Below are 265,891 nucleotides of genomic sequence, written 5' to 3'. Positions count from 1 at the left end.
CACCTTTGCGTTGTCTTGCTCACTTACTCTGGTTGTGTATTTGGCTCACACTGGAAGCAGAGGAATTCATTTATATTTCTTGTTAACTCTTCGTTTGTTCTCTTATGGTATTGGGAGCTTTCTGGCCAATGTTTATTAAATCCCTAACACTTAAATCACCTTTTATGGAGGGAACACTCAGCTTCTGCTTCTTCAAATAGATAAAAATGGAATAGGAAAGGAGGGAAGGACTAGGCCAGTAAGAACTGAATGAAAACAAAAGGAATTGAATTTATATGTTTATAAGAACTTTGTGATGATTAATAGTTAAACACTACTGCAGGTCATTGAGAAAGGCTCAGAACCTTTTCCCTGGAGTTTTTTTTAGAATAGGATAGCTGCCTATCTTACTTACCTAGTGCTGCTGTAACAGAAATACCACAAATGGATTTCTTAACAAAGAGGAATTCTCTCACAGTCTAGGAGGTTAGAAGTCCAAATCAAGGGTGCTGGGCCAGGGGAAGCCTTTCTCTCTGTTGGCTCTGGGGGAAAGTCCTTGTCATCAGTCTTCCCCTGGTCCAGGAGCTTCTTTGCATAGCGACCCTGGGTCCAATGGATGCACTGTGCTCCTGGTGCTTCTTTCTTGGTGGTATGAGGTCCCCCGTCTCTCTGCTTGTTTCTCTCTTTAATATCTCAAAAGAAATCGGTTTAAAACACTACCTAATCTTGGAGATTGAGTCCTGCCTCATTAACATAACTTCCAATAATCCCATCTCATTAACATCATAGAGGTAGGATTTACAACACATAGGAAAATCACATCAGATGACAAAATGATGGACAGTCACACAATATTGGGAATCATGGCCTCGCCATACTGATACACATATTTTGGGGGGACACAGTTCAGTCTATGACACTGCCTATTCATGAATTTGGATAGGAATAGGGCAGTATTCAACGCAATATAATTATTGTCTACCACATTAGAGATGTTTTCTTATTTCCTAGAAGTGTCAATAAAACAGTAAAGTTTTTACTTATTTGGGGTAGATTTATTGTATTGTACCTCAGTTTTTCATCCCTGTGTGTATTCATGACCTTCGCAGTGTGACTTTACAACTCTTCCAGCTAAGAGGCTGAGTTTGTTTATCTACCCCTTAAATCTGGACTGGCCTTGTGCCTTGTTTTGGCCAATAGAATGCATAGAAAATAATAGTATGCCAGTTCTGAGTAGACTTCTAGAGGTTTGGGGCACTTCCTCTCGTTCCGTAGGACCATGTCCATCTACCATGATAACAAGCCCAGCCTAGCTTGCTGGATGGTGACAGACATGAGGCTCTGCACTAGCTAAGAAGCCAGTAAACAGCCAGACATCTGTGAGGCATAGCTAGACTAGCTGTCCCCTAGCCAACTGCCATCTGACTGCAGGCAGGTGAGTGAGCCAAAGTGAGATCAGCCACGTCTGGCCCAGATCAGTAGAACTGCCCAGTTGACCCACAGACTTGTGAGCAATAATAAATGCTTATTATTGTAAGCCAATAGTTTTGGCAAGGTTTGTTATTGTGAGAATAGGTAACTGATATATCTGGGTGTTAAAGTTATTTATTGCTTCATAACACATCACCCCAAAATTTAAGGGCTTAAAACAACCATTTTTTATTTCCCAATGGTCTGTGGTTTGACTAGGCTCAGGTGGGTGTTTTTCATGCTTGCAGTCGGTTGTCGGCTAGGGCTACAATCATCTGAAAAAGGGTCAACGGGTCTGGATGTCTAAGATGGACGTCACTCATAGGGCTCGCGGTTGATACTGGCTCTTGGCTGTTAACTCAGCCAAGGTTGCCAACTAGAGGGCCTACACATGGCTTCTCCCTGTGACTGGGCCTCTCACAGCATGGTTCTAGTTTCTGAGAGGGAGCATTCCAAGGGCAGGTATATCAGGAGGTGTTATGGATTGAATTATGTCCCCCCAAAAATGTGTCTATCAATTTGGTTAGGCCATGATTCCCAATATTCTGTGGTTGTCCTCCACTTTGTGATAGTAGTTTTATGTTTAAAAGGATTAGGATGGGATTATAACACTGCCTTACCCAGGTCACATCCCTGATCCAATGTAAAGGGAGTTCCCCTGGGGCATGGCCTGTACCACATTTTATCTCTCAAGAGATAAGAAAGGGAAGCAAGCAGAGAGTTGGGGACCTCATACCACCAAGAAAGCAGTGCCGGGAGCAGAACGTGTCGTGTCCTCTGGACCCGGGGTCCCTGCACCTGAGAAGCACCTAGTCTGGGGGAAGATTGATGAGAAGGCCAACAGAGAGAGAAAGACTTCCCCTGGAGCTGACACGCTGAATTTGGACTTTGAGCCTACTTTACTGTGAGAAAATAAACTTCTCTTTATTAAAGCCATCCACTGTGGTATTTCTGTTATGGTAGCACTAGATGACCAAGACAGGAGGTAAGAAACAGAAGCAGGCAATCTGGCTACACCGAGAACTCGAACAACTTCACTTCTGCCGTATTCTGTTAGAGCAGTCACAGAGCCTACCCAGAGTCAAGAGTCCAGTTCCTAATGGTCACATTGCAGAAGAGCGCGTGGAGTGGGAAGTATTGTTATGGCCATCTTTGGAAACTGTAATTTACCACACTTACCTGGAAAGCGTATGCACAACTATTTAAAGCCGTAGTAGTCATCTGCATTATCCTGGCATTACACTGAAAGGTTCCATTTTGGAAATTGATTTTCTAGAGCGCATATCTTAAACTCCACGTTTATTATTCTCATTCAGATAATGAGAATAAGGCTAAGGGTTAGACTTAACAGAAGAGCTGGGGGCTGAGCTAGGTTTTGTAAAGATGAATACAGGAGTTCATTAGACTTGGGTAAAGGCACCGACACCTAAAGCAGCCATGATGTCAGGGCTGCAGTGAGACTAGTAACTTGAAATGGGCTGGGGGATAGGAATTAGATCAAAAGAGTAAGTAATGAGGTAATAATTACAGGTAAAATTGAATATTAAGTAATTTCTGGACACTGCTAATAAGAACTCTGCATGCAGTATATAATTTGAACTTTGCAGTATTTCTATGAGGTAAGCATTATCCTATTTTGGGTAAAGAAAACTGAAGAGTTAGCCTCACTGTCACACAGCTTGTGACTTAAATGCTATGCTAAGAAGCTCACATTTTTATGGGTGCATAAAATTTTTCTGTGCAGTTTATTTAAAATTACAATTTTCTGGACCACCCTGATAGCTCAGTGGTTAAGAGCTTGGCTACTAACCAAAAGGTTGGCGGTTTGAATCTATAAGCTGTTCCTTGGAAACCCGGTGGGGCAGTTCTACCTGTCCTGTATGGTCGCTATGAGTCAGAATCCACTCAGTGGCAATGGGTTTGGGTTTTTTTTGGTATTAAATGTCTTTATGCCTTGGAACCTGCATTTTTAGCAGGTTCCCTGAAGTGAATCTTAGTAGGTGGTCTTGAGCTCCTGAGGAACAATGATCTAAGCCAGAGATAACCAAACTTCACATGAAACACTGATAGGAAGCCTCTTAGATAGCCCCCAGTGGCCCCACCCACACCCTTGTGTAATTCCTTCCCCATAAATGTGGGCTGAACCTAGTGGCAAGCTACAAATGAAAATATGACGAAAGTGATAGGATATCAATTTTGAGGTTCTGCTAGAAAGAGACCGTAGCTTCCGTCTTGGGTGCCGTCTGACTTCTTGCTCACTCTGATGAAGCCAGCTACCATGCTGTGCACTGTCTTACGGAGAGGACCGTGTGGCAAGGAACAGAAGAAGGCTCTTGTTCAACAGCTAATGAGGAACTGAGTCCCTCAGTCCTGCAGACCACAGGGAACTGGATCCTGCAAACAACCATATCTGAGCTTAGAAGTGGATTCTTCCTGGGTCAAAACTTCATCTGGAAGCAGATCCTCCCCCTCCCCTGGTCTACACCTCGACTCCAGCCTTCAGAGACTTTGAGGCGGAGGCACCCAGCTAAGTTGTGCATGTATTTCTGACCCACAGAAACCGAGATAATAAATGTTTGTTGTTTTAAGCCACTACTTTTTGGGGTAATTTGTTACACAGAAATAAGTAATACAAACACTTCAAAGGAAAATACTGGCATTATGACTAACTGGCCAAAAGGAGCTGCTCTGTTGCGGGGAGGGCTATCTGGTTCACCCACCCACAGCCCCAGTACTTCAAGCACTTCTACAGAACACAACTTGGAAATGACTGCTTTATGGAGTGGGAACTACTAAGAGATTTTAAGTAACAAATGGATAGACTCTCATTTGTACCTTAGAAAGATGGAACTGGATGTAGTAGAGGACAGATTGGATATGACTGACAGAAATAAGCTATTTTTTTTTTTTTTTGATGGCCTGTGGTTTTTTAAAAAATATGTCTACAATTTTTTTTTTTAATATTCCTCCCTTCAATGGGTGCAACTTAATTCTCCCCATAAGTATGGGCTGGACTTTAAGGACTCGTTTCTAATGAATAGAATGTGTGGCAGTGATGGTGTGTGACTTTGGAGACCAGGTCATAAAAAGGCATTACAGCTGTGTCTTGGTCTCTGTTCTTTCTCTCTGTTGGATTACTCACTCTGGCAGAAGCCAGCAGCCTTGTCATGACAGCCCTATGAGAGACCGCTATGGCAGGGAATTGCCAACAGCCCTGTAACCTGTGAGTGAGCTTGGAAGCAAATCCTATAGCTCAGTTAACCCTTTAGGTGACAGCAGCCGTGTCAACATTTTTATCAGGATCTCATGAGATCCTCTGAGGCATAACCACCAAGTTGAGCCACAGAAACTGTGAGATAATAATTGTTTGCTGTTTTAAGCCAGTAAGTTTTGGGGTAATTTGTTACGAAGAAATAGCTAGCTAATACATGGCCTAAGATAGTGCTTAAGACAGGCACTAGGGAAGGAAAGAAAAGCACAAAGATAACATGTTCAGGAGATGAAATCAGTGGGATTTGATAGATTGACCTGAGGAGGAGTGAGGCTAGGAAAGGCCTTCTGGCTATAAGGTGGATTGCTGCTCTCTTATGGATTGAATTGTGTGCTCAAAAAGCTATGTCGAAGTCCTAATCCCTGTACCTATAAGTATGTCTCTGTTTGGAAATAGGGTTTTTCTTTTGTTATCTTAATGAGGTCATACCAGAGTAGGATGGGTCCTAAACCTAATCCCCCGTTGAGTGGTGTCTTATAAAAAGAGCAGAACACACACACAGAGGAGAACTGATGTGACAATGCAGGCTTATGCATCTGTAAGTAGCCAGTAATTGCCAGCAGCCACCAGAAACAGAGAGAGGCCCACAGAAGGAACCCACATGGCTGAGTCCCTGATCTGGACTTTAGCTTCCAGAACTGTGAGAAAAGTTCCTGTTCTTTAAAGCCACCCACTTGTGGTATCTTTTGTTATGGCAGCACTTGGTAACTAAGACAACTGTTAACAAATGAAAATGCAAGTGAGAGAGGTTACAGTAAGGAGTTGTGTTATGTATCCTGGGTGTGAAATGTCCATCACAACTTTAGCTGGGGACATTTAGTAGACAGTTGGATATATGTGTCTGAAGCTCAGAAGAAAGGTTGGAACTGGAGATCAAGATTTGGCTATCGGAGGCGGGGCCAAGATGGCAGACTAGGCAGACGCTACCTCGGATCCCTCTTGCAACAAAGACACGGAAAAACAAGTGAATCGATCACATACATAACAATCTATGAACCCTGAACAACAAACACAGATTTAGAGACGGAGAACGAACTAATACGGGAAGCAGTGATTGTTTTCAGAGCCTGGAGCCAGCGTACCAGTCAGGTACGGCACAAGCACAGAGAGCTGCTCCACCCCCCTGAACTAACACCGGGAGGGGGCCCAGTCGGTTCGCGCGAACGGCGTGGGACGCAGCTGGTAGGAGAAGTCCCCGGGAGGCAGCGACTGGTATTGGAGTGGGGAGAGCAGCGTCCCAGCTGGGACACTCGGTCACGGCACAAGCACGGGGAGCTGCTCCACACACCTGAACTAACCCCGGGAGGGGGCCCAGCCGGTTCGCGGAGGCGACACAACGACGCGGCTGGTGGGACGAGAAGTCCCCAGGAGGCAGCGACTGGTTTTGGAGTCGAGAGTGCGCCGTCCCAGCAGGGGAGCCTTGACCCTGGGCGTGGGGCTGGAAGCGGACGATCTGACCGTGACTCCAGCGGGCCAGACCCCCCGGGGGCAAGCTCCACACAGCCAGCATACATAGGCGACGCACCCCGCGGGAATCTCAGATATAATACTCATTCCAAGCAAGACAAGCAACTCTGGCTATATTCAGAGGTGCTACTCTCCTACCTCTCTGTTCCCTCCCCCACCCTCCCCAGGCGGCTTCATGAACATCCGAATAGCCTAAGCCAGAGGGAGAACTCTGATAGGGATCTGACTGCATTTTTTTTTTAGCAGATTTTCTGGAAAAACTAGTTTCCCAGTGATGGCTCGGAGACAGCAATCCATATCAAACCACTTAAAGAAACAGACCATGACAGCTTCTCCAACCCCCCAAACAAAAGAATCAAAATCTTTCCCAAATGAAGATACAATCCTGGAATTATCAGATACAGAATATAAAAAACTAATTTACAGAATGCTTAAAGACATCACAAATGAAATAAGGCAAACTGCAGAAAAAGCCAAGGAACACACTGATAAAACTGTTGAAGAACTCAAAAAGATTATTCAAGAACATAGTGGAAAAATTAATAAGTTGCAAGAATCCATAGAGAGACAGCATGTAGAAATCCAAAAGATTAACAATAAAATTACAGAATTAGACAACACACTAGGAAGTCAGAGGAGCAGACTCGAGCAATTAGAATGCAGACTGGGACATCTGGAGGACTAGGGAATCAACACCAACATAGCTGAAAAAAAATCAGAGAAAAGAATGAGAAAAAAAAGAAGAAACCCTAAGAATCATGTGGGACTCTATCAAGAAGGATAACCTGCGGGTGATTGGAGTCCCAGAACAGGGAGGGGGGACAGAAAACACAGAGAAAATAGTTGAAGAACTCCTGACACAAAACTTCCCTGACATCATGAAAGACGAAAGGATATCTATCCAAGATACTCATCGAACCCCATTTAAGATTGATCCAAAAAGAAAAACACCAAGACATATTATCATCAAACTTGCCAAAACCAAAGATAAACAGAAAATTTTAAAAGCAGCCAGGGAGAAAAGAAAGGTTTCCTTCAAGGGAGAATCAATAAGAATAAGTTCAGACTACTCAGCAGAAACCATGCAGGCAAGAAGGGAATGGGATGACATATACAGAACACTGAAGGAGAAAAACTGCCAGCCAAGGATCATATATCCAGCAAAACTCTCTCTGAAATATGAAGGCGAAATTAAGATATTTACAGACAAACACAAGTTTAGAGAATTTGCAAAAACCAAACCAAAGCTACAAGAAATACTAAAGGATATTGTTTGGTCAGAAAACCAAAAATATCAGATATCAGCACAACACAAGGACACAAAACAGAACGTCCTGATATCAACTCAAATAGGGAAATCACAAAAACAAACAAATTAAGATTAATTAAAAAAAAAATACACATAACAGGGAATCATGGAAGTCAATAGGTAAAAGATCACAATAATCAAAAAGAGGGACTAAACACAGGAGGCATTGAACTGCCATATGGAGAGTGATACAAGGCGATATAGAACAATACAAGTTAGGTTTTTACTTAGAAAAATAGGGGTAAATAATAAGGTAACCACAAAAAGGTATAACAACTCTATAACTCAAGATAAAAGCCAAGAAAAACGTAACGACTCAACTAACATAAAGACAAACACTATGAAAATGAGGATCTCACAATCTACTAAGAAAAACGTCTCAGCACAAAAAAGTATGTGGAAAAATGAAATTGTCAACAACACACATAAAAAGGCATCAAAATGACAGCACTAAAACTTATTTATCTATAATTACGCTGAATGTAAATGGACTAAATGCACCAATAAAGAGACAGAGAGTCACGGACTGGATAAAGAAACACGATCCATCTATATGCTGCCTACAAGAGACACACCTTAGACTTAGAGACACAAACTAAAACTCAAAGGATGGAAAAAAATATATGAAGCAAACAATAAGCAAAAAAGAAGAGGAGTAGCAATATTAATTTCTGACAAAATAGACTTTAGATTTAAATCCACCACAAAGGATAAAGAAGGACACTATATAATGATAAAAAGGACAATTGATCAGGAAGACATAACCATATTAAATATTTATGCACCCAATGACAGGGCTGCAAGATACATAAATCAAATTTTAACAGAATTGAAAAGTGAGATAGATACCTTCACAATTATAGTAGGAGACTTCAACACACCACTTTCGGAGAAGGACAGGACATCCAGTAAGAAGCTCAATAGAGACACGGAAGATCTAATTACAACAATCAACCAACTTGACCTCATTGACTTACACAGAACTCTCGACCCAACTGCTGCAAAGTATACTTTTTTCTCTAGTGCACATGGAACATTCTCTAGAATAGACCACATATTAGGTCATAAGACAAACCTTTGAAGAGTCCAAAACATCGAAATATTACAAAGCATCTTCTCAGACCACAAGGCAATAAAACTAGAACTCAATAACAGAAAAACTAGGGAAAAGAAATCAAATACTTGGAAAATGAACAATACCCTCCTGAAAAAAGACTGGGTTATAGAAGGCATCAAGGAGGGAATTAGGAAATTCATAGAAAGCAACGAGAATGAAAATACTTTCTATCAAAACCTCTGGGACACAGCAAAAGCAGTGCTCAGAGGCCAATTTATATCGATAAATGCACACATACAAAAAGAAGAAAGACCCAAAATCAGAGAACTGTCCCGACAACTTGAACAAATAGAAAGTGAGCAACAAAAGAATCCATCAGGCACCAGAAGAAAACAAATAATAAAAATTAGAGCTGAACTAAATGAATTAGAGAACAGAAAAACATTTGAAAGAATTAACAAAGCCAAAAGCTGCTTCTTTGAAAAAATTAACAAAATTGATAAACCATTGGCTAGACTGACTAAAGAAATACAGGAAAGGAAACAAATAACCCGAATAAGAAACGAGAAGGACCACATCACAACAGAACCAAATGAAGTTAAAAGAATCATTTCAGATTACTACGAAAAATTGTACTCTAACAAATTTGAAAACCTAGAAGAAATGGATGAATTCTTGGAAAAACACTACCTACCTAAACTAACACATTCAGAAGTAGAACAACTAAATAGACCCATAACAAAAAAAGAGATTGAAACGGTAATCAAAAAACTCCCAACAAAAAAAAGCCCTGGCCCGGACGGCTTCACTGCAGAGTTCTACCAAACTTTCAGAGAAGAGTTAACACCACTACTTCTGCAGGTATTCCAAAGCATAGAAAATGACGGAATACTACCCAACTCATTCTATGAAGCCACCATCTCCCTCATACCAAAACCAGGTAAAGACGTTACAAAAAAAGAAAATTATAGACCTATATCCCTCATGAACATAGATGCAAAAATCCTCAACAAAATTCTAGCCAATAGAATCCAACAACACATCAAAAAAATAATTCACCCTGATCAAGTGGGATTTATACCAGGTATGCAAGGCTGGTTTAATATCAGAAAAACCATTAATGTAATCCATCACATAAATAAAACAAAAGACAAAAACCACATGATCTTATCAATTGATGCAGAGAAGGCACTTGACAAAGTCCAACACACATTTATGATAAAAACTCTAACCAAAATAGGAATTGAAGGAAAATTCCTCAACATAATAAAGGGCATCTATGCAAAGCCAACAGCCAATATCACTCTAAATGGAGAGAACCTGAAAGCATTTCCCTTGAGAACGGGAACCAGACAAGGATGCCCTTTATCACCGCTCTTATTCAACATCGTGCTGGAAGTCCTAGCCAGGGCAATTAGGCTAGACAAAGAAATAAAAGGTATCCGGATTGGCAAGGAGGAAGTAGAGGTATCACTATTTGCAGATGACATGATTATATACACAGAAAACCCTAAGTAATCCTCTAGAAAACTACTGAAACTAATAGAAGAGTTTGGCAGAGTCTCAGGTTATAAAATAAACATACAAAAATCACTTGGATTCCTCTACATCAACAAAAAGAACACCGAAGAGGAAATAACCAAATCAATACCATTCACAGTAGCCCCCAAGAAGATAAGATACTTAGGAATAAATCTTACCAAGGATGTAAAAGACCTATACAAAGAAAACTACAAAGCTCTACTACAAGAAATTCAAAAGGACATACTTAAGTGGAAAAACATACCTTGCTCATGGATAGGAAGACTTAGCATAGTAAAAATGTCTATTCTACCAAAAGCCATCTATACATACAATGCACTTCCGATCCAAATTCCAATGTCATTTTTTAATATGTTGGAGAAACAAATCACCAACTTCATATGGAAGGGAAAGAAGCCTTGGATAAGTAAAGCATTACTGAAAAAGAAGAAGAAAGTGGGAGGTCTCACTCTACCTGATTTCAGAACCTATTATACAGCCACAGTAGTCAAAACAGCCTGGTACTGGTACAACAACAGGCACATAGACCAATGGAACAGAATTGAGAACCCAGATATAAATCCATCCACGTATGAGCAGCTGATATTTGACAAAGGACCAGTATCAGTTAATTGGGGAAAAGATAGTCTTTTTAACAAATGGTGCTGGCATAACTGGATATCCATTTGCAAAAAAATGAAACAGGACCCATACCTCACGCCATGCACAAAAACTAACTCCAAGGGGATCAAAGACCTAAACATAAAGACTAAAACGATAAAGATCATGGAAGAAAAAATAGGGACAACCCTAGGAGCCCTAATGCAAGGCATAAACAGAATACAAAACATTACCAAATATGATGAAGAGAAACCCGATAACTGGGAGCTCCTAAAAATCAAACACCTATGCTCATCTAAAGACTTCACCAAAAGAGTAAAAAGACCACCTACAGACTGGGAAAGAATTTTCAGCTATGACATCTCCGACCAGCGCCTGATCTCTAAAATCTACATGGTTCTGTCAAAACTCAACCACAAAAAGACAAACAACCCAATCAAAAAGTGGGCAAAGGATATGAACACACATTTCACTAAAGAAGATATTCAGGCAGCCGACAGATACATGAGAAAATGCTCTCGATCATTAGCCATTAGAGAAATGCAAATTAAAACTACGATGAGATTCCATCTCACACCAACAAGGCTGGCATTAATCCAAAAAACACAAAATAATAAATGTTGGAAAGTCTGTGGAGAGATTGGAACTCTTATACACTGCTGGTGGGAATGTAAAATGGTACAACCACTTTGGAAATCTATCTGGCTTTATCGTAAACATTTAGAAATAGAACTACCATACAACCCAGAAATCCCACTCCTCGGAATATACCCTAGAGATACAAGAGCCTTCACACAAACAGATATATGCACACCCATGTTTATTGCAGCTCTGTTTACAATAGCAAAAAGTTGGAAGCAACCAAGTTGGAAGCAACCAAGGTGTCCAACAATGGATGAATGGGTAAATAAATTGTGGTATATTCACACAATGGAATACTATGCATCGATAAAGAACAGTGACGAATCTGTGAAACATTTCATAACATGGAGGAACCTGGAAGGCATTATGCTGAGTGAAATTAGTCAGAGGCAAAAGGACAAATATTGTATAAGACCACTATTATAAGATCTTGAGAAATAGCAAACCTGAGAAGAACACATACTTTTGTGGTTACGAGGGGGCGGGACGGAGGGAGGTGGGAGAGGGTTTTTTATTGAATAATCAATAGATAAGAACTGCTTTAGAGGAAGGGAAAGACAACACTCAATACATGGAAGGTCAGCTCAATTGGACTGGACCAAAAGCAAAGAAGTTTCCGGGATAAAATGAATGCTGCAAACGTCAGCGGAGCAGGGGCGGGGGTCTGGGGAACATGGTTTGCGGGGACTTCTAAGTCAATTGGCAAAATAATTCTAGGGGCGGAGCCAAGATGGCGGACTAGGCAGACGTTACCTCGGATCCCTCTTACAACAAAGACACGGAAAAACAAGTGAATCGATCACATACATAACAATCTACGAACCCTGAACAACAAACACAGATTTAGAGACGGAGAACGAACTAATACGGGGAAGCAGCGATAGTTTCCAGAGCCTGGAGCCAGAGTACCAGTCAGGTACGGCACAAGCACAGAGACCTGCTCCACCCCCCTGAACTAACCCCGGGAGGGGGACCAGCCGGTTCCACGGGCGGCGTGGGACGCAGCCGGTAGGAGAAGTCCCCGGGAGGCAGTGACTGATCTTGGAGCAGAAAGAGCAGCATCCGAGCCGGAGAACCGTCCCGCAGGGATTTGGACTGCACGCAGGTACGCCAGAAACACGGAGAGTTGCTCCACCCCCTGAACTAACCCCGGGAAGGGGACCAGCCGGGTCGCGCGGGCGGCGTGGGACGCAGCCGGTAGGAGAAGTCCCCGGGAGGCAGCGACTGGTATTGGAGTGGGGAGAACAGCGTTCCAGCCGGGACACTCGGTCGCGGCACAAGCACGGGGAGCTACTCCACCCATCTGAACTAACCCCGGGAGGGGGCCCACCTGGTTCACGGGGGCGGCACGGCCACACGGCTGGAGAGACGAGAAGTCCCCGGGAGGCAGCGACTGATTTTGGAGTTGAGAGTGCACCGTCCCAGTAGGGGAGCCTTGACGCTGGGCGTGGGGCTGGAAGCGGAGGATCTGACCGTGACTCCAACGGGCCAGACCCCCTGGGGGCAATCTCCACACAGCCAGCACACATAGGCGACGCGCCCGCGGGAATCTCAGATATAACAGTCATTCCAAGCAAGACAAGCAACTCTGGCTATATTCTGAGGTGCTACTCTCCTATCTCTCTGTTCCCTCCCCCACCCTCCCCAGGTGGCTTCATTAACATCTGAATAGCCTGAGCCAGAGGGAGAACTCTGATAGGGATCTGACTGCATTTTTTTTTTAGCGGATTTTCCGGAAAAACTAGTTTCCCAGTGATGGCTCGGAGACAACAATCCATATCAAACCACTTAAAGAAGCAGACCGTGACAGCTTCTCCAACCCCCCAAACAAAAGAATCAAAATCTTTCCCAAATGAAGATACAATTTTGGAATTATCAGATACAGAATATAAAAAACTAATTTACAGAATGCTTAATGATATCACAAATGAAATTAGGATATCTGTAGAAAAAGCCAAGGAACACACTGATAAAACTGTTGAAGAACTCAAAAAGATTATTCAAGAACATACTGGAAAAATTAATAAGTTGCAAGAATCCATAGAGAGACAACATGTAGAAATCCAAAAGATTAACAATAAAATAACAGAATTAGACAACACACTAGGAAGTCAGAGGAGCAGACTCGAGCAATTAGAATGCAGACTGGGACATCTGGAGGACCAGGGAATCAACACCAACATAGCTGAAAAAAAATCAGATAAAAGAATTAAAAAAAATGAAGAAACCCTAAGAATTATGTGGGACTCTATCAAGAAGGATAACCTGCGGGTGATTGGAGTCCCAGAACAGGGAGGGGGGACAGAAAACACAGAGAAAATAGTTGAAGAACTTCTGACAGAAAACTTCCCTGACATCATGAAAGACGAAAGGATATCTATCCAAGATGCTCATCGAACCCCATTTAAGATTGATATAAAAAGAAAAACACCAAGGCATATTATCATCAAACTCACCAAAACCAAAGATAAACAGAAAATTTTAAAAGCAGCCAGGGAGAAAAGAAAGGTTTCCTTCAAGGGAGAATCAATAAGAATATGTTCTGACTACTCAGCAGAAACCATGCAGGCAAGAAGGGAATGGGACGACATATACAGAACACTGAAGGAGAAAAACTGCCAACCAAGGATCATATATCCAGCAAAACTCTCTCTGAAATATGAAGGCGAAATTAAGATATTTACAGACAAACACAAGTTTAGAGAATTTGCAAAAACCAAACCAAAGCTACAAGAAATACTAAAGGATATTGTTTGGTCACAGAACCAATAATATCAGATATCAGCACAACACAAGGTCACAAAACAGAACGTCCTGATATCAACTCAAATAGGGAAATCACAAAAACAAACAAATTAAGATTAATTAAAAAAAAAAAATACACACAACAGGGAATCATGGAAGTCAATAGGTAAAAGATCACAATAATCAAAAAGAGGGACTAAATACAGGAGGCATTGAACTGCCATATGGAGAGTGATACAAGGCGATATAGGACAATACAAGTTAGGTTTTTACTTAGTAAAATAGGGGTATATAATGAGGTAACCACAAAAAGGTATAACAACTCTATAACTCAAGATAAAAGCCAAGAAAAACGTAACGACTCAACTAACATAAAGTCAAACACTATGAAAATGAGGATCTCACAATTTACTAAGAAAAACGCCTCAGCACAAAAAAGTATGTGGAAAAATGAAATTGTCAACAACACACATAAAAAGGCATCAAAATGACAGCACTAAAAACTTATTTATCTATAATTACGCTGAATGTAAATGGACTAAATGCACCAATAAAGAGACAGAGAGTCACAGACTGGATAAAGAAACACGATCCATCTATATGCTGCCTACAAGAGACACACCTTAGACTTAGAGACACAAACAAACTAAAACTCAAAGGATGGAAAAAAGTATATCAAGCAAACAATAAGCAAAAAAGAAGAGGAGTAGCAATATTAATTTCTGACAAAATAGACTTTAGACTTAAATCCACCACAAAGGATAAAGAAGGACACTATATAATGATAAAAGGGACAATTGATCAGGAAGACATAACCATATTAAATATTTACGCACCCAATGACAGGGCTGCAAGATACATAAATCAAATTTTAACAGAACTGAAAAGCGAGATAGATACCTCCACAATTATAGTAGGAGACTTCAACACACCACTTTCGGAGAAGGACAGGACATCCAGTAAGAAGCTCAACAGAGACACGGAAGATCTAATTACAACAATCAACCAACTTGACCTCATTGACTTATACAGAACTCTCCACCCAACTGCTGCAAAATATACTTTTTTTTCCAGCGCACATGGAACATTCTCTAGAATAGACCACATATTAGGTCATAAAACAAACCTTTGCAGAGTCCAAAACATCGAAATATTACAAAGCATCTTCTCAGACCACAAGGCAATAAAACTAGAGATCAATAACAGAAAAACGAGGGAAAAGAAATCAAATACTTGGAAAATGAACAATACCCTCCTGAAAAAAGACTGGGTTATAGAAGACATCAAGGAGGGAATAAGGAAATTCATAGAAAGCAACGAGAATGAAAATACTTCCTATCAAAACCTCTGGGACACAGCAAAAGCAGTGCTCAGAGGCCAATTTATATCAATAAATGCACACATACAAAAAGAAGAAAGAGCCAAAATCAGAGAACTGTCCCTACAACTTGAACAAATAGAAAGTGAGCAACAAAAGAATCCATCAGGCACCAGAAGAAAACAAATAATAAAAATTAGAGCTGAACTAAATGAATTAGAGAACAGAAAAACAATCGAAAGAATTAACAAAGCCAAAAGCTGGTTCTTTGAAAAAATTAACAAAATTGATAAACCATTGGCTAGACTGACTAAAGAAATACAGGAAAGGAAACAAATAACCCGAATAAGAAATGAGAAGGACCACATCACAACAGAACCAAATGAAATTAAAAGAATCATTTCAGATTATTATGAAAAATTGTACTCTAACAAATTTGAAAACCTAGAAGAAATGGATGAATTCCTGGAGAAACACTACCTACCTAAACTAACACATTCAGAAGTAGAACAACTAAATAGACCCATAACAAAAAAAGAGATTGAAACGGTAATCAAAAAACTCCCAACAAAAAAAAGTCCTGGCCCGGACGGCTTCACTGCAGAGTTCTACCAAATTTTCAGAGAAGAGTTAACACCACTACTACTAAAGGTATTCCAAAGCATAGAAAATGACGGAATACTACCCAACTCATTCTATGAAGCCACCATCGCCCTGATACCAAAACCAGGTAAAGACATTACAAAAAAAGAAAATTATAGACCTATATCCCTCATGAACATTGATGCAAAAATCCTCAACAAAATTCTAGCCAATAGAATCCAACGACACATCAAAAAAATAATTCACCCTGATCAAGTGGGATTTATACCAGGTATGCAAGGCTGGTTTAATATCAGAAAAACCATTAATGTAATCCATCACATAAATAAATCAAAAGACAAAAACCACATGATCTTATCAATTGATGCAGAAAAGGCATTTGACAAAGTCCAACACCCATTCATGATAAAAACTCTCACCAAAATAGGAATTGAAGGAAAATTCCTCAACATAATAAAGGGCATCTATGCAAAGCCAACAGCCAATATCACTCTAAATGGAGAGAACCTGAAAGCATTTCCCTTGAGAACGGGAACCAGACAAGGATGCCCTTTATCACCGCTCTTATTCAACATCGTGTTGGAAGTCTTAGCCAGGGCAATCAGGCTAGACAAAGAAATAAAAGGTATCCGGATTGGCAAGGAAGAAGTAAAGTTATCACTATTTGCAGATGACATGATTATATACACAGAAAACCCTAAGGAATCCTCCAGAAAACTACTGAAACTAATAGAAGAGTTTGGCAGAGTCTCAGGTTATAAAATAAACATACAAAAATCACTTGGATTCCTCTACATCAACAAAAAGAACACCGAAGAGGAAATTACCAAATCAATACCATTCACAATAGCCCCCAAGAAGATAAGATACTTAGGAATAAATCTTACCAAGGATGTAAAAGACCTATACAAAGAAAACTACAAAGCTCTACTACAAGGAATTCAAAAGGACATACTTAAGTGGAAAAACATACCTTGCTCATGGATAGGAAGACTTAACATAGTAAAAATGTCTATTCTACCAAAAGCCATCTATACATTTAACGCACTTCCGATCCAAATTCCAATGTCATATTTTAAGGGGATAGAGAAACAAATCACCAATTTCATATGGAACGGAAAGAAGCCCCGGATAAGCAAAGCACTACTGAAAAAGAAGAAGAAAGTGGGAGGCCTCACCTTACCTGACTTCAGAACCTATTATACAGCCACAGTAGTCAAAACAGCCTGGTATTGGTACAACAACAGACACATAGACCAATGGAACAGAATTGAGAACCCAGACATAGATCCATCCACGTATGAGCAGCTGATATTTGACAAAGGACCAGTGTCAATTAACTGGGGAAAAGATAGCCTTTTTAACAAATGGTGCTGGCATAACTGGATATACATTTGCAAAAAAATGAAACAGGACCCATACCTCACACCATGCACAAAAACTAACTCCAAGTGGATCAAAGACCTAAACATAAAGACTAAAACGATAAAGATCATGGAAGAAAAAATTGGGACAACCCTAGGAGCCCTAATACAAGGTATAAACAGAATACAAAACATTACCAAAAATGATGAAGAGAAACCCGATAACTGGGAGCTCCTAAAAATCAAACACCTATGCTCATCTAAAGACTTCACCAAAAGAGTAAAAAGACCACCTACAGATTGGGAAAGAATTTTCAGCTATGACATCTCCGACCAGCGCCTGATCTCTAAAATCTACATGATTCTGGCAAAACTCAACCACAAAAAGACAAACAACCCAATCAAGAAGTGGGCAAAGGATATGAACACACATTTCTCTAAAGAAGATATTCAGGCAGCCAACAGATACATGAGAAAATGCTCTCGATCATTAGCCATTAGAGAAATGCAAATTAAAACTACGATGAGATTCCATCTCACACCAGCAAGGCTGGCATTAATCCAAAAAACACAAAATAATAAATGTTGGAGAGGCTGCGGAGAGATTGGAACTCTCATACACTGCTGGTGGGAATGTAAAATGGTACAACCACTTTGGAAATCTATCTGGCGTTATCTTAAACAGTTAGAAATAGAACTACCATACAACCCAGAAATCCCACTCCTAGGAATATACCCTAGAGATACAAGAGCCTTCATACAAACAGATATATGCACACCCATGTTTATTGCAGCTCTGTTTACAATAGCAAAAAGTTGGAAGCAACCAAGGTGTCCATCAACGGATGAATGGGTAAATAAATTGTGGTATATTCACACAATGGAATACTACGCATCGATAAAGAACAGTGACGAATCTCTGAAACATTTCATAACATGGAGGAACCTGGAAGGCATTATGCTGAGCGAAATTAGTCAGAGGCAAAAGGACAAATATTGTATAAGACCACTATTATAAGATCTTGAGAAATAGTAAACCTGAGAAGAACACATACTTTTGTGGTTACGAGGGGGGGAGGGAGGGAGGGTGGGAGAGGGTTTTTTATTGATTACTCAGTAGATAAGAACTGCTTTAGGTGAAGGGAAAGACAACACTCAATACATGGAAGGTCAGCTCAATTGGACTGGACCAAAAGCAAAGAAGTTTCCGGGATAAAATGAATGCTTCAAAGGTCAGCGGAGCAAGCGCGGGGGTCTGGGGAACATGGTTTGCGGGGACTTCTAAGTCAATTGGCAAAATAATTCTATTATGAAATCATTCTGCATCCCACTTTGAAATGTGGCGTCTGGGGTCTTAAATGCTAACAAGCAGCCATCTAAGATGCAGCAATTGGTCTCAACCCACCTGGAGCAAAGGAAAATGAAGAACACCAAGCCCACATGACAACTAAGAGCCCAAGAGACAGAAAGGGCCACATGAACCAGAGACCTACATCATCCTGAGACCAGAAGAACTAGTTGGTGCCCGGCCACAATCGATGTCTGCCCTGACAGGGAGCTCAGCAGAGGACCCCTGAGGGAGCAGGAGATCAGTGGGATGCAGACCCCAAATTCTCATAAGAAGACCAAACTTAATGGTCTGACTGAGACTGGAGGAATCCCGGCGGCCATGCTCCCCAGACCTTCTGTTGACACAGGACAGGAACCATCCCTGAAGACAACTCATCAGAAATGAAAGGGACTGGTCAGCGGGTGGGAGAGAGATGCTGATGAAGAGTGAGCTAATTATATCAGGTGGACACTTGAGATTGTGTTGGCAACTCTTGCCTGGAGGGGGGATGGGAGGATAGAGAGAGAGGGAAGATGGCAAAATTGTCAAGAAAGGAGAGACTGAAAGGGCTGACTCAAGACGGGGAGAGTAAGTGGGAGTAGGGAGTGAGATGTATGTAAACTTATATGTGACAGACTGATTGGATTTGTAAACGTTCACTTGAAGCTTAATAAAAGTTATTATAAAAAAATAAAAATAATAAAAAAAATAATTCTATTATGAAATCATTCTGCATCCCACCTTGAAATGTGGCGCCTGGGGTCTTAAATGCTAACAAGCGGCCATCTAAGATGCATCAATTAGTCTCAACCCGCCTGGAGCAAAGGAAAATGAAGAACACCAAGGCCACACGACAACTAAGAGCCCAAGAGACAGAAAGGGCCACATGAACCAGAGACCTACATCACCCTGAGACCAGAAGAACTAGTTGGTGCCCGGCCACAATCGATGACTGCCCTGACAGGGAGCACAGCAGAGGACCCCTGAGGGAGCAGGAGATCAGTGGGATGCAGACCCCAAATTCTCATAAAAAGACCAAACTTAATGGTCTGACTGAGACTAGAGGAATCCCGGCGGCCATGCTCCCCAGACCTTCTGTTGGCACAGGACAGGAACCATCCCCGAAGACAACGCATCAGACATGAAAGGGACTGGTCAGCGGGTGGGAGAGAGACGCTGATGAAGAGTGAGCTAATTATATCAGGTGGACACTTGAGATTGTGTTGGCAACTCTTGTCTGGAGGGGGGATGGGAGGATAGGGAGAGAGGGAAGCTGGCAAAATTCTCACGAAAGGAGAGACTGAAAGGGCTGACTCAAGAGGGGGAGAGCAAGTGGGAGTATGGAGTAAGATGTATGTAAACTTATATGTGACAGACTGATTGGATTTGTAAACGTTCACTTGAAGCTTAATGAAAGTTAATAAAAAAAAAATAATAAAATAAAATACATTGGAAAAAAAAAAGATTTGGCTATCACAGTGTACATGATGACACCATCTGGGAAGAGTATAAGATGGGAAGAGATAATAGATGAGAACTGTACCCTAGAGAAAGGCAGCACTTAAGGACAGGTTGAGGAAGATAACCCATTCAGGAGACTGAGGGGAAAAACGCATATAGCCTAGAAGCCAGGGGATGAGAGATTTCCAAGGAGGCAAGAATGGGTACTACCAAAGTTATAAATATTTTTGTTTTGTTAAGGGCTAAAGAGTGTCTTCATTTGGCAACTAGGAGATAACTAGTAATTTTAGTGGAGTAATGGCGGTAGAAACAGATCTCAGTGGGTTGAAGTATAATTGAGGGGTGTCAAAGGCAAAACAATAAATGTAGATTGCCTTTCCTAGAAAAAGGGAAGCAAACAGAAGGGAGTAGGGAAAACGAGGAGTCACTGGGTCGTGCTAACAGTTTCCAAGTTCGGCTGCCACCCGAAAGGTTGTAGGTTTTAGAGCACCTATAAGTACCTCAGAAGAAAGGCCTGGCGAACTACTTCCGAAAAATGAGCCATTGAAAACCCTATGGAACACAGTTCTACTCTGACACACATGGGGTTATCATGAGTCAGAATCAACTTTTCCGACGGTTTCAACTGGTTAGGGAAAATGAAGATTCAGTAGAACAATTGAGAATGGGAGCTCCTTAAGCATGTTCATGATTAATCAGCAGGTAAGATTATGAATAGGATCATGGAAAGATGCAATCCAAAAAATAGGAAGTAGATCTCATCATTTGAGGCTACAGAAAAGGACATAGAGTAAGTATACCAAACCTTTTGTCCTCGAGTCGATTCCAATTCATGGTGACCCTAAAGGACATAGTAGAACAGCCCCATACGGTTTCCAAGGCTGTAACCTTTACAGAAGCAGATTGTCACATCTTTCTCCTGCAGAGTGGCTGGTAGGTTTGAACTGCCGACCTTTTCAGTTAGCAACCAAGTGCTTTAACCACTGTGCCACCAGGGTTCCTTACAATAAGTATAAAACCAAACCTGTTGCCACCCCCCCCCCCCGTAGAGTTTCCAAGGAGTGGCTGGTGAGTTCAAACTGCCAACCTTTTGCTTAGTAGCCATAGCACTTAGCCACTGCACCACCAGGGCTCTTTATAATAAGTATAATATTTGTAGTAATAAGAACAAAGGAATTGACAGCTTCCATTTTCTTGGCCAAATTTGAAGAGATTTCATCAGCTAATATATGGGGTGAGGGAGGTAGTAAGGGGCTTTAGGAAAAGGGAAAATTAGGAAGATACGCTAAAGTTAGTGTGAGATGGTTGCCTAATGACAAAGCCTGCTAGCATCCCTGATATCTTTTTTTTTTCCTTTCTTTTTCATGGTAATAGAATTTTTGGTTGGGAACATGGCCATACAACAATATGGATGAATCTCACATAAATTCGTGCCAAAGAATCCAGACACAAATGGTGTATATGATTCCATTTGTATAAGCAGAAAAACAGATGAAACTATACTGTTAGAAGGCAGAATAGTAGTTACTCTTGGTAGGGGGTGGAACCTAAAAGGAGGCATTAGAGGTACTTCTGGGAGTCTGGTAATACTCTTTCTTGCTCTGGGTGCTGGTTATGCAGGTGTGTTCTGCTGGTAAAAGTTCAGCAAGCTTTGCTTTTATGATTTTTGTACTTTTAAGGATATACCTGAACAGTAAAAAAATAAAAAAAATTAAGACTGTCTCTCAGCTACCTTGCAGCCAGGTGTGGCCATGTTAGTAAGTTCTGGCCACAGAAGCAATGTGTGCAACTTCCAGATGGTGCTCTTAAGAAGGGAGGTTCGGCAGTCCATTTCCCTCCTCCTCCATGCTGCTGCTCACAACAGGCACAAAGCCCAGATCACCTGTGGAGTGGAAACAAGAAAAGGAACATATGCCCTTGGAGCAGAGCCATCATACTAACCTCGGATCCTATCTCTTTGGACTATTGCATGAAAGAGAATTTTATAGCACTTTACAGTTTTCAAAACAATTCTGCATACTTACTTGCTCTTCACCGCAATCCCATGATGTATGCACAACAAGTATTATAGACACAGGAACAGGTTTGAAGAGGTTAAGTGGCTTGCTTACAATTGCAGAGCTTTTGAACTTCAATCCAGGTCTTCTGATTTCAAGTTACTTATAGCACACTGCTGTAAGCATTAACCACGGTGATCTCTTGTAATTTGAGCATGCACCTTGCATTCTGGCAATGGATACACTATCATTGGGCTGTAAGGATAAAGCCTTTGTACGTTAAGTCTTGATCTTTGAAATGTGCTAAAATACAAATTTTATTTAAACTCACCCTTATTATACTGGTTTAGAAAGCGCTTTCATATTGCTGATTTATTTGAACTTCAAATATGGAAAGCCAAGTATTACTGTCCCTGTTTTTGGATGAGGAAAGAAACACAGAGAAGTTAAGCAACTTATAAAACAGGACTTACTATTTGTTAGTGGCAGAGCCAAGGTTTGAACCTAAATCTTCTGTCTCCAAAAATGATGCTCTTTCCACAGTAGTATGTTACTGAAGTAAGAGCTGACACTTGACAGTACCTGGTTTAACATTCCAAACACACTAGGCACTTCAGTAAATGCTAACCAGCTAAGTTTCTTTTTTTTTTAAATAGAACATCCTGTATGCACACACATATAAAATTTTATATAAATGCATAAATGTGATCATATTGTATATACCGAGTTTCTTTTTGTTTAGATCCCCCCCGTTTTGTTCCTTTATTTGGCCCCCCACCCTGTCTTCCACTTATCACCCAACTTCCAGGTAATCTCTGTCAAAAAGCCAGTATGCATTCTTCCTTGTTTTTTTTATTGCTCATATAATTATATATAAACACGCACACATACATATATGTACACATTTAGCAGTTGTCAGTTTTATAAAAATGTGGGCATGTTACACACCCGTGTCAGCCTATCGATTTTCTTACGCACCAGGACTGCGTAGAAGTCCCTCTGCGTCATTGGTTTTTAGTTGCTGTGGAGTCAGCTCCAACTCATGGCGACCCCATGTACGACAGAACAAATGTCGCCCAATCCTGCACCAATCAGTGCTATATGTTCATGGCCACTGTTGCCATCAACGTAGGGGGCTCAACTCCCAGCACTAGACCAGACAATGTTCTCTTATGATTCGTAGGGTTTTCACTGGCTAATTTTCAGAAGTAGGCTGCCAGGCCTTTCTTCCTAATCTTTCTTAGAAAGCTCTGCTGAAACCTCTTTACCGTGAGCGACCCTGCTGGTATTTGAAATACTGGCAGCACAGGTTCCAGCATCATAGCAACATGCAAGCCACCACAGTATGACAAAGTGATGGCGGGGTGTCTGAGTCAGGTGTACAGCTCTAATTCATTCTTTAGGTGGCTGCAGAGCACCTCATGGTGTGAATGGACTATTATACATTCAGTCAATCCCCTGCTCATAGGCATTCACTTGGTGGCTAGTTTTCTACCACTAGGAACAATACTGCAGTAAATATGTCTGTAATGCATCCTTACACACCAGTACATGGAACTGGTGGGTCTATGGCTTTCGGATAGATTCTCAGAAATGAGATTGCTGGGTGCAGGAGTATGGACGCTTTTACTTTTAATAGATGCTTTCCCAAAAAAGGCTATAACACTTAACATGTCTACTAGCAATGAGGGAGAATTTATTTTCCTCACATCTTTTCCAGCAACAGAAGCTTTGCTCTTTTTAATCTTTGCCTTTGTGATGAATGTATATTGATACCACGTGGTCACTTTCATTAGCATTCCCTTAATGATTGTTGGATATTTAGATTTGCCTTTCTGTGAATTACCTAGTCATAGATTTTTTCCATTTTTCCACTGTTGTTGTGTTGTTAGGTGCCGTCGAGTCGGTTCTGACTTGATGTGACCCTACACTCAACAGAACGAAACATTACCCGGTCCTGCGCCATCCTTACAGTCGTTGTTATGCTTGAGCGCACCGTTGCAGTCACTGTGTCAATCCACCTCGTTGAGGGTCTTGCTCTTTTCCGCTGACCCTGAACTTTGCTAAGCATGATGTCCTTCTCCAGGGACTGATCCCTCCTGACAACATGTCCAAAGTATGTAAGACGCAGTCTCTCCATCCTTGCTTCTAAGGAGCATTCTGGTTGTACTTCTTTTAAGACAGATTTGTTCGTTCTTTTGGCAGTCCATGGTATATTCAATATTCTTCGCCAACACCACAATTCAAAGGCTTCTTCTTCGGTCTTCCTTATTCATTGTCCAGCTGTCACGTGCATATGATGCAATTGAAAATACCATGGCTTGGGTCAGGCGCACCTTAGTCTTCAAGGTGACATCCTTGCTCTTCAACACTTTGAAGAGGTCCTTTGCAGCAGATTTACCCAATGCAATGCGTCCTTTGATTTCTTGATTGCTGCTTCCATGGCTGTTGATTGTGGATCCAAGTAAAATGAAATCCTTGACAACTTCAGTCTTGTCTCCATTTATCATGATGTTGCTTATTGGTCCAGTTGTGAGGATTTTTGTTTTCTTTATGTTGAGGTGCAATCCATACTGAAGACTGTGGTCTCTGATCTTCATTAGTAAGTGCTTCAAGTCCTTTTCACTTTCAGCAAGGAAGGTTGTGTCTTCCTCCAATCCTGATGCCCCATTCTTCTCCATCTAGTCCAGCTTCTCGGATTATTTGCTCAGCATGCAGATTGAATAGGTATGGTGAAAGGATACAACCCTGACGCACACCTTTCCTGACTTTAAACCAATCAGTATCCCCTTGTTCTGTCTGAACAACCACCTCTTGATCTATATAAAGGTTCCTCATGAGCACAATTAAGTGTTCTGGAATTTCCATTCCTCGCAATGTTATCCATAGTTTGTTAGGATCCACACAGTTGAATGTCTTTCCATAGTCAATAAAACACAGGTAAACATCCTTCTGGTATTCTCTGCTTTCAGCCAGGATCCATCTGACATCAGCAATGATATCCCTGGTTCCACGTCCTCTTTTGAAACTGGCCTGAATTTCTGGCAGTTCACTGTCGATATAGTGCTGCAGCCGTTTTTGAATGATCTTCAGCAAAATTTTGCTTGTGTGTGATATTAATGATATTCTTCTATAATTTCCACATTCAGTTGGATCACCTTTCTTGGGAATAGGCATAAATATGGATCTCTTCCAGTCAGTTGGCCAGGAAGCTGTCTTCCATATTTCTTGGCATAGACGAGTGAGCACCTCCAGCGCTGCACTTGTTTGTTGAAACATCTCAAATGATATTCCATCAATTCCTGGAGCCTTGTTTTTCGCCAGTGCCTTCAGAGCAGCTTGAACTTCTTCCTTCAATACCATTGGTTCCTGATCATATGCCACCTTTTGAAATGTTTGAACCTCAACTAATTCTTTTTGGTATAATGGCTCTGTGTATTCCTTCCATCTTCTTTTGATGCTTCCTGTGTCGTTTAATGTTTTCCCCATGGAATCCTTCACTATTGCAACTCGAGGCTTGAATTTTTTCTTCAGTTCTTTCAGCTTGAGAAACGCCGAGCGTGTTCTTCCCTTTTGGTTTTCCACCTCCAGCTCTTTGCATGTGTCATTATAATACTTTACTTTGTCTTCTCGAGCTGCCCTTTGAAATCTTCTGTTCAGTTCCACTTCATCAATTCTTCCTTTTGCTTTAGCTGCTCGACGCTCAAGAGCAAGTTTCAGAGTCTCCTCTGACATCCATCTTGGTCTTTTCTTTCTTTCCTGTCTTTTCAATGACCTCTCGCTTTCTTCATGTATGATGTCCTTGATGTCATTCCACAACTTGTCTGGTCTTCGGTCACTAGTGTTCAATGTGTCAAATCTATTCTTCAGATGGTCTCTAAATTCAGGCGGGATATACTCAAGGTCATATTTTGGGTCTCGTGGACTTGCTCTGATTTTCTTCAGTTTCAGCTTGAACTTGCATATGAGCAATTGATGGTCTGTTCCACAGTCGGCCCCTGGCCTTGTTCTGACTGATGATATGAGCTTTTCCATTGTCTCTTTCCAAAGATGTAGTCAATTTGATTTCTGTGCATTCCATCTGGTGAGGTCCATGTGTATAGTCGCCATTTATGTTGGTGAAAGAAGGTATTTGCAATGAATAAGTTGTTGGTCTTGCAAAATTCTATCATTCGATCTCCAGCATTGTTTCTATCACCAAGGCCATATTTTCCAACTACTGATCCTTCTTCTTTGTTTCCAACTTTCACATTCCAATCACCAGTAATTATGAATGCATCTTGATCGCATGTTCAATCTATTTCACACTGCAGCAGCTGATAAAAATCTTCTATTTCTTCATCTTTGGCCCTAGTGGTTCATGTGTAAATTTGAATCATAGTTGTATTAACTGGTCTTCCTTGTAGGTGTATGGATATTATCCTATCACTGACAGCGTTGTACTTCAGGATAGATCTAGAAACGTTCTTTTTGATGATGAATGCAAGACCACACCTCTTCGAGTTGTCATTCCCAGCATAGACTGTATGATTGCCCGATTCAAAATGGCCAATTCCAGTCCATTTCAGCTCACTAATGCATAGGATATTGATGTTTATGGGTTCCATTTCATTTTTGACAATTTCCAATTTTCCTAGATTTATACTTCGAATATTTTTTTTTATATTCTTCGTATATTTTTTTTTATATTCCAGGTTCTGATTATTAATGGTTGTTTGCAGCTGTTTCTTTTCATTTTGAGTCGTGCCACATCAGCAAATGAAGGTCCCCAAAGCTTTACTCCATCCATGGCATTAAGGTCGAATCTACTTTGAGGAGGCAGCTCTTCTCCAGTCATCTTTTGAGTACCTTCCAACCTAGGGGGCTCTTCTTCCAGCACTATATCAGACAATGTTCCACTGCTATTCATAAGGTTTTCACTGGCTAATGCTTTTCAGAAGTAGACTGCCAGGTCCTTCTTCCCAGTCTTAGTCTGGAAGCTCAGGTGAAACCTGTCCTCCATGGGTGACCCTGCTGGTATCTGAATACTCGTGGCATAGCTTCCAGCTTCACAGCAACACGCAAGCCCCCACAGTATGACAAACTGACAGACACATAGCTTCCTCTTATCCCACCTCATTAACATCATAAAGGCAGGATTTACAACATATAGGAAAATCACTTTAGATGACAAAAAAGTGGTTAATCACACAATATTGGGAATCATGGCCTAGCCAAGTTGACACACAATTTTTGGGGGACACAATTCAACAGTGACCACAGCCCCTGCCCAGGCCAGATATTGGCCCTGGCTGAGGGGTAGAACCCATTCTCAAGAGCAAAAAGTACTTAAAACAAAGACACACACAGCAACTTTCAGGTGCCTGGTTTGGCAAGGTGAAGGCAGGGTGCTTTCTGACCAGCAGGGCACCAGCTTCCGAAAGCTATGCTAGCTGCTGCTGAAGGTCAGATGATGGAGTTGCTGTGATGACTGTGCAGATACTGCAGTTGCAGGAACAGGCATGTCCTTGGAGACTAGAATTATCTCACTTCCCTACCCAGTATCCTTGGTGTGAAATGTAATAACTCACCATTTGCTTTAATAATGGACAGCTCAAATTATTTTATTTCTGGTAAGAACAGTGGCAAGCCTTCCCACATGGTCTGGGAGAAGGAAGTACTTTGAACAGATATTTCTTAAATACCTGACATGCTGACATAGAAAATCAAACCAAGATAGAGATCAGAAGCAGAGTAGCAACCACATCCATACTAAAGTATGCTTTAGGCATTTTGTCATAAGCTCCTCTTCAATGGTTCTTAGCAGGGAGCAAGGTGGTGGCCTGAATAATGGCTCCCAAAAATATCCATGTACTAATTCTCAGAACTTGTAAATGGTACCTTACATGGCAAAAGAGACTTTGTAGATGTGATTTAATTGAGGGTCTTGTGATGGGGAGATTATCCTCGTGGACTCCAAATATAATGACAAATGTCCTTATAAGAAGGTGGTGGAGGGAGAGTAGACTATAGAAGAGAGGAAGTAGAGGTTATGATGGAAACAAAAGGTTGGAGTGATTTGAGGAAGCTAGAAAAGACAAAGAAGTGGCTTCTCCCCTAGAGCCTCCAGAAGGAACCCACCCTGCCAACACCGTAACTTTAGCCCAGTGAAACTGATTTTGAAGTTTTGGCCTCCAGAAGTTCCTTTGTTACAACAGCAGAAAACTAATACAAGTCTTCAAGAAGTAGGGGTGGAACTCATCAGGTTCTAAGCGAGCACTGCTTAGAATCTTGCTTTTCTTATCTAAAAGAAATTTAGCTAACATAAACAACAGTGACTAACTAGATTTATGCTATAGTATTAAAGGTAAGAAAAGTGATAATAAACTTTCAATCAAAAGACATTTTATACTAGTTTGAATATGTAATATTTATTGTACATTGAGTGCCTTGGTCCTTACCCATAGTTTTCTAAACTTCAACCAGACTCTTATCTGCATAAGCAGATAAGACTCCCAAATTCAGATAGTTGTTTCCCAACGAGATTTTCTAAAGCAATCTGTACTCTGCCTGAAGCTAGCATGGGAGGTCCTGATTCAAGGGGGACCCTATCATGGTTGGTAACACTGTTTTTTAACTTCCAGCTAGTAGCAATGTTCTGGTTTCTTATTGTAAATGTAAGAACCTGTCGTCCAAATGTTTTAATTTAGTATTCAAAATCTTTCTCCAGTTTCAACTTTCTCCTCTTTATTCAAGCCCTCATGAATAATTTTTATGATACAGTAAAACCTGTGAATGCCAGAACCTGATTAAAACAGAACTCTGTCAGAGAAGGAAAATGCAAGTATTTTCCACTACAACAAGAGATGGAAAAGTGGTAAGGCTGCACCCTGTCAAAGGTGGAAAACTTGCGAGACCTGGAAAAACAAGCAGGTCCTATCCAGTTCCAGCTGTAGATGGAGGTTTCACTGTACACAGCTAATAGAGCATTGTGTCACTCAAGTTCTTTCAACCCAATTAGTCCCCCCCCCAACTCCTTTATCCTGGTGGGAACACTAGACTAATGCTCCGACAGAAAAACAAAAATTTTATTGAAGGAATAATTTCATTCCAAGGGATAGAGAACATGAGACATTCAAACTGGCTTGAGTGTGTGTTCTGCTTTGCAGGCAGAACCAGGTGTTTAACAGGCAGAGTAAACAAATGCAAATGATTTCAAATCAAAGCAATTTCAGGGGAAGGAAGGATACAAGGGGTAATTAAACTACAAACTTTCTTAACATCAATTTCTAGCCTAACAAATGTCTTATTCATAACAATTTGACTAAGGCAGTATTTCTAAAGTGAAAAGTGCATTCTTTTTGTGTGTGTGTGCTTTAGTGAAGGTTTACAAAGCAAATTAGTCTTTCATTAAGCAATTAATGCACATACTGCTTTATGACATTAGTTGCCAACCCCATGACGTGTCAACACCCTTTACTTCTCAACCTTGGGTTCCCCATGAACGGCTTTCTGTCCCCTCCTGCCTTCTCATCCTTGCGCCTGGGATGCTGTGCCCATTTAGTCTTGTTTTGTTTTATGGGCCTGTCTAATCTTTGGTTGAAGGGTGAACCTGAGGAGTGACTTCAGGTACTGAGTTAAAAGATTGTCTGGGGGCCATACTCTCGAATTTTCTGCAGTCTGTGTTAGACCAGTAAGTCTGGCCTTTTTTGTGTGGGTTAGAATTTTGTTCTACATTTTTCTCCAGCTCTGTCCACAATCTGTATTGTGATCCCTATCAGCGAGTCAGTGGTGGTAGCTGGGCACCATCTAGTACTAGATTCAGTCAAGTGGAGGCTGTGGCAATTGTGGTCCATTAGGCTTTTGAACCAATCCTTCCCTTGTGTCTTTGGTTTTCTTCATTCTCCCTTGCTCTAGATGGCTTGGGACCAGTGGAATATATTAGACGGCTGCTCACAAGCTTTTAAGATCCCAGACACTACTCACTGAAGTAGAACATAGAACATTTTCTTTATAAGCTACGTTATGCCAATTGAGCTAAATGTCCCCCAAGGCCATGTTTCCCAGCCCTCAGCCCAGTAATTTGGTCCCTCAGGGAGTCTGAAAGTCTATGAAGCTTCCATGACCTTGCCTTGGTCAAGTTCTGCTGACTTCCCTAGTATGGGTACTGCCTTACCCTTCAAGAAAGTTACCATTTATTTTCCAGGTGGTATTTTTCATCATCAGATTTTTCTTTCTGTGTGTAAACCTTTTCATGAGTTTTTATAGTAGTGGTCTCATACAGTATTTGTCCTTTTGTGATTGACTCATTTCACTCAGCATAATGCCCTCCAGATTCATCCACATTGTGAGATTTACACAGATTCACTGTTGTTCTTTATCATTGCACAGTATTCCATTGTGTTTATGTGCCATAGTTTATCCATTTAACTGTTGATGGGCACTTAGGTGGTTTCCATCTTCTGCTATTGTGAATAATGCTGCAAAGAGCATGAGTGTGTATATGTCTATTCACATGATGGCTCTTATTTCTCTTATATTCCTAGGAGTGGAATTGCTGCATCACATGGTATTTCTATTTCTAGCTTTCTAAAGAAGCACCCTATCATTTTCCAAAATGGTTGTACCATTTTATATGCCCACCAGCAGTGCATAAGAGTTCCAGTCTCCTGCAGCCTCCCCAACATTTGTTATTTTCTGTTTTTTTGATTAGTGCCAGTAATGTTGGGGTGAGATGGTATCTCATATGCAGTTTTCATTTGCATTTGTCTAGTAGCTACTGATCGTGAGCATTTCCTCATGTGTCTGTTAGTTGCCTAAATGTCTTCATTGATGAAGTGTCTGTTCATATCCTTTGCACATTTTTAGATGGATTATTTGTCTATTTGCTGTAGAGGTGTGGGGTTTTTCTACAGATTATGATTAGATATTTGTCAGATTTGTCATAGCTAAATTTTTTTCCCCAGTCTGTAGATTCTCTTTTTCCCTGATGTGTCTAGTCAGTTTGTCATACGGTGGTGGTTTGTGTATTGCTGTGATGCTGGAAGTTATTCCACCAGTATTCAAATACCAGCAGGGTTACCATGGTGGATAGGTTTCAGCTGAGCTTCCAGACTAAGGCAGACAAGGAAGAAGGACCCAGCAGTCTAATTCTGAAAAGAATTAGCCAGTGAAAACCTCATGAATAGCAGTGGAACACTGTCTGATATAGTGCTGGAAGATGAGACCCCCGGTTGGAAGGCACTCAAAACACGACTAGAGAAGAGCTGCCTCCTCAAAGTAGAGTCAACCTTGATGTGCATGGAGTCAAACTTCCAAGATCTTCATTTGCTGATAGGCCATGGTTCAAAATGAGAAGAAAAAGCTGCAAACATACATTAATAATCAGAACACAGAATGTACAAAGTATGAATCTAGGAAAATTGGAAATCATAAAAAATGAATGGAAAGCATAAACACTGATATCCTAGGTGTTAGTGAGCTAAAATGGACTGGCAGCGGCCATTTTGCATCCGACAATCATATGATCCATTATGCCAGGAATGACAACTTGAAGAGGAATGGTATTACATTCATCATCAAAAAGAACATTTCAAGATCTATCCTGAAGTACAACGCTGTCAGTGATAGAATAATATTCATACACCTTCAAGGAAGACCAGTTAATATGACTTTTATTCAAATTTACACACCAACTACTAAGGGCAAAGATGAAAAAACTGAAGTTTTTTACCAACTTCTGCAGTCTGAAATTGATCGAACGTGCAATCAGGATGCAATGATGATTACCAGTAATTGGAATGTGAAAGTCAGAAACGAAGAAGGATGGGTAGTTAGAAAATATGGCCTTCGTGATAGAAATGATGCCGGAAATCACATGATAGAATTTTGCAAGACTACTTCATTGCAAATAACTTTTTTCAACAACATAAACAGAAACTTTGCCAGATGGCATACTCAGGAATCAAATCAACTACATCTGTGGAAAGAAGTGATGGAAAAGCTCAATGTCATCAGTCAGTACAAGGCCAGGGGCCAAATTCAGAACAGATCATCAATTGATGCTCATATGCAAGTTCAAGCTGAAGCTGAAGAAAATTAGAACAAGTCCATGAGAGTCAAATTACAACCTTGAGTATATCCTACCGAATTTAGAGACCATCTCAAAAACAGATTTGACACATTGAACACTAATGACCAAAGACCAGACGAGTTGTAGAATGACATCAAGGACATCATACATAAAGAAAGCAAAAGGTCATTAAAAGACAGGAAATAATGAAAAGACCAAAATGGATGTCAGAAGAGACAAACAAATCTACAATCAATAAATGAAGAAAATAACTACTGAATGTCCCAAGGACAGCAGACAACATCAAAGCATATTTAAAAAAGGACAGAATGGTTCCAGTAGGTTCCAGTAGGCACCAAAAAATACAATACCAGATGACCTTCTAGGAGAAGAAAAGGCACAGGAACTACCTGATATGGAATTCAAATCTCTAGTATTCAGAGTTTTCGAAGAGTTGAAGGAAAAAGCAGACAAATAAGGGAGAAATCGACAAAATCATGGAAAAGACAGACAACACAATGAAGAATTCAGGAAAATAATACAGGAACAAAATGTCAAAATAAATAACAAGCAATCATATAAAAATAGCAATTAGAAATCCAAGTGATAACAAGATTTCAGAAATGGACAATGTCATAGAAGGTTTAAGGAGGTTTGAAAGAATGGAAGACAGGATCAGTGAAACTGAACACAAATGCTTGGATCCCACTTTGAGGAAAAATCAGAGAAATGAACAAAAGAAAAATGAAGAAACCCTGGAAATGATATGGGATACAATCAAAAGCAAAAATGGGGAGAAAATGGAAAACAGAGAGAGGATTACTGAAGAATTGCTGACAGAAAACTTCCCTGATAAAAAGCTGACCATCCAAGAAGCTCAACAAACCCCATATAGGATAGACCCCAAAAGAAAATCACCAAGCCATATCATCATCACACTCATTAAAATCAAAGACAAAGAATCCTGAGAGCAGCTCAAGAAAAATGAAAAATCTCATACAGAGGGGAAATAATAAGACTTAGCTCTTATTACTCGGCGGAAACCATGCAGGCAAGAAGGCAGTGGGATGACATATATAAAACCTTGAAAGAAAAAAACTGCCAACCAAGAACAATATATCCTGCAAAACTCTTGCTCTAATATTATGGTGAAATTAGGACATTTCCAGATAAACAGAAAATAAGGGAATATGTAAAAACCAAACCAAACTTACAAGAATTACTAAAGGGAGTCTTCGGTTAGAGAACAAACAACATCAGATCACAGCCTGAATGGGGATGCAAGACCGCCAGATACCAACCTAGCTAATGAACTCTCAAGGATTAATCAAAAGTAAAAGATTTACAACAAGGAACCAGAGAGGTTACTGGTACAATGACAGATACATTGACCAATGAAACAGAACTGAGAACACAGATGTAAATCCATCCACCTATGGTCACCTGGTCTTCAGCAAGGGCCCAAAGTCCGTCAAATGGGGAAAAGACAGTCTTTTTAAGAAATGGTGTGGCCAAAACTGGATGTCCATCTGTAAAAAAACCAAAACAGGACCCATACCTCACACCATACACAAAAAGTAATTCAAAATGGATCAAAGACCTAAATATAAGACCAAAAACTATAAAAATCATAGAAGAAAAATAGGGTAAGCTCTAGAAGCCCTAATATATGGCATTAACAGGATACAAGCCATAACTAACAACACACAAACTCCAGAAGATAAGCTAGATAACTAGGATCATCTAAAAGTTTCAGACTTCATCAAGAATAAAAAGAGAACCTACAGACTGGGAAAAAATTTTGGGCATTGACAAATCTGACAAAGGTCTAATCTCTAAAATCTACAGGAAAATCCAACACCTCTACAAGAAAAAGAAAAATAATCCAATTAAAAAAATAAGCAAAGGAAATGAACAGACACTTCACCAAAGAAGACATTCAAGCAGCTAACAGACACATGAGGAAATGCTCGTGATCACTAGCCATTACAGAAATGCAAATAAAAACCACAATGAGATACCATCTCATCCCGGCATTATTGGCATGAATCAAAAAAAACAGAATATAACAAGTGTTGGAGAGGCTGTGCGGAGACTGGAACTCTTATGTACTGCTGGTGGGAATGCAAAATGGTACAACCATTTTGGAAAATGATACGGTGCTTCCTTATAAAGCTAGAAATAGAAATACCATATGATCCAGCAATCCCACTCCTAGGAATATATCCTAGAGAAATAAGAGCCATTACATGAATAGACATATACACACCCATGTTCACTGCAGCATTGTTCACAATAGCAAAAAGATGGAAACAACCTGGATGCTCATCCACAGATGAATGGATAAACAAATTATGTTCCCTACACACAATGGACTACTACGCAAGGATAAAGAACAATGATGAATCTGCAAAGCATCTCACGACATGGATGAATCTGGAAGGCATTAAAAAAAAGATTCCATCAAAGAATTCTGATTAAAAGGGGAAAAATGCAGAACAGAATTCAAATTCTCATGGACTCTACACTTTCTGGAGTCATGGAGGGTGGATGAACCCCTTAAACTATTGCCCTGAGATAATCTTTAAGCCCTAAATAAAAAATATCTCCCGAAGTCATCTTAAAACCAAGCAATAAAATAATAATAATAATAATAATAATAATAATATATATATATATATATTTTGCAATAGTTGAGCTTAACTAGTAAAAAAGGTCTGCCTTGAGCATTATGCTCTTTTAAGAACTATCAATATGTGATCAAGCTGACAAAAGCAACTTGAAAGATTAGATGGAAACCTTGAGGAGCAGTGAATTTATGTTAATGAGAGAGGAACAACTCAGAAAAAGAGGGTTAAAATGGTTGTACACCTCCAAGAATGTAATCACTGCCACTAAACCATACATGCAGAAATTGTTGAATTGGTGTATGTTTTGCTGTGAATATTCTCAACAACAACAAACTAAATAAAATTTAGAAGAAAAAAAAGAGCTAGCTGAAAATGCTGAAGGTGAATAGATACAATCTCTGCCCTTAAAGAGCTGTGAGCAATGTGATGCAGGAACTGATTAGTGACAATTTATGAACACTAATTATTCCGGGAACACAGAACAGGAGCTTAACCTAGCTTAGGAACGCCTAGAATAAGACGACTTGCTATGGGAACTGCTGGGAAGGAAAGAAAGTCAGTTTGGTCTAGCAGCCTTCCCTAGTGCCCACACAGAGCCTGATGGGGATGCCACTCCCTGGTGCCCCCAGCAGCCTACCCTAGCTGACAGCACACTGACCTTTATTGATTCAATTTTGTCATCTGCCTTGACAAACTGGTAAGCTCCTTAAAGACAGAAACTGTTACTCGACATTGTATCCACAATACCTTCCCACTAGTAGCTGGGCATAAGAACGATCGGATGAATGAGTACGTGGAAGTTTCTAGGATGTTGAAAATATTCCTTCTCCAATATGGACTAATGGCCAAAGGCAATATTTTATCTCTATACCATGATACATTAAAAAAATTGTGCCAGTCAACTCACCATTTGAATTATATAGGTTAAAGATTAAAATTAAATAGGATTAAATAGGAAACTTAAGGGCAGTGAGTTTATGTTAATACGGGGGAACTCAGAAAAGGAGGGTGAGAATGGTTGCAGAATTTGAAGAATATAATCAACGTCACCAAATTGTACACGTAGAAATTATTAATTGGTGTTCTGCTGTGTATACTCTTAACAACAACAAAAAATAAATTATTAAAAAAAATCTGTGGAAGTTAATGTTTGAAATGCCAGTACCAAGGACAAAGTCAGGAAACAAAACCAAAAAACCAAACCCAGTGCCATCAAGTCGATTCCGGCTCATAGCGACCCTATAGTCAGGAAACAAGGGAGCTGCAAAGACAAACAAGAAACCCTACCGATCTCCAGAAGCTCAGTTGAAACAGAGCATTTCATACTGCCTACCTATTGTCTGAAGAATGGGAATTCCAGAACACTTAATTGTGCTCATGAGGAACCTTTACATAGATCAAGAGGCGGTTGTACGGACAGAACAAGGGGATACTGATTGGTTCAAAGTCAGGAAAGGTGTGCATCAGGGTTGTATTCTTTCACCATACCGATTTAATCTGTACGCTGAGCAAATAATATGAGAAGCTGGACTATATGAAGAAGAACGGGGAACCAGGATTGGAGGAAGACTCATTAACAACCTGCGTTATGCAGATGACACAACCTTGCTTGCTGAAAGTGAAGAGGACTTGAAGCACTTATTAATGAAGATCAAAGACCACAGCCTTTGGTATGGGCTGCAACTCAACATAAAGAAAACAAAAATCCTCACAAATGGACCAATGAGCAACATCATGATAAGCGGAGAAAAGACTGAAGTTGTCAAGGATTTCCTTTTACTCGGATCCACAATCAACAGCCACGGAAGCAGCAGTCAAGAAATCAAAAGACGCGTTGCATTGGGTAAATCTGCTGCAAAGGACCTCTTCAAAGTGTTGAAGAGCAAAGATGTCACCCTGAAGACTAAGGTGCGCCTGACCCAAGCCATAGTATTTTCAATTCCATCATATGCACGCGAAAGCTTAGACAATGAATAAGGAAGACCGAAGAAGAGTTGACGCCTTTGAATTGTGAAGAATATTGAATATACCACGGACTGCCAAAAGAACGAGCAAATCTGTCTTGAAAAAAGCGCAGCCAGAATGCTCCTTAGAGGCAAGAATGGTGAGACTGCGTCTTACATACTTTGGACATGTTGTCAATACTATCTCTCTATGGGAGAAGTCATCATGCTTGGCAGAGTACAGGGTCAGCAGAAAAGAGCAAGACCCTCAACGAGGTGGATTGACACAGTGGCTGCAACAATGAGCTCAAGCATAACAACGATTGTAAGGATGGCGCAGGACCGGGCTGTGTTTCGCTCTATTGTGCATAGGGTCGCTATGAGTTGGAACCGACTCGACGGCACCTAACAACAGCAACATGTCTGAACCAGAACAGCTTCTCTTTCATTTGTTTGTATTTTGGAGTTCCACGAAATACTTCTATTAGATAAGGGCTCTATTGTTTAAAAAGAAAAGAAAATCCTAGTTAATAAGGCTAAGTTTTCTAGAAATATTTAATAATTTTTCCCCCTCCATTTTAAGCCTAGGAGAAAATATAAATGGAAGAAGTTGAAAATTTACATTTTAAGATATTTTTTCATATTCCTCATGGATTTCATCTTAGTTTTTCATCTCTAGCCTTCTTAGCAATCTCCTAACAGGTAAACGTCCCTGGACAGCACAGTTTACTCTTCAGCTACTCATCTAAAGGTTGGCAGTTTGAACCCGCCCAGCAGTGCCATGAAAGAAAGGTCTGGTGACCTGCCTCCATAAAAATTATAGCCAAAAAAACCCTATCGAGAAGTTCTACTCTGTAACAGGCAACAGGTTTGTTTTGTTTTTTAATATGTAGCAATGCACAGATGTTTCTAATAATAAAATTGTCCATTTGTTCCTATATACTGTAATATCACTTAAGATTTGCTAATATCCGCAAAAAAGATTCCATTCATTTCTACTCTGAAGTTACTGCAGGAGGAGGTGAGCCATGATGGTGGAGTAGTCAAATGCTTCATGTCATCCTTCTTACAACAAGGACCTGAAAAAGTAAGTGCATCGGGTATATATAGGTTCATGAACCCTAAGCATCAAGACAAGGCTGAAGAATTGGATTAAGTGAGAGGTGGAAGGAGAAACAATTCAAAAACAGAGGAAAAAGAGAATTACAGATTGCTGGTGTCCTGACAGCTGAACCTGCACAAAACCTAAAACAAACCCAACCCGTTGCCTTCGAGTAGGTTCTGACTCATAAGTGATCCTACAGGACAGAGCAGACTTGCCCCACAGGGTTTCCATGGAGCGCCTGGTGGATTCAAACTGCCGACCTTTTGGTCAGCAGCCGAGCTCTTAACCACTGTGCCATGAGGACTAGGACATGTTGAGACAAGCAAGCAGCATTCCCAGCCAAATCCCACCCGTGCTGGTGCAGCTAAGCAGGAGTGACTCTGTACATACTTCCAGAGTCGGCCAGGAGTGCTTCCGGCCCTGCAAAAGTTAGGTGCACAAACCCAACCCACTGTGCACACCTCAGCAGCCCCCTCCACCAGAGAACCACGGGCCTGAGGAGCACTCCCACACTCTCACCCATCCCCTCTTCCGGCTTGCAACACCAGTTCCGCAGCATTCAACACTGCCATGCCCACTAACACAGGAGCTCAGGCCCTCTTCTGGAGGCGCCTGCCCCTTTACTCTTCAAAAGGCACCAGCACTGAGGGTGCATGGTTTGCAATGCCCTCCACCCGCTCCTATCACCTGAGCCAGTGCCTTGCTGGCTGAGCTGGGACAGTGTGGCCGCATTGGGACAAGATGGGCAGCATCCTCAGCGGAAGCTCACTTTCACCTGCAGCAGCTAAGCAGGAGCTGCAGGCCTGTGGCATCCAACACTACCCTGCCCCCTAAGCCCTCCCCTTCCCCTCACCACTGACACGGGGTCCACAGACTTGCAGGGCGTTATACCTCCTCTGGTTACCTGTACCAGCGCCCTGCTGGCTGAGTGCAGTGCAATGAATTACTCAATACAGCCCTTCCAGCCATGGTCTTTGTGACTTACACACGATTTAGTGGAACTATGCAAACTAAGGTACGTGCAACCTGTTATGGTTGGAGTTAGGTGTCAACTTGGCTGGGCCATGGTTCCCAGTATTTTACGGTTATCCTGCATTTTATGTGCTGTGGATCCTGACCTCTACATGTTGATGAGGCAGGACTGGTGTAAGGTGTCTTGGGTCATAGCCTTGCAGGAGGGCATGACTGAAGTCCCACCCTTACTAAAGTTACGTCCTTCCCTGGGGTGTGGCCTCCATCTAAGGTATATGTGTGTGTCTTGGCAAGGCTCTCTCTCTCTGCATCTGGATCCTGAGTCCAGTTCATTACCAACTGACCTCCCCAGAGGCCTGCTGTCTGACCTGCTGATTCTGGGATTTCCCTGCAGCCACAGTCCCTTGGGCTGGCAGCCTATTGTGTGGCCTGATTCACCAGCAGCCTGTGGTCTCAACTGGCGGTTTGGGTTCGTCAGCTCCTGCAGCCATGTGGGTCAGAAGAAAGCCTATGCCTGACCCACAAATTTGGGACCTGCAAGCCTCCACAACTGGGTGAGCCATTTCCTTTATACGGTTTGTGAGCTCTGTGAGACGTTGTGGTCAATTAGGGAACCCAAAGATGGGACGGAGAGTGCTGTGGGGAGAGAGAATAGTTGCTGTTAGAGATGATGGAATGACACAGCAGCTTGAAAAAGTTGGACTTTTGGGACATCTTTAACCTCCCGCTTCACAGGAACCAGCTTTGTGTTGATCCTTATAAAAGAAGTAATTCATCAATGAAGCCTGCACAGTGCAGAAATATTGAGACAAAGCAAGCAGCCTTCCCACCTGGTGCAAACAAGCAGGAGAGACTCTGCACTCACGACCAGAGTCAGGCAGGGGTGTTTCCTGCCCTGTGAAAGTTAACTGCACCCACCCTACTCACCACACACAACTCAGACCCCCATGCTGGAGGTCTGTAGGCCTGAGGAGCACTCCCACCATACCTGCCCAACCCCTCTCCCTGCTGCCCACAGGGGCAGACCTGTGGCATTCACCGCTGGCCTGTCCCCTAAGATGAGAGCTCAACTACCGGTGCTCTCTCTCTCTATATATATATAGAGAGAGAGAGAGTGAGAAGAAATGTCTCATGCAGTTGTAGAGGTTGGAAAATTCCAAGTCCTAGGGTCAGGCTGGAGGCTTCTCCTGACTCATGTAGCTGCAGGGGCTGGTGAACCCAAGATTGGCAGGTCAGACAGCAGGCCTCTGGCTTACAGGCTGTGGAGGCCAATGAATCCCAAGATCGGCAGTTACAGCAGGCTGCTCAGAGGCTGCAGAGGCCAATGAATCCCAAGATCGGCAGTTACAGCAGGTGCTCAGAGGCTGCAGAGGCCAATGAATCCCAAGATCAGCAGGTAAGATGGTACGCCACAGGCTTACAGGCTGTGGAGGCTGACGAATCCCAAGCTCATCAGGTAAGCTGCAAGCTCAAGTGCCAACACTGGAGGTCAGATGAGTATCCAGAGTGATAAAAAGCCAATGAGCTTTGCCAGAAAGTCCACATATATTGGATGCAAGCCACACCCCCAAGGAAACTATCTTTCAACGGATTGCTCATAGCAGAACTCATGGTGGAGGTGATTACATTATATCACATCTCATTATGGAGGTGATTACATCATTATATGATGCCAAACTACATAATAAATGCCAAACCACTGAGAAACATGGCCCAGCCAAGGTAACACACAACCTTAACGATCACACTCAGTAAACACAAATTTGACAATAACAAAATAAAAGAAAATCCATAAACAAAAAGAACACAGAAAATTAAATGAAACAAAGAAACCGTCAACACCACACACACACACTATATATATATATACACACACAGCAAAATTACACCAGTAAACTCATACCTGTCAATAATTGCACTAAATGAAAATGGCATAAATGCACCTGTAAAGAGACACACAGTGGCAGAATGGATAAAAAGAAAACATGATCCATCTATATGCTGTCTGCAAAAGACAAACCTTAGACAAAAGACATAAGTAAACTAAAATGCACAGGATGAAAAAAAATATATCAAGCAAACAATTACCCAAAAAGAGCAGGGATGGCAATATTAATCTTTGATAAAATAGACTTTAAAGCAAAATAACTGTAAGAATGAGGAAAGACACTATATAATGATTAAAGGGTCAATACACCAGGAGGACATAACCATAAAAAATGTATATGCACCCAATGACAGGGCTCCAAAATACATAACACCAAATCTTAACAGCACTGGAAAGAGAAACTGACAGTTCCACAGTAACAGTAGGAGACTTTAACACACCACTTTCAGTGAAGGACAGAACATCTAAAAAGAAACTCAACAAAGATACAGAAGACCTAAATGCCACAATCAACCAAGTGACCTCACAGATTATACACAGAACACCCAAGAGGAGCAAAGCATACATTCTTTTCCAAAGCAAATAGAACATCCTCCAGAAGGGACCACATTTTAGGCCACAGAGCAAGCCTCAACAAAATCCAAAACACTGAAATAATACAAAGCATTTTCTCTGATCACAACACCGTAAAAGTAGAAATCAATAAGGGGAATAGCAAGGAAAAAATGATATACACAGAAACTGAACAACACACTTTGCTTAAAAACTACTGGGTAATAGAAAAAAAATCAAGGATGGAATAAAAAATTCATAGAATCAAATGAGACGAAGACACATTATACCAAAACCTTTAGGACACAGCAAAAGCAGTGCTTAGAGGACACTTTACAGCAATAAAGACACATCAAAAAAGAAGAAAGGGTCAAAATCAAAACATTAACCCTACAACTTGAACAAATAGAGAACACCAAAAGATGCCAAATTCAACAGAAGAAAGGAAATAATAAGGATTGGAGCAAAAATAAATGAAATAGAGAAAAGAAACACAATAGAAAGAATCAACAAGACCAGAAGTTGGTTCTTTAAAAGGATCAATAAAATTGACAAACCACTGGCCAAACTGACAAAAGAAAATCAGAAGAGGAAGCAAATAACCCAAATAAGAAATGAGATGCATGATATCGCACAGAATCAACTGAAATAAAAAGGCTCATAACAGAATATGACAATCATACTCCAATAATTTTGAAAACCTAGAAGAAATGGGCAAATTTCTAGAAACACACTAGCTACCTAAACTAACAAAAGCTGAGGTAGAAAAACTAAACAGACCCCTAACAAGAGAAGAGATTGAAGAGGTAATTAAAAAAAAAAAAAACCCTGTCCTGGATGGCTTCACTGGAGAATATACCAGACTTTCAGAGAGGAGTTCAACCAATACTACTCAAACTATTTCAGAGCATAGGAAAGGTGGTAATACTCCTAAATTCATTTTATGAAGCCAGCATAACCCTGATATCTAAGCCCGGCAAAGACCACTAAACAAGAAAACTACAGACCAATATCCCTCATGAATACAGATGCAAAAATTCTCAACAAAATTCTAGCCAGTAAAATTCAACAGCATATCAAAAAAATAATACATCATGTCCAAGTGGGATTCATACCAGGTATGCAAGAATTGTTCAACATAAGAAAATCAATCAAAGTAAGTCATTACATAAATAAAACATAAGAATCACATGATCACCTCTATTGATACAGAAATGGCATATGACAAAACCCAAAAACCATTCTTCATAAAAACTCTCAGCAATAAGGAATAGAAGGGATATACCTCAACATAATGAAGGGCATTTATATAAAACCAACAGCAAAAATCATTCTCAATGGAAAGAATGAAAGCATTCCGCTTGAGTAGAGGAATCAGACAAGGATGCCCTTTATCACCGCTCTCATTCAATATCGTGCAAAAAAAAGAAATAAAGGGCAGGAGGTGGGGCCAAAATGGCAGAGTAGTCAGATGCTTCTAGTGGTCCCTCTTACAACAAAGACCCGAAAAAACAGGTGAATCGATTATATATGACAAGCTAGGAGCCCTGAACATCAAAGGCAAACTTGAGGAATCGGACAGAGTGGCAGGGGGAAGGAGAAACGGTTCAAAAGCAGCGAGAAGTTGCCAGACTTGACCCAGAGGGAACCAGCACCCTACAGGCCAATTCCACTGTGAGCACAGTGAGGCAAGCAATGCCGTTTGGGATGTGTTTTCCACATCGGAAGAGAACTCGCGGAAGAGATCCTGCTCAACCCTCCAAAGCAAGCGAGAAGTGGCCTTCGATCAGCGAAAGTACCTGCATTTAATCTATCTTGCAGATCTAAAAATACCCCTTTGGGAAAAACCTCTCTCCCACTTACCTGCTCCCTTCCCGCTCTGCTCTGGGTCCCAGCTGGCTGCATGTCCTGAGCTCAGGCGATGCAGCCAGCCAGAAGAAGGATCCTGCACTTGCCTGAACCATTCTCCCAGCCTTGGAGAGGGGACAAATTAGCAAACGGAAAAAATCTGCCAGCTCCCCTAAGCTGGGATCTCAGGGCAGAAACATGTCCTTTGCCTAGGCTTAGTGATAAAGGGTCCAGGGACTTTGAATGCATTTCACCCCTGCACAGACCTGTGTGGACCCATTTGAACAGTGTAGGCCCTCGTTAGCATAGTACGACAGGGTACACACCTGAAGTCTAACTTCAACTGTTTCACCTACATGGTGGAGAGGTAGGTTCATGACATTTGGCACCGATCTGCCTATTAAGCAGGGTCATCACCTACCCACATCAGGGGCCTGAAGACTGGTGGCTCCGCCCGGGAAACCTAGCCACCCGTGACAGGGTTCCAAGAATAAGTGATGCCTCCCAGTCCTTACAGCCAACAGCATTGGGTACCCATAGTCTGGCTGCAAAACTTGCCCACCTACACACTCTAGGCAACAGGGACACATTGTCCTCAGAGACACTCAGGGACAGTTGTCAGCCCCCCGCCTTGCTAAGAGCATGACCGCCTACTACAGCCAAATACCTGTGCCTACACCAATCGCACTTTCTCATCTAGGACTGTCGGTAAGAGCCTGCACCACACACTTGGTGACTGACTACCTGGACACCTAAGCTGAATCCATACAAGAAAAGTGAACAGACTCCTGGGCTCACATACCTAGTAACAGCTCTAACCACCTGGTGACAGGACGTTAGAGCTTCAAAGGTGCCAATAATCAAACTAGCTCACTTGAGCAGTCTATTTGGGAATATTAAAACAGAACAAAAAGCTGGACACAGTAAGCAAACAAAATAAATAAGTATAATAACTTATTGATGGCTCAGAGACAAGAGTCAATATCAAATCACATAAAGAGGCAGACCATGATGGCTTCAGCACGCTCCCCCCAAAATCAAGAAATCTTCCAGATGAAAAGAACGTCCTGGAATTACTGGAGGTAGAATACAAAAGATTAATACACAGAACTCTTCAAGAAATCAGGCAAAACGCAGAACAAGCCAAGCAGCACACAAACAAAACATCAGAGGAACTTAAGAAACAGAGGGCATCCAAGTTGGTAAGGAAGAGCTAAAACTATCTCTATTTGCAGATGATATTATCCTATACATAGACAACCCCAAAGAATCCACAAGAAAGCTACTGGAACTAAAACAAGGTTTTAGCAAAGAAGCAGGACACAAAATCAGCATATAAAAATCAGTTGAATTCATCTACACCAACAAAGAGAACTCTGAAAAAGGAATTCAGGAAATCAATACCATTCACAATAAACGTTGCTGTCGAGTTGATTCTGACTCATAGTGACCCTACAGGACAGAGTAGAACATTCCATAGGGTTTCCAAGGAGCACCTGGTAGATTCAAACTGCTGATCTTTTGCAATCGTCCCCCAAATTACAAAGGACTTAGGAATAAATCTAACCAGGGATGTTAAAGACCTATACCCAGAAAACTACAAAACACTGTAAGAAACCAATAGAGACCTACATAAATGAAAAACCATACCATGCTGATGGACAGGCTCAACACTGTGAAAATGTCAATACTACCCAAAGCAATCTAGGATACAATGCAATCCCAGTCCAAATTCCAACAGTATTCTTTAACAAGATGGAGAAACTAATTACCAATTTTATATGGAAAGGGGAGAGGCGCCAGGTAAGTAAAGCATTATTGAAAGAAGAAGAACAAAGTGGGAGGCCTCACACTGCCTGATCTCAGAACCCACTATACAGCCATGGTAGTCAGAACAATCTACTACTGGTACAAAAACAGACACATACACCAATGGAACAGAATTGAGAACCCAGAGGTAAATCCATCCATCTATAGTCAGCTGATATTTGACAAAGGGCCAGCGTCCATTAAATTGGGAAAAAAGTCTTTTTAACAACTGGTGTTGGCAAAACTCGATGTCCATCTGTAATAAAATGAAACGGCGTACATACCTCATATCATACACAAAAACTAACTCGAAATGGATCAGACTTAAATATAAACCTAAAACTGTAACAATCATGGGAGAAAAACTAGAGACAATGCTAGGGACCCTAATAAATGACATAAATCCAAACCAATACACAAACACAAGAAGATGAACTTGGTAAGTGGGAGCTCCTAAAAATTAAACCTCCATGGGTCTGTCAGTTTGTTGTACTGTGGGGGCTTGTGTGTTGCTGTGATGCTGGAAGCGATGCCACTGGTATTCAAATACCAGCAGGGTCGCCCATCGTGGACAGGTTTCAGCTGAGCTTCCAGACTAAAACACACTAGGAAGAAGGATCGGCAGTCTACTTCTGAAAAGCATTAGCCAGTGAAAACCTTATGAATAGCAGCAGAACACTGATAGAGTGCGGGAAGATGAGCCCCTCAGGTTCTAAGGCACTCAAAATGTGACTAGGGAAAGAGCTACCTCCTTAAAATAGAGTCAACCTTAATGACGTGGATGGAGTCAAGCTTTCAGGACCTTCATTTGCTGATGTGGCACCACTAAAAATGAGAAGAAACACCTGCGCACATCCATTAATAATGAGAACATGAAATGTAGGAAGTATGAATCTAGGAAAATTGGAAATCCTCAAAAATGAAATGGAACACAAAAACATCAATACCCTAGGCATTAGTGAGCTGAAACGGACTGGCATTGGTCATTCTGAATTGGACAATCATATGGTCTACTATGAAAGAAATTTGGAAGACAGCTACCTGGCCAATCGACTGGAAAAGATCCATATTTATGCCTATTCCCAAGAAAGGTGATCCAACTGAATGCAGAAATTATCGAACAATATCATTAATATCACATGCAAGCAAAATTTTGCTAAAGATCATTCAAAAGCAGCTGCAGCAATGTATCAACAGGGAATTGCCAGAAATTCAAATTGCTGATGTCAGATGGATCCTTGGCTGAAAGCAGAGGATACCAGAAAGATGCTTACCTGTGTTTTACTGACTATGCTAAGGCATTCGACTGTGTGAATCATAACAAACTATGGATAACATTGTAGAGGATGGGAATTCTGGAACACTTAATTGTGCTCATGAGGAATCTGTTCATGGACCAAGAGGCAATCTTTGAACAGAACAAGGGGATACTGTGTGGTATAAAGTCAGGAAAGGTGTGCATCAGGGTTATAGCCTTTCACCATACCTATTCAATCTGTATGCTGAGCAAATAATCAAGAACCTGGACTATATGAAGAAGAATGGGGCATCAGGATTGGAGGAAGACTCATTATCAACCTGTATTATGCAGATGACACAACCTTACTTGCTGAAACTGAAGAGGACTTGAAATACTTACTGATGAAGATCAAAGACCACAGCCTTCAGTATAGATTACACCTCAACATAAGGAAAAAAAATCCTCACAACTGGACCAATAAGTAACATCATGATAAATGGAGAAGACATTGAAGTTGTCAAGGATTTCATTTTACTTGTATATACAACACCAATGGAAGCAGCAGTTAAGAAATCAAAAGACACATTGCACTGGGCAAATCGGCTGCAAATGATCTCTTTAAATTGCTGAAAAGCAAGGATGTCACCTTAAGGACTAAGGTGCACCTGACCCAAGCCATGGTGTTTTCAATCACCACATATGCCTTCGAAAGCTAGATAATGAGTAAGGAAGACCGAAGAAGAATTGATGCTTTTGAATTGTGTTGGTGAAGAATATTGAATATACCATGGACTGCCAAAAGGATGAACAAATCTGTCTTGGAAGAAGTACAACCAGAATGCTTCTTAGAAACAAGGATGGTGGGACTATGTCTCACATACTTTGGACACATTGTCGGGAAGGGTCAGTCCCTGAAGAAGGACATCACGCTTGGTAAAGCAGAGGGTCAGTGAAAAAGAGGAAGACCCTCAATGAGGTGGATTGGCACAGTGGTTGCAACAATGGGTTTGAGCATAGCAACAATTGTGAGGATGGCACAGGACCAGATGTTTCGTTCTGTTTTGCACAGCATTGCTATGAGTTGGAACTGACTCAACAGCACCTAACAACAACAACAAAAATCAAACACTTATTCTCATCAAAAGACTTCACCAAAAGAGTGAAAAGAGAACGTAGAGACTAGGAAAAAAAATTTGGCTATGACATATCTGATACGGTTCAAATCTAAATCTACGAAATATTTCAACAACAAAAAGACAAATAATCCAATTAAAAAATGGGCAAAGGCTATGAACAGGCAGTTCACCAAAGAAGACAGTCAGGCAGCTAACAGACACATCAGCCATTAGAGAAATGCAAATCAGGACTGGAAAGAGATACCATCGCACCCTGACAATTCTGGCACTAATAATAAGAAAAAGAAGAAATCCAGAAAATAAAAAATATTGGAGAGGTTGCAGGGAGACTGGAAGGAACTCTTATGCACAATTGTTGGGAATGTTAAAATGTTACATCTACTGTGGAAAACAATATGGCACTTCCTTTAAAAAGTTAGAAACAGAAATACCATATGATCCAGCAATCACACTCCTAGGAATACATCCTAGAGAAATAAAAGCCATCATGCAAATAGACAAATGCACACCCGTGTTCATTACAGCATTCTTCACAATAGTAAAAAGATGGAAATAATCCAAGTGTCCATCAACATATGAATGGATAAACAAATTACGGTACATACGTACAATGAAATACTACACAAGGATAAAGAACAATTATGAATTCGTGAAACATCTCACAACATGGATGAATCTGGAGGGCATTATGCTGATTGAAGTAAGTCAATCACAAAAGGACAAACATTGTATGAGGCCACTATTATAAAAACTCAAGAAAAGGTTTTCACAGAGAAAGAAGCAATGTTTGAGGGTTACAAATTGCTAACTTTGGCAAAGGGAAATCAGAGCACAATATGTGGGGAGTCAAAACAACTTTATGAAGGCAAAGTCACAGAAGCTTCACAGACAAACGTGAACACCTTGAGAGACTGTGTTATTGGGGTTGAGGGCTGAGGACCATGGCGGCAGGGGATGGGCATAACAAAGTTCATAAAGGAAATGCTCTACGTTCAACTCTGGTAAGTAGCATCTGGGGTCTTAAAAGCTTGCAAGCAGCCATCTAAGATACATTTACTGGTCCCATCCTGTCTGGAGCAAAGGAGAATGAAGAACACCAGAGACACAAGGACATATTAGTCCAAAGGACTAATGGAACCCAAGTATCACAGCCTCCATCAGCCTGAGCCCAGAAGAACTAGATGTTACCACCACTAACTGCTCTGACAGGGATCACAACACAGGGTTCCGGACACAGAGGGAGAAAAACGTAGAACAATATTCAAATAAAAATAAAAAAAAAAAAACCAGACTTACTGGCCTGACAGAGGCTGTAAGAACCCCTGAGACTATGGCCCCTGGGCACCCTTTTAACTCAGTACTGAAGCCACTCTTGAAGTACACCCTGCAGCCAAAGATTAGACAGTTTGGTAAAACAATTATACACTTGAGGAACATGTATGTGAGACCAAAAGGGCAACTACCTGCCCAAAAGCAATGAGAAGGCAGGAAAGGACAGGAAAAATGGACAGATGGCAACAGGGAATTGTGGTATGCAAGGGTGGAGTATTGACACATCGCAGGGATTGCAACCATTGTCACAAAACAGTCTGTGTATAAATTGTTGAATGAGAAGCTAATTTGCTCTGTAAAGTTTGAAAAAGCACAGTAAATAAATATATATATATATACCATATGATCCAGAATTCCCACTCCTAGGAATATATTCTAGAGAAATAAGAGCCATCACATCAACAGACATATGCACACCCATGTTTATTGCAGCATTCTTCACAACAGTAAAAAGATGGAAACAACCTAAGCGTCCCTCAACAAATGAATGGATAAATTATGGTACATAAAAAACACACGATGAAATACTACATAATGATAAAGAACAATGGTGAATTCGAGAAATTCCTCACAATATGGATGAATCTGGAGGGCATTATGCTGAGTGAAATAAGTCAATCACAAAAGGACAAATACTGTATGAGACCATTATTATAAAAACTCAAGAAAAGGTTTACACAAAGAAAAAAACGATCTTTGTCGTTACGAGGGAGGGGGGCTGGGGGGATGGGAAGTCACTAACTAGATAGTAGATAAGTGGTAACTTTGGTGGAGGATAAGACAGTACATAATACTGGGGAAGTCAGCACAACTTGACGAAGGCAAAGTCATAGAAGCTTCCTAGAAGTATCTATGCACCTTGAGGGACCGAGTTATTGGGGCTGAGGGCTGGGGACCATGGTCTTGGGGGACATCTAGGTCAACTGGCATAACATAGTTCATAAAGAAAATGTTCTACATCCTACTTTGGTGAGTAGCATCTGGGGTCTTATAAGCTTGTGAGCAGCCATCAAGATGTATCTATTGGTCTCATCCTGTCTAGAGCAAAGGAGAATGAAGAAAACCAAAGAAAAAAGGAAAATACTAGCCCAAAAGACTAAAGGACCACATGAACCACTGCCTCCACGTGCCTGAACCTAGAAGAACTAGATGGTGCCTGGCTACAACCACTGACTGCTCTGACAGGGATCACAATAGAGAGTCCCAGACAGAGTGGGAGAAAAATACAGAACAAAATTCAAACTCACAAAAAAAGAGGCCAGACTTACTGGTTTGACAAGAGATTGGTGGAATCTCTGAGACTATTCCCGCCCCCACTCAACACTCTGCTAACTGAAGCCACTCTCGAAGCCCACTTTTCGACAAAGATTAGACAGGCCTATGAAGCAAACAACAACACATGTGAAGAACATGCTTCTTAGTTCAATCGTATATACAAGACCAAATGGGCAGCTCCTGCCCAAAAGAAAGACAAGAAGGCAGGAAGGGACAAGAAAACTGGATGAATGAACTTGGGGAACCTGGGATGGAAAAGGAGGGGTGCTGTCACAATGCGGGGATTGCAAACAACGTCACAAAACAATTTGTGTACGAATTTCTGAATGAATCACCTAAAGCACGATAAAATTATTTTAAAAGATAAAGTTACTGCAAGATATCTTCACTATTCTATAATTAATGCCAGTTATTCCAAGATGTTCAATTCAAAACTACTACCTAATTTCTCTATAGCATGTTGGATTTTAAAAACATTCCATTTTCAAAACAGTATGACTTAAGCTCAATTGCCTTAGGAGCTACAGGCAGTGAATCCTCTGTGAGGTTTATAAAAAAAAAAGTGCCAAAAAACATATAGGTACAACATCCTTTATTATAAACAACCAGGTAACAGTGTAAGTATGCATTTGATGGATAACTGAAGCCTAGTTATTATAATCAAAAGCATTACTTCACTCAAATAGAAAAGTTTTGTTCTGTCTGTTTCACATTAACTTGAGCTTATCTTTAACATATGCCAGGATCACTTAATTTCATCAGGCAGTTCAGCTGTTAAATCATAACAGGGAAAGACAAAATTTGGAATGCATGTCATATTTGGCTACATTGATTGAATATATTTACCAAATACTGGGGACACATTCAGCTTTAAGCAAGAGCTTGAAGTCTAGAAAGTGATATTTATAAAATGCTCCTGTTGTTGTTACAACCAAAACCAAACCTGCTGCTGTTCAGTCGATTCTGACTCCCAGCGACCCTACAGGACAGAGTAGAACTGCCCCATAGGTTTCCAAGGAGCAGCTGATGGATTTGAACTGCTGATCTTTTGGTTAGCAGCTGAGCTCTCAACCACTATGCCACCAGGGCTCCATTGTTGTTATTGGGGTATCCAATTTCTCAGAAGACAATAAAAAGAGAGATTTGAAATGCTATGTTGTTGGCTGACTTTTTTGATTTATACTGAATGTAAAACAAACAAAACCCAGAAAGTAAATGCGTTGAAAAGTGACATGTTTATAGTTCCAAAGCACTGGCAGGTATTAAAATATCATCTAGCTAAAACAAACTTGGCACATCTCAACTTTTTAACAGGAAAATATTTAAAAAAACTGACTCGAACAACATGAGAAACGTTCTGGGTGTCATGAGCAGGCCAAAATATTATTGTTCTCTGTTGGCACATGATCCTTTTCCATGGCAACCATGAGCATGTTTTGAATTGCCGATGTAGTTAAATGCTTAGCATGTCCATTTTGCTAGCTATCCTGTAAAAAGAATGCTATTATATATTTTTGATTGTCTATATCAAAGAATGAGCGCTAAATGAATACATTTAGAAGTAAAATCAAATATTGCTTTAAATTTTTAACAATTCTTGCCAGCAAAAGATAAAATGGCTGATTCAAATGTGACCAAGTAAGGGTTAACTTCTCATCAATTCTAAATCCTCTGAATTTCACACGTATCCTAATAAAAGCTCTTAGTGAAACATGGCTGGTGTTGATGCATATGTACCAATTTAATAACTTATTTTTCAAGGAAATAATTTGAGGTCATGTGAATATTTTGTACTGGTTTCCCCCCAAAAAAAAAAGCTGCATGAAAATCCAAGGTTTTCTCTTTCTTCCTTCCCCTCTCTCAAGATGTCATTTATAAACAACCAGTTGAGGTTAATTCTGTAAAGGCATAAAGTAACCAGGGGATGTGTTTGACAGTTTGTGGAGAGTGTCCCTGGGTGCTGCACATGGTTAACGTGCTTGCCTGCTAACCAAAAGGCTGGAGGTTTGAGCCCACCCAGAGGTGCCTCGGAAAAAAGGCCTGGTGATCTACTTTTAAAAAATCAACCATTGAAAACTCTGTGGAACATAGTTCTACTCTAACCCACAAAGGGTTGCCACGTGACCCGATGGCATCTGTTTTGGTTGGAGAGATCAAGAAACGTATGTTTGATCTCTGGAGCAAAAACAGCCTGTATTTGATGTTTTTGTGGGAGGGGCACTCACCATTTTAATTCCTCTTTCCAGAGACGGGGGATGGACAGTTACTGGAGACTAGGGAGCAAGGGAGAAAAACAACTTTGAGACACACAAGAAGTGTTCCTCCATTACCTGGCTGCTCAGAAGAGAAGGGAAATAAAAGTTTCAAAATTGCGGTAGTTAAGAAATCAATTACATTTTGTCAAGCAAAATAAAGACCACATGTTGTGTTTTGAAAGTTCTGAAACATGAAGATTCTACACAAGCAGATTTACTACCAGATGCTCAGTTCCACGAGGGCTGGGATGGTCTGTTTACCTTTGATTCCACAGGACCTAACATTGTACACAGAGGTACACAATACGTAAACTATGGGTGCTTACAAATACTATGCACCACCTAGTTTTAATGCAAAATGTAGTATTTACTTTCTATTGTACAGATGAAAGAGTCTATCAGATAACACTAGTCATCACAAGAAGTGACAGTGGAAGGTCCCTCATATCTTTTTCACATGATCATTTCTACCCTGAATACAATTCAATGAGAAACAACTACCGGGTGTGCTAATGCTATAAAGAGCTGAAACAGAGTGTATAAATGAAGAAATCTCCTGGATTACTGAAGTACCGTCTGTTACAAGCATGACTGCCATCTTAAATTATATTTTTAAGAGGGCGTGAAGTATTTTTCCAAGCAATACAGTGTTTAGTGGGTGGTTATTTTATATATACATGTATATGAAAGCATCTAGAAATATGGGGACGTTTCCTATTTTATCATCCACAGGTTTTAATATTGTATGTGTTTAAAAAGGTGTTCCTATTATTCAGTATGAATGTTCTTCAGAAAGTATGGGGGATTATGAAATTATCATTTTACCTGGGAAGACATTTCCAGGTATGAGATTTTTGCGTATAAGGTTACCTGGTTTGACCAGCAGATGATTTAATCAACAGACACACGAAGTTAACTCATAAATTTGATTCAGTCTTGTGTCCAGATTTTCTCAAAGGGTTCACCATTGTTTTAGTAATCTGTAAATAGTTAATATTTGTTCAACAGGCCAGGAAAACATGGCAAAAGGGTGCTTTCTCCTACAGACCTTAACGTAGGAATGTGAGAAGATTTAAGAAAATTTACGATGCTGTTTCCAGCCCTTTTCCTTTACCTACGTCTGCTCTACACAGGGCTTAAACCAGGGTGTGATACCACACTGTATAGACTCAGGTATCTGCAGGGTTGTTGGCATGAATGCCCAGGAAAACATGAACGCAATTTCCTATGTGGAAAGCAGGAGTCTCCCTGGGTGACTGTTGGACTAAGGTCTGGTCTTATCTTGCAGTTTGGGAAGATAACTCATTTCGTGCTGTTTCCACATCTGTTTTCCCATATTAGTCTCATTCCTTTTTCTTTTTTTTACAACAGTAGATTACGAAGCAACATGGCTCCAAGCTTCACATTTTTTTCCAATGACAGTTTAACTTTGTCTCAAACACACCATTAATTAATATCAGCACGATAGTCCAGCCATAAATATTCCAACATCAGAGCATAATTAATGTCACTGAGCTGTACATACAAAGACAGTTGAAATGTCAAATGCTTTGTTACATATATATTTATCACAATTAAAAAACTCTCTTTGGCTTATCCTACCTGATTATACAAGTGTGGTGTTTCTTCTTGCCAACAGAACTAAAGCTGTACGGGTTTGATTATTGTTTGAAAACGTTATTTGCTCTAGTGCTTCCAGTACCTGATTTTGCCGTATAGAAGTTTGAGTATTTTTCTGCTTGGCCATACAACATGCCTTACAATGACACGAATGACTAAAGCTGCCTTTGATTCTCCCAACATCCTTCAAATACTATTTATTGACCCAGTTGCCTTTCACCTACTGCCTCCCACAGAAGAAGGTGCTTCTTATGATGGTACAGGCCTGATACTCCTGCTTTTCTAATCACACTGTACTGACATCACGTTAACTAGAAAGCATGAAACAAACAGTGATTAAGAAAGAGATTAGTATACATTATATGTATTTATGTATGTACTTAGAAACTTCAGTTAATTGCAAATCTGAAATTAGATAAGCCTCTGTGTACAACGATATGCATTCTGTACAAATGTGGCTTAAAAGAGGACTGTTAAGACACCGAAGAAATTGGGTTATGTGGCGAGCCCATCTGAGTCAGAACTTTGTCCAACCACTGCAGTGGTCCATGAAGGTGAACCTCGATCCAGCACGGGGTGCTCGTGACATCCTGGCGATGATATTCAGCTCCCCAGCCCTGAAAAGCAAGAATGGAGCCAAGAGTGATTGTGTTAGATTTTACAGTTAGCCTCCAGAGCTGCTAGACTGAGCTCAGTGGACACAGGCAGAGCCCACACCCCTCAGCAGATACTGAGATGCAGGAGAGATCGTAAACTCTACATTCCTCTAAGTCCAGTACAACTTTTGCATATAACCTGGCACCCTAATACGAGTCTAAATCGACGTGTTCCCTTTGTATTCACAACTAAATACATGGATCTAGAGATGGTCTGGAGTCCCTGGATGGTGCTAATGGTTAATACACTCGGCTACGAACCACAAGGTTTGAGTCCACCCAGAGGTGCCTCAGAGGAAAGGCCTGGCAATCTGCTTCTGAAAACTCAGCTTTTGATCCTATGGAGCACAGTCCTACTGACACACATGGGGTCAACCTGACAGCAACTGTTTTTTTTAGAGCTGGTCTGGGGCTCCAAAGAGAACAGAAAGACTAATAAATCATTTTCTCTTCCACAAGGGGATGAAACCTGAACTTAGCTCACTCCCTTAGCGCTGAGCACAGTGTTTTACACAAAACTGTTACTCATTACCAACCAGTGACTGAATCTGAAAATTAAAAATAGAGAACAACAAGGTATTCAGGATTATTCAGGGTTGGTTAGCTTGTTTTTCCTCCCTCTCTCTCGTTCACTTTTGGTAATTTCCCCGTTACCATCATTCACAAGAGAGACAGTAACAAAATAAAATAAAATAATAAATTTGTGTATTTTTGTCTATATATTGCATGCACATCAATGAAAAGTTATTTTAAAAATGAAGGAAGATCACAGCCAAGCAAATATATTTCATCAATTGTCAGAAGACAATTTCCTGAGTACCTGTACCCACATGCTCAGCCTTTCTACTTCTTACCATAGGTTACCTGTCTGTCCTTTTGTATGTTAGGCTATTCTCACTTGCCTTCTCAGGGACATCATTCCAGCAAATCCCCCTCATTCTCTGTATAATCTTTTACTTTCTGTTGGACTGGAAATTCCCATCAACATACAAACATGCTGAAATATCTCCCATCTTCAAAGTACTTCTCCGACACCGCCACCTCCTCCAGTCACTGTCCAATTTTTCGGTCCCCTTTCTAGCAACAACCCTCAAGAGAGCTGTCTATACTGCTGTTTCCAACTCCTCTTCTTCCATTCTCTCTTAAAGCCATTCTGACCAGTTTCACCTCGGTGCCCAACAAAATTGTTCTTGTCAAGATCAAAAGAGACCTTCATATTGCTAAAATTAATGATCACATCTCACTCTTTGTGTTACTTAGGCACTGCACCAACAGGCACAACCAAGGGGTGCAGCGGGCACCTCCCACCATCACTGCTAACTGCACCATCAGAGTCAACACAAATCCAACTCCCACCTGGAGTGTGATCCGACCTCACCTTCCCATTTCTTCATCCTCATCACCAGCTGCCCCGGCAGCAATGTCATCCCTGCTATCCAGGGCTGAGTCCATGGAGGTCCGCATGACTCCCTGCACTTCACACCAACTGGCTCCAAACCTAGGGTTTTCCTCTAGCCCCATCAAGATAGCAGCTACAAGTCCAGGAGTTCACACTACACCTGTACTTCTGACCGCTTGGCTCCCTCTGCCCTGTGGGCTTGATAATTTCCTTGAATGACTCGCAGAATTCATGGAGTAGCATCTGTACTTAGAGCTACCTATTTATTATAACCATAAAGGATACAAATGAACAAACAGACAAATAAGGCAGGGTTTGGGAGTGGTCCAAGAACAGAGTTCCCATGCCCCCCCAAGGACTTGCTAACCTCCTGAGAGCAGAATGTTCATTCTCCTCAACCTGGAAGCTCTACTGAACCCCATCTTCCAAAGTCTTGATTGGCCTCACCACAGGTCCCTGGAAAGTTACATTGTGAGACTCATGAGGCTTAGTATTAGGCCCCCAGGTGAGCCCTTCTGGGCTGGTCAGCCCCTACTCATTGGGCTCAAGGTGGTCTGGCTCTCAGGAACCAGGAACAAATGCCAAACTGTTTGCTGCAAGGGGGTTCCACACCTCACAGGCAGTGTCTTAGTTCCCTAGTGCTGCTGTAACACAAATAAATATCACAAGGGGGTGGCTTTAAAGAACAGAAATTTATCAGGACAGAAATAACAGTTCAGGAGGCTAGAAGTCAGAATTCAGAGTAGGGTTCTAGTTGGGAGGTCCTTCTTTGTCTATTTCAGACTCTTGTAGCCAGTAATCCTTGGAGTTACTGGGCCTGTAGGTCCATCTGATTCTGTCCTCATCAGACTGTCTGTCTCCCCTCTGGTAGTGCTGGCTTCTGTGTCTAATCTGCTCTTTCTATAATTCAGAAGTAAACAGGTTCAGGACACATCCTAAAGTGATACAGCCTCATCAACATAATAAGGACCCTATTCCCAAATGGGATTACATCCGCAGGTACAGAGGTTAGGATTCCAACACACGTTTGGGAACACGATTCAATTTGTAACAGGCAGTATTTGATTTAGGTCATCACCCCATCTCCTCCTCAACGCACTTTCTTCTCTTGGCTTCCAAAGCACCATGCTTTCTAGGCTTTATTATTTCTCTGGTTGTTCTTTCTCAGTTTCCTTCCTTCTCTGCCCTCCATCTTTGAATATTAAAAAGCCCTAGGACTTAGGCCCAGAACCCCCTATACTGTCTACTTAAACTCTTGGTGATCTCATCCAAACCACCCACATGCTGACAATTCCCAAGTTTACATCTCCAGCTGAGGCCTCTCTCCCCAAATCCAGACTCATACATCTAACTGCCTAGTCAGCAGCTCCACCAGTGCGTGCGACAGATATCTCAAACTTGTTACCACTAAAACAGCATCTTATTCGCACATCAAAACCAAGTCTACCTCATCTCCATCTGGGTTGAAGGTAACTTCATCTTTGCAGCAAATCAGGCTAAAAAACTTTGAAGTTGAACTTAACTCCTCTTACTCCCCCATCGACTCCACCTTCACAATTCAGAATCCTTCCACTTATAACAACTTCTACTGAAACTCCCCTGGTGGGAGCACCATCGTGTCTAACCTGAGTATTGCAACAGCCTCCTAAGCAGCCAGTCTCTCTACTTCCACCCTTAATGCATAATATCTGCATAATATCACACAGCATCCAGAGTTTAAAACATGTAAGTCAGATCATGAGAAATCCTCTGCTCAAATCCCTGCAGTGGCTCCCCATCTCACTAGAGTAAAAGCCAGACCCTTACTGTGGCTCACGAAGTATTGGTCTGGCTCTCTGTTGGTGCCTGGACCTCATCTCCCCCTCACTCATTATGCTCCAGTCACACTGGCCTTCTAGCTGTTCCCTGGAATTTCCAGGCACAGTCCTCCCACAGCGTGTTTGTGCTTGCTGTTCCCACTGTCTCTACTGGTCTTTCCGACATGTCCTTATAACTAACTCCCTCTATCTCCTTCAGATCTTTGGTGATGTGTCACCTTTTCAGTGAGGCCTACCCTGATCTCCTTTTTAAAAACTGCAATCTATCTCCACCCCAGCACTCCAGTTTTCCTTGTTTTGTGCTACATTTTTTTTCTGTGTTGTTCTTGTTAGCTGCCATCAAGTTGGCCCTTGACTCATGGTGACCCCATAAACAACAGAATGAAATGCTGCTTGGTCCTGCACCGTCCCCATGATTGGTTGCATTTCAGAGTGTTGTGATCCATAGGGTCTTCATTGGCTGATTTTCAGCAGATCACCAAGCCTTTCTTCCTACTCCATCTTACCAGTCTCAAAGCTCTGCTGAAACTTGTTCAGCATCATAGCAACGTGCAAGCCTCCAATGACAGATAGGCGGTGGCTGCACATGAGGTACACTGGCAGGAAATGGAACATGGTTCTCCTGAATGGAAGGCAAGAATTCTATCCCCAAACCACCACTGCCCCCTCTTCTTCCACACAACCTCTTTATTATGGCTGTTGCTTATTATCATAGCTACCTGCTAGAATATAAGTTCCACAGGGGCAGAGGTCTTTAATTTATTATTTATGTTTCCTAATGCCTAGAACAGTACCTGGCACATGGTAGGTGCTCAGTAAACATTTGTTGATTGGCTGAATGAGTGAGTACTAGAATCAGTAAAAATCTGAGCTTAAAGAGATGTTAAAGATGATCTAGTCCCTCACCCCCAATAGTGGCCACTTGTGTCTAGTAATACAAAGTTTCCTGTAAACTAATCATCTGTATATCTGCTGAGAATTTATTTAAAAAAAAGAAATGTTACTGCAATATTAGTAACTATTTATTTTCTATAAGTTGTGTGCTTTATGGATTTAAATGTTGCCTAGCTGAGAAATACATTTGGTTGATCTTAAGAAAATCTCATTTTTATGCAAGTTTATACTAATGTGATATAACCATCTATGAGGCATTGGCATTTCATCCTAATTTTAAAAACCTGGAAAAAAAATAACTGATGAGTCAAATGATTATTCATTAAATGCAATTCAATGCCCTCTGCTGGCTCTAAAGCAAAAAAAAAAAAAAAAAAATGTTGGAAACGATTTCCAGGTATTTGTTAACTGCTTAAAAAAACACCAAACCTGTTGCTGTCACGTCTATTCCAACTCATAGTGATCCTACAGGACAGAGTAGAACTGCCCCATAGAATTTTCAAAGAGTGCCTGGTGGATTCGAACTGCCAACCTTTTGGTTAGCGGCCATAGCTCTTAACTACTACACCAGCGTTAATTGCTTTAAAATACAAAAATGCTTCTAAAGTTTAAAAGTAAAGTTGAATAAAACTCCTTTATTATCGTGAAAGAAAATGGTTTCAAGAAGCCTTTTTTTTTTTAACTGGAAACTATAATCTTGATTCTTATTTTTAAAATGTTACTGAAATTACAAATACAATAGAAATATAATTTGAGTATAGAAAAATTAAAAAATAAAAATAAAAAAAAACCTGTTGCTATCGAGGCAATTCCAACTGATAGTGACCCTATAGGACAGAGTAGAACTGCCCCATAGGGTTTTCAAGGCTGTAATCTTTATGGCAGCAGACTGCCACATCTTTCTCCTGCAGAGCGGCTGGTGGGTTTGATTAGCAGCCAAGCACTTTTAACCACTGCGCCAACTATTTTTCACGGCAACTTTAAATCAAATTTATACTGGAAAAAACCTGGAACAAGTCATACTGATCCCTCAGACGGATATCTGATAGTCTGAAAACTGTGTCACATCTACCCAGGTAGTTAGCAAACAAGCTCAGATTTTGAAATATCAGAATTATTTGCAAGCACTGTTTTCAACAGATGAAATAGCAGAAGGATGAAACTGAAGCCCTTACCTTTAATTTGTAAATCCAGTTGTTTTTCCTTCCCACTAAGTACCTTCCTTGCTTCTTCAACCTTTACATCAACCTTAATAAGATTTACTTTGAGAAATGCAACAAATATTCATATAAAGAGAATATCTACTAGTCTCTCATAATTAACCACACTGACTTAATGTTTCTATTCCAATTTGTATATACTTTCACAATAACACATAATATATACTGTGTTGTATTAGAGCCAGATCTATTCTGGAGTCCCTGGATGGCGCAAATGATTAGCTTCTTGGCTACCACCTGAGAGGTTGGCAGTTCAAACCCACCTCGAGGTGTCTCAAAAGAAAGGCCTGGTGATCTGCTTCAGAAAGGTCACAGCCATGAAAACCCTATGGTGCCCAGTTCTCTAAAACACAAGGGGTCACCATGAGTTGAAACTGACCTGACAGCAACTGGCTTGATTTTTAGTTTTTGTTATGGGTTGAACTGTATCCCCTTAAAACATGTACTGGAATTCTAATCCCTATACTTGCGGATGTAATCCTGTGTGGGAACAGGATTTTCTTTTTTATGTTAGTGAGGTCATGTCAGTGTGGAGTGTGTCATAAACCTAATCACAGACACGGGGACAAGGAAGCACAAACAGGGGAAGACAGATCCCATATGGGCAAGGCACGGAGGAATACAGGGGCTACAGAAGCTGAAGGAGACAAGGATCTTCCCTCAGAGATGACAGAAAGAGAGCCTTCTCCTATAGTTGGTGCTCTGAATCTGGACTTCTAGCCTCCCAACCTGTGAGGAAATAAACTTCTGTTCTTTAAAGACACCTATCTGTGATATTTGTCTTACCATAGCACCAGGAAACTACGACACTTACCTATACATATTTTCTCCTCCCGTTGCCTGTATGCTTTTTAAGAGTAAAGGAGAGTATCTTATCTACAAGTAAATTCAACAAGTATTTACTGGGTGGCAATAGTGCTCAGCGATTGGAGGGATGGAAAAATCTCTGTAGCATTAATCCTATGAAATTATTATTGCCACTTTATTATTTCCAATAAAAGCAACTTTACCTTAACAAAGCTCATTCGGATAGTGCACATCTTCGTTAACTCATAAACTACTTCAAATCCATGGTGGACTGACTGTGCAAGCAGCTGGGCAAAGAGCTGGTTGTTGAAGATCTTGAGGCTACAGCCACTGGGGATCTTGCAGACGGTGGCTGGGTGGAAGCCATGCTGGTAGTTGCAGTTACGGCTCTGTACAAATATGCTGCTGTCACTCACGCACTCAGCATAAACTTCCCCCCCTACGTAGTACAAATGAACACCTGTAGAAGCAAAAAAAGAGCCTTTAAACACCAGAACTGTGTTTAGTTTACATTTAACATCATTCCTTTCTCTCTCATGGATTCTTGTAACCTCAAGAGATATGACTACTATAAGGTTAATTTTAATATCACCAATCACAGGCTAGTAAGATGTGTGACCCGGCTTCTTTTCATTGTAATCTGTGTTTTTTTCCATGAGCCCATTTAAAAGTAACCCATGTTTACAATCATTCTGAAATAAGTAGGTCCTCATACACTTCTCTTCCTGTCACCCACTCAATCTTAAGCTTAGTCATTCAAAAATAAAAGGTTTTACAGTACTAGATGCAAAATAAATACATAACGCAGAAAACATCAAATTGTACTTCATGTACATATAAGAATAAAAACTGGACACAGAATCATGAAAATGTTACTTAGGTGCATACACTAAACCTGTTTCAGAGGGAACAATAAGTGAAGTTAAAATTTTATCTTACCAACAGTTAAAAATCCATTTCTTTGAATAAAATGCCTCAAACAGCTACTTCATCTTAAAGTTCATCATCTGAGGTTATAAATCATATAATACTGCCTACTTTTTTTACTTTTACTTATAATAAAGACTCACAATCAGAATGTAGCTTATATCACTTTATCTAATATTCTTGGGATTAAAAGGCAAAAGAGCATCCTCAGAATGTTGCTGTTCACATTAATTTTCATTCCAAATTAATTTTTTTTAATTAATTTTTATTAAGCTTCAAGTGAACATTTACCATTCCAATCAGTCTGTCACATGTAGGTTTACATACATCTTACTCCCTTCTCCCACTTGCTCTCCCCCTATTGAGTCAGCCCTTTCAGTCTCTCGTTTCATGCCAATTTTGCCATCTTCCCTCTCTATCTTCCCATCCCCCCTCCAGTCAAGAGTTGCCAACACACTCTCCAGTGTCCACCTGATTTAATTAGCTCACTCTTCATCAGCATCTCTCTCCTCCCCACTGACCAGTCCTTTTCATGCCTGATGAGTTGTCTTCGGGGATGGTTCCTGTCCTGCGCCATCAGAAGTTCTGGGGAGCATTGTCTCTGGGATTCCTCTAGTCTCAGTCATACCATTAGGTATGGTCTTTTCATGAGAATTTGGGGTCTGTATTCCATTGGTCTCCTGCTCCCTCAGGAGTTGTCTGTTGTGCTCCCTGACAGGGCAGACATCGATTGTGGCCGGGCACCAACTAGTTCTTCTGGTCTCAGGATGATGTAGGTCTCTGCTTCATGTGGCCCTTTCTGTCTCTTGGGTTCTTGGTTGTCGTGTGACCTTGGTGTTCTTCCTTTGCCTTTGCTCCAGGTGGGTTGAGACCAACTGATGTATCTTAGATGGCCGCTTGTTGGCATTTAGGACCCCAGGCGCCACATTTCAAAGTGGGATGCAGAATGTTTTCATAATAGAATTATTTTGCCCATTGACTTAGAAGTCCCCTCAAACCAAGTTCCCCAGACCCCAGCCCCTGCTCCGCTGACCTTTGAAGCTTTCATTTTATCCCGGAAACCTCTTTGCTTTTAGTCCAGTCCAATTAGGCTGACCTTCCTTGTACTGAGTGTTGTCTTTCCCTTCACCCAAAGCAGTTCTTATCTACAGATTGATCAATAAAAAGCCCTCTCCCTCCCTCCCTCCCCCCTTTGTAACCACAAAAGTATGTGTTCTTCTCTGTTTTTTCTATTTCTCAAGATCTTATAATAGTGGTCTTATACAATATTTGTCCTTTTGCCACTGACTCATTTCCCTCAGCATAATGCCTTCCAGATTCCTCCATGTTATGAAATGTTTCAGAGATTCGTCACTGTTCTTTATCGATGTGTAGTATTCCATCGTGTGAATATACCACAATTTATTTACCCATTCATCCGTTGACGGACATCTTGGTTGCTTCCAGCTTTTTGCTATTGTAAACAGAGCTGCAATAAACATGGGTGTGCATGTATCTGTTTGTGTGAAGGCTCTTGTATCTCTAGGGTATATTCCGAGGAGTGGGATTTCTGGGTTGTATGGTAGTTCTATTTCTAACTGTTTAAGATAACGCCAGATGGATTTCCAAGTTGGTTGTATCCAAATTAATTTTTAAGTGATTTTTTTCCCTTCTGTATGTCCAGGTTTGAGATTCAACATTAATTTAGAGCAAGAGGTTGGGTACAGATAAAATGAATAATTTCTTGTCTAATGAGTATTGAACACCAGAACAATTTTTTTCCAACTTTTAATGAAAAAAAAAAAATTCTCCAGCACTAGTGTTAACATGATTTTAAGTACAGTCACCATGCAGTTAGAAAGTGTTCACAGAAATGATCCAGAATATGTTTATAGGAATATACTTTGGGTATCCTCAAAATGAAAATACAAAATTTTAAAGTAACAGAACTTAAAATAGAACCTTCAGGGGTTCTCAGACCCCAGCTTGCATAACTTTGCACTTAGAAAACATTACTGACAACTACTTAGACTTTCTTTGTCAGGTTCTAAGTAGCACTTGAGGCTATTCTGAGTTATATGTTACTACCAGAAAACCAAACAAATCAGTCTTAGAAAAAATACAACCAGAATGCTCCTTAGAAACAAAGATGATGAGACTTCAACTTGTTTACTTTGGACATGTCATCAGGAAATACTAATTGCTAGAAATGGACATCACATTATGGTTGGTAGAGGGTCAAGGCCTCTAGGTGGCACAAACCATTGACGCTTGATTGCTAACTTAAAGGTTAGAGGTTTGAACCCACACAGCTGGCACCATGGAAGAAAAGACCTGGCAATCTGCTTCCATAAAGATTATAGCCAAGAAAACTCTATGGAGCAGTTCTACTCTGTAACACATGGGGTCACCATGAGTTGGAATCGACTCAAAGGCCACTAACTACAACAACAACAAAGTAAAGGATCAGCAAAAATGAGGGAAAACCTCAATGACATGGATAGACACAACAGCCCCAATGGTGGACTCAAACATACCAACTACAGTGAAGATGATGTAGGACTGGGCAACATTACATTCTGTTGTACATGGGGTTGCCATGAGTCAGAGCTGACTTAATAGCAACTAACAACCACCACCTCCTACCATATGTATTGTTTTCTTTTTCTCTGTCCATCTATCTTTCCTTAATACAATTTTAGAAAAGAATAATTTTCAGTAATATGTATTCCAACTACATCACTCTGAAGAAAGTGATGCAGTCACACAGATAAAGCACAGCTCTTGATTTTTAGGCCAAAGTTCCCCTCTCACTGGCCTGTATCAGACTGGCTTTCCCTCTGCTCAGCCCTTCTTTATCTTATCCATTATTCACTCTGCCTGAACAGCCTTAGGCCTAGCACTCATGTCCAGGCAGTGATGATGAGTAGGCAGAAGGGTACTCGTAATCAGCTGAAACATGGTTGCTTGGCTGGACTGACATGGTGAAGGTAAACTATGAGTAAAAACCAAGCACTGACTTCCTTTAACGACTTCTGCAAATTGCAACAAATCAGTCTGAGAAAAAAACAACCAGAACACTCCTTAGAAACCAAGGATGACAAGACTTCATCTTGTTTACTTTGGACATATCAGGAAAGACCATCACATTTGGTAGAGAGCCAGCAAAAACAAGGAAAACCCTCAATTAGATGGACTGATACAATAGCTGCAATGATGGACTCAACTACATCAAAGATGATGGAGATGGTGGAGGACTGGGCCACCTTTTATTCTGTTGTATATAAGGTCGCCATGGATCAGAGCCATGACTTGACAGCAACTAACAACTGTGAGCTCCAAGTGGGAAGGCCTGCCTCTATGTCGGCTGAGGGTTTTTCTTTTTATTAAAAAAATGGAAATCAGGTGTGAAACAGCTGGAAGGGGCTGCTAAGTGTTTGGTGTATATATTTGAATTGAATGACCTTCAAATATATCACCCTCCCTGAACCTATTAAGTATAGTTAGAACTCTGCTCTTCATCTCGGGGATGATGTTCCATCCTGTTCAAGTCTTATCTGTAAGCACAACATAAGTCAACAATAGTTACAACAGTAGTGAAAGGCCTGGGGAAATAAGCAGTATTTTAGCATCTGGAGAGAGAAGAAAGAGACACAGCCAATGGGACAAGGACCAGGCAGCCTGATTCTGCCCTGGCACCAGAATAAAGATAATTAGAGTGGAAGACCCATTGTGAAGTAGGGTGGATTTTGCCTAGAGATAGCATATTTAAAGAGCCAAGTAGGCAAAGGATTTTATTTGAATCGTTTAGTAGGCCAAATTAGCAGCCTTCAAGCACATGTATCAGATTCAAGGCTTCCACAGAGTAGATCAGTGGTTCTCAAACTTTAGTATGCATCCGAATTGCCTGGGGGGCTTGCTAAAGCACCGGACCATGGACTCCATTCTAGAGTTTTTGATTCAATAGGTCTGGAATGGGGCCCAGCAATTTGCATTTCTAACAAGTTCACAGGTGAGGCCTATGCTGCTGGTCCAGGGACCACATTTTTAGAACCACTGGATTAGCAGCTCAGGCTGTGCTTATAGACCAGTCAGTGAAATAGAAATGCAGGATCTCTTAATTGCGTAAAACTTTGCAACTATTTTTAGACAAGAGTTTCATAGTACTGACTATCCTAGTCCAGTTATGAATACTAGCCAACAATCTCATTATATATTTTAACATCTATTTTAGAATTTCACCTTACTGAAAGTCATTTATTTGTGAACTTCCTATTTTAAGTGACATTCCTTTGAAACAGTTCAGAAAAAGATGAATACGTGCAGGTATTACTGCAGCCTACATTATAACAGCCATTTCTTTATTAATTTAGTTAAAAGTGACATCATACATATTACTGGTACCATAAAATATGTATTCTCATACATATTGTTGCGTCAATAAAATACGCTATTAAAATAACTAATTATTTTAATTGAGAAATTTTAGATAAAGAAGTGGGAAACAAAGATACTGTTACAATCCTGTAGCCTATTCTAATTCTTAGTAATAATGACTAATTCCTTAAAGAAAGTACTACCTGTGATTACAAATAGAACCCAGGCAATGTGGCCCTCAGGTAAGTTCTACCCACACTGTGGACTGCATTTCTGCTTGGCCTGTATAATTACCTGAGACTTCCATTTGTGTGTGACTTGCACCTACTGTGTGGTAGTTAATTAGGACCACAGACACCTTGATATGATTTCGGTCTGCCAAGTCTGACTACCAGTGCTCCTTTTAATCCTCTTCTGTAGTCAGGGGGTGCTGGTGAGAGGGTTTCAATGCTCTCTGGAATCTAGTCATAGTCACAGGAAGTCAGTGTCCCAAAGTGGAAGTAATGTGCACAGATCCCAGTCCTGACTGGGAAAGGGGAAAAATGCAGATTGTATTAAGCTACTTCCCTACTGAGAGGACTCTGATGTCTCTTCACTCTCCTTAGAACAAAACCTAAACTTACGAGCACAAACTCAACACCTCCCCTTGAGGTGTAAGTGACCTGCCCTTTCCATTCGATGCCTTATCTTCTGCTCAGCTGTTTTAAAATCTGGTTGGTTACCAGGATGATATGGAGCTTTAAAAAAGTACACACTCCTATAAATAGGCAAATGTATAAAAAAAAAATTTTTTTTTTTTATAGAGACCAAAGCTTATTAGTGGTGAACAGGATGGGAGAGAAGGGAAAAGCGGAGTCATTGCTTAGGGCCTGAGTTTCTATCAGTGGTGGCAGAGCTTGGGAAAGGACAGTGATGATGGCTATAAAATTTGATAAACATAATGTCACTGAACTATACATGTAAAAATTTTTAAGTTGCCAAATGTTTTGTTTATATACATATAAAAAACTCTGTTGCTACTGAGTTGATTCTGGCTCATGGCAACCCTACAGGACAGAGTGAAACTAACTGCCCCACAGTTTTTCCAAGACTTAGCAGTCAAGCTCTTAACCACTGAGCCACTAGGGCTCCTTGGATTTATGTATGTATATACTTAAATGATGTAAAATCTGAGATTTTCTTTAAAGAAAAAAATATTGTGGAGGGCACAGAAAGTGAATCATTCAAGCTGGAGACAGCAATGTGAAGATTCAATACATAACTCTCTTTACTTTTGTGTATCTTCGAAATTCTCAATAAAAAAATTGTTAAATGTATGACGAAAAGTAATATAAAAGTACAGATTTCCAGATCCACACGAGGGCTTCAATTTAGAAGGAGGAAATGGGTCCCCTGTGACACCATGCTTAGCTTAACAGTTGTGCACTTTATGTCAGGTGCGCTTTGCTTGGGTCACTCAGGGTTTATAGTCTCTATTAATCATCTTCCAGGTGGCAGCAGGAATCGCTCTTGAGGCAAGTCAGCTGCCGTCCAGTCGATTCCAACTCTTGGCAACCCCATATGTGTCAGACTAGAACTGTGTTCCATAGTTTTCAATAGCTGATTTTTCCAAAGTAGACCACCAGCTGTTTCTTCCAACATGCCTCTGGATAGACCTGAACCTCCAATCTTGAGGCCAGCAGCCAAGAGTATTTGCATCACCCAGGGACTCCACCATTGAGGAACACCTTTTTCTAATTCACACAGTCATCTCTGGGCTGGTGGCCAGGTTGGTCCCCAAAATATATATTTTTAGACTTTCAGCCTCTCTGGACAATATGATGAAAAAGCAGACTTGGGCACAACTGAAACACACTAAGTCTCTAACCTCTATCACTCACACACTCAGGCCCTTGGCCTGGGCTGGGCTGCACCATCTGCTTCTCTGTCACCTTTGCTGAAACGTGCTGGAACGCCCTTACATGCCCTGTCTCATCCAATCATCACATAGGCAAGAATGCTCGCTGTGGAAAACTTAGCAAATACAAAAACACAGAAAATAAAAATCAGCCACAAATCCACAACCCAGGAATAATCAAACCTAAACGACGGCACTGGGTGTTTTTTTTTTTTTAACACTTTGTTATACATCTTTTCAGTCTTGTCTTTTACATGCTTTTTATATTGTGGACATTTTCTCATGACATGAAGTACTCTGCAACCTCACATTTAATGGCTGTAATAGTATCCCATTCTATGTTAACGTATGTTCAAAGGTAGAGCAGAAGGGACACTTTGAGACAGGGAGACTGTATTAGTTATCTAGTGTGGTTATTAACAGAAATACCTCAAGTGGGTGGCTTTAACAAACAGAAATTTATTTTCTCACAGTTTAGGAGGCTGGAAGTCTGAATTCAGGGCAAAGGCTTTCTCTCTCTGTCAGTTCTGGAGGAAGGTCCTTGTCTCTTCTGAGCTTCTGCTCCTGGGCGACCTTCACGTGCCTTGGCATCTCTCTTCCCTCATTTGTTTCTTTAACTTACTTGTTTAATCTCTTTTATATCTCAAAAGAGACTGACTTAAGACACACCCTAACTAATCCTGTCTCATTAACATAACAAAGACAACAGATTCTCAAATGGGATTACGACTACAGGGATAAAGTAAAAATTTACAACACATATTTTGGGGGATACAATTCAATCTATAACATTCCACCCTTTGGCCCCTCAAAATTCATGTCCCTCCCACAGGCAAAATACATTCACCCCCTCACAGCATCCCAAAAGTCTTAAAATCAACTCCACGTCAAAAAATCTCATCTTCTGAATCATCTAAATCAAATATGGGTGAGACTTTAGGCATATTCCATCCTGGGGCAAAATTCCACTTCATCTGTGGACCTGTGAAATCCAGAATACAAGTTATCTGCTCCCCAGGTATAATGGTGGAACAGGTACAAGGTACACATTTCCATTACAAATGGGAGAAATTTGAGGGAAAGAAGGGATAACAGGCACCAAGCAAATCTAAAACCCAGCACAACAAATTACATTAGTTCTCAAGCCTTGAAAATAATCCTCTGTTCTCTGAGACCACCTGGGCCTTGGCCCCACCCTCCAGACTCTTAAGTGTTGGTCACACCCTCTGGATTTTGGCTTTGGTTCCGCCTCCCAGGCCCAGTGGGATGGCAACCCTGCTCCCTTGGCTTTGGGTGGCCCCATTCTAGTCCATCTGAGTGGCAACCTTACACCTCTAGGCCCCGGCAGGCCCTATTTTTCTGCTCCTTGGGCACGGCAATCCAGCCCCCTCAACTTTCAACAGTGGCCCCATCCTCTTGGCCAAACTGAATGGCAGCCCCATATTCAGAAACCAAGTTGGTGAAGACCTGAATCTTTGAAACTTAGGAGGCCATGGATCTACCCTTTGACACCCCAGAGACCATTATGGCCCCACCCTTTGAGAGCAAGGCAGCTCTGCTTCCCATGTTCCCTCCAACAGTTCTGCGGATCTCCAAGCTGCTCCAGGGATGGTTCTTTTTCTTTTCTTGGAAGACAACAGATGTAGTTCCTTTGGCCTGTTTCCTGCCTGTAGAGTTCCAAGAGGCAGACAGTGCTCTCTCCTTTCATTCTTTCTGTGTTTCCTTTAACCTAAGCTGATGGGTTTTAGGCTGTGTTAGTTTGTTAGATTCATCAGTAACAGGCTTAATCTCTTTAACAAAAGATTGTATAGCCACATCCTTGGTGAAAATTCTAGGAAATGTGTCCTTAGTTTGTACAACAGAATTTGTCAAACTTTTAAGTTTTGTTTCCATTTTGCACAGTTCATTTTTAAGTCTATCCCTTCCTCTCATATTTTACTATAAGTGGCAAAGAGAAACCACACAGCCCCTTTAAGATTTTGCTTCAAAGTCTCCTCAGCTACATATCCAAGTTCATCACGTATAAGTTCTACCTTCCACCAAACATTTGAACATAATTCAGACAAATTCTTTGCCACTGCATAAAAAGCATTGCCCTTCCTCCATTGTCCAATTACATGTTTATCATTTTCTTTCAAAGCCTCACCAGGAGCACATTTAATGGCCACACTTCTAGCAATGTTCTGTTGCTGGTGCCATTTGTATTTTCTAAGAGGACAGAGACTTTCTCTATAGCTCTCCTTACTTCCTTCTGAGCCCTCACCAGAATTGCCTTTGATGTCCATGATTCTACCAACAGCCTCTTCAAGGCAATTTAGGCTTTTTGACTATTAAGAAAAAAAAGAAAAAACATTGCCGTCGAGTCGATTCCAACTCACAGTGACCCTAAAGGACAGAATAGAACTACCCCATAGGGTTTCCAAGGAGCAGCTGGTGGATGCCAACTGTTGACCTTTTGGTTAGCAGCTGAGCTCTTAACCACTGTGCCACCAGGGCTCCATTTTACTATTAGGTACCTTAAAACTCTTCCAGGGAGTTCTGGTCATTATGGCGCCTTAGATACACATACCGTAACAACAAAGACTCAAGAAATTAAGTAAAACAGACACAAAAAACAACTTAAGAAACAGACTGAGCACTCAGTGGAAGGAGAGGCAGAAGAAGGCCAGCAGGAAAACAGAGACTCATGGATCGACTGTACCCTGCCTGCTGGCAAGGAGCAGCGTGGCCATTTTGGGATGGCAACGAACAATAACCCAGAGTGAGGAACTCAGAAAGCAACCAGAAAGACAGCATAGCTGGTGGTAGAGGTTCTGTGAAAACAACCCCAGAAAGAGGACAAGGTGGATGGGATATGGCTAGGGATGGAGCACCCCTGAGGAGTGGAAGTGGGGAAGTGGTATAGCTTTGAAAGCAGGGTACCATGAGGAAGGACCTCTACAGCAAATGGAATAGCCAAAGTCATCAGAGCCTTAGAGAAGGAGAAAGTATAGACAGGGAATGCACATTTGCGGGGCACTAAAACGGAGGAAGAGAGGGGCAGGTGAAGTCTCTAGCCCCTCTGGTGCATGCAAGAAGCCAGCTAGGAATTAGTGCAGGGACTGCTTGTTGGTGGAGGCACCTGGCTGTTTATATGACAGCCACTCAGGGAAAATTCAACTCACAGAATGACAACTACAGCACCTCCCCCCCAGAATCTACCCAGTGCAAACAGTCGCTGCCATCTACATTAGTGTGTGCCCTGAGTTGCAGGTGGACAGAACCAAGGTAGGCAAGTCCAGTCATACCCACAACACCCTCCCTGAGGCAGAGGGGCCCACACCGAAAGGCACAAACCCAACCACACTCACCACCTCCTCCCTGAGGTACAGGTGGCTTACACTTCCATGTGCAAGCCTGGTCACCCCATCACCCCTCCCTGAGGCACAAGAGCCCATGCCCATTCTGCCCACCCCCAAGCAGCTTCACCCATCTGGCAATTGTGAGCATGCACTCCCACCATGTTAACTAGTGAGAGGAAATCATGCCCAGCCAACAGACACCAAAGTCACACATAGACCAGAACCACAAAATAAAATAATACGAAGGAAGAAAGACATTCTAAAGAGAAAGAAAAGAAACAATGCTCCAGACACATCAAAACTGATAAAAAATATCAGCATAAAACATACATATAATCAATCAGTCAATCAATCAACAAACACCTTAACACCTTGGAGACAGCAGACAATACCAAGTCATATGATGAAACAGGATTAAGGTGGTGCCAACAAGTGACCAAAATAAAGGGGTAGAAAACGTTTCTAAGGAAGAAATGGTAATTGAACTACCTGATAAGGAATCAAAGGACTTACGTATAGGTTCCTCAGAGGGATCATGGAAAACACAGACAAAACTCCAGAAGAATTCAGGAAAAGAATGTAAGAAAAAAATGACAAAATAAATATACAATTAAAAACCATACCAAAAAAAAAAAACAAACTAGAAATCCAAAAGATTAACAATAAAATATCAGAAATCAATAACTCAATGGAAGGATGTAGAAGTAGAAATGAATCAATGGAAGAAAGAATCAGCAAAAATGGAGGACAAGTCCCTTGACACTATTTTGTTGGAGGAACAACCAGAAAAAAGAATGAAGAAAGCCTAAGAGTTATGGGGGCCACTATCAGGAGGAATAATTAATGCATAATAGGAACTCCACAACACGAGGAGAAAAAAAAAAGTAGACAGAATTTTTGAAGATATACTGGCAAAAACTTTTCGGATATTATTAAAGATGAGGTTTCCATTCAAGAAGCTCAACGAACCCTAAACAGGATAGACCCCAAAAGAAAGTCACGAAGACATACCATAATCAAACTTTCCGAAACCAAAAACAAAGAAAGAATTCTGAGAGCAGCTCATGAAATATGAAATATCACCTACAAAGTGTCACCAATAAGACTAAGTGCTGATTTCTAAACAGAAACTATTTAGGCAAGAAGGTGATTGGATGACACATATAAAACTCTAAGAAAAGAAAGCCAGGCAAGAATCATATATCCAGCAAAACTGTTTTTCAAATACAACGGCAAAACTAGGACATTCCCAGGTAAGCAGAAATTAAGGGAATTTGTAAAAACCAAACCAACATTACAAGAAATATTAAAGAGAGTCCTTTGTACAGAGAAACAATTGACAACAACCTGAGATTATGACACATGACACTATCACCCTGATACCAACCCAGAAAAAGAATTCTCAAAAGTAAAATAAAGCTGCAAAACAGAAAACCAGAGATGTCAATCTGTAAAGGATGACAACTTCAAAACAAACAGGGAACAAACTGTGTAGCTATAGAAGTTCCATAAGGAAAGGAAGTCAAGGTGCTATCAAGACATAACAGACTGTTTTAAACTTAGGAACATAAAGGTAAATTTCAGAGTAAGCACAAAGAAAATTAATAAATCTACTCACCAAAATAAAGAAAATAAGAGACTCAGTAAACACAAAATCAACAACAATGAAGGACACAAAAACAAAATCCATAAACAAAAACAACTCAGCACAGAAAATGAAGAATAAACCATTAACAGCTCAAAAAAAAAAAAAATAACAGTAGCAGTAAATTCATATCTATAGATAATCACACTAAAAGCAAGTGGATTAAATGCATCAGTCAAGAGACAGAGAGTGGCAAAATGGATTTTAAAAAAGTCCTATCAAGACACTGCCTACAAGAGACACGTCTTAGAAGCATTAACAGGCCAAAAATCAAAATATGGATAAAAATATATCAAGCAAACAGTAACCAAAAGAGAGCAGAAGTGGCAATAATAATCTCTGATAAAATAGACGTTAAGTTAAAACCCATTATAAGAGACATAGAAGGTCATTATATAACGATTAAAGGTCAATCCACCAAGAGGAAGACATACAGAATAAATATTTACGCACCCAATGACAACTCCGAAATACATTAAACAAACTCTAACAAAACTGAAAAGAGAAATACAGTCTTTCCTCACTTATCGACATGGTTAGGTTCCAAAGACCAGGTTATTATGCTGAAGTCAGTGTTATGCCAAATTACATCATTACGTAACTGACAAACACTGAGAATTCATGGCCCAGTCAGGATGACACATAAACTTAACCATCACACCCAGCACTACTCTCGCCTCACAACTTGGCATTCGTTAATGCCAGATGTATGTTGTTAACGCACAAAATAGCTGGATAGTAGATTTTTTTACTATTGTCATATATGTGAAATGTTGGCTAACGAGACAGTTGACAAATGAGAAGAGGGTGTAGACAATTCTACAATAAGAGTAGGAGACTTCAACACACCACTTTTGATGATGGACAGAACAACCAGAGATAAACTCAACAAAGATATAGAAGATCTAAACACAATCAATGAACTCGATCTCATAGACATATACAGAACACATCACCCAATAGCAGCACAGTACATAGTCTTCTGCAACGCACATGTATTATTCTCCAGAACAGACGATGTTTTAGGCCACAAATCAAGCTTCAGTAAATTCAAAAACACTGAAATAATTCAAAGCATTTTCTCTGATCGTAACACTATAAAATTAGAAATCAATAACAGACGGAGCAAGGAAAAAAATACATGGAAATTGAATAACACCTTGCTTAAAAACTATTGAGTAATAGAAGAAATTAAACATGAAATTAAAATATTCTTAGAATCAAATGAGAATGAAAACAGAACATACCAAAATCTTTGGGACAAAGCAAAAGCAGTGCTTAGAGGAGAATTCATAGCAATAAATGCACATAAAAAGAAGGGCCAAAATGAGTAGCTTAATCCTACAACTTGAACAAACAGAAAAGGAACAGCAAAAGAATTCCATAGTTATCAGAAAGCAGGAAGTAATAAAGGTTGGAACAGAAATAAATGAAACAGAAAACAGAAAAATAATAGAAAGAATCATCAAGACTAAAAGTTGGTTCTTGAAAGGATCAATAAAATTGACAAACTACTTGCCAAATGGTCAAAGAAAAAAATGAGCAACTAGAAGTCAACAACAGGTTAAATATGGAAAAAAATTAGATGAAAACTAATATTTTAGTAATGTAAATAATAGGTTACTAAGAAATTATTGGGTCATACAAGAAATCAAAAGTGGAATAAAAAAACTCCTACAATCAAACAAAAATGAAAGCACAACATATTAAAACCTTTTGGACAAGCAAAAACAGTACTGAGAGAAATTTATAGCAATAGCTGATTAGTAAAAAATACTATACTCTGACAAATTTTAAAACCTAGAGCAAACAAACAAATTCCTGGTAACATACTACCTACCCAAATTAACATAAGCAGAGGTAGAAATTTTAAACAGACTATCACAAAAGAAGAGATTGAAGATGTCGTTAAAAAACTACCAACAACGACAACAAAAAACCAGGACCAGATGATTGCACTGGACAATTCTACCAAACATTCAGGGAAGAGCTGACACCAATCCTACTCAATTCTCTTCAAAAACACAGAAGAGGAAAGAACAGTACTGAACTCCTTTATGAAGCCAGCATAACCCCGATACTGAAACCAGGCAAAGACATCATAAAAAAAGAAAACTATAGACCAATATCCTTTATGAAGGTAGATGAAAAATTTTTCAACAAAATTCTAGCCAACAGACTATAACATATCAAAAAAATCATACACCATGACCAAGTGGGATTCATACCAGGATAACAAGGGTGGTCCAACATCAGAAAATTAATCACTGTAATCCATCACATAAATAAAACAAAGGAGGGTGGAGGTCACGTGGTGCCATACATATGCACCATTCTGACCCTCAGCAGCAAAGGTCCGAAAAGCTAAGTAAAATAGATACAAACGTCAATTCTGGAACCCTCTGCATCAAATGAAGGGATAAAGAACTACATCAAACACCTAAAGGAAGAAGAAACTGACAAGACAACAGAGAACGAGGAGAGATACGAAGTGGAGGTCCCCTGCCAACTAACACGGCACAGAGTCGCCATCTTAGAACACAGACAGCAAGGACCCTTGACAGGGAGTATGGGAAGGCAACTTCACAGAGCTCCCAACCGGAGACAGAGAACTTAGTAAACAGAGAAACATGCTCTCCCACTTCTCCCCCTTCTGTCCTGTACACCATCTCCACCCATTCCCGATGAGCCAAACTGTGCCACTTGACTAATGGGCTACCAGCCTGCTACCACCCTGAGTCCATCTTGTCCCCACAGATGGATTCCCGCCAAACCATTTTTTCTCTTTTCTTTTTCCATCCTACCTAGCACCATACACCACCTCACTCCTTCCTGATGGGCCATGCCACACTGCACAGCTAGAATTGCTGGCTCACCACTGCCCCGGGTCTGCCCCGCCCCCACCCATCATGTCATTTTCCCCCCTTTCTTCCTTCTGTTTCTCCCTTCCACCTAGCCCCACATGCCACCTCCACCCCTTGACAATGCGCCACACCGCACTAGCATGGCTAGAGCTACCAGCCTGCTGCCACCTTGAGTCTACCTGTTCCCACCTGCCGGCTCCCACAGTACTATTGTTTTTTTTTTTTTTTTGCTTATTTTTCTTTCTGTTCTTTCTCCCTCCCAACTAGCCTCACATGTCACCTCCTCTCCCTTTGAATGGGCTCTTGCACCTGCCTTGCCCACACTCACCAGCCTCCGCCATGTTGCAATTTTTTTAATTTATTTTTTGTCTTTATTTTTCTCATTTTATTATTTTGTCTTTCCTCTTTCTTCCTTTTCTTTCTGACTCCCACCTATCCTGTACACTACCTCCCACCCCCTGCCACCAGACTCTGCAGCACTGCTATGGCTAGAGAACTGCCAGTCTGCTGCCACCCTGGGTCCACCACACCCCCACCTGCTGACTCCTGCTGTGCATGCATTTTTTTTCCTGTTCTTTTCTTTCCCCCTCCCACCTGCTCCCATAAGCCACCTCCTTCTTCCTTCCCAATGGCATTCAAGTCCATCTCACCCCCACTTGTTGGCCTCCACCACATAGCCGGTAATTTTTATTTCTTTCCTCTTCTTTCTCCCTCCCATAGAGCCTTGTGTGCCATCTCCCTTCCTTCCCGATGGACCCCGCCATGCTGCTGCGGCTACAGAGCCACCACCTCACCAGCCCACTGCTACCCCAGGTCCTACCCACCACTGCCCATGCCCCCCACCACGCCAATTTTTTTTTTCATTCTTTTCTTTCTACCTCCCACCTAGCTCGATAAGTCACCTCTCCTGCCTTCCCAACAGCCCCTGGATCCACCTGCCCCTACTTTACAGCCCCTACTGGGTCAAATTTTTTCTTATTTTCTCTTTCTCTTCCTTCCCTTTTCTCCCTCCACCAACCTAGCCCTGTATGCTACCCTCTTCCTGCCAGTCCCCATCATGCCATCGTAGCTAGAGTGTAACTGGTGCTCAGGCCCCTGCCACACTGGGACCACTCTGCTCCTTCCCTCCCAACACTCAGTGAACTGCTGAACTGTGGGAAATGAACCTGTACCACTCCCTGACCGACACCCACAGAAATCTGGGCAGAGGCTCCCACACTGCCGGCCAACATCAGGAGACAGACAGCAACCACCCAGTTTTCCCTCAGCCACCTCACCAAATCAGTGTACAGCAAAACAGACATGTCTTGCCTGCTGCTGCCCTGCCAGCCTGAACAAGATGGTGAGAGCTATCGTCCCCAAAGACAAGCAAGCAGCAAAGTGCACCTGGCCAGACAGACTGGACATATCAAAACAAAAAAGCAGGACAAAAAAAATGAATGTATAATCAATCAGTAAAGAAAATAATACCTTAATGTCTCAGAGACAGCAGACAATATCAAAACTTATAAAAATACAGAGAAACCATGAAAACATAGACAAAATCAAGGAAAACATAAACAAAGCAATGGAAGAATTCAGGAAAAAAATACAAATACAAAATGTCACAATAAATAAACAATTAGAACGCATAAAAGAGAGCAAGTAGAAATCTAAAAAATAACAAAGTTTCAGAAATACACAACTCAGTAGAAGGTCTTAGCAAATTTTAAACAATGGAAGACAGATCAGCAAGATTAAAGACAAACTCATGGACGCCATTTTGTTTCAGGAAAAATCAGAGAAAGAATGAAGAAAACCTAAGAACTATGTGGGGCACAATCAAGAGGAAAAATTTGGACATGATTGGAGAACAGGGGGAGAAAATGGAAAACAGAGAAGATTGTTGAAGATTTGCTAGCAGAAAACTTCCTGAATATCATTAAAGATGAAAAGCTGACCATCCAAGAAGCTCAATGAACTCAATATATCATAGACCCCAAAAGAAAGTCACCAAGACATATCATAATCACACTTGCCAAAACAAGAGACAAAGGGTCCTGAAAGCAGCTCATGAAAAATGAAGTCACTTACGGATGGGAAACAATAAGCCTAAGCTCTGATTACTCAGCAGAAACTATGCCAACAAGGATGCAATGGGATGACATATATATATAAAACCTTCAAAGAAACTGCCAACAAAGAATAAAATATCCTGCAAAACTCTTTCAAATCTGATGGCAATTAAAGACATTCCAAGATAAACAGAAATTAAGGGAATTCATAAAAACCAAACCAAACTTACAAGTAATATTAAAGGGAGTCCTTTTGTTACAGAACCAACAACAGACAACAAGCAGAGTCTAGCACACACAGCAGCACGAGCCAGATACCAACCTAGGTAAAGAGCGCTCAGTAATAAAATAAAGCTAATAGCCTTGAAATAGGGTTAACAGAGATGCCAATCTGTAAACGACAATGTCAAAACAATGAAAGGGGGAATAAATGGTGAAGGCGTAGGACTTTGAAATGGAGAGGAAGTCAACATGCCATCAAGTACTAAAAGCCTGGTTCAAACATACAACAACAGGATAACTTCAAGGTAACCACAAATAAAGTTAACAAACACACACATCAGAAGAAAAACACAGACTCAATATGATGGTTAAAGCTGTATGACAACTTGGCTGCGCCATGATTCTCAGTGGCTTGGCAGTTGGGATGTAGTTTGGTAGCTATGTAATCATGTAACCACCACTATAATGAGATCTGATATAATGTAATCACCTCCATGATGAGCTCTGGTATGAGCAGCCAGTCACTGTTGAAAGGGAGTTTCCTAGGGGATGTGCCCTGCATCCAATGTAGGTAGACTTTCTGGCAAAGCTCATTGGCTTTTACTTGCTCTGGATTCTGCAGCTGGCTCCTGTTCATCTGACCTCCGGTTCTTGAGACACAAGCTAGCAGCTTGCCTGGTGATCTTGGATTCGTCAGCTTCTGCAGTGAGTCTTGCTGTCTAACCTTCTGATCTTGTGAGCTCTGTGAGTCCCTGCAGCTATGTGAGTCAGGAGAAGCCTCCAGCCTGACCCACGGATTTGGGACTTTCAAGCCCCTACAAGTACGTAGGCCATTTTCTTGATATAAATCTCTCTATATATTTATATATTTACTTTACTGGTTTTGCTTCTCTAGAGAACCCAGCCTAAGACACTCAAACCAAAAAAAAAATCAAACCCAGCACCGTCGAGGCGATTCTGACTCCTAGCGACCCTATAGGACAGAGTAGAACTGCCCCACAGAGTTTCCAAGGAGCACCTGGCGGATTTGAACTGCCAACTCTTTGGTTAGCAGCCATAGCACTTAACCACTATGCCACCAGGGTTTCCCCTAAGACACTCAGTAAACACAAAATCTGTAATAACAAAAGAAAAGAAGATCCACAAACAAAAGGAACTCAGCATAAGAAAGAGGAACAAAGAAAACATCAGCACCACCACAAAACACACACACACCAGTATGACAGCAACAAACTCATACCTATCGATAATTACAATGAATATGAATGGATTAAATGCACCTATAAACAGAAGGTGGAAGAATGGACAAAAAACACAACCCACTGATATGCTGTGTACAAGAGACACAACTTAAACAGACTTAAATATATTAAAAGTTAAAGGATGAAAAAATATATCAAGCAAACATTAACCAAAAAAAAAAAAAAAAGGCAGGAAGGGCAATACTAATCTCAGGTAAAACAGGCTTTAAGGCAAAATACATCATAAAAGACAAAGAAGGACAATATATAATGATTAAAGGGACAAACCACCAAGAAGATGTAAATTAAAATATCTACACAGCCAATATCCGGGGTCCAAAATACACAAAACAAACTCTAACAGCACTGGAAAGAGAAACTGACAGCTCCACAATAATAGCAGGAGATTTCAACACACCACTATTGGTAAATGACAGAATACTGAGAAAGAATTCAACACAGATACAGAAGATCTAAAGGCCAAACTCAAACAACTGGACCTCACAGACATTGTCTTAGTCATCTAGTGCTGCTATAACAGAAATACCACAAGTGGATGGCTTTAACAAAGAGAAATTTATTTTCTCACAATCTAGCAGCCTAGAAGTCCAAATTCTGGGCGTCAGCCCCAGGGGGAAGGCCTTCTCTCTCTGTCAGCTCTGGAGGAAGGTCCTTCTCATCAATCTTCCCCAGGACTAGGAGCCTCTCTGTGCAGGAACCCCAGGTCCAAAGGATGCGCTCTGTTCCTAGTGCTTCTTTCTTCTTGGTATGAGGTCCCCTCTCTCTGCTAGCTTTCCTTTCATCTCTTGAGAGAGAAAAGGTGGTGTAGGCCACACCCCACAGATGGCTCCCTTTATATTGGATCAGGGATGTGACCTGGGGTAAGGGTGTTACAATCCCACTCTAATCCTCCTTAACATAAAATTACAGGCACAAAATGGAGGACAATCACAGAACACTGGGAATCACAGCCTAACCAATTTGATACACACATTTCTGGGGGGACATAATTCAATCCATGACAGACATATATAGAATACTACACAACAGGAGCAAAGTATACATTTTTTCCAATGCACAGGAATCATTCTCCAGAGTGGACCACATTCTGGGCCACAAAGCAACCCTCGATAAAATCCAAAACATTAAAGTAATACAAAACATTCTCTCTGATCACAACGCCATAAAAGTAGAAATGAGTAACACGAAGACCAAGGGAAGAAGTCAAATTACATAGAAACTGAACAACACCTTTTTAAAAACAATTGGATAATATAAATCATAGAAAACCAAAAACCAAACCTGTGGCCATCGAGTTGATTCCAACTCATGCTGGCCCTAAAGGACAGAGCAGAACTGCCCCATAGGGTTCCCAAAGAGTGGATTAGAATCGCCGATTTTTGGTTAGCAGTTGTAGCTCACCATAGCCCTTAACCACTGTGCCACCAGGGCTCCAGAAATTAAAGAGGAAATAAAATTCCTAGTATCAAATGAGAATGAAAACACATTCTAAAAAAACTTTGGGGACACAACAAAGGCAGTCCTCAGAGCTCAATTTGTAGCAATATATGCACACGTCAAAAAAGTCACTATGGAAAATGATATGGCACCTCCTTAAAAAGCTTGAAATAGAAATACCATAAAATCCAGCAATCTCACTCCTAGGAATATATCCTAGAGAAATAAGAGCCATCGCATGAATAGACGTATACACACCCACGTTCACTGCAGCATTATTCACAATAGCAAAAAGATGAAAACAACCTAAGTGCCCATCAATAGATGAATGGATAAACAAATTACAGTACATACACACAAGGCAATACTACACAATGATAAAAAACAATGATGAATCTGTGAAATATCTCACAACTTGGATGAATCTCGACACCATTGTGCTGAGTGAAATAAGTGAATCATGAAGGAACAAGTATTGTATGAGACCACTATTATAAAAACCCAAGAAAAGGTTTACACACAGAAAAGAAAAATCTTTGATGGTTATGAACAGGAGAGGATAATTCACTAACTAGTTAACAGACAAGTTTCACTTTGGTGAAAGAAAAGACAACACACAATACAGGGGAAGCTGGCATAACTTGACCAAAGCAAAGCCATAGAAGCTTCCTAGACACATCCAAACACCCTGAGGGGCTGAGTTACTGGGGCTGAGGACTTGGGACCATGGTCTTGGGGGACACCTAGGTCAAATGGCATAACATAGTTTCATAAAGAAAATGTTCTATACCTACTTTGGTGACCAGCGTCTAGGCTCTTAAACGCTTGGGAGCAGCCACCTAAAATACATCTATTGGTCTCATCATGTTCAGAGCAAAGGAGAATGAAGAGAAGCAAAGACACAAGGAAAATATCAGTCCAAAGGACTAATAAACCACATGAACCACTGACCCCACCAGCCTCAGCCCAGATGAACTAGATGGTGCCTGACTACCACCACTGACCATTATGACAGAGATCACAATAGAGGGTCCTGGACAGAATGGAAGAAAAATGTAGAACAAAATCCAAATTCCCCAAAAAAGACCAGACTTACTGGTCTGACAGAGACTAAAGGAACCCCCGAGACTATGGCCTCCAGACACCCTGCTAATACAAAACAGAAGCCACTCCTGAAGTTCACCTTTCAGCCAAAGATTAGATAAGCCTATAAAACAAACAATAACACACATGAGGAACATGCTTTTTAGTTCAATCAAGTATATGAGAATGAATAGGGAACACCTGTCCAAAAGCAAAGAGGAGAAGGCAGGAAGGGAGGAAACCTGGACGAATGGACACGGTGAACCCATGGTGTAAAGGGAAATGGTGGAGTGCTGACACATTGTGGGGACTGCAGCCAATGTCATAAAACAATTCGTGTATAAATTTTTAAATAAGAAAATAATCTGTGCCGTAAACTCTCACCTAAAACACAATTAAAAAAAAAAAAGATTTATCTATATGGGGTCAAACTGACAACAGCAACTGGAAGTACTAGATAGGAAACTTAGGGGTCAGTGAGCTTATGATAATGAGAGGAACAACTCTGAAAAGCAGGGTAAGACTGGCTACACAATTTGAAGAATGTAATCAATGTTACTGAATTGTATATGCAGAAACTGTTGAATTGGTTTATGTTTTGCTATGTATATTCCCAACAACAAAATAAATAAAATTTAAAAGGGAAAACAGAAGAGGTAGGACCAAGATGGGGGAGTAGTCAGATGCTTCCAGTGGCCCCTCTTACAACAAAGACCCAACAAGTGATTATATATATGACAAGCTAGGAGCCCTGAATATCAGAGGGAAAGTTAAGAAATGGGACTGAGAGCCAGGGGGAGAGAGAGACGGGTCAGAAACAGCGAGGAGTTGACGGACCTGACTTGGTGGGAATTGGAGCCCCACAGGACCAATTCTCCGATGTGGCTGTGGCAGGGCTGGCGGTAGTGTTTGGAAAACATTTTTCACAGGAGAGAAATCAGCAAAGAAGAGCACTCCTGGGAAAAGATAAGTACTTTCGTCTAATTTACCATGCAGACCAAAAAGTACCCCTTTCAAAAGAACCCTTTCCCATTTATCTGATACCTCCTCCCTCTGCTCCAGCCTCTGAGCCGGCTTCAGTGGTGGTCACTATCCCTGGGCCTGAGATAGGTCCTGCTGTGTGCCCTGAGCCATTCTTCCTGCCTTGGAGAAGGACCAAATTAACAAATGGGGAAAAAATAATCTGCCATCTCCCCAAAGCTGGGAACTCAGGGCAGAAGTGGCTCCTTTGCCTGGGCTCTGAAACAAGTTGTCCATGGATGCTGAGTACCTTTCACCTCTGCATGGACCTGTGTGGGCCCATTTCGGCAGCTTAGGCCCTCCTTGACACAGTGGAATGGCCTAAGTGCCTGAGGTCTGACTTTGGCTGTTTCAGCTGTGTGGAGGACAGACAGATTTTTGATGTTTGACAAAGTTCTGCCTATTAAGCAGGGTCGTCACCTACTACCCAAATCAGGGGCTAGAGGACTGATGGCTCCATCCACGCTGCCAAGCCACTTGCAACAGGGATTCAAGGACAAGTGGTGCCTCCCAGTGCTTACAACCAAATGCAGTGGGTGCCCACGGTCTGGCTGAAGAGACCACCCACCTGCGCACTCTAAGAAACAGGGACGTGCCTTCCTCACACTCAGAGGATGGTTGTCAGCCCCCTGCCTAGCTCAGAGTGTGACCCTCTGCTGTAGCAAGATACCTGTACCCACACCCATCAACCCTGCTCCTCTAAGACTGTAGGTGAGAGCCTGCACCACACACTTGGTGACCAACTACCTGCAGACATCAGCTTAAACCTTAGAAGAAAAGTGAATGGACTCTTGGGTTGGGTTCATATACCAGGTTAACAGCTCTAGCCATCTGATGACAGGATGTTAGAGCTTCAAAGGTGCCAATAATTAAACCAGCTCACTTGAGCAGCCTATTTGTGCATATCAAAACAAAACAAAGCAACAAGCTAGGACACAGTAAGCAAATGTAAACTAAATTAATACAATAACTTATAGCTGGCTTGGCGACAAGAGTCAATATCAAATCACATAAAGAAGCAGACCATGATCGCATTGACAAGCTCCCAAAACAAAGAGTCAAGGAATATTCCAGACAAGGAAATATCCCTGGAATTACCACAGGCAGAATACAAAAGATTCATATACACAAATCTTCAAGAGATCAGAAAGGAGATTAGGCAAAATGCAGAACAAGCCAAGGATCACACAAATAAAGCAGTGGAGGAAATTAAGAAGGTTACTCAAGATCATAATGAGAAATTCAATAGGCTGCAAGAATCCACAGAGAGACAGTAAACAGAAATTCAGAAGATTAAAAATAAAATTTCAGAATTGGATAACTCAGTAGAAAGTCAGAGGAGTGGAAATGAGGAGAAGAAAATCAGAATTAGTGACATTGAAGGTAAAACATTTGGCACCAATATATTTGGAAAAAAAAAATCAGATAAAAGAATTTTGAAAAATGAAGAAACCCTAAGAATCATGTGGGACTCTATCAAGATAAATAACCTACGAGTTACGGGAGTACCAGAACAGGGAGGGGTAACAGAAAATACAGAGAGAACTGCTGAAGATTTGTTGGCAGAAAACTTCCCTGATATCGTGAAAGACGAGACAATAACTATCCATGATGCTCGTTGAAATCCACACAAAGTAGATCCCTAAGAAAGTCACCAAGGCATATTACAATCAAACTTCCCAAAACCAAAGATAAAGGTGAGTCAACAAGAATAAGCTCAGAATACTCAGCAGAAGCCATGCAGGCAAGAAGGCAATCAGATGACACATATAAAGCCTTGAGGGAAAAAAAAAGCCAGCCAAGAATCATATATGCAGCAAAATTGTCTCTCAAATACCAAAAAAAACCCACTATGAAAGCAAAATTAGGACATTTCCAGATAAACGGAAGTTTAGGGAATTTGCAAAAATAAAACCAAAAATACAAGAAATACTAAAAGGAGTCCTCTGGTTGGAAAATCAATAATGTCAGATAATAATAATCCAAGACTAGAACACAGGACAGAACAACCAGATATCAACCCAGATGAGGAATCACAAATATTAATATAAAAAAACACTCAAAACAGGGAAACAGCGATGTCATTATTTACAAGATGACAACATTAAATCACAAGGGACTAAGAAATGTCATAGATCTTTCATATGGAGAGGCAGTCAAGGTGAAATAAAGAGAGAAAAGTTGGGTTTACATAGAAAAACAGGAGTAAATATTAAGGCAACCACAAAGGAGACTAACAGTCCTACACATCAAAATAAATACAAGAAAATCATAAACAATCAGAAAATACAAAATCAACAACAATGAAAAAGAAGAAAAGACAATGTAAAAAAAAAAAACTACTCAGCACAAAAAATTAAGTAGAAAAAAGAAATTGTCAACACCATACTAAAAAAGACATCGAAATCACAGCACTAAACTCATACCTATTCATAATTATGCTGAATGTAAATGAAGTAGATGCACCAATAAAGGGAGAGTGGCAAAATGGGAAAAAAACCCCATGAGCTGGCTATATGCCGCCTACAAGACACACATCTTAGACTCAAAGACACAAACTAAAACTCAAAGGTTGGAAAACAATATATCAAGCATACGACAATCAAAAAAGAGCAGAAGTGCAATGTTAATTTCCGAAAAAATAGATTTTAAAGTCAAATCCATCACAAAAATAAGTAAAGACACTACATAATGATTAAAGGGACAATATGCTAGGAGGATGTAACTATAACAAATATTTATGTACCAAATGACAGGGCTTCAAGATACATAAAACAAACTCTATCAGCATTGAAAGCAGAGACAGACAGCTCCACAATAATATAGGAGACTTCAACACACCATTTTCGGTGAAGGACAGAACATCCAGAAAGACGCTCAGTAAAGACATGGAAGATATAAAATCCATAATCAACTTGATCTCACAGACATTACAGAACACTACACTAAACAGCAGCCAAGTATACTTTCTTTTCCAGAGTACATGGAACAGTCTCTAGAATAGATCACATATTAGGTCATAAAGCAAGCCTTAAAAGAATCTAAAATATCGAAATATTACAAACCATCTGCTCTAACCATAAAGGAATAACAGTAGAAATCAATAAAAGAAAAAGCAGAACACGTGGAAACTAAACAATGCCTTGCTCAAAAACTACTGAGTTATAGAAGAAATTAAGGGCAGAATAAAATTCATAGAATCCAGTGAGAATGAAAACATTTCCTATCAGAACCTCTGGGACACAGCTAAAGCAGCGCTCAGAGGTCAGTCTATAGCAATAAATGCACACATCCAAAAAAAAAAAGGGCCAAAATCAAAGAATTATCCTGACAACTTTAACAAGTAGAAAGAGAGCAACAAAATAAACCTTCAGGCACCAGAAGAAAGAAATAATAAAAAATAGAGCAGAATTAAATAAACTAGAGAACAGAAAAACAATTGAAAGATTTGACAACATCAAAAGCTGGTTCTTTGAAAAGGTCAACAAAAATCAATAAACCACTGTCCACACTGACAAAAGAAAAATAGAAGAGGAAGCAAATAATCTGAATAAAAAATGAGATGGGCAATATCACAACAGACCCAACCAAAATTAAAAGAATCATATCAGATCACTAAGAAAAACTGTACTCTAAAAAATTTGAAAACCTAGAAGAAATGGACAAATTTCTAGAAACACACTACCTACTTAAACCACCACAGAGCTAGAACAACTAAATAAGCCCATAATAAAAGAAGAGATTGAAAAAGTAATTTAAAAACTTGTCCCCCTTAACCCACCCCCCCAAAAAAGCCCTGGCCCTGATGGCTACACTGGAGAATTCTACTAAATTCTCATAGAAGAGTAACACCATTAATATTAATGGTATTTCAGGGCATAGAAAAGGATGGAATACTCCCCAACCCATTCCCTGAAGCCACCATATCCCTGATACCAAAACCAGGTGAAGACACCACAAAGAAAGAAAATTACAGACGTATATCCCTCATGAACACAGATGCAAAAATCCTCAACAAAATTCTAGCCAATGGAATTCAACAACATATCAAAAAAATAATTCACCATGACCAAGTGGGATTCATACCAGGTATGCAGGGGCAGTTCAACATTGGAAAAACATTTAATGTAATCCACCACATAAATAAAATAAAAGACAAGAATCACATGATTTTATCAATTGATACAGAAAAGGCATTTGACAAAGTGCAACACTCATTCACGATAAAAACTCAGCAAAATAGGAACTGAAGGAAAATTCCCCAACATAATAAAGGGCATTTATACAAAGCCAACAGCCAACATCACCGTAAACGGAGAGAACCTGAAAGCATTCCCATTGAGATCGGGAAACAGACACGGATGCCCTTTTTCACCACTCTTATTCAACATCGTGCTGGAAGTCCTAGCCAGAGCAATTAGGCTAGATAAAGAAATAAAGGGCATCCAGATTGGCAAGGAAGAAGTAAAACTATCTCTATTTGCAGATGAGATGATCTTATACACAGAAAACCAAAAAGAATCCTCAAGAAAACTATTGAAACTAATAGACGAGTTCAGAAGATTATCAGGATACAAGATAAACACACAACAATCAGGTGCATTCCTCTACACCAAAAAAGAAAATGTCGAAGAGGAAATCACCAAATCAATATCTTTGACAACAGCCCCCAAGAAGATAAAATACTTAGGAATAAATCTAACCAGAGATGTAAAAGACCTATACAAAGAAAACTAAAAGACACTACTGCAAGAGACCTACATAAGTGGAAAAACAAACCTTGCTCATGCACAGGAAGACTCAACATTGTGAAAATGTCTATTCTACCCAAAGCTGTCTACCGATACAATGCGATCCTGATCCAAATTCCAATGACATTTTTTAATGAGATGGAAAAAGAAATCACCAACTTCATGTGGAAGAAGCGGCCCCAGATAAGCAAAGCATTACTGAAAACGAAAAACAAAATGGGAGGCCTCATGCTACCTGATTTCAGAACCTAGTATACCACCACAGTAGTCAAAACAGCCTGGTACTGGTACAACAACAGATACATAGACCAACAGACCAGAATTGAGAATCCAGACATAAATCCAGCCACATACAAGTAGGTGATATCTGACAAAGGCCCAAAGTCCTTTAACTGGGGAAAAGACAGTCTCTTTAACAAATTGTGCTGGCATTATTGGATAAAAAAAAAACATCTGCAAAAAAGTGTAACACGGCAGGGCCAAGATGACTTACTGGGTAGAAGGTACCGGGGATCCCTCTCGCAACAAAGGCTCGGAAAAACAAGTGAATCGATCACATACATGACAATCTACGAACCCTGACCATCCAACACAGATCTAAAGAGTTGACCTGAGTGACAGGGGAGCAAAAAGCCATGCCCTGAAGCAGTGACCGTTTCTGGAACCGGCGTCCTGCTCCACAGCCTTGAGCCCTCGTGGTTCCCTGGTGTTGAGTGGCAGGGCTGACTGCGGCTTACTGAGACGGGGCAAGCACAGGACACAGCCCTGAACCCTAACTCCCTGGGGTAACCTTGGCAGAGACTCAGCCAGCGCAAGCAGGCTGCACACGGATGCGGCTAAGGAAAGAACAAGCAACCATGGGGAATCAGCGACTGTTTTCAGAGCCTAGGGCCAGTGTCCCAGTCAGAAAACCCTGGTGCCAGACTTAGGAGTAAGTGCAGAGGAGCTGAGCATGGCCTCCTGAGGCGGCGCAGGCACAGGAAGCAGCCCTAGCCCCCTGAAGTAACCTCGGGGGAAACCCAGCCAGCGCACGCACGCAGCACAACGACCCGGCTGACAGGAGGATAAATCACCAGCAAGCCGCGACTGGTTTTGGAGCCTGGAGTGCAGTGTCCCAGCCAGGAAACCTTGGCGCTGGGCTTTGGACTAGGAGCAGAGGAGCTGACCACGGCACAGGATGCAGGACTGACCCTAGGGGGCAATCTCAACCCAGCCAGTGCACACAGGTTACACGCCCCTCGGGAATCTCAGATAAAACAGTCATCACCAAGCAAGAAAAGTAACTTTGTCTATATTGCTGGGTGCTACTGTCTCCTATCTACCTGATCCCTCCCCTCCCTGCCCCAGGTGGCTTCATTAACATTGGAATTTCCTGGGCCAGGGAGTGAAGTGCTCTGCAGGGTTCTTTTTTTTTTACCGAACCCATTCTCCTGGCCTGAGAGAAGCAGCTACTAACAACCCAGGGACGAAAAATCCTTCCCTGACTTCCCTAAACTGGAATAAAAATACAGAACCAGCTCCAGCCAAGCATATGAGATCCACAGTCTTTGGCTTTCATCCCTACAGGGAACAAAGTGGCTATTATAATGCAAAGGCAATTCTGATAGAGATCTGACTGTAATTGTTTTAGAGGAGCACTGGAAAGACAAGTTTTCCAGGTCTGATAACTCTACCTATTAAACAGAGCAAAGCTCCACCCAAACCACCTAGCCACCTGCCAAAAGGGTCTGAGGATAGTGATGCCTACCAATCTTTAGAGGTACAAGCACTGGGTGCCTGAGGTACAGCTGCAGGGCCCACCTACCAAAGTGCTTTAGTAACAGAGACACACCTACCTCACTGGCATGTGGGGGAAGGCTGTCAACATCCTGCCCCCCTTGGAGTGTGACCCCCTGCCAATACTACAATCTGGTGCACACAACTATCACCACTACTTCTCTAATAGGCGAGTCTACACCACACACTTGGTGACGCAAAATCAGAACACCAAAGCTGATTCTATTCAAGAATAGTGAATGGACTCTTAGCCCAAACCAGCTGGTAATAGGATATAAGTGATTCAAAAGCTACAACAATCAAGACGGCGCAGTCTAGTAGCCCATCTGGGTGTACTGAAACAAAACAAAACAAAATAAGACTCAGTGAGCAAATATAAAATAAATCATTACAATATCTTATAGATGGCTCGGAGACAACAGTTGATATCAAACCACATAAAGAAGCAGACATGATTGCTTCTACAACTCCCCAAACTAAAGAATCAAAATCTTTCCCAAATGAAGATACAATCCTGGAATTGACAGATGCAGAATATAAAAAACTAATTTACAGAATGCTTCAAGACATCAGGGATGACCTCAGAAATGAAATAAGGCAATCTACAGAAAAAGCCAAGAAACACACTAATAAAGCAGCTGCAGAAATCAAAAAGATTATTCAAGAACACAGTGGAAAAATTAATAAGCTGCAAGAATCCATAGAGAGACAGCATTCAGAAATCCTAAAGATTAACAGTAAAATTACAGAATTAGACAACTCAATAGGAAGTCAGAGGAGCAGAATCAAGCAACTGGAATGCAGAATTGGGCAGTGAGCAGGAGGATAAGGCAATTGACACCAATACAGTTGAAGAAAAATCAGATAAAAGAATTAAAAAAAAAAATGAAGAAACCCTAAGAATCATGTGGGACTCTATCAAGAAGAATAACTTCCGTGTGATTGGAGTTCCAGAACAGAGAGGGATAACAGAAAATACAGAGAGAATAGCTGAAGATCTGTTGGCAGAAAACTTCTCTGGCATCATGAAAGACGAAAGGATATCTATCCAAGATGCTCATCGAACCCCGTATAAGGTTGATCCGAAGAGAAAATCACCAAGGCATATTATCATCAAATTTGCCAAAACCAAAGATAAAGAGAAAATTTTAAAAGCAGCCAGGGATAAAAGAAAAGTCACCTACAAAGGAGAATCAATAAGAATAGATTCAGACTACTCAGCAGAAACCATGCAGGCAAGTAGGCAATGGGATGACATATATAGAGCACGGAAGGAGAAAAACTGCCAGCCAAGGATCACATATCCAGCAAAACTCTCTCTCAACTATGAAGGGGAAATGAAAATATTTACAGATAAATACAAGCTTAGAGAATTTACAAAAACCAAACCAAGGCTACAAGAATTACTAAAGGAAATTGTCTGGCCAGAAAAATCAATAATATCAGATACCAACACAACACAAGGTCACAGAACAGAACATCCTGATATCAACTCAAATAGGGAAATCACGAAAACAAATTAAGATTAATTTTAAAAAGAAAAAAATGCTCAAAACAGGGAATCATTGAAGTCAATACATAAAAGATCACAATAATCAAAAATAGCGACTAAATACAGGTGGCACAGAACTGCCATATGGAGAGGGAAACAAGGCAGTATAGGACAATACAAGTTAGGTTTTTACTTAGAAAAATAGGGGTAAATATTAAGGTAACCACAAAGAGGTATAACAACTCCATAACTCAAAATAAAAACCAAGAAAAACATAACGACTCAGCAAACATAAAGTCAACTACTATGAAAATGAGGAACACACAGTTTACAAAGAAAAACTACTTGGCACAAAAAAGTAAGTGGAAAAATGAAATTGTCAACAACACACAAAAAGGCATCAAAGTGACAGCACTAAACTCATATTTATCTATAATTATGCTGAATGTAAATGGACTAAATGCACCAATAAAGAGACAGAGAGTCTCAGACTGGATAAAGAAACACAATCCGTCTATGTACTGCCTACAAGAGACACACATTAGACTTAGAGACACAAACAAACTAAAACTCAAAGGATGGAAAAAAATATATCAAGCAAACAATCAAAAAAGAGCAGAAGTGGCAATATTAATTTCTGACAAAATAGACTTTAAAGTTAAATCCACCACAAAGGATAAAGAAGGACACTACATAATGATTAAAGGGACAATTGACCAGGAAGATATAACCATATTAAATATTTATGCACCCAACGACAGGGCTGCAAGATACATAAAACAAACTTTAACAGAACTGAAAAGTGAGATAGACAGCTCCACAATCATAGTAGGAGACTTCAACACACCACTTTCAGAGAAGGACAGGACTTCCAGTAAGAAGCTCAATAGAGACACGGAAGACCCAATTGCTACAATCAACCAACTTGACCTCATAGATTTGTACAGAACACTCCACCCAACAGCTGCAAAGTATACTTTTTTTTTCTAGTGCCCATGGAACGTTCTCTAGAATAGATCACATAGTAGGTCATAAAACAAACCTTTGCAGAATCCAAAACATCAAAGTATTACAAAGCATCTTCTCAGACCACAAGGTCATAAAAGTAGAAATCAATAAGAGAAAAATCAGGGAAAAGAAATCAAATACTTGGAAACTGAACAATACCCTGCTCAAAAAAGACTGGGTTATAGAAGACATTAAGGAGGGAATAAAGAAATTCATAGAATGCAACAAGAATGAAAACACTGCCTATCAAAACCTCTGGGACACAGCAAAAGCAGTGCTCACAGGTCAATTTATATCGATAAATGCACACATACATAAAGAAGAAAGAGCCAAAATCAGAGAGCTTTCCCTGCAACTTGAACAAACAGAAAGTGAGCAACAAAGGAATCCATCAGGCACCAGAAGAAAACAAATAATAAAAATTAGAGCTGAACTAAATGAGTTAGAGAACAGAAAAACAATTGAAAGAGTTAACAAAGCCAAAAGCTGGTTCTTTGAAAAAATTAAAAAAATTTGAAACCATTGGCCAGACTGACTAAAGTAGTACAGGAAAGGCAACAAATAACCCAAGTAAGAAATGAGATGGGCCATATCACAACATCCCAACTGAAATTAAAAGAATCATATCAGATTATTATGAAAACCTGTACTGTAACGAATTTGCAAACCTAGATGAAATGGGGAAACCCTGGTGGCGTAGTGGCTAAGTGCTACGGCTGCTAACCAAAGGATCGGTAGTTCGAATCCACCAGGCACTCCTTGGGACCTCTATGGGGCAGTTCTACTCTGTCGTATAGGGTCGCTATGAGTCAGAATCGACTCAACAGCACTGGGTTGCTGGGTACAAGAAATGGATGAATTCCTAGAAACACAATACCTACCTAAACTAACACAATCAGAAGTAGAACAACTAAATAGACCCATAACAAAAAAAGAGATTGAAAAGGTAATCAAAAAACTCCCAACAAAGAAAAAGCCCTGGTCTGGACTGCTTCAGTACAGAGTGCTACCAAACTTTCAGAGAAGAGTTAACACCACTACTACTAAAGGTATTTCAAAGCATAGAAAATGATGGAATACTACCTAAGTCATTCTATGAAGCCACCATTTCCCTGATACCAAAACCAGGTAAAGACACCACAAAAAAAGAAAATTACAGACCTAAATTCCTCATGAACATAGATGCAAAAATCCTCAACAAAATTCTAGCCAATAGAATTCAACAACATATCAAAAATAATCCACCACAACCAAGTGGGATTTATACCAGGTATGCAAGGCTGGTTCAATATTAGAAAAACCATCAATGTAATATACCATATATATATAAAAGACAAAAACCACACGGTCTTATCAATTGAGGCAGAAAAGGCATTTGATAAAGTCCAACACCCAGTCATGATAAAAACTCTCAGCAAAACAGGAATCGAAGGAAAGTTCCTCAACATAACAAAGGTCATTTATACAAAGCGAACAGTCAACATCACTCTAAATGGAGAGAACCTGAAAGCATTTCCCTTGAGAACGGGAACCAGACAAGGATGCCCTTTATCACCGCTCTTATTCAACATCGTGCTAGAGGTCCTAGCCAGAGCAATTAGGCTAGACAAAGAAATAAAGGGCATCCGGATTGGCAAGGAAGAAGGAAAACTATCTGTGTTTGCAGATGACATGATCTTACACATAGAAAGCCCTAAGGAATCCTCCAGAAAACTACTGAAACTAATAGAAGAGATTGGCAGAGCTTCAGGTTACAAGATAAACATACAAAAATCACTTGGATTCCTCTACATCAACAAAAAGAACATCGAAGAGGAAATCACCAAATCAATACCATTCACAGTAGCCACCAAGAAGATAAAATACTTAGGAATAAATCTTACCAAAGATGGAAAAGACCTATACAAAGAAAACTACAAAGTACTAGTGCAAGAAACTAAAAGGGACCTACATAAGTGGAAAAACATACCTTGCTCATGGATAGGAAGACTTAATATAGTAAAAATGTTTATTCTACCAAAAGCCATCTATATACACAATGCTCTTCCGATCCAAATTCCAATGATATTTTTTAATGTGATGGAGAAACAAATCACCAACTTCATATGGAAGGGAAAGAAGCCCCGGATAAGTAAAGCATTACTGAAAAAGAAGAAGAAAGTAGGAGGCCTCACTCTACCTGATTTTAGAACATATTATACAGCCACAGTAGTCAAACAGCCTGGTACTGGTAGAACAACAGGCACACAGACCAATGGAACAGAATTGAGAACCCAGATATAAATCCATCCACATATGAGCAGCTGATATTTGACAAAGGCCCAGTGTCAGTTAATTGGGGAAAAGATAGTCTTTTTAACAAATGGTGCTGGCATAACTGGATATCCATTTGCAAAAAAACGGAACAGGACCCATACCTCACACCAAACACAAAAACTAACTCCAAGTGGATCAAAGGCCTAAACATAAAGACTAAAACGATAAAGGTAATGGAAGAAAAAACAGGGACAATGTTAGCCCTAATAGAAGGCATAAACAGAATAAAAAACATTACCAAAAATGCCGAAGAGAAACCAGATAACTGGGAGCTCCTAAAAACCAAACACCTACGCCTTTTTTTTTTTTTTTTTTATACCTATCTAAAGACTTCACCAAAAGAGTAAAAAGTCCACCTACAGACTGGGAAAGAATTTTCAGCTATGACATCTCCGACCAGCACCTGATCTCTAAAATCTATATGATTCTGTTAAAACTCAACCAGAAAAAGACAAACCACCCAATTAAAAATTGGGCAAAGGATATGAACAGGCACTTCACTAAAGAAGATATTCAGGTGGCTAACAGATACATGAGAAAATGGTCTCGATCATTAGCCATTAGAGAAATGCAGATTAAAACTACGATGAGATTCCATCTCACTCCAGCAAGGCTGGCATTAATCCAAAAAACACAAAATAATAAATGTTAGAAGAGAGATTGGAAGTCTTATACACTGCTGGTGGAAATGTAAAATGGTACAACCACTTTGGAAATCTATCTGGCGTTTCCTTAAAATGTTAGAAATAGAACTACCATACGACCCAGAAATCCCACTCCTCAGAATATATCCTAGACAAATAAGAGCCTTTACACAAACAGATACATACACACCCACGTTTATTGCAGCACTGTTTACAATAGCAAAAAGCTGGAAGCAACCAAGGCGTCCATCAAAGGATGAATGGATAAATAAATTATAGTATATTCACACGATGGAATATTACGCATCAATAAAGAACAATGATGAATCTGTGAAACATTTCATAACATGGAGGAACCTGGAAGGCATTATGCTGAGTGAATTTAGTCAGATGCAAAAGGACAAATATTGTGTAAGACCACTATTATAAGACCTTGAGAAATAGTTTAAACTGAGAAGAATACATTCTTTTGTGGTTTCGAGAAGGGGGAGGAAGGGAGGGTGGGAGAGGGTTATTTACTGATTAGATAGTAGATAAGAACTACTTTAGATGAAGGCAAGGACCACACTCAATACACGGAAGGTGAGCTCAACTGGACTGGACCAAAAGCAAAGAAGTTTCCTGAATAAACTGAATGCTTCGAAGGTCAGCGGAGCAAGGGTAGGGGTTTGGGAACTATGGCTTCAGGGGACATCTAAGTCAATTGGCAAAATAAATTCTATTAAAGGGTCTTAAATGCTAACAAGCAGCCATCTGAGATGCATCAATTTGTCTGAACCCACCTGGATCAAAGGAGAATGTAGAACACCAAGGTCACAAGATAATTATGAGCCCAAGAGACAGAAAGGGCCACATGAACTAGAGACTTACATCATCCGGAGACCAGAAGAACTAGGTGGTGCCTGGCCACAACCGATGACTGCCCTGACAGGGAGCACAACAGAGAACCCCTGAGGGAGCAGGAGAACAGAGGGATGCAGACCCCAAATTCTCATAAAAAGAGCAGACTTAATGGTCTGACTGAGACTAGAAGAATGCTGGCGGTCATGGTCCCCAAACCTTTTGTTGGCCCAGGACAGGAACCATTTCAGAAGACAACTCATCAGACATGATTGGACTGGACAATGGGTTGGAGAGAGATGCTGATGAGGAGTGATCTATTCGTATCAGGTGTACACTTGAGACTGTGCTGGTATCTCCTGTCTAGAGGGGAGATGGGAGGGTAGAGGGGGGTTAGAAATTGGCAAGACAGCCACGAAAGGAGAGACTGGAAGGAGGGAGCGGGCTAACTCATCAGGGGAGAGTAAATGGGAGTATGTAGTAAGGTATATATAGGTTTATATGTGAGAGACTGACTTGATTTGTAAACTTTCACTTAAAGCAGAATAAGAATTAATTAAAAAAAAAAAGTGTAACAAGACCCATACCTCACATCATGCACAAAAACTAACTCAAAATGGATCAAAGACTTAAATATAAAACCTAAAACAATAAATGTCATGGAAGAAAAAATAGGGGCAATGCTAGGAGCCCCAATACATGGTATAAACAGTATACAAAACATTACTAACAATTCACAAAACCAGAAGAGAAACTAGATAACCGGGAACTCCTAAAAATCAAACACTTAAATACTTATCGAAAGACTTCACCAAGAGAGGAAAAGAGACCACCTACAAAGCGGGATAAAGTTTTTTGCTACGACAAATCCAATCAACGTCTGATCTCTAAAATCTACACGATACCGCAAAAACTCAACAACAAAAAGACAAATAACCCAATTAAGAAATGGGCAAAGACTATGAATGGACACTTCACCAAGGAAGACATTCAGGTGGCTAACAGGTACATGAGGAAATGCTCTTGAACGTTAGCCATTAGAGAAATGCAAATCGAAACTACTATGAGATGCCATCTCACTCCAACAAGGCTGGCATTAATCCAAAAAACACAAAATAATAAATGTTGGAGAGATTGTGGAGAGACTGGTGGGAATGTAAAATGGTACAACCACTTTGGAAATCGATTTGATGCTTCCTTAAAAAGCTACAAATAGAATTACCATATAATCCAGCAATCCCACTCCTTGGAATATATCCTAGAAAAATAAAAACGCTAACACGAAACAACATATGCACACCCATGTTCACCGCAGCACTGTTTACTATACTAAAAAGCTGGAAGCAACCAAGGTGCCCATCAACAGAAGAATGGATCAATAAATTATGGTATATTCACACAATGGAACACTACGCAACGATAAAGAACAATGATGAATCCGTGAAACATCTCATAACATGGAGAAATCTGGAAGGCATTACACTAAGTGAAATTAGTCAGGTGCAAAAGAACAAATGCTGTATGTGACCACTATCATAAAAACTCAAGAAAACTTTAAACACAGAAGATATTCTTTGATGGTTACCAGGGTGCAGATGGAGGGAGAGGGATTTTCAATAATTAAACGGTAGACAAGAACTATTTTAGGGGAAGGGAAAGGCAACACACAATACAGGGGAGGTCAGTACAACTCAACTAAATCAAAAGCAAAGAAGTTTCCTGAATACAACCAAATGCTTCGAAGGCCAGGGTAGCAGGGACGGGGCCTGGGGACCATGGTTTCAGGGTACTTCTAGGTCAACTGGCATAACAAAATGTATTAAGAAAATGTTCTGCATCCCACTTTGGTGAGTGGTGTCCGGGGTCTTAAACGCTAGCAAGTAGCCACCTTAGATGCATCAATTGGTCTCAATCCAGCTAGAGCAAAGGAGAATGAACACCAAAGACAAAAGGGAAGTATCAGCCCAAGAGACAGGGCCACATAAATCAGAGAATTTATCTGACTGGAAGAACTAGATGGTGCCTGATTACCACTGATGACTGCCCTGACAAGAAACACAACAGAGAATCCCTGATGGATGCAGACCTCAAATTCTCTTAAAAATACCAGACTTAATGGTCTGAGACTGGAGGGACCCCAGAGGTCATGGCCCCCTGACCCTCTGTTAGCCCAAGACTGGAACCATTCCCGAAGCCAACTCTTTAGACAGGGATTGGACTGGACTATAAGACAGAAAATGATACTGGTGAGGAGTGAGCTTCTTGGCTCAAGTAGACACATGAGACTATGTGGGCAGCCCCTGTCTGGAGGTGAGATGAGAAGGCAGAAGGGGACAGGAGCTGGATGAATGTATATGGGGAATACAGGGTAGAGAGGAAAGTGTGCTATCACATTAGGGGGAGATCAGGTAGGGGTACATAGCAAGGTGTGTATAAATTTTTATATGAGAGACTAACTTCAACTGTAAAGTTTCACTTAAAGCACAATAAATTAAAAAAGAAAAGAAAAAAATTGGCTATTCATAATCCTATAGAACACATTTCTACTCTGGCAAACATAGGGTTTCCAGGAGTCTGAGTTAACTCACAGGCAACTGTTTTACTGGTTGATTTTTTTAATGGTATCACCTATACCCTGCTTTGTCTTTAGAATTAGATACACAACTGTACGTTGAATATTTAGTAGGCATTCAGAAAATGATAGCTGCCTTCTTCCTGTCACATAATTATCATAAGATATAAATAATTATTTATTATCCAGGATCTGCTAAGTATCAGATACTATTCTAAATGCTGAGCAACATCAGAGGCAAGACAGGCAGAATCCATGATCTCATGACACACTCAACTGGAGGAGATATTATCAATTATGGGCATAAAATTTTTTTTAAAAATTTAAAAAATTTTTAAATAAAGTAAGGGTAGACAACAGGTTGTTGTTGGGTACCATGGGTCAATTTCAACTCATAGCGACTGTTATGGGTTGAATTATGTCCCCCCAAAATATGTGTTGTAAATCGTAAACTCTATGCCTGTGATCATAATCCCATTAAGGAATAGGTTTTCTTTGTTATGTTAATGAGGCAGGATTTGTATAGGGTGTATCTTGAGTCAATCTCTTTTGAGATATAAAAGAGATCAAACAAACTAGCAAGAAGAGATGGAGGAGGAGGGATGCCAAACACAAGAAGATTGCCCTGGAGAAGGAGCTTAGAAGGGACAAGGACTTTACTCCAGAGCTGACAGAGAGAGAAAGCCCTCCCCTAAAGCCAGTGCCCTAAATTCAGACTTCTAGCCTCTTAAACTGTGAGGAAATAAATTTTTGTTCGTTAAGGCCAAAAGAAAAAAAGAATCATATCATCATATCAATCAGTGCAGACAAGGCATTTTGATAAAATTCAACACACTTTCCTGATAAAAACTCACAGCAAAACAGGAATAGAAGGGAAATTCTTCAATGTAATTAAGGGCATATATGATACTCAATGGAAAAACTTTCCCTTTTTGAATGGGAACAAGACAAGGATGGCCATTATCCTCACTCTTACTCAGCATTGTACTGGAAGTCCTGGCCAGAGCAATCACACAAGAAACAGAATGAGAAGGTATCCAAATTGGAAAAGAAGAGTAAAATTACCACTATTTGCAAATGATATCACCCTATATATAGAAGATCCTAAAGATTCCACAGGAAAACTGGGAACTAATAGAAGAGTTTAACAACACTGCAGGATACAAGATCAACACACAGAAATCAGCTGGGTTCCTCTACATTAACAAAGACTACTCTGAAAAGAAATCAACATCATTTACAATAGCCCCCAAATTAATAAAACACATAGGGATTAATCTAATCAGGGACAGAAAAGACTTATGAGAATTATAAAACACTGCTACAAGAGACTAAAAGAGACCTACAAAAATGCAAAGACATCCTGTGCTCATGGACAGGAGGCTTATTATAGTGAAAATGTCAATACTATCTAACCTACAGATTCAACGCAATCTTGATACAAATCCCAACATTCTATACTAAAGTGGAAAAACTAAAGACCAACTGCATATGTAAAGTAAAGAAACCCCGAATAGCCAAAGCAATATTAAAGAAAAAGAACAAAGCTGAAGGTCTTACACTCCCTTGGAACAAAACATACTAAACAGATACTGTAATCAAAACAGCCTGGTACTGGTTCAATGGCAGACACATAGACGAGTGGAATAGAATTGAGAACTCAGAGCTAAACCCAAACATCTACAGACAACTCATTTTTGAACAGGGGTCTAGGTCCATCCAGTGGGGCAGAGACAGTCTCTTTCAGAAATGGTGCTGGCAAAACTGGATATCCATCTGCAGAAAACTGAAACAGGACCCATACCTCACACCAAACACAAAAACTAACTCAAAATGGATCAAAGACCTAAAAGTCAAACCTAAAACCATAAAATTCATGGAAGAAAACATACGGAGAAAACTAAGTAAAAATAAGATAACAAGCATTACAACAGATGAATGAATGGAAGACAAAATGGAATCTCATAAAAAATTATAAACTCCTAATCATCAAACCAAAAAACCAAACCAAACCCATTGCCTTCAAGTTGATTTCCACTCATAACTACCCTCTAGGACGGAGAAGAACTGCCCCACAAGGTTACCAAATGCCTGGTGGATTTGAACTGCCAGTCTTTTGGTTAGCCGCCATTGCACTTAACCACTATGCCACCAGGGTATCCTGCTCATCAAATGGCATTTATCAAAAAAGTAAAAAGAAACAATTGCCACACCCCTTAAACCAGAAACATAAGCTATCTCGCCCAAACCAGTCTTGTGACTTTAGGGAAAAAAAAACCACCAACCCCCCTAAGCCAGGTAACTCAGGACTAACCACGCTGAAACCAGTCTTAAGGCTTTAAAAAATCACCACACCCCCTAAGCCGGAAACTCAGGGCAGGCACTGCCCCTTTATCTAGGCACTGGCATAAGGGGTCCGTGAACTTTGAATGCGCTTCACCTCTGCCTAGACCTATGTGGGCTAATTCAACAGCATAGGCCCTCATTAGCACACAACAGCAGGGTATATACCTGAAGCCTATTTTCGACTGCAGCAGCCAAGGCGGAGTTGCAGATTCATGATATTTGATACTATCCTACCCATCAAGCAGGGTCCTCACCCACCCACATCAGTGGACTGAGGACTAGTGGTTTCACCCATTCTACCTAGCCACCTACAACAGGTGTCTGAGAATAAGTGGACCTTCCCAGTCCTTACACTCAACAACAGTGGGTGCCAAAAGTCCGGCTGCAAAACCTAACAACTTACGTGCTCTAAGGGACAGGGACACACCTTCCACCTAAGCACTCAGGGGCAGCCATCAGCTCCCTATCTTGTTCAGCACATAACCCTCTACTGCAGCCAGATACCTGTGCTTGCTCTAGTTACCCCTACATAACCCTGTCTGTCTAGGACTGTGGGTGACAGTCTGCACCACACACTTGGTGACTGATGACCTGGACACCTGAGCTGAATCCACACAGGAAAAGTAAATGGACTTCTGGGATCACATACCTAAAAGCAGCTCTAACCACCTAGTGACAGGACATGAAAGCTTCAAAGACATCAATAATCAAAGTAGCTCACACACCCAGCCTATCTGGGCATATCGAAACAAACCAAAATAAGAAGCTAGGGCACAGTAAGCAAACATACAATAAATACATATAACTTATTGATGGCTCAGAGACAACAGTCAATATCAAATCACATAAAGAGGCAGACCATGATGACTCCAGCAAGCCACCAAAACAAGGAGTCAGGAAACCTCCCAGAAGAAGAGAAGGTCTTGGAATTACCGGAGGTAGAATTCAAAAGATTAATATTCAGAGCTCTTCAAGAGAGCAGAATGGAGATCAGGCAAAAACTCAGACCAAGCCAAGGAACATACAGACAAAGCAATAGAGAAATTTAGGAAAGCTATAGTAGTGTAGTGGTTAAGTGCTACAGCTGCTAATCAAAAGGTCGGCAGTTGGAATCCACCAGGCGTTCCTTGGGAACTTTATGGGGCAGTTCTACTCTGGCCTATAGGGTCACTATGAATCGGAATCAACACAATGGCAATGGGTTTATAAAAGAGCAAAATGACAACTTTAACAGGCTGCTAGAATCCACAGAGAGACAGCAAATAGAAATCCAGAAGATTAAAAATAAAATTTCATAATTAGACAACTCAATAGAAGGTCACAAGAGAATTGAGGCAATGGAAGTCAGAATTAGTGAGGTCGAAGATAAAATCCTTGACACAAATTTGTCTTAGGAAAAACCAGATAAAGGAATTGAAAAAAAAAAAAGAAGAAGAAACCCTAAGAATCATGTGGGACACTATCAAATGATAGGAATACCAGAACGCGGGGTGGGGGGGGGGTGGTGGCAATGGATAAGAGAATTGTTGAAGATTTGCTGGCAGAAAACTTCCCTGATATCGTGAAAGACGAAAAGATATCTATTCAAGAAGGTCATCGATGCTCACATAGGATAGATCCTAAAAAAAAGTCACCAAGGCATTCTCAAATTTGCCAAAACCAAAGATAAAGACAGAATTTTAAGAGTGGCTAGGGATAAACAAAAAGTCACCTACAAAGGAGAAACAATAAGACTAAGCTCTGTCTACTCAGCAGAAACCACACAGGCAAAAAGGCAATGGGATGACATAAATAAAGCCTTGAAGGAAAAAAAAACTGCCAGCCAAGAATTATATATCCAGCAAAACTGTCTCTTAAATATGATGACAAAATTAGGGCATTTCCAGATAAACAGAATTTAAGGGATTTTATAAAAATCAAACCAAGAATTACAAGAAATATTAAAGGGAGTCCTCCAGCAAGAGAACAATATCAGATAAAAACAAGACTAGAACATAGGACAGAACCACTAGGTATCAACGCAGATAGGAAAGTCACAAAAATAAGCCAAAGGTAAAAGACTGAAAATAGTGAAACAGAAACGTCAATATGTAAATGATGACAACATTAAAACAAAAAAGGCACTAAATAGTGTAGTCATAGAACTTTCACATGGAGAGGAATTTAAGGCGGTATCGAGAATAAAATAAAAAGAGAACCTACAGACTGCAAAAAAAATTTTGGAAAAGACATCAGATAAGGGTCTAATATCCAAAATTTATAGAAAACTTCAACACTCCACAACAAAAAGACAACCCAATTATCAAATGGGCAAACGACATGAACAGAACCTTCACCAAAGATGACGTCCAAGCAACCAACCCAAAACGGACCAAACCCACTGCTGTCGAGTTGATTCCGAGTCATAGAGACCCTATAGGACAGAGTAGAACAGCCCCGTAGTTTCCAAGGAGCACCTGGCAGATTTGAACTGCCGACCTCTTGGTTAACAGCTGTAGCACTTAACCACTACGCCACCAAGGTTTCCAATAGACACAGGAAAAGATGCTCACGATCATTAGCAATTAGAGAGACACAAATCAAAACTACAATGAGATACCATCTCCTACTAAAATAGCACTGATTAAAAAGAAAACAACAAATGTTGGGGGGATGTGGGGAGACTGGAACCCTTATTCATTGCTGGTGGGACTGTAAAATAGTACAACCACTATGGAAATGGTTTGGCACTTCCTCAAAAAACTAAAAATAAAGCTATCTTACGATCCAGCAATCCCACTCCTAGGAATATATCCTAGAGATGTTAACTACTGACATGACCAGATATATGCACTCCTATGTTCACAATAGCAATTCAGAATAGCAAAACAATGGGAACAACCAAAGTGTCCATCAACAGATGAATGGATAAGCACACTGTGGCATATACACACCATGGAATAATAGAGAACCATAAGGAGCATGAGGAGTTCATGAAACACAATACGGATGGATGGACCTGGAGGGTATAATGCTAAGTGAAATAAGTCAAGCATATAAGGACAAATATTGTACGGTCCCTCTTTTATAATACGAACAGATAAACACAAAAAGACCAATGTTCATTGGTGGTTACCAGGGAGAAAAGAGGGGGGGAAGGTAAGTACATTTTAGAACTTAAGAGATTTGTTACTTTTGGTGACGAGAAATAGGGCTGTGTGGCAGTGGTGAGCACAACAAACCACAGTAAAGATGAGTGTTTGAGTACAAACAGAAGGGTATAGACACAATTAAAGAGAATACTGACAAATTGTGACTAATTTCAATGAGCGAATTATGTGGACGTCCTAGCTGGAACAATAAGGCAAGAAAGGGAAATAAGGGGTATCCAAATTGGAAAGACAGAAGTAATACTATCTTTACTCACAGATGACATGATCCTATACATAGAAAATCCCAGAGACTCCATGAGAAAGTTACTGGAACTAACAGAAGGATTCCACAAAGTGGCAAGGTACAAGATCAACACACAAAAATTAGTTGGGCTCTTCTACAGTAACAAGGAGGACTCTGAAAATAAAGAAATCAATAACATTTACAATAGCTCCCAAAGACATAAAACACCTAGGAATAAATCTAACCAGGGATGTCAAAGACTAATACAAGGAAAACTACAAAACTACTGCAAGAAACTAAAAGAGGTCTACAAAAATAGAAAACATTCAACGCTCATGGTCTGGAAGACTTAACACTGTGAAATATTAATACTACCTAAAGTGATTGAGAGATAAAATGCAATCCTGAACCAAATTTCAACAATATATATTTTTTAATTTTATTGTGATTTAGGTGAAAGTTTACAGCACAAATTAGTTGCTCATTCAAAAATTCACAAATTATTTTGTGACATTGATTGCAATCCCTGCAACGTGTCAGCATCAGTTTCCTGCTGCCATTTCTCTGCCACCGCTTCTCGTCTTCTTCAGTGTTATGTTCTCCACACCCCACCCATCTCCTGGTTCCAGAAGCTTCTCAGTACAGGGATCCCAGGTTCCATGGATGAGCTCTGCTCTTGGCTTTTCTTCCTTAGTGATGGTAAGATCCGCTCATCGCACTTCTGGAATGGCAGCTCATTGTCAGTCTAGCAGGATGGCAAAACTGACCAATCCCTTTGGTGGGCCACAATTACCTCATTTGCATAGTACCACCTAATCACTTGTTGTCTAGAAGCAGTTGATTTTTTTTTCTGCCATTCAGTTACTCTACGCATTTTTTGCTGTCTCTACTCACCAATGTGCAGTTCTTAAAAAATATTTCGGCTATGATGGAGTATTAAAATCTCTAATACTTGTTGGGAAGCACATGCTGTAGCAACCAGTGCAGTCCTGGAATTGTACACTCAGATTCTAGATGTCTTAGAGAATATTGCTGAAGACCAAGCACAAAAAGGAGATACCAAAAGAGAAGTTGAAAACATTGCCAAAAAATTGCAAACACTAGAGTATGTATTTATGTTTGTTATGTGTAATAACATTACAGCATTTTCATTGGATGAGTGAAGCTCTCCAAGTTTCAGAAGTAAATTTAAAGACATGTACATACTGACCAGCCATAAACAGGGCATTTACGTAATTGATGGAGCCCGGATGGCACAAGAGAAGATTTTGCAAATTTTGAAAACACAACAAAACAAATACTGACAAATACTGATTACCAAGCAGTTCACTGTCGCAGAAGCATTAGAAAGAAACAAATGACAGAAATGCTCCAGAGTGCCAAAGACCAATTTCACGTACCAACATATTACACCATCAGTGACATATTCGAATCTTGCATGAGAAGAAGGGCGAAAGTGTATGAAATTCTTTCAAATAGATTTTCCTTCTTAAACAATGTGGATATACCTGATGAAGAATGCATAAAGGCATCTAAGGAGTGCAGGCTTATCCTGATGACTTACATACAAACCTTTACGGAGAACTGCAACAATTTCATTCTTACACGAGAACTAAGTTTACAGATTCAGGAAAAACAATTTTACTCATGTGGACATATATGATTCCATAATAAAACATAAAATACAATGCACATTTCCCAATGTTGAAATTGCTTTATGCGTATTCTTAGCTTTAATGATCACAAACTACACAATAGAATGCTCATTTTCAACCCTAAAGAGACTCAAAAACCCTCAGCATACAACGACAATCCAAAAAAGGCTCAATTCATTATCCTTATTATATATGGAAGTACATACTGTTCGGCAGCTTAACTGTGATGAAAATCATCAAAGAATTTGTAAGAGCAAAGAATAGAAAGAAATCTTTTTAATTACAACATGTTAGAGACGAAAAATCTATCTGAAAATAAAATATAGTAATTTGTTGTAATATTTGTTTTCTGATCATTAAATTTTCTTTTATGGTATCTTTTCATTTGTTCATTTATAATTATAGCATTTATTACAAAACAAGCATCAAAACTGAGGTACGAGCCATTTAAAGCAAAATTGGTGAAAGTCAATTTTTCATTGTGGGAGACTGTCTTAGTTATTTAGTGCTACTGTAACAGAAATATCACAAGTGGATGGCTTTAACAAAGAGAAGTTTATTCTTTCACAGTTTAGGAGGCTAAAAGTCCAAACAAAGGTGCCAGCTTCTAGGGGGAGGCTTTCTATCTCTGTTGGCTCTGGGAGAAGGTCCTTGTCATCAATCTTGCCCTGGTCTAGGAGCTTCTCAGGACAGAACGACAGGTTCAAAAGATGCACTGCGCTCCTGGCTCTTTTGTTTGGTGGTAATGAGGTCTCTTTTGTTTATGCTTGCTTCTCTCTTTTATATCTCAAAAGAGACTGACTCAAGATACAAACTAATCCTGTAGATTGTGTCCTGCCTCATTAACATAACTGCCTCTAATCCTGCCTCATTAATATTACAGAGGTAAAATTTGCAACACATAGGAAAATTATATCCTGTCACAAAATGGTGGACAATCACACAATACTGGGAATCATGGCCTACAAAGCTGGCACACATTTTAGGGGGACACAATTCAACCCATAATATACCACTCTTTGGCCCCACCAAAATTCATGTCCTTTCCACAAGTAAAACATTCATCTTATCATATCATCCAAAAAGTCTTAAATCAACTCCAAGTGCAAATTCCATTCTGAGGCAAAATTCCTCTTCATGTGTGAAATCTAGAATAAAATGGAACAGGCACAGGTAGACACTTCCATTACAAATGAGTGAAACTGGAGGGAAATAAGGGATAACAGGCACCAAGCAAGTCAGCAAAACACATTACCTTAGCTCTGAACCCTTGAAAGTAATCCTTTGTTCTCTGAGACCATTTAGGCAATGACCCTGCCCTCCAGATTCTGAGAGTTGGCTACACTCTCCGGATTCCAAGTGGAGGCCCCTCGGCTCTGGGCTTCAGCTCCACCTTCCAGGCCCTCTGAGATAGCAACTCTGCTCCCTCAGATTTTGGCGGCCCCATTCTCCTAGTCTAAGTGGTGACTCTATCCCCTGGGCCCCAGCAGGCCCCGTTCTTCTGCCCCTTGGTCATGGCAGCCCCACTCTCTCAGCTTTGGGCAGTGGATCTGGCCCCATCCCACTGGCACTTGTGAAAATGCAGCCCCAAACTCTGCAACTGAGGTGGTGAAGGCTGACTCTTTGAAACCTAGGAGGCTGTGGCCCCGCCCTTTGAGAATGAGGCAGCTCTGCTTCCCATGCTCCTTGTCTCTTCAGCTTCTGCTTCCTGGTTTGTTGGTTTCTCAGCCCCTTGGGCCTCCTGGGCCAGCCCAACATTTGCTCTGCTCAGGCAAATGATCCAAAGCTCTTCAGCTCTGTTGCTAAGTGCCTGGAGGCACTGGAACTCACCGGGAAACCTCAGCCAGAAGACACTCCACTCTCTCGTTCCACGGGTCAGCAAGCGTAGCTCATCCAATAAGTGTCCAGAAGCACCCTACTCCACCAGGAAGCATCCTGCCCGCAGGCACTCAGCTCTCCTGCTCTGTGGGTTGATTTCTGTGCTGTCTGAAGCCAGTCTCCTGGCTCTGTTGCTGCTGTTTCTCACTATGTGCGCAGTCACCAGCTTACTTTCTTCTGAGTCCTCACCAGAATTGTTTTTGATATCCATAAGTCCACCAACAGTCTCTTTACAGCATTCTAGGCTTTCACTATTAGGAACTTTAAAACTTTTCCAGTATCAATTCCAAAACCGTTGCCACATTGCAGGTTATCTGTTAGAGCAGCATCCCTCAGAATTATAGTACCAAATTCTGTCGTAGTTATCTAGTGCTACTATAACAAAAATACCATAAGTGGATGGCTTTAACAAACAGAAATTTATTCTCTCACACTTTATGAGGCTAGAAATCCAAATTCAGGGTGCCAGCTCCAGGGAAACGCTTTCTCTGTTGGCCCTGGGGAAACCCTGGTCTAGGAACTTCTCAGCACAGGGACCCTAGGTCCAAAGGATATGGTCCACACCTGGCTCTTCTAGCTTGGTGGTATGAGGTCCTTCTCCCCTTTGCTCGCTTCTCTCTTTTATATCTCAAAATTTTTGAGATTGACTCAAGATACAACCTAAACCTGTAGATTGTGTTCTGCCTCATTAACGTAACTGCCTATAATTCTGCCTCATCAATATCATAGAGGTTAGGATTTACAACACACAGGAAAATTACACCAGATCACAAAATGGTGGACAACCACACAATGCTGGGAATCATGGCCTAGCCAAGTTGACATATTTTGGGGGGACACGATTCAATCCATAACAGAGATCAACAGAATTTTACATTTATTTTTGAAATAACCAAGTTAACTGACTCATTTTCTTTGTTGTAGAATAGGCAGAATATTTCTGTAGAAAATGTGATATGTAGTAAAAATCTTAGTACCCCACATCCAGCAAAAATTTTATAATCCAATTCATCTCATTCTGCTAAAATGGCATATGCCACTTTTGTCTCCAATAGCTAATATTATAGCTGCATTTAAAAAGAAGTTACATCATGGAGAGCTAAGACACACATGCACACACACATATACATATTTGTGTGTATATACAACTCACGTATCCCATTCAAATGCGTGAGTAAGCAGAGGAGGAGACATCACATATTACCAGTGCTTAATCTCACAGGTCTTAATCTGGCCCTGGACACACCCTACACTAATCCTGCATCATTAACATAACAACAACACATTCCCAAATGGGATTATAATCACAGGCATAGAGGTTAGAATTTACAACACATTTTGGGGGGACACAATTCAATCCATAACAGAGACTAAACAGACTGGGAAAGGAAGCAAGTGCAGACTCTCTTTCCAAAGAACTGACAAACCAGATCCTTGCACCAGGATAATTCCTTTCATAACACAGAAGAATTACTAGAATTCTACAGAACTTGAGACATGCAAGAAAATGAAGAATCATACAAATGGTGAAAACTCATTTCAAAAGTGATTAGATGATGTGGAATACATGAAAATTACTTCCCAGAAAGTCTTAACTCAGTAAATTAAATAACTGGGGTTAATGCCTCAAGGAATAACCACAATTGTCTAATTTTCTCTCACCAGGGAAGTACAGATATCAGGCAGGACAAATTCAATGCCCCTACACCTGCAAATGAGAAAGGGGCCTGTCTTGCTCAAAGTGTCATTTCACACCAAGAATCTAGCCTAGGCTCATTGTTGAGGGTTAACTGAGCTAACTGAAGTTACAGCTCAAATCACAGGTGCTCCAAAATGATTGCGCTATTGATTATGGTTATATTTTATCGTGAATTTCTAAGAAATGTAATCTTACCTCAATTATCTTAAGAGCACATCTAAGCTCATGCAGCCAATTCAAAGTTGTGGTTTGCCTGTTTGGAAATTGAGGCCATCCTAAAAGCCACTCTAAAAAAGCAGGCGAGTATTATAACCCAATTGTCTAAAATGGCTAATACATCATCCCTAAGTCATCGAAAAATTACCTTTTGCTTGATTTTGTATTACATGTCAATGGTTCTATGTTTTTTTTCTGTAAAGATCCTTACCACAGGCCCATCCTCTGATGGAGGCACTTGGGCTTCATGTAATTCTCACATTCAAGAGAGCCCTCTAGAATGACATTTTTTCTAAGGAAAATCTAAAAAACTTCTCTGTTTACATTTTAGAAGCAAATTATTATAAAAATGTCAGTACTTTATTACTTTTTTCCAGTTGTTGTTGAGCCATTTCTGTCTCATGACAATCCCATTTGGGTCATAGCAGATCTGTGCTCCATAGGGTTTTCAGTGGATGATTTTTCAGAAGTAAACTGCCAGGCCTTTCTTCCAAGGCATCTCTGGGTAGACTTGAACCTCCAACCTTTGGTTAGCAATGAGTACGTTAACTGTCTGCACCACCCAGGTTAGTAAGAGCTTACTTCTACATCTCGGAGCTGACTGTGACATATCTCTGCTGCTGCATTTCAGAGGTATTTTCATTCCATACTGAAAGGCTCAATTCTACAAATACCACACTACGACGAGTGCAAAGATAAAGAGGCAGGAGGGTCTGACCACTAGTAGAAGAAAGTAACTGGTGCAGTGGAGAGACAGAGACATGGTGTAGATCCCTGGCATCACTGCGTGACCTTCTTTAAGCTACTGAACTGAGCATTAGTTGTCTCATCTATAAAATGGACGAATAAAAGCTAACTGTAGGGCTACTATATGAGGGCACTGGTGGTTCAGTGGGAGAATTCTTGCCTTTCATGTGGGAGACATTCCCAGCCAATGCATCTTAGAAGCAGCCACCACCCACCTGTCAATGGTGGTTTGCATGGTGCTATGATGCTGAACAGGATTCAGTGGAGCTTCCAGACTAAGACAGACTAGAAAGAAAGGTCTGGCAATCTACTTCTGGAAATCAATGAAAACACTACAGGGATCACAATGGTCCCATTTGCCACCAACCACGGGGATGGTGCAGGACCAGGCAGTGTTTCATTCCATTGTACACGGAGTTGCCAAGACTCAAGGGCTGATTTGAAGGCCGCTAACAACAACAACAAAGGGCTACTATAAGGGTTAAAAATAATGCATGTAAGTACGTACCAGGATGCCTCACACATATCAGGTAGCTATCATCATCATCATCTTCATTATTATTTAGCATGTCATTTGAAAGACAGAGTTCAAGTAGTTTGCCTACTATTCAAGAAAGAATACGGACAGATCTCATATTAGAATGCAGTGTTGCAGTCTCTGGGTGGTCACTTCTTGTATGCTAATGGAAACTTGTTAGTAGCTATTTAAAGCACTTTGCTAATGAGGTCAAAATAATAGTTTCAATTCCCTTTGCACCAGTTCTCTGTTGCATGGTTACAAACAAATGCACAGGACCAGCTTCAATGCCTCACAGCATGTCCCGTATCACATGGGACGCAGCTGGAAGGAGCACCGGTGAATCAGCATAAACTGTCACCACTAGAAAACATGTAACTCAAATGCAGGTTCCTTTCTGAGGACCCTTACCTAGCCGCGGTAGTAGTAAGGCACACAAACCAGGAGTGACAACTACTGAGGGGAGGAATGGCTCATCATCAGCCATCACGAAAATAGAGAACTTGCTTTTTTTGCAGATGTCCTCCACTCTGACCCCCTACAGCCTATTCTTAATGCAGCAACCAAAGGGATCCTGTTACAGTGCAAACTCAAGGTGAATCTGTCCAAGGGCATCTCATTTCACACAGAGTCAAAGCCAAAGCCCTTAAAATGACTCAGGGCCTGCACTGACCTGGTCTTGTCATCCTTCTCTTTATGACACACCTTTCTCACTCTGCTCCCCTCACGCTGGTTTCCTTGTTGTCCCCAGAATATGCCAGGCAAACTTTGGCCTTTGCACTTGCTGTGCCCTTTGCTTGGAAAGCCCACTCCATCCCCCCAACCCCAGGTACCCACTTCGTTAATTCTTTCCTGCACCTCCTGCTAAAATGCTGTCTTCTTAGAGAGTCCTTTCCTAGCTATCCCGTTTTGAATGACAACATGCCTCCTCCCCATTCTCCTCTCCTGCTTTGTTTTTCTCTATGGTGCTTACCATCAGCACACTACAGATGTATGTCTTTTTCCCAGGTAGCATACAATCCACGAAGGCAGGGATCTTGTCTGGTGTTTTCCCCCGACTACTGCATCTCTAGTGTTCAGAACAGTCTGGCCTGGAGTAGATGCTTAATAAACATTTAGGGGATGAATTAGTATTTCTAAAGTCTAAGTGTTTCTATCAATTAACTCCACAGAGCAAGTCAACTTATTCACTAGCCTGTTGTTGCTGTTGTTAGGTGCCATTGAGTCGATTCCGACTCGTAGTGACCCTATGCACAACAGAACAAAATGCTGCCTCGTCCTGCACCATCCTTACAATTGTTGTTTAGCTTGAACCCATTGTTGCAGCCACTGTGTCAACCCACCTCCTTGAGGTTCTTTCTCTTTTTCACTGACCCTCTACTTTACCAAGCATGAAGTCGTTCTCCAGGGACTGATCCCTCCTGATAACATGTCCAAAGTATGTGAGACACAGTCTCGCCATCTTTGCTTCTAAGGAGCATTCTGGTCGTACTTCTTCCAAGACAGATATGTTCATTCTTTTGGCAGTCTATGATATATTCAATATTCTTCTCCAACAGCACAATTCAGAGGTGTCAATTCTTCTTTGGTCTTCCTTATTCATTGTCTAGCTTTCACAAGCATATGAGGCAATTGAAAACACCACCGCTTGGGTCAGGTGCACCTTAGTATGCATGGTGACATCCTTGCTTTTCAACACTTTAAAGAGGTCTTTTACAGCAGATGTACCCAATTCAATGCATCTTTTGATTTCTTGACTGCTGCTTCCATGGATGTTGATTGTGGATCCAAGTAAAATGAAATGCTTGACAGCCTCAATCTCCTCTTCGTTTATCACGATGTTGCTTATTGGTTCAGTTGTGAGGATCTCTGTTTTCTTTATGCTGAGGTGTGATCCATACTGAAGGCTGTGGTCTTTGATCTTCATCAGTAAGTGCTTCAAGTCCTCTTGGCTTTCAGCAAGCAAGGTTGTATCACATACATATTGCAGATTGTTAATGAGTCTTCCTCCAATCCTGATGCCCCATTCTTCTTCATATAGTCCAGCTTCTCGGGTTATTGGTTCAGCATACAGATTGAATAGGTATGGTGAAAGGATACAACCATGATGCACACCTTTCCTGACTTTAAACAATGCAGTACCCCCTTGTTTTGTTCAAACGACTGTCTCTTGATCCATGTACGGATTCCTCACGAGGACAATTAAAGGTTCTGGAATCCCCATTCTCTGCAATGTTATCCATAATGTGTTATGATCCACACAGTTGAATGCCTTAGCATACTCAATAAAACACAGGATCCATCTGATGTCAGTGATGATATCCCTGGTTCCACGTCCTCTTCTGAACTCGGCCTGAATTTCTGGCAGTTGCCTGCTGATACACTGCTGTAGCTGCTTTTGCATGATCTTCAGCAAAATTTTGCCTGCATGTGAAATTAATGATATTGTTCGATAATTTGCGCATTTGGCTCGATCAACTTTCTCGGGAATAGGCATAAATACAGATCTCTTCCAGTCAGTTGGCCAGGTAGCTGTCTTCCAAATTTTTGGGCATAGATGCGTGAGCACTTCCAGTGATGCATCCGTTTGTTGAAAGATCTCAGCTGATATTCTGTCAATTCCTGGAGGCTTGTTTTTCACCAATGCCTTCAGTTCAGCTTAGACTTCTTCCTTTAGTACCATCGGTTCCTGATCATATGTTACCTCCTGAAATGGTTGCATGTCAACCAATTCTTTTTGGTATAGTGACTGTGTATTCCTTCCATCTTCTTTTGACGTGTCCTGTGTTGTTTAGTATTTTCCCTGTAGAATCCTTCGGTATTTCAACTTGAGGCTTGAATTTTTTCTTCAGTTCTTCCAGCTTAAGAAACGCTGAACGTGTTCTTCCTTTTGGTTTTCTATCTCCAGATCTCTGCACATATCATCATAATAATTTACTTTGTCTTCTCATGCTGCCCTTTGAAATCTTCCATTCAGCTTTCTTACTTCGTTATTTTTCCATTTCGCTTTAACTACTTGGTGTTCAAGAGGAAGTTTCAAAGTCTCTTCTGATATCCATTTAGGTTGTTTCTTCCTTTCCTGTATTTTTAATGACCTCTTGCTTTCTTCATGTATGATGTCCTTGATGTCATTCCACAACTCGTCTGGTCTTCTTCGATCATTAGTGTTCAATGGATCAAATGTATTCTTGAGATCGTCTCTAAATTCAGGTGAGATATACTCAAGGTCATACTTTGGCTTCCGTGGACTTGTTGTAATTTTCTTCAGTTTCAATTTGAACTTGCGTATGAGTAATTGATGGTCTGATCCGCAGTTGGCCCCTGGCCTTGTTCTGACTGATGATACTGAACTTTTCCATCATCTCTTTCCACAGATGTAGTCCAGCCTAAGAGTGCATTTTCTACTACCCATCTGTCAGTTTGTTGTACCGTGGTGGCTTGCGTGTTGCTGTGATGCTGGAAACTATGCTACCAGTATTTCAAATACCAGCAGCGTCACCTATGGTATGGATTAAGAAAGACTAGGAAGAAAGGCCTGGGAATCTAATTCAGAAAATTAGCCAATAAAAACGTTATGGATCACAACAGAATATTGTCCAATATAGTGCTGAGAGGTGAGGCTCTAAGTTGGAAGGCACTATATAATAGCTACAACAATGAACTCAAACATACCAATGATCATGAAGATGCTACAGGGCTGGGCAACATTTCAGTCTGTCATACATGGGTTGCTATGAGTCACAGCCACCTCTATGGCTTGCAACAAACTTGTGCACTGAGGCTTCAGGAAGCTATGCTGCTCAGAACAAGATAATCCATGGGGGCACTTGATTGATATTCCTTTCACCTCATAGATAACTGATGGCACTCACTTTAAAATTATTCAAAGCCAACATTTTTTTCTGCCATGCTCATAGCTCCTCTAAGAAAATGTTTTCACATTAGAGCAATTCCAAAACAACTTTCTGAGAAAATTATGACTTTGCCTAAGGGATCACATGAAAGTGGGGCGGCCTTCCACTCAGGTGAGACAGATTTTCTGGTTTTCATAATAAGTCATCAATCCTGGCTCTTGATCACATGGTTTCTTAACCCTATGGCTTAGCTCTCACAGAATACCAACTCCCTATGTCTTCATCAGTAGTACTTTGAACAAACTACTCTCAGGAAGGTTCCCAGGAGGTATTTCACTTTTCTTTAGGACTTTAAACTCTAGTTTTGGATTAAGTGGTACCAGCAGAAGTCTAACACATAGACCAAGCAGCAAAACCCCCTCAACAAAAAGCTCTACAATATTACATTTTAAAGTTTTGTTTTCATATTTCACTGGAAATTGTTCTAAAAATCATTTGAAAGTAAAGCCATTGTTATGGATTAAATTATGTTCCCCCAAAATGCATGTGAACTTGGCTAGGCCATGATTCCCAGTATTGGGTGGTTGTCTACCATTCTGTGATCTGATGTGATTATCCTATGTGTTGTAAATCCTAACTTCTATGATGTTAATGAGGTAGGACTAGAGGCAATTATGTTAATGAGGCAGGATACAATCTACAGGTTTAGGTTGTATCTTGAGTCAATCTCTTTTGAGATATAAAAGACAGAAGTGAGCAGAGAGATGGGGGACCTCATACTACCAAGAAAGCAGTGCTGGGAGCAGAGTACATCCTTTGGACCAAGGGTTCCTGCGCTGAGAAGCTCCTAGACCAGGGGAAGATTGATGACAAGGGCCTTCCTCCAGAACCCACAGAGATAGCCCTCCCCTGGAGCTGGCACCCTGAACATGGGGCCTTCCTCCAGAACCCACAGAGACAGCCTTCCCCTGGAGCTGGCACCCTGGACATGGGGCCTTCCTCCAGAACCCACAGAGACAGCCTTCCCCTGGAGCTGGCACCCTGGATGTGATGCCTTCCTCCAGAACCCACAGAGACAGCCTTCCCCTGGAGTTGGCACCCTGAACGTGGGGCCTTCCTCTAGAACCCACAGAGACAGCCTTCCCCTGGAGTTGGCACCCTGAACGTGGGGCCTTCCTCTAGAACCCACAGAGACAGCCTTCCCCTGGAGTTGGCACCCTGGATGTGGGGCCTTCCTCCAGAACCCACAGAGACAGCCTTCCCCTGGAGTTGGCACCCTGGACGTGGGGCCTTCCTCCAGAACCCACAAAGAGAGCTTTCCCCTGGAGTTGGCACCCTGAATGTGGACTGTTAGCCTCCTAATGTGTAAGAGAATAAATTTCTCTGTGTTAAAGCCATCACTTGTGGTATTTCTGTTTTAGCAGCACTAGATGATTTTTTTTTTTAGATGACTAAGACACTTGTATTCTTAGTATTCCCCACATGTTCTGATTTCCTATTTTTTGATTTATTATTTTATTGTAAAAGTTTCTTGAAAGCCACCTCAAAGCCTCCATGGAAACAGCCAGAAGTTAAATAAACATAAAGTAACTGTCACCATCACAGATCCATTAAATGTCAACATTAATGAACTAATTCAACCTGTGTCTAATCAATGGTTTACTACAACAGGAGACATTTCAGAGGTATGTTAGGAAGAATGTCGGAACGCATCACCAAGTGAAATAATAAATCTCCCCCAGGAATTTCAAAGAAAAGGCTCACGGATACCTTCCTGAGGTGGTGGTAAGTACTGGTTGGGGGAGAAAAGATCAAATTACTCTGAAGATTCTTTACACCTGTGATTCCAGATATCTGACATAATCCCAGGATCATCACAATGGACAACTAGGTATCACTCAGAGACTAGTAGCTATTCTAATGTAAAATAGGAATAATAATTTAAAAATCTTAAACCAGCAGCCTAGATGTGCTACCACTGATCACACGGATAAGACTGACTTCAAAAGTATCATTAGTCAGACCCTGGTGAGACCTGTGCCCAACCAGCTCTGTCATAACAAACACCGTGCAGTGCACAGGGAGGGATCTCCGTCACCTAACAAAGGCTCCCAACAATAAATAAGTCATTATTATATACTGGCTGCAAGAAAAGTTTCTAACTACCTAGGTTCTAAGTTTCCAAAGGTATCTCTACCTAATATGATCAGGTAAATTTACCTGAGAAATAATCATCCAGTCAGAATTCCTCTTCTTCAGAAAGTATCTTAGTTAGCACCCATAGGTAATTTGAAAATAATACGTAATACTTCCATTCAATAATTTCGTCCTGCTTTCATATTTATCATCTCACTTGTCTTCACAATACCCACCCCATGCCACCCTTCAGAAGACGGTATGTGGATTTTAGAGGATGAGAAAGAGAGTAAGATCCTGAAAGACAACGGGCTTTATCCAACAGTAATGCGAGAACTGTCTCTTGTAGATTGCACAGACATGGTTTGCTTCCATTTCCAAATTTTAGCTCAAAAGGATATATAAAGGAATTATGTATTTGCTTTTACCCTTTCCTATGTGTCTCCTGGTATTTTCTATTGTTGAGTTTCTGTTTACGTTGGAAAGAAGTCCAAGACAGAATCTGTTCCGGTTATTTGAAGGGTCTGTGAATCCATCTATCAGCACACTTCGGGAGGAGGCCTGGAACGTCTCCCCGACTCGGTTGTTCAGTTCATAGTAGGCAACGGAGCACCAGTGCTGTGGCTCCTCATAGCATACTGGCCGGAATTCTGGAAGGAAATGAACCAGATAACACATCATGCCAGTCATACCTGGGCTTCACATTTCATGATTCCACCAGGAAACCTAGATCAATGCTCTTAACCAGCAAGTTGACTGCAAGACCAATTATGTCATTTTGCAATCTTTTAAAACTTGTCATTTTAAAGGAAGCTGTTTGTGATTAGCCATTTGGATATACCTGTGGGCAGAGGTCATGGTCTTTGTTAATCTCAATGGTTAGAAAATTTGTAAGCATATTTATCAATCATGAGAAGTCTGGACTAAAGACCATATGAAGGGATCAATTTAAAGTCCATCACCCCTAAAGGAATACCAACTAAAAGGAAGTTGGTAGGTCATGTCATTTTTATATATGAATGATGCATCACTGTGACTGTGCCAAACTGAATCCCTCTGGCAAAAAAAATTTTATCTAACAAAGATTATTCAGCCATGATAAAAAAGCAAACAAACAAAAGCTGAATTGGACTTCAAATTATTTAAGAAGCCAAAAAAAAAAAAAAAAAGTTCCACGAAGAGGGCCTTGCACTCTCCTCTGTGCTATATAAAGAATATTGAGTTATATATACATATTTTAAAGAGAGCTGAATATTTCATCAGGCAACCCATGCATGTTATATTTTCACCCTAAAATTTCTAGAAATCCACCGAATTTCAGAGTTCTTTTTTTGCTTCCTATACCCATCCTCTGCCTTTTGATTTATTATTTTTATTCTCCTTGAATGTAGTAATAATTCAATCAAGATAAATACAACTAGAGTCTGCTCCGCATTAACAAAGCCTGTATGTAATGCACAAAAATACAAACTCACAAAACAGATAAACTAGGGGTTGTGATCTGATTTACAAAAGGATCTCACAGGAAAACTCACTCAAGGATACTCCTTTACACCCTCCCTACTCACCTCTGTACCACCTTGTTAGGAACACAGATTCTTGGACCCCAGCCCAGATCTACTGAGTCAAAAGCTGCATTTCTACATGATTGCCACGTGGTTTACAGGAACATTACAGCTAAATAACACTTATCTAAAATATTACAAAGGAGCCCTCGTGCACAATGGTTAAGAGCTTAGCTGCTAACCAAAAGGTCGGTGGTTGGAACCCACCAGTCACTCTGTGGGAGAAAAGACCTGGAGATCAGCTCCTGTAAAGATTTCAGCCTCGGAAACCGTATGGGGCAGTTCCACTCTTTCATACAGGGTCACTGTAAGTTGGTATCAATTGGATGGCACACAACAACGAGATATATTATAAGATACAAAGAAAACTTTGTAAAATGCCAACATATTTTAAGAGCACCCCTCTGGCCAAACAGAAAACACCACTATAAACCTATAATAAAAACACAAATGGGACAAAACTGCCAGCACTCAGAAGTACCATACTAAACACCAACAACTACAAACTTCTAAATGCTAGATTAAAATAAAAGCTCATCCTAGTAACCAGGATGATAAAACACTCATTCTAGGGCACTGAGGAATGCCACAGTGAAAACACAAAGCCGTGCCCTCTGCCCCTAAAAACATGAGAGAAGGCTGGCCTGCATATGACGAGGCTCACAAGGTAGTTCCTACCCTGCTTCTGCCCTATTTCCTGAAGTTGTTTTCCTTGCAGAGACCTTCTTGAACTAGGTGACGAAAGAAATCAGCCAGAACCAGTTCCTGATGCATCTTTATACCTTAGGTGACATGCCCAATCTGGAAGAAGACGGAACCTTTCTCAGGAAAAAAAAGACAGCGCCATCCTAATTAGAGAGCGAGAAGTCCAACCAGCACTAAATCACTTTCCCCATGTAGTGCGCCTGCGCAGGGAATAAAAATCGACCTATCACTTCAAAAAAAAATTTATACAGCCCCAACCAACCAACCAGAGATATATGCCCACTTCCTGCCCTTAACCCCATAAAATCCTTCCCCTGGCACCCCTCAGGGAGGCAGTCTTGGGTGGTACTTAGCCCCAACTATCTCCTTCCTTGGCCAACCAGTGAAGTTGGCTTTAGTTCTCCCGAACTCTCAGTCTTTAGGTCTTTTTGGCACCTGATGGAGTTGCACTAAGCAGAACCTGGAGTTACTGGCAACAAGCACGTTTTGTTTTGTTTTGCTTTGGGGTAATAGGAAATATTCTTGGAAAACAGCTACAATTAGCTGTTCATCCACAAATTTACCTTCATTAGACACTGATAGCACTAAATGTCTGTCAACTGTGGCATCTACAGGTCCGCCATTCTGGGTCCCTGGGGCTTCTGTGGCATAAGGTGGGGATGGTGTGTCAACTAAAAGAAAGCAGTAAAACAAAGGAATTGTCAAACTGATAAACCACACAAAGACAGTGGGATCCAACCTTTTTTACCCATAAACTCATGGGTCTGCTTGACAGTGTAATTGCTAAGAACCAAAAACCAAAGCCATGGCCATCGAGTTGATTCTGACTCACAGCAAACCTATAGGACAGAGCAGAACTGCCCCATAGGGTTTCCAAGGAATACCTGGTGGATTCAAACCGCCAACCTTTTGGTTAGCAGCCGTAGCTCTTAACCACTGAGCCACCGGGGCTCTGTAACTGCTAGAGAAACCATTAATGCAACAGGGCTATTCTGAAGTGACATTCTGAGCGTCCTACAGAAGAAACTGGTTGTTTTGAGAGCCTCGCTAAAGAGTTGTTTAGTTTTCCTTCTTACTTATGAGTCATCACTGAGAGCTCAAACTACTTCCCGATAAGTAGCTTTTCTCAAGAGCAGAATAGTCTGTCACCTGGCTTTCAAAACACAGAGAAAGCTGAACCCTCTTTAAAAAAAAAAGGTGAGCTTAATTTTCAGCTCCTTTCTTTACATGGATTAAACAATGGCCACTGGGATACTCTGCCCTGAAAGAGTTTAAGATATGTCCCAAAACACAGAAATCTGCCCAAAGCAGGCTGACAAAGGCCACTCTCTCCAATACAGATTCTATGAGGGGGCGTTTGGTAGACAGCATCTTATCAGGACTTAATTCATAACATACTAGGAACTCAGAAGGCAGAGGAAAAACCCAAGCAACTCTTGTGAGGATCTCAGAACAACTGATTTCTTCTTTGTACATTCCCAAGGTCAGTCCAGAATAGTCTTGTTACATTAGTGGTGGAGTTTAAGGGCAATAAAGGTTGGGCCAGTCTGCCTTTGTTGAAATCAACTGTCCACTCTAATAGTTCTCACACTTAAGGATGCAAAAAAAGTCGTAGTGGATCGTATTAAAAATGCAGATCCCAGGCCCCACCCCCAGAATTCTGATTCAAGAAACCAGTGGTTAGATGTAGGAATCTCTGTTTCAACAGGTACCTGAGATTCTAAAACAGGTGGTCTTTGGACCACATTGGGAACCATGGATAAAGCAATCCTTGGGTCTTTTGAGAAAATGAACTATGACCCTGGTAAAAAAAACGTATAAAGTCAGATGTTATTTTTAGAGGTTCTTGAGGAAATCCATCTATAAAATAAAGGGGATAAACCAGATAATCCCAAAAGTCCCTTTTAGTCAGGAAAATAGGAGGGAACAGGAAAGGTGGTAATAGGGAAGCTAGGGTTGAGAAGGGAGAGTGTTGATATGTCTTGGGGTTGTTAACCAATGTCATACAACAATGTGTATGCTAACGGTTTTATGAGAAACTAGTTTGTTCTGCAAACCTTCATCTAAAGTTCAATAAAAAACAAAATAAAATACAACGAAAAGAAAAAAAAGTCCCTTTTAGTCATATATGTACGGAATTGTTATTCAGGTGGCATTTCACTGTTAGCTGTTTAGAAAAAAATTATACTTTTTGAAATGAAAAAGGCTTTTCCTTCCACGGGTAGTGCAAACCAAAAGGTTGGTGGTTCAAGCTCAAGGTACTTCTGAGTGGCCTTCAACTTCCAAACTTTCAATTAGCAGCTGAGCGCATTATCTGCATTCAGAAAAGAAATATATTCTTTAGAAATGAAAAAGGCTATTCCTTCCATGAGAAACTAACTAATATCATTCTTGTGGTCTGTCCTTCATGGATAGGAAAAGGCAAAGGAACAGCAACCTGTTTGTTTAACTACCACGTGAACACAAAGTGCAGGCAATCTTTATAGCATAGACTTGTTTTATATAAACGCATATTTTGTGCCATAATTATCCTCCTATCCCTTAAACATGGCTCTGTCCTCAAATGGCTTTTCTTTCTGTCCTGTCTCTTTCTCAGTGAACTCAGCCACAAGATTTCAACTATCTTGTCCCACTCCGCATGAATGACTCCCAAGCTTCCACCCACCACCTCGGCCTTCACCCCCACTTCAGGTCCTATTGATTCTACCTCCTTAAATTCATTGCCTTCTTTCCATTTGTACAATGTCTATCACACTCTAGTATTCGTTTACATGATCCCTCTCAATAGTCACTACCTCTTGAAGGTCAAAAACCATTGCCCCCTAGGTGGTACCCCGCTACAATCAATGACTGCCCCGACAGGGAACACAATAGAGAACTCCTGAGGGGGCAGGAGAGCAGTGGGATGCAGACCTCAAATTCTCGTAAAAAGACCTGACTTAATGGTTTGACTGAGGCTAGAAGGACCCCGGAGGTCATCGTCCCCAGACCTTGTGTTAGCCCAAGACAAGAACCATTCCCAAAGCCAACTCTTCAGACAGGGATTGGACTGGACTATAGGATAGAAAATGATACTGGTGAGGAGTGAGCTTCTTGGCTCAAGTAGACACATGAGACTATGTGGGCATCTCCTGTCTGGAGGCGAGATGAAAAGGTGGGGTGGGGGTGGGGTCAGAAGCTGGCTGAATGGACAGGAAAATAGAGGGTGGAGAGGAGCATGCTGTCTCATTAGGGGGAGAGCAACTAGGAGTATATAGCAAGGTGTATATAAATTTTTGTATGAGACTGATTTGATTTGTAAACTTTCACTTAAAGCACAATAAAAAATTTAAAAAAAAATCGTCTCAATCACCTTTGTACTCTAGCACCTAGAACAGTTCCTGTTACTTAGTGGGTGCTCAGTTATTACCTAATGAGTCAGTCAAATCTGTATATTCCTGAGCCCTAGTCCCATGTTCCAAATGCCTGGAGGGTAATTTATTTACTCAGTAAACAACTAATGAGCAACTACTATGTACCAGGCTTTGTGATGGACATAAAAGAGTAGATAGAGCTCACGGTTTACCGGGGGAAAGACACACAAGCAATTACATTATAGAGTGCGATAAATGTGACAGTAGATGTATATATAAATCGTAAGGGGGCAAAAGAAAGAACTGAATAGGAAGGGAAGGGGCAATTCCCTCTTTATCTTTTCACAGTTTATAAATTCTTTGAGGATAGGGACAATTCTTAACTCACCTTTGAATTCATTCTTGTAGCAACCTAAGACAATGCTTATATATAGTAAGAGGTCAATAAATATAAGTTAAATAAATTAAATAGATGAATGAATGACGCAGATTATGATATCCGGCACCAAACGTACATACTCAGGCTTTTAGGAACTTGTTAGTTCAGGGTATTATTTATCTCACACTCATGAGATACATATAAATCTATTCTACATTATCTCAACATAGGCCCATTCTGCAGGTGTGCTATCATGACAATATGATAATATACTTGGTTCTCCCTTTCCCACAGAGTAATGCACATTCCCTCTCTCTTGCTTTTTCAATCCAGCAAATATTTACTGAATAACTCTGTATTCAAGATGCTGTCCTACTTCCACTGAGTAGAAAAGGGAAACACACTGGCTAGAGCTGGCACCATCTTCTCAGCCCCACTGATGTTATGCATTGCTGAAAGGCAAATAAGAAAAGCCCTGGCACTCATCCTCCCTGTTGCTCGCCCCAGGCCAAATCTTCTTAATTGGATTAAAACCAAACCAAATGCGTTGCCCTGGAGTTGAATCCAACTCATAGTAACTCTACAGGACAGGGCAGAATACCCCACAGGGTTTCCAAGGCTGTAATCTTTACTGGAGGAGGCTGCCAGATCTATCTCCTGTGGAGCAGCTGGTCGGTTCAAACCACTGACCTTTCAGGTAGCAGCTGAGTACTTAACCATTGTACCACCAGGGCTTCTTTGCTTGGATTAGATACGTATTTTAATCTTGTGTGTACGCCCGTTTAAAAAAATAAAACCTAGAAATTCCCAGGGACACCATTCAAATATACGTAGTTTCTGTAAGCTTCCAGAGGATTAGAACCAGAAACCAGAGCAAAATATTTTTTAGCTCCACTGTAACTGCTTCAAAATGAGTATAGTCCTGCTTACCTTACAGGACTGGGCGTAGTGGGGCAGCAGGATCTAACGATGTGAAGTACAGGAGATGGCTCTGTAAACTACAAAACATTCTATGTGTGTTAGATACAATTATCATAATTATGCTTGTCTCACCACAGATAATTGTATTGGGTTATATTTTCTCCGTATGTTCAAGTTCACTGTTGTTTTTACTGACCTGAGTGCTGGTATGGACTCGCTGGCTCAGAAGAACTTCCTGGGGAGTGAGGGTAGGTGGCAGTGCATGGGGGCTGCGAGAAAGCATGACTGGCCAACGGAGGGAATGCAGAACACTGAGGATGCTGGAAGGAGTCGGGATAGGTGGCATTGTGCGGCATGAGTGGTTCACTATGGAGGGAGGCACTGCGGAACTTGGCCAGAAGGCTGAGCTGGGGATTATATTCACTGTGTCTTGGCACAAGCACAGGAGGCAGCACTAGGATCAGAAAGTGGCACGTGAGTTAGAAGTGAACACTGACACATCATTACAGAACAGAGTAGACATCTGTTATCCTCCTCCAGTTCTGATGATAAAACTCTTCCTTTGGGAACTATCTCTCCTCCATTACTGGGCTTATAGTGAAACTGTCAATTAATGCCCTATTTCTATACAAGAACTGAGCGTGTGAATCGAGCTAAGCCAACGGTCTCTCTCCTTATAATCTGAACCTTAAGTGGAATGTCACAATTAACAAGAGTTCAGAGGAGAATCCGTCTAATGTCAACACTCTAAAGAGACTGTCTATCCATTCCAACCACTGCAACTCCCAGAACTGCCCTAATATCTGACCTTCTTGAGACCTGATTATTCACTTCTTCCTTTGATTCTGCCAATAAAATCTTCTTAAGACTTAAGATAGCCAAAATTGGTTTCTCTTGCTTGCAATTAAATCTTAAGTGGTGCCCAGAGTAATATTTTTCTCTTCAGAGACTATAATGAATTATTTAGATGATCAATCTAAATTTCAGACCCAGTAGTGCTGCTAAAATAAAAAGATTCTATTTTTCCCCAGCACAAAAATTTAAAATTGAATAACTAAAAGTTATTAACTATAAGATGAGCATGGACAGACCAAGCCATGGTCTTTTCAGTATCGCCTATGCATGTGAAAGCTGGGCAATGAAAAAGGAAGACAGAAGAACTGATGCATCTGAACTATGGTGTTGACAAAGAATATTAAATATACCATGGACTGCCAGAAGAACAACAAGCAAATCAGTCTTAGAATAAATACAACCAAAATGCTCCTTAGAAGTGACGATGGCAAAACTTTGGCTCACTTACTTTAGACACATCATTGGGAAAGACCAATTGCTACAAAAAGATACCATGTTTGGTAAAGCAGAGGGTCAGTGAAAATGAGGGAAACCCTCAACGGGATGGACTGACCCAACAGCCACAACAATGGACTCAAACATACCAATGATCATGAAAATGGCACAGGACCAGGCAACATTTCATTTAGTTACACACAAGATCACGAGTCAGAGCTGACGTGATGGCAACTAACAACAAATATGAATAATACCAAGAGTGGATAAGTAAAAGATAAGCAGCAACAAGAAAATCTATACATAGAGTTTGTTCAATTTAGTATGCTTCTTCTGGGCTTCAGTCTTTAAAAGGAATAAAAATGTTCTTGATCCTGATTCTATACAAAATTTGTTGTTGTTGGGTGCTGTAGAGTAGATTTTGGCTAATAGCAACCTAATGTGACAGAATAGAACTGCCCTATAGGTTTTCTAAGTTGTAATCTTTATGGGAGCAGATCACCAGGTCTTTCTCTCACAGAGCCTTTTGGTTAGCAACCAAGCACTTAACTGTTGCTGCCACTAGGCTCCTTATACAAAATTCAGACAGATTCAAATTCCCCCAGGGTAAACATTCTCCAAACACTAGCAGCTCCTATTCACTCTAAAGTGCCACCATACTTGGCATAAAGAAGGTATTCCGTAAGTGTCACTGAGGTGCAACCCGTGACCAACAAAAATTCCACACAGAAAGGTAGGGAGAAGGGAGCGAGAAAATAATCAAAGAAATAACAGAACAAAATTTCCCAGTGCTAAAGAAGGATCTGTGTCATCGGACTAAAAAGGGTCTCTCAGTGCATAACCCAATTAAAAAAAAAGACATCCAGACTTAGTTATATCATCTTGAATTTAAACTATTTAAGGATAAATGGAATATACTAAGAGCTCTCAGACAATCACTTCAAAGTCATGTACAAAGAAATGATTTCATTGGGCTGGCCTCTTGACTTCTCTTCACCAACACTGGATGCTGGAAGGCAATCGACCAGCGCTCTTCTGAGAGAAAATAATTTTTTTCTCTAAAGTTTACAACAGCAACTAATAGCATAACCAAAAAATAATATAAAGTATAAACTAAAATATAGGTATCGAGAATTGGGAACAAGGAGGAAGGTAATATAAATTAGCTAAATCCTCATCTTTTATGTCAGAGTCAATGAAATTACCTAAAGGTGATAAATTTAGAAACAGATGATTAAGCATATTATCTACAGTTACCTCCACAAGTTTTGGTATTAAGAAGGAAATTAGAAAAAGAACTAAAAGCAAGAAATGGTTAAAAGTGATTTTTTCTGAGGATGATAGGGTGCCTATTGTTTTTAATTACTCTATTGATTTGCTGTCACATGCATGTATTAATTTGATAAGAGCTAAAATACAGCAGCAAAGCTTTGGGACTTAATTTTTTTCAATGATAGATTATCAAACACAACGACAAATGTACAAGCAACAGAAAACAAAATAGGTTAACTGGGACCTCATAAAAGTTAAATACTTATGTTCATAAAAAGACCTTTATCAAAATAGGAAAGAGACAACCTACAGGCTGGGAAAAAAAATCTCTGGAAATGATACAACTGATAAGGGTGTAATATCAAAATTACATAGAAAATTTCTAGAACAACAAAAAAACAAATAATCGAAAACTGAGCAAAGGACATGAACAGACACTTCACCAAAGGGGATATTCAAATGGCCAGCAGGCACATGAAAACATGCTCATCTTCATTAGTCATCAGAGATATACAAATCAAAGCCATAAGAAGATAATATTTCACTCCGATTGGGATGGCCAAGATAAAAAAAAGGAAAATAACAAGTGATGGAGGGTTATGGAGAAATTGGAACCCTCACCCACTGCTGGTCAGAATGCAAATGGTACAGCCCTTGTGGAACCGTCTGGCAGTTCCTCAAAAACTAGAGGTAGAGCTGCCATACCAAAAAAAAAAAAAAAGAAACCAAACCCACTGCTGTCGAGTCAATTCTGGCTCATAGCGACCATAGGACCAACCAAATCTACTCCTAAAGTATATACCTTAGGGATCTAACAGATGTGACACAAACAGAGATATGAACACCTATGTTCACTGCAGCACTATTCTCAAAAGCAGAAAGATGGAAACAATCTAAGTGCCCATCAATGAATGAATTTGGGTAAGTAAAATGTAGTACATACATACAAGGGAATACTACTCAACAATAAAGAAAAATGAATTCCCAAAACATATTGCAACATGGATGAACCTACAGGACATTACAAGCAAAATAAGTTAATCACATAAAATATATATATATATATATAGTATGTTCTCGCTTTTATGAAATGACATAAACAAGTAAATATACAGAAACTAATGTTCATTAGTGGTTTGGTTAGCAGCCAAGCACTTAACTGCTGAACCACTAGGACTCCTTATACAAAATTTAGACAGATTAAAATTCCCAAGGGTAAACATTCTCTGAGCACTTGCAGCTCCTATTCACTCTGAAGTGCCACAATACTTGGCATAAAAAGGGTATTCCGTAAGTGTCACGGAGGTGCAAAACAAAACAGACTTAATGGATTGTTTGAAGCTGGAGGAGTTCCCAAGATTATTGAACTGAATCTAACCTCTGAGGTTACCTTGTAACTAAATAAGAAACTGGCTCAAAAAATAATGACTATCACCTGTAAGTACCGTGCTCCTTTAAAAAATCACCTATATGATAGCAAATGATCGACAATGACTTTAGAACAAAGATGGAAATGTAAGGGGACAGGGAAACTAGATTAATGGAAACAGAACAATCAGAACAGAAATGAGAATGTTCGTGCATTGTGAAGAACGTAACCAATGTCACTGAACAATTTGTGCAGTGATTGTTGAATGGGAACCTAAACTGCTGTGTAAACCTTCACTGAAACTACAATATAATTTTTTAAAAAATTGATAAGAACTTTCATTAAAAATATATATTTTAGAATGACAATAATCATAGCAATACAATAACATTATTATTAATGTTAACATTGTTATAAATAACATTACTAACAATAACAAAGTCTACTACTTGTCATTTTCTATATCTATTTTTTAACAAGCAACAGTTCTCAGCTCTACAGGTAGAAAATAAACTCAACCAAGCAAACAAAAGATTTAAACTAAAACCAGTACAAATGAAGGTGACAGAAAGGCAAATGATTTCTTCTTCTTTTAGAAGTCAGTATTTGTATATATGAAGAACATGGCATCAGGACTGGGGAAAGACGCGTTAACAACCTGCAATATGCAGATGACACAACCCTGCTTGCTGAAAGCACTTACTGATGAAGATCAAAGACTACAGCCTTTGATATGGACTGCACCTCAACATAAAGAAAACAAAAATTCTCACAACTGGACCAATGAGCAAAATCATGATAAATGGAGAAAAGATTCAAGTATTCAAGGATTTCATTTTACTTGAATTCACAACATCCATGGACGCAGCAGTCAGGAAATCAAATTACATATTGCATCGGGCGAATCTGCTGCAAAAGACCTCTTCAAAGCATCTTTGTCCCTTTGAAGACTAAGGCGCACATGACTCAAGTCACAGTATTTTCAATTGTCTCATATGTATGCAAAAACCTGGACAATGAATAACGAAGACCAGAGAAGAAATGATGCTTTTGAATTATGGTATTGATGAAAAACATTATATATACTGCCAAAAGAATGAATAAATCTGTCTTGGAAGAATTACAGCCAGAATGCTCCTTAGAAGCAAGGATGGTGAGACTATGTCTTATGTACTTTGGACATGTTATCAGGAGGGTCCAGTCTCCATAGAAGAGCATCATGCTTGGTAATGTGGGAGGTCAGCAAAAAAGAGGAAGACCTCCAACAAAATAGATTGACACAGTGGCTGTAACAATGGGCTCAAGCATAATAACGATTGTGAGGATGGTGCACGACCAGGCAGCATTTCGTTCGGTGGTACATAGGGTCCCTTTGAATGGGAACTGACTCAATGGCACCTAACAACAACATTTGTATATATGTCTTATCACATAAAACAAACACTCAACACTACCATGCAAAAATGAGATGGCTAATAAACCATGAAATTTCCTTTTCTGTGATACATGAATGTACGGGAATAAAAAGATGGCTTGCCTCATGATGGTTCAAAAGTGAGAGGCCAACACAGTACATGACATATGGCTTATATGGCTTATTTTTCAAGGATACTTTTTCTTTAATGACATTTTTACGTAGCAATATTAATAATGTTCAAATGTTTTTCTCTTTGGATGAGGAAGCAATTGAAAAATCTCTGTGACTTCTGTTTTAGTGTAAGGTATCCACAGTGTATTCCTAACATTGATAAACACAATGCCCCATACACTTCTGAATGCAGTCGCAGTCACTTGTATTTCCTCACGACCTAAAGATCTTGAGGCACTAAGCCACCAAAAGAGAAAAAGGATATATTTTTCTCTATCGTGACAAATATCTTGGTAATACATTTTTACCATCTGGGTAAAAGCAGTGAATATTTGTAAAGAAAACAAAACAAACGAACAAAAAACTCAATGATATCCTGTTATTCCATCTGACAGGTAACTGAGCCTTAGCTTTGTACTGATCACATTTTTAAGCACTTTCACTCAAAATATAGTGTGGGGAATTAAGTTCCTTCATGTGGTCTTCTTGCCTTGGTTCTTTGGAAATACATGTTGAGAGATTTTACCTTTTCCCTAGTTTACTACCCCAGAGGGTTTGTTTCTTTTGTCCAGGTTGACTGATATTTCCTGGGTAAGCCGTAAACAACTTGGTTTGATGGTTTTTGTCTGGTCCTGGGCTATAGCCTGCCCTGTGATTGGTAAGCACCTTGCAGGGGATTGGTCAACAAACTATGTAAATGAAGTGTCTGTAGCTTACTATACAAATGAAGTGTCTGTGGCCTCCTGCAAGGGGATTGATCAGTATGTGGCCTCCACACTGGGAGGGGTCATGCCTTGAAACTGACAAACCAAAAAAAACAAAACAAAACCCGATGCTGTTGATTCCAACTCATAGCGACCCTATAAGACAGAGTAGAATGCCCCATAGGGTTTGCAAGGAGCTTCTGGTGGATTCAAATCGACACCCTTTTGGTTAGCAGCCAGGGTCTTAACCACTTTACCACCAGGGGTCCTGAAAATGGCAAGGAACTGTTTATATCTGCAGTCAGTCCCACAGAGGTTTTTCAAACAGAAAGGGAAGCAGCAGAAGGAAGAAAGAACAGAGAAAATGCAGAGAAAGAGAGAGGCAAGGAACCTCCTAAAAGAGCTGTAACATAGGTTAAGGGCTGTAGCACTGAAGACAGTGAGAAGCCCAGAAGGGTCCCAGTGGCCAAGCTGGTAGTGACAGGCCCACAAGGGGCCCTGCAGCAGTCAGTGGTGACAGGCAGCAGGGCCAACAGGAGCCTGTCCTGAAGGGGCCAAGAGGAGCCTGTCCTCAGGGAGTCCAATAGGTGACCTGTCCTGCATTAAAGGAGACTTCCCTACTTGCTTCCTGGTCCTGATCCTGAGTTGTAGCCTATTGACCCTGATCCTGAGCTGTACCCTGTTACCTAGTGCCGAGTAGAACTGTCCCACAGAGTTTCCAAGGAGCACCTGGTAGATTTGAACTTCCGACCTGTTACTTCCTTAATAAACCACTGAACTCTAAGTATGGTCTGTGAGTTCTGTGTGTCCATTGCCATGAATTGTCAAACCCAGAAGAGGAGTAGAGAGTGCCATGGGAGGGGCAGCTGGTGTCAGAATTGGTAAAAAGGCTGGAGAGTGGAGGCATGTCTGATCTCCACCTCATAAGGATCATCTTAGGGCTGATCCTGATCATTAACCCCCTGAAGTTAGACAGGTTCTGACACTACAATGACAACTGCTACTACCCTTTTCCACATACCACCAACCAAAAGCTATCCCTAATTACTAAATTCTATTTTCTCATCTCAACTGCTGCTTGCAAATACAAAGTAGTGAGCTTACAGACACTCAACTCTATTTTATGTCACGTTTTATATATCAAATGTTCAGTCTAAGTGACATACAGTAGAAAAGAGTGGAAGGAGTTACCGTGCACATCAAGGTTCAAATGAGAGCTGAGAAAAAGTGTGTTATCTTTTTAAAAAATCAGGTAGTTTTCAATAGGCCAACATGGTGCTATAGACAGAAGCACCATGCCAACCCCTCTGCAGCAAAGATATGGAAAAGTAAGTAAAACAGATTAAAACGTCAATTCTGGGATGCTAAGCGTCAAATGAAGGGATAAAGAACTTGATCAAGCACCAAATGGAACGAGAACCTGACAGAGAGCAGAGGAGGAGAAGAGCTATGGAGCGGAGGTCTCCCACCAGCTAACGCTGCACGGATTTACCATCTTGGACTACAGCCACCAGGGAACACAGAGAGGAAGTATGGGAAGACAACTTCATGGAGCTCCCAACAGGAGACAGCACTTGTAACCAGGGTTACACGCTTTCCCACCCCTGACCCTTCTCTCCTCTATGAAGCCTCCACTGCTTTCCGACAGGCCATGATCGCTTGGCCAGAGAGATATCAGCTCACTGTCACCTGAATCTACCCCACACCCACCGACTGGTTCCTTCAGCACCATTTTTTTGTTGTTATTACTTTTTTGGATTTGTTTGTTTTTTCTCTCTCTTCCTAACTTCCTTTCCTTCCTCCTGCCCAGTTACCCCATGTGCTGTCCCCTACCCTTCTTAACAGGGTATGGCACACTGCTCAGCTAGAGGGCCCAAGCACATGGCCTCCCTGGGTCCGTGCCCCCTAACCAGCAGGCTCCCTCTGCGCCATTTTTTTTTCTTTTCCAGTTTCTTCTCTCTCTCTCCCTTCCTTTCTTTCCTTTCCCCTGTTCACCTAGGCCCATGAGCTGCCTGCCCCCCCTTCATGATGCGAAGTGTTGTACCACTATGCTAGAGAGCCACTGGCACATGGCCTCCCTGGGTCCATGCCACCCCCATCAGCTGGCTCCCTCAGTGCCATATTTTCTTGTTTTGTTCTATTGTTTATTCTTTCCTTTCCATTCTCCCACCCACCTAGCCCACTGCACTATCCCCACTCCTTCTCGAAGGGCCTTACAGCACCACTCGGCTAGAGAGCCATGGGCACATGACCTCCCTAGGTCTGCCTACGCCCACTAACGGGCTCCCTCAGTGTCATATTTATAGTTTGTTTGCTTTGTTCTTTATTTTTTTCTTTTTCTGTTTCTTCTCTCTACCTTCCTTCTTTTTCTTTCTCCTGCTCACCTAGTCCTGTGTGCCACCCCTACCACTTTGCAAACTGCTGTGCTGCACCACTTGGCTGGAGAGTCACTGACATATGACCACCTTGGGTCTGCACCACTGTCACCAACCAGCTCCCTCAGTGCCACATTTTTGTTTGTTTTTCTTCTCTTTTTGTTGTTTCTTCTCTCCCTTCCTTCCTTTCCTTTCTCCCACACACTTATCCATGTGTGCCACTCCCCACTTCTCAATGGGTTGTGCTATACCACTTGGCTAGAGAGCCTCTGGCACATAGCCTCCCCAGGTCTGTACTGCCCCCACAGGCTGACTCCCTCAGTGCTATATTTTTTATTTTTCTTTATTTTTCCCCTTCTCCCTTTTCCTTTTCCCTACCACCTAGGCCCTGTGCTGCCTCAGTCCTTCCCTCACAGGCCATGCCACGCAACCCAGGGAGAGAGATATCAGCTCGCCACCACCCCAGTTCCACCCTGCCCCCAATGGCTGGCTCTTCCAGCACCATATGTATTTGTGTTGTTGTTGTTTTGTTTGTTTCTTCTTTCTCTCTTTCCCTTCTTTCCTTTCCTTTCTCCAGTCCACCTAGCCCTGTGCACCACCCATGCCCCTTCTTGATAGGCCAAGCTGCATCACTTAGCTAGACAGCCACCAGCATATAGCCTTGGCAAGTCTACCTGTATATCACATCCTCTTCCTTCCCTCCTGCCTATCTGCACTGGACAAGATGCTGACAGACGAGCAAGCAAAACACACCCAGACTGCCCACTCAGACATAACCAAATAAAACAAAAGAGCAGGACGAAACAAACAAATCTACAGTCAATAAACAAAGAAAATAATTCCTGAATGTCCCGTAGACAGTAGACAATATCAAAACATATAAAAAGGATAGGACAGGATGACTCCAGAAAGCGACCAAAAGAAAATACTAGGTGCCCTTCTGGTAGAAGAAAAGGCACTGGAACTACTTGATAAGGAATTCCAAACTCTAATATTCAGGGCTCTCCAAGAGATCAGGAAAGACATAAAAGAAAATACAGATAAAAATAAGGAAAAATTAGACAAAATCATGGAAAAATCCAGACAAAATCAGTTAAAACACAGATAAAGCTATGAAAGAATTCAGGAAAATAATTCAAGAACAAAATGTCAAAATAAGTAAACAACAAGAAATCATACAAAGACAGCAATTAGAAACCCAAATGATAAACAACAAGATTTTAGAAATAGTGCAATACAAAGACTTAGGAGCAAATTTGAAACAATGGAAGACAGGATCAGCGATAATTGAAGACATATCCTTGGATATTACTTTGAGGAAAAGTCAGAGAAAAGAATGAAGAAAAATGAAGAAACCCTGAGGACAATGTGGAATACAATCAAAAGCAGAAATTGGCATGCAATCAGAGTTCCGGAACAGGGGGAGAAAACGGAAAACACTGAGAGGATCACTGAAGATTTGCTTAGAGAAAACTTTCCTAAGTTGAAAGATGAAAAGCTGATCATCCAAGAAGCTCAACGAACCCCATATATGATGGACTCCAAAGAAAGCCACCAAGACATATCAAAATCACACTCGCCAAAACCAAAGACAAAGAAAGGATCCTGAGAGTAGCCTGAGAAAAACGGAAGGTCACACACAAAGGGGAAACAATAAGACTAAGCTTTTATTACTTGGCAGAAACGATGTAGGCAAGTGGGCAATGGGATGACATATAAAAAACCTTGAAAGAAAAAACTACCAACCAAGAATAATATATCCTACAAAACTCTCGCTCAAATATGATGGAGAAATTAGGACACTTCCAGATAAACAGAAATTAAAGGGATATGTAAAAACCAAAGTAAAGTTAGAAGAACTACTAAAGGGAGTCCTTCAGTTAGAGGACCAACAACATCAGACAACAACCTAAATCTAGGAGACGGGACAGCATTGGCCAGCTACAACAAAACTAAAAGATTTACAACAGGAAACCAGATACGTCAATCTGTAATGACAACAATGTCAGAAAAATAAAAGACGGAATAAAGGGTGCAGGGATCAAACCTTCAAATGAAGAGGAAGTCAAGGCAATATCAAGTAATAAAAGACTGGTTTAAACTTAGAAAGATGGGGGTAAATTTAAAGGTAACCACAAAGAAAGTTAGCAAGCTTACTCATCAAAATAAAGAAGAAAAAGATAAAGTTTCAGTAATCACAAAATCACAAAAATGAAAGAAACAAACAAAATGAATTCAGCACAGAAGAGTAAGAGAAACAAACAAAACATCAGCACCACAAAAAAAAAAAAACTACAAAATGACAGCAATAAACTCATACCTACCGATAATCACACTGAACGTAAATTGCTTACATGTACCCATATATAGACAAAGAATGACAGAATGGGTATTAAAAAAAAAAAAGACCTATCAATGTGCTGTCTACAAGAGGCACACCTTAGAAACAACGAAATAAATATATTAAATATCAAAGGATGAAAAAAAATCAAACAAACAAAAAAGCAGAAGTGACAATACTAAAACAGACTTAAAAAAATAATCCACCTTAAAGACAAGTAAGGACATTATATAATGATTAAAGGGGCAATCCACCATGAAGGCATGGCTCCAAAATACATGTGACAAACTCTAACAGCACTGAAAAGAGAAACTGACAGCTTCGGTTCCACAATAATAGTAGGAGACATCAACACATCACTCTCGGTAAAGGACTGAACATCTAGAAAGAAACTCAACAAAGATACAGAAGATCTAAAGGCCACAGTCAACCAACTTAACCTCATAGAGATACACAGAACACTCCATCCAACAGCAACAAAGTACACATTCTTTTCCAACGCACATGGAATGTCCTCCAGAATATACCACATCTTAGGCCACAAAGCAACCCTCAACAAAATCCAAAACACTGAGACAACACAAAGCATCTTCTCTGATCACAAACCCATAAAGTAGAAATTAATTACAGCAAGACCAAGGAAAAAAAATCAAATACATGGAAGCTGAATGCTTAAAAACCACTGGGTAATAGAAGAAATCAAAGATGGAATAAAAAAATTCCTAGAGTCAAGTGAGAATGAAAACCCATCCTACCAAAACCTTTGAGACACAGCAAAGGTGGTGCTCAGAAGTCAATTTATAGCAATAGATGCATATATCAAAAATGGTGAGACTAAATCAAAACATTAGCCCTGAAACTCAAACAAATAGGGAACTGCAGAAGCCCACAGACACCAGAAGAAATAAAGATATGAGCACAAAAAATTTAAACAGAGAATAGAAAAAGACTAGAAAGAATCAACAAAACCAAAAGTTGGTTCTTTGAAAGGACCGACAAAATCGACAAACCATTGGCCAAATAGACAAAAGAAAAACAAGAGAGAACATATATAACACAAATAAGAAATGAAATGGGGGACATTATAACAGATGCAACTGAAATAAAAAGGATCATAACACAGCACTATGAAAAACTACTCCCAACAAATTTGAAAACCTAGATGAAATGGACAAATTTCTAGAAACACACTGCCTTCCTAAACTAACACAACTGAGGTCAAAAATCTAAACAGACCCACAACAAGGGAAGAGACTGAAAAGGTAATCGAAAAAACTCCCAACAAAAAAAAGTCTTGGCCATATGGCTTCACTGGAGAATACTACCAAACATTCAGAGAAGAGCTTGTACCAATATTACTTGAACTATTTCAAAACATAGAAAAGGAAGGGATACTTCCAAATTCATTCTATGAAGCCAGCAAAAACCTGATACCAAAACCGGACAAAGACAGCACAAAAAAAATAACATTACAGACCAATATCTCTCATGAATATAGATGCAAAAATTCACAACAAAATTCTAGCCAACAGAATTCAGCATATTATTAAACAAAACAAACACACAAAAAAACACCCTGACCAAGAGGGATTCATGCCAGGTATGCAAGGACGGTTCAACATTAGAAAACCAATCAATATATATCACACAAATAAAAGAATCACATGATCATCTGACTAGACACAGAAAAGGCATTCAATAAAGTCCAATACACATTCCTGATAAAAACACTCAATAAAATAGGAATAGAAGCAAAATTCCTCAACATAATGAAGGACATCATACAAAACCAACAGCCAACATCATCCGTAATGCAGAGAGGCTGAAAACACTCCCCTCTGAGAACAGGAACAAGACAAGGATGCCCGTCATCACTGCTCCTATTTAACACTGTGCTGGAAGTCCTAGCTAGAGCAATAAGGCAAGAAAAAGAAATAAAAGGCACCCCAACTGGTAAGGAGGTAGTAAAACGATCCCTATTTGGAGACTAAAGGACCAAATGAACCAGAAACTCCACCAGCCTAGGATGAGAAGAACTAGCTACCACCAATGACCGCCCTGACAGGGAACACAACAGAGAGTCCGAAACAGAGCAGGAATAAAATGTAGAACAGAACTCAAACGCGCGTGAAAAGACCAGACTTTATGGTCTGACAGCGACTGCCAAAAAAATGGCCCCTGTTCGCACTGTAAACTTGGAACTGAAACCATTCCCGAATGCTACTCGTCAGACAAAGATTAGACAGGAGTATTTAAAAAAAAAAAAAAAAAAGTGAGGAATGAGCTGCTTACTTCAATCAGATGTAGGAGACCAAATGGGCAACTCCTGTCAAAAGCAGGATGAGAAGGCGGGAAGGGACACAAGAAACCAGGGATAGAAAAGGGGAATGTGCTGTTACTTTGTGGGGATTGTAACTAATGTCACAAAACAACACGTGTATAAATTTTTGAATGAGAAATTAACTTGAGCTATAAACGTTCACCTAAAGCACAATTAAAAACAAACAAAAAACACCTTTCCTTGAGTTGGAATGAACTCAATGCAATTGGTTTTTTTTTTTTTTTTTTTTGATCTGACATAGGAGGAGACTGAAATCAGTTAAAACTTTCTCTCACTCTGAGAGGGAATACTTTTATGTTATCCTGTAACTTATTTTTTATTTTTTTAATTCAAGCAGCTGGAAGCCTCCAAATAAAACCAAAGACAGACTTGAATCAGGTTCCTGTCACTGAACCTCATAATGTCAGGGAACTTGCTGGAAGAGAGTTCAAAGAAGGGTAAATGAATAGGTGATTTCTTAAGCCCTCCTCCCTCCATTTCTGGAATTTAGGTATGCTCCAATTCAAGTAGCTTGTCCATACCACCCCCCGTTACCCCAAACTTGAGACTCTCGAACCTGCTAGGAGTATTTACTCTGCCTTTGGGGGAGCATCACCCATAATTCTCATTTCCTTTTACAGTGGTCAGGATCTTCCTTTGTTGTGGCATTAATCTTCCCAGGGGGGAAAAAGTCAGTTGGATTCCTATACACCGATAAAGAGAACTACAAAAAGAAAATCAGGAAAGCAATACCATTTATAATAGCCCCTAAAAAAAAAAAAAAAAAAGAATAAATCTAACCAGGAACATAAAAGACATATACAAATAAAACTACAAAACACTACTGCAAGAAACCAAACAAGAATGACATAAATGGAAAAACATATGATGCCCATGGATATGTGGACTCAACATTGTGAGAATGACAATTCTACCCAAAGCAATCTAAAAATACTAAGCAGTCCTGATCCAAACACCAAGAGCTTTCTATAATGAGATGGAAAAACTAACCATTAACTTTATAGGGAAAAGAAAGAGGCCCCAGATAAGTACAGCACTACTTAAGAAGAAGAAGAATGAAGTAGGAGGACTCGCACTACCTGACTTCAGAACCTACTATATATCCATGGTAGTCAAAACAGCCTGGCACTGGTACAATGACAGACAGACATTGTCCAATGGAACAGTATCAAGAACTCAGATGTAAATCCATCTACCTGTGGTCACCTGACCTTCAACAAAGGCCCAAAGTCCATTAAATGGGAAAAAGACAATCTTTTTAAGAAACGGTGCTGATAAAATCAGATGTCCATCTGTAAAAAAACGAAACAGGACTCATATGTCACACCATACACAAAAGCTAATTCAAAATGGATCAAAGACCTAAATGTAAAACCAAAAATTATAAAGATCATGGAAGAAAAAATAGGGTCAACACTTGGAGTGCTAATACATGGCATAAATAGGATAAATCCAGTGCCGTCGAGTCGATTCTGACTCATAGCGACCCTATAGGACAGAGTAGAACTGCCCTGCATAGAGTTTCCAAGGAGCGCCTGGTGGATTCGAACTGCCGACACTTTGGTTAGCAGCCGTAGCACTTAACCACTGTTAATAAATAGGATACAAACCATAATTAACAGTATACAAGCACCAGAAGATAAGATAAACAACTAGGATCTTCTAAATATTGAACAGTTATGCTCATCAAAAGACTTCACCAAAAATGTAAAAAGAGACCCTAAGGACTGGGAAAAAATTTTGGCTATGACAAATCAGACAAAGGTCTAATCTCTAAAATCTACAGGAATATCCAACACCTATACACAAAAAGACAAATAATCCAATTAAGAAATGGATAAAGGATATAAACAGACACTTTACCATAGCAGACATTCAGGTGGCTAACGGACACGAGAAAATGCTCACTAGCCATTAGAGAAATGCAAATCAAAACTACAATGAGATACCATCTCAGGCCAACATTACTGGCATGAATCAAAAAAAACAGAAAATAACAAACACTGGAGTGGCTGTGGGAAGACTGAAACTCTTATGCACTGCTGGTGGGAATACATACTAGAGGAATAAGAGCCGTAACATGAATAGATAGATGCACACTCATGTTCACTGCAGCACTATTCACAATAGCAAAAAGATGGAAACAACTTAAGCGCCAATCAACAGAGGAATGGACAAACTATGGCACGTACACACAATGGAATACTACACAACAATAAAGAACAATGATAAATCTGTGAAACTCCTCACAATATAGATGAATCTAGAGGGCATTATGCTAAGTGAAATAAGTCAATCACAAAAGGACAAATACTGTATGAAACCACGACTATGAAAACTCATGAAAAGGTTTACACATAATCTTTGATGGTTATTAGGGAGGGGAGTTGAGGGGATGGAAAAACACTAACCAGACAATAGATAAGTGGCAACAGTGGAACAGAATGGAGAACCCAGATGTCAATTCATCCATCTACAGTCACCTGATCTTTAACAAACTCCCTAAGTCCATTAAATGGGGAAAAGACAATCTTTTTAAGCAATGGTACTGGCAAAGCTGGATGTCCACCTGTAAAAAAATGAAACAGAACCTATACTTCACATCATATACAAAAACTAATTCAATATGGAACAAGGACGTAAACATAAAACCCAAAACTGTAAAGATCAGAGAAGAAAAATATAGGGTCAACGCTAGGAGCTCTAATATACTGCATAATAGGATACAAACCATAACTAACAATACACAAATACCAGGAGATAAGCTACATAACTGGGATCTTCTAAAAATTAAACACTTACACTCATCCAAAGACTTCACCGAAAAAGTAGCATCTGGAGTCTTAAAAGCTTGTGAGTGGCCATCTAAAATACTCTACCTGTCCTGCCACATCTGGAAAGCAGAATGAAGATGATCAAAGACACAAAAGAAAGATTAGTCCAAAGGACTAATGGACCACAACTACCACAGCCTCCACCAGACTGAGTCCAGCACAACTAGATGGTACCCTGCTACCATCACTGACTGCTCTGACAAGAATCACGATACAGGGTTCCGGACAGAGCTGGAGACAAACACAGAACAAAATTCTAACTCACAAAAAAAGACAGACTTACTGGCCTTAAACTCCAAAAATATGCCACCGGATACCATTTTAACTCAGTACTGAAATCACTCCTGAGGTTCACCCTTCAGCCAAAGATTAGACAGGCCCGTAAAACAAAATGAGACTAAATGGGCACACTAGCCCAGGGTCAAGGATGAAAAGGCAGGAGGGGACAGGAAAGCTGGTTAATAGGGAACTCAAGGTTGAGAAGAGGAGTGTTGACATGTCATGGGGTTGGCAACCAATGTCACAAAACAGTATGTGTATTACTTGTATAATGAGTAACTAATTTGCTCTGTAAACCTTCATCTAAAACACAATAAAAAAAACACCTTTTTTTAAAAAAATTATGTGGTTTTGCTAGGGTATGGATATTTTATGCCAAGGAGAAATTATTCTCCTGAAATAATCTCCATGGAGTAAAATCATTATGTACTATGAAATTATTTTTGCATGGTTTCTTTTAGATCTGTCCACATAAAGTGTGGTCTGTGGGCTGGTTATAGTTTCAAAACTGGTATCCATCCGTGATGAGATGAGTATTGAAGCTGAAAATGTCTTTTAGGAACTTTAATAGCAACTTGAGAGTAATCTATATGTGTTGAAATGAACAATAAAAATTTTAGGCTTCCATTTTGTATGTCTTTTTAAATTCTCATTTGTCTAGTAATTAATTTGCATTATAAAAGTACTGATTTTTGAAGTACTGGCAATTTTTTAAAAATTGGTCTTTCATTACAGATAGTTTGAGAAGCACTCAAACAGATTATTTAAGCGGTTGTATAAATGAAATGAGAATCCTAGTGGAGCCCCAACAGCTGGAAACCAAACCCATTGCTGTGGAGTTGATCCTGACTCATAATGACCCTAAAGGACAGAGTAGAACTGCCCCATGTGGTTTCCAAGGAGAGGCTGATGGAGTGGAAATGCAGTGTTTTGGTTAGCCAGCTGAATTCTTAACCACTGCACCACCAGGGTTCCAATGGAGCCACAAGTATACCTAAAATGGACTGTCAAAAAATTAGAGATTAAAAACACAAAATTTAAGCTTTATGCTATAGCAAACTTGCCTAACATTAATACTTTCATTGTTCTGAAAATACTTACTTTGAACATAGCTGGCTATAAAATCTGCTTTTTCTATTAAAAAAAATCAGTTAGGAATAAAAACCTGTGTGGCTTAAATATTACCTTAAAATAATCTTTACCATCTTTGAATTTGGAAACTCGAGCCTAAACTATGATGATGTGAAATCTGCCATGCATAAAACATTCACACTCTCATTTCTTAAAGAACTTTACATATATGGAAAACAAAATGATCAAATAATCCTTTAAATTAGTTTTAGAGTATTCAAAGGAAAAACCAGATACATTTCACAAGATGCATTTTTCAACTACATTATTCAGAAACAAAGAAGTGATTTCTTTTTTAATTTATTTTGTTGTCATTGAAAAGTGATTTCTTAATAATCATTTTTTCATTAGGTGTATTTTGGATGCTTAATATAGTTCAAATCTTTGAAACATACCAACAAAAAAGGAATAAAGTCATTTCTATCATAAACTCAGACATTATGGATTTTTTTTTAAGGATGTATGGAGAACCCAGAGCAAAGCAGTCATGAAGGAAAGAAAACAAAAACCTGTATGATCTAGGGGCAAATGAATTAGATTTGCCAGGTGTGGGACCTTCTAATCACATTCTCATTGTTTTGTTTATTATTAGCTGCTGTCTCATCAGCCCCTGACTCATGTCGACACCACGCACGGTGGAATGAAAAGCTGCCTGGTCCTGCGCCATCCCCATGATCAGTTGCAGGTCAGACTGCTGTGATCCATAGTTTTTATTGGCTAATTTTCAGAAGCAGATCGCCAGGCCTTTCTTTATAGTCCATCTTAGCCTGGAAGGGCCACTGAAACCTGCTCAGCATCACAGCAACATGCAAGCCTCCAGTGACAGATGGGTGGTGGCTGTACATGAGGTGCACTGGCTGGGAAACCAACTCTGGTCTCCCACATGGAAGGTGAGAACTCTGTCACTGAACCACCACTGCCTCACTCACGTTCTCACATGGGGTCTCAGTCCTCTGGATAAAATGGCTGGAATACATTGTGTGATCAAGATGACTGTCTTGATAACAGTTTTATAACATGACACAAGATTTAGGAGCCTCAGAGTTCACATAGTTAAGACTTTAGCTGGTCATGAATCACCTACTTAATATTGCTTTAAGTTATGTGAACTCTTGAGACAAGCAGCAGGCTAAATTCCTACAAGAGCCTACCTACACAGGACTATCTTTTAACTGGACACAGGCAAGTTCCTGAGCTACTGGGTCAGTCTTTTGGTTTCCTGGATGATGGAGAGGGAGCTCTCATAAAAACTGTATTCCTGATGGGAATGCAACAAGGAATGCTCTATACAAAGAGAAATGCAGGAAAACTCTGTTGTAACCAGTGTGAAGGAACAAACATCAGACTTGTTCAAAAAGGGGGGAAATGAAGATACATACACACACATAAATGTGTGAAGAGCTTTAGAATACGATTTCTAAAACTATGCTTAAGACCAACTGCCAATCTTTCTCTGACCCCCTTTGTTTTCAACACTGGAATGATTTCTAGCATTGGTTGTTTTCAGGTCCAGATATGAGATACCTTCCACTCTACTGAGTTTGAGGAGAGTAATAGCCAGAAAGCCTTCTTCAGTTTAGTTCAGTGAAGTGAACTTAGGGGAGGGGACAATGTTTTTTAGACAAAGCCATGTTAGGCCTTTCAAGGCCCCAAGAACTGTGAAAAGATTATGGTGGTTCCTCCAAAACACATCAAAATAAACTGCATTTTTCAAAATCACACAAAGCTTATCAAAAAATCTAAAACTGAACCAGATGCCTTTGAGTTGACTCCAACCCATGGCGACCCCATGTGTGTCAGAGTAGAACTGTGCTCCATAGGGTTTTCAGTAGCTGTGATCTTTTGAAATTAGATCACCAGGCACCTGGTATGGATTGAATTGTGTCCCCTGCAAAATGTGTGTCAACTTGGGTAGGCCATGATTCCCAGTATTGTGTGGTTGTCCATGATTTTGTGATCTAATATAATTTTATGTGTTATAAATTCTAACCTCTATGCTATTAATGATGCAGGATTAGAGGTAATTACGTTAAAGAGGTAGGATACAATACAATCTACAGGATTAAGCTGTACCTTGAGTCAATCTCTTTTGTGATATAAAAGACAGAGCTGAGCAGAGATGAGAAGGACCTTATTACTACCAAGCAAGAAGAGCCAAGGGTGGAGCGTGTTCTTCTGATCTGGGATCTCTGTGCTGAGAAGCTCCCAGACAAGGGGAAGATAGATACAAGGACCTTCCCCCAGAGCCAACAGAGAGGTAAAGCCTTCCCCTAGAGCCAGCACCCTGATTTCAGACTTCTAGCCTCCTAAACTGTGAGAGAATAAATTTCTATTTGCCAAAACCACCCACTTGTGGTGTTTCTGTTACAGCAGTACTAGGTAACCAAACCATAAACCTCTCCATTAGTAGTCTAGCACTTAACCCACCACCCAGGGACTCCACAAAGCTTTCATGCATGCTGAAATTAAAATATCTCTTTTCTTAGATTTTTCTGATTACAACATTTTGATGAGTTCAATAAACGTGAACCTCCCTCTCTTCTTTCTCTTTTGGGGTTGAGGAAGCCCCTTTCTGGTGTCCTGTCATTTTCCATCAACTGAGACATATCAGTTTAACTTTTTAATAAGCTACAACATCAGGAAGAAACCTCACCTGGAGTCTCCACTCTGCGGTAGTGATAAGGGTTAATGCACACCTCTTTCTGCTTCGAGCCAAATGGGAATTCACAGCACTCCAGTGGCTTCAACTCATGGTGGGACTGAAGATCAGGCCAACGCCACACTCGGCAATAAATGACATGGGGCAAACCCTTGCGGTGGGACACCTGCAGCCGTCCATCCAATGACCGGGGAATTGTGACACACTTGCTGGGCTGCCCCGGACAGCTGAGGGCCCTCTCCAGCTCATCCATGGCTCCTTTCTTCTTCTTTAATTTCTTCACTAAAGAGTCTACCGCCTTCTCTGCCCACTTTTCCTCTTCATCTCCTTGTTTCCAGCCTAGCAGTCTCTTTACTGCTGGGCTGGTGAAGGAGAACAGAGAGCTGATGGGGGTGCTGGAATGCATAAGGGGTGGACTAATGGCATCCAGTGCACAGAAACATGAGAGACCACCCTCAGGGCCCACAGGGCCCGGCAGAAAGAATCAGCAAGCAACTCTCAAGCAGTGTCATTGCACAAATCTTTCTGTTCTTCTGGATGCAAGTGTCACTGATTTAAGTTGGCAAGTGTGTTGACTTTCTCCTAAGCCCTTGAATAGCAGTAACTCTGGAAAAAACAAGACAAGACTTTAATTAGATTAATCAGTATAATTTTCAAAGAAGGTTAAAGTTGAACATAAAGAAGGAAACAACTGTAGTCTTCTTTGACTCTTCCCTCTCCTTTGTGTACCATGTCCAAGTCTTGGTAACTTTGTTTTCAAAACGTCTTTCAGATTTTGTCCCTTTGTCTCCATTTCTATCAACACCTGAGAACTTACCACTCACCTAGATAGCTTATTTCAACACCTCTGAAATAGCTTCTCTCCTTCCCCTCTCTTCCAATTCTAATCCAGTTACTCGCCAAAAAACTTTCATGAAGCCATTTTTCTATTTAAGAAATGGCAGTCACTCCTTGCCCAGCCAGGTTTCCCAAGTACAAACTGCTCTCTTTCTCGGTTTCTAGGGCTTCCTTAAACAACTTGCTCTTTCTTCTTTTTTTCTCATTTAGTTTGCACAAGTAATCCATTTTCATTGTGGAAAATATATATATAAGTGGAAAGTAAAAAAATTAGGATTAGTAATAATCTCACCACTCAGGGATTAGTGACTGCTAATATACATTCTTCAAACGTAGTTCTCCAGGTGTGATCTAAGGGCCTTGGGAATTCCTGAGAGCCTTTCAGTGGGGCTGTTAGTTTCTCTCTTTTCTAATTACGTATCTGTGTGAGGCTGGCGATCTACTTCTGAAAATTAGCCAATGAAGTCTTATGGATCACAACAGACCATTGTCCAACTTGCTTGTCATCAGGAGGGATCAATCACTGGAGGAGGACATCATGTTTGGTAAAGTAGAGGGCCAATGAGGGCACTGGAGATCCTCAGTGAGATGGATTGGCACAATAGCCGCCAAGATGGAATTGAACATGCCAGTGATGGTGAGGATGACACAGGTCTGGGCAATGTTCTCCTTTAGTTGTGCATAAGGTGACCATGAGTTGGTGTCAACTTGATGACACCTATCTAGCAGAAGACATCTATATGCAGAAGCAGATATGAGAATCTAGTTGTCACCTATTAAAAACCTATTAAAGCAGATATTAAAGAGATTTGCAAAGATGTAAAACAATGACATGATTTTTAATACATTTTAGGGAAAACATAGGGTTATTTTGAAAACAAATTATTTATGTAATATGTAGTGAGTTTATTATGGTTTTTAGATGAATCAAGTAGTTTAAATTCTCAGTTTTAATTTCTAAGACAGAAAAAAATGATAGATATAACCTGCATAAGCAAACTCTTTGGGTTCTCAAAGACATGACACCAAAAAAAATTTGCGAATTGCTTTTCCAGAAGTCAGTCATAGTCACGTGCATACCTAACCGCATACACATTACTACTGCTGTCACATTTGTTGTTCTCCCTGAAAATGTGCTGAGTTCTTCTTTGCCCTCTTATCCCAAGGAGACATTCTTTTCTAGTTTTTTCATAGTCTTATTTAAATTTTCTGAGATATAGTGGCATTTCCTCTCCTGTGAAGTAGTTGGCTTAAATAAAACCTGTTCCTTCCAGATTTTAGAAACCAGGTACCTCATCAATGTTTAAAATGGCTGTTGGTAACACTTTGGAGGAAACTGACTCATTTTAGTATCCTGGAATCAATCTAGCTCATAATCTCTAACAGTCACTTGTTTAATATGCATTAAACGTAATTTTATACAAACTTCTTCTTAAAAAAAAAAATAAAAAACTAAACCCAGTGCCGTCGAGTCGATTCTGACTCATAGTGACCCTACAGGACAGAGTAGAACTGCCCTATAGAGTTTCCAAGGAGCGCCTGGTGGATTTGAACTGCTGACCCTTTGGTTAGCAGCCATAGCACTTAACCACTACGCCACCAGGGTTTCCTAAAGAAGGTGCTATATAAACACTTGCTATTATTATCATTATCAGGCACCTCCTGTGAGGAGGCCGGAAGCCTGGTTACACAAAAATTGATTACATTTAATAAGTATGAACCAAAATTTATATCACTTTAGGCCTCGTATGGACTTTATTTAGCATTGTATAGAGAGGTAAACTATGATGAAGAGAAGACTTGAGGACTTGAAAGTTGTTCTTTCTCATTCAGCAGTTTGGCTTACCCTCAATTTGGAAACGTTGATTTTGTGGCTTGACAATCATAAATTTATATAATTAAGTCTTTTGTCTAAGCTCTGCTTACTTAATCTAGACAGGCTGCCTTAAAGCAACAGTGTTAAAACGGGGTTTACAGAGTTTGGAGAACAGGAAGTAGCATGACACAGAATAATCTGAAGCCAAAAAATGTTTTAAATTCTGCTTAGTTTCACATGGGATTTGTTATTAGTAAACTGTGGCATAAATCTTTAAACTTAGGTCAGTAGTAAAGAAAAGTTCTTTATAAAAATGTTTAGCAGAAGAATGGCATCTGGGGTCTTAAACACTAGCGCGCGGCCATCTATGATGCATCAATTTGTCTCAACCCACCTGAAGCAAAGGAGAAAGAACACCAAAGACATAAGGTAATTACCAGCCCAAGAGACAGAAAGGGCCACATAAACCAGAGATTACATCAGCCTTCTCAAAAAAAGAAAAAAAGAGACCAGGAGAACTACATGGTGCTCGACCACAACTGATGACTGCCCTGACAGGGAACACAATAGAGAACCCCTGAGGGAGCAGAACAGTGGGATACAGACCCCAAATTCTCCTAAAAAGACCAAACTTTATGGTCTGACTGAGACTGGAAGGACCTGGGAGGTCATGGTCCCCAGACCTTCTGTTAGCCCAAGACAGGAAGCATTCCCAAAGCCAACTCTTCAGACAGGGATTGGACTGGACTATGGGACAGAGAGTGATGTTGGTGAGGAGTGAACTTCTTGGATCAAGTAGACACATGAGATTATGTGGGCAGCTCCTGTCTGCATGGAAGATGAGAGGGCAGAGGGGGTCAGAAGCTAGCCAAATGGACACGAAAATAAAGAGTGGAAAGGAGTGTGCTATCTCAGGGGGAGAGCAACTAGGAGTATATAGCAAGGTATATATAAAGTTTTGTATGAGAAACTGACTTGATTTGTAAACTTTCACTTAAAGCACAATAAAAATTTAAACAAAACAAAACAAAATGTTTAGCAGAATTAAACATTCCTTTCAAAAAGCTGTTGCTCCATGAAACAAGTAACAATTCTCTGAACCATGGTTGTTTTTTAAACTGTGGGTTCCCATCTATTAATGGCATGTGAAATCAATTTACTGGGCCAAAATGACTTCTGTAAAAACAGAAGACTATATCGAAGAGCAGCAAACATAAAAAGAATAAATATTTCATTAAAGTTTTTCATTCAGAGGTTTGTGTTTTGCATGAGAGAGTGAATGTATGCATGTTCAGCATCACAAGGCAAAATTTAGTTGTTAGTGTGTATTTGAAACAGTATCTCTAAACCATATATTTTCTCAAATTGTATTGGGGCCGAGGATGCAGTGGTGGCTAGTGGTACAACTCTTGCCTTTCATGCAGGAGACCGCAGTTTGATTCCCAGCCAATGCACTTCATGAGCTGCCACCACTCATTTGTCCCTGAAGGCTTGCATGTTGCTATGATGCTGAAGAGGTTTCAGTGGAACTTACAGACTAAAAGGGACTAAGAAGAAAGGGCTGGCGATCAACTTCCAAAGATCAGTCAATGAAAACTCCATGGATTTTCATGTGCTACAATTGTAAAAAAAAAAATCTCTGGGGGAAAAAAAACCCCAACTCTATGGATCACAATGGTCTGATCCCATTGTGCATGAAGTCACCATGAGTCGGGGCCAACTTGACAGCAGCTAACAACAACAGTGATAACAGCCAATATTTCTAAGATTCAGCCATGAGGAGAGGCTTTCAGGAATAACCACTTCCCTTTGTCCCTTGGGGAAATTTCAGATGGTTCAGAATCTAGGGTCTCATCTACAGTCAGACTGGTACTCTGCAGTCTGATCTCGCTGCTGCATTTCAAATCATTGTAACAGCCTAAGGTGTCTCTGAAACACAGCTCCTGATCTATCAAACAAGCCTTTGGATTGCGGGAGGCCCTGAGGGGTCAAATGCAGATTCTCAGAGGGATAAACACTAAATTCATCACAGTAGCTTCTGAGTAAAGAAGAAAATACAAAATCCATGGATGGCTAATACATTATTCTCTATACTTGTTCATATAAAAGGTATATTTTTTAATAAAAAAGAAAGTATGAAAAAATGAATCAAACCTGGAATCTCAATAACACTAAGGCCTCAGGGTCTTGTCTATGTTAATAATCTCTATTTGCTCATATGGCACAATTTCAGATTCATGAAGGTTATTCCATATTCATTCCTACAATGTTTTGCCTACTAACAGGACAAAGAGCCTCCTTGTTTATCTCCTGCTGGCCATAATACTGAGATTCAATAGTGCAGGCCTTCCCCATCTCAGTACCTAAGTTTATTCAGTAATGTCTACCTGACTTAGGACAGGCTTCTCACTGCCAAATAATTTAAGTGTACATAAACTCAACGCTCCAACCTGCCATGGCCTCCTGATAACACCACTGCCCAGGCAGAAGGTGACCACAATAATTAAAATAGAACACTCTCAAAGGTCATTCAAAAACACCTTTGCAAAACCAAGAGGAAAGGAGGTTAATGTTGCTTGGAGTTATTTCATTCCTATAAAGTACAGATAAAAAAACAAATTAAAACAATATAGAGAAAAACAAACAAACAAAAAAACTCATTGCCATTGAGTTGACTCCAACTCACAGTGACCCTAGGGAACAGAACTCCCCTACAGGGTTTCCAAGGAGTGGCTGGTGGATTTGAACTGCTGACTTTTTGGTTAACAGCCACTGTACCGACAGGGCTCCATGAAAAAAATAAGCAAAAATAAATAAAAATTAACCAGCGAGGCGGGGCCAACATGGCAGAGTAGTCAGACACTTCCGGTGATCCCTCTTACAACAAAGACCAAAAAAAAACAAGCGAAACGATTATATTTATGAACAGCTAGCAGCCCTCAGCATCAAAGGCAAAGTTAGAAAACGGCCTGAGCAGCAGGGGGAAGGACAGACAGTTCAGAAGTGGAGAGGAGTTGCCGGACCTGAATCGCCAGGAACCCTCAGGCACCATTCCCTGGAGCGACCGTGGCAGGGCTGGCAGTAGGGATCCAGACATGATTTCCTCAGGGAGGGAAAGCGAGACACACAGCCTACTCATACTGCTGGAATGAGTGAAAAATGGTGCTCTCGGCAGAAGCTAAGTACTTGCATTTATTTTACCACACCCCTAGCCCCCAAGCCGGCTTCAGTGGCTATCGATTTCCCTGGGTCTCAGATAGGCCCTGCTCAGCATCCTGAGCCTTGGAGAAGGAATAAATTCACAATTGGGGGAAAAGATAATCTGCCAGCTCCACTATGCTGAGGAGCTCGGGACAGAAGCGGCTCCTGTCTAGGCATAAATGGTCCATGGACTTGAATACCATTCCCCCGTGCATGGACCTGAGTGGGCCTATTTCAGGAGAATGGGCCCTGACTGGCAGACGCCAATTGTTTCAGCTGTGTGGTGGAGAGGTAAATGTTTGATATTTGACAAGGCTTTGCCTATTAAACACGGTCCTCACCTACACACATCAGGGACCTAAGGACTGCTAGCTCTACCCACATGACCAAGACACCTGCGACAGGGGTCCAGGGATAAGTGGTACTTCCCAGTCCTTACAACCAAAAGCACTGGGTGGCCACGGTCCATCTGCAGAACCCACGCGCCTGTGTGCTCTAGGGAACAAGGATGCACTTTTGTCACAGACACTAGGGGGACGGTTCTCAGCCTGCTGCCTTGTTCAGAGCGCATGACCCTCTGCTGCAACCAGATACCTGTACCTACACCAATGACCCCTGCCCTCTAAGACAGTGGGACAGAGTCTGTACCACACACTTGATGACCAACTACCTGGACACCTGAGCTGAATCCATATAAAAAAATTCAATGGACTCCTAGGCTCATATATCTGATAAGAACTCTAGCCATCTGGTGACAGGACATTAGAGCTTCCAAGGAAAAATAAGCTAGTCCACCCAAGCAGCCTATTTCAACATATAAAAACAAAACAAAGCAAGAAGCTAGGATACAGTAAGCAAACATAAACAAATACAATAACTTATAGAGGGCTTGGAGACAAAAGTCAATACCAAATCACATAAAGAAGCAGACCATGATCACTTCAACAAGTTCTCAAACCAAAGAATCAAGGAATCTTCCGGATGAAGGTGCCTTCCTGGAATTACCAGATGCAGAATACAAAAGATTAATACACAGAACACTTCAACACATCAGGAAGAGTTCAGGCAAAATGCAGAACACACAGATAAAGCAGCTGAAGAAATTAAAAAGGTTATTCAAGAACATGATGAAAAATAAGCTGCAAGAATCCACAGAGAGACAGCAATCAGAAATTCAGAAGATTAACAATAAAACTACAGAATTAGACAACTCAATAGAAAGTCAGAGAAGCAGAATTGAGGAAGTGGAAGGCAGAATTAGTGAAACTGATGATAAAACAACTGGGACCAATATATTCGAAGAAAGATGAGATTAAAGAACAAAAAAATGAAGAAACCCTAAGAATCATGGGAATCTATCAAGAGAAATAACCTACGAGTGATTGGAATACCAGAACACGGAGGGATAACAGAAAATACAGACAGAATTGTTGAAGATTTATTGGCAGAAAACATCTCTGACATTGTGGAAGATGAGATATCTATCCAAGATGCTCATCGAACTCCACATAAGATACATTTCAAAAGAAAGTCACCAAGACGTATTATAATCACACTTGTCAAAACCAAATATAAAGAGAGAATTTGAAGAGTGGCTAGTGATAAACAAAATGTCACCTACAAAAGAGAACCAGTAAGAATAAGCTTGGACTACTCGGTAGAAACCATGCAGGCAAGAAGGCAATGGAATGACTTATATAAAGCATTGAAGGAAAAAAAACGCTAGCCAAGATTCATATATCCAGCAAAACTCTCTCTCAAACATGAAGGTGAAATTAGGACATTTCCAGATAAACAGACCAAAAAAAACCCAAACCCACTGCCATCGAGTCAATTCCGACTCATAGCGACCCTATAGAAAAGAGTAGAACTGCCCCATAGAGTTTCCAAGGAGCGCCTGGTGGACTCGAACTGCTGATCTTTTGGGTAGCAGCCGTAGCACTTAACCACTATGCCTCCAGGGTTTCCGAGATAAACAGAAGTTTAGCGAATTTGTAAAAACCAAACCAAAACTACAAAAAATACTAAAGGGAGTTCTCTGGTTAGAAAATCAATAATATCAGATATCAGCTCAAAACTAGAACACAAGACAGAGTAACCAGATGTCAACCCAGAAAGGGAAATCACAAAAATAAATGAAGATAAAAAACAATCAAAACAGGGAAACAGCGATGTCTTTATGTAAAAGAAGAAAGGGAAATCACAAAAATAAATGAAGATAAAAAACAATCAAAACAGGGAAACAGCGATGTCTTTATGTAAAAGAAGACAACATTAAGGACTAATAAATGTTGTCATAGAGCTTTCATATGGAGAGCAAGTCAAGGTGATATTAAGAAAGAAAAGTTAGGTTTAAACTTAGAAAAATAGGGGTGAACATTAAGGTAACCACAAAAAGGAGATTAATAATCCTACTCATCGAAATAAAATACAAGAAAAAAGAAAAAGACTCAGCAGAAACAAAATCAACAACAACGAATAAGAGGAAAAGACAATATACAAAGACAAACAACTCAGCACAAAAAAATTAAGTGGGAAAAAGAAACTGTCAACAACACACACACAAAGACTTCAAAACGACAGCACTAAATCATGCCTATCCATTATTACGCTGAATGTAAATAGAATAAATGCACCAATAAAGAGACAGAGAGTCACAGAATGGATAAAAAAGCACCATCCGTCTATAGGCTGCCTACAAAAGCAACGCCTTAGAGACACAAACCAAAACTGAAAGGATGGAAAAAAAATATATCAAGCAAACAACAAAGAACAGCAGGAGCTGGAATACTAATTTCTGACAAAATAGACTTTAAAGTTAAATCCATCACAAAGGATAAGGGAGGACACTATATAATGATTAAAGGGACAATATATCAGGAGGATATAACCATATTAAATACTTATGCACCCAATGACAGGGCTCCAAGATACATAAAACAAACTCTAACAGCACCGAAAAGTGAGACAGACAGCTCCACAATAATAATACGAGACTTCAACACACCACTTTTGGTGAAGGACAGGACATCCAAAAAGCAGCTCAATAAAGACAAGGAAGATCTAAATGCCACAATCAACCACCTTGACCTCATAGACACATACAGAACACTCCATTCAAGAGCAGCTGAGTATACTTTCTTTTCTAGAGCACATGTAACATTCTCTAGAATAGACCACATATTAGATCATACAGCAAGCCTTAGCAGAATCTAAAACAATGAAATATTACAAAGCATCTTCCCTGACTATAAGGCCATAAAAGTAGAAACTAGTAACAGAAAAACCGGGAAAAAGAAATCAAACACTTGGAAACTGAACAATACCCTGCTCAAGAACAACTGGGTTATAGAAGACATTAAGGACGGAATAAAGAAATTCATAGACTCCAATGGGAATGAAAACACTTCCTATTAGAACCTTTGGGACACAGCTCACAGAGCTCACAGGTCAATTTATATCAATAAATGAACAGATCTGAAAAGAAGAAAGGGCCAAAATCAAAGAATTATCCCAAAAACATGAACAAACAGAAAGAGAGGACAAAAGAAACCCTCAGGCACCAGAAGAAACCAAATGATAAAAATTAGAAAGGAATTAAATGAAATAGAGAATTGAAAGAGTTAACAAGACCAAAAGCTGGTTCTTTGAAAAAAAAAAAATTACAAAATTGATAAACCATTGGCCAAACTGACAAAAGAAAACCAGGAGAGGAAGCAAATAACCCGAATATGAAATGAGATGGGTGATATCACAACAGACCCAGCTGAAACTAAAAGAATCATACCAGATTACTATGAAAAGTTGTACTCTAACAATTTGAAAACCTAGAAGAAATGGATGAAATTCTAGAAACACACTACCTACCTAAACTAACACAAACAGAGGTAGAACAACTGAACAAGCTCATAAAACAAAAGAAGTGACTGAAAAGGTAATTAAAAAACTCCCAACAAAAAAATACCCTGGCCCGGATGGCTTCACTGGAGAGTTCTACCAAACTTTCAGAGAAGAGTTAATACCACTACTACTAAGGGTATTTCAGGGCACAGAAATACTTTCATTCTATGAAGCAAAAAAAAAAAAAAAAAATTTTTTTTTTTTTTTTTTTATGAAGCCAGCATATCCCTGGTACCAAAACCAGGTAAAGACACCACCAAAAAAGAAAACTACAGACCTATATCCCTCATGAACTTAGATGCAAATATCCTCAACAAAATTCCAGCCAATAGAATTCAACAACATATCAAAAAAATACTTTACCATGACCAAGTGGGATTCATACTAGGTATGCGGCGATGGTCCAACATTAGAAAAACAATATAATCCATCACATAAATAAAAGACAAAATCCACATGATCTTATCAATTGATGCATAAAAGGCATTTGACAAAGTTCAACACCCATTATTGACAAAAACTCTCAGCAAAATAGGAATAGAAGGAAAATTCCTCAACATAATAAAGGGCATTTATACACAAAGCCAACAGCCAACATTATCCTAAATAGAGAGTCTGAAAGCATTCCTCTTGAGATCGGGAACCACACAAGGATGCCCTTTATCACCACTCTTATTCAACATTGTGCTGGAGATCCCAGCCAGAGTAATTAGGCTAGATAAAGAAATAAAGGGCATCCAGACTGATAAGAAAGAAGTAAAAATATCTCTATTTGTGGATGATATGATCTTATAAAGAGGAAACCCTAAAGAATCCTCAAGAAAACTACTGAAATAATAGAATAGTTCAGCAGAGTTTCAGGATACAAGATAAATATACGAAAATCAGTTGGATTCCTCTACACCAACAAAAAGAACATCAAAGAGGACATAACCAAATCAGTACCATTTACAGTAGCCCCCAAGAAGATAAAATACTTAGGAATAAATTTTACCAGAGATGTAAAAGTCTTATACAAAGAAAACTACAATACACTTCTGCAAGAAACCAAAAAAGACCTACAGAAGTGGAAAAACATACCTTGCTCATGGATAGGAAGACTTACATTTATAAAAAAATGTCTATTCTACCAAAAGCGATCTATACATTTAATGAAATTCCAATCCAAATTCCAACAACATTCTTTAATGAGATGCAGAAACAAATCACCAACTTCATGTGGAAGAGAAAGAGGCCCCAGATAACTAAAGCATTACTGAAAAAGAAGAACAAAGTGGGAGGCCTCACACTACCTGATTTTAGAACGTATTATACTGCCACAGTAGTCAAAACAGCCTGATACTGATACAACAGACACATAGACCAATGGAACAGAATAGAGAATCCAGACATAAATCCATACACATACGTGGATGTTGATATTTGACAAAGGCCCAAAGTCAGTTAAATGGGGAAAAGACTGTCTCCTTAACAAATGGTGCTGGCGTAACTGGATATCCATTTGCAAAAAAATGAAACAAGACCCATCCCCCACAGCATGCACAAAAACTAACTCAAAATCGTTCAAAGACCTAAATATAAAATCTGAAATGATAAAGACTGTGGAAGAAAAAATACGGACAATGCTAGGAGCCCTAGTACACGGCATAAACAGTATACAAAACATTACTAACAATGCACAAACACCAGAAGAGAAACTAGATAACTGGGATCTCCTAAAAATCAATCACCTATGCTTATCCAAAGACTTCACCAAAAGAGTAAAAAGATTCCCTGTATATTGGGAAGGAGTTTTTAGTTACGACATTTCTTATCAGAATCTGATCTCTAAAATCTACATGATACTGCAAAAACTCAACTACAAAAAGACAAATAACCCAATTAAAAATCAGACAAAGGATATGAACAGGCACTTCACTACAGATTATATTCAGGTAGCTAACAGATACATGAGGAAATGCTCAGGATCATTAGCCATTAGAGAAATGCAAATCAAAACTACAACGAGATTCCATCGCACTCCAACAAGGCTCGCATTAATCCAAAAAACACAAAATAATAATAAATGTTGGAGAGGTTGTGGAGAGGCTGGAACACTTATACACTGCTGGTGGGAATGTAAAATGCTACAACCACTTTGGAAATCTATTTGGCGCTGCCTTCAAAAGCTAGAAATAGAACTACCGTAAGATCCAGCAATCCCACTCCTTGGAATATATCCTAGAGAAACAAGAGCCTTTACAAGAACAGATATATGCACACCCATGTTCACTGCAGCACTGTTTACAATAGCAAATAATGGAGTCAACCGAGGTGTCCATCACGGATGAATGGATAAATTATGGTACATTCACACAATGGAATACTACGCATCTATAAAGAACAACGATGAATCCGTGAAACATTTCACAAGATAGAGGAATCTGGAAGGCATTATGCTGAGTGAAATTAGTCAGCTGCAAAAGGACAAATATTGTATGAGAGCACTATTATAAGAACTCCAGAAACAGTTTAAACAGAGAAGAAAATATTCTTTGATGGTTACGAGAGTGGGTGGGGAGGCAGAGAGAGGGGTATTCACTAATTAGGTAGTAGACAAGAACTATTTTAGGTAAAGGGGAAGACAACACAATACAGGAGAGGTCAGCACAACTGGACTAAACTAAAAGCAAAGAAGTTTCCTGAATAAACCGAACACTTCAAAGGCCAGCGTAGCAGGGGTTGGGGTTTGGGGACCATGGTTTCAGGGACATCTAGGTCAAATGGCATAATAAAATCTATTAAGAAAACATTCTGCATCCCACTTTGGAGAGCGGCGTCTGGGCCCTTAAAACGCTAGCACGCGGCTATCTAAGATGCATGAATTGGTCTCAACCTACCTGGAGCAAAGGAGAATGAAGAACACCAAAGACACAAGGTAATAATGAGCCTAAGAGACAGTAAGGGTCGCTTCAACCAGAGACTACATCAGCCTGAGATCAGAAGAACTAGGTGGTTCCGGGCTATAAGGGATGACTGCCCTAACAGGGAACACAACAGAGAACCACTGAGGGAGCAGGAGAGCAGTGGGATGCAGTTTTCAAATTCTCGTAAAAAGACCAGACTTTATGGTCTGACTGAGACTAGAAGGACCTCAGAAGTCATGGTCCCCAGACCTTCTGTTGACCCAAGGCAGGATACCTTTCCCAAAGCCAACTCTTCACACAGGAATTGGACTGGAGTATAAGATAGAAAATGGTACTGGTGAGGAGTGGGCTTCTTGGATCAAGTAGACACATGAAACTATGTGGGCAGCTCCTGTCTGGAGGGGAGATAAGAAGGCAGAGGTAAACAGAAGCTGACTGAATGGACTTAAAGTAGAGGGTGGAGAGGAGTGTGCTGTCTCATTAGGGGGAGAGCAACTGGGAATATATATATAAAAAAAAACTCACTGGGAATATATAGCAAGGTATATATAAATTTTTGTATGGAAGAGTGACTTGATTAGTAAACTTTCACTTAAAAAGCATAATAAAAATTAAAAAAAGAAAAAAAAATAACCAAAATCAGTTGCTTTTAATTCCAACACACGGCGACCCCATGTGTGTATCAGAGTAGAACAGTGCTCCACAGGGTTTTTCAAGGCTTATTTTTCAGTTGACTGCCAGGCCTTTCTTCAGAGGCACCTCTGGGCAGACTCAAATCACCAAACTTTTAGTTAGCCGCTGTTACCTGATTAGGGTCCATGCCCTGGAGCAGTCGAGCCAATGAAACATACTCCAAGTCAGAAACAGTGAGAAAGTTTATTAAGGAGAAGTATACATCACTGGGGACCCAGCAGCAACACAGCCTGTCTCTATGGAGTCCCAAAGAGCAGTTTTACATTAGAGCTTATATAGAATCTTACAAGGGTTACAAGTGTCTTTGTAGCCTAATAAGTGAACATATCTGATACCGGGCTCCAACTTCCCTGTGGGGGTTGTATGCCACAGGTAGTCTGGTTATTTGCACCAGTTTTAAAACAAAGAACAAAGTCATTAACATTTGGTCAAAACAGTCATTAACAGAGGTATGTGAAGGAGGCAGGTAGAGGAAGAACAACTTATAGGTTTATCATGGCCTTAGTCATGTTAAGCTCTCAGTTGCCCGTTTTGAAAAATGAGAGAACATGCTGGGGGATATTGGCGTCACACAGCCAAGTAAACTGACCATTTGCACCACCAAGGGACTCCAAATATAAATTAGGCAACTTCTTAAGATGAATGCACTTGAGGAATTTATAAACAGAAACATAACCAGATGAATTTCTACCAAATATACCAAGAGCTATATAATAAAGATGCCAAAGGAGATACAGGGAGACAAAGAGTCCTTAGCCCATCTTAGTTCCAGAAGGATTCTTGAAGATAACAACGAGTTGTTCTCAGATATATTTAAATCACAGTTGAAAAAATAATAATTTAGCCAATTGGGATAATTTTGTAGGAATATTTTTTCTGGTTAAATTCTCACATTTGTAAGAAAACTGTGTCCCTGTGTGATTTTAGGGAAGTCTCATGGTCTCCCTTGGCCCCTTTATTTCCTCATTTCCAGAACAAGAGGGTACTCAGCCTCACTGCAGGGGTCTGCCTACGTGATGGCTCCATGACAACACAGGTGCTGGCTGGATGTGCCCCATGGTAATGGGACACTTGTGCTCTGCCCCTGCTGATGCTAAGTTGCTACTACCTGGGCAGTCTGAGAATGAAACCTTCCCTCATGAAGCTTTACTGCACAAAGCTCGACAAAACAATGTAATATCCATAGTTGTCAAACTGGCCATTCCAATAACAACTGTAATCTACCAACCCAAAACAATTTCCACTTTTCTCCCCAGTTGTTTGTTTCTTTCTAGCATTATCTTTTATTATTGCAAAGAAGTAAGAGTAGAAGCATATACTTGGTGTGCCTGTGTTTGAAAGCTTTTGTGCGTGCAGTGAAGGTGCGTTGTCAGGCTTTCATAACTCAGGTCTCTGTAATCGCATCTGCTGACCATTAGCACTTTCCTTCTTTGGGCAAAAGGAGAAAAAAAACACCATGACTGTCCCTTCTCTGGGTTACTCAGGGCCTACTTCATCTACTTGCAAACAGCACGTCTTTCTTTTTCTAGGGTCTGAGTTTTACAATAAACCCCAATGGAGTGAGCAAAACGACCTAACGTTTTCATATAAACAACAAACCACTTAAGTTTCTCGGAAGACCCAGTGATCTTCTGAAAAATTGGCCATTGACAACCCAATGGATCACAGTTCTACTCTGACATGCAGGTCACCATAGTCAGAATTGACCTGAAGGTAACTGGTTGATTTGGTTAAGGTGGAAGATATGTCAGCTGCCTGCTCTGGACACACTTAAGCACTGCACACTTGAAACTTTGGAAGAAACCTTCATGGACGCTGCTTCTTGGTCAAGAAAAGTCTCCATCACCTACCAGCTGTACATCACTGTCAAAAAAAAAAAAAAAAATTTCTTTTTTTTTTTTTGGTCAGTCCCAGGGAAACAAAACTTGTCTGTTCTACAAGGGTCCAATCCAGAAACATTCAGCACTATAGAACATCATCGTTTTGTTACTTGTTTTTGTTTTTAAATTTTTCAAAATTATGAGATTTAAAAAATTTTTATTATGCTTTAGGTGAAAGTTTACAGAGGAAATTAGTTTCTTTCAAAAATTCATACATAAATTGTTTTATGACATTGGCTGTAATGCTCACAATGTGTCAGCACTCTCCCCCTTTCCACTCCGGGTTCCTTGTTTAGATTCATCCAGTTTTCCTGTCCCTTCCTGCCTTCATGTCTTTCCTTTTGGGCAGGTGTTGCCCATTTGGTCTCGTATACTTAACTGATCAAAGCAGCTACATTCCTCACGTGTTATTGTTTTATAGGACTGTCTGATCTTTGGCTGAAAGGCGGACTTTGGGAATGGCTATAGGTCTGAGTTAGGGTGTCCGGGCCATAGTCTCAGGGCTCCTCCAGTCTCTGTCAGGCCAGTAAGTCTGGTCTTCTCGTGAATTTGAATTTTATTCTACATTAATTTCTGGCTATGTCCAGAACAACTCTATCGTGACTCCTGTCAGAGTGGTTGGTGGTGGTAGCTGAGCACCATCTAGTTCTTCTGGGCTCAGGCAGGTGGAAGCTGTGGTTCATGTGGCCCATTAGTCCTTTGGACTAACATTTCCCTTGTGTCTTTGTGGTTTTCTTCATTCTCCTTTGCTACGGATAGGTGGGACCAACAGATGTATCTTAGATGGCTGCTTGTAAGCTTTTAAGATCCCAGATGCTATTCACCAAAGTACAATGTAGAATACTTTCTTTATGAACTATGTTATGCCAATTGACCTAGACGTGCCCTGAGACCACAGACCACAGCCCTCAGCCCCCATACCTCAGTCCCTCAAGGTGTTTGGGTGTGTTTAAGAAGCTTCTATGACTGTGCTCCCTTTCTACTCTACTACATATATGAAAATATATATATGTATTATACACACATACTGTACATACAAATATGTAAAAATATCCACAGTGTAACTATATATGTACGTGGCTATACTCCTATACATCCTCCTTCCTCTATTCAGCATACGTATCTGCCTATGTGTCTGCTTGTAAGTTATTATTTGTTTTTACCGTTGTTACAGAGTTGTATTTGCTATAGTATTTACTGCGGCTGCCTTTTTTTCCTTGTGTTCCTCTAAATGTCTTCCTTTGCCTTAGCCAAGTTATGCTGACTTCCTCTATGTATATTGAGGAAGTATATTGTCTTTGCCTTCACCAAAGTTAACATTTATCCACTACCTAGTAAGTGATTTCCCCTCCCCATCCCTACACTCCCTTGTAACCATCAAAGATTGTTTCTGTGTGTAAACCTTTTCTCAAGCTTTTATAATAGTGGACTCATACAATATTTGTCCTTCTGTGATTGACTTATTTCACTCAGCATAACCTCCAGATTCATCCATGTTGTGAGATTTTTTTGAAGATTCATCATTGTTCTTTATCGTTGCATAGTATACTATTGTGTATATGTACCATAATTTGTTTATCCATTCATCTATTGATGGGCACTTAGGTTGTTTCCACCTTTTTGCTATTGTGAATAATGTTGCTATTAACATGGGTGTGCATATGTCTATTCATGTGACAGCTCTTATTCCTCTAAGATATGTTCCTAGGACTGGAATGGATGGATCATGTGGTATTTCTATTTCTACTTTTTAAGGAGGTGCCATATTGTTTTCCATAGTGGTCATACCATTTTACATTCCCATCAGCAGTATAAGAGTTTCAATCTCCACACAACCTTGCCAGCATTTATTATTTTCTGAATTTTTGATCAGTGCCATTCTTGCAAGGGGTGAAATGGTATGTCATCATGGTTTTTATTTCTATTTCTTTAATGGCTAATGAGGAGTCCTGGTAACACAATGGTTAAGAGCTTAGCTGCTAACCAAAAGATTGGAGGTTTGAACCGACCAGATGCTCCATGGAAGAAAGATGTAGCAGTTTGCTTCCGTAATGATTACAGCCTTGGAAACCCTACGGAGCAGTTCTACTCTGTCTAATCATAGGGCTGCTACTAGTTGGAATCGACTTGCCACAACACGTTTTAATGAATAATGATCATGAGCATCTTTCCATGTATTTGTTGGCTGCCTGAATGTCCTATTTAGTGAAAGTGTCCGTTCATGTCCTTTAATCGTTTTGGTGATTGGGCTTCTTTCTATTGTTGAAGTTTTCTGTACATTTTAGAGATTAAACATTTATCAGATATGTCATTGCCAAAGATCTTTTCCCAGTCTGTAGATTATCTTTTTACTCTCTTAGAAAAGCCTTTTGATGTGCCTAAGTATTTAATTTTTAGGAGGTCCCACTTATCTATCCTCTGGTGTTTGTGAATTTTTAGTTATACTTGACATTCTATTTGTGCCATTAATTAGGACCCCTATTTTTTTTTAGCATTGTCCCTATGCTCTCTTTCACGAATTTTATAATTTTAGGTTTTACATCTAGGTCTTTGATCCATTATGAATTACTTTTTGTGTGGGGCGTGAGGTATGGACCCTGTTTCATTTTTCTGCAAATGGATATCCAGTTTTGCCAGCACCATTTATTGAAGAGACTATCTCTTCCCAATTTAATGGATTTTGACCTTTGTCAAAGATCAGGAGTCCATGGAGGGATGGATTTACTTCTGAGTTTTCAATTCAATTTCATTGGTCTATGTGTCTTTTGTTGTATCAGGCTATTTTGACTACTGTTGCTGTATAGTAGGTTCTGAGATCGGGTAGTAGTGAGGTCTCCTACTTTGCTCTTCTTTTTCAGTAATGTTTTACTTACCCGGCAGCTATTTCCTTTCCATATAAAGTTGGTGAATAGATTTTCCATCTCATCAAAGAATGTTGTTGGAATTAGGGTCAGGATTGCATTGAATCTACACATTGCTTCGGGAAGTATTGACATTTTTCACAATATTACGTCTTCCTATCTATGAACATGATATGTTTTTCCATTTATAGAGTCTCCTTTGGTTTCTTGCAGTAGTAGTTTGTAGTTTTCTTTGTGTCAGTCTTTTATGTCCCTAGTTAGGTTTATCTCTTGGGAGGCTATTGTAAATGGTATTTGTTCTCTTGATTTCCTTCTCAGAGTTGGTCAGTGTAGAGGAATCTGACTGATTTTTGTATGTTATCTTATATCCTGCTAATTTGCTGAATCCTTCTATTAGTTCCAGTAGCGTTCTTGTGAATTCTCCAGGATTTTCTATGTATAAGGTTGTCTCATCCGCAAATAAGGATAGTTTTTAATTGTTCCTTACCAATTTGAATGCTCTTTATTTCCTTCTCTTGTCTTAATGTGCTAGCTAGGATATTCAGTGTTTAGTATGTTGTATTTTTATTCCCATTTGATTCCAGGAATTTTCTAAATTTCATTTTTAATTTCTTGTATTACCTAGTGGTTTTTAAGCATGGCGTGGTTCAGTTTCCAAAAATTTGATTTTTTTTTTCCTTTTTCTTTTGTTACTGATTTCTAATTGTGATCTGAGAAGATGCTTTATATTATTTTGATATTTCTTAATTTATTGAGGCTTGCTTAGTGGCTTAGCAGATGGTGTATTCCAGAGAATAATCCATGTACGCTGGAGAAGAATGTGTACTGTGCTGCTATTGGGTGTAGTGTTCTGTATGTGTGTCTACGAAGTCAAGTTGGTTGATTGTGTTATTTAGATCTTCTGTATATTTGATGAATTACTTTGTAGTTGTTCTGTCCATCGTCAAAAGTGGTGTGTTAAAGTCTCCTGCTATTACTGTGGAACTATTTCTCATTTCATTTCTGTGGTTTATGTATTTTGGAGCTCTGTCATTGGATGCATAGATATTTATTATGGCTGGCTATGTCCTCTTGATGGAATGACCTTTAATTATATAATGTCCTTACTTGTCTCTTATGATGGATTTTGATTTAAAGTCTATTTCATCAGAGATTGTTATTGCTACTCCTACTGTTCTTTGGTTTTTGTTTGCTCAATATATTTTTTCCCAACGTTTAATTTTTAACCAATGCATGTCTTTGTGTCTAAGGTGTGTCTCTTGCAGGCAACATATTGATGGGTCATATTTCTTTATCCATTGTGACATTCTCTGTCTCTTGACTGATGCATTTAACCTGGTCACATTCAGTGTTATTTTCAATAGATATGAATTTACTACTGTCATTTTGTTATGCTTTTTTTCTGTGTGTGGTGTCCAGAGTTTCTTTGTTCTGCTTAATTTTCTCTGCAGAGCTATTTTTGTTCATGGATTACCTTTCCATTTCCTTCGTTTTTGTCAATTTTGTGTTTCCTGAGTCTTACTTTTCTTCTTTACTTTGGTGGATAAGTTTGTAAATTCTCTTTGGGGTTACTGTGAGGTTCACCTTTACCATCCTCTGTTTAAAACAGTCTATTATTTTTAGATATCATCTTGACTACCTCTTCATATAGAAGTTCTATAACTATACCATTCATTCATCCTTTTTGTTTTGAAATTGTTGTTGATTTCAGATTGACATCTCTGGTTCCTTTTTTTCAGTTCTGTAGCTTTATTTTACTTCTGAGACTTCTCTACCTGGGCAGGCACCATGCGGATGCTGTTGTGTGGCTTGTTCTCAGGTTGTTCTCTGCTGCCGCAGGTTCTCCACCCAAAACACTCCCTTTAATATTTCCTGTAAGCATGGTCTGTTTTTTACAAATTCCCTTCATTTCTGTTTATATGAGAGTGTCCTAATTTTGCCATTGTATTTGAGAGACAATTTTGCCAGGTATATGATTCTTCAGGAAAACCCTGGTGGTGTAGTGGTTAAGTGCTATGGCTGCTAAACAAAAGGTCGGAAGTTTGAATCCACCAGTTGCTCCTTAGAAACTCTATGGGGCAGTTCTACCTTGTCCTATAGGGTCACTGTGAGTTGGAATCGATTCTTCTTTGGGAATTCTGTTCTTTCAGGGTTTTATATATGTCATTCCACTGCCTTCGTGCCTGCATGGTTTCTGCTGAGCAATCAGAGCTTAGTCTTATTGAAGTCCCTTTGTAGGTGATACTTCAATTTTCCCAAACTGCTCTCATAATTATCTTTGGACTTGGAGAATCTGATTTTTTTTTTCATTTTTTTTTCTGATCGAGCAGAAAACAAGTTAGTATTGAGGGATTTGTCCTATATTTCACTAATTCTTTAATTCATTGTATCAGTTCTACTTCTGTGTCCTTTGAGTTATCTATTTCTGATATTTTATTGTTCATCTATTGGATTTCTAGTTGCTGTTTTTATGTGATTTCTAACTGTCCATTTCATTTGCCATTTTGTTCTTGTACTGTTTTCCTAAATTCTACTAGGGTTCTTTCTGTGTTTAACTTGATCTTTTTTTTTTAATGATTTTTATTGAGCTTTAAGTGAACGTTTACAAATCAAGTCAGTCTGTCACATATAAGCTTATATACACCTTACTACATACTCCCACTTACTCTCCCCCTAATGAGTCAGCCTGCTCCCTCCTTCCAGTCTCTCCTTTCATGATGATTTTGCCAGTTTCTAACCTTCTCTACCCTCCTATCTCCCCTCCAGATAGGAGATGCCAACACAGTCTCAAGTGTCCACCTGATACAAGTAGCTCACTCTTCATCAGCATCTCTCTCCAACCCATTGTACAGTCCCTTCCATGTCTGATGAGTTGACCTTGAGAATGGTTCCTGTCCTAGGCCAACAGAAGGTTTGGGGACCATGACCGCTGGGATTCCTCTAGTCTCAGTCAGACCATTAAGTCTGGTCTTTTAATGAGAATTTGGGGTCTGCATCCCACTGATCTTCTGCTCCCTCAGGGGATCTCTGTTGTGCTCCCTGTCAGGGCACTCATCGGTTCTGGCCGGGCACCATCTAGTTCTTCTGGTCTCAGGATGATGTAAGTCTCTGGTTACTGTGGCCCTTTCTGTCTCTTGGGCTCATAGTTATCGTGTGACCTTGGTGTTCTTCATTCACCTTTGATCCAGGTGGGTTGAGACCAATTGATGCCTCTTAGATGGCTGCTTGTTAGCATTTAAGACCCCAGACGCCACATTTCAAAGTGGGATGCAGAATGTTTTCATAATAGAATTATTTGCCAATTGACTTAGAAGTCCCCTTAAGCCATAGTCCCCAAACCCCCGCCCTTGCTCCGCTGACCTTTGAAGCATTCAGTTTATCCCGGAAACTTCTTTGCTTTTGGTCCAGTGCATTTGAGCGGACCTTCTGTGTATTGAGTATCGTCCTTCCCTTCACCTAAAGGAGTTCTTATCTACTAACTAATCAGTAAATAACCCTCTCCTATCCTCCCTCCCTCCCTCCCCCCCTCGTAACCACAAAAGTATGTGTTCTTCTCAGTTTATACTATTTCTCAAGATCTTATAATAGTGGTCTTATACAATATTTGTCCTTTTGCCTCTGACTAATTTCACTCAGCATAATGCCTTCCAGGTTCCTCCATGTTATGAAATGTTTCACAGATTCGTCACTGTTCTTTATCGATGCGTAGTATTCCATTGTGTGAATATACCACAATTTATTTACCCATTCATCCGTTGATGGACACCTTGGTTGCTTCCAGCTTTTTGCTATTGTAAACAGAGCTGCAATAAGCATGGGTGTGCATATATCTGTTTGTGTGAAGGCTCTTATTTCTCTAGGGTATATTCTGAGGAGTGGGATTTTTGGGTTGCATGGTAGTTCTATTTCTAACTTTTTAAGAAAACGCCAGATAGATTTCCAAAGTGGTTGTACCATTTTACATTCCCACCAGCAGTGTATAAGAGTTTCAATCTCTCCGCAGCCTCTCCAACATTTATTATTTTGTGTTTTTTGGATTAATGCCAGCCTTGTTGGAGCAAGATGGACTCTCATTGTAGTTTTAATTTGCATTTCTCTAATGGCTAATGATCGAGAGCATTTTCTCATGTTTCTGTTAGGTGTCTGAATATCTTCTTCAGTGAAGTGCATGTCCATATCCTTTGCCCACTTCTTGATTGGGTTGTTTGTCTTTTTGTGGTTGAGTTTTACCAGAATCATATAGATTTTAAAGATCAGGCACTGGTCGGAGATGTCATAGCTGAAAATTCTTTCCCAATGTGTTGTTGGTCTTTTTACTCTTTTGGTGAAGTCTGTAGATGAGCATAGGTGTTTGATTTTTAGGAGCTCCCAGTAGTCTGGTTTCTCTTCCGTCATTTTTGGTAATGTTTTGTACTCTGTTTATGCCTTGAATTAGGGCTCCTAATGTTGTCCCTATTTTTTCTTCCATGATCTTTATCGTTTTAGTCTTTATGTTTAGGTCTTTGATCCACTTGGAGTTAGTTTTTGTGCTTGGTGTGGCTATGGGTCCTGTTTCATTTTTTTGCAAATGGATATCCAGTTATGCCAGCACCATTTGTTAAAAAGACTATCTTTTCCCCAATTAACTGACACTGGGCCTTTGTCAAATATCAGCTGCTCATATGTGGATGGATTTATATCTGGGTTCTCAATTCTGTTCCATTGGTCTATGTGCCTGTTGTTGTACCAGCACCAGGCCGTTTTGACTACTGTGGCTGTATAATAGGTTCTGAAATCAGGTAGAGTGAGGCCTCCCACTTTCTTCTTCTTTTTCAGTAATGCTTTACTTATCTGGGGCTTCTTTCCCTCCCATATGAAGTTGGGAATTTGTTTCTCGAACATATTAAAAAGCGTCATTGGAATTTGGATCAGAAGTGCATTGTATGTATAGATGGCTTTTGGTAGAATAGACATTTTTACTATGTTACGCCTTCCTATCCATGAGCAAGGTATGTTTTTCCACTTATGTAGGTCCCTTTTAGTTTCTAGCAGTAGTACTTTGTATAGGTCTTTTACATCTTTGGTAATATTTATTCCTAAGTATTTTATCTTCTTGGGGGCTATTGTGAATGGTATTGATTTGGTTATTTCCTCTTCGATGTTCTTTTTGTTGATGCAGAGGAATCCAAGTTATTTTTGTATGTTTATTTTATAACCTGAGACTCTGCCAAACTCTTCTTTTAGTTTCAGTAGTTTTCTGGAGGATTCCTTAGGGTTTTCTGTGTATAAGATCATGTCATCTGCAAATAGAGCTAATTTTATTTCCTCCTTGCCAATCCGGATACTCTTTATTTCTTTGTCTAGCCTAATTGCTCTGGCTAGGACCTCTAGCACAATGTTGAGTAAGAGTGGTGATAAAGGGCATCCTTGTCTGGTTCCCGTTCTCAAGCGACATGCTTTCAGGCTCTCTCCATTTAGAGTGATGTTGGCTATTGGCTTTGTATAGATGCCCTTTATTATGCTGAGGAATTTTCCTTCAATTCCTATTTTGCTGAGAGTTTTTATCATGAATGAGTGTTGGACTTTGTCAAATGCCTTTTCTGTATCAATTGATAAGATCATGTGGTTTTTGTCTTTTGTTTTATTTATATGGTGGATTACATAAATGGTTTTTCTACTATTAAACCAGCCTTGCACAAAAAAAAACCTGGTATAAATCCCACTTGGTCATGGTGGATTATTTTTTTGATATGCTGTTGAATTCTATTGGCTAGAATTTTGTTGAGGATTTTTGCATCTATGTTCATGAGGGATATAGTCTGTAATTTTCCTTTTTTGTGATGTCTTTACCTGGCTTTGGTATCAGGGATATGGTGGCTTCATCGAATGAGTTAGGTAGTATTCCGTCATTTTCTATGCTTTGGAATACCTTTAGTAGTAGTGGTGTTAACTCTTCTCTGAAAGTTTGGTAGAACCCTGCAGTAAAGTCATCCGGGCCAGGGCTTTTTTTGTTGGGAGTTTTTTGATTACCCGTTTCAATCTCTTTTTTTGTTACGGGTCTATTTATTTGTTCTACTTCTGATTGTGTTAGTTTAGGTAGGTAGTGTTTTTCCAGGAATTCATCCATTTCTTCAAGGTTTGCAAATTTGTTAGAGTACGATTTATCGTAATAATCTGATATGATTCTTTTAATTTCAGTTGGGTCTGTTGTGATGTGGCCTATCTCGTTTCTTATTCGGGTTGTTTCCTTTCCTGTATCTCTTTAGTCAGTCTGGCCAATGGTTTATCAATTTTGTTAATTTTTTCAAAGAACCAGAATTGGCTTTGTTAATTCTTTCAATTGTTTTTCTGTTCTCTAATTTATTTAGTTCAGCTCTAATTTTTATTATTTGTTTTTTTCTGGTGCCTGATGGATTCTTTTGTTGCTCACTTTCTATTTCTTCAAGTTGTAGGGACAGTTCTCTGATTTTGGCTCTTTCTTCTTTTTGTATGTGTGCATTTATCGATATAAATTGACCTCTGAGCACTGCTTTTGCTGTGTCCCAGAGGTTTTGATAGGAAGTGTTTTCATCTTTGTTGCATTCTATGAATTTCTTTATTCCCTCCTTAATGTCTTCTATAACCCAGTCTTTTTTCAGCAGGCTATTGTTTAGTTTCCAAGTATTTGATTTCTTTTCCCTGATTTTTCTGTTATTGATTTCCACTTTTATGGCCTTATGGTCTGAGAAGATGCTTTGTAATATTTTGATGTTTTGGATTCTGCAAAGGTTTGTTTTACGACCTAATATGTGGTCTATTCTAGAGAATGTTCCATGTGCACTAGAAAAAAAAGTATACTTTGCAGAAGTTGGGTGCAGTGTTCTGTATAAGTCAAGTTGGTTGATTGTAGCAATTGGGTCTTCCGTGTCTCTATTGAGCTTCTTACTGGAAGTCCTGTCCTTTTCCGAAAGTGGTGTGTTGAAGTCTCCTACTATAATTGTGGAGGTGCCTATCTCACTTTTCAGTTCTGTTAAAGTTTGTTTTATGTATCTTGCAGCCCTGTCGCTGGGTGCATAAATATTTAATATGGTTATATCTTCCTGGTCATTTGTCCCTTTAATCATTATGTAGTGTCCTTCTTTATCCTTTGTGGTGGATTTAACTTTAAAGTCTATTTTGTCAGAAATTAATATTGCCACTTCTGCTCTTTTTTGATTGTTTGCTTGATATATTTTTTTCCATCCTTTGAGTTTTAGTTTGTTTGTGTCTCTAAGTCTAATGTGTGTCTCTTGTAGGCAGCACATAGACGGATTGTGTTTCTTTATCCAGTCTGAGACTCTCTGTCTCTTTATTGGTGCATTTAGTCCATTTACATTCAGCATAATTATAGATAAATATGAGTTTAGTGCTGTCACTTTGATGCCTTTTTGTGTGTTGTTGACAATTTCATTTTTCCACTTACTTTTTTGTGCCAAGTAGTTTTTCTTTGTAAACTGTGTGTTCCTCATTTTCATAGTAGTTGACTTTATGTTTGCTGAGTCGTTATGTTTTTCTTGGTTTTTATTTTGAGTTATGGAGTTGTTATACCTCTTTGTGGTTACCTTAATATTTACCCCTATTTTTCTAAGTAAAAACCTAACTTGTATTGTCCTATACTGCCTTGTTTCCCTCTCCATATGGCAGTTCTGTGCCACCTGTATTTAGTCGCTATTTTTGATTATTGTGATCTTTTATGTATTGACTTCAATGATTCCCTGTTTTGAGCATTTTTTTCTTTTTAAAATTAATCTTAATTTGTTTTTGTGATCTCCCTATTTGAGTTGATATCAGGATGCTCTGTTTTGTGACCTTGTGTCGTGCTGGTATCTGATATTATTGGTTTTCTGACCAAACAATTTCTTTTAGTATTTCTTGTAGCTTTGGTTTGGTTTTTGCAAAATCTCTAAGCTTGTGTTTATCTGTAAATGTTTTAATTTCACCTTCATATTTTAGAGAGAGTTTTGCTGGATATATGATCCTTGGCTGGCAATTTCTCTCCTTCAGTGCTCTATATATGTCATCCCACTGCCTTCTTGACTGCATGGTTTCTGCTGAGTAGTCTGAACCTATTCTTATTGATTCTCCTTTGTAGGAAAACTTTCTTTTCTCCCTGGCTGCTTTTGAAATTTTATCTTTGGTTTTGGCAAGTTTGATGATAATATGTCTTGGTGATTTTCTTTTTGGATCAATCTTAAATGGGGTTCGATGAGCATCTTGGATAGATATCCTTTTGTCTTTCATGATATCAGGAAAGTTTCCTGCCAACAGATCTTCAACTATTCTCTCTGTATTTTCTGTTATGCCTCCCTGTTCTGGGACTCCAATCACACTCAAGTTATTCTTCTTGATAGAGTCCCACATGATTCTTAGGGTTTCTTCATTTTTTAAAATTCTTTGATCTGATTTTTTTTCAGCTATATTGGTGTTAATTCCCTGGTCCTCCAGATTCCCCACCCTGCATTCCAATTGCTCGAGTCTGCTCCTCTGACTTCCTACTGCGTTGTCTAATTCTGTAATTTTACTGTTAATCTTTTGGATTTCTGAATGTTGTCTCTCTATGGATTCTTGCAGCTTATTAATTTTTCCACTATGTTCTTGAATAATCTTTTTTTGAGTTCTTCAACTGCTTTGCAGTGTGTTCCTTGGCTTTTTCTGTAGATTGCCTTATTTCCTTTCTGAGGTCATCCCTGATGTCTTGAAGCATTCTGTAAATTAGTTTTTTATATTCTGCATCTGTCAATTCCAGGATTGTATCTTCATTTGGGAAAGATTTTGATTCTTTAATTTGGGGAGTTGTAGAAGCAATCATGGTCTGCTTCTTTATGTCGGTTGATATCCACTGCTGTCTCTGAGCCATCTCTAAGATATTGTAGTGATTTATCCTATATTTGCTCACTGAGTCTTGTCTTGTTTTGTTTTCTTTCAATATATGTAGATGGGATACTAGATTGCACTGTCTTGATTGTTGTAGCCCTTGAATCACTTATGTCCTATTACCAGCTGGTTTGGGCTGTTACCAGGTATATAAGCTTAAGAGTCCATTCACTATTCTTGAGTAGAATCTGATTTTGGGTCATCAGGTGTGTGGTGCAGACTGTCACCTATCCACCTAGAGAAGTAGTGGTGATAGTTGTGTGCACCAGATTCTAGTAGCAGGAGGGTTTCACACTCCGGGGGGGCAGGATGCTGACGGGCTTCCCCCAAGTGCCAGTGAGGTAGGTGTGTCTCTATTCCTAAAGCACTTTGGTGGGTGGGCTCTGCAGCTGTACCTTAGGCCCCCAATGCAAGTACCTCTACAGATTGGTAGGTGTCACCCTCCTTAGACCCCTAAGGCAGGAGGCTAGGTGGTCTGGGGGAGCTTCAGCCCTCAGTTCCCTGTTGTGGGTCAGTGAGGGCTCTGTTGAATATGCAGAGATATCAGACCTGGGAAACTCGTCTTTCCAGTAATCTGCTAAAACAATTGCAGTCAGATCACTATCAGAATTGCCTTTGCATTATAATAGCCACCTTGTTCCCTGTAGGGATGAAAGTCCAAGACTGTGGATCACATATGTTTGGCTGGAGCTGGTTCTGTGTTTTTAGTCCAATTAGGGAAGGATTTTTGGTCCCTGGGTTTTTTGTAGCTGCTTCTCTCAGGCCAGAAGAATGGGTTAGGAAAAGACCAAAAAGAAAAAAAAGAAAAACTGCAGCGCAGTTCACTCTCTGGCTCAGGAAGTTCCAATGTTAATGAAGCCACCTGGGAAGGGGAGGGGAGGGTTCAGATAAATAGAAGAGAGTAGCACCCCGGAATATAGACAAAGTTACTTATCTTGCTTGGTGATGACTGTTTTATCTGAGATTCCCGAGGGGCGTGTTGACTGTGTGCGCTGGCTGGGTAGAGATTGCCCTGGAGGGTCAGGCCCGCGTCCTGTGCTTGCGCTGTCTCAGAAGCCGTGGTCAGTTCCTCCACTCCCAGTCCAAAGCCCAGCGCCAAGGTTCCCTGCCTGGGACGCCGCACTCCAGGCTCCAAAACCAGTTGCTGCCTCCTGGTGACTTCTCCTCCTGTCAGCCGCGTTGCTGCGCTGCCTGCGTGCACTGGCTGGGCTTCCCCCGAGGTCACTTCTGGAGGCTAGGGCTGTGTCCCATGTTTGCGCTGTCTCAGGATGCTGTGCTCAGCTCCCCTGCGCCCAGTCCAAAGCCTGGCTCCAAGGTTTCCTGACTGGGACGCTGGCTCCAGTCTCCGAAAACAGTTGCTGCTTCCCCGTGGTTGTTTGTTCTCAGTCTCTGTCACTCAGATCAACTCTTTAGACCTGTGTTTGACGGTCAGGGTTCGTAGATTGTCATGTATATGATTGATTCACTTGTTTTTCCGAGTCTTTGTTGCAAGAGGGATCCAAGGTAGCATCTACCTAGTCGGCCATCTTGGCCCCGCCTTCCTTGATCTTTTTGAGAAGCCTGTATACTAGCCTTTTGAATTCCTTATCAGACAGTTCCACAACCATCTCTTCCTTAGGAAGATTTTTCGCCCCTTTATTTTGGTCATTTGGTTGAGCCATCTTGTCTTTTGTCTTTATATGATTTGATATTGTCTGCTGTCTCCAAAGCATTAAGATGCCATTTTATGATTTGTTTTGTTTAGATTTATCAGTGCAAGCAGGTTGGTCATGCATCATCCAGCAGTACAGTGGCTCTCACTTCCCGCCCCCAGCTGGACAACAGTGGGCAGGGCAAGCCCTCATCGCTGTTCACTGTATGTTTGAGATGGCTGAACATATACTGGGCGGGTGCTATCTGGTGTCATGGGAATGCTCACAGTTAGTTTCTCACCAGGCCAGGAGCAAGGCAAGCATCCAGGAGGTGCTGAGACACTCCTTCCATTTAAGAGGTGAGGTGGTCAGCCAGGGGGCATGCAGGTACTCTCTGCTATGGGAGACGAGTGAGGCAGGGAGCGAGGGCGAGCGCCGGCACTCTACATGGTAGGAGAGTTGCAGGAAAGTTGGCAGGGGGTGCACAGGTACTCTAACAGGAGAGGGGTGGTGGGGGTGACTGGGAGTTGTACACACACTCTGCAGTGGGGGAGGCGTGGAACAAGTGGCCTAGAGGAGCACAGGCACTCTCCAGAGGGGGAGGGGCATGGCAGGCAGTCAGGGGTCATACAGGTACTTCCTCCTGTGGAGAAGGGGCAGGACAGGTAGCCAGGTATCGTGGGTGGGGGAGGTGGTAAGGTGGACAGCCAGAAGTCACACAGGAAGTCTCCCAGGTGGAGAGGTGGATGATGAGTGGTCAGAGGGCATGCAGGGGGCTCTCTTGGGGGCAGGGGGCAGGCAGCCAGGGGAGACAGGTACTCTCTCCAGTCAGGGAGGGTCAGGGTGAGTGGGTAGGGGTGGTGCAGGCATTCTCTCTGGTGGGAGAGGGGCAGGGCAGGTGACCAGGGTGGCGGTAAGATATAGAAAAAAAAGGGGGGTTCATCTATTGCTCCATGCTCATCACCTGCGCTTCCAGTCAGGTACTGCCACTGGAGAGTTGCCCTGTCTCTGGGTCCTTACTCCTTTCTGCTCTGTGCACACCAGAACTCCTAAAGATTTTGACCTCTGTCATAGATTGAACTGTGTCTCCTAAAAATATCTACCAACTTGGCTAGGTCATGATTCCCAGTATTGTATAATTGTCTACCATTTTGTCATCTCCTGTGATTTTTCTATGTGTTGTAAATCCTATCATTATGATGTAATGAGATCAATCAGTGGCAGTTACATTGATGAGGTCTACAAGATTAGACAGTGTCTTAAGCTAATCTCTTTTGAGATATAAAAGAAGCAAGGAGAGAGACATGGGACCTTATACTACCAAGAATGCAGAGCCGGGAGCAGAGTGTCCTTTGAACCTGACGCTCACGCACTGAGATGCTCCCAGACCAACTGAAGACTGATGACAAGGACTTTTCTCCAGGACTGACAGAGAGAGAAAGCCTTATCTTGGAGCCCGCACCCTGAATTTGGACTTCTAGCTGACTGGACTGTGAGAGAAAACTTCTCTTTGTTAAAGCCACCTACTTGACGTATTTCTGTTACAGCAGCACTAGATGACTAAGAACTGCCTTCCTGTACTTTCCCTCCTTACCTCCAGTGTGCATCCTGCTCACCTTGCTTCACTCCAGGTCTGTCAATATGGTTTATTTACCTCCTATTGGGAGTTTGGAAACCCTGGTGGTGTAGTGGTTAACTGCTACGGCTGCTAACCAAAGGGTCAACAGTTCAAATCCGCCAGGCGCTCCCTGGAAACTCTAGGGGGCAGTTCTACTCTGTCCTATAGGGTCACTATGAGTCAGAATCAACTCGACGGCACGGGGTTTGGTTGTTTTTGGTTTTATTGGGAGTTCCATTGTGTTGTCTTCCTGCGCTCCTCACCCAGTGTAGCTGCTGGTTTTGCCTCAAAACAGCCCTGCTGTGCCAGACTTTCTGGCAGGGCACTTCTACTCTGTATCTCCCCCCGTTTACTGCCATCATTCAGTTTCTTTTTCCAATAGGCATTTGATCTAACGCTATATCCATTCATCTGAGGCTCAAGGTTCCAGGGTAATCATCTGTATCTGTTTCACTTTGTTTCTCGGTCTTTGATATAGAGTGACAGTATAGCACATCTGACTAGGCTGCCATCTTAAATCCTCCTCCTCCTCAATATTATCAATTTTGACCCTCTAATCCGTGGCCAGAATTAAGCATATGTTAGTGTCATCTCTATAGAACAGTTTAGTAACCAAATTTAAAATTTCAACAAACTTGTCAGAGAAACATTTAAACTTCTTAAAGGAACCGACTGTTTTCTTGAGTATTTTTGTAGTGTTCTTGCACACTACTAATTCATACAGCATTAATAACTTCTTTCAAAATGTAAAACAGGTTCAAAGAACATCTACCTAGTAAATGGTTGGCTATTATTGTCATTATACACATGTCATTCCATATTACTGTACGTACTTGATAAGAAACTGCATTTAATAAAGTATACACATATATGTATTTAACTAATTTAATAATACCTATTGTCTTTTTTTTTTTTTTTATTGTCTTAGTCATCTAGTGCTGCCATAACGGAAATACCACAAGTTGATGGCTTTAACAAAGGGAAATTTACTTCCTCACAGTAAAGTAGGCTAAAAGTCCTAATTCAAGGTGTTAGCTCCAGGGGAAGGCTTTCTGTCTCTGTTGGCTCTGGAAGAAGGTCCTTGTCCTTAATCTTCCCACAGTTGAGGAGGTTGTCAGGCACAGTGACCCCGGGTCCAAAGGATGCACTCTGCTCCTGATGCTGCTTTCTTGGTGATATGAGGTCCTCAACTCTCTGCTTGCTTCCTTTTCCTTTTATCTCTTGAGAGATAAAAGGTGGTGCAGGCCACACCCCAGGGAAACTCCCTTTTGGATCAGGGAGGTGACTTGAGTAATCCTTTTAACCACAAGCAGAGATTAGGATTTATAACACTAAGAAAATCACTAAATGGAGGACAACTACACATGGCCTAACCAAGTTGACACATATTTTGGGGGGACACAATTCAATCCATTACACCTATGTAACAAACATATACAAGATAAAAAATAATATATACATATAATAGTATGTTGTTACTGTTGTTAGGTGTCATTGAGTTGGTTCCAACTCATAGCAAACTTATGGACAACAGAAAGAAGCACTGCCCAGTCCTGCGCCATCCTCACAGCCACTGTGAATCCATCTCGTTGACAGTCTCCCTCTTTTTCACTGACCATCTACTTTACCAAACATGATATCTTTCTACAAGGACTAGTCCCTCCTGATAACAAGTCAAAAGTATGTGAGATGAAGTCTCACCATCCTCCCTTCTAAAGGGAATTCTAGCTGTACTTCCAATGAAGATTTGTTTATTCTTCTAGCAGTGCATAGTATATTCAATATCCTTTGCCAACACCATAACTCAAAGGCCTCAATTGTTCCTTGGTCTTCCTTATTCATTGTCCAGCATTCCACTGCATAAGCGGCGATAGAAAATACAGTAGCTTGAGTCAGGCACACTTTCAGCCTCAAAGTGACATCCTTCCTTTTTTAACACTTTAAAGAGATCTTTACAGGGATCACCAAAACTGAAGACAAATACCTGGATACCACTTTGTTTCAGGAAAAATCATAGAAAAGAATGAAGAAAAATGAAGAAACCCTGAGAAAAATGCAGGATACAATCAAACGCAAAAATATGTGAATGACTGGAGCTCCAGAACGGGGGGCAGGAGGGGAGGGAACGGAAAACACAGGAGGATCATTGAAGAACTACTGACAGAAAACTTCCCTAATATCATGAAAGATGAAAAGCTGACTATGCAAGAAGCTCAAAAATTGCCATATAGGATAGACCCCCAAAAGAAAATCACCAAGGCATATCATAATCACATTCGATAAAACCAAAGACAAGGAAAGAACCTGAGAGCAGCCCGAGAATAATGAAAAGTCACATAAACAGGGGAAACAATAAGACTAAGCTCTGATTACTCGGCAGAAGCCGTGCAGGCAAGAAGATAATGGGACGAAATGTATAAAAATTTGACAGAAAAAAACTGCCAACCAAGATTAATATATCCTGCAAAACTCTCACTCAAATATGATGGTGAAATTAGGACATTTCTAGATAAACAGAAATTAAGGGAATATGTAAAAACCAAAAGAAACTTACAAGAATTATTAAAGGGAGTCCTTCAGTCAGAGAACAAACAACATCAGATGACAGCCTGAATTTAGGACACAAGACCGCATCAGCCAGATATCAGCCTAGGCAACGACCTCTCAAGGATACAATAAAACTAAAAGATTTACAACAGGGAATCAGAGAGGTTAATTTGTAAATGACAACATTTGAGCAATAAAAGAAGGAATAAATGCTGCAAGTATAGAACTTTCAAATGGAGAGGAAGGCAAAGCAATGCTAAGAATTTAAAGACTGGTTCGAACTTAGGAAGATAAGGGTAAATTTCAAGGTAACGACAGAGAAAGTTAACAAAGCTACTCACCAAAATAAAGAAGGAAAACAAAGTCTCAGTAAACACAAAATCTACAAAAACAAATTAAAAAAAAAAATCAAACAAAATCACAGGAGAGTAAGACCCAAGAAAATATCAGAAATACAAAAAAAGGCACTACAAAATGACAGTAATAAACTCACACCTATCAATAATCACACGGAACGTAAATGGTCTTAATGCACCCATAAAGAGATAGAGTGACAGAATGGATAAAAAAACAGGATCCATCAATATGTGTCTATAAGAGACACACCTTAGAAACAAAGACATAAATTTATTAAAAATCAGAGAATGGAAAAAAATGTATCAATATCAAACACACAGCTACCAAAAAAGACTTGGAGTGGCAATACTAACCTCAGGTAAAATAGACTTTAAAATAAAATCCACCAAAAAAAACCAAAAAGAAGGGCATTACATAAGGATTAAAAAGACAATCCATCATGAAAAGATAACCATAATAAGTGTCTACGCACCCAAAGACAGGGCTCCAAAATATGTAAAGCAAATTCTAAGTGACAGTTCCACGATAATAGTAAGACACTTCAACACATCACTCTCAGTAAAGGACAAACTCAACAAAGATACAGAAGATCTAAAAGCCACAATCAGTCAACTTGACCTCATAGACATATATAGAACACTCCACCCAACAGCTGCAAAATACACATTCTTTCCCAATGCATACAGAATGTTCTCCAGAATACACCACATCTTTGGCCACAAAAACCCGTTGCCATCGAGTCAATTCCAACTCATAACAAACCTATAGGACAGAGTAGAACTGCCCCATAGAGTTCCAAGGAGCACCTGATGGATTCAAACTGCTGACCTTTTGGTTAGCAGCTGTAGCACTTAACCACTCTGCCACCAGGATTTCCAAGGCCACAAAGCAACCCTTAACAAAAGCCAATACATTGAGATACTACAAAGTATCTTCTTTGATCACAACATCATGAAAGTTGAAATTAACAGCAGGAAGAGCAAGGGAAAAAATCAAATACATGGAAACTGAATAAAACTCTGCTTAAAAATCACTGGGTAATAGAAGAAATCAATCAAAGACAGAATCAAAAAATTCTGAGAATCAAACGAGAATGAAAACACATCATACCAAAACCTTTGGGACACAGCAAAGGCAGTGCTTAGAGGTCAATTTATAGCAATAGATGCACACATCAAAAAAGAAGGGACAAAATCAAAACGTTAACTACACAATTTGAACAAATAGAAAGAGAATAGCAAAAGAAGCCCAAAGACACCAGAGTAAACGAAATAATAAAGATCAGAGCAGAAATAAAAAAAATAGAGAATACAAAAACAGTAGAAAGAATCAACAAAACCAAAAGTTGGTTCTTTGAAAGGATCAACAAAATGAACAAACTCCTGGCCAAGAGGACAAAAGAAAAACAGGAGAGGATGCAAACAATCCAAATAAGAAATGAAATTGGGGACATTACAATAGACCGAATTGAAATAAAGCAGATCATAACAGAATACTATGAAAAACTACACTCCAACAAATTTGAAAACCTAGAGTAAATGGATAAATGTCTAGAAAAACACAACCTACCCATACAACAGAAACTCATAACAGAGAAGAGATTGAAAAGGTAACAAAAAAAACTCCCAATGAAAAAAACCCTGGCCTAGATGGCCTCACTGGAGAATTCTACCAAACATGCAGAGAAGAGCTTGTACCAGTACTAAACTATTTCAGAACATAGAAAAGGGATACTTCCAAATTCATTTTATGAAGCCAATGTAACTGATACTAGAACTGAGCAGACGTCACATACACACAAAAAAATTACAGACAAATATCCCTAACGAACATAAATGCAAAAATTCTCAACAAAATTCTAGCCAATAGAATTCTGCATCATTAAAAAAGTTATACATATCCAAGTGGGTTTCATACCAGGTATGCAAGGACGGTTCAACATTAGAAAATCAATCAATGTAATCTACTACATAAATAAAAGAATCACATGATCATCTTAATTGACCAGGAAAGGCATTTGAAAAAGTCCAATACCTGTTCCTGATTAAAAAAACTTTCAATACAATAGGTATAGAAGGGAAATTCCTCAACATAATAAGGGGCATCTATTTTTTTTTTATACAAAAAAACATCATTTTTAATGGATAGAGGCTGAAAATATTCCTCTTGAGAACAGGAACAAGACAAGGATGCCCTTTATCACCACTTCTATTTTACACTGTGCTGGAAGTCCTAGCTAGAGCAATAAGACAAGGAAAAGAAATAAAGGGCATCCAAATTGGTAAGGAAGAAGTAAAACTACCCCTACGTGCAGATGATATGATACTATGCATAGAAAAACCAAAAGACTCTATGAGATAACTACTGAAACTAATAGAAAGATTCAACAGATTAGCAGGATACAAGATAAATACAAAAATCAGTTGGATTCCTATATACCAGTAAAGAGAACAATGAAAAGGAAATAAGGGAAACAATACCATTTGTAATAGCCCCTAAAAAAATAAAATAAATAGGAATAAATCTAACCAGGGATGTAAAGGACCTATACAAAGAAAACTACAAAACATTATTATAAGAAACCAAAAGAGACCTACATAAATGGAAAAACGTACCATTCTCATGGATAGGTAGACCCAATATCGTGAAAATGACAATTCTACTCAAACAATCTACAAGTACAATGCAATCCTAATGCAAATATCAACAGCATTCTTTAAAGAGATGGAAAAACTAATCATTAACTTCATATGGAAAGGGAAGAGGCACCGGATAAGTAAAGTACTACTGAAAAAGAATAAAGTAGGAGGACTCACATTACCTGACTTCAGAGCCTACAAACCAGCTATGGTAGTCAAAACAGCCTGGTACAATGACAGATACACTGACCAATGAACAAAATTGAGAACCCAGATGTAAATTCATCCACCTATGGTCTCCTGATCTTCGACAAGGGCCCAAAGTCTATCAAATGGGGAAAAGACAGTCTTTTTAACTAATAGTGCTTGCAAAACTGGATATCCAACTGCAAAAAAAAATGAAACGAGACCCATACCTCACTTCATCACAAAACTCATTGAAAATGTATCAAAGACCTAAATATAAAACCAAAAGCTATAAAGATTATAAAAGAAAAAAAAGGATCAACCCTAAAAAACCCAGTGCCGTCAAGTTAATTCCGACTCATAGGGACCCTATAGGATCAACCCTAGAGGCCCTAATACAGAGCATTAACAGGATACGAACCATAACTAAGAACACACAAACTCCAGAACATAAGCTTAGGATCTTCTAAAAATTGAAAACTTATGCTCATGAAAAGACGTCACCAAAAGAGGAAAGAGAACCTACAGACTGGGAAAAAAATTTTGGTTATGATGAATTCTACAAAGGTCTAATCTCTAAAATCTACAGGAAAATCCAACACCTCTTAAACAAAAAGACAAATAATCCAATTAAAAAACGGGCAAAGGAAACGAATACTTTACCAAAGAAACATTCAAGCAGCTAACAGACACATGAGGAAATGCTCTCGATCACTAACCATTGTTGTTATTGATGTTGTTAGGTGCTGTCAAGTTGATTCTGACCCATAGCAACCCTATAGGACAGAGGAGAACTATCCCATAGAGTTTCCAAGGAGGAGCTGGTGGATTTGAACTGCAACCTGTTGGTTAGCAGCAGAACTCTTAACCACTATGCCACCAGGGCTCCCACTAGTAATTAGAGAAATGCAAATCAAAACTACAACGAGATACCAGGTCACCCTGATATTACTGGCAGGTATTAAAAAAACAGAAAATAACAAATGTTGGAGAGGCTACGGGGAGATCGCAATTCTTATGCACTGCTGGTGGGAATACAAAATGGTACAACCATTTTGGATAACAATATGGCGCTTCCTTGAAAAGCTAGGAATACCATATGATCCAGCAAATCCCACTCCTAGGAATAGATCCTAGAGAAATACGAGCCATCACACAAATAGACACGCACACTCATATTCATTGCAGCATTGTTCACAATAGCAAAACGATGGAAACAACCTAGATGCCCATCAACAGATGAATGGATAAACAAAATATGGTACATACACAGTGGAGTACTACGTAACGATAAAGAACAATAATTAATCTGCAAAGCATCTCACAACATGGATGAATCTGGAGGGCATTATGCTGAGTGAAATACGTCAATCACAAAAGGACAAATACTGTATGAGACCACTAGTATAAAACTCATGAAAAGGTTTATACACAAAAATAAACAACCTTTGATGGTTATGAGGGAGGGGAGCAGTGGGGATGGAAAAACACTAAATAGGCATTCGGTAAGTGGTAACTTTGGTGAAGGGCTGGAAAACTTGGTGGCGTAGTGGTTAAGAGCTAAGGCTGCTAATCAAAAGGTCAGCAGTTCGAATCTAGCAGGTGCCCCTTGGAGCTCCTATGGGGCAGTTCTACTCTGTCCTATAAAGTCGCTATGAGTTGGAATTGACTCGATGGCAACGGGTCTGGTTTTTTTTTGGGGGGGGGTCGGTAAACAGTAAGACAGTACACAATACTGGGGAAGCCAGCACAACTTGTACAAGGCAAGGTCATAGAAGCTCCACAGACACATCCAAACTCCCACAGGGACCGAATTACTGGGCTGAGGGCTGTGGGGACCATGGTCTCAGGGAACACCTAGCTCAACAAGCATAACATAGTTTATAAAGAAAATGTACTACGTTCTACTTTGGTGAGTAGTGTTGGAGTCTTAAAAGCTTCTGAGTGGCCCTCTAAGAGACCCCACTGGTCTCACCCTGTCTGGAGCAAGGGAGAACGAAGAAAACCAAACACACAAGGGTAGGATTAGTCCAAAGGACTAATGGACCACAACTACCACAGCCTCCACCAGACTGAGTCCAGCACAACTAGATGGTGCCCAGTACCATCACTGACTGCTCTGACGGGAATTACAATAGAGGGTTCCAGACAGAGCTGGAGAAAAATGTAGAACTCTTAACTCACAAAAACAGACTAGTCTTACTGGCCTGACAGAGACTGGAGAAACCCCAAGAGCATGGCCCCCAGACACCCTTTTAGCTCAGTAATGAAGTCACTCCTGAGGTTCATCCTTCAGCCAAAAAAAAATCCCCCCCAAAACCAAACCCAGTGCCATTGAGTTGATTCCGACTCATAGCGACCCTATTGGATAGGGTAGAACTGCCCCATAGTTTCCAAGGAGCGCCTGGAGGATTTGAACTGCTGACCCTTTGGTTAGCAGCCGTAGCACATAACCACTACGCCGCCAGGGTTTCCCATTGTTCTTTATTGCTGTGTTAATATTCCACTGTGTATACGTACCACAGTTTGCTTATCCATTTATCTGTTTATGGGCATCTAGGTTGTTTCCGTGTTTTTGCTATTGTGAAAAATGCTGTAATGAACATGAGTATGCCTGTGTCTATTCATGTGATGACTCATTTCTCTAGAATAAATTCACAGGAGTGGGATTGCTGGATCATATGGTATTTCTAAGGAAGCACTATATCGTTTTCCAAAATGGTTGTATCATTTTGCATTCCCACCAGCAGTGCATAAGATTCTGGTCTCCCCGCAGTCTCTTCAACATTTGTTATTTCCTGCTTTATTGATTCATGCCAGTAACGCCAGGGTGAGATGGTATCTCATTGTAGTTTTGATTTTCATTTCTCTCATGCTAATAACTGTGAGCATTTCCTCATGTGTCTGTTGGCCGCTTGAATGTCTTCTTTGGTGAAGTGTCTGTTCATTTCATTTGGCCATTTTTTAACTGGATTGTCTTTTTCTTGTAGAAGTATTGGATTTTCTTGTAGATTTTAAAGATTAGACCTTTGTCTGATTTGTAATAGCTGAAATTTCTTTCCCAGTCTGTAGGTTCTCTTTTTACTCTTTTGGTGAAGTCTTTTGATGAGCTTAAGTGTTTAATTTTTAGAAGATCCCAGTTATCCAGCTTATCCTCTGGAGCTTATGTGTCATTGGCTGTGGTTTGTATCCTGTTAATGCTGTGTATTAGGGCCTCTAGCAATGATCCTATTTTTTCTTCTATGAACTTCATGGTTTTTGGCTTTATATTTAGGTCTTTGATCCATTTTGATTTAGTTTTTGTGCATAGTGTGAGGTATGGGTCTTGTTTCATTTTGTGCAGATGGACATCCAGTTTTGCCAGAACCAGCTGTTATAAAGACTGTCTTTTCCCCATTTGATGGCCTTTGTCCTTTGCCCATTTTTTAACTGGATTATTTGCCTTTTTGTTGTACAGGTGTTGGATTCTCCTGTAGATTTTAGAGGTTAGACCTTTGTCAGATATGTCACAGCCAAAAATTTTTTCCCAGTCTGTAGGTTCTCTTTATTCTTTGGTGAAATCTTTTGACGAGTGTGTTTAATTTTTATAATATCCCAGTTATCTAGCTTATATTCTGGTGTTTGTGTATTGTTAGATATGGTTTTTATCCTATTTATACCATGTATTAGGGCTTCTAGCATTGACTCTATTTTTTCTTCCATGATCTTTTAGTTTTTGGTTTTATATTTAGGTGTCTGATCCATTTTGAATTAGTTTTATATATGTTGTGAATTAGTTTATGTGTAGTCATGTGCGAGGGATGAGTCCTATTTCATTTTTTACAGATGGACATCCAGTTTTGCCAGCACCATTTGTTAAAAAACTGTCTTTTCCCCATTTGATGGATTTTGGGTCTTTGTCAAAGATCAGGTGACCCTACTTGGGTGGATTTACATCTGGATTCTCGATTCCATTCCATTGGCCAATGTGTCTGTAGTTGTACCAGTACCAGGCTGTTTTGACTACCTATAGTAGTTTCTGAAGTCAGGTAGTATAAGGCTGCCTACTATTTTGTTTACTTATCCTATGCCTTTTCCCTTTCAATGACGTATTATTTTTTTTTTTGATATGCTGTTGAATTCTACTGGTTAGAATTTTGTTGAGAATTTTCTCATCTATATTCATGAGGGATATTGGTCTACAATTTTCTTTTTTTGTGGTGTCTTTGCCTGGCTTGATATCAGCATTATGCTGAATTCACAGAATGAATTTAGCCATATTACTTCCATTTTGAAATAATTTGAGTCGTATTGGTGTGAACTCTTCTCTGAAAGTTTGGTAGAACTTTCTGGGACAGGGCTTTTTTGTTGGTGGTAATGGGAGTTTTTTTTAATTAGCTCTTCAGTCTCTTCTTTTGTTATGGATCTGTTCAGTTTTTTACCTCAGTCCGTGTTGGTTTAGGTAGGCAGTGTGTTTCTAGAAAATTGTCCCTTTCCTCTGTTTTATAATTTGTTAGAGTACAATTTTCCATAGTATTCTGTTATGATCCTTTTTATTTCAGTTGGTTCTGCTGTAATGTCACCGATCTTATTTTCTATTTTGGTTATTTGCTTCTTTTCCTGCTTTTCTTTTGTCACTTTGGCCAGTGGTTCCTCAAATTTATCGATCATTTCAAAGAACCAACTTCTGGTCTTGTTGATTTTTTTTCTGTTGTTTTTCTGTTCTCTGTTAATTATTTCTGCTCTTATTATTTCCTTTCTTCTGGTGATGGGCTTCTTTTGATTCTCTCTGTTTGAATTGTAGGGTTAACATTTTGATTTTGGCCCTGTCTCCTTTTTTGGTGTGTATGTTTATTGCTGTAAATTGGCCTCTGAATGGTGCTTTTTCTATGTCCCAAAGCTTTTGGTATGTTGTATTTTTATTCTGGCTGTTCAATGTGTTGCTGTAAAAAAACTAGCTTAGAACACTAACGAAAATACATCTTGGGGGACAGCGCAATCAGCAAACAAATGCAGAAAACACACATTATTTGCAGTAAAATACAGTTGTTGTTAGGTGCTCCTGAAGCAGTTCTGACTCATGGCAACCCCATGTACAACAGAACCAAACACTGCCAGTCCTCCACCATCCTCACAATCGTTGCTATGCTTAAGACCATTGCTGCAGCCACTGTGTCAAACCACCTTGTTGAGGGTCTTCATATCTTTCACTGTTCCTCTCATTGATCAAGAAGCATGGCTCAATGTTTCTTTCACTGCCAAGATATGTCTTGTAGTCTAAGCTAGACAGTGGGTAGTGGCCATCTGGAGTCCCTGGGTGGTACAAATGGTTAATTCATTTGGCTGCTTACTGAAAGGTTGGAGGTTCAAGTTCACCCAGAGGTGCCTCAGAAGAAAGGCCTGGTCATCTACTTCCAAAAACATAACCACTGAAAATTTTATGAGCTCAGTTCTACTCTGACACACATGGGGTCACCGTGATTCAGAGTCAACTCAAGTGGTTAGTGGCCATCCATTCATCAAGAACTCTTGCTTGTCTTAACTTTATTAAATAACCAGAGCTCAGGAACAGAAAATAAGACCAAAATAGGCCTGCAACTTAGAACCAAAATAGGGCTTCAAGAAAGTAGACAAGGTCTTACTTACAGCCTAGTCTTAGTTAAGATCCAATTCTAACATACTTTATTATTTGTATTAGAGTGTTTTCACTAAAATTTCATGTATATACAAATGTATATTGCCACATTACTGGCGCAAGAATAATTTATGAATAACGAAGATCCTTAGAAATCTATTTTTCCTGAATTGTTCATAATCTAGTGAAACTATAATCCCTTTTGTACTTTAGCAACTTCACAAAGATTAAACAAGATCTTATGCAATGTAAAATGTCTTAAAGCTGTCCTTACTCAAGCAATTCTGACCCAGAAATTCTGGATTTACCACAAATATAAAATAGGCAGAAATTATTTGTTTTTAAAAACGAGTTTTAAAGACTATCTAAATATTTTTTTGGGGGGGCACTTTATCGTATAAACTCTTTGTCTACCAGAACACTAAACATCCTTAAAACTTTAAGAATTTTATATAATTTATATAAAAGTATAATTCAATTCACAAAAATCTGATTCACATGCAGTGTTTTCAGGAATATCCTTCTATTCGATAAATATTTACCAAGTTTCTTCTATGTTGCAGTTCCTAGAGTTAATTGCTAAACTTTACAAATTTTACCTCTAACGGTATAGCTAATCCTTTGTTCAGAAACAAACTAGACTCTTCAGTAGGATTAAGAGGTCTTGCCTTACTTTCCGACCTTCAAAAGATATAATTCTACCTTTAAAAATGTACTGTGCCCAGGGAGAGCCAAGATGGCGGCATAGACAGACGCATCCAGCGAGCCCTCTTTACAACAAAACACAGAAAAAACAAGTGAAACAAGTATATTTGTGACAGGCTGGGGGACCTGAGCTTCAAAGGCGAGCTTAGAAAATGAACTGAGCGGCAAGGGGAGGAAGAGACCGTTCAGAGGTGGGAGGAATTACTGGACATAAATCGCGGGGAGCCCTCAAGCACCATTCACAGAGCAGCAGCAGTGGGCTGCTACTAGAGTTCGGCCGCAGTTTCCTCAGGCAGAAGCAGCCAGCCACATAGCCCACTCACACAGCCACAAGAACAGTGCTCTTGGCCAAAGATAAGTACTTGCATATATTTTAATGCAACCCCCCACAGACAAAATGGCTTCCGCAGCTAAATTCCCTGGGCCTGAGATACGCCCTACTGAACACCTACAGCCATCCTCCCTGCCTTGGGGAAGGAAAAAATTTCCATTTCGGGGAGAAGGTAATTTGCTAGCTCCACTAACCAGGAGAGCTCAGAAAAAAGGCAGCTCCTATCCAGGCACAAACCTTCCGTGGACTTTGAGGACCTTTCCCTTCTGCATGGACCTGTGTGGGCCTACATCGGGAGAATAGGCCCTTGTTGGCAGACTCCAACCATTTCAGCTGTGGGTGGAGAAGTGGGTGTTTCACATTTGACATTGCTTTGTCTATTAAACAAGGTCCCCAAATACCCACATCAGGGACCTAAGGACTGGTAGCTCCACTCAGGTCACCCAGTCACCCACGACAGTGGTCCAGAGATAACTGGTACCTCCCAGTCCTTATAACCAAAAACTTTTGGATGCCCACGGTCCATCTGCAGAACCCACCTACCTGCATGCTCTAGGGAACAGAGATGCACTTTCCTCAGAGACACTCGGGGGTCGGTTATCAGCCCCTTGCCTTGTTCAGAGCGTGACCCCCAGCTGCAATCAGATACCGCTATATACGCCAATCACCCCTGCCCCTCTGAGACTGTAGGACAGAGCCTGTACCACACACCTGATGATAAGCTACCTGGAAACCTGAGCTGAATTCACACAAGAAAAGTGAATGGACTCCTAGACTGATATACCTGATAACAGTTCTAGCCATCTGGGGACAGGATGTCAGAGCTCCAAAGCTAAAATAATCAAGTTAGCTCACTGAAGCAACCCACCAGGACATATCAAAACAAAACAAAGCAAGAAGCTACAACATTGGCAAGCAAAAGCCAATACAATAACTTATAGGTGGCTCGGAGACAACAGTCAATATCAAGTCACATAAAGAAACAGACCATGATCACCTCAACAGGCTCTCAAAACAAAGAATACAGGGATCTTCTAGATGAAAGTGCATTCCTGCAATTACCAGATGCAGAATACATAAGTTTACTATACAGAACCCTTCAAGACATGAGGAAGGAAATGAGACAATATGCAGGACAAGCCAAGGAACACACAGATAAAGCAACTGAAGAAATTACAGAGATTACTCAGGAATATAATGAAAAGTTTAGTAAGCTGGAAAAATCCATAGACAGGCAGCAATAAGAAACACAGAAGATTAACAATGAAATTACGGAAGTAGACAACTCAATAGAAAGTCAGAGGAATAGAATTGAGCAAGTAGAAGCTAGAATCTCTGAACTCGAAGATAAATCACTTGGCACTAATATATCTGAAGAAAAATCAGATAAACGAATCAAAAAAAAAAATGAAGAAACCTTAAGAATCATGTGGGACTCTATTGAGAAAAATAACCTACCAGTGATGAGAGTACCAGAACAGGGAGGAATAACAGAAAATACAGAGAGAATTGCTGAAGATTTGTTGGCAGAAAATATCCCTGATATCATGAAAGGTGAGAAGATATCTATCCAAGATGCTCATCGAACTCCACATAAGGTAGATCTTAAAAGAAAGTCACCAAGACATATTATAATCAAACTTGCCAAAACCAAAAATAAAGAGAGAATTGTAAGAGCAGCGAGGAACAAATGAAAAGTCACCTACAAAGGAAAACCAATAAAAATAAGATTGGACTACTCAGCAGAAACCATGCAGGCAAGAAGGCAATGGGATGACATATTTAAAAAATTGAAGGAAAAAAATTGTCTGCCAAGAATCATATATCCAGCAAAACTGTCTCTTAAATATGAAGGTGAAATTAAGACATATCTAGATAAACACAAGTTTAGGGAATTCGTAAAAACCAAACCAAAACTACAAGAATTAAGAAAGGGAGTTCTTTGGTTAGAAAATCAATAATATCAGGTATCAAATCAAGGCTAGAACTCTGGGCAGAGTAACCAGAAGTCAACAGAGACAGGGAAATCCAAGAAAACAAAGCAAGATTATTAAAAATAAAAAAAAGCTCAAAAGAGGGTAACAGCAATGTTATTATACAAAAGAAAACAACATTAGAATAATAAAGAGGGATAAAAAAAAATTTTTTTTAAGAACTGTAATCATAGACCTTCTACATGAAGAGAAAGATACGACGATAAAAAGAAATAAAAGTTGAGTTTAAATTTAGAAAAATAGGGGTAAATAATAAGGTAACCACAAAGGAAACAAACTATCCTACTCATCAAAATAAAATACAAGAAAAAAATAGAGACTCAGCAGAAACAAAGTCAACAACAACAAACATGAGGAAAGGACAATATACAAAGATCATCTACTCAGCACATAAAATTAAGCAAGAAAAAGAAACTGTCAACAACACAGAAAAAAAGACATCAAAATGATAGCACTATAAAAAAATTATACCTATCCATAATTACCCTGAATGTAAATGGACTAAATGCACCAATAAAGAGACAGAGAGTGGCTGAATGGATTAAAAAACAAGATCCGTCTATATGCAGCCCACAAGAGACACACCTTAGACTTAGAGACACAAACAAACTAAAACTCAAAGGATGGAAAAAAATATACCAAGCAAACAACAATCAAAAAAGAACAGGAGTGGCAATATTAATTTCTGAAAAAATAGACTTTAAAGTTAAATCCATCAGAAATGATAAGAGGACACTATATAATGATTAAAAGGACAATACATCAAGAAGATATAACCATATTAAATATTTGTGCACCCAATGACAGGGCTGCAAGATACATAAAACAAACTCTATCAGCATTGAAAAGTGAGACTGACAGCTCCACAATAACAGTAGGAGACTTCAACACACCACTTTCAGTGAAAAGACAAGAAATCCAGAAAGAAGCTCAATAAAGACATGGAAGATGTAAATGCCACAATCAACCAACTTGACCTCATAGACATATACAGAACACTCCATCCAACAGCAACCACGTATATTTTCTTTTCTAGTGCACATGGAACATTCTCTAGAATAGGCCACAAATTCGGTCATAAAGCAAGCCTTAGCAGAATCCAAAACACTGAAATATTACAAAGCATCTACTCTGACCATAAGGCCATAAAAGTGGAAATCAATAACAGGAAAAGCAGGGAAAAGAAATCAAACACTTGGAAACTGAACAATACTCTGCTCAGAAAAGATTGGATTATGGAAGACATTAAGGATGGAATAAAGAAATTCATAGAATCCAGTGAGAATGAGAACACTTCCTATCAGAACCTTTGGGACACAGAAAAACCGGTGCTCAGAGGAAAATTTATATCAGTAAATGCACACATCCAAAAAGAAGAAAGGTCCAAAATCAAAGAATTATCCCTACAACTTGAACAAATAGAAAGAGAGCAACAAAAGAAACCCTCAGACACCAGAAGAAAAAAAAAATAAAAATCAGAGCTGAACTAAATGAAATAGAAAACAGAAAAACAATTGAAAGAATAAACATGACCAAAAGCTGGTTTTTTGAAAGAACTCAACAAAATTGATAAACCACTAGCCAAACTGACAAAAGAAAAACAGGAGAGGAAGCAAATAACACGAATAAGAAATGAGATGGGCGATATCAAAACAGACCCAACTGAAATTAAAAGAATCATATCAGATTAGTATGATAAAGTATACTCTAACAAATTTGAAAACCTAGAAGAAATGGATGAATTCCTAGAAACACACTACTTAACACAACTAACACAAACAGGGGTAGAGCAACTAAATAGACCCATACCCAAGAAGAGATTGAAAAGGTAATCAAAAAACTCCGAACAAAAAAAAGCCCTGGCCTGGATGGCTTAACTGCAGAGTTCTACCAAACTTTCAGAGAAGAGTTAATACCACTCCTACTAAAGGTATTTCAAAGCATAGAAAAGGACGGAATGCTACCAAACTCATTCTATGAAGCCACCATATCCCTGATACAAAACGAGGTAAAGACACCACAAGAAAAGAAAATTATAGACCTATATCCCTCATGAATGTACATGTAGAAATCCTCAACAAAATTCTAGCCAATAGAATGCAACAATATGTCAAAAAAAATAATTCACCATGGCCAAGTGGGATCCATACCAGGTATGCAGGGATGGTTCAACATTAGAAAAACAATTAATGTAATCTACCACATAAATAAAACAAAAGACAAGAATCACATGATTTTATCAATTGATGCAGAAAAGGCATTTGACAAAGTTCAACACCCATTCATGACAGAACTTTCAGCAAAATAGGAATAGAAGGAAAACTCCTCAACATCATAAAGGGCATTTATACAAAGCCAACAGCCAACATCACCGGAAATAGAGAGAGCCTGAAAGCATTCCCATTGAGATAGGTAATCAGACAAGGATGCCCTTTATCACTGCTCTTATTCAACATTGTGTTGGAGGTCCTAGCCAGAGCAATTAGGCTAGATAAATAAAGGGCATCCAGATTGGCAAGGAATAAGTAAAAGTATCTCTATTTCCAGATGACATGATCTTATACACAGAAAACCCCAAGGAATCCTCCAGAAAACCCTTGAAACTAATGGAAGAGTTCAGCAGAGTATTGGGATACAAGATAAACATACAAAAATCAGTTGGATTCCTCTACACCAACAAAAAGAACATCGAAGAGGAAATCACCAAATCAATGCCATTTACAGGAGCCACCAAGAAGATAAAATACTTAGGAATAAATCTTACTAGAGGTGTAAAAGACTTATACAAAGAAAACTACAGCACACTTCTGCAAGAAACCAAAAGAGACTTATATAAGTGGAAAAACGTACCTTACTCATGGATAGGAAGACTTAACATCATAAAAAAGTCTATTCTTCCAAAAGCGATCTCTACATTTAATGCAATTCTGATCCAAATCCCAACGACATTCTTTAATGAGATGGAGAAACAAATCACCAACTTCATATGGAAGGGAACGAGGCCCCAGATAAAAAAGGCATTACTGAAAAAGAAGAACAAAGTGGGAGGCCTTACTTTACCTGATTTTAGAACCTAATATACTGCCACAGTATTCAAAAGAGCCTGGTACTGGTACAACAACAGATACAGAGACCAACGGAACAGAATGGAGAATCCACACATAAATCCATTCACATATAAGCAGCTGATATTTGACAAAGGCCCAGTGTCAGTTAATTGGGGAAAAGATAGTCTTTTTAACAAATGGTGCTGGCATAACTGGATATCCACCTGCAAAAAATGAAACAAGACCCATACTTCACTTCATACACAAAAACGAGCTCAAAATGGATCAAAGACCCAAATATAAAATCTAAAACGATAAAGATCATGGAAGAAAAAATAGGGACAACATTCGGAGCCCTAATGCATGGCATAAACTGTACACAAAACATTATTAAGGATGCAGAAGAAAAACTAGATAACTGGGAGCTCCTAAAAATCAAACACCTATGCTCATCCAAAGTCTTCACCAAAACAGTAAAAAGACTACCTACAGACTGGGAAAAAGTTTTTAGCTATGGCATTTCGGATCAGCATCTGATCTCTAAAATCTACATGATACTGCAAAAACTCAACTACAAAAAGACAAATAACCCTATTAAAAAATGTGCAAAAGATATGAATAGACACTTCACTAAAGAAGACAGTCAGGTAGCTAACAGATACATGAGGAAATGTTCACAACCATTAGCCATTAGAGAAGTGCAGATCAAAAGTACAATGAGATTTCATCTCACTCCAACAAGGCTGGCATTAATTCAAAAAACACAAAATAATCAATGTGGTTGTACCATTTGGCATTCCCACCAGCAGTGTACTGCTGGTGGGAATGCCAAATGGTACAACCACTTTGGAAATCTATTTGGCGCTTCCTTCAAAAGCTAGAAATAGAACTACCATACGATCCAGCAATCCCACTCCTCGGAATATATCCTAAAGAAATAAGAGCCTTTACAAGAACAGATATATGCACACCCATGTTTATTGCAGCACTGTTCACAATAGCAAAAAGATGGAAGCAACCAAGGTGCCCATCAATGGATGAATGGTTAAATAAATTATGGTATATTCACACAATGGAATACTATGCAACGATAAGGAATAGTGGGGAATCTGTGAAACATTTTATAACATGGAGGAACCTGGAAGGCATTATGCTGAGTGAAATTAGTCAGTTGCAAAAGGACAGATATTGTATAAGACCACTATTAGAAGAACTTGGGAAATAGTTTAAACTGAGAAGAAAACATTCTTTGGTGGTTCTGAGAGGGGAGAGGGAGGGAGGGTGGCAAACAGGCATTCACTAATTAGCTGGCAGATAAGAACTACTTTAGGTGAAGGGAAAGACAACACAGAAAACAGGGAGGTCAGCACAACTGGACTAAACCAAAAGCAAAGAAGTTTCCTGAATAAACTGAATGCTTTGAAGGCCAGTGTAGCAGGGGCAGGAGTTTGGGGACCATGGTTTCAGGGGATATCTAAGTCAATTGGCATAATAAAATCTATTAAGAAAACATTCTGCATCCCACTTTGAAGAGTGGCTTCTGGGTCTTAAACGCTTGCAAGCGGCCATCTAAGGTGCATCAATTGGTCTCAACCCACCCGGATCAAAGGAGAATGAAGAACACCAAGGACACAAGGTAATTACGAACCCAAGAGACAGAAAGGACCAGACGAACCAGAGACTACATCATCCTGAGACCAGAAGAACTAGATGGTGCCCGGCTACAATGGATGACTGCCCTGACAGGGAACACAACAGAGAACCCCTGAGGGAACAGGAGAGCAGTGGGATGCAGACCCCAAATTCTCATAAAAAGACCAGACTTAATGGTCTGACTGAGACTGGAAGGATCCCAGTGGTCATGGCCCCCAGACCTTCTGTTGGCCCAGGACAGGAACCATTCCCGAAGCCAACTCTTCAGACACGGATTGGAGTGTACAGTGGGTTGGAGAGGGATGCTGGTGAGGAGTTAGCTTCTTGGATGGGGGGACACTTGAGACTATGTTGGCATCTCCTGCCTGGAGGGTAGATGAGAGGGTAGAGGGGTTTAGAAGCTGATGAAATGGACACGAAAACAGAGAGTGGAGGGAGAGAGCGGGCTGTCTCATTAGGGGGAGAGTATGGAGTATGTAGCAAGGTGTATGTAAGTTTTTATGTGGCAGACTGACTTGATTTGTAAACTTTCAGTTAAGCACAATAAAAATTATATAAAAAGAAAGTGCCCATCTTATCATCTAGATATTTTTTGTTGGGCACTAAAAAATGCCATTGTTAGCATACTGTGGAAGAAATTAAATTAGCCTTGAGGACACGTTAATCTTATACACTCTCTGCCCATGAGAACACCAAAATCCTTAAAACTTTAAGAATTGTACAAACATTTCAGATTTTTTATAAGCAATAGAGTATTATTTTACTGCTGTAGTCAATGAACCACTTTTTTTTTCCTGGCACATCCTTCAGAAACCGGATAAACTGTATTACTGTAAATATTAGATGATATCCATGGAGAATAAATAACTTAGCTTAAATCTGTAAAACGGTATTTCTCTTAAAAAAAAAAAAAACTAGTGCCAGGGTTGGTTACTGAGAAGCAGCCACATGGCCACATGAGCTGGAAAATCACATCTCTGGGCACATGACATTCCTTTTAATGACAGAGAAAGACTGGATGTGGGTGGTCACCTAGCAGTCAAATAGCCACCACCGCCATCAAAATTTCAACAGCAGTTTAACAATTATTCAGACCAAAAGGTCGGCAGTTCAAATCCACCAGCCGCTCCTTGGAAACCTTATGGGGCAGTTCTACTCTGCCCTATAGGGTCACTATGAGTTGGAATCAACACAGTAGCAACAGGTTTGGTTCTTTTTTTTGTGGGGGGACGGTTCTTGAGCTTGGCACAGAGCCCATCTGAGACCTGTGTTCCTAGGGCAGGTTTTTATCATTATTCGTTAATATTTATTCATTGTCTATTTAGTGGGGATCACGATAATTAAGCTTTTGTTAATAAGGTAATATACCTCTTTGAAAGTAATTTTAAAAAAAGACAAACTAGTGTCATCAAGCTGACTATGACTTGTGTGTCAGAGGAACCCTGGCAGTGCAGTGGTTAAGAACTCAGCTGCTAAAACAAAAGATCGGCAGTTCAGATTCACCAGCCACTCCTTGGAAACTCTATGGGGCAGTTCTATTCTGTCCTGTAGGGTCATTACGAATCAGAATTGAGCTGACAGCAAAAGGTTTGGTTTTTTGGGTTTACTTGTGTCAGAGTAGAAATGTGCTCCATAGGATTTCCAATGGCTGCTTTTTCAGCAGATTGCCAGGCCTTTCTTTTGAGGCACCTCTGAGTGAACTTAAATCACCAACCTCTCAGTTAGTAGCCAAGTATGTTAACCACTGCATCACCCAGTAGGTAACAAAGTATAGTCAACTTTTTTCTCACTGTTGTAAAGTCAGCTCAGGATAGCTTGGATGTCATATTTTAACCTTGATATCACAAACACACGCTTTCTCTCTCTCAAAATAAATGCAGTTGGGCCAAAACATGGGGAATTGAACAGACGGCACGGTAGGACCAGTGCATCGTGACCACACTGTACAGAGGAAAGAACATGTTTTTCAAAAATTTACCCTATTTGTAACTCAGAATTTCTCCTATGATAATACACAAGTAATGTTTATGGCGTTTACTCCAAAATTTATTAATTTCCATAGTTCCAGCCTGTGATTCCTTATGGCAAACATAGTATATGACCTTTTAGTTTTTCTCTTTCCCACACTGGTCTTCTAAGAACTACAAATCTAGAGAAGAACAAATGGTCATTTGCCTGGTACAGCCAAAATGTGTTTTCTTATCTTTCCTTGTGCTTAGAGGAGCTACAAGAATTAGAGATTATTTCTAAAACAGCTCTTAAAGTATCCTCTGGGAAGCTACCCTGAAGTACTTCTCAATCCTTTCATTTATTCTGTGGTTTATTCAACAAATACCTACTGAAACTCTACTAGTAGGTGCTCAAAGTATAAAATAGCTTTCTGAGATTCGAAGTCTCTATTACCTAGGAGTAAGAAGAGCTCTAAGTCAGGACACAATCCCGTTAAACTGCTTCCAAATATTTAGATTCTTAAAAAAGTGACAAAGGACATTTGGCGGGGGGCAGGGGAGGGAAGCTTTACTGTATTACTTACAGGGGAGGGGATGCTGCCTTGTTCTATTTTGTTTTTATTTTAAACACAGATAGCAACAGAGTCATTTCATAGAGTGCCTACAACTCTGGGCTAGTCCAGAAGCAAGGAATTTTCTTCATAATGCAGGGCTAGAGAGACCAGAGTCAGGCCTAACTCTCTGTAACTTCCCCCCTGAACCAGGGTACACGCACAGACGGTTCCTCTGATCCCGAGAGCAGAGATGGATAGACTCTGGGCTGTGGCCTTGAGCTGCTCCAACTTGCTAGATTTTTCTCCAGGTGGAAATCTCTTAAAATGTAGGCAGGGTTTAACTGAAGAAATGACATCAGTTAAAGTCCTAATTATTAACCAGTTGCTGTTGAGTTGGAATCATGGTGACCCCATGTGTGTCAGAGTAGAGCTGCACTCCATAGGGTTTTCAAAGGCTGATTTTTTGGAAATAGATCACCAGGTCTTTCTTCCATGGTGCCTCTGGGTGGACTCAAGCCTTTCAATTAGCAGCCAAGACCACAAAACATTTGTACTATCCAGGGACTCTGTCCTAATATTCCCCAAAAACCAAACCCACTGCCGTCGAGTCAATTCTGACTCATAGCGACCCTAAAGGACAGAGTAGAACTGTCCCATAGAATTTCCACGAAGTGCCTGGTGGATTCAAACTGCCAACCTTTTGGTTAGTAGCTGTAGCTCTTAACCACTACACTACCAGGGTTATCATCTGTCATGGATTGAATTGTGCCCCTTGTGTCCCCCAAAAATATGTGTCAACTTGGTTAGGCCATGATTCCCAGTATTGTATCCTCCATTTTGTGACTGATATAATTTTCCTATATGTTGTAAATCCTAATCTCTGCCTGCAGTTAATGAGGCAAGCTTGGGTTATGCTGAAGAGGATTAGGGTGGGATGTAACAGCCTTGCTCAGGTCACATCCCTGATCCAATATAAAAGGAGTTTCCCTGGGGTGTGGCCTGCACCACCTTTTATCTTACAAGAGAGAAAATGAAAAGGAAGCAAGCAGAGAAGGATCTCATACCACCAAGAAAGCAGTGCTGGGAGCAGAGTGTGTCCTTTTGACCTGGGGTTCTTGCACAGTGAAGCTCCTAGGCCAGGAAAAGGCTGATGAAAAGGATCTTCCTCCAGAGTTGCCAGAGAAACCGTTCCCCTGGGGCTGATGCCCTGAATTTGGACTTGTAGCCTAGTAGACTGTGAAAGAACAAACTTAGTTAGTTAAAGCCATCCCCTCATGCTATTTCTGTTATAGCAGCTCTAGATGACTAAGACACTGTCCTAATGTCACTGTACTGTAAACTCATCCACTCCTTCCTTTCCACTTGGTATGTGCTAGCTGTGCAAGCAAGTTATTTCTTTAGGTCTGCAGTCTGGATCCTCAATGTTGAGAAAGAATTCCAGAAACTAAAAGCAAAACAAAACAAAAAAACTGTATCTGTACTAGAGTATAAGTGAGTTCATCCATGGTATTAAGTTCTGTACATTCTCAAGGCAGAAAAACACATATCTAGAATAAATGAAATAGACTGCAAGACCATATTAGGCATATTTTTGTCATCAATGATGATAATATTGTGTGTAAATACACACGTGCACATAAGCACATACACTGTACATATATGTATACGTATATATGTATTATTGTGTGATTAATCTTGTATGCACTGACTCGAAAAATAAAACTGGTGAGAAGTTTTATGCCTGTTGTAGCCAGCCAGGTCAGACGAACTTAAGGAAAGTGTCTTACAAAGTTATAGCTGATGGCTCATTAACCAGGAGGATATCCACGAATGACATCAATCATTGTGAAGAACAAAAATTCTTCCTGTGTAGACTTAATCACTGAATCTAGACTAACAAGTGAATACTTAAGTGGTAAGAAGATATGATGGATTGAATTGTGTATCCCCAAATATCTGTCAACTTGGCTAGGTCATGATTACCTTATATGATTGTTTACCATTTTATCTTATGATGTGATTTCCCTATATGCTGTAAATTCTATCACTATGATGTAATAAAATGGGTTATGGGCAGTTATACTGATGAAGTCTACAAGATTAGGTAGTGTCTTAAGCCAATATCTTTTGAGATATAAGAAAGAGAAGTGAGCAGAGAGACATGGGGACCTCATACCACCAAGAAAGCAGTGCCGGGAGCAGAGCACATTCTTTGGACCTGAGGTTCCTGAGCTGAGATGATGCCAGACCAAGTGAAGACTGATGATGATGACCTTCCCCCAGAACTGACAGAGACAGAAAGCCTTCCCCTGGAGCTGGAGCCCCGAATTTGGACTTGTAGTCTACTAGACTGTGAGAGAATAAATTTCTCTTTGTTAAAGCCATCCACTTGTGGTATTTCTGTTATAGTAGCACTAGATGACCAAGATAGAAGAAGTCATGTAATACAGCAAAAGCAGGAAGGGATGGACTAGCATACAGAAGCACTAGGAACTGTAAAGAAAATACCAGAAAAGACATTCTGAACATTAAAATTAATGACAAGATTACTTAAACTAAACTTATTAAAATTATTTGTTCTTACTATTAAGTCTTAGATGTAAGGCAGGGTCTAAAAAGGTCACATTTAGACAAAATCAATGGATACTTTCCATCAAGTAGTCTGCTTACATAAAGTTTGCTTATTAATCAGTCCTTTCAGCCTTGAAATTGACGTCAAGTTCAAATATATCAATAACAACATTAAATATGAATAGATTAATTAAAAAATTCAATCAAAAGACAGACACTGTCAGACTGGATAAAAAAACATTACCTAGCTATATGTTGGCTACAAGAGACACACTTTAGATTCAAAGACACAAAGAGACTAAAAGTAAAAGGATGGAAAAGATATTAATGTAAACAGGAACTAGAGGAAAGCTGGAGTGCCTGTACTAATATCAGACAAAAAACACTAAAACAAAAAATGCTATTAAAAATAAAGAGACACTTTATAATATTAAAAGGGTCAATCCATCAAGAATATATAACAAATATAAATGTACACGCACCTAACAAAGTACAAAAAAAAAAAAAGCAGAAATGAAGTGAGAGGAGTTGGATTCGAGTTGGCAGCTTAGTCAGACACACCATGCCATCCCTGAACTGGAACTAAGGATGGAAAGTACAGGAAGGAGGATGAGTGCTTCAGAGATCCTGGCATACACAGAGCACGGAGGAAATCAGGACCCAGAGAGAGGACAACTCTCTAGCAGCGGTACCTGACCAGTAGGGCAGGTGGCAGACATAGAGCAACAGACGAGCCCCCTTCTTTTTTTTTTCCTTTTTGTCTCCTGCTCCCTGGCCAACTGCCCTACCCACCCCCACTGGCAAGAGAGCCTGTGTGACCTCCGGCCACCCATCCCGCCCCCCACCAGAGAGAGTGCTGGTGTAACCTCTGGCCAACTGCCCCACACTCCCCTGTCAGAGAAAGCCTGCATGACCCCGGCGATCCCCTCCATCCCTCCCTTACTGTAGAGAGCACCTGCAAGCCCAACAGCTACCAGCTCCACCCATCTCTCACCAGAGGGAGTACCTCTGTGTGCCCAGCCACCCACCTGTCCCATACTTTCCGGCTGCCCACCCTGCTCCTTGCATGCCACCCACCCGCCCAGCAAGCACCTGTGAGCATTCCTGTACCACTAGATAGCACCCATCCAGCACATCCTCAGCCATCTCACACATACAGTGAACAGTAATAACGGCTCACCCCGCCCACTGCTGCCCCGTCCACCTGGGGGCAGGTAGAGAATGGCCTCATGTCACCAGACAAGCAATCACTGAAGCACACGCAACCTCCCCACACTGATATATCAAAACAAAACAAAATCATAAACAAATAAAATAACTTTAAATGCCTCAGAGACAGCAGATAATATCAAATCATATAAAGAAACAAGAGAAGAGGTTCAACCAAGTGACCAAAATCAAGGGGCAGAAAAACCTTCCTGAGAAAGAGACGGTAATGGTACCACCTGATAAGGAATTCAAAAGGCTTATATATAGGGTCCTCAAAGAGATCAAGGAAAACACAGGCAAAATCAAAGAAAAAAACGGACAAAACAAATTAAATGGACAACTAGAAATCATACAAAAACAGCAACTAGAAATCCTAAAGATTAACAATATCAGAAATAAATAACTCAATCAAAGGACACAGAAGTTGAATTGAAACAATGGAAGAAAGAACTAGTGGAACGGAGAAGAAATCTCTTGATTCCAAATCGTTTGAGGAATAATCAGAAAAAAGAACTAAAAAAAAAAAAGAAGGAAAAAGCCTAAGAGTTATGTGGGACACCATGAAACAGGAATGATTTATGTGTGATTGGAATCCCAGATCAAGAGTAGATCAAAAAAGAAAAAAAAAAGGCACCTAGAGATTTCTGAAGACATGCTGGAAGAAAACTTCCCCAATGTCATGAAAGACAAGTACATTTCCATCCAAGACGCTTAACAAATGCCACACAGGACAGACCCAAAAAGAAAGTCTCCAAGACATGCCATAATCAAACTCTTCAAGTCCAAAGATAAAGAGAGAATTCTGAGAGCAGCTTGGGAAAAATGAAATATCACCTACAAAGACACTCCAATAAGACTAAGCTCTAACTGCTCAGTAGAAACCATGCAGGCAAGAAGGCAATGGGACGGATATATACAAAACCCTGAAAGAACAGAACTGCCAAACAAGAATCATATAACCAGCAAAACTGTCTCTCAAATACAATGGTGAAATTAGGACATTCTCAAATAAACAGAAAATAAGGGAATTTGTGAACACCAGACCACCCTCACAAGAAACGTTAAGGGGAGTCCTTTGGATAGACAAAAAACAGGATCAGACAACAACATGAGAGTAAGCATAAAGAAGATGTCAACACAGAGAAATCTCAAAAGTAAAATAAAGCTACAGAGGTGAAAACAAGGAACCAAAGATGTCAATCTGTAAGCGACAATAACTTCAAAACAAAAAGGGGGCATAAATGGTATAGACACAGAACTTACATATAGAGAGGAGGCTGTGATATCAAGAAGTAACAGACTGTTTTAAACTTACAAAGATAAAGGTAAATGTCCGAGTAACCAAAAAGTTAATAAATCTACTCATGAAAATAAAGAAGAAAATAAAAGGCTCAGTAAACACAAAATCAACAATAATGAAGGACACACAAAGAAAATCCATGAACAACAGAAAAAACAAAATGTCAACACCACAACAAAAAGCATAAAGAAATGACAACGGTAAATTCATACCTATTGATAATCATACTGAATGTAAATGGTTTAAATGCACCAGTCAAGAGACAGAGAGTGGCAGAATAGATAAAAAACCTGACCCAACAATATGTTGCCTACAAGAGACACACTTGAGACATGAAGACATACATAGGTTAAAAATCAAAGGAAGGAAAAAATATATCATACAAACAGTAACCAAAAAAGAGCAAGAGTGGCAATATTAATCTCTTATAAAACAGACTTTAAATCAAAATCCATCATAAGAGAGATAAGAAGGAGCATCATATAATGATTAAAGGAACACTCCACCATGAGGATATAACCATAATAAATACCCACGCACCATATGACAGATCCAAAATACATAAAACAAACTAACAGTATTGAAAAGAGAAACTGACAGTTCCATAATAATAGTAAGAGACCTTAACACACCACTTTTGATGATGGACAGAACAGAAAGAAACTAAACAAAGATATCGAAGATCTGAATAACACAATCAATTTGACTTCACAGACATACACAGAACATTGCACGCAAGAGCAGCACAGTACACATTCTTCTCCAATATACATGGATCATTTTCCAGAATAGACCATATTTTAGGCCACAAAGCAAGCCTCAATAAATTCAAAAACACAGAAATAATACATACCACCTTCTCTGACCACAATGCTATAAAAACAGAAATCAATAACAGGAAGAACAGGGAAAAAGATTGACTACACAGAAACTGAGTAACACCTTGCTTAAAAACCACTGGGTAATAAATGAAATTAATAAATTCCTGGAATCAAATGAGAATGAAAACACAACATGCTAAAATCTGTGGAACACAGCAAAAGCAGTGCTCCAAATTCACAGCAATAAATGCACAAATCAAAAAAACGAAAAAAGAGAGTGGGCCAAAATCAACAGCTTAAACCTACCACTTGAACACACAGAAAAAGAGCAGAAAAGAAGCCAACAGTCACCAGAAAAAAGGAATAAGAAAGATTAGAGTAGAAATAAATGAAACAGGAAAACAATACAATCAACAAGACTAGAAGCTGGTTCTTTGAGAGGATCAATAGACAAACCATTGGCCAAATGGACAAAGGAAAAGAATGAGAAGATGCAAACAACCAATATAACAAATCAGACAGGTGACACTGCAACAGAAGCTGAGATAAAAAGGATCATTACAGAATACCATGAAAAACTGTACTCCAAAAAATTTGAAAACCTAGAAGAAATGGACAAATTTTTAGAATCACACTACCTACTTGCCTTAGTTATCTTGTGCTGCTAAAGCAGAAATGCCACAAGCGGAGGGTTTTAACAAACAGAAATTTATTCTCTCACAGTTTAGGTGGCTAGAAGTCCACATTCAGGGTACTAATTACAGGGGAAGGCTTTCTCTGTCAGCTTTGGGGAAAGGTCCTTGTCATGAATCTTCCACTGGTCTAGGAGTTTCTCAGTGCAGGGATCCTGGGTCCAAAGGACATGTTCCACTTCTGGCTCTTGCTTGGTGGTAATGAGGTCCCCCTCCTCTCTGCTCACTTCTCTTTTTTATATCTAAAAAGAGACTGACTCAAGATTCAACCTAATCCTGTAGATTGTATCCTGCCTCATTAACATCACAGATTTACAAAACTTAGGAAATTACATCATATCACAAAGTGGAGGATGACTGCACAATACTGGGAATCATGATCTAGCCAAATTGACATGTATTTTGGCGGGACGCAATGTAATCCATGATACTACCTAAACTAACACAAGCCTAAGTAGAAAATTTACACAGACACATAACAAAACAAGAAATTGAAGAGATCATAACAAAAATCCCAACAACAAAAAAAGCCCTGGCCCAGACGGCTTCACTGGAGAATTCTACCAAACACTCAGAGAAGAGTTGACACCAATCCTACTCAAACTGTACCAGAGCATAGAAAAGGAAGAAATACTCCCAAATTCATTTTATGAAGCCGGCCAGCATAAACCTGATACCAAAGCCAGGCAAAGACACTACTAAAAAAGAAAATTATAGACCAATATCCCTAATGGACTGTATGAAAAATGCAGTATCAGTATTGGAGGAAGACTCATTAACAACCTGCATTATGCAGATAACACAACTTTGCTTGCTGAAAGTGAAGAGGATTTGAAGCATTTACTGATGAAGATCAAAGACCACAGCCTTCAGCATGGATTATACCTCAACATAAAGAAAACGAAAACCCTCACAACTGAACCAATAAGCAACATCATGATAAATAGAGAAAAGACTGAAGTTGTCAAGGATTTCATTTTACTTGGATCCACAATCAACACCCGTGGAAGCAATAACCAAGAAATCAAACAACGTGCTGCACTGGGCAAATCTGCTGCAAAAGACCAGAGGTGTTACTTTTAGGACTAAGGTGTACCTGATCCTAGCCATGATATTTTCAATCACCTCATATGCATGTGAAAGCTGAATAATGAATAAGGAGGACTGAAGAACGGCTTTGAATTATGGTGTTGGTGAAGAATATTGAATATAATACAGAATGCCAAACAATGAACAAATCTGTCTTGGAAGAAGTACAGCCAGAATGTTCCTTAGAAGCAAATATGGCAAGACACTGTCTCACATACTTTGGACATGTTATCAGGAGGGACCAGTCCCTGGAGAAGGACATCATGCTTGGTGAAGCAGATGGTCAGTGAAAAAGAGGAAGACCCTCAACAAAATGGATTGACACGGTGGCTGCAACAATGGGCTCAAGCATGACAATAATTATGAGGATGGTGCAGGACCGGGCAGTATTCGTTCTGTTGCACGTAGGGTCGTAATGAGTTGGAACTGACTCAATGGTACCTAACAACCACAACAACAATTCCTCATGAATATAGATGCAAAGATTTTCAACAAAATCTTAGCCAAGAGAACTCAACAGCATATCAAAAAACAATACATCATGACTAAGTGGGATTCATTCCAGGTATGCAAGGATAGTTCAACATCAGAAAATCAATCAATGTAATTCACCACATAAATAAAAGAATCACATGATCATCTCAATGCAGAAAAGGCATCTGATAAAGTCCAACACCCGTTCTTGATAAAAACTGTTAGTAAAACAGGAATAGAACAGAAATTCCTGAACATAATTAAGGTATATATACAAAGCTGACAGCCGACATTATTTTCCACAGAGAGAGACTGGAAGCATTCTCCTTGAGAACAGGAACTAGACAAAGATGTCCTTTTTCACCACTTTTGCTCAATATTGTATTGGAAGTCCTGGCTACAGCAATAAGGCAAGATAGGGAAATAAAAGGCATCCAAATTGTAAAAAAGAAGTAAAACTATCCCTATTTGCAGATGAAATGATCCTACACATAGAAAATCCCAGAGACTCCACAATAAAGCTACTGAAACTAATAGAAGGAGTTAGCAAAGTGGTGAGGGTATAAGATCAGTTGGATTCCTGTACACAAACCAAGAAAACTCCAAAAAGGAAATCAGGAAAATAATACCATTTACAATAGTCCCCCAAAAGATATAATATTTGGAAACAAAACTAACTAGGGATGTAAAAGACTTATATAAAGAAAATCACAAAACGCTACTGCAAGAAATCAAAAGAGACCTGCATAAACGGAAAAACATACCATGTTCGTGGATAGGAACACTTAATATTGTGAAAATGACTATACCACTCAAAGTGAAGAGCCCTGTTTAAGAGCTCAGGCTGCTAATCAAAAGGTTGGCAGTTCGAATCTATCAGGTGCTCCTTGGAAACCCTATGGGGCAGTTCTACTCTGTGCTATAGGGTTGCTATGAATCAGAATCTACTTGATGGCACACCACCACAACAATAACACCCAAAGTGATCTACAGATACAATTCAATCCCAATCCAAATTCCAACAGTCTGTAACAAGATGGAAAAAATAATGACAAACTTGATATAGAAAGAAAAGAGTCCCCAGATAAGTAAAGCATTACTGAAGAAGAACAAAGTAGGTGGCCTTATACTTTCCAATCTCAGAACCTACTATACAGCTATGGTAGTCAAAAAAGCCTGGGAGTTGGTCTATGTGTCTGGGACAACAACAGACACATAGAGCAATGGAACAGAATTGAGAACACAGAAGTAAATCCATCCACCTATGAAGAGTTAATCTTGGACAAAGAAAGGGTCAAAATCCATTAAAGGGGGAAGAGTTTCTTTAACAAATGGTGCTGGCAAAAGTGGAAATCTATTTGCAGAAAAATGAAACAGGATCCAAACCTCACACTATACACAAAAACTAACTGAAGATGGATCAAAAACTTAAACCTAAGACCATAAAGATCATAGAAGAAAAATTAGGGCAAACCTAAGAGCCCCAATTTATGGCATAAACAGACTATCAAACATAACTAAAAAAGCACAAACACAAGAAAATAAACTAGATGACTGGAATGTCTTGAAAATCAAATGCTTACACTCCTCAAAAAGCTTTTCCAAAAGACTAAAAAGAGAACCCACAGACTGGGAACAACTTTTTGGCTATGATGAATCTGACAAGGGTCTAATCTCTAAAATTAACAGGAAACTCCAGCAACAAAAAGACAGACAACTCAACTAAAAAACGTGCAAATGACATGAACAGCCATTTCACCAAACATGACATCCAGGCATCCAAAACATACATGAAGAGATGCTTGTGATTATCAGAGATACGGAAGTCAAAGCTACAATGAGATACCATCTCACACAGGTAATAATGGCACTGATCAAAAAAACAGAAAACAACAAATGCTGGAGAGGTTGTGGGGTGACTGGAATGCTCATACACATGTAAAATGATACAGCACTATGCAAAATGATACAGCACATCCTCAAAAAGCTGGAAACAGAAATACCATGTGGTACAGCAATTTCACTCCTAGGTATATTATCTAAGAGAAATAGGAGCTGTGACACCAATAGACATACACACACCCATGTTCACTGCCGCGTTATTTACAACAGCAAAAATCTGGGAACAGCCTATGTGTCCATCAGCAAATAAACAGATAAACAAACGAACTGTGGTACACACACATAATGGAAAAATATGCAATGTTAAAGAACAATGACGAATTTGTGAAACATTCCGCAACATGCATGAACGTGGAGGACATTATACTGACTGAAACAAGTCAATCAAAAAAGGACAAATAGTATGTGAGACCACTATTATAAAAAGTCAAGAAAAGGTTTTCACACAGACAGAAACATTCCTTGATAGTTACCAGGGGCGGGGGGAGAAGGCGAGGGAAAATCACTACCAACATAGACACATATTAACTTTGGTAAAGGGAGAGATAATATACAATATGGGGGAAGTCAGCACAACATAATCAAGTTAAAGGGAGACACTGAAAGGTATGCAAGAGTAAAAGGGAACAACAATAAATTCTAACACATATACAACCCTGCAACAACAGTAATAAAAATAATGCATGAGAGAATATAGGTAGATATGTAAGCTGAACAAGGGCAGGAGGGCATATGGAAGTACACTCACATACATATATATGTGTACATACTGCAAGTAAACCCACCTCTGCAATAGTGCACACAGGAGACATAGTCATAAAAACTACTTAGCCACAACCATATACCTCTTGGGACTAAGATACTGGACTTAAGGGCTAGGGATCATCTAGGTCAAACTGGCAATATCATAATCCATACCTTGGTAAGAAGCAACTAAGGTCTTAAAACTCTGCGAGTGGCCATGTAAGATACAAAAATTGGTCTCTTCCCATTTTGAGCAAAGAAGAGTGAAGAAAACTAAAGACTCAAGGGAACAATTAGTCCAAAGAACTAAGGGACCACATGAACCATGGCCTCCACTAGCCTGAGACCAGAAGAACTAGATGGTACCCAGCTACCACTCACTACAAACTGCTCTGACAATAATAGGTCATGGACAAAGGGGGCGGGAAATGTAGAACAAAATTCAAACTCATGAATAAGACCAAACTTACTATGATCCTTAGATACCCTTCAAATTTGGAACTGAAATCACTCAGAGATCATATTATAGCCATACCACAGACAGACCTATATAACAAACAATAACGCCAATGAGGAATGTACACCTCAGAACAATAAACTGCATGAAACCTACAGGCCAGCATTTGTTCAAATGCAAAGTTTAGATGGAAGGTAGAGGCAGGAAAGCTGGGAACCTGGGGAGGTAGCAGGGAGAGTGCTAACACGTTCAGGGGTTTGCAATCAGCGTCTCAGAACAAGCTGTGTATCAACTGTTGACTGGAAAACTGACTTCCTCTGTGAATTTTCACCTAAACCACAATAAAATGTTCACAATAAGTAAAAAATAAATAAAGGTAAGCCACACACACACAGAAATGAAGGGAGAAACATACCATTCAACAATTATAGCTGGACATTTCAATACTCCATTTTCAATAACAGCTAGAAACCTGGGGACAGAGGACCTGAATGGCACTATAAAACAAGCAGACCTAACAGACATCTATAGAACAACATACCCAATAAGAACAGACTATACATTTTTCTCAAAGGCATAATTAACATTCTCCAGGACAGACCATACGTTAGGTCATAAAGAAAACCTCAATAAATTTAAAAGATTCAAAAAATATAAAGTATGATTTCTGTGATCATTAAGGTTGTGGGTCAACTTGTCTGGGCCATGATTCTCAGTGGTTTGGCAGTTATGATGTAGTCTGGCAGTTGTGATTACTTTCATGATGAGGTCTGATATACATGTGATCAACTCTACAATGGAATTTTCTGTGAGTAGCCAATCAGCTGAAAGGGAGTTGCCTTGGGAATGTGGCCTGAATCCAATATAGGTGGACTTTCTGGCAAGGCTCCTGAGTTTTGCTCACTCTGGGTCCCACAGTTGCCTCCTGTTCATGTGACCTTTGGTTCTTGGGATTTGTGCTAGCAGCTTACCTGCCATCTCGCCATTCATCATTCTTCGCAGCCTGTGAGCAAGAGCCCTGCTGCGTGACCTGCGAATCTTGGGTTCGCCAGCCCCTGTGGCCATGTGAATCAGGAGAAGCCCCCAGTGTGACCCATAGACTTGGGCTGGTGGTAGCATTCTTGACGCGGTTTCATCAGGGAGAGACAGCAAAGCCACACAAACTACTCACGCCTCTGGAACCAGAGAAGAACGGCACTCTCGGCAAAAGACAAGTACTTGCATTTATTTTACCATGCCCCCAGCTCCCAAGACGGCTTCAGTGGCTATTGATTTTCCTGGGCCTGAGAGAGGTTCTGCTGCATAACCTGAGCCATTCTCCCGGCCATTGAGAAGGAATAAATTCACGAGGGGGGAAAAGATAATCTGCCAGCTCCACCAAGCTGGGATGCTCAGGACAGAAGCGGCTCCTGTCCAGACATAAACGGTCTGTGGACTTTGAGCCTCTGTGGGCCCATTTCAGGAGAATAGGCCCTTACTGGCAGACTGCAACTGTTTCAGCTGTGCGGTGGAGAGGTGGGTGCTTGATGTTAGATACCGCTATGCGTACTAAACAGGGTCCTCACCTACCCACATCAGGGGACTAAAGACTACTGGCTCCATCCACATCACCTATCCACCCGTGACAGGAGTCCAAGGATAAGTGGTACCTCTTAGTCCTTACAACAAAAAGGATTGGATGCCCATGGCCCGTCTGCAGAACCCACCCACCTGCTCACTCTAGGGGACAGGGACACGCTTTCCTCACAGACAACTCAGGGGACGGTTATCAGCCCACTGCCTTGTTCAGAGTGTGACCCCGATGCAACCAAATACCTGTAATGACACTAATCACCCCGACCCTCTAAGACTGAAGGACAAAGCCTGTACCACACACTTGATGACCAACTACCTAGACACATGAGCTGAATCCACACAAGAAAAGTGAATGGACTCCTAAGCTCATATACCTGGTAACAGCTCTAGCCATCTGATGACAGTGCATTAGAGCTTAGAAGGCAAAAATAATCAAGCTAGCTCACTTAAGCAGCCTATCTGGGCATATCAAAACAAAACAAAACAAGAAGCTAGGATACAGTAAGCAAACATAAGATAAATTAACACAATAACTTATAGATGGCTGGGAGACAACAGTCAATATCAAATCACATAAAGAAGCAGACCATGATCGCTTCAACAAGCTGTCCGAACACAGAATCAAGGAATCTTCTGATTGAAGGTGGCTTCCTGGAATTACCAGATGCAGAACACAAAAGATTAATATACAGAACTTTTCAAGGCGTGAGGAAGGAGATCAGGCAAAATGTAGAACAAGCCAAGGAATGCACAGATAAAGCTGTTGAAGAAATAAAAAAGGTTATTCAAGAACATAATAAAAATTTTAAAAGCTACAAGAATCCATAGAGAGACAGCAGTCAGAAAGTCAGAAGATTAACAATAAAATTACAGAAGTAGACAACAATAAAAAGTCAGTGGAGCAGAGCTGAGGAAGTGGAAGGCAGAATTAGTAAGATGGAAGATAAAACACTTGGCATCAATGCATTCGAAGAAAAAACAGATAAAAGAATTTATAAAAGTGAAGAAAACCTACGAATCACATGGGACTCTATCAAGACAAATAATCTATAACTGATTGGAATACAAGAACAAGGAGGGATAACAGACAATACAGAGAGAACTGAAGATATGTTGGCAGAATGCTCCCTGATATCACGAAAGTTGAGAAGTCTCTATCCAAGATGCTCACTGAACTCCACATGAGGTAGATCTCAAAGAAATTCACTAAGACATATTATAATCAAACTTGCCAAAATCAAAGATAAAGAGAGAATTTTAAGAGCGGCTAGGGACAAATGAAAAGTCACCTACAAAGGAGAATTAATAAGCTCGGACTACTCGGCAGAAACCATGCAGGGAATAAGGCAATAGGATGACTTATATAAAACACTGAAGGAAAAAAACTGCCAGCCAAGAATCATACATCCAGCAAAGCTGTCTCTCAAACCTGAAGGTAAAATTAGGACATTTCCAGATAAACAGAATTTGTAAAAAAAAAAAAACCTAAACAAAATGACAAGAAAATATTCTTTGATGGTTATGAGAGTGGGGAGGGAGGGACAGAGAGGGGCTTTCACTAATTAGATGGTAGATAAGACCTACTTTAGGTGATGGGAAAGACAACACACAATACAGGAGAGGTCAGCATAACTGGACTAAACCAAAAGCAAAGAAGTTTCCAGAATAAACTGAATGCTTCAAAGGTCAGTGTAACAGGGGCAGGAATCTGGGGACCATGGTTTCAGGGGACATTTCAGACAACTGACATAATAAAATCTACAAAGAAAACACTTTGCGTCCAACTTTGCAGAATGGCGTCTGGGGTCTTAAACGCTAGTAAGTGGCCATCAGATATGTATCAACTAGTCTCAACCCACCTGGGGCAAAGGAGAATGAAGAACACCAAAGACACAAGGTAATTATGAGCCCAAGAGACAGTAAGGGCAACATAAACTAGAGACTACATCATCCTGATGGTGTCTGGCTACAACTGATGACTGCCCTGACAGGGACTCAAAACAGAACCCCTGAGGGAGGAGGAGAATGCAGACCCCAAATTCTTGTAAAAAGACTAGACATAATGGTCTGACTGAGACAACAAGGAAGCCAGAGTTCATGGCCCCCAGACCTTCTGTTAGCCCAAGACAGGAACCATTCCCAAAGCCAACTCTTCAGACAGGGATTGGACTGGACTACGGGATAAAAAATGATACTGGTGAAGAGTGAGCTTCTTGAATCAAGTAGACACATGAGACTATGCAGGCAGCTCCTGTCTGGAGGAGAGATGAGAGGGCAGAGGGGGTCAGAAGCTGGCCAAATGGTAACGAAAAGAGAGAGCGAAGGGAAGGAGTGTACTGTCTCATTAGGCGGAGAGCAACTAGGAGTATATATAGCAAGGTGTATATAAATTTTTGTATGCGAGACTGACTGGACTTTTAAACTTTCACTTTAAGCACAATAAAAATTAAAAAAAAAAAAAAAGAATAAGCTCAGAGTACTCAGAAGCCATGCGGGCAAGAAGGCAATGAGATGGCTTACATAAGGCGTTGAAGGAAAAAAATTGCCAGTCAAAAATCATATATCTAGCAAAACTGTCTCTCAAATATTATGTTGAAATTAGGACCTTTGCAGATAAACAGAAATTCAGGGAATTCATAAAAACCAAACCAAAACTACAAGAAATACTAAAGGGAGTTCTCAGGTTAGAAAATCAATAATATATCAGATGTCAACTCAAGAGTAGAACACAGGACAGAAAAAAAAAAAAAAACTACAGGACAGAGCAACCAAGATATCAGCTCAGATAGGGAAATCACCAAAATAAATCAAGATAAAAAAACACTAATAACAGGGAAACAGTGATGTCATTGTGCAAAAGAAGACAACATTGAAACAATGAAGAGGGACTAAGAAATGTAGTCCTACATCCTTCATATGAAGAGCAAGTCAAGGCGATATTAAGAAATAAAAGTTAGGTTAAAACTAAGAAACATATGGGTAAATATGAAGGTAACCACAAAGAAGACTAACAATCCTACTCATCAAACTAAAATACAAAAAAATAAAGACTCAGCAGAAACAAAATTAACAACAATGAATAAGAGGAAAAGACAATACATAAACTACTAAGCACAGGAAATTAAGTGGGAAAAAGAAACTGTCAACTACACACATAAAAAATACATCAAAATGACAGCACTAAACTCACACCTACCCATAATTACACTGAATATATAAATGGACTAAATACACCAATAAAGAGACAATGGGAGAATGGATTAAAAAATTCAATCAGCCTATATGCTGCCTACAAGAGACACACCTTAGACATAGAGACACAAACAAACTAAAACTCAAAGGATGGAAAAAAATATATCACGCAAACAACAATCAAAAAAGCGCAGGAGTGGCAAAATTAATTTCTGACAAAATAGACTTTAAAGTTAAATCTGCCACAAAGGATAAGAAATGACACTACATAATGATTAAAGGGAGAATTTACCAGGAGGATATAACCACATTAAATATTTATGCACCCAATGACAGGGCTGCAAGATACATAAAACAAACTCTAACAGCATTGAAAAGTGAGATAAACAGCTCTAAGTAATAGTGGGAAACTTCAAAACGCCACTTTGGGTGAAGGACAGAACATCCAGAAAGAAGCTCAATAAAGACACAGAAGATCGAAATGCCACAATCAGCCACCTTGACCTCATAGACATATACAGAACACTCCACCTAAGAGCAGCCAAGTATACTTTCTTTTCTAGTGCACATGTAACACTCTTTGGAATAGACCACATATTAGGTCATAAAGCAAGCCTTAGCAGAATCCAAAACACTGAAATACTACAAAGCATCTTCTCTGACCATAAGGCTATAAAAGTGGAAATCAATAACAGAAAAAGCAGGGAAAAGAAATCAAACACTTGGAAACTGAACAACACCCTGCTCAGAAAAGACTGGGTTATAAAAAGAAGACATTAAATGGAATAAAGAAATTCACAGACTCCAATGAGAATAAAAACATTTCCTACCAGAACCTTTGTGACACAGCTAAAGCAGGGCTCACAGGTCAATTTACATCAAAAAATGCACACATACAAAAAGAAGAAAGGGCCAAAATCAAAGAATTATCCCAACAATTTGAAAAAATAGAAAGAAAGCAACAAAAGAAACCCACAGGTACCAGAAGAAAGCAAATAATAAAAATTAGAGCAGAATTAAATGAAGTAGAGAACAGAAAAAACAATTCAAAGAGTTGACAAGACCAAAAGTTGGTTCTTTGAAAAATTAACAAAATTGATAAGCCATTGGCCAAACTGACAAAAGAAAAGCAGGAGAGGAAGCAAATAACCCGAATAAGAAATGAAATGGGCGATATCAAAGCAGACCCAACTGAAATTAAAAGAATCATATCAGACTACTACGAAAAATTGTACTCTAACAAATTTGAAAACCTAGAAGAAATGGATGAATTTCTAGAAACACATGACCTAACTAAACTAACACAAACAGGCAGAAAAACTAAATAAACCCATAACAAAGAAGAGATTGAAAAGGTAATGAAAAAACTCCCAACAACAACAAAAAAAGCCCTGGCCCTGAAGGCTTCACTGGAGAGTTCTAGCAAACTTTCAGAGAAGAGTTAACACCACTACTACTACAGGTATTTCAGAGCATAGAAAAGGACGGAATACTCTCAAACTCATTCTAAGAAGCCAGCATATCCCTGATATCAAAACCAGGTAAAGACACCACAGGAAAAGAAAATTACAGACCTATATCCCCCATGAACTTAGATGCAAAAATCCTCAACAAAATTCCAGCCAATAGAATTCAACAACATATGAAAAAAATACTTCACTATGACCAAGTGGGATTCATACAAGGTATGCAGGGATGGTTCAACATTAGAAAAACAATTAATGTAACCCATCATATAAATAACTAAAAAGACAAGAACCACAGGATCTTATCAATTGATGCAGAAAAGGCATTTGACAAAGTTCAACATCCATTCATGACAAAAACTGTCAGAAAAATAGGAATGGAAGGAAAATTCCTCAACATAATGAAGGGCATTTATACAAAGCCAACAGCCAACATCATCCTAAATGGAGAGTCTGAAAGCATTCCCCTTAACAATAGGAGCCAGACATTCTCCTTAACAATGGGAACAACTCCTATTCAACATTGTGCTGGAGGTCCTAGCCAGAGCAGTTAGGCTAGATAAAGAAATAAAGGGCATCCCAATTGGTAAGGAAGAACTAAAAGTATCTCTATTTGCAGATGACATGATCTGATACACAGAAAACCCTAAAGAATCCTGAAGAAAACTACTGAAACTAATAGAAGAGTTCAGCAGAGTATCAGGACACAGAATACACCACCAAAAAGAACATCGAAGAGAAAATTCACCGTGTCAATACCATTTACGGCAGCCCGCAAAAAGATAAAATACTTAGGAATAAGTCTTACTAGAGATGTAAAAGGCCTACACAAAGAAAACAACAAGACACTACTGCAGGGGGTTTAGGGACCATGGTTTCAGGGGACATCTAGGTCATTTGGCATAATAAAATCTATTAAGAAAACATTCTGCATCCCACTTTGGAGAGCTGTATCTGAGGTCTGAAACGCTAGCTAGCAGCCATCTAAGATGCATCAATTGGTCTCAACCCACCTGGACCAAAGGAGAATGAAGAACACCAAAAATAGAAGGAATTATGAGAAAGAAAACTACAAGACACTACTGCAGGGGGTTTAGGGACCATGGTTTCAGGGACATCTAGGTCATTTGGCATAATAAAATCTATTACGAAAACATTCTGCATCCTACTTTGGAGAGTGGTGTCTGAGGTCTGAAACGCTAGCTAGCAGCCATCTAAGATGCATCAATTGGTCTCAACCCACCTGGACCAAAGGAGAATGAAGAACACCAAAAACAGAAGGAATAATGAGCCCAAGAGACAGAAAGGGCCACTTAAACCAGAGACTACATCAGCCTGAGACCAGAAGAACTAGATGGTGCCCAGCTACAACCGATGACTGCCCTGACAGGGAACACAATATAGAACCCCTGAGGGAGCAAGAGAGCAGTGGGATGCAGATCTCGAATTCTCATAAAAAGACCAGGCTTAATGGTCTGACTGAGACCAGAAGGACCTTGGAGGTCATGGTCCCCAGACCTTCTGTTAGCCCAAGACAGTAACCATTCCCAAAGCCAACTCTTCAGGCAGGGATTGGACTGGACTATGGGACAGAAAATGATACTGATGAAGAGTGAGCTTCTTGGATCAAGCAGACACATGAGACTATGTAGGCAGCTCCTGTCCGGAGGGGAGATGAGAAGGCAGAGGGGGGATAGAAGATGGCTGAATAGACAGGAAAGTAGAGGAATGTGCTGTCTCATTAGGGGGAGAGCAACTAGGAGTATGTGGCAAGGTGTATATAAATTTTTGTATTAGAGATTGAGTTGATTTATAAACTTTCACTTAAAGCACAAGAAAATTTTTTTAAAAGTACCAAGAAAAAAAAAATATATATATATTAGCAAGCTGAATACAATAACACATAAAAAAAAAGTCATATACTGTGAGTCTCAGTTTCCTAGGGCTGCTGTAACAAAGTACCACAAATTGATTGGCTATAAGCAATTTATTGTCTCCCAGTTTTGGAGGCTAGAAGTCCAAATCAGAGCACTGATTATGTTAGTTCCTTGTGAGAGCTCTGAGAGAGGAACTTTTCCATGACTCTCTCCTATCTTCTGATAGCTCCTGGCTATCCTTGACATTCATTGCCTTCTAAACCCATCTTTACATGACTGTCTTTCCTCTGTGTGTCTCTCTGTGTCAATTTTCATCTAGCATAATGACAGCACTCAGGTTGGGCTAGAACCCATCATACTCCTGTATGTCCTCATGTTAGCTTAACTGATAACATCCTCACAGATCCTATTTCCAGGCAAGGTCACATTCACAGGTATTAGGGGTTAGGACTTTAACATATTACGTGGGGTGGGGGTGGGGGCCACAATTACATCCATAACTATGACCAAGTGGGATTTATCCCAGGAATACCAGGTTGGTTTAACTTCTGAAAAGCAGTATAATACATCATATCACCAGAATAAAAACCGAAACTCACGTGATCATCTCAATAGACACAAAAAAGGCATCTGAAGAAATCCAACACACTTTCACGATAAAAACACTCAAAAAACTAGGACAGGAGGGAACTTCCATAGCCTGACAAAGGGCATCTATAAAAAACCAACAGTTAACATCATGCTTAATGGTGAAAGGCTAGATCCTCTCTCCCTGAATATTAGGAACAAGGCAAGGCTGTCTGCTCTTGCCACTTCTCTATTCAACATTGTACTGGAGGTTCTACCCAGGCAATTCAGGCAATAAGAAGAAATAAAAGCCATCCAGATTGGAAACTGTCTTAGTTATCCAGTACTATTATAACAGTAATACCACAAGTGGATGGCTTTAACAAGTAGAAATTTATTCTCACAGTCTAGGAGGCTAGAAGTCCAAATTCAGGGTGCCAGCTCCAGGGGATGGCTTTCTCTCTCTGTTGGCTCTGTGAGAAAGTCCTTGTCACCAATCTTCCCCTGCTCTAGGAGCTTCTCTGCACAGGGACCCCAAGTCTAATGGATGCACTCCACTCCTGGCACCTCTTCCTTAGTCTACACCTCATACCCTCTCCTCTCTGCTCGCTTCTCTCTTTTATATCTCAAAAGAGACTGACTCAAGATGCAACCTAATCCTGCAGACTTAGTCCTGTCTCGTTAACAAAACTGCCTCTAATCCTGCCTCATTAACATCATAGAGATTAGGATTTACAACACATGTTATAATTACATCAGATCACAAAATGGTGGACAAACACACAATACTGGGAATCATGGCCTAGCCAAGTCGACACACATTTTTGAGGAAAACAGTTCAATCCATAACAGAAAAGTAAAACTATATTTGTAGACGACATGAAAATCATCTCGTATATAGAAAATCCTAAGAAACTCACCAAAAAAAATTAAAAGTAGTAAATGAATTCAGCAAGGTTGCAGGACAAACAATGAATATACAACAATCAATTGTATTTCTATACATTTGCAATGAACAATTCAAAAGCAAAATTTAGAAAACAACTGCACAATAGCATCAGTAAGGATGAAATGTTTAGGGATAATTTTAACAAAAGAAATGTAAACTTACACTCTGAAAACTGTAAAAACACTGTTGAAATTAAAGATCTACATAATTTTTTTTAAAACCCCACATTCATGGATTGCAAGACTGAACATTGTTAAGACAGCAATACTCCTAAAATTGATATACAGATTCAATGTAATTCCTGTCAGGATTCCTGCTGGCTTCTTTGTAAAAACTGACAAAATAATTTTAAAATTCACAAGGAATTTTAAGAGACTCAGAATAGCTAAAACAATCTGAAAGAAGAAGAATAATGTAGGGGGCGCTCACACTTCTTGATTTCAAAACCAACTTACTACAAAACAATGGTAATAATAAAGACAGTGTGATACTGCCATGAGGGAAGACATACAGATCAGTGGAACAGAACTGGGAGTCAAAAAATCAATCCATACATCTATGGTCAACTGATCTTCAGCAACGGTGCCAAAACTATTCAACAAGGAAGGAATAATCTTTTCAACATTTGGTGCTGGGATAACCGGACAGCCACATGTAAAGAACAAAGTTGGATCCCTACCTCACTCACACCACATACAGATACCAGCCCAAATGGTTGAAAGATCTAAATGAAAGAGCCGAAACTATAAATGCCTTAGAAGAAAACATAGTGGTAAATTTTCATGACCCTGGATTTGACAAAGGATTCTTAGATATGATACAAAAAACATAGCCAATAAAACAAAAAAACAGATAATTGGACTTCATCAAAATTAGAAACTTTTGTGCTTCAAATGACACTACTAGTAAACTGAAAAGACAACCCACCGAATAAGATAAAATATTTGCAAATTATATAGTTCATAATGGACTTATATCTAGAATATATGAAGAAACCTTACAACTCAATATAAAAAAACAAATAATTAAGAAGTAGGCAAAGGATCTGAATAGACATTTCTCCAAGAATGGTACATAAATAGGCAACAAAAACATAAGAAAGATGCTCAACATCTTAGTCAGCAGCAAAATGTAAATCAAAATCACAGTGAGATACCACTCCACACCCAACTGGATGGCTAGAATCAAAAGATCACATAGCCAGTGTTGGCAAGAATGTGGAGAAATTAGAACCCTCATACACAGGTGACAGGAACATGAAATAGTGCAGCTGCTTTGGAAAATAAGTCTGGAAGTTCCTCAAACTATTATAAACACAGCCTTAGCATATGATCCAGTCATTCTACTTGTAGGTATATACCAACAGAAATGGAAACAGGTGACCACACAGAAACTTGTACATGAATGTTTATAGCAGCATTATTCACAATGGCCAAAAACCAAAAACAACCAAATGTCCCTTGGTGGGAAATTGACAAATAAAATGTAGTATATTCACGCAATGGAATATTATTTGGCCATAAGGAATGAAGTAACGATACATGCTACAACATGGGTAAATCCTGAAAATATTATGTTGCGTTAGAGAAGCCAGTCACAAAAGACCAAATAACCACTGTTCATCAACTCAGAGAGAATAACCAATACTAACATTTTTGTCTATTTCTTTCTAAAGAAATATGTCTTAAAATAGGCATTACAGGTATGTCTTATATTCCACTCATTTCAGTGAATGATATATTGTAAACCTTTTCATACTATTATTTTACTTTCAAAATATTGTGGCAGCCAGAGTAATATCCAACTTTTAATATTAATACTGAATGACATTTTTACTTCACTTGAAATACTTTCTTGCACCATAATTTGAAAAACCAGATTTAGAGTGCTCACTATATAGATTTTACAAGTTGGTTTTCAAAAATTTTAGAATAATTGCTAAAAAAAATAAAAAGCAAACCTAGAAACATTTCGCCTCCAATCATAAATAAATCTGTAAAGGCCCTTTACAGTTCTAATTACATAAAACATTACAGATATGGTTAAATTAAACTAAACTCTAATTTTTTTCAAAGTAAATGCATCAGGCCCCGCAGGACACTCAACTAAGAGCATCGAGGAGGCGCCGAGGCGAGGACCTGCGGTGGCTCGCCTCGCGGTGGACCGCCCGCCCGCTCCCAAGATCCAACTATGGGCTTTTTAACTGCAGCAACTTTAATATACCCTGTGTGATTGGAGCTGGCAATACTGCCGCTGCTGGCACAAGACCAGCCCTCCAATGGATCCTCGCGAAAGGATTTAAAGTGGACTCATTCCAATTACAGGGCCTCGAAAGAGTCCTGTATTGTTATTTTTCGTCCCTAGCTCCCCACGTCGGGAAAACCCTGGTGACGTAGTGGTTAAGTGCCACGGCTGCTACCCAAAGCGTCGGCAGTTCCTAATCTGCCAGGCACTCTTCGGAAACTCTATGGGGGCAGTTCTACTCTGTCCTATAGGGTCGCTATGAGTCAGAATCAACTCGACAGCACTGGGTTTGGCTTTGTTTTTGGTTACGGATAAATTTTATCTGACCATCAGCCCAGTCCCCATATCCTCATGTACTACCTGGTGTAACTACTGTTATCAGTTTGGGCTTACTTCTAGGTATTTTACTCCGAATATTCATACATACAGAAGTTCCTGGAAACCCTGGTGGTGTAGTGGTTGAGCTACAGCTGCTAACCAAAAGGTTGGCAGTTCGAATCCACCAGGCACTCCTTAGAAACTCAATGAGGCAGTTCTACTCTGTCCTGTAGGGTCGCTATGAGTTGGAATTGACTTGAAGGCAATGGGTTTGGATTTTTTGGGGTTTTTATAGGTTCCCACAAAAAATATGGTATTGGTTTTGTATTTTTTATATATTCAATCATCTGCAACTTGCATGAGGATAGCCCACAACTTAAGGAAGTTATTTATCAAAAGTTCATTAGTGGGAATATTTGAGGTTAAGGGAAATGACTTATGTTTTAATACCTAAGCATAGGTTACACAGGTGTGTGCAACACAGTAGATTTTTTTGTCTAGACAGAAAATAAAAATCTGAATTGCTTTCTGTTAAAGAATTTAAATTCACAATTAAAAACTTTCGCATGAAGAAATCACCATATCCAGAAATGAATTCACTAACAGTCTATCAAATACTTAAGAAATAATACACAAATTCTTTAGACTACAGAAGAGGAGGAAACAATCCTGAAATCATTTTGAGTCCAGCATAACCCTTATACAAAAGTCTGACAAGGAAATCACTTATGAATATAGATGCAAATATCCTTAACAAAACATTAACAAATCAAACCCAGCTGTATAAAAAGGATTACTGTATCACGACCAAGTGGGATTTATCACAGGAATGCAAGGTAGGTATTATATTTGAAAGTAAATCAACATGATTCACCACATTAACAGAATAAAGGAGAAGTACTATATTTTTTTACTATATTATCATATCAAAAGATGCAGAAAAAAACATTTGACAAAATACTATGCCTATCCAAGAGTTTAAAAAAAAATTAAAACTCAGCAAACCAGGAATAGAAGAAAATTTCCACAATCCATAGAGTAACTACAAAAAAACCTATAGCCAACATCACAATTAATGGCAAAATATTGATGCTTTTCCTAAGATTGGAAACAAAGCACTGAAGTCCCCTCTCACCACTTCTTATTCATTGTTGTACTAGCGGTCTAACCAGGCCAACAAAGCAAGAAAAAAACAGGCATAAAGATTAGAACAGAAAATATAAAACTGTACGTACTCATGGGCAACAGAGAGAACAACAAAATACTAAAGAACTTACCCAAAAAACTACTGCAACTAATTAGCAAATTTAGCAAGTTGCAGGATTCAAGGTAAATGTTCAAAAATAAATCACATTCCTATTTTCTAGCATTAAACAATTAGAAAATGAAATAAATAAAAGCATTTAAAATAGCACCAAGATCATAAAACAGGAATAAAGTTAACAAAAAATGAGGGCAAGAACTCTACAGTGAAAACTGCAAAACACTATAAAAAGAAATTAAATGGAGAGATACACCATGTTCATCAATTTGTAGACCCAAACAAGATCTAACTTCTCACTAAATCAATCTACAGTTGCGTGTCATTTCAATCAAATTCCCATCAGTCTTTTAATATGAATTGACAAGGTGATTCTAAAATATACATGAACATGTAAAGGACCTAGATTAAGAAAACAATTTAAGATCCAGAGACCAGAAAGAGTCTAGATTCCTTGGGCTCCTGGGTGATGATATGTCATTCGTCAAAATGGCAAATTCTGAAGGCGCTAACTGAAGTCAGAGGTGAGGTAAAGATGATAAGGTCTATTTTAGATATACTGAGTCAGAGGTACTTAGGTGGTTAGAGGGTTGGTGGAATCACAATAATAAAGCAGAACTCAGTAAGCAGTCTGATACATGGTCTGCAGCTCAGAGGACAGGGCTGAAGTAAAGGGACGGAATCCCAAATTTATTAACATGTACAGGGAAAGGAAACCAGAGTTTGGATGAGATTGAATGGTATGTAAAAAGCAGAAACAGAACAAACAGCATTTTATCAGATTATTAAAATGGCTTTCTACCTGGCCACCATAGTGTCATCGAGAGGCATGGGGATCTCATACTACAAAGAAGCAAAACACAGGAGAATAGCATATCCTTTGGACCTGGGGTCTCTGTGCTGAGAAGCTTCTCAGCTGGGGAAGACTGATGACAAGGACTTAGCCCCAGAGCCAACAGAAAGAGAATGCCTTCCCATGAAGCTGGCCCCCTAAATTTGGACTTCTAGCCTTCCAGATTGTGAGAGAATAAATTTCTCTTTGTTAAAGTCATCCACTTGTGGTATTTCTGTTATAGCAGCACTAGATGACTAAGACAGTGCCCTTGAGTAGTTTCCAGCTCACAGCAATCCTATGCACAACAGAATAAAACACTGCCTGGTCCTGCACCATCCTCACAATCGTTGCTATGTTTGAGCCGATTGTTGCAGCCACTGTGTCAATCCATCTCATTGAGGGTGTTCCTCTTTTTTGTTGACCCTCTGCTTTACCAAGCATGATGTCCTTCTCCAGGGACTGGTCCCTCCTGATAACATGTCCAAAGTACGTAAGATAAAGTCTCACCATCCTCCCTTCTAAGGAACATTCTGGCTGTACTTCTTCCAAGACAGATTTGTTCATACTCCCGGCAATCCATGGGATACTCAATATTCTTTGCCAACACAACATTTCAAAGGCATGAATTCTTCTTTGGTCTTCCTTAGCCATTGTTCAACTTTCCACTTATATGAGGCAACTGAAAATATCATGGCTTGGGCCAGGCTCACCTTAGTCCTCAAGACGACAACTTTGCTTTTTAACACTTTAAAGATGTCTTTTGGAGCAGATTTGCCCAATGCGATAAACACATCATTTGAGTTCTTGACTGCGGCTTCCATGGGCATTGATTGTGGATCCAAGTAAAATGAAATCCTTGACAACTTCAATATTTTCTCCGTTTATCATGATGCTGTTTACTTGTCCAGCTGTAAGGATTTTTGTTTTATGTTGGGGTGTAATCCATACTGAAGGCTGTAGTCTTTGATCTTCATCAGTTCTCTATGCTTTCAGCAAGCAAGGCTGTGCCATCTGCATAACCCAGGATGTTAATGAGTCTTCCACCAATCCTGATTCCCCGTTCTTCCTCATATTGTCCAGCTTCTCGGATTATTTGCTCGGTATACAGACTAAGTATGGTGAAAGGATACAACCTTGATGCACACTTTTTCTGATTTTAAGCAAGGATACAACCTTGATGCACACTTTTCCTGATTTTAAGCAATGCAGTATGCCCTTGCTCAGTTCGAACGACTGCCTCTTGGTCTATGTACTGGTTCCATATGAGCACAACTGAGTGTTCTGGAATTCCTATTCTTCGCAATGTTATCCATAATTTGTTATGACCCACACAGTCAAATGCCTTTCCATGGTCAGTAAAACACAGGTTAACATCTTTCTGGTATTCTCTGCTTTTAGCCAAGATCCATCTGACATCAGCAATGATATCCCTCATTCCACATGCCACTCTCTGTCTATTCCTAGCACAGCAGCTAGGGTGATCCTATTAAAACATAATTCAGATCATGCTTCTCCTCTGCCCAAAACTCTCCAGTGGTTTGCCATCTCACTCTAAGTAAAAGCAAAAGTTCTTTCAATGGCCTACAGGGCCCTACTCCAGTGCTTCTCTGCCCTGGTGGCACAGGAGAATGACCCTTCCTGAGCACCTACTCCTGCTACCTCTTGGGGCTCTTCTACTCTCCCCCTTGCTTACTCTACTCCCACCACAATTGCCTCTTTACTTTATCTCAAAATGCAGGCATGCCACTGCCTCAGAGCCTTCAATTCACATTTACTAGTTTTCCAATGCTCTTCCTGAAGTTAAACACATGGCTGCCTCTCTCACCCTCTCCAGAACTTTACTCCAGTGTCCCCTCAGTGAAGCCTCACTGATCATCTTATTTTAAATTGCAACCACCTTCCCTCCCACCTTCCTCTCCTCCTTTCCTGCTTTATTTTTCCTCAGAGAACTTATCACTATCCAACATATAATAAATTTTACGTTTTTTATTGTTTACTGTCTTCCCTCACCACAACATATGCTGACTAGGGTAAGGATTTTTGTCTGTTTTGGTTGCGCTGCACCCTAGTACCTAGAATACCAGTTGCTGTTGAGTTTACTCTGACTCATGGCAACCCCACTGTGTGTCAGATAGAACTGTGCTCCACAGGGTTTTCAATGGCTGGTGTTTCTGAATTGTATCACCAAGTCCTGCTTTCAAGGTGCTTCTGGATGGACTGCAATCTCCAAGCCAAGTGCATTAACCAGCACCTAGAATAGGATCTGGCATATAGCTGAGGCTCAATATGTATTCAATGAATAAATGGGCTGCTCCTAAGAATACAGAGTCATCCACAGCTCAAAGATGACGGTGGGGGTGGGAAGATAAAAGTTGAAGATGAGAATACTTTGGTTGAGCAATTCCTGTCAAAGGAGGCAGGGCTCAAATGATAGGGATGGAGTGGTGATTTGGCCTTTGGGCTCCAGTGGCTAAGGATCCTTTCCAAACAGTATTAGCAGGGGGACAGACAACAGGAACCATTCTTATGTACAAGTCAAATAGGCTAAAACAAAAAATCATTTAGTTACTATCACGTTGAACACTTTTTTTGCCGAAACAAAAGCATCAGATAAGATGAAACAGAATAAATAACAATGAATTGCTTTCTCTGAACTGAAAGAGAAAACAGCTTTTTCTCCTATCTTAAGAGTCTCCATAGTTTTAGGGTATGTAAATAATCATTCTTGATAAGTTAATATAATTTTATAATTATATCAGAAAACATACACTGTAACACTGAAGTACCATACTGACCTTTAAAAAAAAAAACTATTCTGAACAAGATTCTAAATAAGTACATTTATCACTTTTAGTCAGATTAAATAACTGGGCAGTGACATCAGCACACCTAAACGCTATTCCTGGTAATGGGAAGACAGCCAGTGACAAAAAAGCAGGTTGGGGTGCGGGTTAAGACAAGTGCATCGGCAATTCTCTTTGAGGCTCACTACCTTCTTTTGCAACATAAAGTTTTAAAATGTGAATAATCATGGAAGTATGAAGAACATCTCTACTATTAGATATACACTACATAAAATGCCACTTAATAACTGTATTTTTCTTACATAATAGCAAATACTGTTACTATGAGATTAAGCAATATACTGCCACTCCACACGTTCAGCCATGTGGTACCATCTGTTTCTAGGTTCCATGGGAGTACACCTACTAAACCAAAAAACCAAACCCACTGCCATGGAGTCAATTCTGAGGCAAAGCGACCCTTGAGGACACAGTACAAGGCTGTAATCTTTACAGAAGCAGATTGCCACATCCTTCTACTACAGAGTGGCTGGTGGATTTGAACCACTGACCTTTCAGTTAGCAGCTGAGCAATTTAAGGACTTTAATAGCTTTAACCACCAGGGCTCCCTAGTACGCCTACTATTGGTTAATAATTAAATTGTTAACTAGAGGATGCAAATATGCCCCTTGCTTATTTAACCTTTTCAAAACCAAAACAGTGTAGTTATCAAATAATTTGGCAAGTATTGTGGAAGTTATATATCTGCTGATCCTCCTGCCCTGACACTGATTTAAGACAATAGGTGATGTGTATAAACTGTGACTAAAACTGCAAATTTCTGGGATTTTCCAGGTGTTTTAAGGGCTCTGCTGAAACCTCAGGGAAAATGCATAACTGCTCTGAGTAATCATCCCAGGTTTAATTATGATCTAGGCTTTTCATTCTCTGCACAGAGGTGACAGCCTGGAGAGAACTTTGCCTCACACTTGGTCTTCAACTTGATGCCGACATTCAGTAGCTGAAAAAACATGGGCAATTTACCATCTCAACTGCAAAACCCTCTTCCAGGGGCAAAACTGCAACTCATCCTTCAAATCCAGAGCAGATCTCACAGGCCTCTGTGACTTCCCCAAATGGAGGACCTTGTACACATTTCCATTCTCACTTTGGAATGTATTTTATTTGTTCATGTCGCTATTCTTTTAAACTATGAAGTCTTTAAGGAAAATGACTGTCTTACTCATCTCGTAGCTCTAGTTCCTTGCATAACATAGGCATTCAAAAAATATTTATTACTTATGTTAAAAGACTGCCACCTAGTGCTACGTGACTAGAATACAGCAGATGCTTAATAAATATTAATTAATTGGTAGTTTTCTTCCTTTACTAAAACTTTCTCGTTTTCATCCTTTTATCACCATTCTGTGATTAGAACTTAGCTCAGGCTCTTATCACCACAGATCAGTGATTCTTAATGGAGGTGGGCGGCAACTTTGTCCTCCAGGGTCTATGTGCCCAAGTCTGGAGACATTTTTGGTTGTCACAATTGAGGAGGGGTACCACTGCCATCTACTGAATAGAAATAGACATGGTGCTAAACATCCTTCAATGCATAGGGCAGCCCTCACAAGAAAGAATTATCTGGTCCCAAATGTCAATAGAACCAAGGCTGAGAAACCCGGCCCTACTCACTCATTCCTTGAAACTGACTCCTGGTTCTTCTCCCCTATTCCTATTGTTTCTTTCTTCCAATCAATTCTTCCTAAAAATCTTTTATCATCCTTATCCTGTTCAAAAGGCCCCAGCTGTAGGCCTCCGTGGTCTGTGGGCCTCCAACTGTATCCCTGCTCAGGTCCTGGAAATGTTAGGGGCAGCTTTGGGGCCATACCACACTACTCTTAGATTCTTGAACAAATCAGGATCACTCAGTTCAGCAGGCCTTGCTACTGACACTCCCCATGAATGGAATCCACCACTCATGCATCAGTTTGTCATACTGTAGTGACTCGTATGTTGCTGTGATGCTGGAAATTATGTCACCAGTATTTCAAATACCAGCAAGGTCACCCACAGTGAACAGGTTTCAACAGAGCTTCCAGACTAAGACAAAGTAGGAAGTAAGGCCTGGTGATCTACTTTCAAAAAAATTAGCCAATGAAAACCCTATGATCGCAACAGAACATTGTCCAATATACTGCTGTAAGATGGGCCCCCCGGGTTACGGCTCTCAAATTATCCTGTCAACTCATATGCAGGAAGGCCCTTTAAGCCCTGTTTAGTCACATATCTATATGTACCTATCTTCTCCACTTGAGAAGGAGTTTTTCATGAAGGGGCTCTGTACTTAGCACTCTTGTATCCTAGTACTTATTGGAGTCCCTGGAACACAGTATTCAATGAATGATGGTGTACTAGAAAAACCACAGACAAATTTTAGAACCAGAAAAACAAGAGTATACAACGTTCATGTACTAATTGTATGTATGTCTCTGCACTAGCTACATAAACTTTTGAGCCCTTCTTTCCTCATTGGTAAATTGAGATTAATAATAACCACTTAACAATACTGTTTTGAAGATTAAATAAGATAATGCAAATGCTTACCACATTGCTTAGCATATAATAAGTGCTCAAGAAACAGAACCTTCCCATCTCTTTTTGCACATGCTGCTGCCTTTATGAGGAGCTCTCCATTCATCCCAAACCAAGCTTAGTTAAACCTGTAATAACTCTCAGGCCATACTGATCTTCTACTTCCATAAACTTCATTCTCATATAGTATTAAAATTTAATAGTTTCATTTAGGTTAAATTCTGAACCCCAAATATTATAAGCTCATTAAATACTAACGTAAATCTAGTATCTTATACTTCTTTTGAATATCTTTGTTTCTTTTTAAGCTAGGGCTGCTGATAGATTTTCAATAATTAACCAGTGTCTTAGGTCGGGTTCTCTATAGAGAAGCAAAACCAGTAAAGCGTATATAGAGATTTATATCAAGGAAATGGCTTACTTAGTTGTAGAGGCTGGAAAGTCCCAAGTCTGTGGGTCAGGATAAAGGCTTCTCCTGATTCACGTAGCTGCGGGGTCTGTGAATCCAAGATCGGCAGGTCAGAAAGCAGGGCTGTTGCTCACAGGCTGTGAAGGGTGATGAATCCCAAGATTGGCAGGCAAGACCACAGGTAAGCTGCTAGCTCAATCCCAAGAACTGGAGGTCAGATAAACAGGAGCCAGCTGCAGGATCCAGAGTGATTAAAAGCCCTCGAGCCTTGCCAGGATGTCCACTTATATTCAATGCAAACCACATGCCCAAGGAAACTCCCTTTCAACTGACTGGCTACTCAGAGCAGATCCTACCATGGAGGTGATCACATTATATCAAATTTCATCATGGACATGATCGCAGCATCATACAATGGCCAAACTACATCATAACTGCCAAACCACTTAGAATCATGCCTAGCAAAGTTGACACAAACCTTAACCATTACAACCAGTATGTCAGTATGTCCCACCATGTATCTGTCAGTTTGTCATACTGTGGTGGCTTGCATGTTGCTGAGATACTGGGAACTTTGCCACTGGTATTTCAAATATCAGCAGGGTCACCCTTGGTGGACAGGTTTCAGCCAAGCTTCCAGACTAAGACGGACTAGGAAGAAGGGCCTGCCAGTCTACTTCTGAAAAAATTGGCCAATGAAAATCTTTGAACAGCAGCAGAACTTTGTGTGACATAGTGCCAGAAGATGAGCCCCTAAGGTTGGAAGGCACTCAAAATACGACTGGGGAAGAGCTGCCTCCTCAAGGTACAGTTGACCTGAATGACGGGGAAGGAGTCAAACTTTGGGGACCTACATTTACAACTCAAAATGAGAAGGAACAGTTGCAAACATCCATTAATAATCGGAACATGTAATGTATGAAGTATGAATCTAGGAAAATTGAAAATCACTAAAAATGAAATGAAACACAGAGACATCAAAATCCTAGGCATTAGTGTGTTGAAATGGACTGCTATTGGACGTTCTGAATCAGATAATCATATGGTTTTACTATGCCAGGAGTGACAAACTGAAGAGGACTGGTGTTATGTTCATCAAAGAACATTTCAAGTTCTATTCTGAAGTACAATATTGTCAGTGATAGGATAATATCCATATGCCTACAAGGAAGACCATTTAATAGGACTATTATTCAAATTTACACACCAACCACTAAAGCCAAAGATGAAGAAATTGAAGACTTTTACCAACTTCTGCAGTCTGAAATTGATCAAACATGCAGTCAAGATGCATTGATAATTACTGGGATTGGAATGCAAAAGTTGGAAACAAAGAAGGTTTTGTAGTTGGAAAGTATGGCGTGGGTGATAGACTCAATGCCAGATATTGCACGTTAGAATTTTTAAAAACCAACAACTCCTTCATTGTAAATACATCTTTTGCCAACATAAATGGTGACTATACATGTAGACCTTGCCAGATGGAATACACAGGAATCAATCAACTACATCTGTGGAAAGAGACAATGGAAAACCTCAATATCATCAGTCAGAACGAGGCTAGGGACTACCTGTGGAAAAGACCATCAATTGCTCATATACAAGTTCACATTGAAAAAAATTAAAACAACTCCTTGAGAGCCAAGTACGACCTTGAGTATATCCCACCTGAATTCAGACCATCTCAAGAACAGATTTAACCATTTTAGCTGAAGGGAAACATAACACAATACAGGGAGAGGTCAGCACAATTGGACTCAACCAAAAGCAAAGAAGTTTCCTGAATAAACCAAATGCTTCGAAGGACAGAGTAGCAGGTGCGTGGGTCTGGGGACCACGATTTCAGGGGATATCTAGGTCAACTGGCATAATAAAATCTATTAAGAAAACATTCTGCAACTCACTTTGGAGAGTGGTGTCTGGGGTCTTAAACACTAGCAAGCAGCCATCTAAGACACATCAACTGGTCTCAACTTACCTGGAGCAAAGGAGAATGAAGGCCACCAAAGACACAAGAAAATTATGAGCCCAAGAGACAGAAAGGGCTACAGAGAGACTATATCAGCTTGAGACCAGAAGAACTAGATGGTGCCTAGCTACAGCTGATGACTACCCTGACGGGGAACACAACAGAGAATCCTCAATTGAGCTGGAGAGCACTGGGATGCAGAATTCAAATTCTCGTAAAAAGACCAGGCTTAATGGTCTGACTGAGACTAGAAAGACTCCAGAGGTCATGGTCCCCAGACCTTCTGTTAGCCGAAGACTGGAACCATGCCCAAAGCCAACTCTTCAGACAGGGATTAGACTGGACTATAAGATAGAAAATGATACTGGTGAGGTGTGAGCTTCATGGCTTAAGTAGACACATGAGACTATGTAGGCAGCTCCTGCCTGGAGGGAAGATGAGAAGGCAGAGGGCAACAAAAGCTGGCTGAAAGGAAACAGGAATACAGGGTAGAGAGGAGTGTGCTGTCTCATTGGGGGAGAGCAACTAGGAGTATACAGCAAGGCGTATATAAATTTTTGTATGATAGACTGACTTGATTTATAAACCTTCACTTAAAGAAAAAAAAAAAAAGATTTGAAGCACTGAACGCTAACAACTGAAGATCAGACAAGTTGTAGGATGACATGAAGGTCATCCTACACAGAGAAAGCAAGAGGTCATTAAAAAGACAAGATCAAAATGGATGTCAGCAGAGACTCTGAAAGTTGCCCTTGAACTTAAAGGTAGATAAAGTGAATGGAAGAAATGATAAAGTAGAAAAGCTGAACAGAAAATTTCAAAGGGTGGCTCAAGAAGACAAAGTGACGTATTATAATGAAATGTGCAAAGACCTGGAGATAGAAAACTAAAAGGGAAGAATGCGCTCGGCATTTCTCTAGCTGAAAGAACTGAAGAAAAAATTCAAGCCTTGAGCTGACAATATTGAAGGAATCTACAGGGAAAATATTAAACAACACAGAAAGCATCAAAAGTGGATAGAACATTAGCCATTAGAGAAATGCATATTAAAACTACAATGAGATTCCATCTCACTCCAACAAGGCTGGCATTAATCCAAAAACATAAAATAATAAATGTGGAGACATTGGAACACTTATACACTGCTGGTGGGAATGTAAAATGCTACAACCACTATGGAAATTGATTTGGCGTTTCCTTAAAAAGCTAGAAATAAAACTACCATACGACCCAGCAGTCCCACTCCTCTGAATATATCCTAGAGAAATAAGAGCCTTTACATGAACAGATATATGCACACCCATGTTTATTGCAACACTGTTTACTATAGCAAAAAGATGGAAGCAACCAAGGTGCCCATCAACGGATGAACGGATAAATAAATTATGGTATATTCACACAATGGAATACTACGCATCGATAGAGAACAGTGAGGAATCTGTGAAACATTTCATAACATGGAGGAACCTGGAAGGCATTATGCTGAGTGAAATTAGTCAGTTGCAAAAGGACAAATATTGTGTAAGACCACTATTATAAGACCTTGAGAAATAGTTCAAACTGAGAAGAACACATTCTTTTGTGGTTAAGAGAGGGAGGAGGGAGGGGTGGTGGGAGAGGGGTATTTACTGATTAGATAGTAGATAAGAACTACTTCAGGTGAAGGGAAGGACAACACTCAATACAGGGGAGGTCAGCACAACTGGACTAAACCAAAAGCAAAGAAGCTTCCTGAATAAACTGAGTGCTTCGAAGGTCAGCAAAGCAGGGGCAGGGGTTTGGGGACTATGGCTTTAGGGGACAACTAAGTCAATTGGCAAAATAAAATCTATTAAGAAAACATTCTGCATCTCACTTTGAAGTGTGGCCCCTGGGGTCTTAAACGCTAGCAAGCGGCCATCTAAGATGCATCAGTGAGTCTCAACCCACCTGGATCAAAGGAAAATGAAGAACACCAAGCTCACAAGGTAGTTATGAGCACAAGAGACAGAAAGGGCTACATGAACTAGAGACTACATCATCCTGAGACCAGAAGAACTAGATGGTACCCGGCCACAACCGATGACTGCCCTGACAGAGAACACAACAGAAAACCCCTGAGGGAGGAGGAGAATAGTGGGATGCAGATCCCAAATTCTCATAAAAAGACCAGACTTAGTGGTCTGACTGAGACTAGAAGGACCCCGGTGGTCATGGTCCCCAAACCTTCTGTTGGCCCAAGACAGAAACCATTCTCGAAGCCAACTCGTCAGACATGCATTGGACTGGACAATGGGTTGGAGAGAGATGCTGATGAGGAGTGAGCTACTTGCATCAGGTGGACACTTGAGACTGTGTTGGCATCTCCTGTCTGGAGGGGGGGATGGGAGGATAGAGAGAGTTGGAAGCTGGCAAAATTGTCACCAGAGACTGGAAGTGCTGACTCATTAGGGGGAGAGCAAGTGGGAGTACAGAGTAAGCTGTATATAAACTTATATGTGACAGTTTGACTTGATTTGTAAACGTTCACTTGAAGCTCAATAAAAGTTAATAAAAAAAAAAAAGATTACAGCCAAGAAAACCATCTGGGACAGTTCTACTCTGTCACGTGGGATGGCTACGAGTTGGAGTTGACTGAACAGCACCCAACAACAACATGATGGTGTGGAGTTATATTTCACAGAAGGCCTATTTGAGTAATGCCTACCCTATATATGACCGAATTTAACACTCCCCGGTCCTGGCCCATGCTCACAATCATTGTTATGCTTGAGCCTATTGTTGCAGCCACTGTGTCAGTGCATCTCATTGAGGGTCTTCCTCTTTTCTGCTGACCCTCTACTTTACCAAGCATGATGTCCTTTGACAGGGACTGGTCCTCCTGATAACATGTTCAAAGTATGTGAGACAAAGTCTCATCATCCTTGTTTCTAAGCAGCATTCTAGCTGTATTTCTTCCAAGGCAGATTTGTTCGTTCTTCTGGCAGTCCACGGTATATTCAATATTCTTTGCCAACAGCATAATTCAAAGGTAACAGTTATTTTTTGGTCTCCCTTATTCATTGTCCAGCTGTCACATGCGTATGAGGCAAATAGAAATACCATGGCTTGGGTCCTTAAAGTGACATCTTTGCTTTTTAACACTTTAAAGAGGTCTTCTACAGCACATTTGCCCAATGCAATGCATCATCTGACTTCCTGACTGCTGCTTCCATGGGTGTTGATTGTAGATCGAAGTAAAATGAAATCCTTGACAATTTCAGTCTTTTCTCCTTTTATCATGGTATTGCTCATTGGTCCAGTTGTGAGATTTTTGTTTTACGTTGAGGTGCAATCCATACTGAAGACTATAGTCTTTGATCTTCATCAGGAAGTACTTAAAGTCCTCTTCACTCTCAGAAAGCAAGGTTGTGTCATCTGCATATCTCAGGTTGTTAATGAGTCATCTTCCAATCCTGACAAGGCTTTCCTCCTTATATATTCTAGCTTCTCAAATTATTTGCTTAGCATACAGATTGAAAAGTATGGTGAAGGATACAACCCTGACACACACCTTTCCTGATTTTAAACCATGCAGTATCCCCTTATTCTGTTTGAACAACTGCCTCTTGGTCTATGTACAGGTTCTCAATGAATACAACTGAGTGTTCTGGAATTCCCATTCTTCCCAATCCATAATTTGTTATGATCCACAGAGTCACATGCTTTTGCATAGTCAATAAAATACAGGTAAACATCCTTCTGGTATTCCCTCTCTCAGCCACGATCCCCCGGGCATCAGCAATGACATCCCTCATTCCACCTCCTCTTCTGAATCTGGCTTAAATTTCTGGCAGTTCCCTGTTGATGTACTGCTTCAACCATTTTTGAATTATCTGCAGCAAAATTTTACTTACATGTGATATTGATGATATTGCTCCAAATTTCTGTATTTTTTTTGTTGGATCACTTTTCTTTGAAATGGGCCCAGATATGGGTCTCTTCCAGTTGGTTGGCCAGATAGCTGTCTTCCAGCATTGCATCTGTTTGTTTAAACATCTTATCTTAATTATCTAGTGCTGCTATAACAGAAATACCACAGGTGGATGGGATTAACAAAGAGAAATTTATTTTCTCAGTTAGGAAGATAGAAGTCTGAATTCAGCGTGCCAGGTCTACGGGAAATTTTCTCTGTCAGTGCTTAGGGAAGGTCCTTGTCATTAATTTTTTTCCTGTTATAGAAGCTTCTCAGAGCATGGATCCAGGGTTCAAAGGACAGACTCCCCTTCCAATTCTTTATTCCTGGTGACAGGAGGTCCCCCATCTTTCTGCTTGCTTCTCTCTTTTATATCTCAAAAGAGCTTAACTCAAGATACAATCTAATCTTGTAGGGTTACTCCTGCATCATTAACATAACTGTCTCTAATCCTGCTAATTAACATCATAGAGGTTTGGACTTACAGCACATAGGATAATTACATCAGATCACGAAATGATAGACAACCACACAATACTGGGAATCATGGCCTAACCAAGTTGACACCCATTTTGGAAGGACAGCTCAATCCATAACATATCTCAACTGGTATTCCTTCGATTCTTAAGAGTCTTGTTTCTCACCGAGGCCTTCAGTGCAGCTTTGACCTCTTTCTTCAATATCATCAGTTCTTGATCATTTGCTACCTCCTGAAATGGATGAACATTGACCAATTCTTTTTGGTACAGTGACTGTGTGTATTTCTTCCATCTTCTTTTGATGCTTCCTGTCTCAGTCAATATTTTGCTCATTGAATACTTCAATATTGCAACTTGAGGGCTGAATTTTTTCTTCAGTTCTTTCAGCTTGAGAAATGCCAAGCATGTTCTTCCCTTTTGCTTTCTAACTCCAGGTCTTTGCACACTTCATTATAATACTTTACTTTGTCTTCTGGAGTTGCCCTTTGAAATCTTCTGTACAGCTCTTTTTCTTCATCATTTCTTCTATTCACTTTAGCTACTCTACATTCAAGAGCAAGTTTCAGAGTCTCTTCTGACATATATTTTGGTCTTTTATTTCTTCTCTTTTTAATGGCCTCTTGTTTTCTTCATATATGATGTCCTTGATGTCATCCAACAACTTGTCTGGTCTTTGGTCATTACTGTTCAATGAGTCAAATCTATTCCTGAGACGGTCTCTAAATTCAAGTGGGATATACTCAAGGTTGTACTTTGGCTCTCATGGACTTGTTCTAATTTTCTTCAGCTTCAGCTTGAACTTGCAGATTAGTAATTGATGGTCTGTTCCACAGTTGGCCCCCGGCCTTTTTCTGACTGATGATATTGAGCTTGTCCTAGTCTCTTTCCACAGATATAGTCAGCTTGATTCTTGTGTATTCCATCCAGCAAGGTCCACCTGTATAGTCGTCGTTTATGTTGTTGACAAAAGGTATTTGCAATTAATAAGTCCTGGTCTTGCACAATTCTATCATGTGATCTCCAGCGTCATTTCTATCACCAAGGCTATATTTTCCAACTACAAATTCCTCTTTATTTCCAACTTTCGCATTCCAATCCCCAGTAATTATTAACGCATCTTGATTACATGTCTCAATTTCTTCACCTTTGTCCTTAGTGGCTGGTGGGTAAATTTGTATAATAGTCATATTAACTGGTCTTCCTTGTTGGCATATGGATATTATCCTAACACTGATGGTGTTGTACTTCAGGGTAGGTCTTGAAATGTCCTTTTTGATGATGAATGTGGTGCCATTCCTCTTCAATTTTGTCACTCCTGGCATAGTAGACCATATGACTGTACAATTTAAATGGGCCAACACCAGTCCATTTCAGCTCACTAATGCCTAGGATATTGATCTCTATGAGTTTATTTCATTTTATGGCTTCCAATTTTCCTAGATTCACACTTTGCACATTCCACATTCTGCTTATTAATGGATGTTTGCAGCTGTTCCTTTTCATTTTGAGTCATGCCACATCAGCAAATGAAGGTCCTGAAAGCTTTATTCCATCCATGTCATTAAAGTCAACTACTTTGAGGATGCAGCCCTTCCCCAGTCATATTCCAAGTGCTTCCAACCTGAGGGGCTTATATTCCGGCACTACATCAGACAATGTCCTGATGCTATTCATAAGGTTTTCACTGACCAATTTTTTATAAGTAGATTGCCAAGTCCTTTTTACTCTTTCTTATTCTGGAAGCTCTGCTGAAATCTGTCCACCATGGATGATCCTCCTGGTATTTGAAATACCAGTGGCCTAGCTTCCAACATCACAGCAACACGAAAACCACCACAGTACAACAAACTGACAGACTAGTGGTGGATATGCTGGACAGATACCCTTTATTCTATCAATGATTTGTTCGAATTTAATATGACCAGAGACTGGCTTTCTAAACAGTGAATTTTTAAAAATATGTGTGATTCCTTTTATTGATATTATCATAAGTTATGAAATTTTACAGAATTAATTGTTAAATGGGAAGAGTCATTACACAAATAAATTTAAAAATATAAAGTTTCCTTAGAAACTTTCCATTCCAAATTCCATTCCAAATATAATGATTTCCTTCTTTGCTATCTTCAAGGGATTTTACAAAAAAAATTCTCCCTGTGCCAAAATTAGAGCTTTGTTTTTTAACTCTAATTTTCAGATTAGAAAATACTGTCCCATTGGTACATGGAAGAAATTAAAACTCCTAACGAAATAAAATACTGGGAAACACTCACACACACATAGGCCCAATTATATAGGTAAATCTCTTTTCAGTAACCCACTCTCTGAAGGACAGTCACAATTTTGTGCGACCCTGGCATTCTGCCTGCCTTTCTAATTCTTTCATTTAATGCCGATTCACGTAAACATCAATTTTCTCTGACGGTGGTGGTCTGGAGAAAGGAGGGAAATACTGGTTTAAAAATAACATTTGCTTCTACACTATGAAAAGGAGGAAAAATATGGAACAACCTCTAAAGAGGTTATCTTAAAAAATGAGAAGCAACCAAGAGCAATTTCATATACCATTAATCAATATTATGCAGCTTAATTTTTTGGGTATCAATTATTTTTATAATGCGAACTATAAAACTTCAGATAAATCAAATAATGAAATTCAACAAATATCCTGGATTCAACAGCTGAGTTTTCTGAAAGAAAGCAGAAATACAGATTTCTTTTCATGCAATAATGCATCTGATATTAAAAGCTGTGTTAAAACCTACTAATGCACCAGAATTTCCATGACTTCAAATTCATTGGAAATTCCACACAATTTGGAAAACACTGTCTCACAAAACTGACTTTGTGATCCCTCATGGAATAGAAATATGATAGAATTTACAGCATGAAAATATTATTGGGTTAAACAAATTACATTAGAATGCAAAACTGAGTACAAGAATATTTGAAGTTCATTTAAAATATATATTTTTTATCCTGACTCTGTGGCAACAGGTTTGGTTTTGGTTTGGTGGCCCAAAAGAAGTGGCAAAATGGCCTCCTGAGTCACATCTGATAAAAGCTCACAAGTACATCAACATGCCTACAGTGTATCTGTTGTTGTTGTTCAGTGCCACCACGTTGTTTGTGGCTCATGGTGACCTCGTTACAGAATAGAACTGACCCATAGGGTTTTCTTGGCTGTACTCTTTACAGAAGCAGATCTCCAGGCCTTTCTTTGACAGATCAGCTGGGGGGTTCGAACTGTCAATGTCTAGGTTAATGGCCAATCACAAACCCTTGTATCACCCAGGCTCCTGATGAGGAAATACTCTAACAGCTTGATTTCTTTTTATTTTAATACTGACTTTCATATAAAATCTAAGACCCTGACTTTGCCCAAAAGAAGACTCGTGGTTATACTAGGCAGGCTTATGTTCATGATGTGAAGTGCTAAGGTAAGCTGGTGTCCTTGGAATTTATACTTAAGCCATTTGGGAAGTCTTGATCTATGTTTACTTACATCCCTGAGATACAGAGCTCTTTTGGCCACTCTTATTGTTTGATTTTGTTCACCTAAAATGTCAGTGATGAATCGACGTCAATTACTTAATTCAGATGAAGAAAGGAGATATATTGTTTATTGTTGCTTGGTTCCACTTCTGGAAACAGAATTACTATTTCCTTGCCTGTTAGGTATATTACTCACACTGATATATAGTGGCAGGGAAGTGAACTAGGCAATAGAATAGCAAAGAGGGACTCTAAAGGGCATACCTAATAATCTGGGTCACTTTTAAGGGAGACTCTGGATGCCGTATATCTTTCCACGGAGAATTCTGAATATTAAGTACATAATGGAACATTTTAATGGTAAGCAACCCACAGCAGTTTACATTGTAAATTTCTAGCATTCCAACCTGTAGTCTTTACATTGTCAGTGTGTGCCTGGAAACACCATATATAATACAATAAGTGTGGTATTTTATTATTCAAGGTTGGAAGAGCCCATAATTTAACTAGCGCTTCCACAAACAAGAGGTAATCTGATGTAGTGGATAAAACACAGGATTTGGAGCAAGAAGACTGGAGTCTCAGTTCCAGCTCTATTGCTAACTACACCCACTCCTCACCCAGCGACCCGGTTATGTTCCAAACACCAAGTTGTCATGCAAAAATCAATGTTACGTGAAAATGGAGGATGACCACATCAGATCACAAAATGGGGGATGATCACTGTCAAATTATATCATTAACATAACAGCCAAATTACATCATTACATAACAGCCAAATTACATCGTTACATAACTGCCAAACCACTGAGAATCATGGCACAGCCAGGTTGACACAAGCCAAGTTGACACATAACCTGAACCATCACAGCCAGCGCTACTCTCACCTGCCACTACTCTCGCCTAGCACCTCTGCATTCATTACTGCCTTATGTATGTCATTAATGCGCAAAATAGACAGATTTTAAGAACTACCGTCAAATGTGAAATGTCAGATAACGAGACAGTGGATAAGTGAAGAGTAGGTGTAATGTCATGTTCATCAAGGAATTAAACATTCTGCTCTTGGTTCCTCTGCTGTAAAATGAAAACAATCATCACTATCTTTCACTTGGAGGTTTGGGAAGATGTATACAAAAGCTGTCAGAAAGCTATATAAATTAAAGTAGTGACATTAATTTTTATGATTAACAAGTAGTCATACCTCTATTAATTCCTCCTGCATGCCTCACTACTTACTACAAAGGTGCCAAAAACAGAACACAGGTGAAGAAAAAAAAGGGGGGAGGCGGATAAAGATGAAGGTTCACATCAAATCATCAGTATCTTGACATATTAGCATCTCACTAGGATTTAAAATTATGACATCATTTCCTCCTAACCAGCATTAATAGCTCCTTACTATTAGCCCATTAGAACTAGTGAACAGAAATTTCTGAGACCATAATATATACTTTCTATATAATTCCAAGATCAGACAGGAGGAGGGAGAAAGGGAGAAGACAAATAGGCCCTGACAGAAACAGAGTAATAGCCATTCAAAATTTGGCAATCCCACCATTTTACCTGTACAAAACATAATTGAGAACATGCAACAAACAAAAAGGGTTCTACCTGCCAAAATAGATTATTACTGAGTCTTTGCAGAAAAGATCACGCAGCACCTATCTGCAACTATTTTAGAAACAGTTTAAGCAGGCAAGCTTATATAAACCCAAGCTCAGAGCATACTGTTGTTAGCTACCATTGAGTAGGCCCCAATGCATGGCCACCCTATGCACAAGGTGATTGGGCCATTGTGATCCACAGATTTTTCATTTGCCAATGTTCCAGAAGTAGATTTCCAGGCCTTTTTCCTAGTCTGTCTTAGTCTGGAAGCTCTGCTGAATTCTGTTCAGCATCACAGTAACATAAAAGCCTCCACCGACAGATGGGTGGTAGCTGCGCTTGAGGTGCACAGACCTGGGTCTCCCTCATGGAAGGCAAGAATTCTACCACTAAACCACCAATGCCACCCCTCAACCCCTAGCATATCAGAGAAGCAAACTGGGAAAGGGAGGAGGCACAAGGATAGCAAAGAGAAGTCAGAGGTTGGCAACTTGACACCAAGGAAGGAGACCAAACAAACAAAATGGCCTATTAAAATGACTCCAGGGCTCAAAAGTAACACAATCTGAGGTCACTGCATACAGGAACTAATGGCCCTTCCTCTGCCCTCAGACTTGGAGCACGAACTATTACCCACCATACAGTTTCCAAATGGTACCCTCTGAGTTCTGGACGAGGCAGTGAGGCCCCAGAGAAGCACCACAAGAGTGTGCAGGAGCTGGGCAGCATGGAGACGGAGAGGCTCTGGCCCCCTGCGGACACCAGCGTCAACCGAGCAGCTGTGCTTCACTCTGTTTCACTTAGTTGAGTGATGCTTCTTTGATGAAAAGTCCCTGTTGGTTAAAAAAAATAATAATTTTTTAAAATTAAAATATGACCACCACTGGGATCACAGCTCAGGATCCTCAAACCAGTATGTCTAAATGTACAAATGGAACATACTGGCTTCCTCAAAACATCATTTTCCTTCCTGTATTCTAACCAACTGCCCAAGATAGAAACCCTGAAGTTTAACCTTGACTTAGAACAATCCCGTGAAAATTGTATTCCTTCCTCTCCCTCAATCCCACATTCAGCAGGTCACCAAATCCTGCTGATGGACCCTGCCACCTATTTCTTGGATTTGTCCCATCCCAGACATTCCTAATGAGTCTATTCTACCTCAGGCAACTGTTTCCTAATTTGCCTCCCCCTACCAGCTCACATGTCCCCTCAGAAAGTATCTTCTCCTTGAGCTCGCTTATGTGAGCCATGTTCCAAGTCCAGCACTGACCCTGCCACTTCCCTGCCTGACACCATGCTATGAGACAGAAACCAAATGGGCAGTAACTACTTCCAGGATTTAGAATTAAGAGTGCTTTTTTATTTGAAGTTCCTGCGTGGTGTAAATGGTTAATGTGCTTGGCTGCTAACCAAAAGATCAGAGGTCGGGTCCACTCAGAGGCATCTTGGAAGAAAGGTCTGGTGATTTACTTCCAAAAAACCAGCCACTGAAAACCCAATGAAGCACAATTCCACTCGGACCCACGTGGGGTTGCCATGAGTCGAGGTCAACTGAATGGTAAATGGTATAAAAAAAAAAAAATAGGTACTTTAAAAACTTCTCCCCCAAATTTCCACTGAAACATATTTTGAAATATTATATTTGAGATATATTTTACACACAAAAAAGCCAATAATTATCATGGGTGGTATGTGACTTCGATGTTTGTAACATAAATTTCAACTACAGCTCTTCACAATCTCTCGTCCCCAAACTACATTCCCAGCTCATCTCTTCTAGCTCCTTCCCTTCCCCCATCACTCCCTCCCCTCCACTCAGAAGGCCTCTGTGGAGCTACAGCCCAATCCTGCTTCAGGACAAAGCTGAAAGTCAACTTCTCGGAAGCCCTCCTGACAGCCCCCAGGCAGCAATAATCACCTCTCTGCTCCTCTGGGTTTCCATAGCATCTACTGCATGCCTTTAGAATAGTGCAATCAACACTGGACTGCTTAAATTTGTTATTTGTTCTCCCCACTAGACCTTGAGCTTCTAAGAGCCACAGGCCATGTCGGAGTGGTTTGTACTGACTAGCACCAGGTCTGGCACAGAAGCCCACCAATAAATGCTGAAGGGTGAAGGTACAATTCTGTTTTATCTGTATTATTAAGTCCTAAAAAAAATTTTTTTTTTTTTTTTTTTTTTGTGATAAGTCAGGTCCCTGGGTGGTACAAATAGTTTGCCCTTGATTACTAACCAAAGGTTGGTGATTCAAACCCACCCAGTGGCACCATGGAAGAAAGGCCTGGCAATCTGCTTCTGTAAAAATTACAGACAAGAAAACCCTATGGAGCAGTTCTACCCTGTAACACACGGGGTCACCATGAGTCAGAACTGACTTGATGGGAATCGGTATGGTTTTTTGGTTTTATATGCCCATTGCTTATTATGTGATATGATAAATTCTTGTGAATTTACAATTCTTTTTTTGTATTCTCCACTTCTTGTGTAGTTAATGGTCTACCTACTTAAAGGATGCTGTACAGAACACCAACCTGTACTTGAATACTTGAAAAGTGTTAAATGACTATATATAACATATTCAATGGTTTTTTTTTTTTTTTTTTTAATGGTGTATGGATAATTTTAAGTTTTACAGAAGTTTGTGTTGTGGCAGGTTGCATGTCCTGGCTGAAGGCTGCCTGAAGAGTGGAGTCCATAAATGGGTAGAGAAAAATTCCTAAAGTGCTGTTACTGATTTCTGTATGAGGAAGCTCAGATTTTTAATTGCCAAAGACATCTGTGAAGCAGTTGGGATGGTGTCTCAACTACCGTCTCACCAGCTTTGTGTTAGTTGCTACTGAATCAGCCCCCAACTCGTGGCAACCCCACGCACAACAGAACAAAATGGGCCTAGTCCTGTACCATGCCCATGCTGGGTTGCAGGCTGTACCATTGTGATCCACAGGGTTTTAGTTGGGTGATGTTGGAAGCACATTATCAGGCCTTTCTTTCTAGTCTGTCTTAAGTCTGAAAGCTCTGCTGAAACTTGCTCAGCATCACAGCAACATGCAAGCCTCCACTGACAGATGGGTCATGGCTATTCACCAGCTTAGCTGGGCGTCAAATTTAGAAGCACTCAGACCATGACCCACCTCAAATACCACTTTGATTATGTGATTCCCTTATTCAAAACCTTTAATAGCTCTCTTTCGCCCACATATTAAAACTTAATAGTTATCCTTTGCCTAAGGATTAAAATCCAAATTTTTTATCCCTTCTTCCTTCTTACCTTACAAACCCCAACCTACCTTAGGGAAGAGAATGGGGCCATGGAAGGCGGGGAGTTGAAGGAAGACAACTAAATGTGTCAAGCACGGGCAGTGTTATCTTGTAGTGTCAGAAGTCCTCTAACTTCCAGAAGGGAAATGAGAATACTCATCAGACCAAAGCTGATTCCTGTGAGGTGGAAGTCAGATATGCCTCCACTCTCCAACCTTTTTTTTTTACCAATTCTGACATCAGCTCCACACGATCCTCTCTACTTCTCTGCTGGGTTCGATAACTCATTGCAGTAGCCACACAGAACTCACAAACCACACTCACAGTTATGGGACTTATTGGGGAAATAACAGGTTACAACTAGGGATCAGAATCAACTTGGAAGTAAAAGGAACAACTCAGGAAACAGCATACAGTTCGTCAATCAGGACAGCTTTCAACCAAAACAGTTCTCAGCTCCTTCTTGGCTGTGCTGCAGGGAGGTCAGGCTTCTCAGCTAAGCTAGCTTTCTCTCGGCCAGGCTAGCAAGCCCTTCTCTTGGCCACACTAGCCTTCTCTTAGCCTCTGCCCTGCCCAGGCAAATGCTACAGGTCTTTAGCTATACCAACAAGTGCCTGGAAGCACCCCACTCTTCCAGCAAATCTCCTGACCTAAGGTGCTCAGCTTTCTCCCCATGGGTTGGCAAGCCCACTGCAGCTGCCTCGGTCCACTGCTGCGAGCTGTCTCATGCCATCTCGAGGTCTTCGGTGTCACAGCACCCTTTGTCTTCAGGGTCTAGGAAATGGTTCTCAGCACAGAGACCTTGGATCCCAAGAACATGTCTACTACTGTCTCTTCTTCTTGATGGTAGTGATGCCCCCCTCAACCTCTGTGGGATTGGCCCTTTTATGAGCCAAATCCTCCCACCAAGACCACAAACTGACCAATCCCCTAGGTAGGCCACAGTCACCTTATTTGCACAGTAATCAACCAACCCCTCCAAGGGTTTTACGTACTTTATTTGCATAGCAAGCTGTCCAATTCCTGCAAGGTCTGTAAAATAGACCAATCACATGGCAGGCTGTGGCCCAACCAATTATTTTTGGTAGAATTATAAACCCAAGGCCGGAAAGGCCATCTGAAAAGAGAAATCCATTGCACTGCAGCCAGATACTGCTAAGTACTGGTATTTCAAGACAAGATCATGGTCCCTCCCCTCTATGATTAGAGTCTACAGGGAACGATTTGGAAATCTAAATGCATTATATGTAGGGTGAAATACGCTATTAGGATAGTATACTCTAAGTGATATGGGAGCCCCGCAGCCAGCCGGCTATTTCTTGTAGAGGATGACTGAGAAAATCAGAGCCATGCATATAAAAGCTGTCTCCTCTTCCTGCCAACACAGTAGCGCAATTCCGAGGCTTAGGGAGTCCTCAGCATCCTTAAATTCTCATAAGGACTTACTGCAACAATGTCTATTATTGTTATGCCTTCTATTTTATTTATATTTCTATTCCCAAACCCCAATCTGGATCAAGTTCTAACTATCCCTGTCATGAGTGACTCAAAATTCACACAGAGTTAAAATGGAATTCTAACCAGGAAAACCAGAGAGAAATAAATCCAAATAGATTACAATTTTTTGTAAGGAATATTGCTACTGGAGAATCATTTTGATATTTGCTCTTCTGACCTCTCTCTAACTAGGCTATAATATCCTGGTTACCAGGGACTTTATTTTGTTTTATGGTCCCCAGGGCCGATTTGGGGTCCCATAGGCAATTATGGGCACAGAGTAGATAACAGATGAATAAATAACCTATATAAAAAAACTAAAAAAAATTTTTTTTTAGTTTTTTTATAAGCTCCATAAATTTACAAGTCCCACCTTCTAAAAGAATTACCACATCCACAACACACCAACATTTTAAAACCCCAAAACATAGCAAGACAGTTTGCAAAAATATGCAAAAAAGTATACTCAGAGTGTCATGTAATAAATTTCCATACAATTACAATGGAAAGCAAAACAGGGCCACTCCTTTGAAGTAACAGCAAGGCACCAGCTTGTCACTGTTTTCAAACGTGGCCAACATCTAACTGAGTGCTTTGCGCAAACTCATAATTAGCCAATGAGCCATCAGAGAAACCTTTATGTATGCAAAGCTTCGTCTTTACAAATAGTTGATCTACTTCTGTTCCTAAAAAACCACCACTAGAAAACAGACAAAGAATGATAATAAATGCATTAACAAAAGAAAGAAAACCCCATGGGATGTAAAATCTTTTTTTGTTTAACATGTTTTCTTATCTTCCACATTCATTACCACAATGCTTGGCTTCTAATAATCACTCACATCGTTAGTCACTGGCAGATCTACTTCATGAACAAGCTGTGCACATTTCTGTGCAGTCATCTGGAAACTGGAACTCATTTTCCCATAGAAACAATGTTATGAGTGCTGATACACTTCCCTGGTCAGCCCACTAAGACCCTCTTAACTCTCATGCAGGTGGCCTTTAATACCGCTTAAAAAAAAAAAAAGCTAGCTCAAATCCCTGAGGTCTACCTTTGACATCTGCCAACCTACCTTCTGCTGCCTCCCACACCCGCATGTAAGTGTCTCCAACCCTCACAACCACACCATTGCCCAAACTTTAAATTACCTGCACTTCCTCCCTCCTCCAGTTCTTTCATATGTGCTTCTCAGCAAAGAAAATCAAGGTGAATTCATGGGCTTATAATTGTGAATGAAAGAAGTCAGGAAAACTGATGAAATCTGTGAATCTTTTTCTAGGTTACCATGATTTTCTGAAATATAGTACTACCAAATCAATTAAATTCCGGAAGTATTTCAGTTGGGCTCTACCATCATTCATCAAACTCTCCTTTAAAAGCATCTGTCAATCTGATCAAGCTTTTGGCAGTCCACCAGCACTTCAGACAAATTCCTTCACTGCATTGCTCAAGGCCTTCCTAAACTACCGTGCTCCAGCGTTCCAGGTCTGTCTCCTCCCTTCACTGTTACACAAGTATTGCATTTTATAAAAACAAACCAAAACACATGCACTAATCAAAGAAAATGTACATTTGATAGTTCTGCCAGCAGTTTAACAAAGTAAAAATGAAAAACATTAGGCTATGTGGAAAAAGATACTCTATGGATTAAAGCAAGGTTGGTAAATGGCCCACTGTAACTAAGCATGTTCTCCCAGGACCAGTAAGCGTAAGCTGTTGCTACCTAACAGAATGAGACCAGTTTGTTGTACTCTAGTGGCTTGCATGTTGCTGTGACACTGAAAGCTACGCCACCAATACCTAAAATACCAGCAGAGTCACCCATGGCGGACAGGTTTCAGTGGAGCTTACAGACTAAGATAAACTAGAGAGAAAGGCCTGTCAATCTACTGCTGAAAATTAGCCAGTGAAAACATCTATGGATCACAGAACACTGAATTTGACCGGCTTACTTTGGACATGTCATCAAGAGGGACCTATTGCTGTAGAAGGACATTATGGTTGGTAAACTGGAGGGCCAGTGAAGGCCACGGAAATTCTCAATGAGATACACTGACACAATAGCCCCAACAATGGATTCAAACATACCAATAATCATGAAAATGGCAGAGGGCCAGGCAGCAGTTGTTAAACATTGGGTTACCATGAGTTAGAGCCAACTCTACAGCAACCACCGCCCCCTCATAGACGGTTCGCATTTTCACCATCCCAAACCCAATGATTCTTTCTGTTTCGGAACAAACCCCCAATGTTACTAACGTGTGTGCTTTCCAGATTCCTTTGTCCCGTGGCAGAAACCAGGAACTGGAGTTATGGAAAGAATGGTAAACCCTGGTAATCCCAGTTTGTAAACCAAAGCTGCTTTTCACTACCGCAGCAATAAAGAATACGTGTTCCCTATAATTAAGTGCTTCAAAATTAAATTTGGAAAAGAAAATCGTTAGAAATTAAATATTATGTTTCCCCAAAGGGGAAATTCCTGCTTTAAAATAATCCCCAACAGTAACATCAACTAATGAGAATACCAAACAATATGAGAAAAAGATTTTGATGTTTAATATTTCTTAAAAAAGGAAATCAGAATTGTTATCACAGGAAAAACCAAAACTACACAGGTCTCCTTTACATTTATTTTATGTTTTTTTTTCTTTTAATTTGAATTACATATGGGTTGGAGTTTAGAATTCAGTGCTTATAAATTCTAAAGTGCTACAGCTCAGTATACACACATTTATAATCTGTTTTTCACCATGCATATCGCTTTAAGTTTTGAATTTATACTTTATATGAGAGTCTCTTTAATTCTAGGAGAATTGGTTTTGAGTTGATTAGTGCTCTCCCATTAAAACTGCATAATCAAATAACTAAATTATAAGGCATAATTCTTATACATGAATTACATTTTTTACAACATATTAACTCTATTAATACTAAACAACTTTAGATAACAAGATGCTTTATAATTTCAACCTGATCAAAAGCAGAAGCCCATTTTAGTAGCAATTTGCTTTTTCTTTTTTGAGTATAAATTTGAAACATATACAATATCAAATTTCATGGTTTTTTTTTTATGGGGGGGCAGGTATTTAGCGTATCGTGTTTGAAACTGTCTGTGGAATCAAACTAGAGTCTCACTGCGGTAGTCATATCACACTAAAATTTTTTTTTGTTGTTTTTGCTAAATGGCTTCCATTGTGTATTTAGTGAATCTGATATGGAAAATTGCTAATGCAATAAGAGTGTCATATAAGCTTTCCTGACTTTGCCCAGCCACAGCCACAATATTCAGGAGGAGGCCCAACTGGGCTCGCTCTCCACAGCCGCTTACCAAGTCCTTAGCTCAAAGTTCAACACTGGCTTTCTGAAAGATGGACCTGACCTCTAAGACCGATTATATGGGGTAAGCCCTTCACGGATTTTATTTCAGAAGGGCCCATGGGTTCAGTGAAAAGATCTGTCACTTAATGTTTACTGACTGAGTACTATATAGGGCATTGTGGTCAGTATTAAGAGAATGAAAAAGATAAAATAAACATGGTCCCTTTCTTCATGGATCTTACAGTCTAAGGAGAAGAAATAAGATTAGTATATGAGTAACTCAACAGAAAAGAAGATATGACAAGAACAGAAAATACAAAGGGCCACAGGATTGCTCAGAGGAGGAATTAGGACCAGGGTCATCACAGCAAGTTCTCTGAAGGCACACCTGAACAAAAAAAAAAAAAGAGGTGGAAGATGCCAACAAGCCTGAGATCTGGTAGGGGCCAGGGGGCAGGGGAAGACATTCTAGGCATTATAGCATGCAGAGGAGAGGAAGACCAGGGCATGCTTGAGAAACTACAATTCACAATTTTAACTGCAGCACAGTGTGTGAGAAGGGTGGGAAGTAGGCCTGGAAAAGTGGTTTGGGGTCTGTCTGAGGGTGAGACCAATACAGAGCCATGCCTGCGGCAAAGGAGTCTGGCTGTGGCGTCCAGGACGGTTTTGGGGAGGGAAGTATCAGGATGCAGAACACTGAACAAGATTAACATCCATGCTTTCATGGCTACGACCCTAACAAAATATCTTGCAATCTTAACAACTTTAGTTGCCACAAGTTTCTAAAGAGACATAATTTGCAAGAATATTTATTTTTAAAAGTTACTTTATTACAACGGATATTTATTTTCTATGATGCTCCAACTCATCAGACATTCACTAGATTAACATTAAAGCATCAATCACTGAAGCACCCAGACTACTACAACCACGTGTGGGTTTGCTGTTGGCTTTTTCACTTCAGAATAACTTTCCAACTCACTAGCAACAGTAACCAAGGAAATGTAAATCCAACAGCCTAGAATTACAACTATTTGAGGAGATCCACATTTTCAATGTACTGCTACATTTACTGTTTTTTTCTGGACACTCCCCTGTTTCTGAATTCCTCTCTTATATGTTCGAAACAATAAACATAATGTCTACACCAAGCTTCATTAAAGCTTTAAAATTTAATATGGTATGTTTTGCTAATTAAAAAACAAACTTCTTTATTTGCCATAACTTTTACCTTCCCTTAAATCAGATAACATCATGAGGGTAAGTATTATTTCCAGCATATCAAAGCAGAATGATTAAATTGCTCTTTTATATATTACAGTCTGGGTATACATTACAGAGGGAACAGCAGATATAAACTAGGTAGTTGTGACCACTTATTAAACACCATCTCTCCAATCTGGCAAAGGAAATTACAGTCTCATTAATCAGAATTAAACTGTTCATAAAACCAAAATTGAGTATTTTAATCTTTGCAAAATAATTTCTTGACAGATTTTTTTCTCCTTCAACTGACCACATGATTAGGAAGGTGAAAGAAACTTACCATTTGCTTATTACTTAGAGATATCCGTAATGTTTCATTAAAAACAACAACCACTCATGTTCTCATTCTACGTCTTGGGAAGTCTATTTTTCAGAGCTGCAGTGGTTGGCATCTGTGAATATTTTCTGATTACGCATTTACAAGGAATATATAAGTCTTTTAAAAGAAAAAGATTTGAAAAAACGAAAAGTCAAGTTGCTTATGGTGACTTCACAGATTAATGACAAAGAATTACACAGTACTGTCATGGATTGAACTGCGTGGCCCAAAAATATGTGTCAACCTGGTTAGGCCATGATTCCCAGTACTGTGTAGCTGTCCTCCATTTTGTGACTGTAATTTGATGTTAAAGAGGATTAGGGTAGGATTATAACACCCTTACCCAGGTCACATCCCTGATCCAATGTAAAGGGAGTTTCCCTGGGATGTGGCCTGCACCACCTTTTATCTCTCAAGAGATAAGAGGGAAGCAAGGTATGAGGTATGAGGACCTCATACCACCAAGAAAGCAGTGGTGGGAGCAGAGCACAACCTCTAGACCTAGGGTTCCTGCACAGGGAAGCTCCTAGTCCAGGGGAAGACTGATGACAAGAACTTCCTCCAGGGCTGACAGAGAAAGCCTTCTCCTGGAGCTGATGCCATGAATTTGGACTTGTTTCCCACTGGACTGTGAGAGAATAACTTTCTCTTTGTTGAAACCATCTGCTTGTGGTATTTCTGTTATAGCAGCACTAGATGACTAAGTACTTAGGGGTTTAACCTAAAATCTGTTTATATCTTTGGTTTTTAGTAAACATTGTACTTACTGATAAAAATGAGTTTGCTCAGATCAAGATTATGTTAGCATTCTCTTAAACACAGCTTGAAACCGGAGCCCAAACATAAAACAACTCTGCAAAGATAGTCACTCCCAAACACAGGAGTTGGTTCTGTCAGAACAGATTAAGTGGCTGTCTCCTAAAGAGAGCTGTCTTGTCACCAATGAAGGTGTCTATTACCACTAAAAGTTCATTTGTTGATATATTATTTGAAACTTCTGTCATCTTATATTTAAAATGCTCCTTATGTATAAACTATTGCATCATTTTCTTAATTGCAGTGTCCTTCTTGGATAACCACAAACTTGAAAATGGTCCAAAATCTTGTTCATGGTTTCCTACAAACAGGGAAACTCATTTATTGAAACTTTGTCTCTTTGGAGTTGAAAATGTATTTGGGTTTTATTTCTACTTCCTTTTTAAATACCAATCACTATTTTTAAAATGTAAACACCCAATGGCATTCCCACAGACAGGAATACTAAGGCTGTTGTATTCACATTTCACTAACCCAGAAAAAAAAAAAAAAACCAGAAGAATGCCCCAAATGCTTCGCCCAGTTACTGCCACGGGGACGGCATTAATAAATGCCTTATCACTGTACAATTATCCTCTATTATTCCTTGTAACACACGCTCCCAAGATCATCAGCGAAATTCGGCAAGCAACTGAAATGGTACTTGTAAACTGGGTCCATTAAAGCAACCCAGAGTACCTATGTGTTTGTAACCCACGGTGAATAGCTGGGTAAAGAACTTACATGCAATTTTACCCCAAAACTAGATTTACCTCATGGGTAGGTAGGTTTTTTCTCAGACGTACCAAGAGTATTTCCAAGCTGTCAATTCAAATTTCTGGTGGTGCAGCGGTTAAAATCTACGGTTGCTAACCAAAAGGTCAGCAGTTCCAATCCACCAGCCGCTCTTTGGAAACCCTATGGGGGGCAGTTCTGCTCTGTCCTATAGGGTTGCTATGAGTCGGAATCGACCCCACAGCAATGGATTTTAATTCAAATTTCAACTGTAAAGGGAAGGAGGAAAAGAACACTAATGGGAAGACTGGTCAGTGATTAACTATTCTTAAAAAGGTTCTCCCCGCGCTCCTCCGCCGGATCACAACGCTGGCGTCAGTAAGTCTCCAGTATCTGTTCCCCACCTCGTTTCCCTCTCCTCCCCCTCCTCCCAGCTGAGAGCTGGCACCGAATGGCAGGCGAAGGAAAAGGCAAACATCCCAGCTCCGGACACAATCCAAGCGCTAGCCTAGCGACACTTGAACAACATTCCTAAGTTTTTGCTCACTTCGCATGCCTCAAAAGTAAGCAGAATAAAAAAGCCTACCGAATAGAGAAGGACAGTGAAGCCAATTGGGCCCTGATGATTTTTTAAATCGTCCCCGAAGAGTCACAATTACTACTGCTCAACCCCGATTTACCGCCTCTCTCTCCGGCTACGGAAACGGTTACTCCGCTCCAGTCTGGGTCTCACGGCGCCTGTCCTCTATGCCAGGGACCGGGAACAGGCGGCTGGAGCGCAGCCCTGCCCACGCCCTGCGCGCAGCCCCGGGGGCGCCGGAGTCCCCGCTCGACAGGCCGGCCCCCAGCCCGCGCCCCGCGGGTCTCAGGTGCGGCGCGCCGCTGGCGACGGCTGCGGCCGAGGGGAGGGCGCGCGGCTGCTCCACGGAGTAGTGCCCCAGGACCCGCGCCCACCCCCAAACGGGCTCCGTCAAGAAATAAAGTGATGACGAGCACAAACACAGTCAAACCACACACCGAAGAACCTCAAAAGACCTTCCTTGTGGAAGAAAACTTAGCCCTACACACACGCAAGCGCCCACCGCGCGTCTGGGGAGGGCATCTCTTACCTGTCCCGCGATGCCACTCATCCTTCCCCCGGGTCCGCCTGCCCCACCGCCGCGGCGGCTCCCTGGCTTCCGGCTCCCACCGCAGGGCCCTCGCGGCCTGACTGCATGCAGAGCGGCTGCAGACCGGGGCAGCTGGGGACCCAGACAGCGGCGGCGGCGGCAACCCAGCCGGCGTCAGTCTGACTGGAGCCGCGAAGCCTCAGCGCCCGTATTAGCTCGCAGACCTGGAAAGCAGCCAGAGAGCCTTTCTCGCCGGCCCGCCCCCGGCCCCGCCCCGCCGCGCGCCCCTGCCGCCGCCAGCTCTGGGAGCCGCGGGGAGGGGAGCGCGCTCCGGAGAACCGCGGGGGCAGGGGAGCGCGCTCGGGCGAGCGGACTGGAGCGCGTTGGCTAACTTGGAGCAGCTGGACCGGCGCTTGAGCGCACAGTTCAGGGCTGTGGGCGCCTGGCCGCTCCGGCCAGCCCTCTCCTTCGCCCTTTTGACACCCCAGGCCCCCCTCCTTCCCGCAGTGAAACCTTGCTCTTCGGGCCGCAGTGGGGGGCTCCCGCCTGCATGGATTAGCTCGCGTCTCTCTCTTCCCCTTTATCCCTGAACCTTCTCTTCTCCTCCTGGGTCTGAAGACAAAGGAGGCTTGTTAGCAGAACCAGAGATACACGACCAACGAATGATGTTCATGTTCCTTACCCATTTGTTTCTTATTTGCTGTACATCAATCCACAGTGCTAGTCCAGAGCAGCTGGTTGGCACTGGCACACCCACTGCCGTCGAGTGCAGAAGGAAATCTAATCACTCTGAGCGGTGAGTGGTGGTTGAAACTCGTCATATCATTAAGTGAATCGTAATTTCCTTATGTGTAGTTATTTACTTAACAGTCTAGCATGTAATATATAGTATTATCTAATAAAGATACAACCTTCTTGCCTCACAGCCTGACTACCGTTACGTAGCCTGTCACTTGGGGTCACTGATGGATGCTGCAGGACCTGCAACGTTTTGTTCTGTTGTACGTGGGGGTCACTATGAGTCGCAGCGGACTCAAAGGCACCAACAACTGTTGTATTTCAGCAACCACCTTGTTTAAAACAGCATATGTAGCAGAACCTCGTATGTCAGGCTTTAAACTCAAATTTAAATCCTCGTTCTCCACTACGCCCATGTACTTCTGCTCTAAGCCAGGTGTTAAGTTTGACATTGCTCTGGATGTGTTGCTGTGGTTAGGTGCCGTCGAGTCGGTCCGGGCTTATAGCTGCCCTATGCACGACAGAACGCTGTGGATGTGCAACACCAGGAAACCTTTGGACTGCCAAAAGCTGCAGATTTTGTCTTTAAGGATTGCACTTCATGTGCACTTTATTGCAAGTAAATATTAAAAAAAATAATAATAATAGGTCCTTAAAATTGATGTTAGCAGAACACCACTTGTGGCCCAGTTGTTTTTGTTTGTTTTTTATGTTTTTAGGAAAAGAAATGGCCCAGTCATTATCTCAGATTTCTTCTCTTATGTGAGCACAATGTGGCAGACACAGTGCAGAGCAAGAAATGACAACCTCTGCAGTGCTGGCCTGTACTTCTGGCCTGGAGTCTCTTCAAATCCACAGAATTCTCATGGCGCCTGGCAGGATTTTGATTTGCAGTCTCCTTGAGTGTCGTTTTTTTTTGAGTGTGGTAGTCTGCTGTTTTTGTACATTCTCATTTACATATGAGGAAAGTTTCACACTATGATCGCTTTTACCACCTAAAAGTTAGCCTGTTATTTATGCAATTCCTATTACTTATTTCTCAAACCCAGTACACATTAAAAAAAAAAAAAAAGAACCAGTTGCTGTCCAGTGGATTCTGACTCATGGCGACCACATGTGTGTCAGAGTAGAACTGCACTGAATTTTGTCAAAATTTTTTTCTGCTTCAATTGATAAACGATCATATGATTTTCTTTTTTAGCCTTTTTTTTATGGTAGATTATATTGATTGATTTTCAAATAGTGAGTCAGCCTTGCAGTTCTGGAATAAACGGCACTTGGTCATGGTGTATACTTCTTTTTATAAATTATTGAATTCTATCTGCAAATATTAAGGAGTTCTGCATCTATACTTACGGAGAATATTGGACTGTATTTTTTTCTTTTGTGCTTTCATTTTCTGGTTTTGGTATCAGGGAAATACTAGTTGTATAAAATAAATTAGGAAGTGGTGCCTCCTATTTTCTGAAAGAGACTGTAGAATTGTTGGTAATTTTTCTTTAAATGTTTGATAAAATTCTCCAGTGAAACCATTTGAGCCTGGAGATTCCTCTTTGGGAGCTTTAAAACTGCAAATGCAAGTTCTTTAATTGTTTGGGGCTATTCAAATTATCTATTTCATAGGTTAGTTGTCAGTGTTATATGGTTTTTCAAGGAAGTAGTCCATTTCGTGTAAGTTATCAAGTCTATGTGTGTGGAGTTGTTTGTAGCATCCCCTTATCTTTTTTAGGTCTCCAGGATCTGTAGTGATATACTTTATTTCCTTCCTGATATTCGTAATTTATGCCTTCTCTTTTTTTTTTTTCTCAGTCTTGACAGAGGTTTGTCAATTTTACTGATCTTCTCAAAGAACTATTTTGATTTTCTTTGTTTTTCTGTTTTTAATTGTTTTAAGCTCTTTATTATTTCCTTCCTTTTGCTTGCTTTGGGTTTATTTTGCTCTTTTTGTATTACTGATTTGCACTTAGTGGTATAAATTTCCCTTTCAGCACTGCTTTAGCTATGTTCCACGTATTTTAATGTATTTTCAATTTCAGTTCAATGTATTTTTTAATTTCCCTTGAGACTTCCTCTTTGACCATGGATTATTTAGCAGTATACTGTTTAGTTTCCAAGTATTTGGAGATTTTCCTGTTTTTGACTTCTAGTTTTATTCCATTGTGGTTGGAGAACACACTCTTAATGATTTCAATTCTTTTGAATGTTTAGGTTTGTATTATTGCTTTTTTTATTTTTATTTTTATTATTGCCCAGGTATGATCTATCTTGGTAGATGTTCTGTGGGCACTTGAAAAGAATGTGTATTCTGCTATGGGTAGGCAGAGTGTTCTATAAATGTTGAGTAGATCCTCAGGGCTGATGGTGTTGTTGAGTTCTTTTATATGATCGCGGATTTTCTGTCTAGTGTTTTATCAATTGTTGAGAGAGGGGTGTTGAAGTCTCCAATTACATTTTGTCTACTTTTTGTTTCAGTTTTATCAGTTTTTGCTTCACATATTTTGCCGCTCTGTTGTGTGGGACACACACATTTTGGGTCATTATGTCTTATTGGTGAATTGACACTTTTATTATATAATGTCCCTCTCTGTCTCTGGTTATTTTCTTTCTTGAAGTCTGCTTTATCTGATATTACTGTAGCAGCCACTCCTGCTTTCTTTTGATTAATGTTTGCATGATATATCTTTTTCTGTTTATAACTTTCAACCTGCAAATACTGTTATATTTGAAATGAGTTTCTTGTAGACAGCACATATAGTCTGTTATAATTGTGGACTTCAGATTAGTGAATTTGTGTACTTGCTAAAATTTATTTGTAACCTCCAAATCAATACTTGCTGGGCTTTTGGTCATTTGTGGACATGCACGCGCACAGACTGGCAAACGGTGCTCACATTCCAGCTAAAGCTAAACAGGCTGACGCTTCTTGCTTCAGCTCTCCACTGTAAACAAGTGCTCTTTTTCAGTGTATTTAGTGCCATGCTTTTTGCATGTTTGTACTCTTTCTTGGTGATTTTGGCCTTGAAATTGGCCCACAAGCATAAATGAAGTGCTGTCTAATGTTCCTAAGCACAAGAAGGTTGTGATGTGCCTTACAGAGAAAATGTGTATGCTAGATAAGCTTTGTTCAGGCATGAGTTACAGTGCTACTGTCTGTGAATTCAGCGTTAATGAGGTGCCTTTAAACAGAGCTACTCATAAAACAGGAAACCCTGGTGGCACAGTGGTTAAGAGTTCAGCTGCTAACCAAAAGGTCAACAGTTCAAATCCACCTGCTGCTCCGTGGAAACCCTGTGGGGCAGTTCTACTCTGTCCTGTAGGGTTGCTATGAGCTATAAGCTCATAAAACAAGGTTATGGATTGACCAGTTGACAGAAATGTCAACCAGAGGCTCACAGGAACCTAACCATGCATTTCCCCTAGAATCAGCGGTTCAGGATTCACTAATTCAGTGTTTTCAATGACTTGATGAAACATAACTACTGTAAATAACAAGATTTGATTGGAGTTGGGTTATGTTTCTTAATCCACATTGCTATCTATGTCTTTTAATTGGTATATTTAGACCATTTACATAATGTAATTATTGATGGCTGGGGCCTAAGTCTACTCTGTCCTACAGGGTTGCCATGAGTCGGAATCGACTCGACGGCACTGGGTTTTTTGGGGGGGGCCTAAGTCTATTATTTTTTCTTCTGTTCTATATTTCGTTTCCCTGTTTTCTTTTTTTGCCTTCCTGTGGGTTACTTGAACAATCTTTAGACTTCCATTTTGATTTATCCATAGTGTTGTTTTGTTTTGTTTTTATGGTGTTTTAGGTGAAGGTTTACAGAGCAAATTAGTTTTTCATTAAACAGTACACAGTGTTTTGTGACATTGGTTACCAACCCCAGCAATGTGTCAAGACTCTCCTCTTCTCAACTGTGGATTCCCCATTTCGTGTCCCCTCCTGCCTTCTTTTCCTTGCCCTTGGGCTGGTGTGCCCGTTTAGTCTCCTATACATGGTTGAGCTACATGTATTATTGTTTGTTTTATGGGCCTGTCTAATCTTTGGCTTAAGGGTGAAACTCAGGAGTAACTTCAGTACTGAGTTAAAAGGGTGTCCAGGGGCCATACTCCCAGGTCTCTCCAGTCTGGTCTTTTTTTGTGTTTGTGTGTGTGACTTAGAATTTTGTTCTACATTTTTCTTCAGCTCTAGGATCCTCTGTTGTGATCCTTGTCAGAGAGTCTGTGATGGTAGCTGGGCACCATCTAGTTGTGCTGGACTCAGTCTGGTGGAGGCTCTGGTAGTTGTGGTCCATTAGTCCTTTGGACTAATCTTTCCCTTGTGCCTTTGGTTTTCTTCATTCCCTGTTGCTCCAGACAGGGTGGGATCACTGGAGTATCTTAAATGGCCACTCACAAACATTTAAGACCTCAGATGCTACTTAACAAATAGGATGTAGAACATTTTCCTTATAAACTATGTTATGCCAGTTGAGCTATGTTCCCCAAGACCATGGTTCCCAGCCCTCTAAGCCTAGTAACTTGGTCCCTATGGGAGTTTGGATGTGTCTATGAAGTTTCCATGACCTTGCCTTGGTCAAGTTGTGCTGACTTCCCCAGTATTGTGCACTGTTTTACCCTTCACTAGTTACCACTTATATATTGTCTAGTTAGTGTTTTTCCCTTCCCCATCCCTTGTTCCTTTCTGTGTGTAAACCTTTTCATGAGTTTTTATAGTAGTGGTCTCATACAATATCTGTCTTTTGGTGACTCACTTTTTCCACTCAGCATAATGCCCTCCAGATTCTTCCATGTTGTGAAATGTTTCACAGATTCATCATTGTTGTTTACCGTTGAGTAGTATTCCATTGTGTGTTTGTTTATCCACTTATCTGTGGATGGGCATTTAGGCTGTTTAATCTTTCTGCTGTTGTGAATTATGTTGCAATGAACATGGGTATGCATATGTCTATTCCTGTGATGGCTCTTATTTCTCTAGAATATATTCCTAGGAGTGGGATTCCTAGGTCATACGGTATTTCTATTTCTAGCTTTTTAAGGAAGTGCCATATCGTTTTCCAAAATGGTTGTACCACTTTGCACTTCTACCAGCAGTGCATAAGAATTTCAAGCTCCCCACAGCCTCTCCAACGTTTGTTAGTTTCTGTTTTTTTGATTCATGCCAGTAATGGTGGGGTGAAATAGTATCTCATTGCAGTTTTAATTTGCATTTCTCTAATGGCTAGTAATCGAGAGCATTTTCTCATGTGTCTGTTAGCTGCCTGAATGTCTTCTTTTGTGGCGTGTTTGTTCATATTCTTTGCCCAATTTTCAGTTAGGTTATTTGTCTTTTTGTTGTAGAGGTGTTGGATTTTCCAATAGATTTTAGAGATTATACCTTTGTCAAATATGTCATACACAAATTTTTTTCCCAGTTCTGTAGGTTCTCTTTTGGTGAAGTCTGTTGATGAGCATTAAGTGTTAAATTTTAGAAGATCCCAGTTATCTAGCTTATCTTCTGGTATTTGCATATTTTTAGTTATGATTTGTATTATATTTATGCCATTCTTTAGGGCCTCTAGCACTGACCCTATTTTTCTTCCATGATCTTTATAGTTTTTGGTTTTATATTTAGGTTTTTGATCCATTTTAAATTAGTTTTCACATACGGTGTGAGGTATGGGTCCTGTTTCATTTTTTTGCAGATGGACATCCAGTTTTGCCAGAACCATTTGTTTAAAAAAATTCTGTTTTTCCCATTTAATGGACTGTGGGCCTTTGTCGAAGATCAGGTGATCATAGGTGGATTTACATCTGGGTTCTCTTTTCCGTTCCATTGGTCAATATGTCTGTTGTTGTACCAGTACCAGGCTGTTTTGATTACTGTAGCTGTATACTAGATTCTGGTATTGCAAGGCCTCCTACTTTGTTCTTCTTTAATAATGCTTTACTTATCCAGGACAACTTTCCTTTCCATATAAAATTAACGATGGGTTTTTCAATGTTGTTAAAGAATGTTGCTGGTATTTGGGTCAGGATTGCATTTTACTTGTAGATTGCTTTGGGTAGAACTGGCATTTTTACAATACTGAATTTACCTATCCATGAGCATGGGATGTTTTTCATTTATGTATGTCTTTTTTGGTTTCTTGCAGTAATGTCTTGTAGTTTTTTGTATCGGTCTTTTTTTCTCCCTAGTTAAATTTATTCCTTTTTTTTTTGGGGGGGGGGGCTATTGTAAATAGTATTGCTTCCCTAATTGCCTTTTTTTTTATTTCTCTTTATTGGTGTATAGGAATTCAACTGATTTTTGTAGGTTTATCTTGTACCCTGCTACTCTGCTGAATCTTCCTTCAGTTCCAGTAGTCTTCTTGTGGAGTCTTTTGGGTTCACTATGTATAGTATCATATAGTACATGAGTAGGGATAGTTTTATTTCTTCCTTACCAGTTTGGATGCTGTTTATTTCCTTTTCTTGCTTTATTGCTATAGCTAGGTCTTCCAGCACAATATTAAAGAGAAGTAGTGATAAGGGGCATCCTTGTCATGTTTCTGTTCTCAGGGGAATGTTTTTAGCCTCTCGCCATTGACAATGATGTTGGCTTTTGGTTCTGTATAGATGCCTTTTATTATGTAGAGGAATTTCCTTTCTATTCCTATTTTATCGAGAGTTTTTATCAGGAATGGGTGTTGGACTTTATTGAATGCCTTTTCTGTGTCAATTGAGATTACTGCATGATTCTTTCGTTTTATTTATGTGGTTGATTATGTTAGTTAATTTTCTAATATTGAACCATCATTGCATACCTGGTATGAATCCCACTTTGTTGGGTTGTTATTATTATTCTTTATATGATGCTGAATTCTATTGGTTAGAATTTTGTTGAGAATTTTTGCATCTGTATTTTTTTGTGGTGTCTTTGCCCAGTCTTGGTATCAGGCTTATGCTGGCTTCATAGAATGAATTTGGAAGTATCCCTTCCTTTTCTATGTTTTGAAATAGTTTGAGTAATACTGGTGTGAGCTCTTTGAATGTTTGGTAGAATTCGCCAGTGAAGCCATATGGCCAGAACTTTTCTTTTGTTGGGAGTTTTTTTCAATTACCTTTTCAGTATCTTCTCTTGTTATAGGTCCGTTCAGATTTTCAACCTCAGTTTCTGTAGTTCTGTAGGTAGCGTGTTTCTAGAAATTTGTCCATTTCCTCTAGGTTCTCAAATTTGTTGGAGAAGTTTTTCATACTACACTGTCATATCTTTTTATTTCAGTTGGGTCTGTTGAAATGTACTCTATTTCATTTCTTACTTGTGTTATTTGCCTCCTTTCCTGTTTTTCTTTTGTCAGTTTGATCAGTGGTTTGTCAATTTTGTTGATCCTTTCAAAGAGGCAACTTTTGGTTTTGTTGATTCTTTCTATTGTTTTTCTAGTCTCTATTTATTTCTGCTCTGATCTTTATTATTTCCTTTCTTCTGGTGTCTGTGGGCTTCTGTGGTTGTTCTCTTTCTATTTGTATGGGTTTTATAGCTAATGTTTTGCTTTTGTCCCTTCCTTCTTTTTTTGATGTGTGCATCTGTTGCTATAAATTGACCTCTAAGCACTGCCTTTGCTGTGTTTCAGAGGTTTCGTACAGTATATTTTCATTCCCGTTTGATTCTAGGAATTTTTTAGTTCCATCTTTGATTTCTTCTATTAGTGGTTTTTAAGCAAGGTATTATTCAGTTCCCACGTATTTGATTTTTTTCCTTGCTCTGTCATTAATTTCTACTTTTATGGCACTATGATCAGAAAAGATGCTTTGTCTTATCTCAATGTTTTGGATTTTGTTGAGGGACTCTTTGGGTCCTAAGATGTGGTGTATTTTGGAGAACATTCCACATGCATTGGAAAGAATGTATGCTTTGCTATTGTTGGGTGGAGTGTTCTATATATGTCTATGAGTTCAAGTTGGTTGATTGTGCCATTAGATCTTTTGTATCTTTGCTGAGCTTCTTTAGACGTTCTGTCCTTTACTGAGAGTGATGTGTTGAAGTCTTCTACTGTTATTGTGGAACTGTCAGTTTCTCTTTTCAGTACTGTAAAAGTTTGTTTTAAATGTATTTTGAAGCCCTGTTATTGGGTGAGTAGATATTTATTATGGTTATGTCCTAATGGTGGATTGTCCCTTTAATCATTACATAATGTCATTTCTTGACTTTTATGATAGGTTTTGTCTTAAAGTCTATTTTATCTAAGATTAGCATTGCCACTCCTGCTTTTTTTTTTGGTTGCTGTCTTGGTTATAGTGCTGCTATAACAGAAATATCACAAGTGAATGGCTTTCACAAAGACAAGTTTATTCTCTCAGTCTAGTAGGCTACAAGTCCAAATTAAGGGCATCAGCTTCTCCACGCAGGAACCCTGGGTCCAAAGGACAAGCTCCACTCCCAGTGCTGCTTTCTTGATGGTATGAAGTCCCCAACTCTCTGCTCGCTTCTCTTTCCTTTTAGCTCTTGTAAGATAAACGGTGATGCAGGCCATATCCCAGGGCAGCTCCCTTTACATTGGATTAGAGATGTGACCTGAGTAAGGGTGTTACATCCCACCCTAATCCTCTTTAACAGGATCTAATCTTGTCTCATTAACCACAGGCAGAGATTAGGATTTAGAACACACAGGAAAATTACATCAATCACAAAATGAAGGACAACCACACAATTCTAGGAATCATGGCCAAACCCAGTTGACACATATTTTGGGGGGGCACAATTCAATCCATGAAATTCCACCCTTTGGCCCATCAAAATTCATGTACTTGTCACATGTAAATCATATTCACCCCATCATATCATAGCAAAAGTCTTAATTCTGAGTTCAAAATCCAAAAATTCATCTTTGTGACATCTAGAATACAACTTATCTGCTTCCAAACTACAATGGTGGAACAGGCACAAGCTAGACACTTTCATTACAAATTGAAGCAACTGGAGGGAAAGAAGGCAAATTAGGCACTAAGCAAGTTAGGAGCCCTAAAACAGGGCATAAACAGAATACAAAACATTACTAAAAATGCCAAAGAGAAACCAGATAACTGGGAGCTCCTAAAAATCAAACACGTGTGCTCATCTAACGACCTCACCAAAAGGGTAAAAAGACCACCTACAGACTGGGAAAAAATTTTCAGCTACGACCAGTGCCTGATCTCTAAAATCTACATAATTCGGCTAAAACTCAACCACAAAAAGACAAACAACCCAATTAAAAACGGGCCAAGGATATGAACAGGCACTTCAATAAAGAAGACATTCAGGCGGCTAACAGATACATGAGGAAATGCTCTCGATCATTACCCATTAGAGAAATGCAAATTAAAACTACAATGAGATTCCATCTCACTCCAACAAGGCTGGCATTAATCCAAAAACATAAAATAATAAATGTGGAGACATTGGAACACTTATACACTGCTGGTGGGAATGTAAAATGCTACAACCACTATGGATATTGATTTGGCGTTTCCTTAAAAAGCTAGAAATAAAACTACCATACGACCCAGCAGTCCCACTCCTCTGAATATATCCTAGAGAAATAAGAGCCTTTACATGAACAGATATATGCACACCCATGTTTATTGCAACACTGTTTACTATAGCAAAAAGATGGAAGCAACCAAGGTGCCCATCAACGGATGAACGGATAAATAAATTATGGTATATTCACACAATGGAATACTACGCATCGATAGAGAACAGTGAGGAATCTGTGAAACATTTCATAACATGGAGGAACCTGGAAGGCATTATGCTGAGTGAAATTAGTCAGTTGCAAAAGGACAAATATTGTGTAAGACCACTATTATAAGACCTTGAGAAATAGTTTAAACTGAGAAGAACACATTCTTTTGTGGTTAAGAGAGGGAGGAGGGAGGGGTGGTGGGAGAGGGGTATTTACTGATTAGATAGTAGATAAGAACTACTTCAGGTGAAGGGAAGGACAACACTCAATACAGGGGAGGTCAGCACAACTGGACTAAACCAAAAGCAAAGAAGCTTCCTGAATAAACTGAGTGCTTCGAAGGTCAGCAAAGCAGGGGCAGGGGTTTGGGGACTATGGCTTTAGGGGACAACTAAGTCAATTGGCAAAATAAAATCTATTAAGAAAACATTCTGCATCTCACTTTGAAGTGTGGCCCCTGGGGTCTTAAACGCTAGCAAGCGGCCATCTAAGATGCATCAGTGAGTCTCAACCCACCTGGATCAAAGGAAAATGAAGAACACCAAGCTCACAAGGTAGTTATGAGCACAAGAGACAGAAAGGGCTACATGAACTAGAGACTACATCATCCTGAGACCAGAAGAACTAGATGGTACCCGGCCACAACCGATGACTGCCCTGACAGAGAACACAACAGAAAACCCCTGAGGGAGGAGGAGAATAGTGGGATGCAGATCCCAAATTCTCATAAAAAGACCAGACTTAGTGGTCTGACTGAGACTAGAAGGACCCCAGTGGTCATGGTCCCCAAACCTTCTGTTGGCCCAAGACAGGAACCATTCTCGAAGCCAACTCGTCAGACACGCATTGGACTGGACAATGGGTTGGAGAGAGATGCTGACGAGGAGTGAGCTACTTGCATCAGGTGGACACTTGAGACTGTGTTGGCATCTCCAGTCTGGAGGGGAGATGGGAGGGTAGAGGGGGTTAGAAACTGACAAAATGGTCACGAAAGGAGTGGAGTGGGCTGACTCATTAGGGGGAGAGTGAATGGGAGTATGTAGTAAGGTGTATATAAGTTTTTATGTGAGAGACTGACTTGATTTTTAAACTTTCACTTAAAGCACAATAAAAATTATTTTAAAAAAATGTGCATCCCACTTTTGTTAGTGGTGTATGAGGTCTTAAAAGCTTGCTAGCAGCCATTTAAGATTCATCAATTGGTCCCAACCCACCTGAAGCAAAGGAGAATGAAGAATACCAAAGACACAAGAAAAATATTAGCCTAAGAGACAGAAAAGGCCATAAGCCAGAGTCTCCATCAGCTGGAGACCAGAAGAACTAGGTGATGTCCGGCTACCACCAATGACCACCATGACAGGGAACACAAGAGAGTCCCTAGCAGAGGATGTGAAAAGTGAGGAGTAGAACTCAAATTCTAGTAAAAAGACCAGACTTAATGGTCTGACTGAGACTGGAGGAATCCCGGAAGACATGGCCTCCAGACTCTCTGTTAACCCAGAACTAAAACCATTCCTGAAGCCAACTCTTCAAAGATTAGACTGGACTCTAAGACATAAAATGATACTTGTGAAGAGTGTGCTTGTTAGTTGAAGGAGATACGTGAGACTAAATGGGAAGCTCCTGTCCAGAGGCGAGATGAGAAGGCAGAAAGGGACAGGAGCTGGCTGAATGGACATGGGAAATCCAGGGTGGAAAGGAGGAGTGTGCTGTCACATTATAGAAAGAGCAACTAGGGTCTCATAACAATGTGTGTATAAATTTTTGTATGAGAAACTAACTTGAGCTGTAAACTTTCGCTTAAAGCACACACACACAAAAAGAACATGGCATGTCATTGGTGGAAGACTCATTAACAACCTGCATTATGCAGATGACAAAACCCTGCTTGCTGAAAGTGACAAGGACGTGAAGCACTTACTGAGGATGATCAAAAACTACAGCCTTCAGTATGGATTCCAAACCAAAACCAAACCCAGTGCCATCAACTCGATTCCGACTCATAGCAACCCTATGGTCGGAGTATAGACTTTCCAGGGAGCGCCTGGCAGATTCAAACTGGGACCCTCTGGTTAGCAGCCATAGCACTTAACCACTGCACCACCAGGGTTTCCTCAGTATGGATTACACCACAAGAAAGAAAGAAATCCTCACAGCTGGACCAATGAGCAACGTCATGATAAACGGAGAAAATACTGAAGTTGTCAAGGATTTCATTTTACTTGGATCCACAACCAATGCCCATGCAATCAGCAGTCAAAAAATCAAACGATGCATTGCATTGGGCAGATCTGCTGAAAAGCCCTTTAAAGTGTTAAAAATCAAGGATGTCACTTTGAGGACTAATGTGTGCCTGACCGAGGCCATGATATTTTCAGTGGCTTCATATGCATGTGAAAGCTGGATAATGGATAAGGAAGACCAAAGAATAATTGACGCCTTTGAATTATGGTGTTGGCGGTGAATACTGAATATACTATGGACTGCCAGAAGAAGGAGAACAAGTCTGTGTTGGAAGAAATACAGCCAGAGTGCTCCTTGGAAGTGTGGATGGCGAGACATTGTCTAATGTACTTTGGACATGTTATCAGGTGGGACCAGTCCCTGGAGAAGGATATCACACTTCGCAAGGTAGAGGGTTAGTGAAAAAGAGGAAGACCCTTAATGAGATAGATTGACAATGGCTGAACAGTAGGCTCAGACACAGCAATGATTTTGAGGATGGGGCAGGACCGGACAGCGTTATGTTGTTGTTCATAGGGTCGCTGTAAGTTGTAAAAGACTCAACTGTGCCTAACAAGAACAAGCCTGTTGGTGCCAACTTCAACTCCAAGTGTGGGATATATGAAGTAAATAGAAAAACCAAGGAACTCACCACTGTCATTCCTCAGGTCCCAAGGCTCTTAGCTGATCTACCTTCTCTCCACCTTTCAGAGTCTACTTAAGTTTGTTCTAGTTTTTGTACTTTGGGGAAGGACTAGGGAAAAGTACATCTACTTTATCTTTCCAGAAGCAGAAGTTCTACTTTTTTTTGTCTTTGTATAATTACCCTGATGCTTCTGGCCCTTCCCCTAAAATTCTTGCAAAATTATTTCTTTAGATCTCAAGGGATACAGTTCAAAATATAATCGAGTAGGATTGCTGTTCTAAATTTATTTCAGAAGAAAGACAAACACAGAAGGAACCGAGAGGATATACATTATCCTCCCAGGCAAAGGTGATTCTACTTTAAATGTACACTATACATGGAGAAACCCATAGAAATATAAGAATTTAGGGAGAATTTTCCCAACGTTGGACTGCAAAGATTATTCTTTTTCAGAACATATCTAGGTCTTCCATCTTATATTATTTGAATTGCTATTTAAATGTTTCATATTTTCTTTTCTAAGTAGACTACTTGAGGGTAGACATTTTTAATGTAGTACTACTATTGATTTTCTCCGAACTGTTTGTATAGGAAATCCTTCCAGCAGTGCTTGGAACCTAGGCATTCAGTTAAGTACTTACCAATGAATCACAGAATAAATGATTTATAAAATATATTGGAGGACCTGAATTTAAATTCATACCACTGAATGTTTGGGGCATGATGTGGTCACTATTTTTTTTTTTTTAAACGATACTATATTGTGTTTTCAGTGAAGGTTTACTCAGCAGTTTAGGTTCCCATTCAACAATTTCTACACAAATTTTTCAGTGACATTGGTTGCATTCTTCACCATGTGTAAACATTCTTATTTGTTCCGTTGCCATTAATCCAGTTTCTCTGCCTCCTTTCATTTTCGTCTTGTTTTAATATAATTGTTGACCATTTGGTCTAATATAGTGGTCACTATGATTCTTGGATGCCTAGTCTTACTGTCCCTGCTATGATGGCAGGATGAACTGCCCTGACATCACACACATGAACACATACTCTCACACACACATTCTCAAATCTTGTTCCCAAAAACGTTCATGGGCCAGAGATACAATATATATCTCCATTTTCCTGTTAGAAAAAAAAATTATTGTGCTAAGATATATAACAAAATTGGCTTTTTAAACCATTTTTAAGTGTACAATTCAGTGACATTAAATACAGCCACCACGTTGCACAACCATCACTACCATTTCCAAAAGTTTTCTCATTATCCCAAACAAACAGTATCTGTCACGCAATAAGTCCTCATTCTCCCCTCCTTCCAGCTCCTGGTAACCACTAGTAAACTTTTATCTATATGCATTTGCCTATTCTAGATATTTCATGTAAGTGGGAACATAATTTGTCCTTTTGTGTCTGACTTATTCTTTTTAAGATTCATGTTATAGCGTATACCAGAGCTTCATTTTTCTTTATGGCTAAGTAATATTCTGTTATATGGATATGCCACATTTTGTTTGTTTCCACCTTTTGGCTACTGTGAACAATGCTGCAATAAATGTTGGTGTATAAGTTTAATGAGTCCCTGCTTTCAGCTCTCTTGGGTATATACTTAGGAGAGGAGCTGATATACAGATACCTGTGTACTAATGTTCATTACAGCATATCCACAATAGCCAAAAGGTGGAAACAACCCACGTGTTTGGTTGAAAGACTGGCAGTTTGCACCCAGCCGCTGTTGGAGAAAGACCTGGTTATCTGTTTCTGTAAAGATCGCAGCCAAGAAAACTCTATGGGGCAGTTCTGTTGTGTCACATGGGGTCCCTATGAGATGAAATCGACTCAGTGGCACCCAACAAGATAACTGTTTAACCTTTTGAGGAATCACCAGACTGTCTTCCACAGCGGCTGCACCATTTCATACATTCCTATCAGCAACAGAGGGTTCCAGTTTATCCACATCCTCACCAACATTTGTTACTTTCTGTAGTCATCTAGTGAGTGTGAAGTAGAAACTCACTGTGGTTTTGATTTGCATTTCCCTAAA

General features: G+C 40.1%; 1 protein-coding gene across 7 annotated transcripts; it reads right to left on the bottom strand.

Moving 5' to 3' along the window:
* Positions 1-48,653: 48,653 nt before the first annotated feature.
* SMAD9 (SMAD family member 9) lies at positions 48,654-250,649 on the bottom strand. Of its 7 annotated transcripts, XM_064270246.1 has the most exons (10): positions 250,552-250,649; positions 238,884-239,079; positions 226,774-226,849; positions 196,495-196,664; positions 143,635-144,246; positions 123,654-123,911; positions 119,368-119,475; positions 116,963-117,184; positions 60,808-61,064; positions 48,655-54,428 (listed from the first exon to the last, which is right to left on the bottom strand). In XM_064270246.1, exons 5-10 carry the CDS (start codon positions 144,044-144,046, stop codon positions 54,285-54,287), a joined length of 1,401 nt encoding a protein of 466 aa, XP_064126316.1. In that variant the 5' UTR covers positions 144,047-144,246; positions 196,495-196,664; positions 226,774-226,849; positions 238,884-239,079; positions 250,552-250,649; the 3' UTR covers positions 48,655-54,284. The 7 variants fall into 7 exon arrangements, 6 of the variants coding, with proteins under 6 accessions (XP_010590969.1, XP_064126316.1, XP_064126318.1 ...); XR_002786430.2 differs by lacking the exons at positions 196,495-196,664; positions 226,774-226,849 and having other exon boundaries at positions 48,654-51,423; positions 52,162-54,428; XM_064270248.1 differs by lacking the exon at positions 196,495-196,664.
* Positions 250,650-265,891: the final 15,242 nt, after the last annotated feature.

This window comes from Loxodonta africana, chromosome 17 (genome assembly GCF_030014295.1).
Source record: "Loxodonta africana isolate mLoxAfr1 chromosome 17, mLoxAfr1.hap2, whole genome shotgun sequence".
NCBI lineage: Eukaryota > Metazoa > Chordata > Mammalia > Proboscidea > Elephantidae > Loxodonta > Loxodonta africana.
This window is presented reverse-complemented; position numbering and strand designations above follow the sequence as displayed.

Excerpts from the sequence above, each read along its gene's own strand:
- SMAD9 (XM_064270246.1), bottom strand. The coding sequence starts at position 144,046 with ATGCATTCCAGCACCCCCATCAGCTCTCTGTTCTCCTTCACCAGCCCA. Across the intron at positions 123,912-143,634 it reads CCGCAGAGTGGAGACTCCAG|TGCTGCCTCCTGTGCTTGTG; the intron begins GTGAGGTTTCTT and ends TTCTGATCCTAG. Across the intron at positions 119,476-123,653 it reads GAGTCCATACCAGCACTCAG|TTGACACACCATCCCCACCT; the intron begins GTCAGTAAAAAC and ends GCTTTCTTTTAG.